Source organism: Pagrus pagrus (genome assembly GCF_965226575.1).
Source record: "Pagrus pagrus genome assembly, chromosome: 11".
NCBI lineage: Eukaryota > Metazoa > Chordata > Actinopteri > Spariformes > Sparidae > Pagrus > Pagrus pagrus.
In genome coordinates, this window is record NC_140195.1 from 27,003,255 (window position 1) to 27,259,494 (window position 256,240).

General features: G+C 40.5%; 4 protein-coding genes across 6 annotated transcripts; 1 reads left to right on the forward strand and 3 right to left on the reverse strand.

Moving 5' to 3' along the window:
* Nucleotides 1–55,700: 55,700 nt before the first annotated feature.
* On the reverse strand, nucleotides 55,701–66,168 carry LOC311265128 (Krueppel-like factor 15). The gene is made up of 3 exons (XM_084366477.1): nucleotides 65,962–66,168; nucleotides 62,665–64,278; nucleotides 55,701–55,901 (listed from the first exon to the last, which is right to left on the reverse strand). Exons 2-3 carry the CDS (start codon nucleotides 64,170–64,172, stop codon nucleotides 55,733–55,735), a joined length of 1,677 nt encoding a protein of 558 aa, XP_084222603.1. The 5' UTR covers nucleotides 64,173–64,278; nucleotides 65,962–66,168; the 3' UTR covers nucleotides 55,701–55,732.
* Nucleotides 66,169–83,540: 17,372 nt separating this feature from the next.
* Nucleotides 83,541–182,116, reverse strand: cpne9 (copine family member IX). The gene is made up of 20 exons (XM_084365686.1): nucleotides 181,750–182,116; nucleotides 179,729–179,769; nucleotides 154,984–155,030; nucleotides 150,722–150,825; nucleotides 147,071–147,110; nucleotides 143,968–144,047; nucleotides 118,326–118,389; nucleotides 116,755–116,858; nucleotides 114,445–114,549; nucleotides 112,435–112,476; nucleotides 112,072–112,147; nucleotides 109,710–109,763; nucleotides 109,388–109,449; nucleotides 108,942–108,988; nucleotides 105,800–105,981; nucleotides 103,783–103,910; nucleotides 96,634–96,736; nucleotides 95,729–95,786; nucleotides 92,834–92,907; nucleotides 83,541–88,289 (listed from the first exon to the last, which is right to left on the reverse strand). Exons 1-20 carry the CDS (start codon nucleotides 181,827–181,829, stop codon nucleotides 88,107–88,109), a joined length of 1,674 nt encoding a protein of 557 aa, XP_084221812.1. The 5' UTR covers nucleotides 181,830–182,116; the 3' UTR covers nucleotides 83,541–88,106.
* Nucleotides 182,117–197,561: 15,445 nt separating this feature from the next.
* On the forward strand, nucleotides 197,562–231,126 carry LOC311265537 (LHFPL tetraspan subfamily member 4 protein-like). The gene is made up of 4 exons (XM_084367289.1): nucleotides 197,562–199,018; nucleotides 219,811–220,047; nucleotides 224,090–224,106; nucleotides 225,487–231,126. The coding sequence occupies exons 1-4, from the start codon at nucleotides 198,610–198,612 to the stop codon at nucleotides 225,538–225,540; spliced, it is 717 nt and encodes a 238-aa protein (XP_084223415.1). The 5' UTR covers nucleotides 197,562–198,609; the 3' UTR covers nucleotides 225,541–231,126.
* Nucleotides 231,127–242,083: 10,957 nt separating this feature from the next.
* LOC311265467 (SRSF protein kinase 3) lies at nucleotides 242,084–254,898 on the reverse strand. 3 transcript variants are annotated; one of them, XM_084367146.1, is made up of 13 exons: nucleotides 254,534–254,898; nucleotides 254,347–254,418; nucleotides 253,394–253,497; nucleotides 250,877–250,985; nucleotides 250,528–250,615; nucleotides 250,134–250,251; nucleotides 249,677–249,783; nucleotides 248,460–248,616; nucleotides 248,133–248,209; nucleotides 247,536–247,643; nucleotides 246,772–246,841; nucleotides 246,526–246,618; nucleotides 242,084–245,415 (listed from the first exon to the last, which is right to left on the reverse strand). In XM_084367146.1, exons 2-13 carry the CDS (start codon nucleotides 254,394–254,396, stop codon nucleotides 245,231–245,233), a joined length of 1,266 nt encoding a protein of 421 aa, XP_084223272.1. In that variant the 5' UTR covers nucleotides 254,397–254,418; nucleotides 254,534–254,898; the 3' UTR covers nucleotides 242,084–245,230. The 3 variants fall into 3 exon arrangements, with proteins under 3 accessions (XP_084223272.1, XP_084223271.1, XP_084223273.1); XM_084367145.1 differs by having other exon boundaries at nucleotides 254,347–254,452; XM_084367147.1 differs by having other exon boundaries at nucleotides 242,085–245,415; nucleotides 250,134–250,221; nucleotides 254,347–254,885.
* Nucleotides 254,899–256,240: the final 1,342 nt, after the last annotated feature.

The following is a 256,240-nucleotide window of genomic DNA, read 5'->3' on the forward strand; positions in this document are numbered from 1 at the left end:
GACTGCAGTTCAAATGTCAGGGTCAAAGAGTCTTGAGCTCTGCTTTTTTGGAACTTGTACAAGTGAACGGAGGTGTTCGGGTGCTCGGTGCAGCAGCATCTGCGGAGAGGCTCAAAGTGTTGGGGTCAGCCGGGTTGTGTGGGAAGGGTCAACTGACGTGTCCCGCCTGGGGGGAAGCAGTCAGTGCGTGGTAGTTAATCAGGAATAGATTGCCCATGCATAAATACACACAGACACATACATTTCTACTGGTTGATGTACTATTCTGCGCTTCAAACCACAAATTATTTTCTCCTTTTCTAAAGATGAACGTAAGAGAAGCACGTGTTGTTTTCATGCTAAACTAGATGTTTGACTTGCGCTTTTGTAAAGTTGGAACTACAGTTTGGACTGTGAAAAAAATAAAGCCTGAACATAAAACACCTGCTTTTAGAATGGAGTTTGGTTTACCAGGCTGTCCACTCGACAGACCGCCAGGAGCAGAGGGTGTTCTAATGTTAATAATACACATAAATTGAGCTGACCTACCTTCTAATAATAAACCTTGTAAACAGCATAAATTATGGTAGGAAGTGGAGTTAAACCTGACCTGTTTTCAACCTTTTAATTAAGCAAGAACGTCTGTCAAAACGGAGACAACGGTACACATTCTTGGCCCTGGCACGGTTGGAAGAGGTGTGATTTGGCACGGGACGGTTGCTCATGCATGAGCACAAGCACGGGTACAAGGGGTGACCGTGGCCGGAGCAATGTGAGTACAGGCCAGCAGGGGTACTGGGGAAGAGGCACAATCATGCATTGGCACGGTATGGAGCAACTGGGCCAAGTATGAGTGCGCCCTTAATGACAGGAAAGGTGATAGATGACATAAAATGACCTGGACATTCAATAAGGTAGTTGTGTGTTTCAGGTTCGTCCACTTTGATGGAGACTGGGACTGGAAGGACACACCTCATCCACTACTTCTTATTTCTTTTTTCTATGTAACAACATGATATAATTGCTTGCCTGACTGGCCACAGTATTTTGGATCCTGATACTTAAAAGACATGATTTTCTTATTTCATGCTGTTAATTTAGCAGAGTCGTTAGAATTTGTAGTGACCACCATTCAAATTGGAAGGATTGTTGTCACCCAAAAGGGGCAGGGGACGTGACGCAAGGGCAAAGTATCCTAATGGGTCGATCTCGTCCATGGACACTTGTCAGACATATTTGCCATATGACTTTGTGCATCCAACCGTGATGTCCATGTTTGTGCGTCAGTGTGTGTGACTTATTTCTACACACCGTCACTGTAAATCTCGATGGCTCAAGCAGTTGCTAACTCTGCCACGAGCACACAGGTGCAGGGTCACCAGCTCGTGTTGCTCACATGTCACCATGAGGTTCCTCTCATTTTACTCTCAAGTGCCATTATTACTGCTGCTATTACCAGTGCTACTACCACAACTATTAATGGTTAAGCCTACAGCCACTGTTGTGTGGTCTGGCACGTGATTCTGATTTTCTTAGTCAGTTTGTTTATTCAGTCATGAAAAATGAAAGAGTTTGTTGGGCATTACAAGTCAGTCAATGAAGTAATGAAGTCTTTCTCTGCTGTTTAAAAAACTTCCCAAAACTACCTAGTGCCCCTTTCATTTGAATTTTTGTCTTCATTATTGTTGGATTTGTTACAAAATCCACTACAAATAACACTACTACTGCTACTACTGAAGAGAGGTAAGTCAGTATGCTGACAGCCCTATATGATAGGTGACGTATTGTGGAGGTTTAAAGCCCGTTTAAAGCCCAGTCAGAAAACGTTAGTAATGAGCAGCAGTGCTCTTATATAATGAAGTGAGCAGGGGCTTTGATTCTCCCACAGACCCAGTCGCCTGCTGTGAGCAAAGGGAAGCAGGCCAGAGAGCAGGAAAGGCTGTAAAACAGAGCAGAGGAAAAAAACATCTACAACCAACCCTCCCTCACTCTGCTGTCACTGAGGCCTGACAAAACAACCGAGTGCAACAGCCGTGCATCAACTAGTATTTGTAGTTTTTATGTTGTTGGAACATCAGGGTTACCATATTTAACTACCTGCAACCTGATACTGTTGGATGCATTTGTCATAGTTATATTCTCTGTGCAAATAAAATCTGTTTTGTCTAAAACGGATCCAGTGCATGAAGCATAACCTTCCTGTTTCTTCATCCACAACCAAGTGAACAAATCAAGATTGAATAAATACATTTCATATCATGTTGTACACAGCAAATACACAAAACCAACTGGTAGCATAGCATCGCCTGTCATCACTGGTCTGATTGAGCTCAGTTGGGGTGTGATGTGTCAGCATCTGTACAATACCCAAGCTTGTTCCACTCTTCCTTTACAAGCAAATTATACTCATACATACACCACTATAAGCACAAGGGTGCTAAACTTTGGCACTTCTTGGATATCTTGGATATAAGTAAAACTGAGAGAAGAGAGAAAAGAAACAGAACTACCAAGTGAGAGGAATAAGTTGTGTTTATCAAGGCATATCTTGTGTGTGTGTGTGTGTGTGTGTGGCTTTGCTGCCAGTGTGAAAGTGCAACCTTGAATGACACTCGCTGACCGCATCTACTGTTTGTTTGGAATTCCGCTTGTTTGAGTTCAACCCCAAGTACAAAGAATGACGCTGAAGAATGTCACTGAACCGCTTTTCGTTTTCTGTCTGCACTGACTCACATTTTGGAAAACCATCAAAGTGAACGCATCCGATGAGAAGAAAGAGAAAGTTGAGCGTATGGGAGAGAAACCTCTTCTTCTCTTCGCCAAGTAGCGTTCACAGTGCCAGCAGGACCTTGGGCAGTAGCTTGATATAATCAGTGGCAAAGACAGAGCTGCATACACACTCTCTTACTCACAGATGGTAAAACCAGATCTGTTCACTAGATTATAAACTTCACTGAGAGGACTCAAACACATGTATTTTCTCTTTGTCATACTGCATTAGTGGACTAGACCAGAGGGACACCAAAGTGGATTTTCAATAGGTCATTGTGATGTTGGTTTTGTATTAAATATATGAGCTTCATCAGTCATTGTAAAGGGCCATGGTAAAAAAAACATTTGATATATGGTTGTTTTACCACATTGTTTTCAAGAATTTCAAATGTTATTATTATTGGCTAATTACCAGTACACCCAAAAACAGATTTCCTCATGTCTAAGAGTATTTACTTATGCCAAGCTAGTGGTATAGTCATGAGTCCTACAACATGGAAATAAGTATTTTTTTAAAACTGCGGTTCCCTTGTCTTGAAGTCAATGGGTTTTTGAATGGGTTTTCGGTTAAATGCCTGAAATAATGTCTGTAGTTAGCACAGGCTTAAGATATTTACACATTTTGTTCTACGATATGAAATACATCATCAAATGTCTCACAATTAAATTATAAGACGGTTGCGTGTCTTAAAAACAGCAGTTCTCAACGAGTGGCTAAATGAGACTACAGGCCGTCTTTAGCTAAAAACTATTCTAACTCTCACTTTACAACTTGAAGATTGATCAGTTTACGGAAAACGCATAGTGTAGTTGTGTAGTAAGACGCTTCGTGGTGGTGACGTTTAAGTCATGTGACCGTGATGTAGTCTGTTTATAGCCTAACGTTAGCTTTTTACTTCTAGCGATTTAATTTGCGCTTCGAAAATCACTAAAGTGGTGTTCACCTGTGAAGATTATCTCGCCTAAATAATTGTGAATATCATAAGCTTGTGTTTGCCACAGAGTTTATTTTCTGCAATAATTAAAAAAAGAATTCAAAATTCCTGTAGGCTTTTTATTGAGGGAACCAGGGCGATGCTAACATCTGGGGTAGCCTACAAAAATACTTCATCCCTATAACACTCTAAGAAAAAATGACACTGGTCCGTGTGTTGTGTGGGTTATCCAGAGTAACAAGGACATTGTGTAACAAAGTCAGTTGGGGTGGACTAAAGTGCACCATCCTTGTCTGCATATTAGCCCTGGTAGAAAAAAATATTCCAACAGCAATGGCAGGACCAAACTTACCATTTATTCCGTATGTACCAATCCCACAACCGACCCTTTAAACTTTTGAAATATAACTACAAATTAAATCTCAAACTTGCCAAAGTGAATAAAAGATTTTGGCTTTAACTTTAACAGGCAATAGACAGTGTTTTTTCTTCTACTTATCATTCTGAAGTTGATACTTATTGAACAGTGTAATGGCTGTAGAAAAATGACACCATCCAAGTATAGATTGGTTCCCTATAAACCTCACTTTCATGATGCTTTTCAGTCAGCCACCAGGGGGAGATTTTTCCTGCAAAAATGAAGGTTGCATTATGGCACAAAGGAAGCACGTCCACCATCGCGCAATCAAAACAGGAAGAGGCATTGTTTTCCCAGGTCGCTATCCTCAGGTAGTGGTTGAACAACCGGAATACCTGTGGAAACAGTGCAAAAGCAAAAGAACCCCACTGATGGAGGAGGCAAGGAAAGTTAACAGAGAAAGTGAGGTAAAATAAGGGTGAACGGACGGGCATTCACTCAATGGAGAGTGCCGGTGATGTGTCAAAATCTGTTCCCTAGCTGATATGTGTTCCCCCTTACCACTGTGACTCGAGACGGTTCAAAACTGGCATTCTTTCTTCTAGATCAGTCAGAAAGGTGTTTGACTCTGCGCTTTCATAGCACTGAGATCAGGATTACTGGGTCAAATTGGTATTCTCATGGTTGACTTTTGCTTTGGACGGAAGCCAGGCTGCGTGCAGGGTTAGCTGTGACGACGACACCGGCTCCAACAGTAACACCACAGGGAAATGCTAAGTTCTGTGAAAACCAAACCGGACCATAAACACAGCATTGTCACAAGATGAAATTGAAAAAACTGAGTCCAAAAGAAGCATTGTGTTGCAACATACGGAAATGCAAAGTTTCAACATATCCGTGGTTTGCAGAAACGTTACCAACATTTATTCTGGGGATTGGTTTGCTGTGCAAGTTGAATTTTTGGTCCAGGACTGAAAACAGCCGTGTGATTAAGACGTTCCAAAGAGGTCTTTAATTTTACAGCTTGTGTACCATGTTTTTCACAAGGTTCATTTGAGTTTGCAGCTCACACAAACAGGATCCAAGCGCTTCTATTTACCAGCCTGTGTCACGTGCCCAGCACATCAAATGAATTCTTCAGCTGTTTTTAATGTGGTTGTCTGTGAGTGTCAAACACAACACTTGAGGGCGCCTTCACACACACGCGAACACACACATAAACACACACAACAAGATTCCCAACATATAGACTCTTAATCTTTTCTACTCCATAAAGAGCTCAGTACTGAATCTGCCGGATAAAATCTGAGATGTGCTGGATGTGATTTTCTCATCTCATTGTGGTTCTGGAGCGTGATGTGGGATCGTTTTACTGAATGAATGGTTTCTCTTGGAAATGTCCAGGGCTGCTCTGACATTCATATAAAAGTAGGGAAAATTAAGTGGAGAACACACTCGTGCACACATGCAAGCGCACACACACACACACACACACACACACACACATAGGGCAGAGAATAGTCCGACCACAGAAGAAACTGTAACGCTAACCAGGAAATGTTGGACGATGATGACAGTTTCTGGAAAACACATTTTCTGACTGGCCATGCATCTTCTTACATAATTCTCCCACAACTATTGTGCATTGTAAGAAGCATCACTTTTTTAAGTGCATGAGTGTGTGAGCGAATGCTTTAAACAACACTTGAACTGTTTGGCTGTGTTTCTTATTGACTTCAAGCAGGCGAGCAGAGCCTCATGGTTTTCCGCCAAGTACAGCCTAATCAGTCTTATAATTGGTCTGGGCCGTCAACAGTGGATAATAAAACTACAGTCAACTCTGAGTCCACTCTTTTTTTTTTCTCTCCCAACAAGTGAGCATAAACACACAAACACACACACACGCTGCCATATGCAACCATGTGTGTACACAGTGTGTCTCTCTCTCTCGCTGCTGGATTCGTAGCATGTGGTAGTGTTTAAAGCTCTGTCTTCAAGACAGAACTCAGGCACACTTTACACTCACACACAGCTCTCTCTCTCCTCCTGCTCTGTGTGTGTGTGTGTGTGTGTGTGTTTCTACCTCTCTCCTCTCTCTTGGATGCCCCGCTCTGAAGTCTTCACAAGGTCTCAATTTCTGTACATTCCTGTGTAACAGAGAAAGCAGATATCCCAGGAGAGGTACTGTTTTATAACAAACATTATCCCAGGCCTCAATATTGAAAGCACCGCTCCCAGTAAAAAAGTCACATAAACCCAGAGGCAGGAACCGTCTGCATGGCAGATAAATACTTACACAAACTTATAGTAACAGAAGTAGAAAGTGTTTCAACTTAAAGTCTTAAAACCACTCATCTCCTGCTCCTGTGTATCAGATCTGTTTGGAGTTAAGAAACATTTGAACACAATGTTTGATACAGTATGTTCTGACATGCATTTAGCCCCTGGCACCATTTTATCAATTATAGTAGTTTACAATCAAGTTTGAAGTATGTCGGACTGTTTCCAAGCCCTCGGTCTGCTACCACTCTCATTTTACATCACAACATTTGGTGAGCGTATAGAATTTGAACTCTCAAGTGAATTCAATCCTTTGCAATTTTCCATCTGACCATCAAGCCAATTTGAAGCAAACTTTTGAAATGTTGCAAAAAGATAAGAGAAGACAATGCAGTTCAGGCCAATGGGGATCGCATCGGGGTGGCTGTAGCTCAGGAGGTAGAGCGGGGCTTCCAGTAATTAGATGGTCGCTGGTTCGATTCCTCAGCTCCCCACGATTGCATGTCCAAGTACCCTTAGGCAAGATACTGAACCCCAAACCCTCGGCATCTTGCATGGCAGCCTCTGCCATCACTGTGTGACTGTGTGTGTGCATGGGTGAATGTGGCAAGTGTTGTAAAGTGCCTTGAATGGCCCATAGAGTGGAAAAGTGCCATAGAAATACAAGTTAATTTACCATTTCCATCAACTGGTTCTGAGCGAATAAACTACAGTACACAAAGTTGGCGTTGTTGGCTCAATACACATGGCTGCAATAAATAGTAGAGTAGAATAGTTTGCCAACCTTCAAAAAAGCAAGAAGAAGAAGAAATATTAAAATTTCCGTGTTTGATACTTAGGCTTCAATGCAAAGGTAGCATTTTTCAGTTCTGGCTGTTCCAGGTGGCACTCCTTTCAACTACACCGATCAGCCACAACATTTAAACCACTGACAGGTGATGTGAATAACATTCATCATCTCGTTATAATTCCATGTACTGCTGGGAATAGGCACCACCCGCCCAAACAGCCATATAGACCACGTAAAAAACCTCCTGGCAATGGCGCTCCCCATTGGCATTGCCCCCCAGTGGAGACAATGTGCCCAGCCATACCACAAAAAATGGTCAAGAATGACTCAATGTTCTGATCCGATCCCCAAAGTCCCCAGATCCCAATCTGAGTAGCATATGTGGGATGTGCAGGAACAAGCTCGATCCGTGGAGGCCCCAACCCACAGGATCCAGGGTCCCAATGCCAGACACCACAGGACAACCCCAGAAGTCTGGTGTCTGCCTCTATGTGTCAGAGGTGTTTTGGCGACACAAGGAGAACCTGCACAAGATAAAGCAGGTGGTTTTGATGTTGTGGCTGATCGGTGCACTTCCACTATTCTCAAATTGTGGCACGAATACCACTGGTGGTACGCGAGTACTCTTGTCCAAACCACTCATTGTGTCAAGTTTTAAAGATTGTGACACAACTCCAGCTAACAAATCAAACAATTCAAGCTTCTGAATTAGCTCAAAATGCTACCACTCCTGTTCGCCAGTGCTCTCCTGGCATACCCCAGGTGTGTCTCAGCCGTATCAGTGAGCATTACAAAGTTGGATACCATGATAAAATGTAGATCCAGTGCACTCATTGACACTTATCAGTGTGGATGTTTGCTAACACTGCTGCTTAAGTGGAGGTTTTCTGGCAGTCTTTTTAACCAGCTTGTCATTGATGCCCAGAATGCAGGTCTTCTTCTGGTAAAGGCCCAAAAACAGACAGGGTACTATTATTTTTCATCCACGCTGTGGAATATTTCTGGAGTCTTTACTCTTTACCCTTTTTAAAAGCCTCTCTGTTGGTTGGAGAAGCTAATGGACCCACATATGTTGGAGACAAACCTCTCAAAGCTCTGCTTGAAGGCAGGCAGGGAGGAGAGGCGGTATGGCCGCTCCTTGCTCCCTTTAATCAGACTGATTTCCCCCAAAAGCCAAACCCTTAAAGGAAAGAACCGGTCACTTCACCCACAGCTAAAAACCCTAAAGCCCCAGAATTTTCATCTTGACTAACTCTTTCAACTCTGTGTTTATGTATTTTAACAAGACTTTGGAAAGTCAGCCCACTGATGGATATATTTTGTAAAAATTACATTAAAAAGTCACTTCAACATCAAGGACACAGTTTGTTGCTATAGTAGGAATGAAGTAATTTACGTTATTTATCTTGTATGTAAGTTCTGAGTGGGTTGAGGATTGGATCTCTCTGGACGGAGTCGGGCTGGGAGTAGGAGGCACGATGAGATTGCCTATCTGTTACAGTGAACGCACCGAGAGCCCCTCCAATTCAAACAAACACTTGGCAGTACACGTTGCTGCGGCAATTACACAAAAAAGATTCAATTTGATCTGGTGAATGGGCCGAGTGTGTGAGTGTGTGGCCGGTCCGAAGGGCTCGGCTGACATGACAGATAGATGGGAAGATAATCGCTGGAAATGAGAGATAGCGTGAGGAATAGATGCCTGTGTGTCTGTTTATGTGTCGAGAGAACAGATGCAGTCATCCACCTTTTTTGTGGACCTCAAAGATGATCCGTCCAGAGGCACGAGGAGCCCCGCACTGATATCTGAAGTGGGATTTGCAGCAGGCTTACAGCCGACACAAAGTACCACTGTGTGCCTGCCAGGTTTGTGACTGTGTGTGTAATGTCAGAGTTGCAGTATCTGATTTGGACAACATGCAGGAAATTAAGCCCAATTACAGGCCTAAGATTGGCACTGTGAAATCAAAAGCAATCCATTCAAATCATGTGCTCACAGATCATGCTGTATGCAAATCGAATGCATGTGATTATAAGTGTTTGCATGTTTATGCATGGCTGTATGGAGATATAATGTACAGGAAGGTATGGCACCAGATAGCGCACATTCACACTGGCCTGACAAAGACCTTTTTACTACAGGAAAATAAATCACCCACTACAGAACACGTGAGTCAAAACAGAATAGAAAAGCACCAGTAAAAGCTCCACCAGTGGCTTATTAATGCTGCTATATACGTAAAACAGCTTCAGGTTCAGATATTTGGTTTCCAGGTCCTGCGTGGTACAGAGCCGCTGCCAATGGCACGATAATAAATCCACTCCAGTTTGTTAGTCAACTGGGCACTGAGCTGAGAAGGCTGGCAGAGCACGCTGGAAATGTGACTGTGGAGGTCACGGGTTCAAATCTCAGGTTAATGAGGAACTTGTATGATGGAGAACACACACGCACACACACAGTCCTTCAGCCAGCAGAAGGATTTTCTTTTGCCAGGGACTTTTTTTCATGTGTAAAAATGACACACTGGCAAACAGTTTTTTGTGGGCCTTCCAGCAGCTCAGATATGAGTTCAATCAGGAGACACTTCATATCATATGTGATATTTTGGCATTAAAATGTCTAAAAACGACCAAACCTTTTGTTACATATTTTGTGCAGTTGTTCATGTACATTATTCCAAATGTTTCCAACAATTGACCCCTATTCACACGGCGGCCATTTTCCTCTGACTTCGTGCTCGGGGTAGGGAGCTTGAATGCTGGGATAATGTTATGCTGCTGGGTTGCAGGTTGAATAAACGTAGGGAATCTGAAAAATGTTTATCATTTCATCACTTACTGGTTGAGTCTTAACTGAAAAGTTAAATCTGGAGGGAAATTGGACTATATTTTGAAGTAAAACTACAAATTTGATAACTCTGATTACATAACTATCTATTTTCTTTTCAGTTGCTCATCGATAAAGAAGCTTTGAAATGATAAGAATTTGTCAGAATCTCTGCGTTTACCAAGCTTGCAATCTGGAAGACAGCAGTCCCACATGAGCCTCCCACCATGAGCATGATGCCAGGAGAAAATGGCCGCTGTGTAAAAATTCTGTAATTATACTTCAGGTAGGCACGCCACTGGATGACAAGTCCGTTGTGAGGAAGGAAGTCTGCGAACGTGACTGCTTGTACGCAATGTCACATGAACAAAACTTTAATAAATGACCTCATCTGTGAGATTTCTGCCTAATCCACGTCAGCGGTTGTCGACTCCCAATTAATCATTTATTTTAGAAAGCGCATAAGAAATATGAGAGGAGTCCTCAGCAATCGGTCCCCATAGTGACATCATCATTTTTAACAGGGACTACAATGCAGTGGGAAAATGAATCCCCTCATGAATCCTCTTTACTGTGCACCACTGGAGACAGTATTCATATTCAATTTAAAGTCCCCAATTTATTTTGAAAGTTTAAGTAAATGGCTGTAGAAGATTGATAATATCATTAGAAAAAAATGTTTTATTCTGTTTTATCGCTCTTTGTGTCCACTCACACACTCTGGAGACCTGACTTATGAGATAAAAAAGGGCTCAGCATTGCAGGAAGATGACTGCCTTTACTCTGCTTTGCCACAGGTGAACAAATGTGTAGTCAGTACCATTAACCATTCATATAAAAACACAGATAAAGCCAGACAGCCTCTATCGACAAAGAATGAACAAAAACCATCACAAGAGGTACTTGTAAGGTAGTTCATCATCATATGTTTTTATGTGTCACGCTCTTTGTTTTTTCATCCATTTTGCTCTCTAGGCCGTGATGAAACCAGGATGAGAAGTTGTCCCCGATTGCAGAGAAAGCAACAGGGCCAGTCGAAAGACCTGTGTGAGCTGTTGCGTTTGCCTCCTGCAAAGAATGAAATGTAAAGAAAAAGAAAAGGCAGAGGCAGAGAACTGGGCTCAGAACACCCTGAGACACTGAAACACTGACAGATTTGTGGCTTTCACCCATTTAGTTGTCAGGAGTTTATTTTTCTTTTCAATCACTCATAATGTTTATTGAATTTTGAGAGGCTCTGACACGTAAAGTGTATTTTTCTCTATATTATTGACTGAGTTGTTAACATACCACCACTTCATGTGAGCGACCTTGCAGATGAAAGAACCTTTTCCAAACCGAAGATGCTGAAAAAGCCTCCCCTCTTTCTTTAAATGTGAATTTTTTTTCTATTTTCGGCAATAGGACTTTTTGCATTTCTCAAGAGAAGCGGTGTTGTAGTGGGGCAATAACTCTTGGTGAGGTCTCCCAAGGCAAATTGCTCTCATGGGGGAGGGGCAAGACAAAGAGCGATTCGAAGACACCATGGATCGTTGTAGAAAGTGAAGGAGTGCCTCGCCTGATATGGGGAAGCTGGGGCCTCCCCAGAGCCAGACTTAGGAGGAGAACCCGCCGGTGAGCATATGGTGGCCGGGCCTTAGACAAAGGGGCTCAGCCAGCTCAGCCCAAAACAAACTACATGGAGCCGCTGCCTTTAGGGCCCACCACCTGCATGGAAGAAAAATGGGGTTGAGTGCAACGTGTGCCGGGCAAGCAAAAACCCGGGAGTCCTCAGTATATTGGTTTGCAATCAAATTAAAAAAGCTGAAGTGAGTGCAGCAAACAGAAGAGAAAAGAGGAGGGAAAGGTTTCAATATCAAGAAGTGTGCCATCAAGGTATCGAGGTAAGATGACAAGCACTGGCTACTGTCAGTGCTTGCAACACCACAACCTGAAGCTAGCTGTAGCAGCCCATGATCGGGGTGGATTCATGTTGTGAGGGGGAATAAATGAAGAAGATGGAGGAGAACAGGACAGAGAAAGGAAAGACACAATAACAGGTTTGTGTGTGTGTGTGTGTGTGTGTGTGTGTTGCTTCATTTCCCATTTAATATCTGGTACCTGAATGCTAATAATGCCCTGTTTGCTGACTAATGACAGAAGGAAAGAAGGCCCTGACCCCTAACCCTAACCCAGACTAAGTTATGGCCCCATCAAACAGGGGATCTGTAATTTGATGAGTCCGGCCTCAATAGACTCTGAGGAGGGGACCTATACCTTCATCCCTGTCACCTTAACTCAGAGCACACATTTGACCATCTCTGCTTAATTTGAAATGCAAGTTTATGAAAATGTTCTCATTAAGACCATGCAGGACACTCTTGTATATGTACAAACGCAATGTCTTAATAACAGCATGACATTTTTGTGTGAATGTAGACAAACTGAACCAGACACATTGAAAGAGGAATACAAACAAAATGCTCTTTGGAGAACAGATCAGGTCAGCTTTCAATAAGCTGTAACATAAAAAAACAAAGGACTGCTTACAAACTCACCATCTACGTACATGTCGCTGTATCTGAGAAATTATGTTCAATGAGATAAAACAAAAAATAGTTGGGAAACTACATTTGAGTCACATATTCACCTGGAGGTTGTCAAAGCCTCTCCATAGTTTTTGTATTATTTTAGGCTGCAGAAAATGTTCTACTGTGACTGTACTACAGACAAATAAGTAAGAGAGGTAAGATGATGAAACTGACTGCAAGTGAAATAGCAATCAGTGGTTGCTGAATTGGCTGACATTTATTTTTCCTGTGTATTTGTGTGTGTAGGGAAGAGAGGAGGTAAAGGTCATTCGGCAGCCTTGTGCCTCATGGTAAGAACTCAGCACTTAGGTCAACATTGGCTGTTTTTAAAGGTCCTTATAAATAAATTACTTCCGAACTAGTTTAGTGCCAGACTTCTGCAAAACTGACCCCAAGTCATTTGTTGTTTTATGACACTCCATTCATATAAAATACTCTTGCAGTGTATGGAATGGTCATAGTTATTTGCATTTATGGTTCTTTTGTCTCAAAGTAAAACTTGTGCATTTGGAAACGTGTTGGTTGCAGCGCTCAGAAATTGTCATCTTTACTGTGTTAATGTCATTGCAGCTGAGATGGAAGGTCCACTGCTGGCGCTGTGCTGCCGCAGCTTCACTGGATGCCAGGAATGCATTGCAGTCCTACTGACCAGAAGCTCAGCCTGCCCAAAGTGCAGGATAGGACTGTTTCTGTGGCTCGACTGTCGGAAGTTATAGATACTTTGAGATACTTTTTTTTGTTAAGTTGTTCTTCTTCATTGTTTAATGAAACCCAGAACCCGACTCTGATCTGTTTTATTAAATGCAATGTACTGACAGTTTTTAATGACCATATAGCATGAACCTTGCTGTGCTATGACAAGTCAAGTGGGTTGAATGTGTTCGGCTGACTGTATTACAAAATATTGACCATAACGCCGAACCATGGACAAACTACATAAACCACACCACAAAGAAATCAAAGCTTTGCCAAATATTGTCACAGCTTGAAATATTGCACACACACAGTGTTACAGCGGGAGTGGATTTCATTAATATAAGCTGCTAAGCCTTTTGGGTGAGCATATGCATTTGGGGCCAAATACTGAGGTCATAGTGCCAGCGTTACATGCATGAGTAGATGCGATTAAAAATGAATAACCCCACAATCAAACTCACATAAGGCAATGCAAATATTTTCGCTTGGTCTGAACCATTGTAAAAAGAGGCATAAGGTCTGTGACAAAGCAGCAGACCATCTATTATCAGTAATATTTCTATATGACATGTTTTTCTTTACCAAATCATAGCTACCACCAGCAGCAAGCTTGCTGGTGTGTCATTTAAAAATATAGGTCAGGTGAATCTTACTAAAACACAGTGATTAACGGTGGGCTGAGAAGCAATATGCTGAATTTGAAAAAAAGTGGCCGGATTACAACTGTGACTCTAAATTTAGCCAACAGAATGTTTCTTTTGTCCGTGCACAAATCTATACTTAGCCAAAGTTTCTGGAATCCCATTGATATCTACTGAACTATTGTAGCTGATCCCTGTTCTTTCATAATTAATGAGAAATATCGATGCCACTCTTTAACTTTTCCTCTGTCCTAACAAAGTTTCTACAGGATTTCTATTTTTATGAGATAAGGAGAAACTATTGTCTTTATTGTTTTATACTCATTTTGGCAGTTACCTTGCAAGGCATCCATCTTGGCAGGCCTAAAACTATGTGTTTGTGGTCAAGCACACAAGTCGTTCAGACCAATCAGCGTCCTATGAGGAGCTATTGGCAGCTACGGGTGTGGTTTCAGCGTGACAACCAGCTGCTTGAAAACAACAATAGTGGCTCCTCTTAGCGTAGCCGCTGCTCTAGCAGAGGAACAAAGAACGGCACCAAAGGCTTTTCTCATGGAAGAAGAAGATGTTTTCGCTCTACTCATGAAACTAAAAGTACATATTGTATGACAGTTTTGAGTGTTTCATTCCACATTCACGTAAGAATCCATTCCATCTGATCAGTCTAATCATAGTTACTCATTACGGGAAACAGAGTGTTGATTTAACTTGACTTTGGCCAAAACAAAAACATTGAATGATTTAGTCTCATTATTCAATGAGCCTATTCATCTGTGCAAAGCAGAGGCGGGAGGGGAGGGAAAGTGGAAAAGTGACATTGTGATGATGTGAAATACTGCTGCTTTTGCTTGAAAAAGTAAGAATAATCTGTAATGGAGGGCCTAATATACCGGATATTTCCAACACATTTTCTAAACTTTGAAGGACAGCTTGGCTCCATGTGGCCCCCCTTAATTTGTGACCCTGAAAGTATAACAAAACCCTTTTTCAGGGTCCAGGATCCTGGCTTGGACCACAATCAGAGGACAGCTCTGAGGTGATGATTATTCTAAGACTTGTTGGTTTATGGCTTCCCAGTTTTGGCACACTGGAACGTTGGATCGTAAAAACCTAGCTGTTTGGATGTGTGTGTGCTCATTCCTCGAATGCGTGGAGAAGGTTGTCTAAAGTTATCAGAATCACTCCCAAGTGTCAAAGCTGCGTTTTATATCTCAATCTGAAGCCTGTCAGCATTATTATACCGCACTTTTTCTGCACCGATTCAAAACTGGGTTCACAAAGTCCTTTTCATTCAAAAATAATCTTTATCTATTAGATTTACAGCAGAACAGCTCTTATCTGAGCTTCAAGAAGCTTTTGGGAACTCATGGGCCCCAAGTCGGTAACTTTCCAAGCCTGGCTCAGTGCTTGTACTGCAGTGCAAGGAATGCAGTGGTTGTTTTAACATTACAATGGCTTGGCAGGACTCTGCTGTGGTCAACCACTTGGTCCCAGACAGCGTCAGATATGCCCTCCAGGGTGTCTCCAACAGCAAGCCTCAGAGACCGGAGGCAATCAGAAATGTATAATAAGATGTTTGAAAACGTCCTGAGAGCAGGTTCTGTGGAGAGCTGATCCAAGGAGCGCAGCAGGGCTCGACAGAAAGACCTCAGTGATACAACAGAGCAAATTGCGTCTCCTTCTTGTGTGCTGTATCAAGTGATAGATACACTCAGACACTGCAGGAGATTTGCTGGTCCCTGTTTCTGATGTTCTGTGCAGTATTTATAGACAGCTTGTGTCAGAATCTATGTTTATTTCTCACCACTGAAATGAATTTCCATCACACATTATGTTGACAGAATGCATTTAATTTACATGCATTGAGACTTCATTTTCAAACTAAATATATTAAATTGATGAGTAACGGTTTAATATTAAAAGTCAAATGGTATTTTAATGAAAAAGTAAATGCATTGACATGATCAGTGTTAGTTTTCAGTTAATCTTTATAACATCTACCCCTCATAATTACAATCACAAGTCAATTTACCATCAAAAATTTGGTCTGTTATTTTAAGGTAAAAAAGTTGCGTACTGTTGCTTTAGGGCCTAGTCCACACCTACACAGGTATTTTTAAAAATGCATTTTCTGCTCCTCTGGTTTAAAAAAAATTCAGTCCACACCAACAGGTTCGTAAAAAAAATCTCTGTCCACATAAAAAAGGAAAAAGGGCTGTCAAGTGCACGGTGAAACCCTGCTGTCACATTACACTCTAACTCCTGCGTGTGTTAGACTCCCCCTCGGTCCGTGTTTCAAGACGGGTCGGGTTGCCAGCATCGCTGCAGACCCCTGATGCCTTTTACATGGGCCCGTCCCCTCCCTGGTGATGCGACCCAGTTGGGGTGCACTGAGGACAGTCCGTCCTGGTTGACAGTCGCGCTGGTAGCGGGGGGCCCCATGTTCACTGTCTTGGGGTCCCTCCCCCATGACATGGTGATGTGTATTTCAATGACAATGTTCAGATTTTTCCTTCATGTCTGTCGTTTTTCAGTGATTTTTACGATGGCTGCCTTTTTGGTGAAAAAAGATCAGAGAAGGAAAACACTGAAACAACAAAAAAGTGACTTACAGCAAGACTTAATGGTATCGGAGATAATATATATATAAAAATTAGATTGTTAAAAGAATGGGGTTTGAGATATATGTTGTATTTTTGTTATTGTCAGTGAATTCTATGAAAAGACCAAGCCCCTTCACTCCGGCTGAAAAACATAGATCTTTATATACGGGCCAGGAATATGTACTTAAATCTTAAAAATAGGAAATGTAGTTTAAAATAAAGTACAATTCAAACTAAAGTTATTGGGTACCTTTGTTGGGGACTACTTTCAGCCACAGATAAATCCACATTTGGTACTCAGTGAGTTTGTCTGGCAGCAGGATGTTGTAAGTGGGACTGACTCAAAATAAACTGCAGTGTGTGTGTTCATGGTAATGAAGTAAGATGTCCGCCAGTGCAACAGTGTGGCTCAGTGATGTGATTTTAATGGTTTTTGTCCTAACACTGGAGACATCACTTATTAGTAGAATCAATTGTCGGTTTTGGTCTTTTCAATGGAATTTGTTGACAGTAAGAATATTACGGACATTGCCAGATGTGCCCTTTAATCAAGACATGCTCTGAGCTGTGATTTGTCAAGACACTCATTTCGTAACTCTGTCCATTGCTTCTGTTGGCTGTGCACACGGAGACAATCTATCCACTTGTCCGTCTTTACAGGGGTGGGCATCAGTTGCAAACTATTCTAACTTTACAACTTGTAGATTGATAAGTTTAAAAGTAAAGTGTGTATACTGTAGCGTATAAAGATGTTTAGTGTTGGTGACGTTGAAGTCATGCGACCGCAGTGTGGTTTGTTTATATCCTAACATTAGCTTTGTACAGCTGGTGATGGCAATTTTGCTTTAAAAATCACAAAAGTGAAGGTTATCTTGCTGAACAAAAAGTGTAAATATCACAACCTTGTGTCGATCACAGAGCTTATACTCAGCAATAATCCCAAATCCAACTGAAAAATCCCTCAGGCTTCTTGTCGAGGGTGCCAGGGCGATGCTTACGTCCAGGTTATTCTACAAAAGGACTAGGTAAACGTCACAATTTGGTTTGGTTTCGCAGAAAAACTACTTGGTTAAGTTTCAGAAAACATTATGTTGCATATGTACGTAATGTAAGTTAAATGCATCCTTTAATTTACAGATTTAAGTTTAAACAAGTCAACGGACTCTGCTCTCCTGGCTGAAAGTCCTGTCCTTGTTTAATCTATCCATCAACCCCAACCTGTGACCTGCATGGACTTGTTCTCCTACAGAACTTAATGTGATGATATGATTGAAGTGTCATCAGCATACAAAACTGGAGTGTACACAATTAAAAAGTTGTGTTATTTGTACAGTGATAGAAGCGACCGTGTTGTTGAAACTGAGTTGGAGAAGCTTGAGATGACTTGCAAGTAGCAGGAAACCTAATGTAGCAGTTGTGAGCACACCTGTAGGAATGAATACAGTTTCATTAGTTCTCATTCCTGTGATTTATTGAGCCGCCTTTGTCCTGAGCTTGGCATCCCTGATGCTTGCTGCCTGCAGGACATTCTGCAGATGCCATCACAGCCTTCTAAACAAAATCACTTTTAACAAAGTATGCTGAGAGAGAGACAGTGAAACAGGAAGTACATAAAAGAACAGTAGCCAGTCTTATGAAAGTGTCTCCTCAGCAGTTTTATGTAAGCTCCTGAGCACTCACTGAGGTTTTTTTTTTTTTGTGTTGTTTCTTTTGTTTGTTTAGCCTCCTTCAGGTCTCCTCCCTCCTTCTCCAGCCATTCCTCCCCAGCCATAATACAAGCCTGTTTACCCTTCAGAGGAGTCGAAGATGTTCTGAAGTCTAATTTTCAGATTCCAGCGCAAATAATATGGTGCCTGTGAAGATTTGTTGTTTTTTTTTTATTTAGAGAAATGATTCTCTGCCTCTCCTCTCTCTGATTTTCTCTCCACCATGATGTTGCACTTATGGTGTCTGTTACAAAACACAGAGCTGATGAATGATTGATGAGGCCCTGACCAGCGAGACATAAAATCTCATTCTCACTGGCACAGCATGGACAAACACAGGCAAACTAAAGGAAAGAAAACCAACGAAGCACATTTCGAAATGTCTCTCAGAGCAATTAATACCAGAGAGCATCCCGGGCAAGCCATGTCTAGACAAACATGCTGGACATGACACACTGGCAGCAGATTGGAGCTTCATTTATATAAACAGGAGGCAGAGATTACCTCAGTTGTTGAGGTTTAATGGTATACATAAGGAAATTATTCCCCATTAGGACAAAGACAGACTGTTTAAGATTAGAGAAGTCAAAGGTTTGGATAGTCTCTTATGGTTGGCTGTAGACGAGACACAAATCCTGGTCGTTTCAGTTGAGGGTATCAAAAAAATGGTGAATACCTAGAAGTTTATAGAACCTAATTCAAATCTGGTCCTCAGACATTTTAAATGTGTGCATGGAACCGAATGAGAGCGTCACTGACTTTAGCCTCTGGCAACAATGCGTGCAGCGTGACTGTTCTGGACATCTGCACTGTGTTGTTATGTATCGTATCTCATGGGCTGCTTTCATCCTGTATTGAGATTTAAAGCAACAGTCTGTAATTATCTAACCTTAAAATAACATCTTTAAAAGCATTTTAATAGTACAGTGACCTGTAATACAGTGTCTGTTTCTACGCTATGTAACTTCAGTAAGAGGGTAGGATCCCAGTGCGTAACACTTAACAGCAATACATCACACAAACTGAGTCATATTTTATGGAAATAATGTTTTCTGGTTTCCCCTCTGTCTCAACTCTCTGTGATTTACGGCGTTTCCTGAAAGCAACCTGCAACTGCTGCGTACTGCAGCTAGAAGTTAGCTCTGCTAGCTGACTCTGTTAACTGTTTACAACGCTATCACAGCAGTTCTGGACCCCTTGGAGGAGGAGGTTTCCTTGGGGTCCAGGGCTGGAATGGGCACCAGAACTGGTGCCAGATGAACGGGCAGCTTTTGATAGAGGCAAAGAGATGGAAGAGGACACTGACAGAGGATGCTAAGAGGAGAAAAAGAGTTGCTGGCAACAGTTTAGCTAAATAAAACGCAGCGCGACAGATGCCTAGCTGGACAGGTTGGTGTTGAATTGAAGTAATATTAGCCGGCGTGCGAAGTTATAGTCTTGTGCTGCATTTGCATGATGTTTGGCTGTGTTAGCAAACGGTCAACTAGTTTTTGATCCGAATTTTGACAGAGGTTTAGCTGGTAGCATGTTACAGCCAGGTGTTAATGTCTCTGGTTCATGTTTGACCACATGAATATCCCATAATTTCATATATTCCACTTGTTAACAAAGGTTGTAACGTGTGGTATCACGTGTTGTCCTTTGTGAAGCAGGTATGTTGTCCCGAACAAGTTATACACACAAGCTTCGAAGCTAGCAAACTGACATTATTGCAGCTAACATATTAAATTAGCCACTGTTAGCCCTTTTTGCAAGAAAAACTAGCTTCCAGCCAGGCTGAGCCAACATGGCTTACTGGCAAGCTGACACGACTGACTTACCGTTAGCAGATGTATATGCTTGGTTCACATTGGGATTTACATTCTGCTAAATCACAGTGGAATTAATAGCAGGCTTCAAGTGTCTCGTTTGGACGGTAATGCTCCTGACTTAATTTGTCTTGCAGTTCACGTTTACTGCATTGTGTTTTACCTTCTGCTGAGTTATTTGTGCGTCCACAGATCTATTGTTTTTTTTCCCCTTGCCAAACCCTCTTTGTGTTGAAGCCATAATGATCTCACTAAGTGGCTGTCGGGTGGAGACAGCATCCCTGGGACTCTGTGAATCTGCACACGTCAATCAATGACAGGGATGTATTGTTTGTATTTTGACGGACAGACTAGACGCACAATTGGGGGAGAATATCATGCATTTTTTAAATATTCCATAGCACTTGTGTCCCGACTCGTCTCGTCAATGAAAAAAATAACAAAATAAGCACATTTCATCAAAGTTTTTGTCATCAAAGATGTACTTTTATCTTCTTTGTCTTGTTTTGTCATGTAAAAAAATCATTTTTCATCATCTTTCATTAATGAAATTAACACTGATCCTTCACATGTGTGTTCATGCAGGGCCCAGTGAATTTGCCTTTTTCTGTGTGTGTATAATAACCAGACTGCATGTCTGTTAAACTGTAACAGATACTGGTGAACGCTGAAAACAGCCAGATTGCCCTCATAATCAAAGGCTTGCCAGAGGGATCATCTGTTGGACTGTGATCTTCTTTCCCTGCTTCCTCTGGAACACAGTTGCGGGTAAAATAGCCGTATTTAAAGTGGCACAGTTACGTAAAGCACAAGATTATTAATGTGTGCTTAAATCAGTCTTTAATTCCTTTTCCGTTCTTGATTTATGCCTCGCTTTCTTATTTGTTTGCTTGCTTTCATGTGTCAGTATCAAGGCCTTGAAATACTGCACCCTTGTATATTTGAGTGTGTTTATAAGGCAGGAGCAGCGTGCTGCAGCAGATGGAGACAGACGAGCTGAGAAATCTAATATTGAAAGTATCTTTTGTTCTCTTTTCTAGTTTTCCCTTAGCTTTTATTTCTTCTCTGTGTTGGATGCCAACAGAGAATAGAGGCATTACTGTGTTGTCATTCTTCTTCTGGTCTCTGACACACACAGACACACACACACACACACACACACACACACACACACACACACACACACACACACACATACACATACACTTCATCCTGCTCTAAAGGACTGAATAGAAACCATTGAAATTCAGAAAACAAAGGCTGAAAAAGCTTGGCTGACAAGAACCACAATCACCATCCTCTCCGCACAACACAAATGGAAACCAGATGCTGAATGTATATGGTATAATAATGACAGGATCTCTGTATGAAAAACAGAAAGAAAAAAACAGTGTGTTGCCGTTATGGCAGCCATTCAGGATGTAATTTACTGCCTTATTTTTAATGACTGGAATAGCTCAGCTTGTGCGCTGTTGCAACTGAGCCCAATTTCTGTTTAGAACAAGGAGGTGATGACTTTCTAATCAGCCCCAGTCAGCACTTTCATTAGAGCTGGATGTTTATGTATTGATTTCATTCAATGTTCTGCAAAGATCCAACAATATAAGGCACTCGGTGTAAGAAGGAAGTTTGTTCTGTGGGTGGCTCCAGAGGAACAGTTATGTGGTTGGTGAAATGAACAGGGTTTATCCCTGTGGCAGCACATAGGTATGTGCTCAGCAAATGTCTTTATAATTAAAATGAACTCGTTACCGTGAGGATGGCACAAGAGCAGAGCTGAGAGTGTCAAAGGCGCTCAGTGAGTTTCATGGCAATCTGCCCATTAGAGTTTGATGTTTCTTGTACACGAGTGGGACACTAGGGGAAATGTCAAGTGTGATCAGAAACTTTCAAATTCAACAGCAACCAACGGTGAAGTCCTGTCATTATTTCTGCCTTGCCTTGAACCTACAGTAAGTGATTTTCAATGGGAAAATCGTCCTCTGGAAACCATGACTGCTCATACCCAATTACACACTTTTCATGATATTGCTCTGGACTGGACTGTACTGTAAGTAAGTATGTACTGTACCTGGGTACAATTTAGAGGCCCTAGTCATTTTATGCTACTTCTCAGTGCTTAATTTGTAAATCAAAATGCCCTAGATCACAGACAGGGTGCTGCTCCAGAGGGTTTGGGGAATGAAAAAGTCATGGAACACTTAAAGACCCCACAGTCCTGCAGCACATTGTACAACGCCGGGGGGGGCCAGCAGTTAACAAAACTGAACGTGCCGTTACAAACGTATTTATTGACATTTATTAATCAGAGCATTCACAATAAACACTTAATATCAGCAGGGACAAGTTCATAAAAGCTGATTACCGTTACTGTATTCTCTCCTCTTTTTCTGTCTCACATCTTGACTGTCCCTTCATCTCGCTACAGGGGGGGGGGGGATCGAATGAGGGTCAAGGAGCTAACAACTACAGCAAACATTAACCATACTGATTTCATCATTTCACAGCACAAACGCTCTCTTGGGTTTATAGTGATCCCTCCCTCAACTTCAGTGGATCATAAAAGGCATTAAATATAGCACAAAATGTATTTGATTGTGACCAAGGAGGTGCCAGATCCTATCAAACCTGGGAGGTCCACAAATGACACAGAAATGAAGCCCTGCTCCTTCTACAGCAGCACATTCCCAAGGCAAATAATGAACTTTATAGTCACTTTGCAGATTAGATTCTCCTGTCAAAACACAGTATGATCAATTTATAAAGCTTACCGGAAATCCAACCAGGAAGACTGTATTAATCCATCCATCCATTATCTACGACCGCTTATCCTTTAAAGGGTCGCGGGGGGCGGGAGCTGTTGCCAGCTGACAATGTGCGAGCAGCAGGATACATCCTGGACAGGTCAGCTGTCAATCACAGGTAGGGTTGCCACCATCCAAGCAGAAAAATGAAGGACACCCCCCACACCAACATTGTTTTAATAAAGTATTAATATTAATATTTAGCTTCATAAGTCTGATGTGCTTTATAAACAATGTTTTTAGAAATAATCTATATAGATAACGTATAAGTTTACATTAATGTAACAATGAAATGTACTTAACATGACTTCAGCAGATGCTTTCTACTAGCTTTTTAACTTACAACTTCAAATTAACTGATTAACTTAACATTAAACAAATGCTTTGACACTTTCAAAAAAAAAAATTGAAAATAAATGTAGTGCAGGAGAACAGAAGGACTTTCAGGAATAATCATAGAAAATAATCTCAGAATGGTGATGCTCCTCGTGCACACATGACTTTTCATGTCAATATTTCATATATTCATATTCTTCATGTTTCCTGTTTCACCACAAATGAAGATCTGTTCATCACAAAGGTTTTTTTTCATGCCTGTGTGGAGCAGCAGACCATGGTTAAACAGTCAACAGACTTCTCCTCACTGTGTGTTACTTCTTTCTCCATGTGTATTTCTTGTCACTTCTTGCAGCACTGAGTAGCTGTTTGTCCTTTAAAATACTGCAGTTAAAACTGGACTGCTCAAAGTTGAGAGTGATCAAGCGCTCACTCCTTATGAGATCCACCTGTTCCTGCTGTCACTCCAATATGTCGGCCATTCTGGAAAAGATCCTTTCCACATATCCGATGGATGCCGGGATGATCAGGATGTGGCTGATGATGGCCAGCATGTAGGGCAGGTCAGCTACTTGAAAGAGAGCCACATCTTTGGACTACCATTCATCTTCTGCATCCTCTCTGAGCTCCTTCAGAACGGTATCTGCAGTGGTGCATTCATCATATAGTTCATCTATGTTCACTTTATCAATGAGGTTGAGCTTATCAGTGATCTTCTCAATATCGCTGAAGGGAAGCATGCCATGGTGCAGAGAGAGAGGTTGCAGGGAGGACAGCCAGATGTTTCTAAAACATTGAGAAATGAAATCTGTCCTTGCCTTGTTTGCATCATGTTGGAGCAGACCCAGCAATTTCACTGCAGCATGTCCGGACTGATAACGCAGTTAAGGAGCCATAGAACTGGTCATCTCTTCTGTGTGTGAGTTTTTGCTTGAAGGTATCCATGAAGGAATATAACTCAACACAGGCTGCTGAATCACTCTCCAGCTTCTTTGCAACATCCTCAAAGAGGAGGAGGATGTTGTAACAGAACAGGAGGTAAACCTCCACATCATCAACATCTTCCTCAGTTGAGTCTTCACTGAGCTTTAACAAAGCTCCGATCTGTCGTGCACACTCATCCCCCAGGCTTATGAAGTAAGACTGGAGAGCAGTCCAGGTTTGTGTAAGAAGGGTGATGGCTGAATCGAGGGAGAGCCAGCTTGTTGTGACATGTCGGAGAATCTCCCAGAACTCCACATCACAAATTGGCAAAAGTCTTTGAGGGATTCTCTTCATGTGGCAGATGAGGAGAAGAAGACATAGATCTTCAGCACAATGTTTTCCACATCTACAGTGAGCTGGCCAAGAGCCTGCTTTACTGTGTTGTGCATAATAAGGCTGCCTTCAAGTTGGGGTTGACATGGTGACCCGGTGCAGTCAATACAACTTGGAGCACAATGCTCTAAAGACAAAGATGGTTGTGGTCTTCATCTACTTTCTTGTCACCATCATCAGGACCTCAAGTGGGAGCTAGAAAGCATGGCAGAGGATGCACTTCCTGTGACAGCTGAAGAAGTTAAACCTGCCAAAGACAATGATGGTGCAGTTCTACACCGCCATCCTCACCTTGTCCTTCACCATATGATACGCTGCTGCTACTGCCAAGGACAAAAACAGACTGCAGTGTCTCTGCATTAGCTCTGATAAGATAAGGTTATTGGCTGCCATCTACCAACCCTCCAGGACCCTGAGGCGGACAGGAAAGATTGTGGTAGACCCTTCTGACCCTGGACACAGACTTTTTGAAACAATCTCCTCCAGCACGAGGTAGTGGTCCATCATGACCAAAACCTCACACCACAAAAACAGTTTGTCTAGACTGCAGTTGACACGTACTCTTACCCCAAAATACAAGACAATTTACTTTGTTTGTGAAAATATACTTGGCAATAAACACAATTCTGACTCTGACTGAGACGATAATGACGACAGCATTCAAATTACACCCCTAGTCCCCAGATCATAATAAAATAAAATGTTCATGTTTATTATTTTTTATATCCGTGGACCAAATAATATGATGTAGGTAATCAGAAAACATAAGCTACATTTGAAAGGGCACCATCCAACTTCAACAAACGCGTCAACAACCCAGACCTTCACATCTTTCCTCACGCTATCATGTGTGTCACAGCAGTTTGGCCAAACACTGAATAAAAATCAACCTGGGAGGCCCTCTGCTGTAAACCAAAAAAGTCAACAATTAACCTGAAGCACAGAGTAGAGTCCAAATCCTGCAGGGGATTTATGGGCACGGCGGGACATTGGCGACACACTCTGCGAGAGCATGGGGCCAAACGATACGACCATAACCCTGCACACACACACACACATAATGTAATAGGCTTCCACATATCCCAGCTTGTTTTGCCACACACCTAGCTCATGTGTTGTGAGGGTTTAGGTGCAGTAACATCGTTGGAGATAATGGTGTGTACATCCAGACAGGAGCCAAGTTACTGCGCCGCAGTGGAGGAGATTGTGGGGCAGGTAACTAAATTGTCAGGCATGTTGATGCATAATGTTACATTGAGCAATTCCACAACTGTAGATCAGCATAATCCATGTCAACTGCAGAGTACACACTGTATATATAATACATTTTTAGTGCATTGAATGATTCTCACAGTATACTTTTGGCAGATCCTCCCACATGCCTGTATGTGCTATAAACCACTTGCAAAATAAAGACTTGACACTAATCATAAATGAGTTTACTGTGGAGTTTTACAGTAGACCCCGGAGTCTCCTCCAGCTGCAGTAAAACTTATGATAATGGACCCAAAGCCGCAGAGCCCCTGTGTAAAATGCTCCTCAGTGCTGCTGCCTTTTTACTGTCTCATTCATCTCAATCTGCTGAGCAACATTCCCATATTCAGCGTCCGCATGCTTTTAATGAGGAGTTGACACTTTTTTACACACGCACATTACACACTCCCTCAGTTAAATAGAACTGTAAATACAGTGAGGCCCTTATTTAAAGATTGTACACAGAACATGAGGGTGGGACACATACTAATGAAATACACACACATATCTGAAACTGCGGGCCCGAAATATTTCCAATATGATTTCAGGTTGGTGTTTTGATTAAATTGTGTGCACTGTTATTAACTTTACATGGAGCAGTACACTCTGTTATTCACCCTGCTTTAGTTCTTTAGCAGTATGACACAAATTAAAGCTAATTCAGCCTAAAATATTAGCTTAAGATCCATCTCTCACATTATATAGATCTTTGGAAGAAGTATTCAGATCCTTTACTTAAGTAAAAGTTACTAAAACCACACTGTCAAATATGTATAATCAGGAAAAGGTACTTAAAAAAAGACTATCAAAAGTAAAAGTACTCAATCTAGAAACATGTGCTGTTGACTGTAATAATAATATATATTACATCAATAACCCAACCAAAAACCCCAACATAATATATCTTCACAATCTTCACAATTACAAAGCAGGAATTGCAATGTTTTTTCATAGTTGTCGATTAATTTTCTGTCAAACTCAAATTGATAAACTGACTCACCATTTTAGCTGCACTTGTACATTTTCATACATTATGAAAAAAGTAACTGAAGCTGTCAGACAAAAAAAAAAACTGCATAAAAAGTGTAATATGTCCCTCTGAAATATAATGGAGTCAAAGAAGAAAGAGCCATGTGATTAAAATATTCATTACAAGGAGCCTACCTCAAATGTATGCAGTAAAAGTACAGTACTTGAGTAAATGTATCAGATTACACAGCATGATTTGACTTTTACAATTTCAAACCGGGGATGGAACTCCAGGCCGCTGTTTGTGTCCCGTGTGAAACCAAAATTAGATGGTGAGTTATTCTAACTTTCTAATGCAGTTAAGCCACACCACACAAATTACTGCTGTTACGTATGTGACATAGGTACGTTCGACTATTGTTACATTAGTAACATGGTTATTTTAAGCCAAACCACAATGTTTTCTTATACCACACCAAGTAGTTCAGTTTTGTGGAATGATGATGAGGTGAGGGGAAATGTTAGAAAATTAGTAACATCAGATGGTATTAAATTCACAAAGATGAAAAGAGATTAAAGTGAGATAAAGTGATATCAACCAAAGACAACATACACGGATACATTAAGACACGGTTACATGGATTGAAACACTGTTGGATGTGGTCTGAAAAGTGATGAAAGCATACATAGACTCTCAACATGTAATTTCCTGTCCCGTATTTAAATATGATTAATATGTTCTCTGTGTGTGTTGGCAGGCTTCTATATGGAAATGTGAATGAGTTTTCTTTGTTTCATCAGTAACTGGCTCTATCTCCCTGTGGCCTGGCCCGAGTCCTGCTCTGTTTCTGGCTGCGTGACAATGTCACTGACCTGGTGGAAACATTTCTAGACCTGCCAGCTGGATCACACACACACACACACACACACACACACACACACACACACACACACACACACACATGCACACACACAGTGTAGCTATAATAGACGGTAGTTATAAATGCACCAGCACACTCTCTCACACACATTCATACACACAGATCACATTTTATCAGATGACTGTCAGTATCTTGGAAAGCGCTCTGTCAGGTCATCATCACCTAGCTGACACTGACACACACTCTCTCTCACACACACAAACACACACTCACACATATTGTATATCAATAGCTCAACACCAGGAATAGAGCCCTTGTGTTTGATGTGAGCCAATGATATAATTATATCAAATAAAAATAGAAATGTCAACATTTCACAATCTGCCAAATTATTTTTACTTACAGGATTAGAAGTATGATACCAAGTACATATGTTTTCTGAGAACTGTATCTGCAAATATGATTTCAAGGATCATACTACTTGCTTTTTACTTGTTATACTGCTTTACTGAAAGGTCAAAAGGGTTGAAAAGTCATAAAGTGCACTTGAGTTGGCTCAACCTTTCAAAAAAACTAAACCCTAAACAAAAAATGCTTCCAAGAAATAATGGAGGACGGGGAGGCCGGAGCTGTCCAGCGCACAGTGGAGTCCATTAATTCCTGATTAGGGATCCCTCGAAGGGCATTATCCTGCTTATACCATGGTTACTTACCAAAGGAAAAAAAATATGACTATTAATTTATATCTGCATGTGTTTTGCAATTAAAGGCTAAAGGTTTGAGAAACAGCTGGAACGATTATTGGAATGGAAGGCCATTTTAGTCAATATTAAATAAACAAATAAAATAAATCAAAATGCTTTAATATGTCTGTGAAATCAATTCTGAAATAAATAAAAGGGACAATAAATATATAATAAACTTAAATATGATGTTATGAGATATGATATTATGAGTCAACACAGTTTAATAAATAAATATGTTTTCATTTTTCGAAGGACAACTTTTATTTATTTTAGTGGACTTTTATTTCATTATGACACAATTATTTATTTCAAGAGGCTTTTATTTCAAAGCAATATTTATTTATATATTAAATATGAACTCAAATGCCATTCCATACATTGTAATCCGATAAGGTTCTTATGCAAAGGAAACGTTCACTACTCCAGTGCATTGGACAAACCTTAGATTGACTTGGCAACAAGAGATAACCTAGTCAACTCAGCTCATAGGATCCTTTAGCTCAGCTATTAGCCACAATGCTAACGTTATGCTAGCAAGACTCAAAATCATTAACATGGCGTATAGTTGACAAACAATAAATATAGTTTGGAGATTTGACGATACAGGCTGACACTATGTAGCAGTGCATTCATTTAAGATGGTGAACAGACAGCTTCAGTATTCACACGGTGGCCATTTTCCTCTGACGTACTCAGGGTGGGAAGCTCAAATGTTGTACTGCTGTCCACCAGGTTGCCAGATACAGGGAATCTGACAAATTGTTATCATTTCAGTGCTTCATGATTGATCAGCAACTGACAAGATGATGGATAGTGAAAACCTGGAGTGATATTGTGCCATACTTCCAGGTAAAACATCATATTTGATAACCCATTAGCTAATGTTAGCATTCAGCCTTTCTTAGCTACTGTTACTGTTTGATTACATCCAGTGCTTCTCACTTCCAGACCATGCTATAATTCGTTTTAATGTATGCCTTTGTCATGAGAAACCAAGGCAATGGAAATGATCCTGGTACTGAAGCCAATAAATTCCAATCGTGACATTTATACAACATAAAAACATAAACGCTAAAATAATGTATTTAATGTTATCTTATTCCTGGCACACTTAACTTTGGATAGGCAAACCATCCAGGTCTGCTCCACGTGGCCAAGAGGAAAAAGGATGTCTGGAAAACAGATGAATAGATGGTTAGATTCACAACGTCCTGAACAGAAATAGTCTGATCTTACACAAGTTATTTTGCTTAAAGGAATCTATTCTGAGTAGTGTCACTCATTGGGTTGGAGTGAAGGGTGTGGGTTAGGAAATAACTCGATGGACTGATTTCCTCATGGACTTTAAATCTCACTGCCGCCCAGTAAACATGGCAGCATTTACTTACCTGCCACAGCTACTGTGTGCTTTGTGTGAGTGTGCCTGGATTTTTACATTCGTCTATGCCTCGTCAGTATATTTAGATCACTACTGTATGTGTATGTGTTCAGCCAGTGTGTGGACTCTTGACGGAGCTATGAGAACTGACTACATTTGAAATCCAAATAATGACCTTCATTATTGCAATTTTAAATAATTTACCTCCATTTGAGGCCAAATGACTACCAATAAACACCTCAATTATGGCCTGTCCACCCCTGGGGCACAGCCAACCGCAAGAGTCTCCTTACAAGTCTGTCTTAGGTTGTACAGGTGTGGTCGAGCACTCAGTGAGGCAGACTGTTGAAGACAGTTGAAGTTTTGACTCATGTTACTGTCATTCGGTTAAGTGGTCAAAAAAGAGGTTCAGGCTGTGTCATAAACAAGTCTACTGCTCGGATTGTAAGGTTGATGGCACTGATAACGTATGTTGTCATTATACAGAAAAAATTTAGCGCATTTTGTAGCTTTTATATATCATGAAAACACTCAGATTGTTGCAAGAGAGGAAGGGAATGGTAGGTGCACTATACAAAAAAAAGTAGTGTTTCTTTATTTCATGAGGTATCAGCTATGATCAGTATTTTTATATTAACAAATGATCACATTGCTTGTAGCTTGCAGTGATAAACCTACAGATATATCACCGGCCCCTGCACTTTACATTAGCTACAGAGCTTTATAGTGTCTTTCAGCTCATTGTTTTGGTTTCCCGCTGGCTACTTCAGAGTTTGGGTTTGCCCTCAGCACTCTCATTAATGTTATTTTAGGCTGTAGCTTTTTTTTTAGCGACTAGCTGGTAAACGAAAGTGGAGCATTTAGCAGCAAGAATAAATACCATCAGAGGACGCCTTTACAACTTTAAATAAGTTAATATAAATAAGTTAAGTTAATAAGTGCTAATATTGCTCCGTATGACCTTAATGCGTAAAATAGATGACTGTTTGCTCAGATTCATCCTATCAACTTAAAAGGTAATCGTTACAGCTTGTTTAATATACTTTTTTCAGCAACTCATATTGTGCTTTAAAGCAACTACAAGAAATGTGATTAATTTGTTGATTCTGGCAGCACCTGTGGTTAAAAGCAGTATGAGCTTCACTGCCTTGTGTTGTAAAGATCTAGTTCTGACTTGTGCACACATGTATTTAGAGAGCAAGTGAAAGAAAGATGTTGGTTATGTTGGTTACATGTCACCCTACGGCTCTTTACAGTAATCAGCCAACAGCAAGATAATGCTCTGAAGCAAGATCAATGTAATATGTTATGTTATAAGCCAGTTGTTCTGCTGCTGTCTGGCAATACAGAAGTATCCGCTGCCGTACCACCAGACCACAGAGCAGCTCCAGTCCTCAGGCTGTGAGACTCTTCTATTCATTCTATGCACTCATTAAGAATAACTATAAAAAGAAATAGCCAGTCTTCTCTCTCTTGGCCTCAATTGTAGTTTCTCACAGTACGTTTAACTTAAACCGATGAATAGTTTTATGTTCACGCATGAATAAGGAAATCAGCAGGTGACTCTATCGATCAAAGAAAACAGGTGACCTCTGTAATGTGCCGAGCCAAAAACAACAGTTCAGTGAGATGTTTTTTCAAAATGCCAGATCCAGCAGGGAACAGCAAAGACTGGAAGATAAGCGAACGAGCTATTAACGTACGAAAGAAGCTCTTTAAGGATCTCATGTCTTTGATGTTGCTTTGATGAGAACGACATTTCGTGTGTTTGGTCAGAGGCAGCGTGCCACCGCTCATCAGCATGACTCACTCATAGCATGTTGTTGTTGCCCCGGGCAGTTTCACACGTTTCTTTCCAAAACTTTGATAATTTCTATTATCTGTCAGTGTGTGTGTAACATTTAAGTTTTAAAGCTTTTCTTCTTTGGCAGCACATGTGTCACTTCTGTCATGCTTCTTAATCAGCGACTACGAAACGTCAGCACTCGTTATGTTTTTTCTCAATTTGCAGAGAAGCATGTCAGCCTCCCTTTTAAGTTAAGACATGAAAATCACCAAAAAGTGTCTTTTCACAGAGAAATTAAGAGAGAGTATCAGTGATGTACGACAGTCCGCATTGAACTGCTCAATTAGCCTCATGCTGAGGCCCACAGGCGTTATTTGGAGCCGGGACATCACTTTCAAGGCAGCAAACCATTTAGCAGCATTTCTTTTATCTCTCAGTCCTTTGCTGAAGTCTTCATCCTGCATCAGAGGGATTCACTCTAAGCAGCAGCCAAGATCTGTTCTATAGAGTCATATACTGGAGAGCAATAACATCCTTTGCTTTTATATCTTCTACACACACTAGCTGTTATGGTGGCTTAGTGGGCTGAAGTGACAGCTTTTCTGGGGACTTAAGCCTTGTCCACACCAATATAGATCATTTTCCCCTCCCGTTTTGAAAAAAAAGGTCCCGTCCAAACATCCATTATTTAAAAAAAAATCTCCGTAAACACAAGACCCGAAAAAAATGATTGCAAACACTGAAACACGCATGGCAGGCCAGTAGGCGTCAATAAAGTCTCCATCAAGACCAGAGAAGAATATTCAGAGCATGAGCATTGAACTTTTTCCCCTTTGGCGGCACACCAGGGTGCTGCTCAGCCTTGCTTCCAATCTGGCATGACAGCCATTCGCGATATTGCAGCAAAATTTGGCCCAGAAAACATTTTCCCCAAAGACTGACTTTGATCCATGGTGGTTTTATACAGCATATATATATATATATATATATATATATATATATATGTGTGTGTGTGTGTGTGTGTGTGTGTGTATATAAATGTAAAGTCTGGGAACAGTATTCAGTGGGCCGAATCACCTAGAAGTAAACGTGGAAGCCAGAAAACTTTCCTTTCTCATTGGTTTGAATAGGCTCCATCTTTGCATCTGGTACCTAGTAGTCTACTAAATAAATCTATGCAGTAGTGACCTAAACAAAGAAACCTAAACAGGAGTTTCTAAGTATTGATTCACTTATAGTTCAGTCAGGAACACTCTTGTCATAGGTTTAACCATTTATTGCAACAAATAGAAATACAGTCATGCTTGGCGCTGACGGCCCCGCTCTTAAGATGCTCCCTGTGTAGGAGTGGTTATGAGTCATGACGGAGCCATATTTATTTTGGACCGCCTTGTGGTGAGAATAGCTGTGATTGGTGTGAGACTGATTGGTAACGATGATTCCATTGGCAGGCTGTCAGCTGATTACAGCTGGGGCGTATGACCTCTGTGTCCTGCATGAACTCTAACTGTAACGCTAAGCTTCATTGATTTGACACGTATTTCCTTGCCTTTAATTTAACACCTTTCTGGCACAGTGCCGAGGTGTTATGGAACCACCAATAGCAAAAGGTGATTCATTTGTTTGCCAGTTTCCAGTGACCTCAAATGCCGTTTGCACGTAGATGAGAGGCCAAAACCTACAGGAAAATGTTTGTTTTGTAAAATATCCATACTAGTGTGGACAAGACGTATATAAAGACTTGGGGGAAGACAGTTTTCCTGTGATTCCGGACGTTTTTTGCTCAGGAAGCCAGTGCTAAATTTCTATGATACACCACTGAGTTACAGTAAATGATTGGGAGGTAATCCGAGTAGCGTAACGGAGTCGACCAGATGAGATCTATTAGGTAAAATGCTCCCTTCCTTCTACTTCTCCCCCCCTCCCCCCCCATGTGTGTATAAATATACTGCATACTGCCGCCTGAGAGTTTCACCCGGCACCACACATGTATGAAGACACAGCTCTCTCTCTCTCTCTTTTTCTCACACACACACACACACACACACACACACACACATACAGTACACACACACACACACAGGAAAAGTAAACTTCCCAAGGTGTTCTATGAAAGAGGCTTGTGTTGTGTGACTTTATTTTCCACCACACTCAGTGGACTCAGTGAACACAAGCCAGCACTCATGGAAACAAGTACGCCAGGAACTTTAAGGAAAACTCTACCCCCAAACCTGATTTTGCAATGCTTTACTGATCCCCGCAGGATAATTATCTTCTCTCTCGTCCCCCTCCAAGCGTACATCAGAGGTCAGTTGCGTACCTGGAGCTGGCGGAGATAAAGTCACAACACCAGCCTCTTATGCTGCGTTGGCTTGCATTGAGCCACATCAAAGCGGGCGTGTAATAGTCTAAACTATCTTGGCGACATCTTTTGGTGGTGCACCACTGCCCGCCTATGGGAAGTTGACTAGGAAGATTTATTTGAGGTTTTCGAATCAAGTCGGGTTTAATGTCATTCCAGTGTCAACAAGTCAGAGCCAGAGGTGTGTAAAACTCATCCACTGTCTCTGCGTCTGTGAGATCAATTTTTAATCCACCGTCTGGAGAGAAGCTCAGTGGGTGAGTTTGATGTATCGTGTGGTAAGTCTTCCGTCAATACAGTGGCTGAAATGAAGTAAAACAGGTTGGGGACACTGTGTTCAGTTCAGGCCTGCAAACTGAAGCGCTGCCTGCTGTCCCTGCTTTGCCATGTGCCTCTTCCTGACACTTTTTCTGTCTCCACCACTTCTCTCCCTCTCTCTGCAGCAGTTGTCAGTTAAACTCCACTGATGCACTGTGCAGCCTTGTAACAATTACTGATGAAGCCCAGTCTCCACCAAAGCATGTAACAAATCGCCGACCCACCATAGGACAGCGTGTGAAGGCCTTTGCACACCAAGTTTGTTTTTTTCCGTCCCAAACTGCTGCACATTTAAAAATAAATTTGAGCTCATGTCAACCATGTTCACACACTGTCCCCGAAACTCCTGTCCCGATGTGATGTGTGTGTGGCCCCTACCAGGACTTTCAGCTGCTGCTCACGGAAATTGGTGATCCTGTTAATGGGTGATTCCAGTATAGCTCACAGTGTACTGTATTAAACTGGGCCACTGACAACCTGAAACACACCTCAAGTGATCCGGATGATTTCACAGCTCCTCTATCAGCGGGTGAAACTCTCCTTGCGCTTGTCTTGTTTTCAGGATTGGATGGACTCCACACAAGTGAGAGGACCACCAAGTTTTTCAAAGTATTTTGTCCCGTGATGTCTACGGACTTGGTGTGCAAAGGTCTTAAGTGTGACAGTTTGCCTCGTTTAGGCACGCAGAGTATACGTGTGTATGAAGGTGCAATACCAGCAGGGGGCGATATTGATAGGAGCAAGTGTAGTATAACCATTTAACCATAAGTAAGTAGTTAGGTTAATGACAACTGGTAATAAGAACTGAGATGGTAAAGAATCCAATCAAAATGTGAAGGAATCATAAATGAATGGTTAAAACATGTATTACTCTTCACTAGTTGATTGAACATGCACCTATTGATTGAATTGATGATTAAAACTACTGTATTGTGTAAACACAAATGTAAAAGTGAAATCATGTAACCAAATATACCACACTTTTATTATTTTTAAAAATGCAGTACGAAGAATGATCAAAGCTAATGGGATATATTCAGAGGGAAACTTGTTTTAAAAAAAAGCTAAGGCCGGAAGTCACTTGGAGCTAATGGTGTATTCTGAGGAAACTACCTGTTTTTTTTAAATAACCAAACTCAGAGAGTAGAAGCTATTGGTGTCAGGAATGGCAGGGCACGGCAAGGTGCATTGGAAAGCTCGGGACTTTCCGAGGGAAAATACCCGTGTCAGCAGAAGTGAGGAAGAGTAAGGATTGGTTGAGACCAAGAGGCCATAGGAGGACACTCCTGGTTTTTAGGCTTAAAAGAAGACATCAAATGTATTAGATCAGACCAGTTGTTCATGGACATTGTCTGTGTATGATCTCAGCTCTTACTGCCGACAATAAAAGCTTTACTGCACTCAGCTTTGAGGACTCCTGGTGATTTTTGACTCCTGCTTTTTGAAAAATCTTCTGAACATCCAAGACTCAAGAAAAAGTCGTTACACGACACAAGGGACAAACTTACTATAGAGAGCAAAACAGTCGGAAGGAGGTTGGGATTGGCTGGGAGGTTCATTTGTAGGACTTTCACCAAGGAGACCAGAGTTTTAGTCTGTTGTGATCCCCATATCTTTTCCTAACCCTAACTTAGTACTTTTGATGAACAACCAGACATTTCATGTTTGTTACTGCTAACGATGGACACATGCACACATTGGACACAACATACAGACAGAAGTAGTACTTGTAATATGCAGGTCTGAAGAGCAAATTTGGTGAAATTGGTGCTTTTCTGGAGAATCAATATGCATCAACACATCACTAGTGTAAGTGCTGTTACATGGAAAATAGGGCTGGAACTAACGATAACTTTCATTAGTGATTAATCTGCAGATTATTTTCAAGATAAATGGATTCATTGTTTGGTCTATAAAATGTCAAAGAATTGTGAAAAATGCTCATCACAGTTTCCCAGAGCTCAAAATGACATGTTAAAAATCATGAATGACAAAAAAGCAGCAAGTCCTGACAGTTAAGAAGCTGGAACCATCTAAAAATCAATTATCAAAAGGGTGGGGATTATTTACCTTAGATTGAATGTTCAATTGATCAGGATATGCTTTGAGAAGCAAATACTTTCATACAATGTAAATTCTGGAAAAGTTTGCTTTGCGACACACCCTGCTCAGCGGCCACTACACCTACAAAGTTGAATTTAACTCACTTTACAAAGGGTAAATTAACTGTAGCTCCGTTAAACATCAACGTTCAAGTAACTGACAAAGGGACTCTTATCAGTTTACATCACAAGTGTTGAGGCTGTGTGAACGCCTCGCCAACCCCAATTAAAAAAACTCCCCTGACTGACACATGGGCCACATTTTTATTGATTTTTATTGGTTGACATGGAATCAACGCTAGGCAAACACTTCATATCAGAGGGGATCATGTAATTGATCCAAGATTAAGTACTTTTGCAAGTAACAGTTAGATTAATGATTTTTTTTTAAAATAGAGCCTTGTTATAAATGTCACCCTTCATAAGACAGATTTTGTCCTGAGGAAAAAACTGTACTAGCTGTGTTCAATTCATAACTGATGCTCTGCCTGACAGACGTTAGTTTGTGTTCGAACACGCTCCACGAAACCAGATGATGAGAGCTATTATGGGTTTACTTAAAAGGTCTCCTGTTGCGTGTAGGTGTGTGTGCTTCTGCATGTTTGTGTGCACTTATAGATGTTTGTCAGTGTTTGTGTGCGCTCACAAATCATAAGTGCGTATATGCATGCGTATGAGTTTGGTTAAAAAGCCTCCTGCTGTATGCATGTGTGTGTGTGATTGAATGTGTGTCACACATCGCTCCATCTGCAAAGCAGCAGAGACAGCGCTAGCTAACAGCATTTTTTCCCCCACCCCTGCTGAGAATTCCTTACATTCACAAGACCTGAGGGCAACTCGCAACGAGAGCGCCCGGCACAAGTGTGTTATGTTTCCCCTGCTCTCCGTTTTACAGCGCTGCGCCTTTTCAAAGTGCATGCGTGTGTGTGTGTGTGTGCCTCTAATTCATGGCTTCTTTACCTAAAGTGCTGTTAGAGTGAGTGTAAATAAGTAGAATGCAGCCGCAGAGCTCCCACGCAGCCGTAAATAACGTGTGGTAAAAGGTGGCAAGGGTGGGATGGCGGTGAATGTATCGTTTTTTTTATATGGCTCCCACGTGCACGAGTATGGACATGTATATGTAAGCCAAGCCACACACCAATATATGCTTCACACACACCCTATACACATACACACGATTACATAAGAGAGAGAGAGAGAGTATGTATGTGACAGTGTGAGTATGTGTTGAAGTGCTTACTCTCTCTGCTGCTACTTGAGACACCGCAGATACACGCTGACAAAATTAACCCTCACTGCACCCCGCCAACAACTCAAATTTCCTAGTTTTCCTGAACACAACTTCTTTTGTCCCCTTCTCGCAACAAATCCTTGTAACAAAATGACTGAATACCTCGATTGCAAGTGACTCGCATATGTCAGCGCTCCCAAAACAAGTTGTTCATTTCGGTTGGGTTTTGGAAAACTTTGTGGTTTGGGCTGGAATAACTACATAACTTATGTAAATTACAAACACAACTGATGTTATGTACGTGAGTTTAAATAACTCACTGTAGACTAGTGGTTACACATTAGACACGGACAGCGCAGGTATGAAAATGTTGACATTTCTGCTATGGCTTGCGCTATGTGACTGATTTAGGATTAGGAGTGCTGGGGTCACAAGCAGGGCCGCTCATATCAGACCTGCCAAGTCATACTTCAGGTCCAGTATGCTTTAAATAAATAAGTTCATAAAAAGTTACATCCAAACAAGTCTAAAGACAGAAGTGTTTATAGCTGTTCCTATTGGCTATGCAAAAAAATTGCAGGAAAGCCTGTTGTCACACAGAGACCCGTAATAGATCCTCGCCCTGTGTCTCGTGTCAAGGCATTCATAGTGTAGATAGTCGTGTGAGTCCTCCACACACCTGATCAGTCGCTGCCTGAAGTGACGGATGCAGCCTGCGCAGTTCCAACATCACAGTCTTTACATTAGTGACGCTCTCAAAGATGTTAATCCATTTATTTAGAATCAAAGTTATCAAAGAAAACACTGTGCATGGTTGGATACTCTGCATGTGTTGACTGTGACTACCACTTACAAAAAGTTATTTTCTCATACTCCTAATTGAAAGGCATTGAAGGACCTCTGGCAACAGGTCCAAGCCTCAACTAACGCGATGCCTCAGGTTCATGCGTCATTGGTTTAATTAGGCTTGCCAATCAATGGGCCCCAGGCCATACTCAGTTCTCCGAAACATTCTTGTTAGTTTCTATAAAGGGTTCATCAGGGTGAGAATAGTAATGATTTTGGTCTGTTTATGACATTTAAGCGATAAAAATCAAATAATTTAAGATACTTGATGAAAGGCATAGGACTGAACATGGTGTAAACTTTCCATACTCATTTAACAGCAGGGTGTGATACAACTTGAGTTGAGTTGAACACCCTTCCTGATTTCAGTTGTTAAAATTATTTTTCCCCTTTATTTTAAAGAAGTGTTTCGGAATTGATAGTCATTTTGAGAAGACAATTGTTCCTCTGTTGTTCCTCTGGCGTTTGTTTTATTCTTCAACAGCTGTGCCTAAGACATTTGGTTTAGGTTAGGGAAGGATTGTGGTTACAGTAAAAAGGTCCGCAGGTCTGTAAACGGATGCAAAATCAGGATTCTTGCAGGACAGTTGAACATGTCACCTCTCCACCTCACAGACCACTATGATCTGCAAGGTGGGACCGCTGAGAGCTAGCACTACTACCAGAGAGCTAATGGCATGGTAACTGCTGCTACTTGTTGTCTCCTCTTTACGCTGGCATTAAGCTGTGCCATCTTTGTTATCTGATATTTTTCAAGCGACTGTGACCAGTGCTGGTTAAAATCTTGCAGAACCTCACATTAAAGAATAATTCTGTGTTTGCATTTATACCTTTTCTGTGGAGAGTTTTACTAATTTTCTAATGGTTGTGTGACTGTATGCACTATTTCACTTTTTCCTCCTACAGAACAAGTAGACAAGCTAGCTAGATCTAATATACTGCTGCTTTGCAGGTTTTAGAGGTCTGTCAAAGTTTTCCCCTTAAGCGCTCTACCTGCATTGGCACTGAATGTTGCCACTGAATGTAAATTGTGAGATGTGAAATCCATCCAGTATGGTATTCATAGGGATCAGGGTAATGGAATTCTTCCAAACAGGCAGAATACTTTCCATGTCAATGTTTCTGTAATAGTCACTGCCAAAAGTTTATTTCTACAATATCTCACAAGCAAACTTGTAAGTAGATATATTGGACAATTCTTCAAAACCCCGGAAAACTTTCAATGCCAATGTATCTTTAACATTCAATGCCAAAAAAAAATGTAAAATAATATATTTCTACAATATTTGGGCTTGGCAACTATGGCATGATTAAGGTTGGACAACTTATGGTAACTAGACTCCGGTCACAAAAGTGACGGTTGGACAAGCTATGTGCCCATCCACCCCCATTCCTTGAGCACTAACTAAACTTAAATTAAAGGCTGCAGAATCATCCTATGTCTGTATAATTCTTACTTTTCTGCAGTGATGTTTACAGCATCGGGTTCTGTCGCTTTCTTCTCCTCCGTCTTCTTTTTCTTCCTCTATTGCTGTTTGTCCTGCATCCCATAGCGACTATGAAATCCCCACGTCAAAGCACTTGGAACTGCTGGACAAAAATCCCCAGGGCTACCCTATATGAACCGTTTGGCAAGATTTAATCATTCAGTTTAAGGAGGCAGTGTATGAATAAGTGGAAAAGCAACAGAGGAAAAACTGCAAATCACACGCTGGATCAGGAACACATTAAAAGGTGTCAGTGTTAAGGTGCCAATTGAAGCTTAATGACTGCAAACACATACAGTGTTTTAAAAGGGGCTCACACTGGAGGGGAGGATTTCTGCTCCACTAGTGACAGTGACACAAGAACTGATAATACTATACACACATGCATATGGACCAAAATACACACACCTTCACACACTAATGCACAAATTGCTCTCAGGCGGAGTGTGTGTCTTTGCGGTCGCTCTTGAGGATGGATCATGATCATCACGGCCTTCCCTCAGGGGACATGACTCATTAGGTAAACAAATGGTGAAGCCAGTGTTCACATTAACACTTTACATCTCAGCCTGTTCGCCAGACCATCAGATACTGTGTCCTGGAGACGGATAATATTGAGACTATTGGAATTCTTTCAAAAGTCCTCCTACAGGTTCCTACCACTAGCTCAGTACTGTATGTTTAATTATCTTGAATACCACACAATAAACTAAGAAGTTGACTGTTTGGAGGTATTATGTTTTCACCTGGTGCAATGTGTCATTTTTTTAAGTTGAACATTTTCAAAAGTTTTTTAAATGATCAACAGAATGTGAAGAAATAACAGTTTTGACATTATGACGTATAAGTATTGTATTGCAGAGATAACCAGCTAGCCCTGACCCGTCCCAGTCCAAATGTTCTGTACTAGTGGTGCAAACGACAACACTCCTCTGGTACTCTGTAGACCCAGTGTCTACCACTAGATGCATGGCTAACCCAGCTAACTGGCTAACGACAGCTATAGTTAGCAGTTACTCTTGTGATACTCTTGTTTGTTTTGGGTATGAATTCAACAGATGGCTAATTCTTACATATTGCACCTTTAAGAAAGTCAAGATGATAACAAGAATATCAAATTATTATTTTTTGTTTCTATTTTTACAGGCTCTATGTAACAATTTGTAGCAATGTACGTGTATTATGTGAGCATACGTGAGCAGATTGTAACGTGACATGAGAAGGGGATTTCTTTGTGAAGGATGTGACTTTCTGCACGTTCTCGAGGGCCTTGTCTCAGTGCCAACAGTAGCTAACATTGGTTTGGAAACCTTTTCAAACTAAGGCTGGCCTATAATCTATAAAAGAGTCAACAAGAAAATGTTTTTGACATTTCTCCAGCATAATGTTTTCCCATCCTGATAATAAGTAAGGCTATTAGTCATTTTTGAGACAACAGCAGGCTTGGTGTGAATCTCCATGGTATCAGCTGTGAATGAGTGACTGACAGTCAGGAATGATCATGTCTAATAAAACCTGTTTACACAGTTATTACTTAATCAGAGTATTCACTTGCACAACATCTTGGTATTGTAACTTCATACACGTTCGAACATGTTACTCAACAACAATACAGCAATGATTAAATCCCATACTTCGCCTGCTTTTCATTACAATCATGGAAAACACACCTCAGAGGGTATTATCCTTAAGACCTCAAGTAAATGGTGACTTGTTAGAATTCGTCACTGAAACCCTGTTTCAAATATCAAATACTCAGCCCCTCTATGCCTGAAGGTCAGCTCTTTAAAGCTTGTAGCTTGCACCTTCATGGTGGGCAGCAGCTGTTGCTATCTTAATTTACAGCCGCAACAATGGATTTCAAGTGTGGCCAACTTTATCGGGAAAAAAAAAACTTAAACTCACCAGAAATTTCTCAACCAACTCCTGCAACATAATAGGCTCTTTTTCACAGCAGTCATTTTGACATGTCACAGTAAGAAAAGCACAGTTTTAAACAGTGAAATTAATAATGGCTGAATTACATTCAGCTGCTTCAATTTCAGGACTGTCACACTATCACGGCTCACTGGGACAAAGAATAGAATGGATCCATTGTTAATGTTGTTCATGCTTTTCCTACTATGACAATTCTTCATTTAATAATTTGGCGTCATGTAAACTCACTTTATGAACTACTCATCCTTTTGCGTCTGGTGCCTACTCCTCATACATCTATAGCTATCTCAGTGCTTTTACGTAACTTAATTAAAATACTTCACTTTTCACAGTTTGCATTGCATATATTCTTAATGTATCGTGTTTTTAGCATTTCTGATCATTTAGATAATCATGTAGGTGTTTTTTACTAGCGAGGTTAGCCTGTTAAAATGAAGATAGCTGGACATAAAATTGAAATCCATTATCCAGCAATGAGGTCTGAGCTTTACTATTGACGTTTGCTCATGGATGGCTAACGTTGCTAATTATGCTTATCTATCTAGAGGATCAAAGATGACCTGTAAACTATTACAGATGAAAAAGCACTGAGATAACTATACTGTAGAGTTGGCACCGGAAGCAATAGGACGTGCATTTTGTGGATATATGTCACACTACACTATGCAAGTAAAGTGGAACATACAAAATGTCTGCTAGGGAAAAAAACAGGAGTGTATCTGTATTCCCTGGGTCCTGGGTTCAAACAACTATGCACTTTCCGCTGTATCTTTATGCGAAGCAAGTTTCAAACCCATGATCTGATGTCGCCGTGTTGGTGTTGTTCCTGAAACATCATAACTAACGCTTTGTCTGCATAGGCTGTTTGTGTAGTGTGTGGCGGCTGTGTTGTTGAGCTGTTCTGCATGTTGCTCCAGGACCATCATTAAAACTGACCAATTGCATTTTTGTAATGTCATAGCTTAGCAACTCTGGGGGAAAAGACAAGAAAAATAATCTACATGGGAGATGATTTGCTTTCTAATGTGTGTGCACTTACATTCCCCATGTCACTAGTACCATGACAATACCCTAATGCTGCTATGTGCTGAATGTGCTGAATGCACACTATATACTGTACAGTATATGACAAGTTCCCCATATCAGCTTAACTGCTATGTAGATGTGGTGTTCATAGCCAAAAAATCTGTCTATTGAAGGTTTATATTATAACATTTTACACTTTTTCACTCTCACAGGTGCCAAAGCAGGTAACTTGCTAGCTCTGAGCTAGCTTTCACTAGTTTGAAGAAAAACTGCAATTTATGCTCCATAGTGATGCCACTAAGGATGTCACACCAGTTAAAAATGCTTTGAAAGTGTTCAGCCTGCGTCTGGTGGTCACGCTCCAATCCCAACCTCATGAGTGCCTGGCCTCTAAACTCTTCAACGGCTAGAGGTGATTTTAATGAAGCAGAACCAACTGGCAGAGAGAGGGAGAAAGAGAAATGTGAAAAGTGATTGATTTCTTCTCACTGTTTTTGCTGTAAGTCACTGGCAGATGCTTAAAATGTATAACACATGTTAATTTGGACAGATAGGAAAAGGAAATAAATAATCATGAAAATAAAGGCAGAGACAGAATGGCGAAAGTTGTTTGATCCAAAGGTCTACATTTTTAAAGAACTGGCCACCTGTCGAATTCATACTCAAATCAAATATGACCAGAGTAACTGCAAACTGCTGCTTAGTGCGGCTGCCGTTAGCTAATTAGCTTAGTTAGCTGTGTAGGTAGCAGTCTGGATTGTGAACTTGGAGCAACAAGGGAGCGTTAGTGTTTTCACCGATAGCAAGGGGTCTTTGGACCAGGACAGGATGGGGCTAGCTGGCTAGCATGCTAACTTCATTAGATATCTCTGCAACAGAATACGAAAGACATTTGTTTTTTGGAATGTTTTTGACTGAAATTCTTACATATTGGACCCATATTAAATATATATGAAACCAAAGTAGAGGTCAGAGAAAGTGAAGGAGGAGGGCTTGTGTCCAAGGTGAATTTGAGGGCTTGCTGTGTTGCCTGAGGAGATGAATGCTTAAACCAACAGACCACTCCTTTGCATACCACACTGTTTTTTTAGTCCTTTGACTTTGAACTACAGGTTTCATTGACTACACTTCTCTCCCAGTAGGTTTGTGCCAATCATCTGAGAGACACCTTGCTCAGGTTCATTCATTTGCACAGCTCTTTGTTGTCCATTGCTGAATCCCTCAAATAATTTTGGCATGGAAAAAGATTGAGCAGGGCTGAGAGGAAGAAAAAATTGGAAAAGATCTCTCTTTATTTTCCCTCCTTGCTCTGTTCTAAATAAATGATTTGGATTATTGTTCCACTTCTGATCAACAGCAGTGTGTCTTTTCAAACAGTGTCCTGGGATGAATCCAGAGGCCTCGCTGTCAACATTTTTTATTGGGGACTTATTTTTTTGAAGTATGATTGCTAGTAGTCTCAATAAAAACATTGTTTTTGTCAGATATGCAAGCCTTTACTGAGGGCTGATGGTTTTGTGGCTCCTGATAATGGCTTGATCCCTCAGGCACTTTTCCATGTCGCAATACAGAGTCATGTTCTTGATTGAGATCACTGTGAAAATAAACAATCTCATAGGGGTTTTTGATGATAAGCTGTGACCAGATTGATGCAACATAAACTCACTCTGGGCCAAAGCCAGGGATAGTGGCAAACCTGCGTTTTACAAATTGAGCCAAACCCGTGTTTTTGTGTTGTGCAGTCTTATGTGTAGATGATCAACAGAGCTTCTTCCTTTAAGTGCTGGTTGCAGGTAATAAACATTCTGAGACACGTAGGAATTGTAAATACTGGCAATACACATGCCAAGCCTAATCACTGAATTCTGCATGATAAGGGATCTGCAGAGCTTAAAGGAGACATACAGTGTCATGCTCATTTTCAGGTTCATCATTTTGGGTTCCTACTCCAATAGCTTCACATGCATTAATGCTGAAAAAACACATGAGTTTTCTCAAACTGTACAGTGCAGCAGCTCTGTATTCCCCCTCTTTCTGAGACGCTCTGTTTTAGCTCCTGTCTCTTTAAGACGCCCTCCCAAGTACCTAGTCTTCTCTGATTGGTCAGCTAACACATGCCTGAGCCAGCACAGCTCCTCACGCCTCTGGTCGGCTCTATCGTGTTTTTAGCTTCCAGTTAGCTTCACTTCTGCTGTGAGTATAGGCATAAATTATGCAAATGTGTGACATGGTGACATAGTGTGATGTCAAGAAGTCACTGAATTAAAGGCGGGACTTACAACAAAGAGTCAGGCACTTCAGGAGCAGTGTTCTCTGTGGGAGAGAATTGGGCTTTCTCACTTTCAAGACCCTTTACATGCACAAGAACCTATATAACACAGTGAAGGAAAGGAAAAAAACAGAAAAAGCATAATAGGCAGTCTCCCTTTAAGGCATGAAAATGAATATGCCACAGTGAGATTCCTGTCAGCTGCAGTGGTTCCATCCTCAGGAAGGTAGTCTGTGTCCACTCATTGTGTGGTGTCCTGGTGGAATTATGTAAGACATGTGGGCTCTGTGAAACACATGAATAGGCACATTGGAGAGCTGACTCCATCCCCTCCTGCTATCATAAATTTGGCTCATCTAGCTGGTTAGCTTCCCATTGTTGACATAAAGGAAAATGACTCATTCCTCCATGTGACTGTTTGTGCGTGTGCACACATGTAAGTACAGAATGTATAGACTCGCACACCTGCCCATTTAGTACAGCTGGTGCACACAGTTTTTGCAATTTGTTTTACTTTGGAGTGTGTCTTTCCATGTATGTGTGTGTGAGAGGGTTTTCCCCTGTGTATAAATGAAGTGCCATTTACAAATCACATTGTTGCAGTCTCATGAAATGAACTGTGCTGGCATTTCGCTGGACCCAGGAGACCCATTTCAGCAGACTGTATGGTAATGTGTGTGTATCAGCTCAGTTTGGACCATTAATAAGCTGCCTAGCCAAGCGGAGAAGAACATTGTGTGCCTGAATCTGGCCACCATATGTAAAAGATTTTTTTTAATAAGACCACAGATCAAATATGCTTCATGTGAAACGGGCCAATGTATTATAAAAGCATAAAAAAATAAACGTTTCATTTTTTGCATATACTTAAACACGTGCAGTGTGCACCGTTACATAATTCTGTATTCCATTTTTTACGTTTGCATCTGAGTGAATGTAAAGATTTTTATTAGAATTCATATTATAATCTTTCTTTAAAGTCAAAGATCATTGAGGGCAGGTCCTTATTTACAATGATGTTGAGTGAAAATATTAAGAAATACAAAATAAAAACACGTACACGTACATAAATAACCATATAAATGGAGTTCATTGAACATACAAGAACAAATCAACTAAATCAGATTCAAACAGAAGCTGAATGTTTTATAATAATGGATTTAAATTCATCAAATGGTATCAAAGAGTTAACTTTTAGGGTGCGCTGTAAAGAGTTAGTGATGAAACCTAACCCACTTTGACTGCATTTGCGCACCAAACACCAATGAGTCCACGTCTCCTCCTCAGGGTAGTCCTGCACTGTCTCGGCTCGGAGCACGGTCTGCCAGCTTGATCTGTGATGTTGTGATAGAGACAGGTCTCTGTAGAGATGTGGGTACAACAGTCTGTGATTTCCCGTTGCTTGGCCAGTCCAATTTGTCCATTTCATTTTCCTGCGAGGAGCTGACTTAAGTCTGGATTAACTGGATTAGCTTCTCTTCCTCACCTCCCTGGGGATGTCTGGTTGATCAGGTTGGAGGGTTGAAAGATGCCGTGAACAATGTTCGTCTCAAAGTCCACTGCTCTTAAACCCCTTTAAGTGCTAAATAATGTATTTCTGTCATAGGTAATATGTGTTTAAGTGTTATAGCTGAAATATAACAGAAGGTTGTGTACAGAGCCTCCTTTAAAGTATTGACAAAAATCACTAACAGTCTACAGCCATGTTAGCTGCTCTGTCACTTTACATGGACACAGTGGTGCTTTAAGCTCAATGCTAACGTCAGTATGCTAACAGTCTCACACCATACCTTCCAACACTTTGTTTTTCCCAGGTTTCTCCCATGTATAATAATAATAACACAAGGAAACATAGATTTTGCGTATTTGTCTGACATCATTCAAGTTGCCTGATCTATGAAACACAATTGACACACACAATCCACAGGGCAGGATGGCATTTCAGCTCAAAAATCTAACCACTAATACTGCAGGTATTTAATCATGAACCTGTTGGAGCTGGCAACATTTTGACGCTTTGATTTTGACCTGAGATCACCAGTCAGAAATTATCCTCCGGGGACCATGAATGTGCAAAATTGGCGCAATCCATTAAATATTTTTTAGGCTATTTCAATCTGGACCAAAGTTGTGGACTAACTGACCAACAGAACGACTGGCCATCCTTATATCCATACTGCTAGCATGGGTAAAAAAATGCTGAAAAGGTTAATTCACACAAACATACACAAAGTTTTCTTTCTCATGCTGACAAAGTCCGACAGTCCAGTTTCAATGATGTTGCAACGTTACACGTGTTGTCTTTTGTTCTTTCATTACCATTTTACCCCTTTTCTCTCTCTCTCTCTCTCTCTCTCTCTCTCTCTCTCTCTCTCAAACTCACATGCACACACATTCATTCACACACATACACACACTGGGTCTGAAGTTGGCTGAGAGTCGTGAGCGGTTACATAACAGTTATCATCTGATCCCACATGTCAAATCAGCACATGGGCCGTTGTAGTTTGCTGCGGGGTAACTTGATTCTGACCTTCAGATTTGTGTACAGTATCTGTTTCTCCTGCTCCCTCAAACATATTGACACACAGTGTGAAGGGTACACACAGCTGGTGGTCACTCGGCAACTTTTGAGGAAATGGAAAATACCCATCTGCTTTCTTTTATGTTCTATATCCCCACCAGAAAGATTTCAAAGTAAATATGTGTATTCATATTTATTCAAATTATAGCTACCACGGATCACCAAGCAAGCCTTTAATATACAAAAAAGATGCTAAAGGCAGTCGGAAAACAAGCTGACAGATACAATGTCATGAAGTTGTGGCGGCTAATATGTCAGCAAGCTTTTGTCTACTCGCCCGTCCAGCAGACACAGAGCACCATTATCCTCCCATTAGAGTTGTGTCTCCTGATGAATGTTAGCTTGATGACATTCTACCAGACATTGGAAGGATTGTCACAGCATCTATAAATCAGTTACAAGTCTAATTTCCTCATTACACGCTTATAACTTCAGATCTTGCCTAATCAAATATAGAGTTATCCTTCAATGTTCTTGTTGTCTGTACATCCATGGCTACAGCGCAAACAGGAACTCCTAGGAGATAATGCAACATGTAATTTATAAGCCTGTAATTGAAGGGGGTAAACCAAGCAAAAGCAGCCTGGAGGTTTAAAGGTGTAATCAGAGCTTGTTTGCTGTAGCGTCCTATAAGGTTTGAAGAAAGTGGTGGATACTCAAAAACAAAGTTGTTGTTGCTCACCTCTGGCTCTGTAAGCAAACACAGTGGGAAACTATGAAAACTTGTGACTACGCCTGATTAATGTATATCTCTCGTAGCCGTCCCACCTGCTTGCTTTCTATTTGTACTGCAAAATGGTTTGTTTTCTTCCTTTTTGTTTTAATTAATACGTGTTGAATGAATATACCAGTCATTCTATCATATAGGGTGATTCTGACTAGCCAATTGTCTACCTGTACAATACAGTGTGACGTGTGTCTGTTTTACACATCTGGCTACTTCCTGTGTCAAGTCTCCACTCTCATTGTACCTCAGACCTCAGTGATCACCATGCTTTTTCAACTGCACAGTGAACTGACGACTTTTCCAGGGTGTCCCCCACTGTTGCCTAATGTCAGCTGGGATCGGCACCAGCACGAACAGTAAAGCACCGACCTCATTGCTCATCAGCTTGATGGTGCTTCTCTTAGTTTTAGTAGCCAGTTAGGTTAGCTGACTGGCTGAGCTCACTTGTGAGGTGATCATAAAAAGGATTAACAACACTGAAAACACTTAGAATTACCATGACCTGGATGACTGAGAACCGTCATCAACAGTAGGTAGCTAACGTTCGGGCCGTCCAAATATTTTAACGTTTTTTTCCACAAACTGGCAACTACCAAGACTAGTGATGCAGACGAAACCCAGATACTGCGTGATACCTTTGGTTCACAAACGTTTTTAAAGTGACTACGAGGAACTTTCAGTTTTTGTTGATTCTAGCGGCCCCTTGGGACAAAAGCGGTACGATCTTTGCTAGCGCGTGCCGATGGCACGTTCATTTGTTTTTGGAGTGAGTGACAGAGAGACCGCAGGATAGATCGCTACAAGCTAATGTATTTATGTGATTTTATATGTGATATATGTGATCGGACCCGAGCACAGGCATTAATAATAACTATATAAAAATAGCAGTCTCTTCGCTGATGGTCTTATTTACTGTTACAGGTCATTTATAATCATCAGAGACCCTTAAATACCTTTTAACATGTTGTTTGAAGGGAAGTATACTGTGTCAAAATGTTACCAGTATGGTATAAGAGTGTAATTTGATTCTGCCGTTTCATGTTCATACATGCTCAGTATGGCACTGCCGAGCAATTTGTGTTTGGTATTTGGGGTCGAGTAATATAAGTAACCTAAGCTTTCAGGACATCGCAGGCCCATGGACATCAACAGAAAGCCAAACCTGAGATGAGTATCCAGTAGAGTGTAGTTCAGGTCCAGATGTGTTGAATTAAATCCCTCTGCTGCATCCCAGAATGCCTCTGAGACTTGCACCGGCTCATAAATCAACATGATCTATATCCAGAACAGACAGCTTGTTTTTCCTGTTTGCTGCTACCTCTTTCTTAGCCGCTAACTTTCTGCTTGCTACACAATGACTCAGCAAACACGCTCAGAACCAGAGGACATCCAGAGCTGTTCCTTAAAATGTTCTGAGGGAGGGGGGAGTAAGTGGTGGGGGAGGAAAAGAGCCTGGATGAAGGAAGAGCAGAGAATGGGGGTATAATTTCCATGCAAATTTGCCATGTGGTACGAATCTTACTCTGACGTTTCTCATGTTTCCCAGCTGTATGTCCCTTATGCAACTTTACGGGAAACGTTTTTTGTCTTTCTCCCTGAACTGCACGTGTATAAAAGCACAAGAACAATATATTTGAATGAGTCATCTAACCTCACTTTTCTATACATGTTTTATTAGAAATCATAGCATCGTGAAAAAACATCTTTACTCTTACAACACATTCTAAACGTTGTTTTATGGCCTGAGTGAGTGAAAGACGTTATTATGTTAAAAGCCAAGAGCAATGTATGTATCTTAGCTTAAAATAACACTCAGATATCAGACACTCAGATCAAATGGCATAAGTTAAGTGCACTTTTCACTGAAATGGGGGTGATTCAGATGCATTATTATCATCTCATGAAGTTGATACGGCCCAAATTTTACTTGAAACATCCGACAAAGAGCTTTAACTGGTTATGAAACAGTGTCAGTTTAATCCTGATGCCTCTGTATGACCTACAAGACACCATCAGTGAGAAGACTGGCTATCTCTGGCAGACGATTTGTTTATTTTTAACATCCATAAAGAACAATCGATAAGTTATATGTTGTTTCTTTGTGGCAGGCAGGCAGTACTGGGCTGACATGATACACCACTGCGACTTAATGAATGTGGCCTAACTGTGGGATGTCTGTAAAAACTGTTATAAAGGTGTTTGTTTCTGGCTAATATATTGCTTTCATATCAGTGCTGTAAAAGCATACGCATAATAATTATTTACAAGTGATGCAAGAGTCAGAATGCATCAGCTTTGTTGTACTTTGTATTATATTTTTCACAATGGAGCTGTGTCTTAACTTACGTAAGCAATTGGTTGATTTGTTAATTTTTAACATGCGGGATGGCCCAATGGGAGCACCCCCTGCCCCAGCACCAGCAACTAAAACACACACGCACACACGCACACGAACACACACACACACACAGACACACATGTACACCTCTCATAGGACATTGCTGCAATTGTTGACATTGTTTTCGGTGTATAAACCCTGTTTCGGATTATGTAACAGAAGCAGCTGAGCGCGGTTGCGGTTCAGTGCAGGTTAATTTCTTCCATCACATTACCTGCTCTGCTTCCAGGTTACACCAAACATCTATAGTAATATCATAGGAATATTATAGGATACTACAGGCAGCAGTGTGTCTCTATGATCCTCTTCTTCTTCAGTGACTACATGTTGCTTCTTGTCACTTTGATCATGAAGGTGACGCTCCTCTATAGAGCGCATAGGCTACTGTTCAGTGTAGAATTTAGTACTTTTAGCAGCCTTTACAAGTTAAATTGCCCACTGCGTATAACTGTCTGATAAATTGAGTACCATCAGTTTGTATTCTTGTGCGTTCCTTTGAGATGTTAATAGTTAGTTTCTTGTCTATTGGGAAATTTTGACATTCTGTGTAGCAGCAGGTGTAGGTTGCTGTGTGCGGAGAGCTGACAGCATCATTCAGCTCCAATGGGAGTTAAGTTCAGTAGTCTCACTTGCATTAGTCTCACTAATGAACTGATTCTGGTGGTTTTGGGTGCTTGATGTGGTTTGTAGTGGAAAGGAATAGCAATTGCTGTGCGGGCAGTGTTAAGTAGGGTCAGAAGTTAGTTCCAAAATGTAATAAATACTACTCAATTACAAGTAAAGCTACGAGCTAAAAGTACAAGGCATTCTTCTCAAACACTACCCAGAGTATTAGTTACTTTTTAACTGTTGCTGTTTAATACATTATCAATAGCACATTTTCAATCTTTTTTCTGTTTCTGTGATTGAATAGCCTTATTAACTACACACATGCAGGTGAAAGATTTAGATATGAATTAAAATGACTATACTATGTACTTAATTATGATTTTAAACATAACTAAATACATGACATGGTGTAATTTTACTCATGGGCATGAGAAAAATTACATACTTGAAAAAATACATTTCTAAAAGTACTGAACAAAATGACTTAATTATAGTATTTTAAGTAGCTGTGATTAGTTAATAACACCCCTGGTTACTGATTACATTACCATAATAACCGCAGAAGAACAACAAGGCACTATAAAACTGAAGAGGGTAATATTGTTTTGGTGCTACTGCCTTGCATTAACTGGTCTCTGTTGACTATAAAACCTTTTACTATCATTCAAAACTTATTGTAGATAATAATTTCTTCTGTTCTGCTTTTAGCAAACAGCTGAAAAAGACGGCTTTCACTGCAAACACTGCACTCTGTCTGACCGGGCCCTTGAGCAGTCTGTGAGGCGACTTTGCACCATGATACATTAAAAACGCTCGGCCCACATGCAAATCCAACTATTGGCTAAATTCATGGGTGACTGATTTGCTGATAGCCATTAAGAGATAGTCCTACCATGGCAGCAAAGATACACAAAAGAGAAGATTAGCCTTCCAAACTAGGAGCACTTGCAATACTGAAGTGAATGAAAAATCAAGTCAGCAGTGAGAAAGAAGAGACTCTAGATACTTGAGTGATAAAAGACGAGAATGATCGCTGGCAGTTTATGAAAAATGACAGAAAACACCTTTTTGTTTTCAGGATTTTTATTGTAAATGTGTTTTACGTAAGAACAAAAGCAAAAATATAAGATTTCAAGCAACTGCTCTTTGTAACGTATTTACAGAGCACATGACACACTCATCACGTTTCATAATACATTATGCTGTATTGCAATTTGCACCTGACAGAGTGGGTGTGCAGTCAGAATTGCCTGGGGTAAAACGCATTATAAATTCTGATCCATGGCTGTATTATGAAACTGAGCTTTTCATAATGTGTTGTGTAAAAACCTGACAAAAAAGTAAGTTACCACATTTTTTCACTATATATTTGAATTATCATGTTATGTACACTTTCTTTACATATTTTAAAAAATCTTTCACAATCACAGAAATCACGAGGAGAATATTTCACTTCTCCTTTCGGAACCATGTACAGTATTTACATACATTCTTGGGCTCACGTATGACACCCATTCAGAAAAGCGTTTCTTCTGATTGTATGGAAGGAATGCCGACATAGAAAACACACTTCCTCCATACAGGTGCTGCGCACCGAACACTCAAATGGTTTGTCGATCGCTGTACGCTCCAGCAAATCAAACATTTAAAAAAAAAAAAAAAGCTCAATTCAAATTCAAACTTTAACATTCCTCAAACATTCTTCAAACCATTTCAGAACTGAATGTCGTCAACTGTTCCTCGACTTAATGGCACAGGAAACCATCTTTGGACTCTGTGCAGTTGGCCTTTTGTGTCCCTCCCATTACTCATTTGGTTTAATTCAACTGAGATGCAGAATGGCACACTCTAAAGCAATCTATACAGGTAATTGTTATATGATAAAAAAAATCACAACAGCCACTGTTCCCTTACAGTACAAGACAAAGGCATCTCATTTTATAGCGAAGAGATTTGATATGTTCAAGACCACGGTCAGATAATAGTGTTTCTTAAAAGCTCTTTTCTATTTACCTTTGATGAAAAATGCTGTAACAGGTCACATTAGGCTGAGGCCAAAGCACATGAAATGGATTCATTAAGATTCCCTTTGAATTTCTTATTTGACACTGTAACGGCACATAAATCCAGTCTCAACAAGTACAAACGAATTCCAGTTCAATTTGACATGCAGATCATATGATTTCACTTTTCAATTGAAGAAATTCATTGTTGGGAAGAAGAGAAAAACAAACTTGATTCGGCAAGAGAAGAGGCTTCACTGGGAGACAGAGACGTATTTTACTCCCCGACTCCTGAAGAAGGTACAAATATTCATTATATTAAAGTGAATACTTAACTTTTGAAAGAGGACATAGCACATTCTGTCTTTAACAAATTAAAGTTGAATTTTTAAGCAATAAGTTACTCAATTGAATTCAAGCAGGTATTTGGTTTCACCATCCTTTCTTTGATATGCCCAGTAGCTTATGGTGGCTAACGTTAGCTAACTTCTTGCTAACAACTTGTGCTACTGTTGCGTTTTACCATTCACTACTATCCTGTCCTATGTCTCTGTTTAGCAAAAGTTACACTTTAAAGGTGCAATGTGTAAGAATTTAGCTCGAAAACATTCAAAAATCAACTCAAATTATCAACAGGATGTGAAGAAATAACAGTGTTGACGTCTGTATATTGTGTCGCAGAGATATCTACTGATGTTAGCATGCTAACCAGTTATCCCTGGCCCGTCCTGGTCCAAAGCTCCTGTGGTACCAGTGTAAACACCAACACTTGCCAGGTGCTCGGAGCTCCCATTCGGGACTGCTAGCTTTAAGGTTAACTGAGCTAACTAGCTAATTGCAGCCACAGTTAGAAGCAGTTAGCTGCCACTCTAGTGATACAGTGCCCCCTTATTTATTTTGAGCATGAATTCGACGGTTGGCCAATTCTAACATATTGCACCTTTTAATATATTTATTCTGGTAGTCTGGGTTGAATCTTTAAATGATATTGTAACGGCGCACAATTCCGGTCTTAACAAATGGGCAACAAAAAGCCACCGCTTGAATTTCATATTTAGAGCTTTTTCACCTCATTTGAAAGTTATTTTCTGACTAATTATTGAAATTAATCTGTGGAAGAGGCAAAAAAAACAAACAAAAAAAAACTTGATTTGGCAAGAGAGGAGGCAAGAGACCTGATACTTTCAAGACCAGTGTGACATCACTATTCCCTTTCCTTCGGCTTAGCGACGTGAATTTAGCATCTCGTATTGTTTTATGTATTTTTTCACAGCGGAGACATGAAGTACATAAAGTGACAGAAAGTAATAAATGATATGGCATCACATAAAAAAACATGACAAAACCAGAGAACGTGCTGTGATGTATCATTAGCTGAACAGAACAACAGAGATGTTTCTGGAAATACTTGTTTTCAACCTTGGCTTGAAACATTTTGAGGGTAACCATTTGATACTGCTGTACAGTCAAGTTGGCTTGATCCAAAAAGGCCATAAAAACGACAAAATATTTTGATAAACAGCTTCCAAACCAGACAAGACAATAGATTGTTGCAAAGTCGGTCGAGAAACAAAATAAAAATACTTTGTATGGGCAGACAACCAGAAATGTCATGTGTGCCAGTGCAAATTACATAGAGACCTGATCTTTGTTGGTGAGCAGTAATTCAACATGAACCTCAGCTTTGTTCTTGTGTTTGAGGTTTCTACAGGGTTTTTTCCTGTATTGAGACTCAAAGGCAACAAAGACACTTCTTCAAAGCTAAAGGAATGTTGATGCATCAGTCACTCTGCCGAATGTCGAGTGAGCTCAAATTAAATTCAAGCCATTAAGCGCTGTGTTTTTTGTTGATATTACTTTTTAAACATTTGGCTCTCGGAGGGAAAAAAAAAGAGTGGGGTTTTTAAATAGTAGCAGACCCCTTAGTGATGAAACTGTTATTGATAAGGCGTTTTCCACTCCCACAATAACAACTTACCTCAAATTGTAAAAATACTCTGAGTAGCAAATTTCTTCAAATTAGATCAGCTTAAAGATTTGACTGAGACAAAAAAAAAAAAAAAAAGTTGTACTATACAAGAAGCTTATTCCACCTGTGAGGGTGTTGTGTCAAGTAACAGTTTTCTGCTTTAGTTCAGTTTTTACAGTCTTTTCCTCACCACCCAATAAATTATCACAGTACCATGAATGTACGTCACGCGTACATATTTGAACATAAACACACACGCAAGCTCAAGAGTCCTGCACAGACTCCTTTAAAAGGTGTTTGGACTTTCACCCCCCCCACCCCCACCCCCCCTCCTCTGTCCTTCGTCACACACAGATGCACGAACACAGGCCCCCTCCTACCCCCCTTTTCCGCTTAGCGTCAGTCTGTCAGAGCGGGGTCAGAGGAGTCAGTTTGCAGAGCGTCCTGTCCTGCTGCTTCGTGGAAAGCGGTGGACTTTGAGGTGTTTCGACAGGTGATCGCTGCGGGCGAACTTCTTCTCGCAGACGATGCACTGGTATGGTTTCACTCCAGAGTGGGAGCGCCGGTGTCGGGACAGCTCGTCGGACCGGGAGAACCTGGAGAGAGGGAGAACAAGGGATGTGATTAAGCATCTCTTTGACAATACTTCCCAACTCATATCTTCATTTTTTTTTTTTTTTATAATTCAATAATCCCAGCTGTCAGTCAACAGTCAGTAATGTGAAACACTATCATTTTACAATGATACATGGGAAATACTCCAACTCCACTTCTGTGCATAAACTAACCAATCTGTTTGTGTACAGCACTTCCCTTGTAAAAATAATGAATGCCGTCGTGCTTCAAGCTGCTAAATGGCATAAAAGCCATGTCAAGCTGTTTAATATGAGGGTAATCTGAGAGGTGTGACACTACACATGTGTATTGCCCTGGCTCTTCTCTGTGAAGTTTAAGAGCCATCCCATATTTAGCTCAACACATGAACGCCGCATATCCAAGCTCCGTCTATTCCTGGCCTGCTCCGTCTCTATGAGCTCCGGCCAGCATGGATATCGTATCAGTGAAGGGTTAAGTGGAAGATACAGTTCCTGTTGTAAATGTGTGTGTGTGTGTATCCGTGTGTGTATCTGTATATATAAGTAAAGCTGTTAAGATCAGATTAATTTATAACACAGATTGATTTCCCGGCGCACTTCCAGTAGCTGCAGCAGCGGCAGCAGGCTGCAGGCATGAAGGCGATAATTCACAGAGATGTATAAACGTCACTCACAGTTATTTCAAAGCATTTCCACTCTAGACGTGGATTACACAAGCGGCCCATTCATCATTTTAATGGCCCTGTTATAAAAAGAAGATAACTGGCAGAGCTTAGAAAACAAAGCTATAACATCTGAAAAGCTACGATCCTCATAACAAACACTCGAGGACTGTTTGGTAGGGAGATCTTTTTAACCTGCATCGCTACGATGAATCTGAACTTGGCCTATTGTCAGATAGCTACATAATATCTGGCTTATGTACAATGATGGTTATACTTTCACACTTATAGGTGATGATCTTATCACATGAGCTCAGAACACTCAAACTACTGCAGATAATCAGCCCGTTACACCCCTTTCACACTGGAAAAAAACACCCGCTAACATCTGGCTTTAGTCTCGCATGTGAATGGGTACAATCGGCATCGACTCCCGCATCCAATGACTTGGCGGTAGTCACAGGTGTTGAGCGGCCTCAGCTCCGATTGCCAGTGAAACACAACACCTGGGTGGGCACGCTAATTTTGGTGCTATGATGGGGCTTGGAGTTAAGAACACATTTCTACCAGTCTCTGTTCAAGCAGTGCTCAACGTCATTCAGTCAGCGCTGAGTTTGAAAGAGAGACTGACGTAAAAGATATTAAAAATGTAACCAGCGTGATACTGCTCGAGCCTTGCGAGCTGCCTGATCAACACTGTGCATGTGCAACTCTCTACAGAGGTGAGAAAGAAGCAGATTGCATCATCAGCTCCGAACAAAATGTGTAGTCTGATGAGATATGTCCTGCTGCTTTCTACCGTTCCCTGTTTACCTGTGTGTTTCTTGATGACGAACACGCTCCTGGCATTGTGAAAGGATTTTTTTTTTTTTTTTTTACGGGTTTCATTTAAAAAAAAAACCTGCATATACATGCTAATTCTGGTGCAAAAGTGGTTGGAGGCACAACAGTGCTTTGAGCTACACTGATGTCAGCATGCTAATAAAAACAAAGAGCTGAAAGGTGTTTTAGTGTTGCATATTACTGAGGGAAACTGCAGGAAGATGACAATTCTCTTTGAGTTTATAACTTTAAGTCACCTCTTTTTAAATAACAAGTAGTCAGTTGCTCCATTCTTAATATAAAATTTAATAATAAGTGCAGATTTAACATCAAAAACTGCTTTCTCCGACAGGTGACGAAAAGCCTCGAGGCAAAAATGACTTCACACGTCTCTTTACGCTCTGCACTCTATGTGACTGTACATTTGTTCTTTATGGTAATCTGTATGTGAGACACAAGCACACATTGCACCCTGAAGCTGTACTCTCATCTTCAAGCTGGGGCACGACACAAACCATGTACAGTTATTCTACTGACTCAAACTGGGCCTGAGCCCAAATATAACATGCACTGGGGAAGATCTTTCAACACAACGTGCACTTAGGACTTGTGCAAATAGACAGCCTGATTGTTCCTCAAATCCACGTTTTGGGGGAAGACTGATCATGTGCCAGTTCTCCTTTCTTTCTTAAACTCATGCCATCTCTTGCTATACTGTAGCCCTTCCTCTATTTCTTTACTCCTCCCCCTCCCAATCTGGCATGTGTCATGTTTCTCAGCTCCATATGTTCAAGGGACGGCGGGCGAGGTCACTGAGTTTACAGGGTGGAGGGCACTTGAATTGTGTGCCCGTTACTCAAGGACTGTCTGTTTTTGCACCTTGAGTCCTCAGGGTGGCTTGGCGTGGCTGCAGCACAACACATAGCGCACATATTAGCGTGGCTGCTGTGGGAAAGACGTATGCAGGCTTTGTTCTAGCTTGTCCCTAAACTGTGCTCTGCAGCCAACAGAGCGCATTAAAAACAGCTGAGGAAGGTGGAGCGGTTAGGCCGGTTACACACCTGGAAAATTACTGTAACACAGATACTGGCAAGCACATGTACTGTACAGAGCATTACTGTTCTTCTGTAATCTTTATTTCCATTGTGTCTTTTCATTTAGTTTATCCTGACAGCTCAAAAACCCTTTGTGTCTCCTGTCACCGTGTTTATGAGCGGCTCAATTTCAACTCTGTGCAAGTGGAAAGGGAAAATACATTAATGCATGACAGCACTAATCAGTGACAGAAGTTTGCCTCCTACATGAAAAGCTATATACATAAACCATAAAACCTCTTTTGACGGGTTTTATAAAATGGAATTTTTTTTAAACACAAGAATCTGGATTCAATCCCTGAAGTTGTTCTTTAGCAGTGCACTAAACCTCTCCAGCTCCACCAAGGCGGTTCTGTAGATGACCCCAACCTCACTGACCTCCCTGCAAAGGTAGGAAGATGGTAGTTTCCTTGGAGGGTATATAACATATCACAACTTACAGATAGTAAAGTTTGTACTAGGGATGGGTACATTTGAACACCTGGAACTTGGTGCCGGTCCCGGCTTTAATTCTCGGCGAATAAGCGCAATGTCAGCTGCAGCTGCTATGGGACCTGGCTTCGAGGCTATCAAACACAATACACTCTTCAGCTTTTAGACATATTTTACGTTTGACCAGGTTTTTACTCAGGTTAGACGTGTTGCCTTGCTCGGCTTTGTATTTTGCATTACAAATTCTTTCTATAATATTGCTCCTATGGTAGATAAAACATGATAAAGTGCCCTCTAGGGTGTCCTCACAGTGGACAAAACGTGGTGAAGTGCCCTCTCTTCACTATAAATACATCAGGACTTTGTGCGCACTGGTTCCCCGCCGCATACAGCTGGTGCAGTGCCCTTTTTATTATTTTTGCCCACCGGCCCCTCAAACATCTTGAGTCCGACACTACCCTCGTCAGTTCTCTCTCCTTGCCTGTCAATTAAGCTCCAGCACTAAATCACAGTGCGATAGCCAGTCACCACCCTACAACATTGTTTTGTCGTGACCATGAATGTATCAGCTGACAAGGACAACAAGCCACTGCCCTGATGACAGATGTCGAGTACACACACGTCACAGTGTTATTACAGCAAACTGTTTGGGTTTGAGCCAGCGAACACCGAGTCTCCATGCAGGTACGAGCTTAAAATACTGCATACTCGTGTGTGTGTGTTTATGTGTGTTGCCCGCATGTGTACCTTTAAGTGTTTACATGTGACTTTGACTGTGCATTCAGAACTGTACATAAGCATAAAGTACTGCCAGAGAGAAGGAGAGGGGTGAGTCCAGTCCAAAACAGCTTTGAACAAGAAAACAGTTTGGCAAAGAAAGATATATAACCTTGACTTAGTTATATGTAGGAGACCAGCCAATGAAATACCACTCCTCTCTACTTCAGAGGAGCCAGCACATGGATCTACTCTGAAGTTACCGAGGGTTTGAGGTACCTGACTCCCCAGCTCACCTCTATTTCCTGTCCAAGAGGGAGAGGAGCAGGAAAACTGTATAATACAGTATACTGCTGCTGTCATGTACAGACAGCTCAAGTGTAGTTTTAGGAGGACTGGGGGTATTGTGCATAGTCCCCAGTTGGGACGGCAAATGTTTGAAGTTACCTGAGTTAAGTAAACCATTCAGATTCGAAAAGCCAAATTAAAGGAATAGTCCTACATTTAGGATAGGGCTGCAACTAATGAGTATTTTCATTATGTTTAGATCAATTAAATTTCAAAAGATTGTTAAAAATGATCACAATCACAATTTCCCAGAGCACAAAGTGACATCTTAAAAAATACTTAATTTTACAGTCCAAATCCCCCAAATTCTTCATTTAAAATAACAAAGAAAAGTAACAAAACCTTTTTTAAGTTTTATTATGTAGCCCAGATAGCAAAAACGTACCAGACACCCTCATCCGGGCTGTGTCAGGTCCAGACTTGGGCCGGTTCTGGTTTATTGTGGCCACGGTATAGCCTGTTTGTGGCTAAGATCTGGCAAAACAGGAGTGGACCGCCCAAGTGCCATCATTCCACGCGGCATGTGGACCAGATGAATGTGTCTGATGTGGGCCAGATCTGGGCTGCAAGAATTTTTGCTATCTGGGATTTATTGGACAAAAAAGCTTAGAGAGCTTGTTGAACGTGGCAAACTGACCGCTCATACACATCTCCCAACTGGCCAGCGAGAGCGAGACGGGGCAGTCGGAGCCTGCTCTTTCTGGTTCCTACAGTCTAACCAGCCCCAGCTTTAACACATTAATCCTTCATCTGACATGTGAAGAAAAGCATGTTTGCCTCAAGCCAGCTAGGCCGTAATGACACAACTTTTTCTCTCCAGTATAACTTGATATTACATAATATGCTTATAAATACTTGGATGTATGCCCAGACATAATGCATACTGTGAAAAAAAAGCGTCAGATATGGAGGGTTTGAAATAGCTGCAGGTGCAGCACAGCCTCCTCATGGAGTGTGATGTTAGAGGGAGACTGATACAGCGTGGGCCAGAACTGTCTGCTGAGCTGAGCCAAACTTATCTGATTAGCTCTTTCTCATACACATTTGCATTACTTTCCTGACCTAAACCCAATACAGATTCTCACCTCCTCCCTATACTTAAATCCTGGCCATAATTCAACTTTAAGCATGATGCTTGCCCTGGTTTAACCCGGCCTCCGTCCATGTGTGGAAGGACATACTGTACACACAAGCAGACACACATACACACACACACACACACACACACACATGCAAGACTCTCTATGCACTGTTGAGCAATAACTGTATGTATAGAGGTGGGATTCACTGAACAACAGGTCAAAAGTTGGCATTTGCACTTTGTACTGAAAAGTTTAAATGAGGTTTTTTTTTTTTTTTACTTAATTAAAAGCAATAATTAAAGAAATCCAATTACTTATTCTTAAACTGTATTGTGGGTGAAAATTAATTGAGAGCCTGTCTGAAGTGAAGACTTTGAACTTGATTCTGTAATAATCAAGTGTATCTCTACTGCATTAATGTGTGTGTGTGAAGTGCTTGCAGACAGTGAGCAAACAAGTGCAATGACTAGCAGGGGGCAAAGTCTGCACACAGACAACTTCAAAAGGCACTCTATCTAATCTACAACTTACCATGGTACAAAAATACAGATAGTGGGGACACACAGCCAGCATGTGGAAGAGAACAAATTATAACCTTCTTAAAAAGACTACTTGAATGTAGTTTGCCTGAGGACGAGCAGTTTCCCCTTCCCCTCCCATCCATAAACTCTAAACAGAGCCTCCTGTATCATCTCATCGTATATTTAACACATATGCATGTCCTCATAAAACCTTGGTTAAACACAGTGATGACATCAAAGCCAATCTCTGGAATAACTTATAGACTTCCATGTGTCTGCCCTTTAAAATGAGTTTAACATACAAATGATAGCGCTTGATGGATTACAATCTGCACTTTACTAAAAAGTGTCACAGTCTCTTCTGGTCAGTAATAGCACCTTCATTGCTGTTCTTACAGTTACATGACAAACCAATGTGCATCTCATCCAAGTCTACACACATTTGGAAAAGTCAATGATCAGCTGCTATCTTCAAGTGTCTGAATATGAGACCGCAGCAGAAGTTGATAACCCTGCTTGCTCTAATCTCTGTGATTAGATAGTTCATAGATACAACACTTAACACTCCAAGTACACAACATATAGATTTGGCCGCACCATCAATCTATTCATTCGTTTCCATTTACTGATCAAATCTTTTATCTGTTCTAGGTTGCAATGTGTACAAGTCTGGAGGCAGCAAGAAGATATACAATGATCAGCCATGTTCTACTTGGAAACCTTGGGTCAGAGCATTCATGTGGATGCCAACTGACACGCACCACCCGGCCACAACACCGTTGCAGACCAAGTAGACCCCTCATGGCAACAGCACTCCATGATGGCCGTGCCCCCCCCAGCACCACAATGTGCCCTGCCATTCTGTAACAGCTGCTCAGGAATGGCCCTCAGAATGTGACAAGGAGTGCAAGGCATCGACCTGGCCTCAAAATTTCCTAGATCCAAATAAGATCGAGCATCAGTGGGACATGCTCTTTTTAAAGTTGTGGCTGATCATGTACTCAGGTCAGACTGCCTCCTCTTTCAGCTCATTGCTAATTCTAATCATTTGCTTAATTTATATAACAACACTTGGTTCTGCTCACCTCCATCCACAGCCGGGCCATGTGCAGGCGAAGGGCTTCTCCCCCGTGTGCCTCCTCAGATGGGCTTTAAGGTGGCTGCTCTTGGTGTACATCTTATTACAGCCGGGAAAAGAGCACTTGTGCATTTTAATAAGGTCTGCTACTGCACTCTTCTGGTACCTCTGACCTCCAGCGAGGACCCCTGCAGCTGAACCTGTGCCTAACACACCTTCCCCAAGCCCAATTGGTTTTGCAGCAATGGGCACCGGCGCGATCCGGACAAATTTGGACGAAGCAACGCTGCCATTTTTGCCTGAGCCAGCAATGTTTGCCGGGGAAAGCAGTTGAGGCACCAAGGCAAAGGTCTGCCCCTGGATGTTGACCAGGAGTTGGGCAATTTTGATATCCGATGGAGCCTGGGTTGGCTGGGATTCGGTTGTCTGGGTTTGGGTTTGCTGGGTGACAGCATCTGATATGGCACTAGGGTTGGGTTCTTGTTTGATCTGAATGGGCTGGATCTGTAGGATGACAGGCACACTGGGGGTAGTGCTGGTACCTTCTGATGAGGCTGGCAGTGAACCACAGTCCTCCTGTTTGATCGCATCAGCTCCACTACTCGTAGAACTCGAACTAGTTATACAACTCATATCCACTGATGGCGAGCTGTCCATGTCAGAAGCACATGGTGTGTGTTTGGTCTCTGTGTAGGAGGAGAGTGGAGAATTAGCCACAGGCACAGTCTGATCTGAGTTCTGCGACACAGAGATGAGATCTCCAGCTATTGTCCTTGAACTTTCCGCCTCAGCATCCTCTGACGTTGTTGACATCCCCTCATCGCTCCCCTCCTCTTCTTTCTGCATCGCCACCACCATGTTCTCCTCCAGGAACTCCTCTATCTCCTCCAGGGTGGGCTGAAAGAGGAACGCTGCAGGATCCTGCATCTCGTCCAGGAAGACAGGGAACTCATAACAGTCCTCTTTGGCCTGCTGCTGGAGGAAACTCAGCCGCTGCTCTCTCTTGGACTCCCAGGCCAGGCCCATGGGTAAGAGTGGGGCAAGTGAGGAGGAAGAAGCGGATGGGGAGGATAGGGATAGAGATGAAGATAAGGGAGAAGAATGACAGCTACTGCTGGCATTGGTGAGGGAGGCCTGTGAGAGGAGGAGGTCCAGTAGGCTGTCTTGACTCTCTCCTGAGGAGCTGCAGCTCCCACTGCTCCTGCTGCTCCTGCTTTCGTAGCTTGAGTCGAGAACGTGCCGAAACGTCGGCGATGATGACTCAGGGCTGGAGCAGAGGGAGGAACGAGGGCTGGAGGAGTCGCTGAGGTCGTCCTCAGAGAGGCGAGGGGAGGAGGAGAGCGTCACCCCTTGGTAGGGGTGGTGGTGGTGGTGATGGTAGATGCATGCGTCAGTTACCATGATGCCCGGCGACACGCCACCATTGGCGTGGCGACAGAGGCAGTTGTGGTCAGACCCCGAAGAGCCGGTATAATACAGGAAGGTCTCCTCACCAAGCGGCAAGTGATCCACCATTCCTGTGCGGATGAATGAATGAAGCCGGACTCTGCTGTGCTCTGGAGATCAAGCTGTTCCGCTGGAGATCGGCCGAATGTTAATGAAAAACGTCTTATTTTTCTTCCTGCAAAAGACAAACAAATGTATTCATCAGTTATGACAATGACAGAAAGCTGCCTTTGAATTGGACTGCACAACAGCCAAACCTTCATTACTGTTTTGTATAAAAAGAGTAACCATCTTGTGTCACCTACTTTGACTGTACTTGGTTGAGTTACATTTTGACTCGAGGTTAATGTTTTACAAGAGAGCACCTCAAGTTTATACTGTATCAAAATAAGTAAACCAGCAGACTGACTGAAAAAGATTATTATGATATCTCTGCACTACCTGCTGCTTGTTCAAGAGGTCTGCAGCTGATGGCACTTCAAAAGGAAAGTCAATCACGTGGAAAGGAAGTGGAATTTGAAGACTGTGAGCGTGTGTGTGTGTGTGTGTGTGTGTGTGTGTGTGTGTGTGGACACCGCAGCTGCTGGTTCACACTTCACGCTGACCATGTGGAATCAGGGGTTCCCATTTCTCACCATGTCTAACATTAAAGCCACATGGGCCTGCAGTCATTCGATGATGCATTTCACTTTATTCTCTCTCTTCTGGTCGTTTGTACAGCTTAGTCTGACTGACATAAATTTTAAAGACATACTCAAAGGCATTACAATAAAAATACAAAGTTAATCTAAAAGCTTACGTCAGTGTCAGTGGTATTTTATCCCAGTCTGTCAGTCCAAGAACAGCAGATTTCAATGGGATGATGAGTGAAGGATTTAGTGCCTATTTTTATCCAGAAAACAGCCCACAAACAATGCGCCACGTCTACATTTACATGGATTATAAAAAATGCTAGACATTATCAAATGGCCTTAAATGCAATGAGTGGCTTATGACGGTTAAACATGACGCTAAAGTCAACTTTAAAACCTTAAAAGGCTGCATGTGCGCTGCAGGAGAGACTGAAAACAAAATGATTGTGCGCCCTCTTCTGTAAATCTTTAAAAGCAGCCGTCTCCAGAGTGAAGTCTGGGGACCTCCGGGAAATTATTTTTGAAAATTGAATACATTATTGCCTCATTGATCACAGGACCTTAAAGGCGATTGTTCCACTGCTGTTGAGTCCTACCAAAAGTTGGTTATGTAATTATTGATCTCACCCCATAATTCGCCTCAGATATGGTAGCTAATATGATAAGATCATATGACACGAGGCAGGGGGTCTGCTGCTGCTTTGCCCAGGCGACACCTCATGGAAAAAAAAAAGTTTGGGACGAGAGTTTGGAACATCTTGGCTTGAGTCTTAAGTCATTTGCCCTATAGTAACCCTGTGAAACATCAGAAAGGCTTTGACAGCGTGATGTCTCCTGGTGCTCACCACGCTGCATGAAGAATCAGTTATGGGGGTTAACTGGATTTATGGCATGTTTACCACTGCAGACTGTGGCAGCAGAATCACAGAAAAATACGAGTTTTACATGATGTAGATATTAAGGATTTAAAGATGAAGGATTTCAAACATGTTTTTTATTGTAGTGGCAGCAGCTCAATGCATTAAACATAGTCTTGCTCTAAACTCGCATATGTAGCGCGGTAAAGATAATAAATGCGTCTCCATTCACTCAGCAGAGCCACGCGTCCTTCCATCTGCGCTCCACTACGACAGACAGAAAACATGCGCGCACAAATAAACAAACAAATAAACACTTTTCAGACCGCTATTAAATCACAGCAGCATGTCTGCTTCTCGTGCACTCACCTGTAAATGCGAGGAATCCAAAAATTCCGCTCCTCCGCGCCGAGCGCTCTTTCCTTCAAAGTAGCTGTCAGTGCGTAATAGTGCGTAATGGCAATATAACTCCAAGACACGGTCTTTGCATAGCTGTACGAGTCCACACGCTGTCCCTCTCTCTCTCTCTCTCTCTCTCTCTCTCTCTCTCTCTCTCGCTTTCTCACACACACACGCGCGCACACATACACACACACTATCACTCTCTCTCTCTCTCTGGTTGTTCGCTTAGCCGTCACATGATCGGAGCTGGGTATGTTATACCCGTCAAATTAGGGGGTCGGCTCATGAAGGCTCGCCTGCTCGGCGCGCCGCAATTGGCTCCCGGTAGAGAGAGAGGCCGGCCTCGGGGTTTGGAGTCAACGGAGAGTGTGTGTGTGTGAGTGAGTGAGTGAGTGAAAGCAGATCATAAAATCACTGTCATAGCCCTACAATAACTACAGAGGACTGAGATAGGTCATAAAGGTTTCATGTGTTGTTTTGTCATTATCCAAATGTTTCTACTTGTATAACACTCCCGTTATGGCTTCCAGTGAGTGTGTTGTGTGTGATTTGTGTGACTCATTATAATGCCCTGTGGTAATGTAAAATTTCTATCATTTTCTGACCAGGGTTTACTGTAGTTTTCAGATGAGCTATCATTCAGTCATGTAATATTGGTCTTTCGGAAATAAATAATTTTTCATATCATAGTATTTAGCATTTTGAAGGAACATGTGCTCATTTTCATGCTAATCGTTTTATTTTGGGTTTCTTCCATGCCTAAGTGCTCAAAAAAACACATTGGTTTTCTCTTTGCTTTTTCAGCATTTTTGCTTTAGCTCCTGTCTATGTCTCTCCTGATTGGTCAGCCCTCACACGCCTGAGCCAGCACTGCTAATAACAACAGAGCAGCTGTGCTAAATCAAATCTTACAAGCCAAAAAGCCACAACGCATAAATTATGCAAATGTGTGACATGGTAGAGTAGGCTGATGTCACAAAGTCACAGAATGATAGGCGGGACTACCGACAAGCCGTTTCAGGAGCAGTGTTTTCTGTGGGAGAGAGGAGCTTCTGTTGGTGCTGACTTTGACCTTTTAAACTTTCAAGATCTTTGACATGCAGAAGAACAAACATTAAACACTGAAGGAAAGGAAAAACCAAAAAAGCATAATAGGTCTCTTAATATTCATTTCTATATACATTATGGTATTCAAGCTGCTAAAAGTGATGCAACAGGACAATATTATTGGTAAATTAGGGCATACATATCAGCATTTTGTGGCTCAGACTGCACGCTGAGCTTTCTGCCTGTTGCCCATGAGCATGTCTGAATAGGTGGCGGCATGATTGAGTGAATGAGGGAGCCATTGAGTGGGTAAGAGAGTGTGTTTACATGCTTCCTAATAACATCAGTAATAGAAGTTTTGCTTTCACTCCAGCTGAGCAGACCTCATATAAACAGCTCCTCTGGCCTGGAGTTACTTCACTGGCTCCAACCTAATTTGATTTGCCTGCGTAGGTTAGATTACCTTTCAGTGTGTTTGGATAAATGATCCACTTCAGCCTGCCTCGTAAACATCAGGAGTGTTGCAGTGTGTACTAGTATACAGAACGGAGTCGGTGGCTATTTTGCTGTGTAAAAGGACACAGTGTCACACTGAGGAGGTCTGTCTGGCACCGGACTCCCATTGAGTACTACTTCTACTACTACTATTGTTACTGATAGTGCTACAGTATCTGTCCTGTATTACAGTTTGTGTCCTACATGTATGTGTCAGTATGTAATTGTCAATGTAAGCAGCCTGCAATGCATTCTGTTAGCACTGCGTTGCACTTTGAGCTGTTAAAAGTACCCAAAAGTCATACGTGAGTAAAAGTAAAGATACCATGTTAAATATTACTTTGGTAAAAGTGAAACTCATACAAATGCTTGTGTATAAGTCTTAAAGTATCTGATGATTAAATGTTATTAAGTATCGAAAGTACAAGTAGAAGTAAATTATACATATATTTACATGTACGCCTATACTGTATACTGTGAGTTGATTAATTATGGGTCTGGCAAATTATCATATCCGATCCCATTCTGACTATAAGTATCAGTGTTATTATTTTTTTTATTTGATTGTCGATAAAATAAGTACATTTAATCATTCACTTGTTTGGCTCTGATGCGGCAAGTAATCTGTTAAGTGACTAGTAACTAAAGTTAAGGAAATAATGTAGTGAGTAAAAAGTACAATATTTGTCTCCAAAATGTAGTGAAGAAGAAACATAAAGAAAATGGAAATACTCAAGTTAAGTACAAGTAGCTCAAAACTGTACCTTATTGTACTTGAGTTAGTGTACTTAGTTACATTCCATCACTGGTTTTAAAAAATAGGGCACCAGGTTGGGTGCTCCTTATACACATACAGATGGGGTCTATCGGCTACTTTATGGAAATCACGAGTGGCCAGTGCAACTCGCCGCCTTTGAAAACTCCCTAAAATTAACTGTTGATCTCAAATGAAGACTGCTATTTATACTTATGCTACTGCTACAAGGCCTACTATAGACCTACTACAAGTGTTGCTGCTGCTAAGACTACCAAGACTACTGCTACATCTAATGAAGCTTTGCTGAAGTGCAATGCTGCTGTCAGTTATCATTTCAGTCAGATGATGCAATCATCCTCCATCTCAATCACCTCCGGTCCTCATCACATTCAGCACCCACGGGTCCTTCTAATGTGCTCATCAGTAGTCCCGCTCCACATCACATCCATCCACATCTGCAGCGTTGCCCTTCACTCTTTTGCCACCACGATTGTCTAGACTTCATCCTTGGGTTATTTTGTACAACCATGGCATCACCAGCCCCTTAAGATGACATGACGATTGGCTTTAATCGACATGTCATCTTAAGAGGCTGGTGTTGCCATGGTTCTCTTCATATTCTTGAATTTAGTGTTATGGGCACATGCAAATAAATTAAACTGATCAGTCAGACTCTGTTTCACTCAAGAAAGTGCAATATACTTTAGAACTCAGCCATTTTTACCACAAACTGGCAACTATCAAGACTTAATGGCAAAACACAGATTCCACGTAATACCAATGGTGTTTTACTATTGGCTCACAAACCTTACTGGGGCTGGAAGAACTGCCAGAATTCTTACACGAAGATAAACAAAACATTCATTTTGGACCCGACAATAAAAAAAAAGGAAAATAGATACTTTTATTCTGCACCTTTCCACAAGCTCTGTAGAATGTATTATTTTGAAAAAATCATTTGTTTACATAAAAATGTTATCAATGTGACCTTTACAGCTACAGAGACTGCATGTGCTACTACTTCTGCCTTATTCACAGAACACGTTTTCACAAGTCACAGGAGGAAAAGATGCTTCAATTTTGGGTTTCCTGGTATTGTGCTAGATGACTCAGTGTCAGGTTTTGCTTGAAAATAAGTCATATGAGGTGTTGTCTTGACTTCCTCAGTCTCAGAAGGCATTCATAGTTCCATAGAGGAGCAACAAGTCATTGTGAAAGAAGAGCTTGAAAGGGAGGTTGAAATGCAGCTCACAAGGAAAAGGAAGGAGAAATGAGGAAAGTTGTCGGGCGAGGGGATTTCTGAAGTTATTCAACCATCTGACAAGCAGTTCTTATGACGCATGCTGGTGTCTTCACTTTGACTCTGTCATTACTTAAAACAGAACAGTCATTGTGAATGTGATCAATAACCCCTCATTTTTTCATTCTATCAGAAGTCAAAATGTCTGCCCTTATCAGTACGATTCCTCCCACTGCAGCTACATACGGTAAAATCCTAATGTGACTTTGTCAGTGACAACACAGTGAGTCTACACAAGTCTGCACGAGTCTGCTCTCCCCCTCAAATGAAATGGACCACGGCTCATTTAGCCACTGTCATCTTAAACTGACCTCAAATCAGACTGAGGTCCTGTAAGGTTGTTGGACACAAAGTGCTTAAAGAGAAGCAAGAGAGCGGCCGTTCACTGCATCCAGTCAACACTTCTCTGTTTCCTCACACTGATTACGTCTCAGCTCACATCAATAGTCAGCCTGTTAGATATATTAGGAAGTCCTTGTATCTTGTTAGACTAAGCTCGATGGGAGTTATCTCTGTGGCCAATTTCAGGTCCCCAGATTTATAATTCAGGTCTAATCTGATGTTATATTTGAGGAAATGCAGGGCTCAAAGTGATTACTCACTAACAGTCTCATGAAGTCCACAGAGGTTCTTTTCTCTGCCCCACAAACTAATTGGTTTCAGCTGCTCTATTCAAACTCACAAACACCTACACATATGCATATTATGTAAGCCCCAGATGGACCTAATGAATCAAATTGATTTATTTCCTCTGGTAATGCTTGCAACGTGCCAGAAGTGAAAATGGGGAAAATGTGTGCTCTTCTTTGGTGCATTTTTCAAGGTTGTAACAATTACAGACGATACACTGAACAAAGCTGGCGCACGCACAAAGGAGCACTGGAAGGTACATGTCTGTAAATACTTTCTACTCAGTATAAGTTTCTTATCCACGTTGGACAAGCTGGTTGTCAAGAAAACGGAATCCAAAATGGAATAAAAATACATGTGTAACTGTAAACCTGTATGATTTGGTGATAGTGGCTTTGTTGTGATCCCTTACAGTTTTGTTTACTCCGTTAAACTGTTTGTAACCTTGAGCAGCGTGTTCGAGCTGTAACCGGCTTTAGCCTCACCAGCTGACCCGGCCCCCTGCAGCTTTAAATCCTGCCATGTAAACAGGAAGCTGTAGCAGTTCACTGGGTGATTGGAGCAAGCCTGTGGCTGAACTTACTCTGCAGTGACACTAAATAAGTCTCATTCAGGGTTTTTCATGATGGTAGGGCTGGGCAGTATATCAATATTACTTTGTGTTCTTGATATATAAGACTACATATGGTCTTACATTTGGGATATCATTCATACAGCCCGACCAATAATTTGGTTGGCCAATATTTGCCTGTCACAGATATATCCCTATCCTCTATCAAGGAGGTTATGTTTTCACCCATGTCCGTTTGTTTGATGGTTTGTTGGTTGGTTTGTCAGCAGGATTACGCAAAAACTGCTAAATGTATTTCCTTGAAACTTGGATGGAGGATGGGCCTCAGCCCAGAATAGACCTCGTTCACTCTTGGAGCAGATCCGGATAAAGGGATGGATCCAGGAATGTTTCTCACTTTCTTTGACATTGCGAGATAGGACTTTTTTCTTTTTGGGCGAGAATAATACTTGGATCTTGATAACAAAAAAAAAAAAAAAAAAAAAAAAAAAAAAAGGCCTTATTAGTTGTCTGGTATCTGAGTCAGACAGTAAGGGGGCTGTTGGGCCTTGGTGGAGGTATGCACTCTACTGAGTGCTGTTTTAGTTTATAATTATTAAATTCCCAGTGAAATTTACTGTTTCAGTGACAATAAAGTTTATTGTTAAATTGTGAACTATTCTATCCTTTCACCATTACATATCTTTGTCGCATCATCATCGTCAAAAATGTGTGTGCATCTGCGAACATATCGATATACTGAGTATCAGTCGCGCTCTCATCTGTTATATAGAGATATGACAAGTGTTGTCTTTTCTTGGTTTTAAAGGCTGCATTACAATAAAGTGATGTACTTTTTGTAAACTTACCAGACTGTTCTACATGTTCTTACTTCTCCTTACCCACTTAGGCCTTAAAAGACTTTCTTATATATTGTCATAATATTGATATCATTGTATTTAGCCAGAAAGATTGTGATATCTGAATTTGTCACCCAGTCCTAGCATTTATGAAGCTCTTTTCCAGAGATTTTTAAATATAAATAAACATTTTAAAGGAAAATAAGATACATGTTTTGTGTATCGTATATATTCTGTATCATGATGTAGCCTAAAAGTATTATAAGATTCATTCAAGGTCATTTCGCCCAGGCCTAGCTGATGGTTGTGAAATGATCAGCTCTGTGCCACAGCATTGGTAAAAACATTGATCCAACTGTGACCTGCGATGTTTTGTTTTTCACCTCTGAGATGTTAAAAATGTATTTCCAAGAAAATAGTTTCTATGGGTCATTACATTTATTACAGGACTCTTCACCCTTTCCCTAAAGTTGCTGTTTTTCTAAAGTACCCGGCACACATCTATTTTCAGACACTCTCCTGAGACGCACACAGTACCAACAGCAATGTGGAATATTTGTAAAAAAAAACAAAAAAAAAACAGCTTGTTGTTGGGAACAAAGATTCCCTGCGAGAATTACACAAGTTTTTAATAAAGCAAGAGCCTCAACCCTTTCACCCCCCACCCCACCCCCAACCCATCACTACCACCAACACAAACACTCACACTTGTACACACATCCCTCCTGAGTCTAATGCACTTCTTAGACAGCTTAGCTGGCTTTTAGTTACACTGGCAAGTCTCATCCTATTTGATGGATTAAGTGTCCTTGCCTTTTGCCTACATACAGACTCGCATTCAAGGGTATAGGATCATTCATACAGCACAGAGCCACAGCACAGCTAATAACATTTGCAGACTTTCACTTTGTACACTTTTGTGCTCTTGTAAACTGATCCTGAATGATGTATTAACACAATAATGTGTCTGTGTGGGTTTAGACTTGGTAAAGCATAAGGCTGCTGACTTTAAACCGCAGCCTGAATATGAGACTAATTTGAGTTTATTATAGATCGGTGTGCAGTATATGTTGACCAACAAGTGTCAAGAGATTGCAGTGCAGAAATGCTAAACATATCCATCTATTTTCTGCTGTTTATCCAGGTCTGTGCTGCAGTGGCAGCAGGCTAAACAAGGTAACCACAGGACGTCCTTCTCCCCAGCCACGCTCCTCTTCAGCTCCTCCAGGGGGATCCTGGGGTGTTCACAGTCCAGGTGGGATATAAGAACCCACCAGACTCTTATGTCCTGTGGTCTGCCCGCAGAAATGTCTGGGCCCCTGAAAAGATCCGTTGAATGGGCCCTCCTAAAACTGCTTCACTAAAAATAAACTAGAATGGCACTAAGTAGAGCGCATAACTCTGCTGAGGCCCAACAGTCCCCATGAATTCAATCAAGCCTTATCACCATTGGTGCCTTTCTGCCATTATCTCAGTTGCACATTGGTTGTAGTTGAAGGTTTCTATCCCTATCCGTTACTGTGTGTACTGTACTGAACAAAGCCTACCTTACCCAACGAAAACCAATTTATACCCACTTGATCCAAAATTTTTTAGGATCTGCATTAAATTGTACTTTTTTTTTAAGATCCATCCATTATTCCCTGAGAAACAACAGCATGGAAAAATGCCCTATGTCGCAATAGAGAAAGTTAAAAGAGAAATTCCTGGATCCGTCCCCTTATCCGGATCTGCACTTAAAGTTAATGGGGCTTATTCTGGGGCCGAGACCCACCCTCAGTCCAAGTTTTGGGGAAAAGTTTTTGTAAAATTGTGCTGACAAACCAACAACCTACCTATAAGACAAACGGACACTGGTGAAAACACAACCTCCCTGGAGGAGGTAACAGATGCAGAACGTCTTCACTATTATCGACATCATCGTCTTCGTCACGGGTGGTGGTGGCTCCTTCATGCTAATTACCTCTTGGCTAGTAACCTTAGCTGTAACATTACCTCCTGGCTATCGTTCACCTCTTTAGCCTGGATGGGAACAGCCTTCTGAGCTGAAAAAAAAGTTGCTCATGAGATTATTGCTTTCTTCTAGAAACTCCTTCCAGCTCCCTCTTTTTCTTCTCCTTTATTTCCTGGCATCCCGATTTATGTGCAGTTCCGATAATAGCAAGCTTTTTCATTCCAACATTAGCTAGTCGTTTGTTTAGATCAGTACATTTCTCAGGTCACATGGCCGGGTGCCCACGGTGCACTTTGGACGTTTTGATGTTGCGTACAAAAGAATTAACTCATACCATTTTTTAAATATTTTGGTTCAAAATAAAATGTGGTTATCGTTGATTATATTAAGATTAACATGATTATTGCTGACCTCCACGGGCCCTCCTAGCAGCTGGCCCCAGAAAGCTTCCACCTGCGCCTCCAGATGTCCCTGTACTTGCACAATTATCCCAATAAGATGACCAAACCACAGTGGGTTCTTGATTTCAGACATGAAGGTTGAGTACACTTCTAATTTCAATCCGGCAATTGTCGATCTTCCAGGCCAAAATGAGATCTGTTGCTCACAGAGTTTTAGGGGGCCAGTGGGGGCCTAAAGGTCAGAGAAGCGAGCCTGGGCCAGACCGTTGCTGGTTCAGTACCCAGGACTGGCAGGACTCTCCGGTGGAGCTGCTCAGTGGCCAGCAGATCAGACTGTGCTATAGGCAGCTTAATTCCAGGTGTGAATGTGTAACTGAGTTAAGGAGCAAGGAGTTCCTGAAAAAGAGAGAATTGCTCTTTTTAAAGGTTTAAAAATAGCTCCATCAGTTCGATATTTAAAGCTGCTGTTACTGATATATTTTTATTTAAATAAGTGTTAAATAGCTCTATATTCCAACAGTAATCACTGTTATATATTGTTTGGTCAGTAACAACTGCTCATGCAGTAAAAGAGAAAGGACATTTTCTGGTATCCCTGCCCACTTTAACCAATCAGGACAGAGAACTCCATAAAGAGGTGGTCCTGTCAGCTCTTGAATGTGTAGAGAGCAGGATCCTCCTGTTTGCTGCTGTTTCTGGCGATTACTGCTGCACATTCATGTGTTGACTTAGAGAGGAGGGAGGGGATTGCTAACTGCAAAACAGACAGGAAGTCAGCTAAACTGACGCCTACAGCAGCTTCGATATTAACTTTGGTTTGTTGGTTTAAAAATATTTCTCCGGCAGAATCATTTAACAACAATAACCCTGACAGAGGGTAAATATATATGTAAGTAATTGATGGCTGCATACATGATATGGTGCTATAAGCCTAAAGTTAAAGCACATGTCTCAAAAAGTCAACATCGTCACCATGTTTCACGTGGAAGACATTAAAATAAAAGAGCAGCATTGTTGTTGTGATCGAGAATAGCTAATATAGTCAACATTACCTGGAATCCTGTTTATTATATATATTCACATACATGGACAAGCAACACAGAGGTTACATTCACGCTGCGTTGTTCATATTCACTTTGAAGAGAGAAAAGGCTCTTAGGATGAGAACTAACCAATGTGTTCGGCCAACGTAATGCTATCAGCCGTACGAGTCTGGCTGGGGTTGCTCTTGTGTAAACTTGCTCAAATCCAATAGAGAGAAGGACAGAACCGCTAACGCCACATTAGCCCATACTCTGATACAGAGGCATCTGATGCCAACCCCTTATGCAGTGAATGCAGTGAATGTGCCAACTCAGGGCTTTTCCAACATAAACTTTAACCTAACAAACAAACACTGGCCATTATATCATCATCAGATTATGAATTGGTGTCAGACTAAAAATTCAAAATATTCAATATCTGTTGGACTCATTTTATTATCAGGATTTTATTTTCAGTTTTTTTTCCATGATACCAGACCTTGTAAATTGTCTGTCTGAGTTAAACACGCGGATCAAATATTAATGCACAACTGAAACAGAGTGTTACAGTAATATGTGACTCTTGGCGCAGGGTGGCTGTGGGCGTAGAGTGAAGCAACACATGTGACTTGGGTCAGAACTGAGTCCAGGTATTATTCAAGGTTAAAGAGTGAGCGAGAAAACAAGAGAGGCAGGTTAATGAACCATGACTTCAGACACAATGACGCACATGATGTGTAACAGAGTCCACTGTTCCACTGCTGCCTCTGTTACTCTAAAAGACAGAGGAGGAGAAGACAGAAGGAAGACCGACCTAAATCTCCCAGTCCATACATCCCACACTTGTTTGCTCTCCTTCCTTCTTCATTTGTTTAACCCATAAAAACACGTCCGGGCCAGAGTTCATCACCTGCCTTTCAAGGACATGAGCCAGTTCTGTCGTCAACACACCTCAGGAGTCAAGCTTTTATGGGTTGTTTGTGTAAGATAACTATCATCTTCCATCCTCCACATCAAGAATTCTCCTCCACTTTTTAGTGAATATACAACGTGAGGCCAATACTGTCCTGTGTAAACAGGTTGATCACTATTCAACCTGATATCTGAAATCAGATATTAAGTTTAGAGGAATTAATGAAGCAGTGTCATCTCTCCCTGCGAGTGGGTGTTTAATAAATATTTGATGCTAAAAAAAGGCAGTTTACTCAGGCCCAAACACCGAATATGCAAATCCCCATAATGCCTGCTGTGAGATTAATGTCCCTGCTTTGTTGTCTCTGCTAATGCTTTCTGCTGGCTGGTGACCGAGAGGATCAGGTGCAGGAAAGATGGTCCTGTTTGCTTTTCATCCGGCAGCATTTCTGTCGGTTTATTATATATAATAAAGACAGCAAACAGAACAGGCAACATGTTTCAGTTAGATAAGTTAAATGAGGCATTCCATCTAAATATACATATATATTTAACAAAAATAATTCAAAGATACTTTTTTATATATTTTTTTATTTTAACAGTGGATCAAATCATTATCCCATGACTCTGCAATACCAGTCTATTTTCACACTCAGTGCATCAATTATAGCAGGCTGCTCTGTGGCTATATGAAGTATGAAGGTGTAGTTATTCCTCTTGTGTCATTTCTTGAGTGTAGTGAGAAAAGTCCAGTAAAGAAGTGGTTGGGGAGGTAGGATGGATGATAACCAGGCTTTCCCCCCCATATGTAAGTAGGGTACCTTATGTAATTATGTAACACAAGTTACATACTTGTGACATGACTTCACATACATAGGGTGAGTAATGTAACCAAACTCTGAACATTTACCAACATTAATAACAGTCCCAAAGTCATTATATGTCATGATATGTGAACTGTCTGTCAGCGAGCTTTATTTTGAAAGTCTGACGAGACGTTACATAGACCATTTATTATTGCCAACTCGGCTTTACTGAGCTTTATGACGTAATTTCAAATAATTAATGTGAATTTAAAAAATGAGATATGATTTAAGACTGTTTTTGACAACTTTGATATGAGCCATGCTAGTTACGCTAACTGGCTGCTGGCTGTAGCTTCATAATTTGCTGCTTATTATATGAATGAGATAAATCTTCTCAACCGACTCTCATCAAGAAAGCAAGCAAGCATTTTTCAAATGAACTCATGTTTTACAGCTCTGAATACCTACTGTACACTACCTGCCCAGCACAGACTGACAGACAGACACAGTTAGCAACTAGCTAGTGAACATAGTGGAGCATTAAGAAGCTAAACAGCCAAATATTTTTCTCAGGGGTTAATGAAGACCAAAACAGATCTGTAAAGGAGAGTGAATATTGGACTTGCATTGATCAGAAGAACAACTCCTAATGAATGCTAATGTTGCTAGCCGGAGCTAGCTGGATGTGTAAATGGGCAACAGGTGATTTGTCAGTGTTATTGGTGCATTCCATTTACCTCGGCGGTCGGAAATCGGACATGGGAATGATGTCATACCCGAGTTGATGTGTTCCAGTACAAGTCAAGTACAGTTCTAGTCAGGTTAGCCACCGGCACTGTTAGCAATACCTTAAATAATGCATTATGAAGTATTTTCCCCATACAAACACAGAAGCAACATGTCCACAGAGAAGAAGTTGGACAGTATTGTCGGAAGGGCCAATAAACAGTGTATTCTACAGCTTTCACAGCTGTTGATATGCAGGACAGCCATCTTGGATTTTGAGGTCAGTGTCGGTGAAGTGTGTCAGGCGTGGAAATCCGACTTCAGGGGATGCTCTAGTCAAAATTCCCGACTGGGAATTCCAACTTCCCAGTTTAAATGGAACGTACCCTGTTGTTTACAACTTGTTTCTGTTGCCCCTAAGTGGCCACAAAATCAGTTAATACTGTTTATAGTTTACCTACTATCACTGCAATACTTCAAAGTTCAAACCTCTCTCACAGAGCAGTTACACTCTTACAGAATTAAACTGTCTGGTCTGGCGGATTTGATGACACATGGTGCAAATGGCTGATATGTTTTAATAATAGAGGATTTGACCTTTGGGAGCAGTGTTTATGGCTCTCCCTGAGAAACCATGGGCTGAAAGGATTCATTGCGTCACGTAGTGCTATACTTTTAGGATCGTACCTTTAAAGCCATGACATTTCGCTGCTGGGATCTACTATGCTGTAAAAAAGTAATAATACATTCAGTCATTACCACCATTGTTTTCCAAAACTCCTCAGATTCCAGATACTGCTGTTTTTCCAGGACAGAGGCTGCAGTGTTTAGCGTTGCTGTCATGGCTACTGCCATGCTCCACAGAGAATATTATGCCTCCAAGTCCTGGATCTGTAGTCTTAATCCAAACCATTTACAGACACAGAGAACAAAGCTTTGCCTTTATTCAAACCCCTAAACAGGGGTATTATATATCCCCTTCCTCCTCTGTCTGTTCTGATCTAAAAATGGTTTGCTGGAGTATACACGTGATGGTGGCCAACTCCTTATTTAATGGTTTTAAGTTATGTCTCTGCCTATTCACAAATCCCTGTGATGGGAAGAGACAGAGGGATTATGTGATGGGGAAGAGAAGTATTGTCAGGCACTTTTTGGACTACACTGCCTGTATATAGTGAGATAATCACTGTGAGTGGATTTAAGGGAATTGACTGAAATACTGAGTAAAGTAGAATATGTAAGATGCAATGTCATCCAAGTACGCTGTTAACATAATTGTTGCTGTGGCGGAACGCACCGGTCATTTAGTGGATGATTTTTTGGAAACAGCTCAGCTCTCAGTGAGTGAATAACTTTTTAGCAAAGAGGTACCATGGGAGATGACTTTGACCTCCAGTGCCAGACAACAAACTGTTACCCAGTGCATCCGTTAAAATAGTTAAAGGCGTTGTCTGTAACATTCATCCATTGAATGTGGCCTTACGTATCCCCCTTCCACTGCATTGACACCAGAACACCACTGTTGTTCTAATCATCTGCCCCCTCAAGTGAGTGCAACAAACTAACGGCTACCAGCACCTTCACAGCTCGGTCACATCTGGATTGTTTGAATTGTGCAAACGGCAAAGTAAGTTGTGCTGAACTATCTATTGGCTCACGCACAGAGACTTCCTTTTTTCTTTTCTCGATTTTTGTACAAATGAAACAAATGAGATGTTAATTATAAAGTAATTCAGAATAATAATGTTAATTCTGAAAAATGTGGAAGTGCTGATAAGTGGATCTTTTTACTTGAGACGGACGACACCAGTACATATCATGATTTAGACAGGGGTAGGCTCGCTGTCTCGCCTTGCTCCCAGTCTTTTTTACCAAGCTAAGCTAACTGGCTACTGGCTGTAGCTTCATACCATACAGCCTGAGAATGAGAGTCTTCTAATCTAGGTATTGGCGAGGAAGCACTTATGGCCGAACACACTTCGGTTCAGCCAATCAGGATGAGGAACTCCTGGCAACTACGGGCGGGATTTAGGTTTGATGACCAGCGAGAGAAGCAACTGTTCGTTTGAAAACAACAATGGCGGCTCTTGAAGACGTTAGCGTCGATGTTGCTGCAGCACTAGTTATATCAGAACTGGAGAGTATATTTCATTGAGAGAAGAATAAAGAACAGAACTGAAGGCTTTCCTTGATGGAGAAGATGTTTTTTGCTCTTCTGTCCACTGGACTTTGTAAGAATTGATTTACCAACGGGCTCTGCTGCTAGTGGCGCTCTCCTCATGTTGATCTGATTGGTTGAAGTTAGGCCATGATAGACAGAAGGTTTGTCCAATCACCTGACGAGTATTTCTCCAACAGTTTCTTTAACATGGCTTTGTGTAACAAACCATCTGGCATGGCAGGTTAGTACAAAGTTGAAGAGAGTGCAGATATAAAATATCAATGAAGGTACAAGTCTAAAAAAATATTAATACCTTTAAGTCCAAAATACACACAATGCCAAAATGACATCAAAAATTATATTCATGAGAAGTGACATGCAGGCATGTATGTACAATATCAAATCTCCAGCCCAGGTAAGTGTATATTGTTAAATTCAAAAAGAAATGCATAACCTTCTAAACTATTCCTTTGACAGGACTCTACTCACCCCCTCAAGAGACACATTACACGGTTTTACACAGCGTGTGATTGTGCCGACTTTGGCCGTGTTTCTCTTCGGTTCATAACTCCGTCCACAGCACCTCTCAGCTGTGACAGCATAACAACAACAAAAAGCTGTTTTATAAAGCGGCTCTGTGGTGAGGTAAGTGGAAAAACAGAACAGCCACATTGTTGTTATTGGTAATACTACTGGTCCTTTTATTGAGTCTTTTAAAATTCGACACGATTACGTCTCCTTGATTATTTACTCAACTTCAGTTTGCAGCGCGTACAGCGGAATCTGTCACTTTGAATTAAGCGCAGTCGTTCTATATTCTCGTAACGTATCATATGGCCTTCCTGAGCTACATTTAACTTGGTTCCAGTTGGTCTTTTAGGAAACCACTTTGGAGCATGCACGAAACCCTCAGTGGCCTTTGTTTGAGACCAATAGTTAAAGCAATTTTCTCGAAAACTGTTACGCACAATCTTACAGTAGCCTGTCCAACTTGTAGTAGCCCTCAAGCAGCTCCCTGCAAACTTCAAGTGTGCCTCCTTTTTCTTTTTTTTTCCAGCTTGAAGGCCTCATTTATATTTGCCCAAAGTTTCCCTGAGCTAAGCCTCTCTGACCTATTACCCAAAGTCCCACAAAACCAGGTTTGTTCAAGTCCCTTTAAAAAACACACGTTTTTGCCAGATGTTGTTCCTTGTTTCTTTCCACACTCTCATAAAAAATTATGTTTAGAGAGAAAAAAAAAGAATGTTGTAATGCCATCAGGATATGCTTGTTGTTGTGCAGGAGAGTGATGTGTTCCTTGGTTATGAGAATGAAATCATCTTTGCTGAGTGCACCATCAGGAAAGACAGATCAGTCTTTCTGACGTCTCACTCCACCACGTTCAAAGTTTCGACACTGTGGTCGTTCACTTTCTGAGCTGCGTCTCGGTCCCTCCTCCTGCCTCTCCTCAGCTGCTGCCTGCTTCAAAACACCTCCGCTGGTAGCATGTTTACATCAGGCACAGCTCCTCTGCCTCTTTAAGTCATTATGTTTAATAGGCCGTCACAGCACGTCCGGCTCCGACTGTTCCTCTGTTACGTTGCAGTGATCTGTTCACTCACTTTTTCTCTCCTTACATAATAATTATCAGCCTGTTCGATGATTCTCTGCAGGGACAAGTACACATAGAAATTCTGCATTACTTATCATTTTCTGAAGTAAGTTTTAGAATAGTTTTAGTTTTTTAATATAATTCAGTATGACATGAAAATCATCTTGCAAAAATGTTAAATTTGGTTGGTAATTCATCAGTGTCAGTTTCATTGTTGTCACTATACAGTATTATTTTCACAGTAATGTGAGTAGAGGCAGTTCTGAAAACTCCTCATTGGTGCGTTCAAAGACAGACAGACGAACATCATTGTGGCCAGTTTTACTAGCTACCAAAGAAAACCCTTCTCATTAAGTCTGTGGATTATCCAAAGCTTTCAGGATCATGTCCTTGATAGATTCTGATGAAGTATTTCAACCATTTGGGCACCAAAAACTAAATTCTCGTCCCCTCCATTGAATTTGGATGGAGGCAGACGTCTCAAATATCTCAGAAAGTGAACAAATAAACCAAAACTAAACCGCTGTGGTTATGTGGATAAACAGTATGTATTTTGTGATTTTGCTGAGCTGATCCTTTAAAGCGGCTATAATTATTATTGTTTTTATCAACATTGGATCAAATGACTGTGTTAGTTACAGAACCATAAAGATTAATCCCCCGCACCACTGTCATATGCATTCTTTCCTGCCAAAAGCCTCTGACAAACTCACTACCTGCTCGGCACGACTCAACAAACAGACACAGTTAGTATATAGTTGGTTAACATAGTAAAGCATCTGGCAGCCTCAGAGAAAGATATTTATCTCAAAACATAGATGAAATATGAAAGAATATTATACTTATAATAATAATAATAATAATAAAAATTATATCATAATATTGGACAGAGACTCAATACCAAATGGTTTTGGCCCATGGTTTTGGAATGAAATGTCATAAACTGTATTATTCAGTATTTTATTTACTTTCTACTTACTCACCTTCACTCTCTCCTTAACTGGCTTGTCACTCATTCAACCAATGGAACTGTGTCGGTAAATCAGCAGGTTTTGACCAAAATAAGCCCAAATGAGAGCAGAAGAACCCGTAATATCCAGTAACATGAGAATGTTACACATCCTCATCAGAAAAACTACCACAGGCTATAGATTGTCTGTACAAGCAGCTCATTATGAGCCATATTTGCATTTCTTGTTAGGCGGCACCTCTAGTGGCCAGAGTAATCATTACAGCAGCAAATGAGGGACCAGGGTATAAAGAGTGACACAGTCCACACAGGGAGGAGGATGTATGGGTCAAATACACACTGCAGAAGTCTGCTGTTTGGGTCTTATGTGAAACCAAGAGTCAACTGTGAGTAACTTATTTTAACGTTTTTGTTTAAAATGTTTGTTAAGGTAGTTAAGTAACATCACACAACATAACATACCATAACATAACCTATTTAAGTAATGTCCTTATTTCAACCCAAACCACGATATTTTCCGAAACTTCAGTAGTTTTGTTGCCTAAATTTAATAAAACTGTGACGTACGACCTGGGCAGGATCGAGACACAGATATTTTGACATGACATGACAAGAGCCTGGGGTCAGGGGCCCCCTACCATCAACTGCCTGCATAAATAATGTTCAACATACATTTTTAAATATTAAAACATTTAAATATCTTAAGAATCTCTGATATATCAATCTCTGATTTATTCATTTTGTTTTTAAAACAAACACATTATTTAGACTTTTCCTTTAAATACAGGTCTAATCAATCGCCTATTAATACAGATATATAAATAGATCAAATATGTGCCAAAGCGGGATAATAATCATGTGGCCTTTAAGTCTTTTTGTGTTTTTACCAAATATCAAAATGTATGTGTGGTGAAACTATAGACACAGGAGTTGTATCTACATTTATTCTGGCACTGCGTACGATGAAGGTCCATTAGCCTGTCGCTGGTACAGTCATGACGTTTTGGAAACTTACACTGGCAATCGACCCGTTCAGTCATTTAGGTATGAGTATGTGCTGGAATGTTAATAGCTAGCAGATTATATCCGCCCCTTTTTCACCCTGACTTAAAAAAACATCATATTAATGTAAAAAACAACAACGAAGTGGCATTGCTGTTTATGTCGGTCCTGCTGATGCAGACAGATAAAGTCAGTGATTCATCCGTGTGTACTGTTAATCAGTTAATACAAACATAATGTATAGTTCTGTGTATTACAGCGCTTTAATCTGTTTCCTGAATCAACCAGAACTCATTTTCATGGGAGGAGGCTCAGCGCTCTGTGTGGTGCTGTCGAATGAATCACGACCACGGATACTGTAATAGAATCAGCCCGCCACTTTAAGTCATCCCTCTGTGGACAAACAACAACATACAATGATCAGATTGTGCCGCTTTATGTTTCACTGTAACGCAGTTGAACAACTTCAGGAGATATGAGTAAACACAAACGTAGTCAAAGCTTATATCAAAACACGACAACAGATTTGTCAAAACAGTTGCTAGCTCAGACTTCTACATTCTTCTTATTTGGACATTCATAAAAACTTCAACAGACGATATAGATTTATTATCAGAGACATAAATGTAAAAGGCTTTTGTAGCTCTACTGTAAGCAAACAAGTGGGTAACATACGTCATCAGGTACTGTACATGACTCCTTATCCAGCCTTATTTTTAAACACCATGAATATACATACAGTTTGTTAAAGGTGCAGTATGCAAGAATTCTCCACCTGCTGAATTTACACTCTATACTCCAAACACAGCCGCTCGCTGCTGCTAAGTGTAGCTGCCACTAGCTAGTCAGCTCAGTTTGCCATGCAGCTAGCAGACGTATCAGCTGACTCTGCCGGGCTGGGAGCTCAGAGCACCTGGGGGACTGATGGTGTTGTTTTTACAAAACGGCTAGGGGCTAGCCTGTTAGCATGCTAACTTCAATTGATATCTCTGGAACACAATACATTGACATCTTTGAATCACGTCAAAATGTCTATTTTCATATTCTTCATATTCTGTTGATAATTCTATTTTATTTCATCTAAATTTAAACCCAAATTCTTGCACACTGCAACTTTAATGCAGCCGTAGGACAAAGATAAGAGACAGACAAAAAATTCTCTTGTTGTACAAAAATCACACCACAAGTTCCCTTAGAATACTTTTTTTATACCACTGGTGTCTTGCAGAGGCCTTCCATGCCTCTTTTTACGACCTGGTAGGCCACATCATTGCAAAATATCAAAAATACATGTCTCTCCATGGGGAATTTCACTTACTGAATATTCCACGTCTCTGCAAGACACTGCACACAGCAAGTTCTGAAATCTACAAATGAAAATGTACAGTGACACAAGAAAAATGCATATTACTTCGAGATATATCTCTCTCTTGTCTTTTTTTTTTTTTGAGCAGTTGCAATGACGAAGACCACTTGAACACTTATTTATTCCTCAACATGCAAAATCTTGACGGTTAAAGTAATTATCGTACGAGTTGATAAAAAATTATTATACCTGCACGACACATGAAACAGCAGAAACACCCCTCTAAGCCACCATCATCACACTGATATGAACAAAACGTCCCCGAAAAAAGTCACATTTCACATAAGAACGTACTGCAGGTGTGTCGGAGACTGTAGTTCTTTATGGTCAGAACTGTCTGGGTGCCTGATTTCACTTTGCTTGCAGTCAGCTATGGTAGTAAGGACGGTTGCATCAGGTCATGCGTCTGCACTGTGTATAGGAGTGTACAGCAGTCATGCATAATAAAGATTACCCTGCTATATAAATGATGAACACTAGGTGGCAGATTGCACCCACTTTGCACACAGCTCCAGTCTGCCTGGGAATAAAATGTCAAGTCATGGCAGGGGAGGGGGAGGGACGTTCAGACATTACACTGGGAGTCAGGTGTATTGCTTTTCAGAGAATGTGCGTTTATCATTTATTGAGATTTCTTTCCCAAAATATGCATACTGAGACTCACCAGACACAGAACAACTCAATCTAAAGAAAGTTTTCTTCTCTGTCGCTTTCTCCAACTCTCATCACACATTTTTCTTTCCCTTCTTTCGCCTAACAAATAAAACCTCTGGGTCCTCCTCTTCCCTCTCTCCTTGTCCGTCTGTCTCTTTGCTCCCCTGTCTCATGGCCTTGTCTTTCATGTTTTATCTTTCCATCACTCACAATCCCCCACCTCTGTATTCTTCCCTCCTCCCCGTCTCGTCTTCCCTTCCTTCCTTCCTCCCTCCTCCTCTCTGCAGGGCAGCCGGAGAGACTGGCATTTCTCTAACAGCAGGAGGGGAATCTGCACCCAGCCTCGGCCCACGCTGGGCAAATGGAGGGTGGGTGTGTCATGGCAGAAAGAGGTGTGTGTGTGTTTGTTTAAGTATATGTGTCTGTGTGAAGGTCTGTGACTGGAACCACAACACCAGACCTGCCAACACCTGTCTGCTACCCTATGTACGCTCTTCTTGTCACTTATTCATCCTGTTGCATTAAACCAGAGGTTTCAGAGGGACACTGTGGACAGAAACAATCTGCAATTTAAAATAATAAAAGTAATCATGCACTAATTTTCAGAACTACAGTTCACTTAATTTGGAAGCTGTAAACAAGAAGTGTAACGCTGCCATGGGCTAAAACTTGGGCCCTGTTTGTTTTGCCAATATTTGTTTACATTTTGACAAATTGGCGCCATAAAGTATGACAAATTAGCTATTAGCTCAGCAGGTAATTGGATTTTAAAGGTACAATACTCCTTATGAACTCATGCTCAAAACAAATAGGGGGCAGCATATCATCAGAATAACAGCTAAAATCAGTCAGGCCTGTCCCAATCACAATATCATCAGCCCTGTCGATCATTTGGGGAAAAAAATCAGGTGTTTACCTACTCTCTGAAGTGTGGTCTTTGATTTTCTGGAGGCATTTCTTCGTCAGAAGTCGCACGACGTAGATATGTCGTCCCATTGACTTCAATACAATCAGCACTGCAGCCCCACTGTGGCCCCAAAGCCAGATTCAGTGATATAATGACCCTTCCTTATTTTTAAGGCTCCTCGAGAGCACTAGCTGGTTAGCATGCTAATGTCAGTAGATATCTCTGCAGCACAATACATAGATGCCATTAAGTGTTACACTGTTATTTCCTCACATTCTGTTGATAATTCAGTTAATTTAAGAATGTTTTCAACTAAAATTCTTACATATTGCACCTTTAAGGCCGCTATTCGATTTCATTTTCAATTAAAGAAACGTCAGCACTGGTGGCTGTCGTATCTAGATTTGTCAAGAGATCACTCGTTTTATGCCCTGACAAATGTCATTTACATCCGTACAGTCGTATTATAACTTTTCCCCTCAGGGATTCGGCAGTAAACAAGAAGACATAACTGTAGTTTGTTATAAAGTTTGGTTTCCCAGATCTGTCCCAGGTAAAACCTGCCCCAAAACAAATCAATAAAGGATCTCTGAAAAAGAAAATAGACCCAATATCTCTGAAGCTGTCTGAGTGTCCTGTGGTGCCAGTCAGTTGATCATCTTTGTGCACACAGTGTCTGGAAGTGTAGCTGCGGGCTACCGGTCAGCTAGCTGTGTCCTCTTTGAAGTGTTGTTTTTTTTTCTTTGGATGTGTGTAATTAGGCTGGGTGGAGAGAAGAAAATATACTGACAGAATCACTGATCCTGCTTTTGATTTCCATGATCAAAACTGAAAGCTCACTTCAATCAATTTTTGATTTTGGATTGAACTTGTGACACCACTGCTATCACCAGATCACTTTGATACTGAAGAAAACTTAAAAAACGTGGATGATTCTGCACGTTAGGTCTGCAGCTGCAAGAGCATCTTTTGTTCTATGATTCCTACGTGGGTTTATAGACATTTATGCTCAGTGAACATCTGAGATGGTGTCCATCTGAGGAAAGTGTAAGTCACACTGAATCTATAAATAAGTGCATCACATCTGTGTGTTGTGGTTGGACTGAGTTATGACTCAGAGAAGAAAGAGTGTGAAACGAACTGCGACAATCAGGCGCGAAGGGTTTGAGAGTACCTTAATTGTCTTAAAGTACAGTTTTTAAAGGCTGTTCGAGCTGTACATCACAGCTGCTGCTGCCCCTCCAACTACTAACTGTTTCACAACTACAATAACTAACTTTTGCTGCTTACAGAGCGGCAGCATGCACCTGTCCCTTTCACCCCAGGCAGTGTCTTTGCCTTCAACTCTCCTGCACCTCCTGGGGCGCCGCGCCTCACAGTTTGAAAACTCCTCAATTGAGCTAATTGTTTGGCAGCCTCTATTTCGGTTTCAAGAGATTTGGCACAGTCTGATGATAATGACGATAAACCACAAACACGGAAATCCCCCGAATGCACCTGATACAAGCTGGCAAAGATTGTTCATCGAGGGCTCTGCTTTAATTTGGAGACTGGCTTCAATTAAATTTAGTGTCTTACACTTTCTGGGACTCTTGCCAAGTGTGACTAGTGTCAACACCTGCTGAGGACAAGGACAAATGAAAAGAGTCTTGTGCAGAAACTTGGTCAGGTGAGAGGGACTCTTTGAATGATAGTCAGTGGGGAGGAGGGGGGCAGTCATGCTTCAGTCTCACTGCTCTTTAAGACAGCAAATGAAAAGTAATGCTTGATAACAGGGTGAGTTAGAGAGGAGAAGATGAGGTACAGCAGCAGGTGAGTCAGGGATGAGCGCCCGCTGCGTCAGTGTGATGTGCCTGTTTAGCCTCAGCGGCGATAAGACAGGAAGAGGGCAAGTTACGGGTCGATCCCTCTGCTCTTTTAAAGTGACAAATAACTGTGTGGGAGGTGATTGCAGATAAGCAGAGGGGGGAGGATGGAGGCAGAGATGAGCTGTGTCAGGGGTCAGATATGCCTGTGTAGCTCCGGCAGCGGCGAGGAGGAGAGGGCCGGTCGCGGCTCAATTCCTCGGCTCTTCATGAAAGACAGCAGCTGGTCAGGGATCTCGGCGAGGACGTCTTTAGCCAGCCGGGCCATGCTGAGCACCTGGTTGCCAGATCTGTCGATGTAGTCTCTGAATGGAACAAACTGGAAGCATTGCAGACAAAGAATTAATATAAATTCTTACAATGTTAATGTTTAATAAGCCCTTCTTTAGACATGAAGTACAGCGCACACTGCTGGTTTCACGTGTCTGTTAAAGAAAAGGCAGCTTCCGTTATGTTAACGTTTGTTACAGCTTTATTCAGACGAGACATGACGGCTACAGGAAGGAATGCTCACATAATATTCGGCGCCTGGTATGTGAGAGGAAATTAATGATGTCTCACTCTGCATCAGTGATGGATTTTAAAAAGTTGCCTATCATACCGTCAAAGCTTTAATTAATGGCCTCACCCCCAACAGTGAGTCCCTGCATTAATTTTCTCATCAATTTCAACTTTAATTAGGCAACGATTTATGCTGCCATAGTAAGTCATTTTTGCTTACAGGTAGCGTTGTTCCGAATAGTCACAAGCTGAAACATTTTTTTTAACCACACAACTGAAATTGTCTCATTCACAGTGTATCAATATCTACTGAACTATGTCTTTATTTCTTTGTTCTTTCTTTGTATTTGTTGAAGGTTCCTTATTGCTAAAAGTCAGATTTCCATGTCTTTGATTATGAAATGCACACTTCCTATTCAGAAACTGGGCCTTTAAATGAGCCGTCAGGACTTTTGTAAGGTTTGATGTCGTAACTGAACAGTGCCTGCCCTCAGCCACGGCCCCAGCACAGCAATGGTCACAAAAACACTGACAGAGCTGATGCAGAAACACGGTGGGCGAGGCCTGCTCAGACCTGTAAGAGTTGACCAATCAGAGCACACTGGGCTTTTCAGGAGGAGGGCCTTAAAGAGACAGCCATTAAAACAGAGCGTTCTGACAGAGGGTGAACAGAGGTGCTGCAACAATGAACATTATGAGAAAAAAAAATGTATTTTTCAACATTAAAGCTTATAAACATTTTCTAGAAGACACCAAAAATAAAAATATGAACCTAAATGCAACTTAAATGCCCATTCCAATTTGCCACAGACCAAGTCGGACCAAGTCAGACGTTCAGATAATCTGATAAAATATTCAATTTACCACCATAGAAGATGAAGAAAATAAGGAAAACTTATTTTAACATAGACTCACGATAGACATCTGCTTGGACTCGGACAGAGTTTGATCAGAGATTCAGGTCATAGATTTAAGCAGCACATTGAACATGCGCAGTAGAGTTTCCCCTGCTGGCCCACCGGCGTGTTCCTGCTCATAATCTACCTTGTTTGCAGTTATTGTTGTCCTGACAACAGTTTTACAGATGTCTCTTTTATAATGGTGGTAAATGTGGAAAATGCTTTTTGGCCCGCAGGGGCATTTTTTGCTGCAGTACTGCGAGTGGCCACCATGCCAATTTGGAAGTAAGGCTGAGGGGCACCCTCTAGAGCCTGGATCCGGTGTGTTATGCTAGTAATAGCCACTGTAGCCTCGAGCCTTTGGCCTGCAGCAGAGATGAAAGTGGGCTAGAGGTCTGGTAAGCTCCCTTCTTTCTAACACACCTCCTACTTGTTTCATTTTCAAACACAGCCCAAACCGACTAACTTTTAACATATACAGCAATACTTCCAAACACCTCTACAGACTTTGATGTGCACAATCTGCTTCCCCCTTAAAGATTTATGACTTTAGAATTGGCTCATTTGCTGCGTATCAAGGTTTATTACCCTGGGTTTATTTCCTTTTGTAACAATAATGCTGGTAAGGAGGCAGAACAAGACCTGCATTTAATCTCTATTTCTCTGTATTTCATATTGTGCTGCTCGAGCATGAATGTTAATCTGACGACAGGATTCAAATTGGATTTGCTATGTTGGAAGTTGGAAGTTTCTGACTTTGTCGTACCAAGTAAAACATGACTTTTATGATATTAACTAAGGTGCTTATTTAGACATGAGACCGATGTGGACTTTGCATTTGTCTGAAAGAGACTGTGTATCAACAATGAAACTACTCATTATGTACCATTTTGATCCATTTAGTTTGTAAATGTAAATACAGAAATATAAATGTACAAATCAAGATAATACTTTAGGCCAACGTCTCTTTATTGTACACAGCTGGGAGTTCTAATGGGAGCAATTGACTGTTAGTTATAAGAGGAGAAAAATAATCAGTGGCTGCACTGAAGGCATTCGTCATATTGCATCATTAACAACAGGAATGCATGGAAATGTAAAGTGATTGAACTTTGTGTTTTTTTCTCTGCCACAAGTGTAAACATCCTGATTGAATTAGTGTCATAATAAGGTTAAAGGCAATCAAAGGATTACTGTGAGCATGCTAATGTGATTACTGCTGTTAGCGAAACAAACTGGAGGGACGGGACTGTGAAAACATGATAGCGATATCAATACAACTTTACAATGAGAAGGCATATTATCCAGCTATTAACCCCGTGTGGGGTGAAGCGTCGTACAATGGTGCCTTTACAAAACAAACCCCTCCTCTGTGTTCACTGATAGTGGAAAAACAACGCAATTAAGTCAAACCTTTTGTATGTAGGAATATATTATGGTTACTATTACTGTAGCTCATTAATGTGATGTCAATGTTGAATTATTTGCAATAAATAGCTGCTCTGCTGATATCTTACATACTCACATTCTTCCTCTCTAAGTCAATATACTATGCATTTTTTCATTGTAGGCACTCATTTATCATTGTACCCTCTGCTCTGACAGCTGACTGGCCAGGCTTCTCCACACTGCACGCATATTTAACAGTACATTGTTATCAGAGGCAATTTCATATGCTTCCTGTTTGTGTTCTCATATCTCTAAAAGGCTCCCCAAAATGACTGTTTACGGTTCTGGTTTTATCAGTTCCTGATGGGGTTACTGCTCTCTCTCCCCATAAAGCTCACTGCGAAACAATTTCTTGCTGAGTTTCAAAATGATAATGGATGAAGTGTCTTTAAGGGCAGGGAATGTCTTCGCTTTGTTTGGCCAGTTTTTAAAGTGACGATTAAAAACTTTTCTACGTTTCTTTTTCCATAAATTTACTTCTTAGCTCTAAAAAACAGATTTATGCAAATTACATGATCTGCTTGTTGAGATATTTGAGTAATGTCACCTGTTCAGTAAAAATAATCAGCGGATCACAGCTGCTGCAGACGTCCCACGTTCACTTTGAAGTGAGGAAGGAGTCATCAAAGATCCACAGCAGAAGGTTTCTAACCTTTACCGTTATTGGTTAGATACAATTTGTTTTGGTAGATATACAATTTAAAATAGCTGCAACAGTGCAGAGCTGTGGATAATGATGGGTTTCCCTCATACAAGTGTTGTAGCAGAGAGAGTGTTCTCCAGTTGAACATTAACAACACAGCAGAATTACTCGAGAACACACAGACCCAGTTTTGTTTTATTAAAGATATTTATCCTGTGATGTTGGACAATAAATGATACTTTCATTTCATTACTCTCATACAGGGAGAAAACTTACTGTAGCATGTTTCAAACAGTAAGTTACCCAAGATACAAAACAATGTGTTTTAAGCTTCTAAAGACTGGTTCCCCCTTCATATGCCTCACAGCGGTTTGGTCCATTATATGTACATTTACGCTAGTTATTTTAAACCAAATGAACTTTTCTGATCTTTTCTGTTTCCTTTTTTGCGTAAACCTAAACCTAACCAAACGTTAATAACAACTGAAGCATTCAGCCTGCTTTATTTTGAAAGTGTGACCAGGCATTTTATGTTACATACTGTTGCCAGCTTGACCACAGAGCCTTTATTTTGAAAGTCTAATCTGATATTGCATATAATATATATGATATAATATAATAGTATATTTTTATTTACTTACATTTACATTTACCATTCAATTGAATGAATCAGATTTGCAGTTCTAACCAGGCTGCATTTGTTTTAACCTCACGGTTAAATCGTCGCCATGTTGTATCTTGTCCCTTGTGTATTGGTGCTCAGCAGCTGCTTCTTTTAGGAAAAAGACTGCTGGGACAAGCCTGAAGTAATTTAGCTTTCATTTATTCATGATAGTCTAATAATAGTATGCGTTTCCTGCATATACATTCAGTACTATTGGTGGCACCTTTTGTGTCTCCTTCAGGAATTATCACACCAGCACAGCACAATGTAAAAACCTCATTTAAAAAAATCACAGTGTGCTTACATGTATGACACTGTATGCATTGTAGTTCTACAACAACTTTAAATGTGTTGTAACTTTACATAAATCAGTTGGTTTAATATATAAAGACATATTTGAAACAGACTTGTGCTTTTTATCTTGGAAAACTCTCGCAGTCTTTTATAAGTCTTTCACATTACTCCACTGAATTGGATGGATGGACTCTTGAGCTGTGTGACCGAGTAAAACCAGAATCAGAGAGCAAGACACTGAGCCTGTTCTGTGGCCCACTGTAAATGAGTGATGTATATTGTATGAGGCCATCCCCAGTGTGTATCCGAGTGTGTGTCATCCTCCTTTCAGAGATATCTCCCCCATGCTGCTGCTGTTAACAGAAGCATGCTCAAGTCTAACCTGCAAGGTTTAATAGAATTATGATGAGTACCTGTACAATGTCTCTCTCAGCAAGACGTCCTCTGGAGGACACTCTCACCTCATCTCCATCCAGCTCCTCCATAGCTAAAAGGATGGAAAAGCAACAGAGAGAGTATGACTCAATACTGAAACCGCTGAGGGAGAATATAAAGGTACAAGGTGCTCCTCTGTATTTTCATAACGTAATTGCTGAGGTGGAACACAGCGTGGGGAAAGGAACATGTATTCGACAGAGGATAGCTAGAACATTTCACGTAGAGAAAAATAGAATTTTCTTGAGCAAAAATGATGCACAATTACACTACAGGTCAGAAATAATAATAATAATGGAAATAATTCTGGCTACTCATGGGGCAAGCTTCAAAGTGTAGCTACAGGAGCACTTTCAGACCGCCATTTCAACTATGGCCAAAGTGTGCTCTGACGGAGCACAACGTGCACAGCGTGTCTCCTGCATCTGGACTCGCTCTGGCTTAAGACACGAAACAGCTGGGATGTGTGGCGCTGCCGGGGACAGGTGGCTGAGCACAACGTGAGAACAAATCAGCAAACAGACACGCACAGAAAATATTAGTGGAGAAACACCAGAACTGACGGCATAAAGCAAGAAATGACATGCTGAGCTTAAAAACACTCGTACAACGTATTCAGAAATGGAGTGTACAGACTCAAGCCAAAACAAAATACAAACAGAGGTAATTAGACCTGGCAATAAGGTGTACACACGCACACACACACACAGACACACACACACACACCAGTATGACCTTGTGACCCCTAAACATGCTTGAGCGCCTTCACAACCAATCCCACCATTTAATTGATCAAACAAGTAGAAAATGATGGGCCATCCAGTGATGAGGCACAAGTCGTCACACCCTGCTGAGCAGTAACAGACTGCACACACACAAACGGTCCCCAGTGAAAAGTCATTGATCTGTGGCCAGTGGGACGCCTGCACACTTGACTCCACTGACTCTCTGCAGCGAAGACGAAGAGCCACGGCATACTGTTGTATATAAAGAACCAATTATGATGCAGCTGCTATAGTGGTTTCCTGTTTGCTCGCAAGCGCCTCATCAAGTCAAGGAAAAGTCAAGGCCAGTCGAACGCCGCCTTTTATAAAAAACATCACATACTTGTGTCTTTGCAATGTCAAGGCTGTTGAATTTAATCAACACTGTTTACATTTTAAACACATTCAGTGCACGTTTCTTCCCATAGCTGCTGCTTCCTGTGGTCGGCTATCACATTCTGCTCAGCTACAGGCCTAATTGAAAGGTACACTGCTACATGACCTTACTATTTAAAGGGTTGAAAACACGTGGCCATTTTGGAGGGATACAAGTGATGTGTAGTCTATTGACGAGAAGCATCAAAGGTGCAATAAGAATTTTAGTTTTAAAAAAGATCAAAACAACTACAGTTATGAACAGAATGTGAAGAAATAAGGGTTTTGACATTATATTAAGGACGTCTATGTATTCTGTTGCAGAGATGTCTACTCAAGTTAGCATGCTAACCAGCTAGCACCGTCCTATCCTGTCTCGTAGTATCACTCAGAGCTCCCAGTACTGATTGCTTACCGCAAGGCTAACTGAGCTAACTAGCTGAAAGCAGTTACATGAGTGGTTGGTGGTTACTCTGGTCATATGCTGCCCCCTATTTGTTTGGAGTATGAATGAGTTGGCCAATTCTCACATATTACACCTTTATAAAGGAATTTTGCTGATTTTCAACCAGCTTTGTATCGCTACAATGTTGGCAGTACAAGCAAATGAACAATGGTAAACTCACCATGTTGCCTGCACCCATATCCAAACCCAGTGACGGGTTTCCAAGAGGCTTCTTCAGTTCTAACTAACTGGCGGAGTGGCAGGCTTTTAAACTCTGTGTGGGAGTGTCCTGACAGAGTCGTTAAGGACAGGTGTGAGCTCTGAGTTTCAGAGTCGTTAGGGCCGCTTGTGGGTCGTTGACCCAACTGGCCTTCATGTGGGTTGCTAGGGCTAGGTGAGCCCAGGTGTGAATGGTTGTTAAGCTGTCTGGGGAGAGAACTCAGTACAGCATTGAAGGTGGGTGATAAGTAATGTCTCAGGCCACCTCCTCTGTTCCTCGTTCCAGTTTGACATAGATGAAGGGTAGCTCCAAAACTATAGGGGGCAGCGTAATCGCTAACTGCTCACTATACTCTTTGCTGCAGCTACCTGTGGCTGTAGTGAATAGCAACCCTCACCTAACCCTTACCTCAGCCTCGGGTGGTGAATGGGTCACTGTGGGCAACGAGGTAGGACGGGCCAGGGCCAGCCAGTTAGCATGCTAACTTAATTGACATCTCTGCAACACAATAAATGTCTTTGAGAGAACGTCAACTCTGTAGTTTCTTAACTGTTGATCATTTTTGTCAAAGGTAGTGTTACATTTTAATCATCAGAAAGATCTTCAGTGACTGATTTTTTTATGCCTACAAACTCTCTTTGTTTTCAGGATTGAATAAACTGAATAAACAAACTGACCCTAAAGGACGACACGATTTCATACTGTTTTACTTTGTTTATATGTGGCAGACCCTGCCACCTTTCTAGCTTCAAACAGTGTTCTGGGGACCTTACATCCCTCTGAGAACAGCTTGTTTTTTCACTGATGGAAAAAAAAATATCTGAGTTTGTATTACATTATTAATATTGTAAATATCAAAATACTGAGTTTGAATTTCTGCCTGAAAAGAAAAAACTACATAGTGCCCCTTTAAACTTTGAATGTTTTAAACCAAAACTAATCTCACCATTTTGTGCTAAATTGCCCCTTTAAACGCTTTTTCTTCTGTAAAAAACACTTCTCTTCTCTGTCATGTTTATTCATGTTGACATGAAACATTTTAGACTTATCATTAAAATGGAACACTCACCATCAAACTCAGCTGGTCCAACACCCACGATAATTATGGAAAGGGGGAGTGCTGCTGCCTGTACAGGAAAGACAATGTACAATCAGTTCAGTTGATTTATTAGATCCTAATGGTGCATTGAGGCATATATACGCTTTGGAAGAACAACAGAGTTTTCAAGAAAGTTCCTTTATTTTGGTGAAGTGAGCATTGATTCAAACATGCTCATTTTTATTCTCAACGCTAAAGCTATTAAGCTGATCCAATATCCTACGCTTTTAACCGAGCCATCAATGGGACGTCGGTTTCACCTTTATCTTCCAAATCTTAAGATCAAAAGTGGTGCAAATGGAGAATATTCATCAAAGAAGATTGATGTCATTTGAAGGATTCAAAGCAAATGTGTGAGACTTCCTCTAAGTTTATTATACACTGCATTTGTAGGATAATTAGGAGGGAGAAAATGACAAACAACTTGCCTTCGATATTCTACGCTGCCTGTCATGAGATTAATCACTCAGAACCAACCTAATTGGATCAGACACCTCTCAAACATTCATTTGACGGGTTATTGAAACAACATTGATCTCTCCAGCACAGGGAGAGCACAATGCGAGCAAAAATGTCTTTTCATTTCCTCCATGATTTGAATCGGGAAGAGAAAAACTGATTTTTCGGTATTTCTCCTTTAGCTCTGAGGTATTGCTTATCGCAGGATGCTGATTGCTGGGACACACCAAGCTGTTAATATCCAGACATCACAGAGGGCATCATTCTGGAGGAAAATAACAGAGCTCCCTCCCCACACACACACAATAGGCAAGAGATTGGAGTAACTGAGGGGAAAAGCACTTCTATCCATCAGTCTCTGTGTGTTTGTTTACGGGTGCGTGAGTGTTTGTATGTGTATGTGTTTGTTTACTCACATTGACCACAGCCTCTTTGGTCTGGACCATGTCAGATATCACTCCATCTGTGATCATCAGCAGGACAAAGTACTGAGAGCCATCTGTAATCTCTGCCGCACAGCTGGAGAACGTGCACAAACAGAAACACACACAGAAAATGGACCCAGGTTAGAGCTTACAGTCTGCTCGTGCTCCTGAGTAACAGACTACTGAAGAAAACACGAAGCACACCTGCCTGGTGGTCTCATACATTATCCGGTCTACTGCACCTCAGGACTTCTGTACAAGGCTGAATCAGCTCTGACTGTATGACACACAGTGACTTTTTAACTGACCCTTTGACCTTTGCTTGCATGGCTTTTTTTCTCTCCTGGAAATGACTCCTGAATAATGTTCTGGCCCCATGATGTCCGTCCTGGGCTAAATCCATAGATGCATTATAATCTGCACACTGGATCCAAAGATGGAGCCTATTCAGTTCATTTAGAATCACTTGCCCGGCGCATATGGCAAAAACTTTCTAGCTTGGCCCAAAGACTTTACATCACAGATTTTTAAATTGCTTTTCTCAGCTCAGTGAAAGTTCGACAAGGAATAATTAACTTTGTTTGAAGTTTACAGGTCCTATTTGTAAGAAAGGTTTAGTGTCAGTATTCGACGAGTTGGGAATGAGACTCAAAAATGAACTTGTCTCACAAAAAGGACCTGCAAGCTGTCCTGTCATCATTTTTACAGATGCCTCTTTTATAATTGTGCTTCATGTGGAAAATGCATTTTGGGCAGCAGAGGAATTTTTTGCTGCAATATTGCGAGTGGCATAGGGCAAAACTGGATGCGGGGCTGTATACAACCAAAAGCCACAAATTCACCAACACTGTCTTTATAGAGCAAAGGAAATGAAGTGAAACAATAAGATTATAAAATAATAACCATTATATATAAATATGGAATTGTAATATTATAATATATGGAATTGAACGGCACTGTTAAAGCACTGTTTGTCTATTAGCAGTTTGTGTTATCAACGGCAAGTCTACCATATTCAGCTAATAACATGCTAACTAACAATAACCAACTAACGACATGTAAAGCTAACTAGCCTAGCCTACCTCACCTTAGCGATTGGTGACAGTAAAGAGTGACTCTATTTGTGCAACAGTTTAGCATTTATGACCATTAGCACATACAGTTCATTCGTACCATTCAAATGTTACGTAGTCCTGCTAGGAGACAATTATATTTTTACAATATCTAACCAATACATAACTGTGGAATCTCTGGGATCAAACACATTTTGGATTCAACGCTACATAAAAACTCAATTAAAATGTGTCTGTTCCCCTCCTACACACCGTGGCTGTCCTTTCATTTGCGGATGCTGTTTGCACGCCATCAGAACACTGAGTTATTTATTACCTGAAGCTACAGCCTTCAGCAGGAAAAAAAGAAAGAGACCCTTCAAAAATAACAAGCACTGAAAAACACAGCGTGAAGGAAATCATGTGACCTTGCTTGTTGTTTCTCTCGCCCACTTCATTCCCTTTCCAACATGGGGTTTGATAAGAAAACAAAATAATACATCCACAATGCCGAATTTCAGCTGTGGCTTGATACGATGCCAGATGAGTTTGGAGGATGGTTTCAACACGTAGGTGTGTTTTGTGTGTGTGTGTGTGTGTGTGTTTGTCATTCACCTGCATTTATTGGAAGGAGACAGCATCTAATACCAGAGACTTAGCTGTTCCACCTGTCTGAACATGACATTGATCTGCAGGTCTATGTCTCCATGTGTATGTGTATAAAATATATGTGTATGGGATTTTAGCCCCATGTTAGGATGAGCCTGTGTGTGTGTGTGTGTGTGTGTGTGTGTATGCGTGTGTGTGTGTGTGTGTGTTAGCACCTCTGTCTTCTTGTTTTGCTTTCTCACAGGTGCCACCTCTGTGCCTCTTGCCGCTTAACACAGTGGTGTCACACACAGCGTGGGATAAAAAACTGACAACTGATAATTCTGTGCAGTGACACGTACGCTAAAATGTCCAACACTACTCTGGTCTAACAACCAAGTTAATCCATGTTTTTCTCCACAAAAACATTGAATTGCCTGTGAAGGCAGAAACCGTTGTCATTTTTTTATTAACCCTTTATCAACTTGTAACCATCATGAGTTTTAGCTGATACAAAAATAGACAAAGAGATTAATCAGTTTATTCCTTTAAGTGGCCGCTTATTCCCCCTTGGTTAGTCCATGGACATTCAGTATGAGTACTAGTAGCTGGTTATGGTTCTGATGTTTTACTAATGATCTCTTCTCTTAAAATTATGGGGGCCAATCATAAAAATGATACAGTATTCTTATAATCATTTATAAATACACAGATGAAATAGTACAATATTCTCAGTGAAGCACAGTCTTGTTTAGTCCAGGACAGTTTATTTGCCAACATGTTCTGACTCCAAACTCATCAGATACAGCAGCTTGGTCAGTGGCCTTAAGCTTCAAACTATGACAATCTGCCTACCTCTCTAACAACAGCTCTGCATGGGAAAGGCTCCCCGTTCAAGTTATCAAAAAGAGATGTGCAATGTCTGCTTAAAATTTCAAAATAAAGCTTGCTGACAAAAATTTCATGTTATGACTTTTGGAGTGTTATTAACATTATCAAATGGTCACTGTTAGGTTTAGGCACCAAAACTAGTTGGTTAGGTTTAGGGTCTAAAATTACGTCAGGTGGAGGCATACATGTGTTGATGAAGGTTCTCAGTCATCCAGGTCATGGTGATTCTTAGTGCTGTATCATAGGCAAATGGACCTGTTTCAGTTTCTTGAAGACGTTTCGCCTCTCATCCAAGAGGCTTCTTCAGTTCTAACTAACTGGAGGAGTGGCAGGCTTTAAACTCTGTGTGGGAGTGTCCTGACAGAGTCGTTAAGGACAGGTGTGAGCTCTGAGTTTCAGAGTCGTTAGGGCCGCTTGTGGGTCGTTGACCCAACTGGCCTTCATGTGGGTTGCTAGGGCTAGGTGAGCCCAGGTGTGAATGGTTGTTAAGCTGTCTGGGGAGAGAACTCTACAGCATTGTAGGTGGGTGATAAGTAACGTCTCAGGCCACCTCCTCTGTTCCTTGTTCCAGTTTGACATAGATGGATTCCTTTACTCCTCTTTCAAACCATCTGTCTTCTCTGGCCAAGATGTTTACATTGTTGTCCTCAAAGGAATGATGTTTCGCCTCCAGATGTAAGTGGACAGCAGAGCCTTGACCTGAGGAGTTGGCGCTCCTGTGTTGTCCCATTCATTTATGGAGAGGTTGTTTTGTCTCTCCAATGTACAAATCTGTCCTGGCTGCATTGAACATAAAACTACATTACTATGTTTATACCTGGGTGTTTTGTCCTTAGGATGGACAAGTTTCTGCCTCAGCGTGTTGCTAGGTTTGAAGTGAACAAGTTTATTGAAGGTCCTCCCCTGAGTTTCTCAGATATTCTCGTGACATAACAAGTGACGATGTTGTTAAGTTTTCTCGTCTCCTCCTCTCTGTCTGCTCTGGATATTATAGAGGTTTTGACAAAGGTCCAGTTTATGTAGCCACAGGTTTTAAATGCTCCCTGCTGTGCTTCTGTTTCTTCTCCTCCCCTCTGTCTTTGTGGGCACGGTCTCAGCCCGATGGTTTAGGGCACATAGAAATGTAGGCATAAAAACTACTACGTCAGGTTTAGGCATAACAATGACGTGGTTAGGCTAGGGAACCAAAACAACTTGGTAACGTTTAGGTGCTAAGACTACTTGGTTAGGTTTAGGAAAAGATCGTGCTTTGGGTTAAAATAACTACGTTCAGTCACATCACTTACCCAACTTACATTGCATAATTTAGGCACAAATGTGAACAAACCCTGGCCTCTGGGTGGAGGAAAGTCCTGTGTATGACTTATCCAACCACCACCTCACTTGGACTCTATACAGTTCCTCTCTGTCTAAATCACTGACCTCCAGCCTGCCGTCATAATCTACAGTTAAATAAAACTCATTTGATGCAGATAACATTTCCCTGTACACAATAGCTGGAAATGATTTAGAAATAATCTCTTCCTACAGACATCTTTGAATATGGCTGATTGACAAATTAACTTCCCATAGTCACATAGATAATGTTGTACAGAAATGTATGCCCTATTAGCCATTAACAAATGCTTTCCCCAGCTTAGTCCACATGTATCTGTTCTGCATTATAAGGACACCCCATGTATACATCCTGCTTACTCCTGTGTCAGCTTGATTCATCGTTTGATTTTGAATATTGGACCATGAACTCATCGCTGTAATGTATTTGTCCTGTTATGAACCTCAATGAAAAGACAAAGATTTATATGCACCCTCCATCTGTATAACCAATCTCCCCGTCTACCTTTGCAGAATGTTTCCTCCTTTTTTCAAACTGCTATCAGACCAGATCATCAAGATGGATAATCCTCCCCGGAGTCTGTTTTGAATTTAACGAAACTGTATTTTTGTACTGTGCACCCAGGGACTGGAATAATTTAGAAGGCAGACTTCATTTGGAAATACTCCCGTTATACCAGGCATGAGAGGCTACATTCATAAACACAATTTATGAAGAAGATTAAGATGTATCTGTTTTGAGTTAGTCAACTTTTCTCATTTATGCCTCTCAGATCCTAAATTTTATTGTAATACGTGAATATTGTGATGTAACAGTGTTTTGTGCTTCAGTTCTCTGAGACAGTGCATCTCACTATCTATTCTATTATCTATAGGTGTTAAAGGAGTCCAGGTTCATTTTGGTCCAGTCTTGCTGACTTTTATTTTTGCCTTTGTTTATGACCTTTTCATCTACATGCATCGTATCCTTTTGTCAGCAAAAACTCAACTACAAGTTTGAGATGGATCATTTTGACAGTTTAAAACCTTATAAGGGTGCCAAGATCCAAGAAATGTAAACGTTCTCACTCCCAACTCATCAAATATGGCAGCTTGTTCAGTGGCCTTCAAGCTGCTGTAAGAGATACATTTTTATTAAAATACGGCTCTATATTCCAACAGAAATCACTGTTATAAGGTGTTTGGTCAGTAACCCTTGTCTCTCCTGCTCCTAAATGTTCTGGTATCTCTGCCCGCTTTATCCAATCAGGACCGAGAACTCCATAAAGAGGCGACTGACAGAAAGTCAGCTAAAACGACATCAGATTTCATCTTCAAACTATGGCACTCTACCCACTGAGCAGGCAACATCTGTGGACGTCCAAAACAGGTTGATATCATGTCCGTCGGGCCAGGCCATGATCTGGACATCCATTGACAGCCAGAATCAGTCGATAAATGATGTTGAGAAAAGACGTCCAGTCAGGCCATAATCTAGACATCCACTGACATCCAGAATTAGTTGAGAATGGACGTTCATACTGGCTATGCTCTGGACGTCCACTGACAGCCAGAATTAGTCGATAAACAACATTGACAAAAGACGTCTGGCCAGCCCATAATCAGTTGATAAAAAACACTGAAAAAAGACCAAAGAAAAAAGATGCCAGTTGGGGTGGAGAGACAGCATGGCTAAGAAACAGTGTATGCATCTTCCCATGGCCATATAAACGTCTATACAACGTCCAGAAAAGAGGTATAAAAAACTTTCATCCTGGACGTCTTTTAGACGTCTTTGGATGTCCATAAATGACGTCTAAAAGACGTGATCTAGACCACTTTTTTCTCACTGGGTACCTTCCTCTCTATCAATGTCTGGATAGACTTTCAAAATATAGCTTGCTGACAAGCAGTTCGCAGACTGTGACAGGTTATAACATTTGGACTGTTATTTATGTTTGAAGACTATGTTCAGACTTTTAACTTAGGTTGCATAAGTTACATAAGTGACCCAAGTTTGTCACTCGTGAAGTGTTAGGTAATATAAGTTATTTGACTGAACATAGTTATTTTGAACCAAATTATGAGCTTACTTTATGTACGTCAACTTATGAAACATAACTTAAAAACAAATCCATCCTGACTCTTGGTCACAAACAGACACAAAGTCAGTGTATGATCCATCCGACCACCCTCTGACATAGACTTCCCTTGCTTTTTATACTACTGCACTAGAGGGGCACTTCAATAAATGATGCTAGTGCTATACCCACAGCATCAAACATAGAAACACAGGTCCACTGAGGCTGCCGTATTTGACTTGTTAGGAGTGAAAATGGGCTAGAAAAGTGTCACAGACAAATATTTAGTGAGCATTCATACTGTCATTATAGATCATTTTAAGGTTAAAGTTTCACTATTTATACACAAAGTATAAAACACAAAATAAGTAAGAAATACAAATGTAGAAAACAATTTAAAACTATCATGCAAGTGAGTTTATCCCAACTCTCAGTTTCTGTGCTTGTCGTTCATCCATATTTCAAAGTTTTTTTTAAAGAAGGTTTCATGGGCTAAAGACATGAATGACATACAGTGTAAAAGCACCACATCATCACTTTCCAGTTACTTTTTTCGACTTGTCTCTACATAATAAATAAATAAAGTTTTGTCTCTATGAATAAATCATGCTCAGTATTCTCACTGATGAAGTGAACAGATAAAGTACTAAAATAAAGATTAATACATTTTAAGAATTCAGAAATCTGTTGAATACCAAGAGGTTTGAGAATTTCTTAAGCATACAAGGAAAATGTCAGCTGGCAGTCTTTGATCGCCAGATGTATTTTGATGAAGTATTTCTGCAGATTAACCTCTGGATCCTAAACTTGAAATTAAAATACACAAATAAAACAAATCTATATCAAACCAATTTCCCAAAATTGACTTTTTAAATGTTCCTACACAAATCTGATGCCACGATTTAACTGATTATTAGCTTTATTAGATGGGATGCTGTAACCCCCTTAATCCTGTTCATGTTGACTTCCCCCCTGCTGTTTCATAAATAACACAAAACCTGTAATCTGGTGAAAGAGCTTCTTGTGAGTCATGTCTCTAATAAGCTTTGATCGAGGCCTGTAAATATGAAAACAGAGAAAAAAACCCTTAGGTCTTGGTTAAAAGAAAAAAAAATAGTATAATTGTACCCTCACTCTATCACACACGAACACACACACACACACACACACACACACACACACACACACACACACACACACACACACAGACTTACTTTGCCACTTTGTTGATGACAGGTGCAAAATTGGTGGGTCCGTACAGCTGCACCGTCCTCAGGCTCTGGAAATAAGCCTCCAGGACCCCCTCTATGCCCACACAGTTTGGACTCTCATCTTCACCGCCCTGCAACAGGCAGCAAACAGCTCATTAATGAAGCACACAGTGTTAGTACATCCATACAAGTTTAAGTTGTCTTATTATCAGGTCAGTGGGATAAACAAGGAACAACAGAGTACATAACTAGCTCTTCCAAAGATAATTGAACACACAGCATCTAATTTCTACTTCTATGAGTCTCTCAATCAAAACAATGAAAATAAAAGAACTTATGTAACTTTTTAATCTTAAAATAACAGCTTCAAAATCATGTTGATGGTACAGTGTCTTGTAACAAGGTGAATGGTGTCTCTATCACTTTTCTCTGCACTGTGTAACATCAGTGAGAGGGTAGGATCACAGTGTTACATACATGTTTACTTCAACATACAAGTTTTCAACACATAACATTGTTATGACATGATGAGTTTTGTGTGTAGTCAGCACCTACATTACATGACCTGGGATTTGTATTTACCACAGAGTGCACTCACTGAACTATGGGGGCACCAAATCGCACAAAAATGCCAATTTCTACATAATGTTGCTTTAATGATTTTGTGAAGTTGCACAGGATCATGGGAGTTGATGATTTGGTTAACAACCACTGCTGATGAAAATCTGATGTAACTCAGGCAGTGTCAAGTGTTCACAATTCAGATATTTTATACACCACTCAACAAAATATAAAACAAAGCTCTCTTCATTTTTAGTCAGTTTAATCCAGGAATGTTACATATTGTATCTGCTTATATGTACTGAATATTCATATGCTAATAGCTGTGACAATATGAATTCTATCTGCATTTAATTTACCGCTGCCTGATTCACTGTACAAGGAAATAATGTCCATGTGTACTGCAAATAGAACATAGATAGGAAACTCAAGAGGTTACTGCCAAATTCAAATTAAACTGAATTAGGTAGGTATTTTTCTTTGAGGGCAACGCTGGTCACTTTCTAACACATTTGGGAAAGTGCAAGTACAGTAAGTTCAAAGTCGTTCATGTAGCTGGCGTAAAAATCAGTGTGAACTCTAGGGGGCACTGACGAGGATTTAAGACTCAAGAAAGCTATAATACATATTAAAGTGATAAAGTTTAAAGGTGCTCATGAAAGTTTTTCTTTAACTCCTGTGGTTTCGTGTTTTAGTACTTCCATGAAGTGCAGGGACTCTCAAGAGTAGTATGAAGGAAAGAAAGGTCATAATGAAAGCTGTAGATATGTCACTCTGAGTCAAGAAAAGATCCTTCATGCTTGGTAGATGACTAATATCTATTGTGCCCCCAATTCTTAACTCTCTTAGGAATTCAAACTCTCCAAGCCCAAGCTGAAATAACGCTGGTGACACCTTCAGGGCGAAAAGACTAAGACTATGCATTGCTCTTTCCCAAAAACATAAAAAAAGCATTTGCATTTTTTTTATAAGGTAGGAAATGCATTGAACTTTTGTTAGGACCTTAGGGGTACATGCATGAATGTTGATGAGTTTCGTTGAATTTAAATAAAACTGATGAATATTTGAATAAAAACTAGAATGACTGCCTTTCCTTCAATTTGTCACATTATCACTTCTTCTTCAGGCTTTCTGTAACGCAAGCTTTCAGTATTGTATAACTTTGTTTTAAATAACTCAAACAGACTAATTTTTGATAACACACGGACAGAGTTGGCTTCACTTCAGCTTAGCATCCAGCGGTTTTTGACTGCTTGCCCTGATCCCTGAGGAGGATGCGAGCAGGAAGTGGAGGGGATGCTGGGAGACTCCCGCTGGCAGGCTGATGAGCCAACTTCTCAACTTGTGCGACCAGCTGTTGTCGCAGCTCCTCCTGGTCCAAGTCACACCCTGCTATGTGAACTGTATACGTGTGTGTCTTGTATGTGTGAATTCACATGTCTGTCTGTGTGTGTCTTACCAGTGGGAAGGCGTGGGAGATTTTGCCGTCGGGGGGCAGCTTAGCCCCGAAGCCATAGGCAGGAAATAGCTTGTCGCTGTCGTAGTCCTGGATAATCTCACCCACTGCTTTCAGGGCCATGGCATATGCATTCATCTGGTAGGGACTCATATAGTGGAGGGAGGTGGGCTGGGAGGGGTTACCTTGGAAGAACAAACACACACACATTGACAGTATAATAAAGTGGATGATGAAATGTCTCGCTCCTACCATCTGTGTGGCTTTTTACCTGCTAAAATACAAAGTGCGTTGTACAATTGCTATATTTTAAACAGTGGAATTGTTGTTCCACACATGGTAAACAGGCAAATCTGACTGAATACCAACTCTGACTTCTGCCCTTGGGATAAGCAGGTCTGGACTCTCTCCTCTATTATGAAACGAGTGCCCTGCTTTATAAGAAATGAAAGGCAGGGGATGATTTGATTAGCCACGATAAATGCCTGCTCCTAACACACCTACTGATAATGTATTCCTCCTAATCCCATCTAGCTTCCAACAGCGCCGCAGGTGTACCGTGCTCCTCTGGCCATGAAAATACCAAGCACATTCACCGCGCCCTGTGCAGCTCGCACGGTCGACTGCACTTGCCGCCGTGTGAAAATAAGAGCCTCAATGTTACAATCTATTCAAGACAGCTGTGTGCAGACCGTCACAAGCACAACCGTAACTACCACGGAAAATGAATAAAGGTCATGATGCATTACAGAGGGAAAAAGGGTCAAGTGCCTTTCAAACGGTAGTCTTATCCCTGTATGAACTGAAAATACAGAACTAGAGTATCGTGAATAGTTTCAACCGAGGAAAAATACAGTTATAAGACAACAGCAAGTGATATAATATGGAGGGCACATTCAAACAGTGGAGTAAAGGTGCAAAACACACTGACTTGGAAGTGTCTTGAGCAACAAACAACTGGTTATGTTTCTCAAAGGAGCTGTATGAAAGGATTTTGGTTTTGATGTTATGTCAAAGACATGAAGGGAACAGTAAACTCAATAATGGCTTAAGCTCTTGAAGAAGCGACCATTATCCCCATCACCACCACCACCGAGCACTCCCAGGAAGAAAACATGTTTGGCAGCAATAGAAACGAGCAAAACAAGATTTAACATGGACGTTGCTTCGAGAGACGGCTCAAGACGGCTCTTGGCAGTTAAACAGATTAAGTTTGTTGCTGATCATGCAACGTTTTTCTAGGCTGCTAAGGCTAATGTTGGCTTGTGACTGTGTATTTCCATGTGTCTTACAGGGGTAGACACCCCAACTCTCTGGTTATACGCTGCCCCCCATTGAATTTGACAGATGAACAGTTGCTACATACAACACCTTTAAAGGTCCAATTTATTAAGAATTCCCAAACTCATCAAATTCTGATGCTTTGAATTGGTGGCCGACCTATAATCCCAGAGTGTCTGTATTTGACGAGTTGGGAATGAGACTCAAAAATCAACTTTTTTACTAATTAGTCCAGTAATTAGTTCAGTAGAATTGCTTTCCTTCGTGCCTGCATTGGACTGGCATCGAATCATTTCTCAGCAAGAGCCAATTATGCCACATGGTCAGTCATGACTTTTTTTTTCAGTCAGGCTTTTATTCAGCTTGTAGTATTTTGCATCAGTACCCTAGATCTGGATAAAAATCTATCTATCAGACTGTTCTCAGTATTTAAACTAACTAACTAATTAATGACAACCGTACTATTTTAGAGCTGATTTTCATCATATTCATTTTCTTGACATTCAGATCACTGCAACAAGTACTGTATAATGCACAATCACAATCCCAAAAAAGTTTGGATGCTGTGTAAAACTCAAATAAAACAGAGTGTGATGATTTGCTTATCATTTTTTATACACACACATTGTTGACAACAGTACAAAGACAATATATTGAATGTGGATTGACAAGATATGATTGACACTATTTTATTAACAATTACATTAAAAACAACAAGGAGTGAACTTCATTGGATTTGTTCACTCCTGTTTTATTATATTATTATATACATTGTTTATACTATATTGATTTTTTGATCCATTGTGGTTTGCCCTGTACCGGCTGCACCCAGAGGAGAAGCACTGCTGTGCACAGGGTATCTTCTGTGTTTTACAATATATTTCATGTTTTACCTCAACATACACAAATGATTTTTGTAAATTTTTGCGTATTCTGTTCTTGTTAAACCTTTATTGGTAAATGCAGTTGGTTTGCAAATGATTGCATTCTGTTTTTATTTTCCATTTACACAGCGTCCCAACGTTTTTTGATTAGGTTGGTGCTATCATCGCCATACAGAAACTGCTGGATTGAGTCAAAATGTTTTCGGTCTTTGGAAAAATGAAAACATGAAAGGGCCCAATCAATTACCTTGTTGTACACCGCACTGTAGTCATCTCCGGAACTGACACTGTAAAAACCACTTGGCTATCTGGTGGTATCTGGCAGTTAGCTTGCTAGGTTGGGCTGTACATCTGAACTGACAACGGCAAATACAGGTTTTCATGTACGTTTATTTTTCTAATACCTTCTTGTTTGTTAAATGCATATTTGATTAAACATTAAATTTAAAGGGATTATGCACAGAAAACAATTAACATAAGATGAATCCCAGATTAAGCAACTACTTTACATCAGCAGTGTTACAGGTACACAAAATCATCAATTCTATGTGTTAAAAAAAGGAACTGTTCATCATTTTGAGAAAAATATGCTTGTTCACTTTCTCAAAAATACCACCCACAGACACCAACACCTCTACATCTTACTAATTAAGACACTGTATCATGTTTGTTTAATCAGTATGCAAACTGAAAAACAACTGAGGCTCTTCATTAATAATGAATAATGGAGCATTATTCCAAAATGTCAAAGTATTCCTTCAGCAGTGGCTATGGAAGATCATCACTGGCAGTTCATATGGCCATTCTGCAAGCTGTGAGCTTCTTGTTTATGTGTTTATGAGATCACATCTGGTATATCTGTTTTTTGATGTAATGGGAAAGAGCCAGTGTAGTGTTATAACACACAAATGCACACCACAATAAATGACAATACATCCAAGACAATGCATATATGTAAAATACACCAGTAAGTGACCTACCATTGGATGCGGTGAAGTCTATAGCCACTGTGAAGTTCAGTTGTGTTCTGTCACAAAGAACATGACAATCAAAGAGGGGAAAACAACAAAGTGCATAACACTTCTTAGTATCTCCAACACACCAACACATTGAATGAGTTCGGCTGCTAATTAGTATGGTGGGACAATATTCCCTTCACCATCTTGAAGGTCTAATTAGGTAAAGAAATGGAACCAGCAATTAAAAGTGAATGAACTGAATAAATTAGGTATTTTAAATGAGATCATTTACCAATGCAAATATGAACTCAGTATGATGCTCACAAAAGCTTTTGGGAAAATCAACCTGGTATCTTCAGATAGCTCCGCGCACACACACACACACATACACACACAAAGACACAAATAACCAAAATGGCCGCTATTGACACTCACTGTGAGAGCAGGCCAATTATTATTCCACTCACCCTCCTCGGATGAAATCCACAAAGGTATACTCGGACTCCACTTTGAAGGACAGCAGAGTTACCTGGCAAACACACACACACACAACACACACACACACACACACACACACACACAGACACACCGATACACATACAGAGTGATAAACAGAAAAGGGACCGGGGCCAGGTAGACAGGAAGGAAGAAGACAAACAGGTGGCCAGACAGCAAAGGAGTCCATGAGAAAGAAACAGATGTAAGAGGTGATGATACCTATTCAAATATGCTAGATAAAATAAAATACCATTATGGACGAAATTATATGGTAGAGGTGGGCGGACTCACAGTGCCAGAATTGATGTATTTCTTCTTTTTGCCTTTCTTCTTGGGATTTAAAACCTGCCAGCGACAGGGGAAAAAGTATGTTAGTGGTGGAGAGGGTACTTGTAAAAAGCACTTCATACCCCCAAATGATGGTTAATAATGAAGATGAATAATTCATCAGATCCCTGGTAATACTGGAGGCTCATGAATTGAAACTGATATTAGGTTTAACTGTGTCTATATAGAGAGGAGAAAAGATAAAATTGGATTCTGAGAGGTGAAGAGATTAAATCATCCATCCATCCATCCATCCATGCATCCATCTATCCATCCATCCATCCATCCATCCATGCATCCATCTATCCATCCATCCATCCATCCATCCATCCATGCATCCATCTATCCATCCATCCATCCATCCATCCATACTTAAAGTTGGTAATATCCCATCAATTCTGATAGCCACACAGCCAGTTAATCGGCTTTACACGTTGTTTGTCACCACTGTCTCTCTGTCTTTGCTGACCTGAGTCTGCTACTGTGTTAACTCACTCTGTCACTGAGCAGCGTCGCATCACCCAAAAGGACAAATATATCGGCTAATATATCGGCTATCGGCAAGTCTACTTTTGGGTGATGCGACGCTGCTCAGTGACAGAGTGAGTTAACACAGTAGCAGACTCAGGTCAGCAAAGACAGAGAGACAGTGGGGACAAACAACGTGTAAAGCCAAAAATCCACTTAAATCCACGTTTTAAACCCAAAACTTCAACCAAGAGCTCACCAACCATCTGTAGATGGCTCTGCCACACCGTCAGCTCTCTATCGACGAACAACGTCTCAGTCCCACACTTAATAAAGCCCTAATAGATTTTCACGTCTAACACGATGACTTAGGAGTTTACTTTGACCAAACTGGAGTTGGTGTTTGTTGGGACAGACTAACCAAGTTAGTTTTGTTGAGTTTTATGATAAGTGAACAAAGGCATTAAGCTCATCTTTGAAAGAGGGAAACTTGAATTCAGAAGGTATAGTATTGTATTTTCCTGTTTAATAAAGGAAAATAGGTTTAACTATATTGACTTTCTTGACACTTTGTAAGTTAATTATAAGCTAGTTAGGATAGGTTTGCAAGTTTGCAAACTTTCAAGACTCACTTGGCTTGACATTGACAAAGACTGACGACATTTTTTGATGTGAGATGGAACTCTGCAGCTAACATGCTTTCTTCCCTTTTGATGTCCATGAAAACCACAAAAGAGATAGGGATTACACTGATAAGGTTACAGCCTATGTTGCTTTCTCTTGCCTGGCCTCTTGCTCGGTCACTCCATCTTTTTGTCTTCTTAGCTTCTTCTGTGCCCTTTTTGGTGTCTTTGCCCCCGTCATGATGTTCATACTAAGAATACTCAGCTGGCTTGTTCTTACAGCTAGCTGAAGACACAGTTGGTGGTGTGCGGTGTGGTGCCGTAAAGGAGATCGCACCCCCTAAACCCTAGTTTATATTGGGGTTGCATAATGGGAATCAAAGAGGCACCATTCTCCCTATTAGAAGTCAGTGTCCAACTAAATTATTTTGAAGCTGTTAAACTGTTTCAGGTAAAATACTTGCTTGTTGCTTTAGTTGCTTTGGCCTCACCCGACCCAATCACCAGAAGAAATGTTCTAAGTCTATTTCTCTCAAAAGCACTTGGTTAGGGTTAGGATAACATCATGGCTGAAGATGATCCCACTTCCTGTGAGAAATAGTTGTCTTTTGTCACCACAATAATGGCTGATTTGGCAGCGTTATGTCTTCTTCTCGCCACCACCTTCTGCTCCATCTGGGGATGTCAAAATCAACTCATACTCATATATTGTAAACGTGATATGCAACGTTAACATTGTATCCCAGTGACTGTGCTGCCACTCTACAGATTGGCCTTATTTTAGTCTACAATTTTGTTTAAAATAACTCATCAATAACATTTCTAATCCAGTGCCAGAACAGCGAGAGTAACCAAATCGTATCAAAATCATGAAAAAAACTGAACAACACAGAACACAGGACCTTTGATTTCTGTGAATATTTTTATCCAACTGTGTATCTCTTAGAGCCATCCATTCCTCTGAGGGCCAGGGGAAAGAACTGACAGATGTTTTCAGCCTTTTTACTTTGAGTGCAGCCATTTTTATCACCCATTGTATCACCTGTATTTCATAACTTCACTCTACAAAAGGTTGTGTAAGCCTGGCTCACTGCAGGGCTTGTAGAGTTTTCCCAGCGTTTTTGAGAGCCAGCCAGCTGAAGTGAAAATATCAAAATCCCCTAAATTGGAGTTACAAGGTCTTCGTAAAACAAAAGCTGTAAGAAACAACAAACCACCCCCATGTCATGTCTCACCTCATAGACATTGAACTGGTTCTGCCCCCGAGACAGCTCTCTGTAGCTGGTGGTGAACTCGCCAATGAAGTCATGGCTGCAGACAAACAACACCCACACACACACACACACAGGCAAGCTTCAACACAAATGTTATAATCTGATATAAACAGCAATGTCTTTGTCTCTATCCACATCTCCTTCTCCATCTTCGCTCCTGTCAATCTCCCACTTTCTGCCCGATTTCTCTCCTTGCTGCATAATTAGTTGTTTTGTAGCACACAAAAACAGAATGTACACACACATTTCATTTTCTTCTGGCATTTGAGACACATCAATGTGAATTACAAGGTTATAGTGAGCGGCTATCCACAATGATTTTACCTTCCATCTCGATCCCAGTCAAAGACGTCTACCTTCACAGTCCTGGAATAGACACAGAGATAATCTTAGTTTTAAGATCTGCTCTTACCGACATCATTTCCTGTCAATGAAGGGAGAACCTGAAGTTCTGGCTTATAAAAAAAACTTTTCAGACATTCTCACTGGGAATAGAGCAATTACACATTCACTGATTCAATAGTGGCATGCTGAAGTGGATTATTAGCTCAGCAGGTACAGGTCATTATGTGAACCCAAGGCCTGTCTGTGCTCAGAGTAGTTTCCAGCAAATGAACTGCATTAATTCCACAGACAATGGGAAGGAAATGAATAAAGCTTTTAAGTTTGCATGCAGTTCTATGAATATACATGTGAAGAGCCAGATATGCTGTATATGTTAATGTTTTTGGGATGTTCAAATGAATGGAAATGAAACCTAATTTGGTTAAAAGGTCATATTGATAACATTAACATCAACATAGACTAATCATATTTTTAATAAATACATATAATGAGCTTGAAGAAAGGTGCAGAATAAAATTAATCATTTTCCTTAAAAACATTATTATGATCGTGAATGAATAGTTAATGTTATGATAATGTTTGGTGGGTCCAAAATGAGTTTTTTGTCTATCTCTGAGTAAAGATTCTGGCAGTTGGTTCCAGCTTCCTCTAAGTTTGTTCGCTGTGTTTCATCTGCGTCTTGTTAATAGCGAGTTTGTGGAAAAAAAACCTAGAAATGGCTGAGTTCTACAGTGTGCGCCTAGCATGCTTTGCTGCCCTACTGTTAGCTAGCTAACTAGTTAGCAAAGTTAACGTGAGCGCAGGTGTCAGCTAGCATTAGTGACATTAGCGTTAGCAATGTTAGCATTAGCTGGCTGTGAAACACATTCTCACCATATGTTATTTGCATGTATATGTCAACTGGAAACTTAACATAGTTTGTGTGTATCAGCTAGAAACAGCCAATGCAATGTATCCACTGCAAGAACATCAGCTGCAAACTAGCTAGCAGTGATCGTACTGATCAATTGTGTGTGTGTGTGTGTGTGTGTGTGTGTGTTTGTATTTAGCTCATCCTGTCATTAATTTGTGTTAGCAGACTCCATTTCTAAGTTAACATTAACTGCTGTTGCTCTCTGTTAGCAGAGAGGAGAGAGGCACATCCACAGGCTTGTAGACAGGAAGGTCTCATTTTTTTACGTCAAGTTACAATCCGCTCACATATGGCCAATAAAAAAATTATTAATACATGTAAATTATTACAAATTGTTATATAGAGCCACTTTTAAACCTGCCGGAGATAGGGGAAAAGTAAGTGAATGACATTTAGTTACACTGGACATGCCATCCATTTACCATTCCTGAAAACGTATGAAAAATATAGAGCAATGATAGCCTAATGCAAGCCTTTTGGGTATATTACCACATAAGTATTACTTTTATTAGGAAATAAGTACGTAACTAAGTTCAATATCCAGATAAACTTTTAAGGGGTGATAAGTCAAAAAAACCTAAAACATACCACGAGGATAAGTAGAGGGTAATAGTTCCTATTTTTGCCAAAGTGCGCACTTGTGTATGCACACAGCATGCAGTGAGTACCTGGCAGCAAGTGGCTATCAGAGCCGCTCAGCACAGAACAACCTGACTTTGAATGCAGAATAGAGAGCTGTGTGAAAGCTGAGTCAGTCTCAATAACACCAGTGCTGGTCCCTGGGACACCACGACCGACTGCTGGCATTATTCTGACCGCCCCAGTAACAGGAGATGTCTTCCACATCAGGGTCTGTCTGTGCCTTACATGTTCCATGTCTTCATTTAATCGTAGAAAATGCTGAGTGCTTCTCCAGGACACAGGTATGTCATGTAGAAAGTGATGAAAATCAGGTGGCTTATTCACATCTATTCTACTCATACATGATTCTTCAGAGTCCAAACAGTAATGAAATACATCACAATGACACCGTATCCGCTCTCCACATAATAGAGTGGTGCAAAATGTTTTCTGACCTGTCATAGTCGCCGTTGCAGAGAGCTCTAACAGGGATGGTGAAGGGCTGCCACACCGGGTTCAGTGTGTTCTTGATCACCTCTGTCTTATGGCAGATGGTGAACCTGCCAGCAAAATGACAGACGTGAGGCCACTGAAGGCAGAGCACATTTTTATTGCTCCGATGTACCTGTGAAGATAATCCCACATCACTTATCTGCACCTTCCTCTGCAATGCTACAAAATGCTTTGCAGGTTGTTGTGTCTTTTATTCAAGCTGTTTATCTTATTATATCTGGGGGACACGGTAGAGCTGCAGATTGATTTCTATTGTTACAAACATGTGGAATGAGGTAATGATTTTATACGTTTAGATAAACCTCAAAGGGTGGTGTTATATGATTTAGAGTGGTACAAAAAAGATGATTTGAACAGGAAAAAATCGGATTTTTTTTGCATGTTCATATGTTCTCTTCATGAAACACTTTCCTTTTCCTCCCTTGGGGATAAGTGCTGGTAAAGGCTTGTGGCAACCGCTGTGCTCTTTAACATACTAATTTCAATCAAAGGGGAATTCCAGTATTTTTAAACCTGGGCCCTATTTTGACATATTCTGGTGTGTAAATTATTCATACTTACCAAAAGTATCAGAATCGCTCCAGCAGATTGCCTCAGCTGGCAGCTGAGACATGGGTGCAATGGCTACAACTTAATCCTTTGGAGCAACTATGACCGTCAGCGTTACAGCCACTAAAAGTGCTTGTTTTTGCCACTGTCAGGCCGAGGTTGTTATTCTAAGTCTGCCAACATTACAGAAAACAACTCCCACGGAAAAAATCCTTTGTGATCAGAAACACAAGTCTCATTCAAGGAGACGTCTCGCTCTGAAATCTCCTGAGGTGAGTTGTTACAGTTGTTGCCTCATCTAGACCATCAAAATCAGTTGAATAATTAGCCACGACTTAAATGAATTCTTGCTGGCAGTTCCTCTATGTGAGCCCCTAACTCCTATCTCCAACTCCAACTATTCCTGCAACAATGTCACTTCTCCTTGAGTGAGATTTGTGTTTCTGGTTACAAAAAGTATCTTCGGTGGTCTATTGCAGAAGGATTCATTTCCTTAATGTCGTCAGACAACCTCAGCTTGTCAGTGGCAAAAAAACGAGCACTTTTAGTGCATAAAAGTAATGGACTGATCCAAAACTTTTGGTAAGTATGAATCATTTACACACCAAAACATAAAAATATAGGGCCCCCGGTTTGAAAGTAGCCCTTCAAACCTTGTACACAAACTGTTCTTTAGGCATTTTCACATAGGGTTTTCATGTGTAAATTAAATTGTTGGATGCCAAACTGCTTTGAAGGTAAGGAATCCATAAACCCTATTTTTTCAAGGCTTACGGTTTTAAGGTGTTTTTATGCATTGTACAGTATGTAGGCAGATAGGGGACTTCATTAAAATGACAATGTAAACTTGAACGTTATTATGTAATTTCTCAATAGCATTAACATTTTCCACATTAAAAATGAAATTGCAATAATCCAATTTGCATTTTCATTTCCACAGACTCACGTGGGTGTTCTATGATCGTATTAAAATGTAATCTGTAATCTGTGATCTCTTTGGAAATTACCACAGTGCCTGAAAGACATACTGATAAATGTAATTGTCCTGTTAGAATGTAATGTTCAGCTACTATGTGCATTGTTGTATTTCTGTATTATATTTTATATTATATCTGGAGGTTGATATCAATTCTTCCATTACTTTCTGTTGCCATTTATACTTTTCATAGGTCTAAGTATAAATTTAGATACCCAAATACAAAGTAGTGTTTATAACATAATAATTTTACCACGTAACTAAATTAATCAAGTAAGCATTTTGGTTGAAATGGTCCAAAACCAAGTGGATACAATAGATAAGTGTTAATAAATATTGGAAATAGAAAGGGAGGTTTTGACGAGAAGGAATCATGAGTGAGGATCACATTCAGCCATATTGCATCACATTATCCTGTTTAAAACTGGAGGTGGATGGGGGGAGGGGAGGAGGGAGGAGGCCCAGGATAGAAATGAAGTTGGTTTGAGCTGTTTACAGAAAAAAATGTGAAACCTCTTGGGGCCATTTCCCATGCATTCTTCACTGTCAGGCGAAATATCACCTGCGGAACATCGAATCTGTTCTCAACTGAATAATTCATTCAAATTTGTTTACATCCCTTCTAACGGTCCACATATTGGGGTTTTCTCCTGGGCGTAACAGTGGGTGGTGGAAGGTTAAAGACATGCAGTGGGTGAACGAGTCCACCTTGTACGCGCCAACTCACGTTCCGTCCTCATTACTCCGATAGAAAACCAAGAAGGGGTCCGACTTGCCAAAAAAGTCTTTCTTGTCCAGCTTGTTGGCACACAACTGCATGGTAGCAATGTCCTGAGAGAGAAGACAAGCATATTTAGCTGAACGTAGATATATTCATTCAGTTGCAATTTCATTTCTAGGGCAGCAACTGGTTGTCTTCAGGAGCTAATTTCTTGTCGATGAAGGCGCTGGTTCATTTGGAATAACAATCTTACAACTGCGAGTCCCTCAGTGTAAAAACTCATGCATAATGGCAATGCAAATGTGGATCAGAATCCCAAACTTTAGCGGTTGGAACGGCTTCATAACGGATGCTTACACAGATTACAGTGATTGCAATCTAGCATTTCATTTAAATTGCATACTTCATAATTGGGAGAAACTGATTTTTATCATGGGCTCTCTGTAATGTAGTCAGAGAGGCTGAGGGAATGGCTTCATACATATGAATGAATGGTGACAGCAGTAAATGAGAAACGGTGTTATTTCTGCTTGTGTTGAAATGCCTGGGAGAAGAGGGGATGACAGACAGATGGATGGATGAATGGCTGGATGGATGGATGGATGGATGGATGGATGAATGGATGGATGGATGGATGGATGGACGGACAGATAGATTGACTGGTAGACGGACGGAAAGACAGATGGATGGATGGAAGGGTGATATCTATCTATCTATCTATCTATCTATCTATCTATCTATCTATCTATAGAGTAGAAATAACAGTTCCTCATTAACTGCTGTCACCATTCATTCATATGTATGAAGCCATTGTCTCTGCCTCTATAGCCAGAGACAATAGTCTATCTATAGACTATAGATAGATAGATAGATAGATAGATAGACCTTAATGAGGCCTTTTAGTCATTGCCTCCAGTCGGAAGGCGTCATGGGAAGCCTAAGCTTGTTATTGACAGATAGGGGTTGTCAGTCTACACACACACACACACACACACACACACACACACACACACACACACTTATCAAAATGAAGAGCATTTGGTACTTGTCAGGAGCAAAACCTCCCAGAGAAACGATGGTAAACACAACCAAGATAAGCCTGTTCACATAATGGTCTCTGGAGCAGACACACACACACACACACACACATGCACACATACGTGCTCGCACAAGGAAATGCTGTTAGTATCTGACTGCCTGGTTAGTATTAATAACTGTGGCAGGGGAATGGCAGAATTGGAAGTGAAAAATCACTTAGTTCATAGCAGGACACCATCTTGACAGTTCATTTTAAACACATTGAGAGAACTGTGGGGAGTTCTGGGTAACACAGCATCAAGTGTTTATTCACACTGAACAGTGAAAAAATAAACTTGTCATTTACAGATTAAACTTGTTGACTTTTCTTACTTTTTATGATCTCTTTTTGTCCCATTATTACATGTTATGTGTGTCTGTGCATGACTGTGTGTAGGTGTGATTGTGTACGCGGGGGAGAGGATTGCAAGTGATTACAGCAACAGCATCAGGGCAAATAAAAGATGCAGACAATATGAAAATATTCCAGCAACACTGACCCTGCAGTTACTGAGCTCCTCTGCAGCGAAGATAATGACTCCACACTTCTTCCCTGGGATCCCACTGAGAGCGAAAGGAGAGAGAGTGAGAAACAGAGACAACGACAGAGAAGGAGGGTAATTGTAGCATGACATGAATAATACAATTGCCAAGCAGATGTCATTTATAGTTATACGCTGTTATTGTGACAGGTGACAGATCATATTTGCAGGAAAAAGCTCACATTTGTAGTCCTGCACTTACTTTTAAATATCATTTCTAAAAAATGGGGCCTTTTTTCGGACACAGTTATTGTTTATTGTTTATTCACTGTCATTTTTTGCATTCACATTTGACAAAAAAAAGAGGAAAAGCGAAAACAAACCAAAAAAAAAAAAACTTCTGAAGTTTTTGATAACTTTTTTTTGAGCATCACAACTCCCGCAAAATAACTGTCTCTTTGTCATAATTTGAGCCATTTGGTCCAATAACTAAAGAGAAGAGCGGCATGATTAAATTATTTTATCCTCATTCAGGTTAGCGGGGCGCTAAACAGGAAGTTAGCCGGCTCGGTCGGCGGTAGTCTCTAGTGTGCGAACCTCGGCCGGAGCATGGCCAGTGTAGCTAGCTGTCCATGTTCAGAGCATTGCCAGGATGAATCGGTGTTTACATCGCAATCACAGTAGCTCTGGACCAGCGGGGGGAGGTTTTCTGGTTTGGGGCCAGCACGGACACCAGAAGGCTCAGCAGCCTCTACAGACATCATGACAGAGGTGAAGAGACCAAAAAGGACATTGATGGAGGAAACTAAGTAGAGAAAAACAGTGAAAGAGCAAGAACCAAGAGACAAGAGCTTCCTTGTCCTTGTTGGTGACAGCTCTGCTAAATAAAAGACTGCAGACAGACACCAAGCTGGACTTGTTGCTGTTGGCTGGTAAGTGATATTAGCTAGCTTCTAAGCTATATGTCTTGTGTGGAAGCTCATGCTTGATGTTCGGCTGTGTTAGCGAAGTTCTGACCCGCTACTTTTTGACCAGAAACCAAGTCGGCTCATTTCGAAAGAGGTTTGGCCAGTAGCATGTTATAGCCACTGAATTACAGGTCACTCCTAATGTTAGCTAGTGGTTAACTGACATTTGCTAGCGAGGGACAGTAACATTAACCGGTATTTGTTGGTGTAGCAAATGTAGCCTTATAGTTTCCTTCAGCTGGCAGGGTAAAGGTGTGTTCATTAGCAGAGACACTACACTTTTGGTGTCTTCCTGAGGAATTGGTCTCGAAAAAATGTCATATAATTGTCTTTTCCAAAGTAGATGTTAGATTGTCACCCCTGATGCTAACTACTAACTGGATGTTCAGCCTCTTCCCTGTCCTTCCTGGCAGGTTTCTTGGTGCTTTACAGCCACCTACTGTGAATCAGTGGAAAAAGATCTTTTCCCTGAAGCTATTTTGACACAAAATGTCACAGCAGAAAAAGGGCGGGTGTAAATAATTAAGTGAATGATGGCTGAAATTAATTTAGCTGGTTCAGAGTCGTGGTATTGAAAGCAAACTAGCAAGTTTTTAATCCAAATTTTGTGAAATTTTGAATGAAATTTGAGAAAAATCAGCAAAAAAAAAAAAAAAAATCTACCATCATTTTTGAATATTAGGAGTTTGTTACATTAAGATGAACAGTTGGTAGCGCTAAATCCCCATTGCAGAAGTAAAGGGTGTAATGATGAGGTTTATAAAAGAGTTTCAAACAAACAAACGAAAATCATGTTCGTCTCATATATTAATTTGTCTCTCCACACAGATATCTCTCCAAAATTAGATAGAAATGAAAAGTAACACAATTTTTTTTTTTTCAATCAATTGGACGAATGACTTCCACACAAAAACAGAAATTCGCTCAGGTGTATGCAGTTTAGCATTCATTCCTTCCATCACTCCCTCAGTCCTTTCTTTTCCACAAGGTCAAAGCTTGTAAACGTTCTTTTCTTTTCCTTTGTCTCCCATTTAAACTCAGATTAAATTTCTCATTATGAGCCTAAACTGACTGCAGTGAAGGAACAATTCACTGAACCGTCACAAAAGGGAGAAAAACTGAACAAAAACAAAGTAGAAAGTGGATGTCTGTAGAGTAGACTCAGAGAACAGAACAGGAGGGACAGATTGGGAGTGAAGGATGAAAAATGAGAGGTAAATGTGTGACAGTCGGGCCACAAAAGGGCCAAGCTTGGCTGCTGCTTCATTATACTTTCCTGAATTACAATTACTATAAGAAGAAATGACATGAGGATGAAAAAATTGTGTCGAAAGAAAGAGAATGTTATGTAAGGGGAGGAAAGACAGCCTGAGACATAATTGATGTTGGCATGTAGCCACCAGTCTACCACATTTTAATTAAACTTGTTCTAAGTCACAATGATATCAATATATTTAAAATAAATATATAAATATCATCCTGGAACAAACTTCAAACAGTTTTCTTATATTCAAAACAATTTGTATGCAAGGGAAGGATTGCCCCAGGACTTGTGACTCAGACTGGGCAACCAAACACACCTGGAGATACACCAGCATGCATACAAATCATGTCACACCTGAGGAGAATTAAGTTGTAAACTGTGATTGATTAAGTTAACTAATTTGAGAAAGAAACCCCTCCATGTTGTGTAATGATCACAGTAATATATATATTTTGTGAATTAACCCATTTGTTTTCAAAGTGATTTTATTAACTGTCTGTGGAGACAACACAATCTGAGAATGAATTAAGGTAACTGGTAGCTATTGCAGTCCAATTGGCATTGTGTTACATTGTGCATTGTACTGATATTTGTATTTTTTAAGTTCTACTGTCTTGACACGTAGTGTTAGAGCCTATCCTCATCAGAAAAATGACAATAAGTCGATTGTGCAAGCAGCTTATTATGACACATATTCAAGTTTATTGTAAGATGCCACCCTCTTTTGGCCACAGTAATTGTTAAGGCATCAAAGGAGGAAGTCAGGTGAGGTAATATAATGACCAACTAATTCCACATAGGAGGAGGACAGGATGGACCCTCATACAGGAGACTGCTACTCATGTCACGTGCAATAACAAAAGACAACAGTGAGCCATTTTAACTGACTAATGTAGTTTAGTTACATCATGAACACAAGTACATAACTTATGTCACAAAAGTAACTTTTTTACTTTTGCCCAGACCAAGATCATTAAAAATATTTTTTTTCTTAAAAGGTTTTAGGTCAATGTGTTTGTGATTTTGGGCTGTATAAATAAAATGATCATGATTTTAAGTGTTGTGAACGCAGATATACGTCGTTTTGGGAGTCACTGGCAATTGACCAATTCAGTTGTTTAGGTTATAGGTATAGGATGTGTTAAAGTAGTGTAAGAACAACTATAATAAACTACTTTTTAATTTTTAATTCTAATGAACTTTTAGTGATCTACCTTCACTGAACCCGCCTGTAAGGTCTGAGCTAATCACACAGACAAAGCACTGTGAGTACTTTGGTTCTCTTGCATATAAGGAATTGGTTGAAGGCTGAGGAAAACTAGTCAGCGGACCTATGATATTTTCATGTGGAGACAGCAAACAGGAACCTCCAGGGCTAAAGAATGAAGCCAACACTGAAGTGCTAAAAACTGCATTTCCACAAATAGGCACAGCTTCTGGAAGAATACACAACAAGAGTACAGCGGAGTCGAGGAGAGTACAGAGTTTATTATTCAACCTTTAGGAATTATCTTTACTCTAACTTTTAAACCTGTCTGCAGCAACGACCTGTGGAGGTGCTGAAATCCACTGTGATGTAGTATAATGTTAACTCTCTCTCATTTGATTGCTTTAAGAAATGTACTTTACTTCATGGACGTACAGAGAGGACATGGGAAAAAGAAAAAAAAAACTGCAGGGTAACTGAAAGAACCAGACTCTCTGGGGAGTGCTGACTTTAGTCAGAGGCAAAACAACTCAGTCAAAGACACATGCACACCTGCTGTGCGTGCTGTTGCTCGCTAGCTTAGCTAGCGGCTAATGTACAGTAAGGTCTTCTGGCTGTTTGGGTGGATAAACCTGCGGTCAAGACAAAAATTCAAAATACTTTTTTTTTTTTGAGTTACACTTCAAATTTTCATTATAGTGTAAGTATTCTTTAATTATCCATTATAATAATTATGAATATGCAATATTGGTTGATGTTTTTCCATAAATCCAGCAATGAACATGTAACAAGGAATGTCAATGAAAAGAAAATAACATAACAGCCATTACCTCATCCATGGTTAAACCAACAACTAATAAAATATCATTGTGAACATTATGAACCCCACCACCACCCGTCCTTGTTGGAGGACATTGAACAGACAGAATAAAAACAAATAATACTTAAAAGAACTGTTCTTTCTAATGCACAGAGCTCCAAGAACTAAACTTGATCTGTAAATAATATGACATAGTAGCCTATAGCTAACGGTCATTATGCTTCTGGCCTCTACCTGGTCTTTTTACTAAACTTAACCAACTCCTCTCTTCATTGCCTAAAACCCAACCAAAGCACCGAGCAAAGAATTTTTTTTCTCCCCCGGTCTGCTGTCAGCAGGGTCGCCGGCTGCAGCAGCCTCGCGTCCGTGAAGTGGGCTCAAGCCGCGTTCAGCCGCACTCGAGCGGAGCGGGGGAGAGAAACAATGTGTATTTCTTTTACTCTGTGGAAGATCTCCCAACGGAGTGAGGGACAAAGCAAGTGGGACAGATCTGCCCAGTCCCTGAGCAGCGCGCGTTTCACAGACAAGCCACAAAGCAGAGTGTAAAAAACGTCACCTGGTTCAGCAGCACCATGGACAGCTGCGGGGGTGGGGGGGTCGGAACAGTGGTGTTTTGACGCCCCCACCCCCGACTCCTGAACGTCACTCACTCACTCATCTGGGCATGTACTGCGGTCTCATGAGGAAATGTAGCTTTTTGATATGATGTTTTTCTTGTTCCCGAATACAAATATTTTATATATATTTTAAGTATTTGTTCGAAATAAGTATTCGTAAAAAAACACGTTATTTGTGCCTTTCCGAATACCGTATTCGGGTTCGGCTCCACCCCTAATATACTATATATATATATATATATATATATATATATATATATATATATATATATAAGGGCCGGGACTTTAACGCGTTAATTAAGATTAATTAATTACACAAAAATTAAAGCGTTAAAAAAATTAACGCATTTTGATCGCACTTATTTTTGCACCGCGGAACGTTTCTCACTGGATGAGTTTCAGGCGCACCGATTATACTGGAGCACAATTATTTAACGAGTTAAAAAGCCGCCGACACTGGCGCCCTGGCAATAGCAACATAAGCAAGACAGCACCGCTGTCCGGCTCCTCTCTCAGGCCGGCCTTGAGTTGTCAGATCATGTCTGCGACTGGACACATGAGAGCAGCTAGGGACGGCGCTCTGATCCGCCCTGGCAACATATAGCAACATAAGCAAGACAGCTGGACTTTCAACGCGTTACACCAACCACAGCACGCTGTCCAGCTCCTCTCTCAGGCCGGCCTTGAAAGTGAAAGTGAAAGTTAAAACTTTACCGAGCAATCCTTGTCGCTGCTGAATCATTGTGGGTGATTATTTATTATTTATTTCACTCGTAAGGCCGTGTAATAAGCGGGATAATGTATAGTTACATTACATTATCCCTTACTTACATCAGGCTGAGTTCAACAAATCAATTTATGCTACTGCGATTTAAGTAGTTAAATACAGTAATCATCATAGTGTAGTGGCAGGAAAGACCATTTACCAAATAACGTGTTACTTAAACATTTTTCATTGTGCTGTGCTCTAAAAATAAACTAACAAACTAGTGTAGAGTCCTGTACAAGGAATGTTCAGCTTAAATTTTCCCCTAAATTTAGGTTCTCGGGAAAATTGCATCTTATCAGGTAATCATTAATCGATCGATAAGGTCCATCAACTAACGATTAATGAATTAATCGATAATTTGCATCCCTAGTCTGTTGGTCTTGGTTAAGTACCACCTTGAAAAAAACAACAACAATGTTTTGTTGCTTAAGCTTATGTATTCAGTCATTATTCAATGGTATACTAAAACCCATATGAAAAAAAGTGCTTCTCACTGTTCTCAGGTCAAATATTTATATGCGATTAAAAATGCGATTAATTTCGATTAATTAATTACAAAGCCTCTATTTAATTAGATTTTTTTTTTTAATCGAGTCCCGGCCCTAATATATATACAATATTTTCTTCTCTTTCTGTATGAACAAGGCTAGCTACTTAGTCCTAGCTAGTTAGCCTTTAGCTTGATGGTCACATTTCAGTAACCTTTCACCTTGCCCATCTACGCTCCAGCTCTTTGCTCATTTTTTAGGTTGTGTCCAAAATCACCCACTTGTTCACTACATCCTGCTCATTAGCTAGGGAGTGAGACACAGAGGACTAGTGAGCTCATCTGTCAAATAAAAAATCACTTGTGACACCACTCGGTCATTATTTTTCATTCTCCATAGCAATGCATGATGGTATATAACGCTTCGTTAGTGACCAAGTGATTGGTTGTGCACTCCTTTTTACGATGCATCGTGCGATACTTTGAGTCAACTATACAGGGTATAATAATTCCCACTAAACATTCAAATGGCACTATAAAATGGCTAACTATGTATGTTTGCTTTCTATCCAGTGGGTTCAAAGCTCAAAGAAGGAAGAAAAACTACAACCAATTGTGCTTTTGAAAAGTTTATTGAGAGACATCCATTGTCTGCACAGCTGACAGCTAAGTCAAATTGTATGGTCCAGCTACAATGTGTTTGGACCTTGATATCCACACTCCCTTTTCTAATCCTCATCCTTCTTATACACACACATGCACACAACAAAAAACACAATTATTAGCAATGAGTTCTATAACACACTTAACTGCAATAAAATGGTGCAGAAGATGCCACTGTTCATTTGTGAGTCAGTTCAGCTTGATTTAAATGACGTCACGAGCCTGAAAATAAGATTGCCTTCTGCAATTTTCATTACAAGTAATTATTCTCTTTTGAGCTGCCTTTTCGGTGCTTTTTGGGAGTAATTGTGGCACAGCGGTGTCCAAATCCAGCATTTTGGAAACAAGGGGCCTGAGGCGAAGCCAGGAGACAGAGCTGCTGTTCACTAACTCTGAATATTTCAGCTGTGTCCCAGTTCAGTGACGATAAAGCAGACTGCAGAATAACAGCCCGATCAAAGGACCACTGACATGGACTTATTGAGCTTTGATACAAAGGACAGAGAGAAGGAGCGAGAAAACTGGCAGAGGGAAGTGAGAAAGAAGTGACCATGGAGGGAAAATTGATCTGAGGACAAACAGGACAGAGGGAAAAGAGAATATGAAAATAGAGCCAAAAGTGATCAGCGTCTGATGCAACATTCTTCCATGACGTAGTTTTGAAGTCGATGGATTCTCTTGTTCATGTTGTCGGCCAGCTGTAGCAAGCAGCTACAGCAAGAGAATTATTTATGAGTTCATCTACACAGCTTGTCCAACTGCACAGCCGCCAGCCTGCCCACCGGAAACAAGAACTGCCTGGGCTCTGGAGTATCTGTCCGAGCCTTGACTGCTCACTGAATAAGAATAATAATGACATGATGCTACACATGACGAGTATTTAGCCCGGTCTGTTTCTCGACATGAGTTGCATTTAAGGCCACAGAGACTTGTTAGAGCTCCGTTTTTAAGATGGGTTTATATTGCTGTAAGCTTCAAATTGAAAATGCAAAGCAAAAAGTTTATGTGTATTGGAATTGGAATTTCCAACATCTTCTGCAGTACCTTCGCAAGATACCACGCAAGTGAGGCTGCTGTGAGCTATTTCATCAGCTGTAAACAGCTCACGGGAGATGCAGCAGGCTTGGCTGCCATCTGCAATTAATGAAGCGACATGAAGTACAGTCTCTTGACAGAACACTGGTTAACCTTGGGGTCATAGCTGTCATTTGAAAAGTTCACCGAGTGCCATGCAGAAGCGTATTTGCCAGTTTTTTCTCTTCTTTTTTTTTCTTTCTCCCCAATAATTTCTCTGCCTGGTGGACTCAGGCATTATCTAACAGCTCAGTGTGCAAAGTTTTCAGTCTGACCAAACAATGCAGAATGTGATTTCACTGATTATCTCGCCGCGGTCGGACATTATTTTCTCAGCTTGTTTATGGACGCAGGTGTCGCAGCATTAACAATCTCCTGACCAAGTAAGAGAACAGCTTCTTGCTCTGTGCAGAGTTCACTGAAAAACATCTCATTAAACCTGTACTCTGCAATGACACTGCATTTTTTCAAAGATCAGTTTCCTTCCTCATCATTATATATGAAATGCTGACTTGTGGACTGTTTGTTTGTATCAGACACACCTGTATTGGTTTTGATAGTGGTATTGGTTGTAGTGTGATGAATAATCTCTGTTTTTAGACATATTGTATGTTGATTAAAATGGACACATGCACTTCTGTTGAATAGTCAGCCTCATTACCCAAATCAACTACACTGACCATTAGTTCTTTATTTTAAAGGTGACATATTGTGCTCATTTTTGGGTTCATAATTTTATTTTGGGTTACCACTAGAATAGGTTTACATGCTTTAGTTCTCATAAAACACATCGGTTTTCTCATGCTGTCCACTGCTGCAGCTCTGTATCCCCCTCTATCTGAAACACTCTGTTTCAGCTCCTGTCTCTTTAAGGCTCCCCTTCAGAATACCTAGTCTGCTCTGATTGGTCAGCTCACATATGCCTGACCCAGCACCAATAACAACAGAGCAGCAGTGCTAAATCGGTTCTTACATGCCAAACTATAAACTATGCAAATGTGTGACATGGTGAAGTGGTGTGATGTCACAAAGTCACAGAATTCAAGGCAAGACTACTGATGAGGCGTTTCAGGAGCATTGTTTACTGTGGGAGAGAGGAACTTCTGTTGGTGTGGACTTTTTTTTTAATTTTCATGCGCAAGAAAATATATACAGTAAAACACTGAAGGAAAGGGAAAAAAACAATAAAAGCATAATAGGTCTCCTTTAACTTGCTGATAGCTGTTATTTAGGTTATTAGGTATATTTCTATACATCTCCTCATATCTCTGCATTCATGTATATACAGTAAATATAAAGAGTCCAGGCAGTAAAACAAATGTAAGCTTCTCACACAACCAAAGTTGCCATTACAAAGGCTTTTAGAACAACTTCAGATCAGGGCTGACAGTCAGCAACCAGGTTTTCTTGACTGAGTGGTCTCAGTAGGTTGGGGCAGGGAAAACACTACCTCTGAGCAGAAACACACAGTAGACTTTGGCCTAGACAAGTTGCAAAAATGGATGGATGGTTGAATTCACTGCTACAAACAGTCCCACTAATGAAGCTATAGCACAGTATCAACCAGGAAGGTCAGCTCACCTTGGAGATCTCATTTCTCTTTTAAATCAGTTTACATCCTCCCTGTGTTTCTCCTCTACACACTAAACATTTTATTCAGTCGGTTTAATTGCCTCTGTCTCTGTAATTATTCCCACAGCAGTTAACCTGTCTTTTTGTTGCACTGTTCTTCCAAGGCCACTCATAATCCATTTATGAACTCCTTGTCATAAAATATAAACCCTTCATCCTCATTATCGTATTGTTGTCTTTGTACTGGAATGCTCCCCCTCGACCACACCATCACGAGTCCGAAATCTTAATGGCTCCCTGCTGGTATCTCCTTGTAAACAAACATGTTTTCATTCAGTGTTGCTCACTGAGGTTTTCTTATTAAACAGAAATGATTTTTTTAAATATTTCGAATCCAGCATTGTTTACATCCATCATAATTATTGAATGTATAATGTTTGAAACAGCATCCGGCATCCAGGGCCACAATCACAATCTGAAAGATTCAGAGGTCAAGAGAATTGACGGGATAGGTTGAGTTTGAGTTAAAAACAATTCTGTTTTAAATGTCATACAAACTATATGTCACGAGATAAGGATTAAATTTAACAAAAAGGAAAAAAAAATCCCTCTCTCTTTAATGAATTGACACATTGTACGAAAAATATAAGTGGCCATGAAAGAAAGAGACACAGTACATGACGTCTGTAGCCTCAATGAAAGTTGCACATTTTGATATCCCTGTGTTGATGTTCCTAGAACATCAAAATGAATGTTGTTCCAGGACCATGAATGCAACTGAGCAATCAAGTTTCTGTAATGGTACTTCTTTGCAAAGCAGGAAAAAGACAGGAAAGACATTCACACAGAGAAGTTATCCTGTTTTAACAAGTGTTAAACATTGTAAAAGGTTCTTTTTTAACCCTAAACATGTTTTTCTAATTCTCACCAAGTATTTGTGTTGCCTTAACCTAACCAAACAGCAACGGAAAATGGAAAATAGTGAAGAAAAAAAGTTAACTTAGTGTACGAATAACAAGTGAACAATATGTTAGGAACCCCAGTCTTCTTGGTGAGGGTCCCGTGTTTAACTCATGAAGCCACAATGACTTGCTTAAAATACTGTCTTTCTCACAGATAGAAATGATGGTCCTTCACCTCAACCTGAATCTGACATCACCAGACTACACACAGCACCATGTTACCCTCCGTCACACTGGATATCTGCTGAGACTAACGTCATCTATAGAAGTATGCGTGAGATGTGTCGTACATCCTGAGAGAGGCTTTTTTTTAAATGGGACTTGGATTTCACAAGAAAAAGTTTAGTAAACCTTAGTCCATTGATCTCTACACCAGACTGAGGAACTCCCTGGATTATAACATTTAAATTAGTGTTGATGACATTAGACAAGAAGCCATGTGATGGACTGCGTGGGTCCCTGGCCCTGGCATTTCTTCTCTGTGTGCGCAGCTGGCGCACACACAAACACACACACACAGCACTTTTCACACGAGTCTCCAAATACACAAAACCACATTTATTAGCCAACAGAGGGATAATTTTGTTCCCCTTCCTGACTGGTCAAGCTGTACTGCAACAGAAATTTAAATTTAAACAGAAAATAGAAAAACAGGGCTTCTATTTTATCTGACAAGTAGACATGTAGGTAATCACAACAAAGGACACTATGGAGAGTTCTGACTACCAGCTTATACTGAGTGATGCAATGTTAACTATATTAAATGTTGCTAGGTTAGTTTTTAAAAGTCTGTTTGTAGTGTCAGCTCTAGCTGGCGTTACACATGTTGAAGGGATAACATTTTTAATGAGGGAAACAATAGAAAGTGTATCCTGATGCTTTGCCAAAACAGATGGGAGCTGAGTGATCTGTACAGGTGCCAAGAATCACCACCATACCAGATGATGACCTCATAAAGACCTGAGCATGAAAAATGCCAGCGAGCCTGAGAGAACTATTCTATCTTTTCCAAGTGTGAGTATGATACTGATAGACAAGCTGCACAAATGTGGAATTCATGTTCAGAGTAGTTCAGAGAGTATTGTTTGCTTTAACTGTTCAGTGTCTCTTGAAAACTTGCACAACAGGACTAGTCTAAGGAACAATGTACAATGAATCCAGTGGCGTTAAAGTATTACTTTACTACTTTAATACATTCTGTGTGAATCCTGAGTAATGGCAAAAAGCTTAGAAGCAACAAAAGGTTGTCATTCGCTAGGATATGCCTCTTCCTCTCATGCTCCTCTTGTTTGTAGGGTTTCCCAGGGGTCTTTTATGGGTCCCCTCTTGTTTTCTATTTGCATGGCATCCCAGGGGGTAATCATCTGTAGACATAATCTCAATTTTTATTGTCACAGGGTTGACACACAATTGTATGTCCCGTTATGACGTGGTTTGGGAATTAAGAATTGGATGCAGAAAAATTTCCTGCTATTGAATCACTCCATATCAGGAATCATTTTAATTACCCCTTCTGGCCCTTCAGCACTGGCAGCATTTACAATCTCTCATCTAGACTGGGGGCTGTTTCTAATGAGGCCTGCAACCTAGGTGTTATTTTTGACTCAGAGATGTCTTTTGATGCTGGGGTGCAGTCCTGGTTTGTCTGGCTGATCAGGTCAATCCTTTCCTCTGCAGATCTACAAAAGGTCTTCAATGCTTTTATCTCCTCCAGACTTGACTTTTAAGGTAGCGAAACATCCAAAGGCTGCAACTTTCGGCCTGGCTTTCAACACATAAGAAGACAAGCCAGATCACACCAATCCTTGCTGCCCTTCAGTGGTTACCTGTCAGTTTTTAGAATCTATTTGAGATCATTTGTTACTGCAAGTTTTTAGTGGGGCAGTATGTGAATCAACAGTAATACGTTTTTTTTTGGCTACCACAAAAACAGAAAAATATGATGACAATACTGTACTTTTATGATCGAAAAATGATTGGATCACTACCACACCTACCTGAGCAAACATGACTTTAACAAATAATTACAACAAAACCTGCTGAAACTTAAAACAGTAAAACTAAGGACAGAAAATATCAGCCGATACTGATAACTGATAATTCTCTTGGATGATTCCAAAAAGATAACCAATTATTAGAGTTGGTCCCATTTAAACATTTTCAAACTGGTTTTATATGAGGCTTAATACCAGACTGGACCGGTAATACCGAATTTCACCACTAGCTGTCTCACGTGCTACTCGCAAGATGAATGAGAGCCCATGAATGACAGCAGTATTACAGTCCATCAGGTCAACTGTGAAACTTTGTGTTTTTATTTCTCAAAACAACAATTCAGTTTAACTTTTCGTCTTCTAAAGTTTAACATCAAATTAATAAATAAATAAGAATTCAGCTTAGTGAACTGGAGAAAAGATAACCCCTAACCCTTCCCAACCTTACCAATAATTTCACATTTTCACATTTTAAAAATAAGTCCATAAGCTGTAGTTTATGCAACTCAGAGGATTAGACAGGCTAAAATGTAGTGCGCTAAGACTTACATTTAATGTTCCACAGCTCTAATAATATTTGTCTGGTTAAAACTTTCCCCTCCCCTTGCGAAACAGTATTGTGTTCTTTGTCTCCTTCTTCTTCTTCTTCCTGTATTTACTGGCAGATCACCGACCAACTATAAAGTACCAAATACTGTATTGAGTGTGTTGATGCTACGCTTAAGTCCATGACAGAAATTTGGCTTTGTATTGACATCTGCATTTAACAACTATGATTTCACTAATACCAACAAATTGTCGCCTGAATGAATGAATATTGTATTTTTATGTATGGTCATTTACACAACCCAGCCCGAATAGGATTCATTCAGACACATTAAAGGATCATTATGTAAGAATTTAAATTGAAAACACTAAACAATTAACTGAAATTATGAACAGAATGGGAAGAAACAACTTTTGACAATATGACATCTGTGTATGTTCTTGCAGTGGTATCTACTGGTGTTTAGCATGCTAAACAGCAGCTAGCCCTGGCCCATCCTGGTCCAAAACTCTTGTGCTATTGGTGTAAACACCAACACTCCTCTGGTGTGCCGAGCTTCAAGTCTGGACTTCAAGTCTGGACGGCTAACTGAGCTAACTGGCTAAAAGCAGCTACAGTTAACAGGAATTAGGGGTTACTCTCGTAATATGCTCGGCCCCTTTTTGTTCTAAGTATAAATTTGACAAGTGACCAATTCTTACATATTACACCTTTGACTGACAACAAACCAAGCGTACCTGCACGATAACCCTCCATCATTTAGTACACAATACACCAACATCTACACAGAAACATTATCCACCAGTACACACGCCAAATAATAGCGTTCCAGGAGCTATCCCACCATGAAAAAGCAACAGATTTAGACACACTAACAATGCCCCCTAAGCACAACACACTACATAAATCCAAACATATCGAAAACTACATCTGCTCCCCCTGATATACATCATGCATCCCTACAAGACTGCCAAGCTCTCAATGGCAAAGCTGTCATCACTCACTCCTAATCATCCCATCTAAAACCTCTGTCTTCCTGCTTCAGATGCTTTGCTGTTTCAACAAGTGGTGTTGCTAACAGATTAGAGTTGTTGTCTGTATCCATGACTGTTACAGAACAACACTGTCACATTATTTGCCAAGATGCGCAAAGCTGGCAAGCATGAAACTAGCTCCAGGCTAATTTCAGCCTGCTCAAACAGAGCCAATTGCAAACATATCTTTGGTTTACAAGATAAAGTAACAACTGATTGTTGCCAGTTGGAAGATCAGAGAAGTTTACAGTTGTAAATCTGCTGATTTGTCTGTTATGCATCAGAGGCGGATTTCTTCAAACGAAGAAGAAGAAGAAATGATAAAACAAAATTAATTTCCTTTTGTATAGATAGTTCTCACAGATTTACAGTCACATCAAGAATCTCTGGTTCAGGTATTTGCTGAGACTAAGCTCAAACGTGTCACAGAAGTCTAGCAATTCAACACGGCCAAGGTTAACTATACTTTTTTAATCAGATGCTGTACACAGCGGGGGCAAAAATGAAATGTCACATATTTGATTTGGGGGCTGATAAGGTTTAACATTCCCCACAGAAGAAGAGCAGCAGCAGCAGAAGTGTTTTGTCTTCGTGCCTGTCATAGCAGAGCAGGCCAGATGAGACCTGAACCGCCACACCAGATGGCAGGTGACTGTTCTGTAGGACACAGACCGCAGGGGACAGACAATGACGACAATAATGTGTGTTTGTGAGGGAGAGAGAGGTAAATAATGAGAAAAGGACATAGGTTTTATTGTAAGATTGGAATTTTAATTCAGAAAGTAAACTTAAGCTACTGTGAAGTCAAAACATAATATCAGTCGTATGTCAAATGTCATTTAGTCTTTCTGGATGTCTGGAAAACCTAATGTCAACTGTAAATAACTAAATCATCCAAATGAAATACACAATGTATTGGTGATTGTGGCATTCTTGACCTACAAAGGCCAGTACAATTATTGAAGGTAGACTCCTGACATGACACCAAATGATACCAAACATGCCCATTTTTAAAGGAGCTATATGTAAGAATTCGAGTGCAAAATATTCAAAAATGAACTACAATAATCAACAGAGTTGGAAGAAATGTGTTGATGTCATGTCAAACACGTCTATGTACTGTGTTGCAGAGATGTCTACTGAAGATAGCATGCTGACAAGTTAGCCCGTGCCTGTCCTTTCTTGTAATAGGCTACCGCTTTGTAGCTCAAAAGAGGCAATAGTGAGTTAGTGTAGCGTCTACACTGCCCACAGTCCAACATGAGAGGATGGAGAAGTAGCGCCGTGAGGGCAAGAAACCACGTTCATCAGCAAAGAAAGAAGTGACAGAAACAGAAGTAGAACAATAGTTAGCCTAGCACTGGCATTTCAATTGATGGGAGTAGGCTTGCGTATAGCACCTTTAACAATTTAGTCCCAAGAGTTCAAAAGTAAGAATGACAAAACTTCAATTAGGGCGTTTTTGTGAACATAGTTTTGGGGCTTTTGGAACCTAAATATTAATAATGTCACTTAATGGGTAACTTCACCAATTTTACACAATAAAGTATTTTTGTCTTTGAGAGCACTTCTGTTTATGTTAAAAGAGTAGTATACAGTGTTTTGTAGCTCCAGAGGAAGCTGCATGGATTTCGATAAAAAAGCCTCCAGTGATGTCACTCTGTGGCTAAGTTGCATTGTGGGTAATGGTGGCAACATGTTTTGAAGAAGACGAATGGACTAAAAAAGGTGATATATACCATACTAGACGAGAGGATTGTTTTTCCAAACCTGGCAACTACCTTACCCATAGTACATTGAGGGACATCTTTGGCGGCAATTTATCAGATTACATGCAGCTTCCTCTAGAACCACAACAGGCTTTATATATGCAGAAGTAATACCCAAGACATGTAAACAAATCCACCCTTCTTGGATCTGTGACACTATGTATATTTGGAAAGTGGACCCCTAAGACTTGTATTTGACCAACATAATCTCACACCTAAACGACTGAATAGGTACATTGCCAATGACCATTCAAAAAGATATATATACCACTGTTCTGAGTACTAGCAATAGATGTATCGGACCTTCATCGTACCCTCAAAGTTTGTTTGGGTATATGCAAGAGAACTACTTGGTTAGGTTTAGGAAAAACATTGTTGTTTGGGGTAAAATAAAAACGTTACTTATGTTACTTCAGCTAGGAACGTACCTTTGCCATGCATATGACTAGTCAGTTAAGATAACTCACTGTTGACTTGTAGACTACACTGGACACTAACCTCAGTGTCCTGGGTGAAAGTCCTGTGCCTGGGCCAGAGATCACTACCCAACAACAAACGTCAATATGGGTTGTGATAAGCTGCTTTCACAGTTGTCCTATATGGTCGTTTTCCTGGCCAGGAGGGGTTAATTTGACCTAGAAAATTTAGTCTGACAAGATTGTGTTTTGTCAGGTAGTAACAGGAGCTTCAGTTTATTAGCTCCCTCCAGTGGGCCAGCTTTTTACCCTGTCACAGATAATGAAGGGGTCTTGGGAATTATCTACTTCAGTTGTAAATGTGTTTGGTAGACCTGGAATATCTACTCAGTTCTCTGTGGGATTCTGTAGGCACTGCTGTGAGACTGTCTAGTGCAGAGGTTGCTGTCAAAAACAACCTCCTCCCTGAACTCTGAAGACTGTTCACATTCTCTGTATAAAGTCAAGCACATTCAGTGTGGGTCTGACAGGTGGAGTACCTTGTCGCCTCTCCTGCTGACAAACTAAGGTCTGATTCTGAAATAGGGGGGTTTTGTTTGACCATGACCTCTGATGTTAGTATGAATAAACTCTTGTCTGACCACGTCTGAACTGTTTAGTAGTTCTGAAGAGCCAAACTCGAACACAAGGCAAACAGCCAGCTGTCCAGAGGGGTGAGAGGTGATCATGTAATGAAGATAACCACACACACAGTTAGATGATCTGCAGGAATGTCTCCTGTCCCAAAGGAAGGTCTTCCAGGTCAGCTGATTGAAAAGACTGTGGAATATGTTTTGCTCTGCTGCTATTGTTCATCTCTTCAGTGGATGCTGTGAAGTGACAGTTACATGCTTACTTATGCCATGACTTCTTTGCTGTGTCTGTTTCCGTTGCACTTTGTCATATATTGCTTTTTTGCAATCTTTCGAGATGTTTTAGAATTTTTATTCAAATAATGTGCATAAAAATGGTTGGATGACCAAATGAATCGTTTTCCAGCCATGTTGGCTGTAGACTCTCAGTCACCTCATTACCCCTTTAAATTAATATTTAAATGAATTCACCTCAATTAATCAATGTATTTATCAATAAAGGAAATCAATTAAGCAATTCATAATAATTTACAGCAAATAAATCATGACGTATATGAAGATTTTGACTTAAACATACGCTAATACCTCCACTTCACCAAAGAGATGGGAAATAGCAGGAGACTTAAACATCAGCTGTAATGTTCCTCAAACGGAAATTTCAGATTTCCATCATGTTTTTCTGCAATGGCATAATTGTACCTGTCTTGTAAGTTGATGCCATTGACCGCTTATCTCGATTAATCAACTCTTCATAATCGCATCGCATGGAAACAAGCATTCTTTGCATTTTCTTTGGTCAATTTCTCGAAAGTCAGTTAAAATATGCAATATGTTTGGACAGAAAACTAGCTGCGGACTTAGCCACCCAGAGATATTTAAGGTCCCATTTGTAAGAGTCAAGTTTTGAGTCTCATTCCTAGCTCTTCAAAAACTGAGACTTTGGGATAGTGGGCGACCCAACCTACGATCCCAAAGTATCAGCATTTGACTAGCCGGGAATTAGACTCAAAAATCAACTATCCTACAAATAGGACCTTTAAGAGGATAAGCTCTGACAATTGACACCAACGCCATCATATCCCTTGACCCTAGATAGCTCTGTAATACAATGAAATGGACATCTTAACTTGAGAAGTAACTAGTAAAGTAACAAAGGAACTTGGGAAATGTTTGGTCATGGCTAAAAACAACAGAATTCAGACTGTCTTTCTGTATTATAGTGTCTAAGTCTAAAAAATGTCACGTTGTCCAGAAGAAGCCCATCGTTTCAAAAAAATGCATTGGAGTTTTATAGTTTTGAATATCGTATTGCATTTGGAAATGCTGGAAAGGAGAAAGTCAGGTGACCTTCGTTGTCATGGTAATAACAGACAGGTGATCTTTGCTGTCATGGTAACAAAAAAACATGTAAACGTGAAAAAGCAGCAGTTTGGTTGGGTTTAGACATCAAAACCACTTGATTAAGTTTAGGAGTAGATCATAGTTTGGGTTAAAATGAGTACGTCAGTCATGTGAGTTAAGTTGTGTATGTATGTTTGTTTGTGACACCACAGTGTGTGTTCTCAGAACAATGTGCTTTCAGAGCACCGGGTGTCTGTTTTCTAAATAAATGGCTGTAGGACGAATAGGCTTTCGGTCCAATGGGACGTTTTTTTCGGACTATTGTCGTTTCAGAATAATGAGCCACGAGAACAATGGCGTGGCACCTGTAAGACAATCTCTGCAGATCTGCCTCCTCCACCACTAGCAGCTCAGCAATGCAACATAGCACTGCCTGCAATCTGCCAGTGTTCACTACCTTTCAGAAAATATGTCTTCAGTTCTGTGGCTGACAATGTATTTTTTGCCAAAAGTTTGTGCTACAGTGTGTGTGTGTGTGTGTGTGTATTGGTCTTTGTCTATATGACATCAGCCACTGAGCAGAAGACATCCCACTAACTGGCCTCAATTACACACCCTGCCCTGTGACACACTGCACCGACAGACTGACCGATGTCTTGCAGCAGAATCCAGACAGGTACAATTTCATGACACACACTGTTTTGCCGTCATACGCCCAGCAACATAACCATCCCTGTGGACAGCTTGTTTAGTCCTCTATCCACCTCATCAATCTACATCTGGGCGCCTGGCAGCGTGTCGGATTCTTAATAGATCATTCTTTCACATTACCTTTACAAATGCACGATTCGTCTGGGTTTTTCTTGCTTGTCAACTGCAAGTGGAGATGTTGTGGTAGGGTTAGAAAGTTTCAGCTCATGCCCCGTATTCTTCTGCTTCCTATTTAGATGAACTCCTACATTATATACATGTATGCCTGTGTGTAGCCTACCAAAGGTTATGCCTCTCTACACAAACATCAGTTCCAGGGTAAAAATACCTCTAGTACATGGTCATACTGTATGGGTGTCTGTATAATGTATCCCGCCAAGCTCCCCATTTATTTTTTCAAAAGGGTGCTTTTTGGATCATTGTTACCGCCTCGGCTAATAGCCCCCCTCGGTTACCATAGCAACACACAGGTAAGTGGAAAGGAGTGCTTAGTTTGCCACGCAGCATGAAGCCCGATTCTAAAACTGTTGACCTATAAAAACATACACCCACCGACATGTGGAGGCTACCACAACCATATATGTTTGGAGTCTTTGTGTGCGTGTGTGTGTGTGTGTGTGTGTGTGTGTGTTTGATGACAGCAAATGCAGAAAAAATAATCAATAACCCAAGTTTGTCTTTGTCCAAGCATTTTTATTGGTGTGAATGTGTGTGTGAGAGTGTGTGTGTGTGTAGTCTCTCACACCCTGCACCACAAGTGTAGAGATTCTTCTAAATGACAGCACATACAGAGAGGACTGTGCAGTTTGGAAAGTAAACACGTATCTGTCTCTTTCCGCCTCAGTAACATCTATCTTCCTTTTTCAATCGCACCAGCTCCCTCACCCAACTTCATTATCCCCTCCTCTCCTAGATCCTTTGCACCGTTTCTGTCTCTTTCAACACATTTCGTCCCTCTCTCTTTCCTTGAATTACTCTCCCTTACCTTCGTCGACTGAGTTGTCTGTCACCCTTTCACTTTCTATCTCTCCTTTACCTCCTTTTCTTCCTTCCTCCTCTTTTGTTTCTTCCCCTGGGGTTTGCTGTGTCTGATCTATCAGAAGCTCCAGACAGCTGTCTATTCCCTGCAGGCAGCCATCAGAGACACTGACCATATGGGAGGAATAGCGATTGCTCTCGGTTGGTCTCATATTGTTCCCTTTTCATTTTTAGCCCTTTTTCCCGAAACACTCCTTCTATATGCATTCACTCTGGTCGCTTTCATTTCGCCTCGCTCCAAATCTTTCAGGCCGTCAAGAGCCAAACTGCTCGGCTTCTGGTGGAGAGGGGAGGAGTGTGGAGGGGATGCAGGTATTTTTGTGACAAAGCCACGGACACAACGTATCGAGGGATCATTAGGGAATACTGTGACAGTTTTGCATCTGGACTGTATTGAGGTTTTTTTTAAATGAAAACATTTATCTTTAAAGGGAATCAAGGCCACCAGGTATTTTTGTCACAGGTATTTTAGGATCTTTGTATCCATGGCAGAGAAACATGGAGATAAAAAAGGAAAAAAAAGCAGTTTGGATAATCCGAAAATAAAATGTCAGCTTCAGTTTGATTTTTGTCATTGTACATGTCAGCACAGTACGACACTGATACAGGATATGCCACTGTGTATGGGCACTATGTAAGATATGAGCAAAATTTTAGTTTAAAACAAAAAATGAACTAACATTATCAACAGAGTATGAGGAATCAACAGCATGACATTATGACGTTATGTACTGTGTTGTATAGGTGTCTACTTAAATTAGCATGCTAACCAGCTAGCCCTGCCCATCCTGTCTTGCTAATACCACTTCGTACCTCAAGTTGCAAAAGTCAGATAGCCCCCGTAGTTTCAGCTGTGGGATGTAAACATGCCGTGTTCATGACTTAGTCTGGTAAATGAACATAACAAACCCAGAAAATGTCGATACAGGAAATATTTTGCACTTATTTTCCTTACTCAACAGAAAAATACAACCCTACACCCTCTGAATTTCAAGTTTCTCTCTTTCACCGACCCTTCAACTAGTCGCAAAATAAACTCCATGGGGCCCCCTACAGTTTGGACTTACCTTTCAATTCTGTCCATCTCTTACAAATTACACCTTTAAGATGTACAGTATTTCTTTGTGCAGTGCAGGAATACATTTACAGCTGCAATAATAATTTTTCAAAGGATCAAATGACCACATAAAATGTTAGAGTGGTCTCTTCACTATCACCCCACTCAGCAGTTCCCCTCAGCTCTTCAGAGTGTTATTGGTGTAACAGCTCATTATTTTGGTTTTACAGCCTTCAACTTTACTCTTCTGATTCACTCTCACCGAAGTCATAATAAAAATGAATAATACTGTGCAGCATTTAACAGCTAATAAGCATATTTTTTAACCCAGGTGCTGGTGTGCTTTGTTTGCTTTTTTCATGGAGTCTGATGAGACCTTTGCTTTGTCAGCTTTTCAAATCTCCTACTTCAATATCCGATGGCAAATACTTGGAGGTAAGGAGGCATAACAAATACTGTGCCTTTATGAAGTTGACATTTAGCTTAATGAGTCTTTAATCACACCACAACCATAGCAAACTCACGACACAGGACGCCACTTTGTCCTTAAGGTGTCTTTATGCTATAAATCTGCTTACCTGGGACAAACCCATACTATGAGAGCAGGCTTCACTGATGAACAAGACTGAGAGGGTGAAACAGCTGATTTTAGAATTGCATAATTGCTAATTTAAAAGAATATGTTCAAGAAATAAAACAGCACATATGATTTCTAAAGTTTGCATATCCTCTAATATACTTTTGACTGGCCTTTTCAATTGGGAAGTTATTCTAGAAGCATTTTTTGTTGTATTTGTAGAAAATCTCTTCACATCCTGACAGCAATCAATAAATCAAATATTCTGAGAAATCAAATAAAACAGTATCTGTGGCTGCTGCAGGCCTCTAATAAGTTTGGCCTGTAGCCTATGAAACGACCAAAAAGACTAACTGTCTACCTATATACTGGAGTCTTCTACAAGGCTAGGTATATCTATCTATCTATCTATCTATCTATCTATATATATATATATATATATATATTGCTAAAGCTATTAGTGAGCTAGTCACACATGAATGGCAGAGAAAGTGCCGCCAAAGTTTCCCAATGCTAACATGCTAGCTCGACAGCGGTTGGTACTAATAGTAGCTCATTGTGATGTTAGCTGTTTTCTTACATGTGAGGTAAACTATTTGGATACAGTTAGCGATGACAACGATCTGCTGCAGCAGCAACAGGCTCGTTCAGTGGCTAACGTTAGCACAAAGCACACATCTACAGCATCAAGGAGTAACTGTCATGCCAGGTAGCCTTTTCAGACTGAGGTACGTTCATGACGGCAATTTTGCTTGCTCAACAGAGCTGTTTATTCATGTATTTAGTCGACTAAAATTGCTAAGAGCTAGTTATCGCCCACCTGGCTAGTGAGAGCTACAGGACAGCTGTGTCAGTCATGCGTTGTGGTTAAAGGCCTGAAAGGAGGGGGCGGGAATTTTTGGTTGGATACTTTAAAAATGTAGCTTGCTCTCGCTTGTTTCTACAATCTTACCAGCCCCTGCTTTAGAATTTTGTGAGTTTAAATGCTGCATGTATTTTTCCTCATTCATACCTCAATTTGATGCATAGATTGGACTGTACAATGCTGGAGAATCCTCCTTGTCACTGTCTTTAAGCACCATTGTCCCCCATTAATCACAGAATAAGTCATTATAACAATCCTTCACAGAGGGGTCTTATTGTATGTAACCTTTCACTTATGCCACTTGTCTCATTTCTCTCCTCAAGGTGAAATCTATTAATGGATAGAGTGGAAATATGATTAATCACATGAATCGTATGGCTGTTTTGTGATGAGTGTGAGTAATTGTCCCTGTCTTTAAGAACATTTAATTAAAAAGTGGGAGCATGAATCTATAAATCTCTTCTGTGTTGAAAACATTTGTGTGTGTATGTCTGTGTCTGACAGAGTTTGCACCGTTAAAAGGAGACATAATAAATGCTTATATATAAGACCATTAACTAAGTTATGGCTTGAACATCTAAATAGTTTTTTTGTTTCGCATGTGTTTTTTTAAATTTTTTTTATCATTTTGTTGTCTGCTTTTGTATTTGCTATGTTTGTGTCTACAAGCACTGGCTTCACATTCACTTTAAATTCAATGATGCCAAAATGTAAAACACTGTATTCCCTCCCCTCTCTCCCCTCTCCCTTTCTGTTCTTCTCTTCGTCCCTTGCTGGTCCAGCACTGTGGCATTTGGGCCGACAGTGGACCATAACCGGCTGATTGTTTGGTCTGCCTGAGCATGATAAGCTTTCTAAAACATGTCAACAGTGTTACTGGCAGGGGACAGCTCCAGGGCCCATAAACTGGCCCCTAGCCGACTGGACTCAGCACCAAGTCCCATTGACATTAGTGGCAGTAATTCATATACTTTACTGCCAGACAAAAGAAAACTTTACAAACCAATAAGGACTTGCCATTGACAGATTGGAGTTTTAAACATGCAAGTATTACTTTTTATTCAGAGCTGCTGGTTGAGCTTAAACTCCATCAGCGATGCCAAACAAGCTTTGGGGAGTGTAAATTATACACCTGGCAATCTTGGACAGAAACAAGAAACTGGTGGAAATGCAAATAGAATATAAAACGCAAATGATTTTAGTTTCTTCTAGTTAGCTTTTTTTCCACCACTTTGGTCCAGAGTGAAATATCTCAACTATTGGATGGATTTCTATGGTATTCTTTCCACACATTCATGCTCCCCAGAGTATGAATTCATATGACTTTCCCCAAGTGCCACTATCAGGTCCACTATCATAAGTTTTCACTTATCTTGTGAATCATATCAGTATAGATGCTGAGATATGAACTATAAGATGAATTAAAACAATTTTGAACAGATATTCCTGGTTCCCAGATGATATACCCTGACTTCGGTGGAGGTCAAAACTTGAGGTTTTGAATGAAATGTCTGGACGACTTTTTAACAGATAATTAAGTTTGTTACATACATTCCTTGTCTCACGCAGTATGGATTGTAATTACTTTGGTGATTTTAATTTATTCAATACCCCGAGAGCCCACCGGGCTTGTCTCTGCAGCGTTACAACTGATCGCAGCCATTCTAGATAACACTGTTTCCACTGGCGTCTCAGCGTAGTTCCAGAAGCAGATCTGAACTCTGTTTCGTGGAGACTAATATTTTTTACAGAAGCTGACAGCAGCTGCATCGGTCTGCACAGAACTGATCGAGCCGGACAGGAAGTCAGACAGTGGAACGGCATAGTGCAATTTTCAAAATACAACGACCGATTCGGGATCTACAGCACAACAAAGTCAAAGAAATATGAACTACTACCCTACTTCCTGCTGTTCCTCTGTAAACTGAATATCTTTAGTTGGACAAGACACAACTTTTGAATCAACTTCTTGGATTCTGGAAATATGATATATATTATATATTTAAAGACGATACTATAAATGAAATAATTAACCGATTGATTGAAATATGATATGAAAATAATTATTAGCTGCAGTCCTTGCAAGTTATCCCACAGTTGGAAAAGGTCTGTCTTTGCGGGCGTTCTTTCGTAACTCACTTGCTTGGTTAACCTTGACAAATTCAGCTTTGGCTCTCTCTAGAAGTGTAGCAGGTTGTGGCCACAACTTGGCAGCACACAACCCCACCTGGAGCGCTTGAAACGAGGCAGCGCTTCAGCTGACTCTGTCAGAGTAAACAAAGAAGTATGCTAGCCTGTCAGTCAGGGGGCAACTCACGAACAAAGCCTCACAAAATACCAACTACCTCCTCGTGCCCCTCCTGCTCTTTGACTCGAAAACCTTGCTCCGTCAAGCAGATAATTTTTGCCTGTGTTTAGAGAATGAAGTCTGCAATATTCTGGAAATCAGCTCAGCTACAAATTAAACACAAAACAGCATCCAATCAAAATATGTTTCTTTTCACTCATGCAGGTAAACGAGCCGTGTGCCGCAGTATCGCTTGTTTCGGCTGATATTACTCAGCTTCTGATGCAAATTCCGCTCTATGATGAGTGTTGCTGTGAAGAATTGTTTCCCTGCTCCCTTCATGATGAGCTCCACAGTGTATAGGCAGACATGGGGGAATACCTCGCTTCCGCAGTAAAATGGGTTCAAATTTGGCTCATGACTTCTCTGACTCCTCTCTTCACTCCTCACAATACGGTGTGTTATCTAACACTGCAGAGATGCAATAACAGTGGGGTATTGTGTTTGCAATAAATGCAAAAAGTTTCCCTTTTTTGCTATATGATAAAAGATTGATTTCTTCCATCCACATATAACCAGCAGAATACATCTATCAATATTCAAATCTGTACTGACTTTCAACAAAATATTCGCTGGCTTCATTCGCTTTTGTGCATCATATCACAAACAACCTCAACAACAACAGCTCAGTGTGCAATGATGCAACAGGTTGATCTGCCCTCTCACTCTCTCATCCAACAATATAAAAGATGAGGCCATTTAATCTCACATTGCATTAGTGAGATGACTCATAAAGTGTTGTTTTCCACTGTAGCCATCAATAAATATGAAAGGAGAGACGGAGGGGGACTCATTTCATTCTCACTTTGCTGGCCTTTTATGCTTAGATTATTTATGTGCATAACTTATTTGATCAATGCCTAACAAAAAAGAGCAGTAATGTCTTATTGATGCATGAGACAGGATGATAGGACGTCGAGGGGACTTACGAGAGGGTCTTCTCCAGCCGCCCTCCTGTGGAGCCGATGATTTCTCCGAGGGTACAGAAGGTCTGGCCCAGAAAGTCCTTTGGAGGACAAAGGATAGAGGAGACGGGGTTAACTGAATGATGGGGTCAAGAGACAGGTTCAACCCAAGCTCTCACCAACGTAAGGTAACATAAATATAACCTGCTTATGACTTAAAGGATACTGTCATCGAGCAGTACTCACATGCCCATTAGTACACTGAAACAGTTAAGGGTTGCTGTAATCTTTCTTCCTCTTCACAGTGGCCCTTAAGGTGTCCCTTTCCTTATGCTTTTCTAATACCATTTCCACACCAAAGTTAGCATGTAAATGCAGGGTTTTTTTTAGACGTGGGTAAACCTGCAAAAAATAGCAACTGACTCCTTTCCCATTGCCAGAGGATGAGTTTGCCTTTCTGTTATTTTTTCTTATGTGTCACGCTCTTCTTCACAAATGCGGCAGAAAAACATGGAACAGTAGAAAGCAGCAGATCTTAATATACCTCATCAGACTACATCTATAAGATAGTAAAGGTGTTTTTAAAGTCTTAATACATAACACTTTGACGCATTGTTTTTAAGGAGCTGATGATGGAAGTTGCTAAGAGGTGAGGCATCGCACATTATCAATTAATTAATCAATTAATCACCATGAAGAATTTAGACGATTAAAGATGTATTAAACGACAATCAGAGATGGGCACAAATACATCAAGAAATATTTTTAATTAAAGTTCCCATGAAGTAGCTGTTTAGGTGTTCTTATCACGTATGTCTTGCTCCATATCTCACCCATACATAGTTCGTTACCTCCTGGAAAATCATTAAAAATGTTAATGACTCATCCTGCCCTTGGGGGGATAAATTATTTTTTTTTCCCCAATCAACAGTTTCTTTATTTTATGATGCTGCCATGGATGTATAAAAAGAGGAAAACCTCCAGAGCGATGTTAGCGTGTTACTCAGGACCGGATGCTAGCGGTTGTTTTGTGGGGTGTGGGGGGGTTTAATGTACTCTAAGTGATGAGGCAAAAAGTACACAGCCCTAGAAATGCGTCCCAATGTTCATCTGAAGCTAACGTGACGCTTCAGCAGTCTGTGTTAGACAAATAACGAGGATAGCAGTCTTTCCATGTTGAGTTGTGACACAGGGATGGTAACACAAAGGGGAAAAATTTGTACGAAAAACACCAGAACTTTGAAAGACACCTACTTAAATTGTTGAACCCTGTCTAACTGAATTTGTAATGTTTTTTAAGAGGGATTTCTTCATGGCCCGTATGAACCGGTGGAACAATTGCAGGGAGTAAAAACTGGATTCAATCCTCATATTTACGTCTAAGACCAGCTGAGAAAATGTGGACCTATTCTTTAACAATGCCTTTGATGATGCAGCCATGGTGCAATTCTTAACTTTACACTCTGAGACCCCCACGGTTTGGTCACTGGTGAATAATTCTCATTTATTTCAGGAGCTCTTAAACATTTTCTACATATGAGTTCATGAGTTAGCACAGGGGTACCAGCCCAATAAAATATATGAACACTAAACTAATGACTCTACATATTTCCTGCCCTTATGTGCTCTAATAAACAGGGTTAACACTAAAGATAACAGGCTCTGGAGATATTATGAAAGACTACAAAATCAACAGGGATAGTAGGAGATATGAAAGTTATTAAAATTCCATTAAAGTGCTTTTTCATCTTAATGAAGTGTCATAATAAATTAAACATTCAATTTATTGTTTAATTCCACCTTTTATATAATGCACACGCTAACCTACAAAGCCCAGGAAGTCCCAGCGGGGTGCATTATCCAGGTGATTGTTGACTGATTATTCTTAAAGGGGCACTACGTAGTTTTGGGAAAGAACTTTTAATCAGAAGAGAAAGGTCTGCACTGACTGAGACTAAATAAACAAACTCTCTTTGTTTTCATGACTGAATCAACTGAATAGACAAACTGACCTTAAAGGACAACACAGTTTCATACTGTTTTACTTTGTTTATATGTGGCGGACCCTGCCACCTTTCTAGCTTCAAACAGTGTTCTGGGACCTTATTTTCCTCTGAGAACAGCTTGTTTATTCACTTATGGAAAAAATAAATATTTCCGAGATTCTTTGACTACTCTATTAATGCTGTAAATATTAAAATTCAGAGTTTTAATTTCTTCTCCAAAACTACACAGTGCCCCTTAAAAAAGGCCACACTGTGAATGAGAAAGAAATTGTTTTCCAATTTAATCAGCATTTTCATTAAGCAACAGATTCTGAAGTTTACAACCAGCCCACAAACTACAAGGAAAGACATATGGCAACATAAAAAAAAGCAGGGAGATGACACAACATGATAAAACAGCACAGCACCGAGGGCAGAGCACTACGCGTTGATGTTTGTCGTGTGTGGGCGCGAGCAGGTGTAGGTGTGAGTCCCGCAAACCCAACGCGTGTAGCTCCTGTAAATGTCCTGACATGCACAATCTGCTGTATTATACCGTCAGAAACAACAACATCTGCCTTCACTTTGAAGTGGAGTTCTGAAAGTGGCTTTACCTGGGCGCACGGTAAAATGCAGACAGACAAAATGAGGCACAACACTACGGGGGAGGCTTTCTGGATGGGAGCTGTTGGTGTTCGTCCTTGATAAAATTAGATGAAAAGAGTTGGAGAAGAAAACAATAAAATTAAAGTGAATGAAACAAAAACACAAGTCTCCTGCGGGGACACTGAAATATACTGGGAAATAAAAGGTGGAATGAATGAAGGATCTTGCGGTGCCAGCACCCATGAGGATAATACAGTCAGCAAACACAGCACTCACCTTCTGCTCTCCCACGAGTTCATTTGTGAGGAAGAAAGAAAAAAGTGTCACTAGACGGGTTCACAGTGTACTTAATACTAGATTAGGCAAAACAATAGACTTTATTCACGCTGAATCATTATGAGCTGTTTCACTCATTCACTGTAAATTAGCCTCAACAGTACGAGTATCGCTGAATACAGTGTGGTACGTTTGAGGGCTGATGGGAGTTGTCAGCGCTGAGTCAGAACTGTCATTTGAGTTGGACATACTGTACTTACGTGTTTGGAAATGTTACAGCTTCTGGAGTCCACATTGTACCTGCGACAAATAAACGGGTGATGAGATCGGGAAAACTCTTGACACTGCGATTTGGAACTGCATATTCAGAGCCACAGGGGTTAGTCCTGAAAAAATGGAGCTGTTCACCTTCAGAAACACAAATTTCACGCTTTCTGGTAACTCAAAATGTAGAATAGAAGAATTCACTGTAGGTTTGGGACCTCTGGAGTGCTATGTGGCTCCGCACCATCATCAGGGCTAAGCTAGCTGTTGACGGTCAGCAAAAATCTAAAAAAAACAGACGCTGGTTGCTTGTCAAGATAAAATATCAGCGTTTATTTTTCACAATTAAAAATAAAAGAGACGTCTTACAAAAGAGACGTAGGTCCAGAGAAGCAACCATAGGCCGACTGTGAAAGCTGAGTTATGATCTGTGTTTACATTTGTTGTTCGGAGGTGACCTCTGGTGGGCGTAATAGTTTTTACGCCGGAAAAAGGAGGAAGTCAGGCGAAGTAGTATAAAAAGCACCAAAGTACAGATAAGGAAATGCCAGGCTGGACAGTTGGGTTAAACAAGCACAGGGCTTTCATGTCAGAGGCTGCTGTTCATGTCAAGTGTGTAACCATAAGTTTGTAACTACAGTCACATCAGTAGGTAGTCATTTTAAGCCAAACCACAATGTTTTCCTGAACCTAACCAAAGTGAGACCATATGATGAAGGTCGGAGAGCAGCATCAGTTATGTTTTTTGGGAACAGTGATATATATTGATTTGGGAGTCACTGGCAATTGACCTTTTCAGTCTTGTACGTATGAGGATGTGTTGGTTTGGAGTTTGTTTTGATGGATAAGTTTGCCAAGCTGGGTTGAGCAACGGAAAGTCATGAAAAATGTCAAAAATATTAAAAAGAAAGAGTAGCACATGTCAAATTGCCAAGTCAAGGAGAAGAAAATACTCTCATCTGACCTGTTTATTCAGCTCACATTACAACAGATAAACTCATTGCCACTTAAATTAAATGAATTGTTGAATTATTTTGGGTATGTTAGACAGCAAGAAAATGTTCCCTTTACTGCACCTTTGCATTGTGAACCCACACCTCACTCAGTTTCCTTTATGACCAAAAAACCTGACGACTATATCAGAGCTTTTAAGCAGTTTAAAAATAGGCCTATTACTAAATATAACCTCAGCAGAAAAAGTTACCACTCAAATCTCTTGCAGCAAACCCGACATTATTGAAGGTGCTGACAAAGATGGACAGATATGTATTCAAGATAAGATCAATTATTGGTGGGAAGCCCATAAAAAGTTAAAAGACAAAAACATTATGTTCTTTGACCCACTTTAGTCTGAAACCCAGTTTATGGAGAGAGCAAAAGTAAAAACATCTATAAGATGAAGGTTGCATTAACTGAGTCCCCCTCGATGCCTAATAAACAAGTCAAATGTGAGTATTTTGTCTTTCTTCGCTTTGAAAATGGGAGACGTGCTACCCTTTCATGTTTTTTGGAATATGCTCAGTCGAATTTGGGGCTAGAACTCCACTGAGAATCCCATTGATGAAACGCAACCTCCTTTTCCAATTCATGAGACAACCTCATGAAATTCACCTACTTTTGCTGATTAATAAAACAATTCAAGGATTCACTCAACATTTGGGAAATTGTGCTTATTTGTTTGTTGTCTCAGTTGCGGAGATAAATAACTCCAGCGCTGGTTTGTGTATGGATTAAATAAAATGGATGTATCATGTTAATTGCTATCGTTAGAGACGCTGGTGGACATATTTTGCAAGAACAAGTTCCACCTGCCTCTGCAGTTTTTGCTAATCAAAGATAAACGATTCACAGCTCTAACTTCATACTTCACACAGACATGAGAGTTGCATTTATCCTCTCATCTTTCTTGGCAAGAAAGCATAAAATTCATTTTTCAACTTCTTAATGTACAGTATGTATGGTGATGTTGTGAAGTAGTAGTAGGATCATGGGAGCTGTTGTAAGTAATAAGTAATGCAATTGATAATTCCTTAAATAACTTGCAAAGCACTCTTCATCATTAACCTACCCTTTAAATTTGTGTTTATTTTGATTTATTTTTTGGAAAAGCTGACTTAAAACAGCCAAAAATAGGTAGTCAAAGTAAAAGTTGACTTTACTTAAAGGGGCACTACATAGTTTTGGAGATTAAATATTAATGAGTTAAAAATTTCCCATAACTAAATAAACAAGCTGTTCTCGGAGGAAAATAAGGTCCCAGAACACTGTTTGAAGCTAGAAAGGTGGCAGGGTCCGCCACATATAAACAAAGTAAAACAGTAAAAGTAAAAAGAAACTTGTTTTGTCCTTTAAGATCCTTTGTCCCTTGTCCTTATCCTTTGTCCTTTGGTTATTCAGTTTATTCAGTCATGAAAACATGAATTTACTTATTTAGTTTGTTTAGGCTGAAAAAAGTCAGTAAGTGAAGATCTTTCTCTTCTCATTAAAATTTCTTCCCCAAAACTACAAAGTGCACCTTTAATGGTACAATATGTAAGAATTTTGGTTTAAACATTTTAAATACAACAGCAGAAAAACAAATGAGCAAAAATGATCAACAGAATACGAAGAAATGAGAGTTTAGACAATATATTAAAGTCGTCTCTGTGTTGTGTTACATATATCTTGTGAAATTGGCAGCTAACCAGCTAGCCCTGAGCTGATACCACTCTGAGCTTCAATTCGGACCGCTAGCTGCATGGCTAAGTAAGCTAACTAGCTAACGGCAGCTACAGTTCGCAGCTACTCTGGTGATATGCTGTCCCCTACTTGTTTGGAGTATGAGTTTGAGAGACGGCCAATTCTTACATGTTGGACCTTCAAGAAATGTGAGGAAACCACTTACCTCAGAAGGACCAAGTAAAGTCATCTCTTACATTTCACTAGTATGAGCTGAAAAACTTAAACAACTTAAAAATGATTTGTCTAATTCACTTGGTAATTTTAAAGTAATTTGATTCCTCGATTTCAGCTTGTCAGTTTTTACAGTATACTGAAGCATGTTTGTTTCACAAAAAGACCATTGTTTGTGGATTGAAAATCGAAAATGACCTTGCATAGCAGGAGGAATGCTTTTAGGTTAAAATATGCACAACACCAACACAATAGCATCATCACAAACAATGCTCCTGTTCCGTTTTCATGTCCGTCTTTCACACTGTATACAAGCTGCTGCTCTACAGACCCCACTGAGCAGTGGAAGCACGTCTGTGCCTTGATTAAAGCTACAGAGGCATGTAAGTGATCTTTCTCTGCTATTGATTAATGAGAACAGGTGAACTGAACAGAATAACCAAGTGGGTAAACACACACTAATTTAATCAGTGGGGCTATCAAGTGGCCTCGGTAAGAGGCCTTTTTTAAAAATATCTCCCTCCATGGCATCCCAGCACCTAATTTTAGCAGTGATTGTCCTGTTCATCTATCCTTATCAGGCAGAATCAACTCAACACCTGCAGAGAGAGAAATCATTCGGATTTAATCAAAGGAATTGTTACCTAAGCTTGGTTACTCTGCTTCCACACTGAAGTATTGGCATAGCAGAATGTGCCCAAGTTTATAATTAAATTAATTCAGATTTTATTCAGAAAAGTAAAATAAATACTTACACATCAAACCTCAGGTTTTGTTTCTCTTCAAAGAAGAAATCCAGCACAAACTTTCTGACGAAATCTGGATTCCGAGTGTTATCGATGACCTCTGTCCTGCCAAACTACGAGAATAGAAAGAAAGTGATAATTGGTGGTGATTGGCGGCATTGATTAATGAGTCAATATATGCTTATTAGGCTAATAAGGAGGATGAAATGCACTGGAGAAAGAAGAGATTACATTTAATGAGATTCAGCATGATATTAGCATTGTAAAATTTAAAAAAAGGTTTGGAATTCATAAATACAAATGTCCTCTGCAAAAATTTCACCACACTGTATCTCACTGGGCTTCATTGTGCTGTATGCTAAATCTGTGTCCCCAGAGAAATCAGGAAGCTACATTGGCACCAGCTCTCCACCCTGCGAGCCCACAGAGTTCCGTTCCCAGCCTCCCTCCTGGGCCGTGCCGCTCCTCCATCTCCGTGACAATCACACCAATAATCCCCCCAGTGGACTGCCAGCCTCGCCTCCGTGGCCTGGCCCCGACAGCACCGTGTAATGAGCTATTGATCTTGGCACTGCCTCACCCCAGCCTCAATACCTCTACTCATGTCTTTAGTGTCCAGTGCACATAATCCGTGCTATCAACTGCGTCCCCAGCCTATCCATTACTGAAGCCTCGCAGGGGAGTGTATTGGACCTCAGAAACTACCTGCCACATCGACCTGAGGGGAAAATCTTGTGATATTTCCCTGTAGTGTTTCTAATTTTAGGGCTGGGGGCCTTTGGTTTATGATCTCACTCAGGCGTGATTGGTTAATAGGTGCTGGGGCATTCTGGTTGAAGGCTGGGGAATTGCTTTGTTACTGGGGAAGAAATAAGAGTATACATAGCAGATGGCAAGACATTCATTGGTTACAGCACAGGCTATGTAGACCTATCAAATGGGTCTATTACAAATACCATGGTTTTCTTTCAAATATCTCTAATGTAACCCTTTGATTTACTGTTTTTCAGTAAACAATCATTCGGTGTCAGAAGTGCAATGTTAAATAACATCAACAGCGGTGCACAAAAGAAGGATTTGTGCTTTGAGTTGTTGCCCATGTGTGTGGATGTGTACAGCTGTTGTGTGTTGACATGTAAAAGGTTTACATTCATTTTTAAGCAGTTTATTGAAGGCTTGTTGCCAAGGAAATGTGCAGGTCTCATGCTGGGAACTGGCTGTGTCTAATAGCTTATTTATTCGTATTACAGTAAAAGTACAGCAGTACAGAGGCTGTCAATATGTATTGTGTACGGTATAACGTAGGCTGCAGAATGGAGGGAACTGACCCTGAACTTAGCACTTTGTTTGTGTTTTACAGCATGACCTTGGTAGGACTCATGTGGACTCAACACCTGGAAAAAACCCAGATTAACATGTATTCAGGTTTATAATAATAACGTTGGCCCTGGCTCAGGAGGTAGAGCAGGTCATCCACTAATCACAGGGTCAATGGTTCGATTCCTGGCTCCGACTGCATATCAGAATGTCCTGACAATGAACCCCAGATTGCTCCCAATGGCCGTTCCACTGATCTGTGTGAGAATGGCTTAGAGTAGAAAATTTGTGGGGTGCATTAGTATGCTCTATTGCTCCTGATGAGAAGGTCAGTACCTCGCATGGCAGCCTCTGCCATCAGTGTGGGTGAGTGGGTGAATATGACAGGTGTTGTATAGTGCTGTGAGTGGTCGTTAGACCAGAAAGTGCTATATAAGTGAATGTCCATTTACAATTTGAGAGGATAACGAGTAGCCTAATGTGAGTTCAAAGTATATTACTCCCCACCTTGAATATGATCTTCAGCATTTCATAACTCTTTTATAGTCGTGATGGAATATACAATAATCACATTTAAATAGGTCATTGTGTGTTAGTGTCGGATAGTGAGAAGCTGATGAAGAAAATGTTTCTTCCGGGACCTTTAATGCAAACAAGAGAACCTGAAAATAATCAGACCTCACACCAGAAAGCTGCAGAGCAAAATCCATCTGAAGTTCCTCTCAGAATATTTAGTTGTGTAAGGTTGGTGACATGGTGAAGCTGGTGGGCCGACTGTTATTATTCTAGCCAGCAGGGACAGGTTAATGCTAGTCAGTCAATAGCTCCTGGCGCTTTTTTTTTCTCTGTCCGTCCCTCTTGGCATCTCGTTGACTGGATTGCAAATTGTTTAATTCAGTAAAGAGTTTTATTGCATGGGGGAAAAAATGCTCTCAGAGCTAATAACTGACAGTGAGCCTGTTGCTAAACAAGATCGTTAGCTTGTTTGCCAACTAAGTTAACACAGTATATTCATAAGATTCATGTGTCACTCAAGTGTCTCAAGTGACTGCAGACTACTTTATACCCCAACAGTGGAGGCTAAAATAGGAATTGATTATGCAACAGAGCTAAAAGGCTTTGAAAGATTCCCAAATTTTAGAGCATAGATCTATAACCAAAGATGGCACCACACCTATCAGTCCAATGAGAATTACTAGCCTGGCGCATACTGCAAAAAGTTCTCTAGCTTCTGGGTTCACTTCCTGGGTATTCGACCAACTGAATATACTTTATGCAGTAACGTTTCATAGCCAACGATATAGCCCATAGACTACATTGTGATTATGTCACAGATTTTTTTTAATCACTTTTCTTGGCCCAAGGAAAGTTTTTCAAATATGAAACCTCCAAGGATTCGAAGTGTCCCGTTACAGATGTCTCTTTTATGGTGGGGGTCTATGGGGTAAATGCTGTCCAGGTCTAATCGAGGTTGAAATAATACATCCATGCTCTCCAGCACTGCCAAGACGGTTAGTTAATGGTCAATGTCAGTGTCAATGTTTCGATAAACGTTCCATGGATTTACTTTACCCCCACAAGTGAATGCACTAACACACCAACTACATTAAAAGCATTGATTTCCCCACAAAGTTTTGTTGCTCTAAATGCTGCAGTGAGTCAGGCCTTTATTCTTGTTTTACAGCATGTAGTCACACAGATACGTCTTTGTAGTCCTCCATGGGCAACCATGATGATTATTTGTGGGAGCGTGTAAGTGGAGGATGGTATCCATGGGCAGGGGAAATTGGAAGTGCTTGTGATAAAGAAAATAAAAATGTGCACAGCCTGAAGAAGAAGAAGAAGCACAAAATAGCAACAGCTGAACACAAACCACTTCAAAAAAGCTCTCTATTATGGAGGGTTGAAGATGGACTATTTTGAGACATCGTGTTAGACCTTTAGGATATAGTAGAATAGAACAAATGCTACTTGCACAGATTGATCTTTGCTTGCCAATAATGAATGCTAATGCCCTTTTTGACAAACTTTCATTGACAAATTATAAAGAGTTTTTCAAATGCAAAACATGGTGTCAAAAGACAAGAAAGGATTTTGTCAGGTTTCTATTCAAGCACAATTATCTGCTCATAGTGTCTATGTGTACGGCTGACAGCGAGATGTTTACTCTGCTGGTTGCAGTGCAATTCATGCCGTGTTTTTGATTAAGCCCTGCCACATGGAAGAAAAAGGTGTGAGGTGTCTTGGAATGAGGGGATCAGCAGAGCCCCCGATGACACATCAGTGTTGACTTTGAATTTGCAAATGGGCAAATACATCGACTAAAGGCAGAATGTCATCGGCAAATTAGCTGAAGGGAAATAGGGCTAAGAGATGACATGCAAATGCGTCTACAAGCCAAAGAGAGTGACTGAAAAAAAGGAAGGAATTCAAATGAGCAGAAATGAATGGAAGGTCACGTGACCTCACCTTAAGAAAGAGTGACAGAGGGCGAGACGGCGAGAAGTTGAGCGGAGCAGACGATGCATATTTGATGAGGTATCTCCCAGCCCTGAGTCATGATGTGAATTCATTTTATCTAACATCAAACACCTGGTATAATGAGATCAATTTTATTTATTCATTCTTTAACCTGTACTAAAAATTCATCAGCTTGGGTCAAGCATATGAAGCTTTTCCTTCCTTCCTGAGTCTATTTCCGACAGCAGTGGTTACACTTGTGTGGGCAAGTGAAGAGGTTGACACTTTCAATTTTCTACAACAATGTTCTCAGGGGCTTGCAGTGAGTTGCCTCCGGACTTCATCTTAATAACCCTCTCGCTTAGCCCTGACTGAAAGTCCTAAAAGTTAACACTCATTATATTAAATTCCTAAAAGAAATGCACATATCTGGCAGACAGGTAGACACCGATATTGGATATAAATGTTAGAGAACAAAAGGTTGCTTAACTTACCTCCCTCCATTCTTTGGTTCCCACAGCCTGCAAATACAACACGACCACTGGAAGGGAAAGAGGAGGAGAAGAAGCCGAAGGGGAAGCGTGATGAAAAGAAGACAAAAAGAAGCTATTCAATTTAGTGATTAGTCTGATGGGTTTTTTTTTTTTACATGTTGGCACCTGCGGCACCTGAGAGACATCAAAACTCTCAGGTAAGAAAATCAATGCTACCCACGCTAATTGTCATTAGATCTGTCTCAGCTAGAAGCAATGTCGATAATCTCTTAATAAAAAAAAATTGCAACACCGTTATCAGACTGAAAACTCAAGACAATTAAGGGATTTAATTGTATTTAATCTTTAATAAACACATTCAATAAGACAAAAGAGGAGTTCAGGATAATGGAAAAACATATTAACAGAATATTTTTTTCTTGGGCTCATTCTCACTTTTCCTCCACGTATACCTACATAACAGTGAAGGAGTAATCAATCTGGACATTTTATGCCTCGCAGATATGTTGTCACCACCTTCAGACAGGCCTCTCCCTGCCTATTAATATCTATAATTACAAAAGGCAGAACAACTGTGCATTATAAAATGAAACATATAGCTCATTGATGACTGTCCTCCAAGGAAAAAGAAAGAATCAGTATTTTTAACAAGTCCCCAAAACACCATGTTCATGCTGCCATAGTAATTACTGTATGACTCATATCCCTTGTGCGCAAAGGAGGTCGTTGACGTTATTCCCAACAATTGTTTGATGTCTTACCATTAAATCTTGCAGACATTTATGATCCCTAGAGGATGAAGCATGCTGGCTTTAGTGATCCTCTGGCTTTCCCACCAGTAAGAGTTTTGGTTCAGAGTGAAATATATCAACAATTGTTGGATTGTCATAATATTTGGTACAGACAGTCATAGTCTCCAGAGGATGAATCCTACTGATGTTGGTGGTCCCTGGGTTTTTCATCTAGTGCCATCATCCAGTCAGAAATCTCTCAATCTGCAAGATGGACTGGCACAACATTTTGCTAAACATATTCATGTTCCCCTTAGGATGAATCGTACTGACTTTGAAATTCCTCTGATTTGTCCACCAGGCGTCCAACGGTTTTCATCAGAGAAAAATGTCTCAACAACTGATGGATTGTCATGAAATTTGGTCAAGACAATCAGGGTCTCCAGAGGATGAATATTACCATTGTTGGCAATCCCATTACTTTTCATCCAGCACCCTCATCCAGTCAGATATATCTACATCTCCCAGATGGACTGGCACAACATTTTGGTAAAGATATTCATGTTCCACAGAGCATGAATCCTACAGACCCAGTTATCCTGACTTTTCCACCAGTTCCACCAGGAGACAGTTTTGGTTCAGAGTAAAATATCTCAACAACTGTTGGATTGTCATTAAATTCATTACACACAATCATGGTCTCCAGAAGATGAATCCCACTGATGTGGTGATCCCCTGACTTTTCATCTAGTGCTGCCATCCTATTAAATATCTCTGCATCTACCAGATGGACTGGTACAACATTGTGATACAACAAGCTAGCTGTGTTCCCTCTCAGCGATTATAAGCCTAAGTTCAAGTATGGGTCCCCTGACTGACCATTATTTGTGCCTTCCTGTTATAAAATCCTACGGTGGTTTGTTCACCAAACATTACATTTGTCTTCTGCAGAGAATTCTTGCTTCGAGTGTTCTGCATGAATAAGGCAGCGGCAGCCCAATTATAACTCACATATTTATCATGTTGTCATGTTAGGATTATGTTCATGCATATGCAAACAAAGAACACTCACTAAAGGCTCTTATGGGATGTATTAATAATTGGCCTAGTGTTGCTGTTGGTGTCTAGACGGGCACCATCAGCGACTGTGTGCCTCTGTGAAGTTTGGACATTAGCTCTAATGAACTTCAGACTGTCTGGACGATTAAAACCACATTTTCCCTCCTAATGAGCAATTAACAGAGGGGAGATAAAGAGAAAGGGCAGCAGGCAGCGGACCTTTTGGGCATTGTGTCTTGAGAAGAAAACAAACATTTCTTTGTCAGATTGTTAACAATAAGGGAAAGGTTTTTGTGAATCAATTAAAAGTTAATCAGTTTGTGAATGTTAGCCTTCAATTTAATTACAGAAACAAAAAACATTCAAGGCAAACACACTCCAGAGATTTAATCTACTTGTATCAAAGTTACACCCCAACGTTCTCTCTGCCCCAACAACTAAAATAATGATGTTCAAGAGGCAGAGAGTATGTCTCTATCTGAGATAGAGAAGTGAAGTCACAGGTCCTTTATGTCTACCCGGGCTGCAGAGTAACAGCACCACAGCTAGACAGTGGACTCAGACTAATCTGCGTCAAGGCTACATCAGTGTCGGCAGCGTCCGGAGAACCTGGCTGATTGCCTGCTTCATGGAAAGTGAAAAGACGGAGCCCATCTGGTCAGCCACAGAGTGGAATAATCACAAGGCAATTCGTTTTTACTCTGAACCCTACTCCAACTACAAGTCCCGACAACGGTATGGCTGCAGGACGGGTACGCAGGTGACTCTGAACTGAGCACAAATCATATACAAACAGGAAGAGACACTTTGAGGTGCAGTGGAGCCCCCACGCCTTCTCCTGTTGTTGGCAAACTGGATAAAACACTGATGAAATACAATGGCCAATTTCATTTTTGTGTTAAAAAATGTGCCTCGTCTATAAACACTTCTCACTTACACAAAAAATGTGAACTCAAACGTACTTCAATGTAGATAAAACATTTAAGAACTACCTTACTCAGCCATTTAAAGGGGGTATTGTCACTGGGATGTGCAACATTATTTAATATGCAAAACTGCCAATATTCCAAATGTCAAATAACACACTGTAGTTATTAAGCTCCACATTAGAAGGAAGCAGTAGAAAATAACAGACTTAAATTTAACACATCTAAAGCTAGCGTTAGCGAGTATTTCCCATATAAAGTGTTGAGGAAAACAACGACGAAAAATGTTCACAACAACAGCTTTTCCATGATTAAGACAAGACAATGACAAATTAAAAAGAGATCTTTGTTAATAAAAACTGACTAAATAATATATATTGTTTTTGCCTACAAGACACGACTAAAATGTTTGTCAATCTACCAGACATCCGAATATGCACGGGAGTGAGGGTCTAGTCCGTCTGTCACAATAGTTGCAGATACACAGAATCCCTGGCAATGCTGTCCGAATTGACAGCGAGGCAGTGACATTATGATGGTTTCAACCAAAAAAAGGGGTTTGGTCAGAAAATAAAAAGAATAGATAGAATTCGGCAGAAAGTAAAACACAATGCAGTAAAAGGAGACTGGGAGATACCCTGCGGACTGTAAATTAAGTAGGAGGAATATAAGCGGCCTGAAGAGACAGCTGAAGGTGAACCACCCTGCTATTAATGACAAGGTGAGTCGGCTATGTCCCAGTGTTAAATAAGCATATATGTTTGCTAATGTTTAGTCAGAGTTACTGGGATGTCAGCTTGTAGCAAATTTGCTAGCAAGCGATGTTAGCAAAATGATGAATGAATGAGTCTAACTTCAAGGCTAACATCGGCTACGTTAATACGATAGTTAATGTTAGTTTGGCAGCTTCAAAGCTGGTGAGTGAAACACAACACAAGGCTTGAAATTAATCTTACAACCTGTCTAGGACAAATAAAGGTTTTGGTCAGACAACTGAAATGATATAGTATATATTGTTTGCTTTGCTGTTTTCACTTACTTGTTCCTACAGTATCTAAAAATACTTAATTCAAGACTTGAACTTCCATCCATTAAATGAAACCCCAGCTGACATTGGTCGATGGTGAGGTAAACCCTGGATGAGTCGCCAGTTCATCATAGGCTGACATATAGGGATAAACAACCATTTACACCCACCCGATAGTGACCGATTAACCAATGGAGTCAACAGGAGACAATGTTGTTTCTGAGATGAAACCGCAATTTCTTTTGGAAGATATTTGTGTATGATTTCTTAGCTCCAGGGCCAGGTGAGCATATTTATGGATACATTGTTTTGCACTAGTGTGATATTAATGGTAGTGTAAGTACAACCTGCACAGCAGCCTGATCAAACTGTCTGCCGTGCTGAGAAATCTGCAAATAGAGTGGCGTATGGATGGTGTATTTTTGTAGGCTAACCCTGAAGTAACCATTGCTCTGGTTCCCTTGACAGAAAGCCTGTGTGATATTTGAATTGGATTTTTGGATAAACGCAGAAAATAAGCTCTGTGACACAAGTTTATGATACTTACACGTTATCTTCAGGAAGATAATCTTCACAGATGGTCACCACTTTTGTGATTTTTGAAGCATTAAGTAAAAAGCTAATGCTAGGCTATGAACACACTATTGCAGCCGCATGACAAACGTCACCACCGCTAAGCGTCTTACTACACGATTACTACACACGTTTTCTATAAACTGATCAATGTACAAGTTGTAAAGTTAGAGTCAGAATAGTTTGTAACTAAAGTCGGCCTGAAATGAAGGACTAGTGAGTAGATGAGCCTCTGTGTTCGTTGTGATGACGTTTAATGTTCCTGACAACCTCTGCTGTCCCATTTAGCCACTAAAACTACGAAGCATTAAAATGACTAAAACTAAAATAGCTGCCAAAATTAACATTGCGAGGATAAAAATTACTACGAGGAAATAGTGTTGTTAATTGTTAAATAATGCAACAAGGCAAGAAGCAATGCAACATAATGTCAAAGGATGTGACTGAGGTAGAATTCACTGCAGTGTGACAAACAGACGACCAGGGAATTAAAAAAATAAATTATGAGGCGTATATTAATCTTCTCTGGATACTGTGTCAGTCAAACAAGCAAGGAGATACCTGCTCTATTAATTCAGCTCCTGGAGGCACAGTCACCTGATGTTAACGGTGTTATATTGAGTTTAACAGCGATAATTGTGTGTAATAAAAATCAGAAAATGGTGTATTAATATGTATTTGGCCCAGAGGAGGTCGAGCCACTTAAACCACCATGTGCGCACGTCACTGTCAGCACATATTTCACCGCCATGCATTTCTTTACTGGATTGCTACGAGACGTAAAGAACATGTAATCTCCAGCACGCACATATGTACTTGCAAGAAATCCCTTCTACATTATATAATTTATGTCCTGTCGGTGTGTTGAGTGTAATTGAAAATGCCAGAGTTTCCTTTCTGGACTCATCCGGCTAAGGCTGAGCAAGCTGACAGCGAGAGTCACCTGTGTGAAGGGTTTTTTTCGACTTGGGATTTCTTGCTGCCTCCCTCTCGGATTTGCGCTGCAGGAAAATATAATCAGAGAGTAGGCAGACACAGACAGGATGCCACAGGCTTACTTACAGGCTGAGGGCACAAGCTGCTCACGGTGAGGTGAGACAGAGAGGTGGTCGGGAGGCAGGAGCATGGGTAGGTGGGGGGATGGAAAGAGAGGACTGGAGGACAAGATTGAATATTAAAGAGAAGGACAAGGAGGGAAGGTGGAATAAGAATAATAGGTAAAGTGAGAGGGACAAAGACTAGAGAAAAGGATAAAGAAAGCGAGACATGATGAAGGTAGGAGATGAGACGGACAGACGATTGCTTGGCAAATAGAAGCTGAGTGGAAATCCGAGTCCAACACAGTCAGGTGGTGGCAGATTTCAGCTGGAGAAGATGCGGTGGGTTTATGGGCTTGACTGTCAGAAATCCCCCACAGATGCACCTCTCACACAACAATTTAGGTGAGGCACGGTGGGCACACAGCCCCCCCGCTAGTCTATTGATCTCCTGCCAAGAGAGGGATAAGGCGAGAGAGCCCCGAACCTTTGGAGGCCATTTCTTGAACCTCAGTGGAGCAGCTATGACAAAGCTGCGTGGTTGGGAGCCAATATAGGGAGATATTCTCCACCTGGCAGGGTTTTCTCTGTGAAAATCCAGCCTTCTTAAGAGCCTTAATCATAAAAGAGATGCCGCAATAGCAAAGAGCAAGACATCACTTTTAACTGGAATAGCAGAGATCCCCCTGATTCTCAAAATCAAGTTCATGTGGGGATGTTTCTCTGCCCAAAATAATAAAATTGAATCCCAAACCAAAACACTGACTTATGACCGTCTTATAATGTTTTTTTCATTTTAACATGCACACACTGAGCAACAATCTTTTGAAGAATTTAATTCCACCAGTCCAATATTAACTTTCATTTTAGCTCTGTTTTGATCTCTAACGACTCCTGAGGGAAATATCAGGCTAAAGCAGCTAAACGCTCTGCCAGATTCACCGCTAACTTTGCCTGTCTGCTGTACAGTAGGAAGTGTACGTTTTTTTCACTGACACTTGGTGCTGCTGGCAACTACATCGGTGAGGGCAGTGAGACAAAACAGTACAGCTACAGGCCTGAAAATCCTGAGAAAACTGGGACGCGATCAGCCTAGCTTAGCATAGAGACTGGAAGCAAGGCAAACAGCTCCAAAAAACACCTACATGTAACAGCACTGTCAAAGCTCATTGCATAAGATAACACATTGTCTCTTGTTTTTTTTTTATCTCTGTCATTAATGCAAAAACATGAACATTTAAAAAGCAAACAAACAAACAAACAAACAGTGGCTATGCAAACTGCAGCACTTGGGTTTTATTTCATACATTGAATTAATTCATTTATTTATCATCACTTGGTTATCTGTGGAGGGGCCATCCTGTAAGGTAAAACAGGGTATTAAATTGCTCCTTAAAGGAAAAATTCTACTCACCCCGATGCCAACAGCAAGTCAGGTGAAGTTTTGTAGTGCACAAAAACATTTCTGAGGCTTCACGGCAAAAGCAATGTGTCAGCTTTCTCCTAAACAACTAAAGTAGATGGAGATTTGTTTGAAAAAGTAACCAAAAAAAAAAACGGCAGACGGATAGCGAAATCTCGTAGTCTAAGTATCCAGAAGCTCAGAGATCCCACGCTGATTTGAAAAGATGTTATCTATACAAACAACAGGAGTACGTTTTGGCTTAAAAAGGGTGTAAATAGCATCTTCTCAGATCAATTTCAGATTTCAGAGTGTCTACAGACGGAGCCATATTATGGGGTGTTGTTTTCACTATTTAAAACGTTTAACAAGTCCCAGTCTACAGCTACCTGTTGTTTACTGTTTTACTGTGAAGCTCCAGAAATGTTTTGTGGACTACGAAACTTCACCTGACTTTCCATCAGCATGGAGGTGCAGTTCATTTTTGGGTGAACTGTTCCTTTAAAATGCACACAGCCATGCTCATAACTGTGAACCTGTAAATGTGAAACAGCTGAATACTGCTTCGCCATATTGTCTTAATGTGTGTGTCAACACAATCCTGACCGAGAAGGGACACATTTTATAAAGAATAGCCTTTTTAAATGAATATGGCAGTTAAATGGAGTGGGGTGGAATCAACAGGGGTCACTCACTCTTTCAGATCTCATCAGGAGACTTGAGGACCAATTAGAGACCAGTGACCTTTGTTTAGATGGTACGGCTCAGGCCTTGCCCTTATTCACCTCTGCCACTGAGCCTTTATTTAAGTGTAATCGACCGCTGTATAAACAATGAATGAGGAGGATGTTATATGTCATTTTTAATGCCATGCTTTTCATCTTCCAACAATTAAAAGTTATTTTCTTAAAGTTTATGCTCAAACACTTACAGCAGCGACACCCCCCCATCCACACACACACACATGTACACACACACACACACACACACACACACACACACACACACACTGAGAGAACATTGCCTGCAAAAGTAATAAAAGACCCAAAAATAACTGAATTCTAAATGAACAAAAAAAAAAAAAAACCCCAGCCAGAATCATATAGTTTATTTATCAAAATCTTCCAGATGAGTCATTTTAAAACCACAGCGGGCACTGGAATGGATTTTTAGAACAGGAAAACGAACAAACTCTCAAACCACACCTGCTGTGCTATAACAAAACATTCACTCCTACCTTACAGTGAGTCACAATCCTCCACCAGATGCAGCAAACTGAATGTACAGCGAGCATCACATCTAAACAGTGTCTAGAATTTAATCAACATGACTCACTGGCTTTGCAAAGAGAGACCACACAGAAGAATCATGTACAATTATGTTAATCCAATCGATGCTACACATAATTGTATTTAATTTTAAAACAGTTCTGGGCTGGTGGGAGCGGGGAGGCCGTCTCTCCTACAGATTTTAATGGAGTGAAACACCCATGCATGTGGCTGAAAACTGTCAGTACTCCACTGGCAAATGATGTTACATAAGAGAAGTGGGATGTTTCATATGGGAGCCTGATAGCAGTTTAGATGGTGTTGGTTGGAAATGAAAGAGCCAGATAAATCGTGCAGGAAGTGTGTAGCTTGAGGAGCTGCACAGTGAGAACATGAAGCGGAGAAAAGATTTCCTCAAGTGCTCTCTCTTAAACTCTCAAAGTTTTACTGTGCCAATGTCATCAGTGATTTTCTTTGTACTTCGGGGCTGACATGATGTCAATGTAATACGAGATTTGAATAGGAATTGGAGACTGAAATTACGCTTTTTGAAGTGCAAAAGGGTCACTTCAGAGGCAGGAAAGCTGTGCCAAACACAAAGAAGTACAGCCGTAGCTTTTGGGAATGAGAAGAAAAATATCTCATGAATTCTATTATTTTCATCTGGGTCCAAAAGAATATATCAGACCGATGCATTTGTCCCTGACCAAATGACAGAACAGCCTGTAATCTCTCTCGAGATTTCAATTTCTCTTATTACCGCAGTTCAAATAGAGAAGAATTCCACTCGCTCGGGGAAACGCACGAGAGCCGTTTGCATCCCTCCAAGGGCGACATCAATGTGGCTGAGGTCACACATGCCTAGAATGTGTGAGAGCCCCATTAAGAATGGGCCGAGTAAAACTGTTCAAAGGAGACACCATGAGTATCCTGACAAACAACAAGCAGAGCATCGCTTGAGAAAAGAGCATTGTTTCAAATCAAATATCCATCACTTAAAAAAAGTGACATGCATGAATACATTCCAAAGAGACTTAAATCACCCCTGTAAAACCAGCTAGTGATTAATTGATTTATTATACCAAATGTGATGTAAGGATCTCTTGAAACAAGTCCAAGTCCAAACGTGCTAGAGAATGACCGAAAATAACCACAAAAATACCCAAATAATACTTTTAATACAGTTATCTTACAGATGCTCATAGAGAGTCTTTTGTGATAATCAGTGCACTCATTTAAATTTAGAAACATTTGTTATGTGACAGAAACAGAGTGCTTGTAACTCAGATCTGGCAAACAGGTTTTTTTATTTATCTCTATTTATCTTTACAAATGGCTACTGGGTGGCGCTATTGTTACCAGGCTTTAATGTATTGTGCACATGCTCATGGAGAACTCATTTACCATATTTCATCTTCTTAAAGCCCACAGCATTGCAGAAGTAGCGTTTTTTATTGTTACTGTAGCACCCCCCGGGGATGAAATTGTATAAAATTTGACAACCAAGTGCAATGTGGCTGTATATACAACATTTCCAAATTTGGTCCTAATCAGATTAAGCATTGAAGAGTTGTAGTCTGTCAAACAAACGGTTAGCTATATGATATGTCGGGGTTCAGCTAATCAAAAAAAAAAAGAAAAAGGTGCGTGGCCTATCTCAATCCACTCAGCTTCATCCAAGGAGACCACACTACAGACATCTTTCTTCGACTCCACACGGTTCATGAGTTATTAGCCAAAATGTTTAATCCTTAAAAAATTAACCACCTGTTGGTGCTATTGAGCACGTGCTTTCATATGTTGAGCATGTCTCCATGTGTGCCCAGCAGGATTAGTTGGCAGCAATCATACAAACATTACCTGACTCATAACTAACTGGACAGGGTGTTAAGGCAGATACATGTGTTGGCCCTCTTTGGTTCAGAACTATCAAACAAGCTGAACATCACACATCTGACACTTTATCATAGTGTCCAGTGTTCACTCTCCTTTTAGCTCTGCTTTGGTCTCGGCTCCTGAGGGAAATATTCGTCTCCTCTTCTGTTCACCAGCTCATCTCTAACTGTCTGTCTGCTGTTTGGCTCTGAACAGGTGGTGCTGGGTTTATCAGAGCTTTCTAAAGGAAAACAACAAAAATTCTACCAAGGGTGTTTTTGGGAGGGCATCTGAGGTCCATCAATCACATAAGAATGTTTGTGTATACTCTACTGAATTCATATAAAGTCCCATAAATCTAGCTGTAACTTTATGATAAATAGTGTGTAGCCCAATTACATCTCTCCTATAAAAAGAACTGTCCTGTCTTCCCTTTGATTGACGTTCAATTTCACACTGTTTTCAGAGAATATTAACTGAAAATATAATGCGAGAATAAGTCTGTTGTTTTCAACCCCAAAAACCTAGAGGAGAAAGCACTTTCTTCAGCCCTGAGCAGTAACTGCAGTCTTTCTTTCAGGCTGGCTGTGGTCCAAACCACCTCTATGAATCAGGTGAGGCAGCTTCTGAGAGGCTGTTGCCCGAGAGGCAAAACACAGGAAAACAAAGTTTTAAAATCCCTTGCTGTTCCTCGAAAAACTGTAATTGAGCACACAGTAATAATTAATGCAGGCTTGGAAGAGGGTAGCACCACATTTATCAATTCCTCCTATCTGGATTTTGGCAACTGGACAGTTAGATGACACCATTTAGAGAGATTATAGTAGGTGAATCATAATGAAAGTGTAAAAGGTATGAGACTGAGCCAAAACAGTGATGTTGTGGGCTGTTAAAAAAAACAAAAAACAGAGCTGAGGGGAGCGAGTGACTGCTCAGTCTCTTTGATTTTTGAACTATTAAAGACCTCTTTCACATAGCACATCATAAAATGAGCTGTTGTTGATTGAAACAATGTTGATTATCACAGCTTTAAAAACGTTTGTGCTTTAAAAAACAATAACTGATTTGCCAGAAACGTAGGGAGGAAAGGAAAAAAAGAAACAATGCAAAGAAATGGACTGTGGAGATGACAGGTGTGACCAAAGTCCAAAATATCACCCAAAAATAGTAGAAGGGATTCGAGCACTGAAACCCTTAACTACACTGGCTGAAACCCCTAGAACCAACTCTGACCACTGCATGGCTGACATTCCTCAATGTACAGTATCTTGCACTGTTGAGGCCTTATGATGATGTTGACAAGATCTGTCCACAGACAGGCAGAAATATGATCACTGGACAGAGTACTCAGTGTGCTACTGTGTTAGTTCCTACAATAAGCGTCTCCTGGACCAGTAATGTGGGTCAGAGGTGGAAAATGTGGGGCCACACCTCTGCGCCCAGGTCCCCTTACTCGGACCACGTCCATCTTTTTAATAAACTAAAACAAATGTTGACTTGAAATGAAAATATGTTTAAATGCTATAACTGCATTTTGCAGGTAAAACAGTCGGAAAACCTCACTCAAGTCGCTAGCGTAGCAAACCGCGGCTTTATAGTAGACAAGTCCATCTTATTTGACATGTTTATCAGTGGTTATACCTGATCAGGTGTTTGTTTAGTCACGTACCTGTTCTGTCTCGGAGGCAGCGCTACCCATGCTGAAGAGCCTCTGCACAGGCAGACTGACAGTGTCGCTGAGTTGAATTTCACAGATATCAGCAGTATGTATGAAAAGGCAAGTTTGAGGATATTTTCACTTCTATCGGCCTAATATGCAAATAAGTGTTGAATGAAATGCAAGTAACGACATATTTGTTTGATAAGCGACTGTAGTGTGGGAATTAGTAATAGTAACGACATGTAAACATCTGGCACAGTACTCCAAACTGCTTCCGTGGTAGTGGTAGTACACACAGACTCACAAAGCAAAGCATTATCAGCCAACATAAAGAGTAAAAGAACCGGAAGGTTTCTTTTGCTCAGAATGAAGAGCTGTGAACTGTAACTACGTTGTCCTTGTATGTGTGCCTGCTGCTCTCTGTGCTGTTTATTCATGTCCATCCGTTGCAAGCAAGCTCCCTAGTGTAGTTCCTCACCTCAGACAGGAGCACACATTTATAGCAAAGTTATACATCCTCCATGTGTGGGCGGATATGAAGGTAATTTGATGGTGGAGTAAAAGAAACTCAAATTTAATTGACCAGGTAACGTGATACAACTTCCCCAAGGACAAACGCTGAGTCATCAATAAATTAGATAAGGAGAAGTGCTTTACAATATTGCTCTGGTGTCTTGGCACATTCTTGTACAAAGCTGCAACACACAAACACGTGCAACAGCAGATGCACACACACTTCTGGCTTAAAACTGTTGGCGCGGTTAATGACTAAAACCCCAGAGGGGGAACATGTGAGGAAGAAAATCCTTTATGAATTTTTTCACATCGCATTTTTGAGGAGCAATCGACCACTCCCTCAGGTGTGAGAAACAAAACAGGGATTCAGTGCTGCACAGAAAACAGAGTGGATATCACTAACTGGATCACTGGGTATCATAAAGTTCATCTGGTTTAAAGAACCTTCAAAGTGCAGAAGCCTGGCTCTAATTGGCTCTTTCTTTCTATTTCTGTATGTGTCCCAAATGTGCAATCATGTGCTTCCATGTTTCAAGTCTGCGTTGTTATCTCTCGTGGTATCTGTACTGCACTGGAGGTCTGTCATTGATCACTAACTTTGATCCCTGAAACCCTCACATGATAATATTCGCTCTCATCATCATAGCCTCGGAGGCTTCCACACATTTTTTTGTCTTACTCTCGCTATGCGATCTCAGGAGCTCAGTTTCACTCTCTGAGTTTGGTCCTGAGCTGCAAAGCTTGGGTACAGACCTGCTGTTATAGACTGATATATTGTTGAACATTCCACAAAAAAACAAGCAACTGGACCTTGAGTTAAAGGTCCAGTTTGTAGGATTTAGATGCAGAAATGTAATTAATTAATAATAATGAGAAAAATCGATGGAAACTAAGAACAGTTGTGTTTAAGGATAGAGTGAGGCCATTCCATAAGGTAGGAGCAGAAGCTCGGTCACCTTTAGTTCCCAGCTTAGATTTCGGGATGGCAAAAGCCTTTCATCATCAGACCTCAGTGGTCCCATCGTGGACAGGGGATAGAGCAATTCAGGAATACGAAGTTGGTCCAGCCTGTGTAACGATTTATACGTGATTGAAAGGATTTTAAAAACATTGACCGATCCAAAGATGGTAGCAGCAGCTAGGTCGGACAAGCTTGACAATGGCGATGCTGGCCCTATCTAGCCCAAGTCCCCAGGAAGAGTGCCAGGCTTTGAAACCAGTTTTCGTAGTGGCCGAACTGTGTAATTACATTGTTGTGATGCACTGTGGTCCAAAAATACTTTTTCCCCATAAGCTTACATTGTGAAAGAAGCATCTGTAAAACGATGGATGAAAAATGATGGTCTTAATTTGAGCCATACGGTTCCAAAAAATTTGGAATGTCTTGAAGAGCCGCACGATTAAATTATTTTATCCCCATTCAAGTTAGCTGGGCGTTAAACCATAAGTTAGCCGACCAGCTGTCCCCTTTACCCCTTCTTGGGATGGAAAAAGTTTGTTATGTATTTAACGTTATTCCTGACTAATGATACAGAGCATGGTGCTGACCTTTATCTGTTAGCTAGCGTTTTGCTAACATTGGCTAATATAATGTGTGTGTACATCATAATGTTACTTTTGAACAAATGAGGGGTCTTGGGTGATGGTGTTAATGTTCAGATGAATGTGAGGTCGCACAGCCGAATTCAGTCTTCACATTGGACAAAATGTGTCTTTGTTTTGGGGACCGGGATAAGTACAGTGCCTTCCACACAGTCATGGTGTCGAGTGCCCAGCAACATCTTTTAACCATCATGCTTAGTTGTTTTCCTTTTGAATACAGACAAACCTAGCACACAGAAGTTGAATAGTAAGTGGCAAAGTTGGCCAAGGGACATGGTGGTACAAAGCTTGCTCAACTGTTATTAGACCACGGTACAAAAATGGGGGGAATTTAGCAAAATTTAATTCTTCACTCTACTGGTTATCAGTGTAGATTGGCCAACACTGATGTAATGTGTGACCTATGTCTTGTATTTGTTAGAAGCCTGTCACAATTTGGGCAAACTGGGGCCAAGGCATAGGGGAGCGACTCAGGGTGTTGAACAGTAAATTATAATAATCAAGACAGCAGAAGACAAACATGAATGAAATTTTTCCAAGTCTTGAAAGGATAATAAAGCTTTGATATTGGCTGTTTCTTTGTTGGAAGAAACAGGATTTGACCACTTCCTTTACATGCCGCCGAAAATGTTTCTGTTGATCAAGGATAACTCAAATTTTTTGTGTCTTGTTTAACATTTACTGCTAAGGGATTAATATGTTGTCGTATTTTACTAGAGATGCACTCAGGGCCTATAAGGAGGACTTTTGTGTTGTCAGGAATAAGTTGGAGGAAGTTATCTGACATCCGGTTCTTGATGGTGACAGTTTACTGAGGTCATCCAATTTGAATGAAAAGTATATCTGGGTATCATCTGCATAACATTAATTTTGTTGAAGGTGAAGGGGCAGGCAGATCTAGAGAAAGAGAACTGATTGTTGAGTCTCACTCTAACCCAAAGCGTCAGCATTTGGTGACCTGGGAATGAGACTCAACAACTATCTTTCTCCAGAATTACTGCCTAACTTTTAGGCATCTAAATAAGGAACGGGCCGCATTTCCAGGGAGAATATAACAGGACCAAGGACAGAACCTTGGGGTACGTCACATGTCAGTCAGGCAGATAAGGAGACATTGTCAATGTCCACAGAAAAGAGACAATGGCGGAGCAGAACACTCACTACTGTGCATCCTAATTTTCAAAATACTACTGTTGTATTGTCCGTGAATTTAGTTATGAGACTTTTTAGGCGGGAGTGTAGTTGCTTCAACTTCAAATCAAAAATGGTTGATTGATTAACAAAGAGGCTACTTGAAAATTTGGTCAACGCTCATGGTACCTTGCTGAGAACAGCCTTATCTGGGCAAATCCTTTTGAAATTTGCTGCCTGCTATGATGTCTGTAGAAGTTAAACATGAGATTTAATTCATATTGGGTATATCTAATGGGTTATCTTCGTTCTCATAGTCTCTCAGAGCAAAGTTAAGGCTCATAAGGTATTTTAATTCAACAAGTTACTAGAGCAATGTTTTTGTACTTTTGACAAATTGTTTGCTTGTCCTTATTCCCTATTGTAGAAATGTGTTATACTTGTTATTATGGCTATTATTATGCATTAAAACTGACGTTAAGCAATATTTCAAGGGACAACTAGGAAAACTAGGCCCTTATGACTGGCAGGTGGCCAATGAGAGCCTCTTCACCAGCAGGCAAAAAAACTGGGACTGAGTATTGATTTTGAGTGCTTGTAAAAGTGCCTGTAAGTCAGGGAAAGAGTTGGAGCCAGGTTTCCATCCATAATGATAAATATCTTATTGAAGTGTCAGTGTGTTACTCTTTGTTTTGCCCAGGAACTCTGTTACTTCTTCTGGTGTGGACTGCAAATCATGCCAAAAGAAAGTAGAATAATTTATAAGACAAACAAAAATGTTCCTGGTTCTCTGCTTTTGGTTATATACTGAGGGAGCCTTCTTGAGATTCTTTTTGAAGGAACTGCTGAGCTTTAGTTTGCCAGGCCAAAAATGAAACCTAACACAGACAACATCATCGATGCAGTGGTCCATGGAATTAAGTGTACTTTTGGTCTGTGAATACATTCATCTAGTTTCACAGTGTAATGATTTATACCCTATTTCAGAAGCCTGAGCACACCCACGGGCAAAGGGGTAGTGTGCATGCTGCCACCTGGTAGTGATACTGTGTAATGGATGCTGTACTCAGTTCCCCCCCTGGCAACCCCGACTGCTAGTACAGGTGCCACGGTCAGCACACTGGTCGTCTGTAGAAGAGGAATGTTACATTTCTTCTGTGGCTGCGGAGGAGAAAGAAGCCCTGCCAATGACATGACATTTTGATAGTTTTTTAGAAGTGTTCAGTCAAAATGATTATGGGTGCAGCCAGAACTTTCTCCAGCGCTGACACAGCGGTCGGGCTATACCAGACTACCCTGTAGGAGGCTCCACAGGCAAGCCAGCGGACTGTGACCAGCACCTCATTTTCATGGCTCCATCCACAGGCCTTATTGCCGGGGCAGCATCTGGACCAGCATGTTGATGCTGTTCCTGGATAGCCTAATGGCTGGTTTCAAGTCAGCTACAGAAAAGAACATGTAGAGACAGGCAAATGGTCATGCTTTGTAAGGGACTTTGGTCCAGAGCAGTATTACCCCCTCACACAACGTGACAAAGCTGAGCCACTCACTGCCACGAGGATGTAATGATGCACACCTGTTTTCACTTTAACTAATTGAGCAGATGAACTGCCTGCATCACAGGCAGAGGGAAAAAATAACCCTAATGGCAACAGTTGAATTTTATTACCTAACACATGACAAACTGTTGTGAAAAGGGAGGGAAGCAGCCTTTTCACAGCAGCAAAACCACACATCTGAGAGGCAGGAATCAGAATAAGTGAATTTCCATTCCATCCATTATATGCATTTTCTATTTGCACATAAATATAAACCTGAGGGGGAATGCCAGAAATGTTAAAAAGTAAAAACATTGATATAACGTTTTCACGCATTTGTTGAGGTGGAAAAAACAGACCTAGCAAATAAGTCATGATGTACATCAAGCATGTGACTTCAACATCCACCGTAGCTTCTGCCCCACCGAGGAGACTAAAGCTGACAAAAACAACTGTATTGCCAACTGGAGAGTTTGTGCCAACAGCTGTTAATCCTGATAAAACTAACTCCTAAAGTTCACAGAACACTGGTGGAGGAAAAGACGCATAAATTAAAATCTTCTTTTGCCAATTTTCTGGAAATTTGTTTAAAATTTGCAATAAATTTGGTGAGAGACTTTGCTTGATGGATTAAACATATGAATACAAGGAACTGTCAACTGGCTATAAAACAGTCTCAATTTAATACTGATGCCTCTATATATCTGTGTTCGACTGTCAAAAAGTCTCACCCTATGGAGAAAACTTTCTCTTCCTCATCTTCTGTGTTGTGTTCACTGTCATCACAACAAGCCTGCAAGGGTGTGAGACTGCAAGACTTTAGAGCCTACTGTTTGACCAGCCTAAAGACTACATAAATAAAAAGCATTTTGATATATATTTCTGTATCATGATGTGGTTAAATATTAATTTTGGCCTATGTAATTCAAATAATGATAACATTTACATTCATAGAGAGTTCTTTCTTTTAGCGGACTCTCTGGAAGTCTGCAGTGAGTCCGCTTGAGGCCCCTTGTGGATTGAATGAATTGTGGGTTTGGAGAGCGCTCAGCACTCGCACACTTCCTGGGAAAGTCTCCATGGGCCTCAGCTTTAGGTCGCCCCCCTCCCTCGTGCTATTGGCTGCTAAATCTTGGGACCTGTAGCCAATCAGTCCGTCTGCGGCTATAAAATGCTGAGTAGCTTCCAGGGCTCATGGCTACGTTTGCCGCCTACTTACACCCAAGAGGATGAGTTATTTGTCTGTAACTCTTTTAGAAGTTTGTGTCAGATTAATGTCAGAAAAGCAGTTATTGTGTTTTTAAATTTCAGTCAACCAGTTAATCTTATTGTCTTAACTTACTTTTTTTGTGCGTCTTACCTGTTGTCTTGGATTGTAACTTTTTTTGTGACTTAATTTTGTAACTTATTTTTTGGAAGTTTTTTATTTTATTTGTGATTTTATTTCTACTCAGGGCTGCTTAGTTTGTTATTTTGGCCAGGTCTCTCCCTGAAGTTACATTTAATCTTCAATATCTGGCAAATAAAACCTGAAACACCTTTACGTCACTCCCCCTCTCTAACTTGAGGTTGTTACATACAGCTGAGTGCTCCCTGTCAGTTTTTGAATGATATTAACACCAGACTAGAGCGTTTAACTCGCTTTCAGCTCTCTAGTCTTTTTTTTCACCTGGCGGTACATTGTGTATTTTCCTCTCTGTTCTGTTCAGTTACAATATTTAACATTCTCATTAGCAGACTATGGCGATTCCTGACATACAAGTAGCTCTGATTGAACATGCGTAATTGGATTAGATGGCGTACACGAGAAGTGGAAAAGGAATGACTGATTAAGAGGGTCAATCTCCTCTCTCCTGTACGGCACCCACACTGTTAATTACCTCCTTCCTGTCACAAACTGCAGTCACATTACTGCCGTGGCATTTTGCTCCCATGTAGCTTTGCTGCCAAACCCCCAACAGCTGAGACTCGACAGTCATAAAGGCTGGATAGACAGCAGGGAGCAGCTGTGACCGTAAACTCAGTTAACTGAAGGTTCAACGGTTTGTGGTCAAACTTATGCCTACACCTGTAGACAGGTGTAGTCAGATACATGTCCAGATAACACTGTGTAACGTGGATACAATAGCAGCACTCTACATAATGTGGTTTTGTAATGGACACAGAGTTCCTGTTATGATTGTCACTGTGCTCAGAGAGTTAGTTTAGATAAAGACATTAGTGATAAATGGCCTGTAGAAGTGCAGTTACTGCTATTTCCAGAACATTGTTAAACCTGTCACTTATTTCAGCTCCCTATGACGGCCTCTGTTTGAAAGTTATTGTGCGCTTATTAGAGCAAATTAGGTCAGATGGCAGCAGTTCACTAGAGTTTCATAATTAATCAGGATATTATAGTCAGATAGTAAGAAAACAAAACAAAAACAAAAACTGCAGCTTCTGCGATGTGGATATAGCACTTGGCCATCAAGTGCTATATTGAGGCAGAGTATTGGCCACCTGTCAAATCCATACTCAAATCCACACAGGGCTAGCATATCATCAGAGTAACCTCTAACTGCTGCTAACTGTAGCAGCCGTTAGCACAGTTAGCCGTGCAGTTAGCAGTCTAACTGTGGGGGAGTGTTGGTGCTAACACCACTAGCATGGGAGCTTTGGACTTGCTGGGCTAGCTGGTTAGCATGCTTATTTCAGTAGATATCTTTTCAGCACGATACATAGACATCATAATGTCAAAACTGTTATTTCTTCAAATTCTGTGGATAATTTTAGTTAATTTTCGAATGTTTTCAACTGAAATTCTAACATATTAATAGTTTTTTCAGGGATGATCATTCCCACCAATTGTGAATCATATCTTGTTCGTAATATCTTAACATGCAGCCCCATGATACACTTGCCAGCATGATACCAGCCTGTTCTCACTCCCAAAGCGTCAAATACAGCAGCCTGGTCAGTTGCCTTATGCTAAGTTTGACGCTGTAGTTACCCCTCAGGTGCAGTCGTAAAAAAGAGAAAGAAAAGTCCAAGCCAGTCGGCGGTCAGGTTAGTTGGATGGGTCACATACGGGACTTTAGCGCAGGGATGGGGGTTCGTGTCCCAAGTTTGACCAGGAGTCAGGATTGATTTGTGATGTAATTTACCTCTCTGAATGTACATGATTGAACCTTTTACTGAAAGTATGATCTTTTCATAAGCCTAACCAAGTAGTTTGTGTGCCTAAACCCAATCAAACCACAGCCATTCACAATGTTAATAACAGTCCAAAAGTCAGAATATGTAGTTATATGCAACATTTTTGTCGGTAAGCTTTATTTAGAAAGTCAAACCAGACATTACATTATTGTTGCCCTTCACTCTCCCACACTGATGCTGGAGGTAGAGCATCATAGTTTTAAGTGTTGGTAATACTTTATCAAACCTCTGTAGGAGGAGGACTGTAAGGACCCCAAGAAAGTTAGAGGACACAGATTTAGCTTACAAAACTTACTTTAACTACTGTAACTCCTGAATTGAAGAAACTTCCTTTCTTAATTAAAATAAAATATATGTTACTGACAGAAACGTATTAATACAAAAATACAAAATAATACAAAAAAAACGAATATGCGAGAGAGAGAGAGAATTTGGAGATTGGCTCCATTAGGTGCTCACATTTACATGTGGCTGCCAAAGCAGCCAAGCACCCACGGAATTGTGCCTATGCCAGATGACACTGTGTTGTGTTGCAGCAAAAGTTGAGCCAGGTTCATCAAGATGACCCTGTGTTTTTTTCTTATTATTCTAATCCACCGTGTTGGCACCTCTGCCAGGCCAACACACAGCTCTCACTGATAACAGACAGAGGAGAGGGCATTTTTTCAAGCATCGCTAATGTTTGTCTGAACACAATCCTAAATTATATCCAGGGATCAACAAATAAAGATGTTTCAGCCACCACTGGAATACTAATAGTGATGATATTGGAATTAATAAGCCTTAATTAGTGAGCATATGAATGCACTGGAACAACAGACTACTTAACATGTTTATTAAAATGAAACTTAAGGTTTCCAAGTGAGTCCTCCCTCATCTCCTATGTGCAAAGTTCACTTTACTTTTCAGCCCAGTTGCCCAGATATAATGTTTCTGCAAACCACAATTATTTCCAAGGTTGACATTTGTACCAAACTTGGCATATCACATTCACATTATATGCTTATTTGCTGATTTTCACATCGGAGGTGAAGGGGAAGGGGGGAGTTATTACGAGCCACAAGGCCACCAAGCAGGCGACCGCAGTTCGACTCGGGAAGGCGTACCGTCACTTGCCATTTTTGTGGCGACAAAAACAGGTGTTTTTTTGAGGAGACCTCTGGACATTTCCAGACATTTGTTTGTGGCGACCAAACCCAGCAATTTTTCATGGAAAGTCAGACCATCTCCATCCATGATTGAGGCGACCAAAACAGGTATTTTAAGCAGAACCATGATGTTTTCCTAACCAAAACCAAGTGGTTTTTGTAACTAAAGTACAGCACTGTGACAAGACAGAAATAGAAAATTGAACCAAAACAAACCTAAAGTAGCAACATAAAGAAACAAAAAATGCAGCAGAAGTGCCCTCCTGGACGCCCCTATGGTAGATAAAACTCAATAAAGTGCCCAACAGAACCCTCTACGGTGTACACATGAATGTATCACTATTTTCTACAAACTGGTGCCCCAACACATACAGCTGGTGCCCTTTTTATTTAATTTTTTGCCCCTGCCCCTCAACACCCAGAGTCCGCCACTGCAATTGGTATTAGTGTCTGTCCTGATCTTCCAGCTGTGAGCTTATTCCAGCTGTTTATGTTTCCTAGACTGAAGGCTCATGCACCACTTCTCCCTGCTCCCTGTCTGTACTGGTTGGAGCCCAGTAACTCCACAGGATGCCCTCACATCTGTGGCCAGTCACGGACAATATCACTCGAGCCTCAAGACCAGCCTGGGTGAGGTGTCGGACAGCTGTGCTCTCCAGCTGTGATTTGTGTAACTCATTTACGCCGACTGTCTGGCTGATTTGGGGTCGCATTTGTCTGAGAAAGTTGTACCCTATGGGCTCATAAAGCTACCACGCAGATATCTGTTCAGAGGCTGCTCAGCATGTTCGGAAGTTTTAATGTAACGAGGACAAAAGGGATGAACAACTAAAACTTGTACAGAGAAGTTTGGATTGTCAGGTGCAGAGAAGACGCACTCCCTCTAATGTTCTTTGGCTTTTTGTAGTCTGTTTGGAGGCACGAACGCACTCGCTCTTGTTGTCAAAGCATTTCCAACTAAAACACTGTCTTGGCATTTTTCTGTTTCCTTGTCTGCCACAGTTTTTGCTCTGATGATTGTGATCAGAGATACAACTTCCAAACACCTGCAAAGCTTAAAATTGTTATTTTATCAGGGATTCAAACACATCTGGATCTGAAGGTAGTTTCGTCCTTATCAAAATTCTTGAGACGATGCATGAATTGATCTCTTGTGTTTTACAGTTGACTGAAGCACTGCACTAACATCTTCTGTCCCACTTTCCCTTTCTATCGAACACTTCCATAGCCTGTGCCGAGCTCGTTTCTTGTTTATTTATTGTTATCTTTATGTCTTTTAACTGCCTCCTCAGCTCTGCATGTTTTATTCACCTATTTTCTTCACCGTGCAAGATTCCGTGCTTCGATAATGAAATAAAATGTAAGAGCTTCTCCATTTTCCTTGTGAGTTATTGGTGGTGATAACCAGGCTACGTCCTGCAAAGAGATGATTGGCAGCTGAGCCTCAGAATCAAGATGGGAAAAAATTATAGATTTTCAGTATTCCAGGCAAAGCCAGACAAAATAGTGCGCTGAGGTGAATTTACGTTCACGCTGCATTTATTCTGTCAAAATGTATCATTATTACATGTCGTGGTCTTAGCCTTTCAGCGAATGTGACACATTGGATTCCAGTGGCAGCTTGTGGAGATGATGATGCTAACCAAGACTTACACAAAGTAAGGCTCTGTAGGGCGTAAGCCATGAGCTGTGAGTGTCACCAAACATCATCCCGCAGAATGGGTTAAAAGCACAGAAGCCTCCCCTCACACAAGTAACGTTAGCATAAAAAGAAAAGTAGCACTAAGATACTGGAAGAAATTCCTGTTGTTTGGCTGCTGCACAGGTTAAGATTACAGCACCTCATTCTGGATAACATATTAATAATGCAAACATCTATGAAAGTCCCACTGTTTGCTCAGAACATACAAGATACACCCTGCCCTCATCAGCTGGGTCTTTGCTGAAATTGGGCGACGGTGGGGTACACCCTGGATAAGTTGCCAGTTCATCACAGGGCTCACATATAACTGACAAACAACCATCAACGCTAACAATCACACCTACGAACAATTTAGAGTAACCAATAAACCTAACATTTGCATTTCTTTGGATTGTGGGAGGAAGCCGGAGTACCCGGAGAGAACCCACGCAGACACGGGGAGAACATGCAACTCTGCACAGAAAGGTCCTGCCCGGTCTCGAACCCAGGTCCTTCTTGCTGTGGGGCTAAATTAAAACTAATAACTTTTGATTTATGTTCATAGCTGAAGTTACATGAGTAGTTATTTTAACCCAAACCAAGATTTTTTCCTAAACCTACCAAACTGGGGGGGTACAACAAAGGTCCAGTATATCTGTCGCTGGTGCGCTGCAACGGTCCTGTTGTTTTGGGAACAGGTTCATTTTGGGAGTCAGTTGCAATCAAACTATTCAGTCGTTCAGTAGGTATGAGGATGTGTTGACTCTAGATATGTGTTAAACAAGCTGTCTTGACTTTAATCTTTCTCCACCTGCCGCTGTGAAGAACCACCCACCATAGTAGTACTTTACATCATCTTAAATCTAGGCTTTGGAGCTAAAAGCTGATTCTGCACTGTGAGCAAACTGGGAAGAATCCTTGAGGTAGAACATTTCCCACTCATTAACTGTGATTTGTGCAGTTGAAGGCACAAAAACAACTTTTCATGTTAATCCACCTATAAGCTCTCAGTCTTTGTAAACTGAGACTAAATGCTGACAAAACTGAAATGATTTTCAAGGTCGAAGAGTACAGATGTATATCAGATTGTTACTTTACGTGAGAAGGTGATTGAGAGAGTCTCACCTTGCAAATACCTGTAAGATCTGTCATTCAAACATCAAGTGTCTTACAAAACAGCTCAGCATCAAATGAAGTTTCTGTTATACAAAATAAAATGATGTTTTTCTTGTTTTGTCTTTCTGACTGTTACCAGCAATTGATTAAAGTGCCATTTTATATATGCATGCAAATCCATGTTACATTCAGTTCACCATGTTGCACTGCAATTGGTCTCTGATTTGGGTTTTTGCACACATCACTGCAGCTTCTTTTAGATAAGAACGTTGGTTTGTCTTGCTGGTACATATTGCTGCCTCCTTATTTGTGACTAAATATGGAAGAATACATTTTGTTATGATTAAAACAGATAAAAACGAGTTATTTAAGTAAATAAACAAGTAATTTGATCACATACAGATTTAGCTGGCAAGTGGCAATAACTGATTTGATACCCCCTTATTTGTACATCCCATGACTGTGGATGACGCACAGGCAGAGGTATTATTCCTTATTATTGAAAATGTTGACGTCGTACTTTAAGTTTCCAAACGCATATTTGTTGCGGCTTTCCCTGAAGACATAACTCTGGTCTTGATTTGTTTACTGGGTTTTAGGTTGAAGAATGCAAATTGAATTATGTGGTTGGTATAACTCAGTTAGGATGATGCACGGCTCAGACACGTGACACCTGCTTAACATCAGCAGCTCCAGTCCTGCATCAACAACATATCGTCCCTAGAAAGCAGGGAAAGCGCAGCCACACTTTGGTACACGAGGGGTGAATGACGACAGGTTTTTGTGGATCCAACTGTAGAATCTCTCAGCGGCAGGCTTTTTAACCCACGCATTGTCTTACAGCTCTGACATTCCCTTAATTCCTCACCCCTGTCATTGTTCCCCTGCACACACCGACACTCAGCCAAACTCAAGTCTTGACCTTTGTTCAACCTTGACTTTTCTGCCCCTCCTCACTCTTGTATTTTATCAGCAGAGTTGTCAGCTCTGACCTTCTAGGTTATTTAACAGTGCAACAGCCTGGGGAAAGTAAAAGTCATTGTGTCTCACTGCCTTTCCTCATGTAAGGAAGAACACTGGTGTAGAAAGAGCATGCATAAATAAAGCAAATGCATCTCCCAGTTTTTGACACGCTCATATTAAATGACTTCAACATCTAAATTGGCAATAAAATAGTTTATTCTCTAAAGCGATGGCTGACAAAAGAAGTCAGTGTTCTGCCATCAGCAGCATTTCAGGCAGTGAAGAGTTCATACATACCAGGATCTGACTTGGAGAATGTGTCCACATCCAGTAGACTCCTGTGGAAACAGCAACAGTGCAGGTCAAAATGGATCCAAACGGTCCAAATTGTTTTACAGTAGCACAGCCTTATGTATGAGATACATTTTCTGGACAAAATTCTGTCATCAGCATTCTCCTAAACAACTGAAGTAGATGGGGACTTGTTTTAAAATGTAAAAAACACGCTTAAAAAAAACCCAACATAAAATGGCTCCACAGTTTGTCTGATGTAATCCAAGTCTCTGGAAGCCAGAGATCCCAAATTGATTTGAAAGATGTTTTTTATGCCCTCAACGTGCAGTCGAGCTCATGCACCCACTTTAGATGGGGTGTGTGCTAATGCTTTGATCTTAGCAGCTACAGTGATTTCAGTAATTCATAAAAGGGTAAATAACATCTTTTCAAATCAATCTGGGATCTCAGGATTCCAGAGACCAATCCAAGTTTGAGACTTTGATTAAGCCGGATCCTGTACTGATTTGACCTTGGGTGTAAATAGCATCTTTTCAAATCGATTTGGTACTTGGTACATTTCAAAAAAAGTCTCTATCTACTTCAGTTGTTTAGGAGAATGCTGCATTGCTGTTTTGCCGTGAAGCTCCAGAAATATTTTGTGGACTACGAAACTTCACCTGAATTTCCATCGGCATGAGGGTGAGTATATAATGCGTGAATTTTCATTTTTGGGTGAACTTTTCCTTTAAGTCAAGCTGACCAGCTGCTGGCTGTGTTACTGTCATTACGCAACCATGGGCCTATACAAAAACACAATAATTTAAGGTAAAAAGAATGGAAAAATACCCTAAATTTACACTGGAGTTTTGTACAAAGCCAAGCCCAGAAGAAAATGTGCTGCTCACAATCGTCTTTTTTTGTTTTTGTCAGAAATAACTCTATTTATCTATTCAGAGATTATGCTGAAATGTTTCTCCCAACCCTCCTCCCCTCCTTAGAAGAAAAAAAGGAGAAAAAATAAATAAATAGATCTGAGAATATGCCAGAGAATACAGTAAACACACGAAAAGTCAGACTTCTTTTGTTGTGTTCTGATGTTTGAAATGCTTTTTTTTTTTTTTTTCTCAATCTATGGAGGGAAATTAAAACACAAAAAACTTCCCTATCTATCTCCCCCATCTGGGCTCAAGCCCCCCCAGGTTTGGGGCTGTCTAACTCAGGTGTCTGGCCACTTCAAGTCTGGCTGATCTCAGGAGGGAGCAACAGCCATTCATTATTCAGGAGTGGATCGGAGAGACAGTCAGCACACCACCAGGCAGGCAGGCAGGCAGGCAGGCTGACAGCCGGCAAAACCCTGACTGAGTCGCACTGCTCCGTCAGTTAGTCAGCCAGTCGGTTACAGAGCAGCCGAGCATTCAGTTAGGGCAGGCTGACAGCAAACAGGTCAGGTACATGTGAAAGACGTTTTGTTTCAGGGTTACAGAGTCAACATTACAGATGGATCCTGAGGATTAGGACTGAATTCTACTATAACTTGATATTTCAGTGTCACAGAAAGCAATCCAGCTGCACCATCAACAATCAACCATGCATGTCTGTGAATATGAAATGTAATCATCGCCTGGATTTATGGAAATCAAGGTTTTTCACTGAAGGCTGCTGATTTACATGAGAGCAATAAAGGGCATCAGAAAGTAAAAGGTCATAGATAGATAGATAGATAGATAGATAGATAGATAGATAGATAACCTTTCTTTGAAGATCATTTTTGCCCGCTGATTAACTTAAATGCCTCACACTTAAAAATCTTAAACATCAGAAATATTCAGGTTTGGTCTCAGAGGTGGTGGAGAGGTGGAGGCGTGCTGGGGAATAACCCTCAGCAGAAGGTACCAGTGATGGTTCAGAAGAAGAAATCTAATTAACTTGTGTCACTTTGATGCTGCTGCATGTGAATTTGAATTTCACATCAGACAGATTCTGACATCACAGACTTTAAACTGCATCATATATGCATCTGTATGAGAGTTATTGGACCTTACCGGCACGACACGGTAACTTCTATCTTAGTTGCAGGGACTCTGGTGTTGAGAGGGTCGAATTCCCCTATTGATGCCATCATCTCGACTCACGACTCCAACGAGCATCCGCCGAGAAACTAGATCGGATCATTCACAACAGGCTCGTGATCGCAGTAAATCCATTGTCTTCCTCTTCTTCTTTTTCTTCTTGTGCGTTTTTTTCTCTCTTTGCGCTTCTGGAGCAGAGAGCAGCGGAGGAGGGAGAGACAGGAAAAGCACTGAGAGAGGAGAGAACGAGAAACAGAGGGAGGGAGAGAGGGAGTGAAAGTTGTGAGGCAGATTTAAAGTTCATTCATCCTTCATGCGCTCACGGTGCGCTCCATGTGTCCGTCCGGCGCCGAGGAGGAGGAGGAGAGCGCAGCCAACCGGAGGCACCGGCAACAGCACGGTGGTGTCTCCCTCCCCCTCCCTCACTCCTCCAGTGTGTGTGTGTGCGTGTGTGTGTGTGTGTGTGTCATTTATTCACCTGTTACCAAGGCTATTAACGCCGGTATTCATCTAATACAGTAGGTGACACTTTATAATAACCGTCATTAATAAATGGTAAATGTAAAGTTAATTTAATTTATTTAAATTGTGATTTCACTGTTAATAGACAATGAAATGTTTTATCAATCATTTTGTTAAGCAATTTTTTTTGTACTGGAAATTTGCACCTGATCTTTATAGTACATGTAAATAGTTAATAAATAATGTGTAGTTCATCTTTAAACGTTATTCAGATGTCATTATATGTTTATAAACCTTTACAATTTCTAAATAAATGGTGTGTAATGTAAGTTATTGTTTGTCAGCAGTAAAATAACCGTTAAGTAAAGTTTAATTAACTATGAATGAACCATTTATTAATGATGGTTATTATAAGTGTCACCATCTAATATTTTTCTAGGCTTGAATGAATCAATTAGCAAACCTTCATTAGTTGAGTTATATTTTTGCTCAATTTAAAGGTGACGTATTATGCTTATTTTCAGGTTCATCATTTTATTTTGGGTCACTACTAGAATATGTTTACATGCAAAAAACACATCAGTTTTCTCATCCTGTCCACTGCTGCAGCTCTGTATTCCCCCTCTGTCTGAAACACTCTGTTTTAGCTCCTGTGTCTTTAAGGACCCCCCTCCCGAACACCCAGTCTGCTCTGATTGGTCAGCTCACACACACCTGACCCAGCACCTCTAACAACAACAGAGCAGCTGTGCTAAATCATTCTTACGCACCAAAGTAGCTGCTAGGCATGAATTATGCAAATGTGATGTAGTGTGATGTCACAAAGTCACAGAATTAAAGGTGGAACTACTGACGAGGCATTTCAGGAGCAGTGTTTTCTGTGGGAGAGAGGAGCTTCTGAAGGTGAGGACTTTGACCTTTTTAACTTTCAAGATCTTTTACATGCACCAGAACCTAAACTAAACAAAAAAGCACAATAGATCTGCTTTAAATTGACAAAATTAGCAAACTTTTAATTAGTTTAGTTTAGTTTTATTTTGTGCATCAACGAAACATAAAAATTGCATAGGTAACAAATTATATGTTACTAATAAATAATATATATAGGGAGAAGCAGAAAACCCAGTGGGCTTATTGGATGCCACTTCATAAATAATATTAAAGTTAGAGAGAGCACAACATTAACATACAGAGAATAATATGAGTACATAAAGGTTAAGGCAAAATATAATGACAGTAAAAACATCAGTATAAATGCATAAAATATGACTTAATGATGTGTGTGTATGTGGTTTCTTGACCTGTACTGACTCCTGGGCGACAGTAATGATACATGTCACTATGAGAGACATAAATAAAACATGGATACTCAGAGATGTTTTTCTCCTCCTCCCGTCTCTGCTGTCTCCTGAGGTGAAATGTCTCCTCCCGTGTTAAAACGTAATGATGGATTTTCTGCAGTGTGGCACCTGTACAAGTTCAAGTTCAGCTTTAACTCTGAAGGACAGGTGCTTTCGCAGCATAATGTGCAACGTAAAAAGAAACAAACACACATGAAATAACACAGGCTCGGCAGCACTGCAAGGTATTTAATTTTTCAGATGCTGTGCGACAAGAAGCTGATTTATTTGTCTGTGTCACTGTTAATTTGAGGTGATTTTACTGTATTTTGAAAGTTATTGAAATGAAAATGTGTCGGCAGATGCAGTTACACAAAATATATAGACAGACTCACCGATTCAATACTTTAATTAATGTAGGATATACTGTGTGAATCCTAGATTTACTCACTATTACTAAATGATCGAGTCACTGTGAGGTTTTCATTAGTTAACGCATTAATGTTAAAGGAAAAGTTCATCCAAAAATCATTATGTATACACCCTCCATGCTGATGGAAAGTCAAGTGAAGTTTGGTAGTCCACAAAACATTGCCCAAACAATGCAATGCTCCTAAACAACTAAAGTAGATGGGGACTTTTTGTAAACCTAAAATAAAACAACCAAAAACTAAAACTCCATGCAGCTCGTCTGGTGTAATCCAGGTCTTCGGAAGCCCAGAGATCCCAAATTGATTTGGAAAAAATGCTATTTACACCCTCGACGTGTGGTCCAGCTCATGCACTCACTTCGGTGGGGTGCCCGCTAAGACTTTTAGCTAAGCAACTACAGTGAAGATTGGTAGCCATTGCTGTTAGGGTGAGTGGATGATGACTGAATTTTCCTTCGAAAACGTAGCAGGTCTCAGGTGAACACGGACAGACAGGATTTAACAGAAGTTTAACAGAACACCAAATAAACCGACTCTATAGAAGACCCAGTGAGTGTTCATCATGACCTAATTGCTACTTCATACATGAGATAACTTTACTAAAATAATAATAAAATGAAGAAATTTACCACCCACCTATAGCACGTAAACAAGGCATGGAGATCATTGAGTCACTTCTGTGAGAATACCTGATCTGTTTTCAGAGATACTGATCAACATGCCTCTTTTTCTATGAAACTGGGATCCAGCTCATTTGATAGCATATCAATTAATACATCAAGTAGCTGTGAATTCTGATTAATGTGTTAACGAATGAATAAGTCACACTGACCTCATCATTTGCTGATGGTGAGCAACAAGGATTCATAATATATCTGGTAATATTAATTAATGTTTTAAATCAGTAAACCATCACAACCTTGTATGTCTGGTACCTTGATTAAATGTTACCATAGATGCATTGAATGGATTATAAGCCAGTATTTAAATAAAGGTATTATTATTACTTATATTGGCTGTTATAGGTTGTGTCTATGTACATCCACACATGCAATATAAACATAACTTGTTTTAACATTTCTAAAATGTTACTTTCACATATAGTCTGTCAGGATTCTACACTTCAGCTCAGCAAATGAAAATATTCTGTTCAGGTAGTCTACAATGACTTTTAGAAGCTGGTGGGTTTAATGATCCCTCTGAAGAGAAAAGGCTTTGTTTGTTATGAGGTTTAGGTAAGATTGAAGACAAGGTCCTTTTCATGTTTCTTTGCTCATTATATGACTTTTAGGGAAAATTTTAGCACCAATACTGAATTAAACCATGAATATTACACTGTTTTAGAAAATGAAAAAAATCAATCTCAATGAGGTAAAATAAACATTCCACATCAATAATACAGGGATGTCCATGTAAAATGCCCTCTTCTTGTAAGCAGCTGTTCAGTCTGCTCTGAATCATTCACATTTATGTCTTGACATTTGGAGGTTCCCTTCTTTTATCACCTGTGACTGCCAGAGGAACTGCGCTTCTTACTGCTCCACCAACCTTTGGAGAATAAATCACAAGGTTTATATTATTTTTGGACATTTGAGCCGAGATTAAAAAATATATAAATGATAAGGGGAAAAAAGATATATGATAAAATCTAAAAGTAAAAGTCTGTCTGGTGGTGATTCCCATTGAATGCATTTGAAAGGTACAGAGAAAGCCACTGAGTGCACCTTCAGTTTGGATTTTTCATGTTTTCTTGCCAAAGTATCTATTTCACGGTCTAGTCAGGTTTTTTATACCGCTAAACAGTGTCATTAGGCCAGAGGCTTACTTCAGATCAATTTGTTTTGGAAATTTGATTTCTTATCAATATATAATCTATTGTATAATCCTGCAAACCCAAACAAATAACTAATGTACTTTTTTGTTAGTGTTTCTTCAGTTTGTTTCTTTTGAGTGAAGGAGGTGCTACAATCTAGTATCACACAAAAGTCGCAGGGCATATAAGCACAAGGCCTTAACACAGAGAACAGGGTTTACATCCTGACTCCCATATGTGTTTATGTTTAGGCACTTTGGTTAAGGCCTGGCACCCTGGTTATTCATCGAAAGTAAATCTGTTTTTTCACCTGTTGATGCAGACAATCAGATCAGAGGCAGAGAAGGACGGATCATTTGTGAGCGGAAGCTACTAGTAGCATGGCTAAATGCTAGTACCAGGGGAGAAACAGACAAATTATTTTATTTGCTTCTGTTCACTCATTTGCTCTTGAGTTTTTTTTAATCAGTCATTGTGGACAAACAATCACCAGTTGGACCAGCATGCCAGAAGCTTCTCTGTTGCTTAATGACAGTTCAGGGGGTTAAAAGTTCCCCACCACTATGTTGCACAAACGGGCTGTGGAGTGACTCACCCAACCCTATGGCTAATTGCTACAGCGCCTGATTTGGTCTGAACAAGGCCCTAACCATTGGCTACTTGCCACAAGCACAATTTTCCCTAATTCCCCAATGTGTCATTCCTGTCTGACAATATATAATGAAGTGTCCAGTCTTAACAACTACCGTCCTGTGGCTCTCACCCCCGTCCTGATGAAATGCTTTGAGAAACTGGTTCTACTGCACATCAAAGCCAACATCTCTACCAGCCTGGACCCTCACCTGTATGCTTTCAGAACCGACAGAACCACAGAGGATGCCTTATCCACTGCCCTCCACTCACACACCTTGAGATTAACAGCTATTGTGCACTTTGTTGACTTCAGCTCAGCATTCAACCCAATCTAACCCATGAAGACGATTAGAAAACTTCTCACTCTGGGCTTGAGTGCCACACTCTGCAACTTGATATTTGACTTCATCCACATACTCTATAAAAGAGTTATTTTCTTTTTATTTGTGCTCTTATGTAGCATGAAGGGACTTAAACTCCGGTGTTGTTACAAATACATTAACCTTTTACCTTAAATGAAACGATCACATACTGACAGACAGAAAACCTAGGCTAGGCAGTATTATTCCATTTTAGGTTTCCTGGTTGGTCTCTGGACATATAATCTGCTGCGTGCACTGTACTTAACAGGACCTTGGAAGTGACATATGTAATAAATAAAGAGCATGTGGAGGTGGGGGATCATTGGGCGTACGTACTATTTTTTTTACCCCCTAGCTGCCTGGCAATTTAACGTTGCCATGGCAATGAACCATAAGGACATCATGTTTCTGGAGGGAAGTATACGATTAACCTGGGAACAACAATCTGACTCACTGCACTATGTAGACAAAGAAACACCAGAGAATATTTCACCTGAGGACACCCTGGACAGGTAGCACCATCCCGCCCTAATTTATGCCCCCCCTCCACCCACACTTCTAACAATCATGCCATGACTGCTCACCTTATAATAGCAAAAAGGGACGGTTACATCATATGCTGCTTATATTCAGTGGAGCAGGTAATCAAGCAGTCGGGCTCGCACACCCCTGGTCAATTAGTCCAACAGAAGAAACAAGCTGTCATCCTCTAATGAGATGTCTGCGCGTCTATATCTGGAAGGGCTACTCTGTAATTTTCCATTAATCAGCTCTCCTGAAAGCATCATTCACGACACACGCTTTCAAGCCTCCCGCTGTGACCTCATCACCCGCATTACATTTTGAAACTTCGACAGAAATAGCTGCGCTTTGAAGGATGGTATTTTTAGAAAAGAAAGCCGCAGAGGTCTTTGACAATCAGACAAAAGGAAGGAGGAATGTGTGGATGTGTTGTAAGAACAAGAGGAACAATGGTACACGTAAGGGCAATGTCACCATTTAGTATAAGACTCAAAGGTGATGAAAATGGGCCAATAAAAAGGGTGTAAGACAAAAAGGAAACTGTGGCAGCTTGATCTTCTGCTCAACATACAGGTTGAGTCTTTCCGTGACAAAACCAGACTCATCTATGGATCTATACAGAGGTAATAGACAGTGAGTGTGACTGCATCAGTTCTACCGTGGCCTTTTCAAACACCAATAATGACATACAGTTGTTTTTCCCATCTACGTGTCTGTGTTTATGTGTGTGTGTGTCTCTCTGCGTGTGTGCAGAACCACTCAATTTTGCAGCTGATCAGGCAGAAATTGAAATTTTTCATGGGCTGAAGAAAACAGCGGCGAGAGAAATGGGGAGTGAGACAGAAATGGGGGGAGGATGGATGGAAAACGGCGGCCAGATGAAGAAAATGTGAGACGGGGGGAATAAAAGGAAAGAGTGAGAGGAGAGAAGAGAAAGTGTAGTTATTTAGCCATTTTCCACTCCCCCGTCTCCTGATGATCTATAAATAAAGCGAATGGACGATGGAGTGGACAGTGTGTGTGTTTGTGTGTGCTTGTTTGTGTGTTTGTGTGGAGTGGCAGCTAATTATTAAAGGAGGAGAAATCCTGCTTAGTTTCCATTTCAGTGCAGAGCAAAGCAGGTGTCAGACAAATAGTGAAAACCTCCAGTAATGCAAACAGAAACAAACAGACATTTGCCTATTCCTACACTTTCTTCAGTTACTTTTGCTTACTTCCTTTCCCATTCAATAATACATCTGCTGAGGTCACTGTGCTCTAAACCTTCTTATTGAGAGATAATGATAAAAACCTAGTCAGAGTAATAATTTTGTGGTTCTTAAATGAAAGAGTCTGTCCAGAGTTTGTCTTCGATTGTTGTTTTCCTTTTTCCCCATCCAATGAGTTAGATTAGTCCTTAGAAAAATTAGCAATAATTTAAGTTACAGTAACGAGATTATTTTTTTTTTACAGTAAAACCAGTTTATCATGTTGACCATCTTAATTTAGCATATTAGCATGCTAATATTTGCTTATTAGCACACAGGCTGATGGGAATGGAATTAGTTTTGCAGGTATCAGGTATCATAAACCAGAGTATTATGACCTGAAGTATTGGACGATGATGGTGCTAAATGCAAAGTCAGGGGTTCATCAAAGTTATTAGGGTTCATCCTGCAGGGATCATGAATATCTGTACAAAATTTGATGGCAATCTGTCCAATAGTTCTTTAATTTTAGGCACCGACCCACATTGCCCCCCGTAGAGCACTGCCCCCACCATATTCCTTTAAAGCAACATTATGTAACTGTTTTACCTTTATTTTGTTGGTACAGTGTCTTGTTATAGTTGTGTTTTGTGGTGTGAATACAGGGTTTATATGGTTTATGCATGTGTCTTCACAACAGTAATTGTATGGACTCATAACAGCAGTAGAGAAGAACTTACTGTGACTCAACAGATCTTTGCCTTTGTACCTTAATGCTATTTATTTACTTTTGATGTACTGTTTGTTCAACAACAACATTATTTCTTTAAGATAAGCATTCGATTTCAAATTGATGTCACTACTTTGTTGCGGGCTGTACAGAAATGAATATGGGACATTAGCAAACAGCCACGTGTGTCGTTTCTGCAACAGTCACAATTCTGTCTGATTAGGAGATGATAAGCCTGACTGAGTGTGCTAAATGAGACGCGACATGGTTCAAATATCTAGCCACAAGTACACACAAGCAGATACTGATGATGCAGGTAGATGTAAAATATCACTGAAGAGAAGTGCTTATCCAGTGTCCTTGCAGACACCCCCATGGGTTGCTTCTTATAATTTTTCAGAACTCAGAACTGAATGAACTGGTCTCTCCTTTTGTTTCTTAGTGTGTTTCTGAGTAGATCTAGCCTTGCAAAATCTTACCATGTCCAATTTCCAGCACAAATCACAGTTTGAGCTGCCTTTGATGATGTGACAGCATATTTGATTCGCGAGGCTTCTGTCCGAATGGCCCCGACCTCAGCACAAGCACTGCCAACACGCAGTCTGTGATCAGCTGGACCAGATGAGACAACTGGAACAACAGCTCACCACAATCTAACTTCAAAAAAACCCAAATGAAACAGAGGAAGAAAGAAATATTGAATCTGTGAGACATCCATCTCTGTCCATTCACAGAGGAACTTATTGTTTCCAGGGTCGAAAGTCAGAGTGTGATGTGAATTTTGATGATTTTGCCGCACAGCTTTGTCCACATGTGGCTGATTTTTAATTAAAACCAAGAATCAGGAGTCAAAACACCCACACTGTTGTATAATCAGTGGAGAATATGCTTTACAGCTGAATTTCTAAAAGTGAGTTTTTCTCTTTCATTTTCAAAGGCTGAGCTGTGAAACAACATAACAATAAAGAGCAGAATGAGCCTGCCACAACAGAACAGCTATTATTGCTTAAAATAAACAGTCCATTGACACGAAGAGCAGTCTGTGCTGTAACTGTACCAGGTTTGATTAAATGCTTCCTTCTAGTGTTCAGTTCATGACATTGCAACTCAACTACGCTTACCATAAAACTTTGTTTGATCTCAAATCTTGGCATTTAAAATGTTTTGTCCCCAAAGGAAACCTCTTTGATTTTCCAATCAGTTCCTCTATGTTCTGGTCTTTTTAGCCACAGGCTGCAACATCTTTCTGACCTCAAGTCAAAGAATAAAATGAACTTGTAGATTTACAATTTATAATTTACAGTTGTAGAAGAACGACGCAGACCCCTTACCTTAATATAACTACTAATACCAGACTGTATGTACATACAGTATGTATGTATGTATATATGTTTTTGTATGAAATACCACTGACAATCAAAGCATAAGGGTTACAACTGAGGATTATTTTCATTGATGCTTCATCTTTTCATTACTTGATTAATCGATTAGTTGTTGTAAAACTGTGAGTTAATGGTCAGTGTTTTCCAAAGCCCAAGATGACATCGACATGACAACTGTCATAGAGGAGTACAGAAACCAGAGTTAATTCACATTGAAGAAGCTGGTATCAGAAAATGTGGACTTTTTCTATTAAAAAATGACTCAAGCTGATTAACTGATTATCTAAATAGTTGGCGGTTAATTTTAATAGTCAACAGCTTATTGATTAATCGTTGCAGTGTCCTCAGTTCGTGCCAAACAGCCCAGGTAAATGCTGTCAATATTTTAACATATTTGTGAACTTCTGACAATTCAACAGAAAACTGTCTCCGTCATAATTGTACAGTTGCATTTGTTACAATGTGAGTCTATTATTGGTTTCAGCTGCACATATGAACTGGTGGGTGGTTTATGAGCTCTTTACATGTTTGTATACAGAAATCTTAACAGGTAAGTGACAAATGTAGTGGAGTAACAAGCTGTATATGTCACGCTGAACCGTGGTGGAGTTAAAGAAGAAAGTGTCATCAAGAGAGGAAGACTTAAATAGAAGAACCCCACATTTGTAAAGTGTAGTACTTCAGTAAATGTACTTAGTTACATTCACGCACTAACAATTTATCAACAAGACTAGCATGAACGTATCAGAGCATATTAACCAGAGCAGTGAACAGTTTCTAGAATTACTCTGGCCTCACATTCAGGCAAAACAGTATTTTAGTTTGATGGTTCAGTGTGGATAGAGAAACAACACAATGTTTTTATATTAAAGTATCTGCAGTAACTTGTTTAACACTGTTATGATTCAACTCCTCAACCCATGTGTTTGATCCAGATTCTGAATGCACAACTATTGTCCCCAAATCATCCTATAGGGCTCGACTCTTTAAACTTTAATGTCATTTAACCTTTAGACTTAAAATGAAACAGGTTATTTGCAACACACAGATACACACATTTGCTAGATGCTGTATCCCTGTGTCGACATCTTTTCTGTTTTTTTTCTTCCTATGACATTGAAACTGAGCACCTCTGTACATATAGGGCACACAACAGAGAGACAATAGAAAAAGGCATACACATCTCAGGGAGGGCAAAATACGGCGAGAGCACAGCACCATAAGTAATACATTATGAGTGTAAGCATCAAGCTGCTGAGGAGGCTGTCATGTAACCTATAATGTTCTGTCTTTACTGTACTAAATGAGAACCTGAAGGCAACAGGGTTGGAGGCGGAGGGTCGATAGGGACCCAGCTGCTCCCTAGCAGTCATCTCCGGTCATGGCAATTTAAACTCTTCTGACCAATGTCTGATGGAAGAAAGTTAATTTAATGACTGTATGACATCACCTACAGCTGCTGATGATAGACTCATTCAGGAGGCTAATACAAGTCACAGCTTTCTGTTGAGGATTTTGAGAATTTCTTTTTCTCGATCAATGTACACCATGGTGTAAATAACTTTGAGCTGTTTAAACTTAAAAATGTAAGCTTAAGTGCTGCCATAAATATTTAAGTGAACTCAGTTTAGGTTGGATAGTAAGTTCAAAGTCTTCTTCTGAGTAAGTAGTCTGAGTAGTCTTAGTTTCTAAGATTGAAGAGTCAGTTTTTTTCCTAATTTCACAAGTGTGAGGTGGTAGATTGAAGACTGAATCAATGTTAACCTGAAGTTTAATTAACTTGAAATAAATTAAATTGTATATCTACATTGAGTTGTAACACTTTATTATACTGTTTATACTGTTTACTGTCCAATATTTTAATTCACCAGTTTTCTTGAATTCTGTGCAATGTCATGTGCAAGATTTTACTGTTATTTATGTAGCATTTAATTATACTGTTAACTACTACATACTGCAATATTATCAATACTGTAGTTATTATGTGATACTAGGCACATTATTACATCTCTATTTCTAGTAGCAATTCTAATTGTATAATGTATGTAAATGCATAAACAGTTGCTGCATGTACAGTAGTTTAATGCAATTTATATTTTATCACTTGTATATTTTATTTTTTCTTCCCTATTCAAATCTCTATATAGTGTGATATAACTATTCTAAGAGAAGCTACTTTAACGTACTCATTTCCCCTCAGGGATCAATGCAGTACTTCTGATTCAGATTTAATAAGTATTAGTTGATTCAACTAAATTCCTTTTCTTCTTTTACAGTGCAAGTTGATTTTCCAGCTTCCATTAACATGTATTCATGAGCACATTAAGCAGGAAAAAAAATGTATGGAGAAAAAAATATATTTGACAATCCTGCTGTCTCTGGTCTGTTATTAAAGAACTAATGTGAACTCCCAGGAAATACTCAGTTGCTAAGCATGAAGTAATGAGATAGTAATCAGTAACTACTCAGTATTGTGTATCACTTAATATAAAGGTACATAAAAAGCTAATGATTCAGTAATTACAATGAGTCACTTGTGGCTAGTTTGTGCCACTCAGCACAGAGCATGAACTAATCATTAGCTAATGATTCATGTAGTATTTGTAGTATTGTCTGTTCTCTCGTAACTCATGAATATCTACTACTGGATAAAGTCCAGAAATCACAGTTCCTCAGGAATTACTCATTAATGACTAATTAACTATCAACTTGTTCCTGATTCATTCTTTACTCGCTCCTGAGTGACTACTCACATTTGTATACCTTATTATAAAGATGTACTGTTATATCTACTGTGTATTTAACATATTTATATATACAGTAGTAAATCAATTTGGGATCCTGTGGCTCCCAGACACTTGGATCACCCCGGAACTAGCTGTATGGCGCAATTTTATGTTTTTTCCTTTGGTTGTTGTTGTTTTTTTGTTTGTTTTTTGGGTGAACTTTTCCTTTATCCTCTTAAATGGCTCACTATTGGGAGGCAACTATGGCATTTTCCCATTATAGTTGCAGTTCACTGTCATTCCAACAGATGGCAACCTAAGACAAGATCATATGAACCACTGTGACATACTGAGATGGAAACATGCATGGAAATACTGTTTAACATACAAGGTCTAAAAATGTGTCATATAGCATGGATATAGTATGATGACTGGACAATCATGAAGAAAAACAAATTCACACATGTGGACAAACACACACACACACACACACACACACACACACACACTGTTATCGCCTCTTACTCTCATGAGGTGTTTTACAGCTGCATGAGGCTTTTAACACACAAGCGCAGTCAGGCAGATGTTCACACACACAATTCTCCAGCCCTCTCTTTTCCTTTATTCCCTCTCTCTGAAAACACCTCCCATTTCTCAGGAGGCGTCCCCTCGCTGTGTACAAGTCTACTTTCTTCAGCTGACATGTCCTCACTTCAGCAGCCACACTGTACCTTTGCTCTCACTCTGCCAATTTTAGCACTCACACACACACACACACACACACACATGCTCACACAATACACTGGCACACATGAGCACACATGAAAAACACACACACAAGAGTGCGCACACGCACAGCTTGTCAACTCCCCTGCTGCTGCTAACAGATGACAGCAGGCCTCGGGATGAAGAAAGATAGTCTGAGTCGGGTGGAAGTGGAGGGCAAAAATACGTGTTTGTTTAGACAGCATCCAGATGTGCTACGTGTGTTCTGAGCATTCGCTGTGGCCAGGAGATAAGACAGGAAGAACGAGCGCAGTGCATTATTAATCAGATTTCTACATATATGAACTGTAAAGCGTGTGGAAACATGAATGGATGTGCCTTTGTTCCTCTCAGACCACTGCTGCGTATTTGTTCTGTAAAACTCAAACACAACTTACTTAAAGACCAGATTTGGGCCCGACAGTGAACACCACACAGTACGCAACAGTCTTTGTACTTCCACCTCTAAATCCTACACTCACTCATGTCTTGGCCTAGTTTCCATGAACATGCTAGCTGGAGGGCAGATGCGTCTCTCCCCAGAGTGAGTAACAGAGCTTTTAATGGACAGAGAATGAAGGCTTCAATAGTTAAGGCAACATCTGGCCCTGAAGGGAAAAAGGACGGATGAATGAAGAACACACAAGTGAGTACTGTAACGCACAATGCTGTACAGCAGTCATTCTACACGTGGGGATATTCTGTGGTGTTCACACGTGATTGTCACTGTATCTGCATGATCACCAGAGATAAAATAAAAAGAGATTCATTTGATTGACATTCATTTGTTGGTTGGTCGCTCCACCACTTTGATCCACACCGAAATATCTCAACTGTCGGATGGCGTGGCATCAAATTGTATGCAAAAATTCACGGTCCCCTGAGGATGAATCCATCTGACTTTGGTGATCCCCTCACATATCTTCTTCTAGCACCACCGGTCAAACTAAATTTTCACTTGCCCTGTCAAATATTGTTCACCATGCGGTTAACATTTGTGATTTTCAGTGAAATGTCTTAACAACATACAGTGCAGGTGGATTGTCATCACATGGTACAGACTTTCACGTCCCCATCAGGATTCTGCTGCTGCGTTCCAAACAACTTGGAACTCAAAAATTTCCGACCTCCTACGAGATCAAGACAGAATTCCTACACTTGTACCCCGACTTCATGAGGGAGCAGTCGTCTGACATCACACAACAATGGCAGCACCCATGGGGAGGGGGCAGGATGTATTTGTATTAGGTGAGTTGAATATTTCAATTTCCAAGTATAACAAGGGCCTTAAAATAAAATGTATAATGGTGTCTATTACCTCATATGTCGAGTTCCCTCTTCTGTTTGGATCATATATGCAAGGAAGCAACACTGGTGAGGATGCAACTGTGAGAGACATCATTTTGTTGCTGTCAGGCAAGTTTTTTTTTACTTTGGCATTGTGCACCTGGAATGCTTTGAGGTCGGAAGTTGGAAGTTTCAGAAATTGCAACCTCCAACATTGACTGGAATGCAGCATAATAACTTTGCTAAACCACTCGCCTTTCCTGTAGCGCCACCATCAGGTCAAAATTTCAATTAAATTTTAGGTTATGACTTATTTCCTGCAAAACTAAAGACGTTCCCATCAGTCTCTAGTCCCTATGGGGACAATAAAGTGTATTGTATCGTATCGTATCGTGACATCAGCGTGTTATCAGTGTCAGTATGAGCATGTTAGTTGTGATGTCACAGCTTTGCAACTTGTGTTGGCGTTGTTGATACAGCATCATAATTAATGTTGCTCCAGGACCGTCATTATAACTTACGAAAGAGCGATGAATTCCACAGCTGAAGCCTGCCGTCATGGCTGAGTGGGTTCAGTATAGGACTGTCAATCAGGAGGCCGGGATTTGTATCCTGGGACATATGATTATTCTGTTCACTTAATATTTTAACACTAAGTTCATTTATTATTTTCATTTCTCTTTAGTTTTCTGTTGCTGTTTGGTTATTTTTTTGGGAACGAAAATACTTACTTAGGTTAGGAAAACATGGTTTGGGTTAAAATAGATCCTTTCTCAACGTTAATGTGTAAGAATGGATAACTTCTCCCATCTATGTATGTTTCCATTTCTCAGGTTATTTTCAGTGTAACCTAGCCATCCTAATCAGAAAAATGACAACATGGTTGATTATGAAAGTAGCTTATTATAAGCCATACATAAGTTTCTTGTTAGGTGGTGACCTCTAGTGGCTGCAGTAATTATTACGGCAGCAAAGGAGGAAGTCCAGCAAAATAGTACAATGAACTAAAAGTCTACGTGGGGAAGAGGTCAGGGACGGGTGGTTGGGCCAAACATGCACAAGGCTTTCACCCAGGAGGCCGCTGTTCATGTCCAGTGAAACCAAAACTCAACGGTAAGTTATTTTAACAGCAACACTGTAAAGTTTGTAAAAATGTAGCTGTACAACTTATATTTAGTAGTCTGCTTTACTTGGCAATTTTGAGGTAGGGCTAACTTACTCAACTTTACAGTGTAACGTAGCAAAGTACATTACTGAAATGGTGTACATAACGCAGGTAAGTTCTTAGCCGAAGTCACAAAAGGATTGTAGTAATTTTAAGCTAAGCCACAATGTTTTCCTAAACTCAACCAAGTCAATTTCTTGCCTAAACCGTACATTTTAAAAGTTGACTTTACTTTTAAACAGTCAGGAAACCGATGACCTCAGAATTACCAAGTAAAGTGTACTATTGAATTTAAGTTGTTTGAGCTAAAAGGTTTTAACAACTTAAAATGATAAGTCTACTTTACTTGTTCCAGCTTCTTACATTTCCATTAAGTAAAGTCACTTTGACAGATTTTACAGTGTGTGAGCACCAGACAAAAGTCCGGTACGTCCTTTTGGGAGCACTGATATATAATTGTTTGTAATTGTCTTTAAGATATGAGGATGTGTTGACTTTTCAACCTTGCAGGTTGAACATTGGAATGCTGTTAATGTTTTATTCATGTAAACGATCACCGCTGTTCATGTGATTAATTCATATGCAGTTTGCAAATGTGTGTTTTTTGGCCACATATTTATTCACATATTTGTACACTCTATGACACACTGACAATTTGACGTAAAACAAAATCTCACTGTAGGGAGGTGTGGTATGAGATATAAAATTCCAGATGTGCTGACACGAATTTCACATATAGATTTCTTGTAAGATGATTACTTCAGCTTCAGCATCAGCACATTCACTGAAATCTATTATAGATTAGCTGGACTGGGAGCAGACTGGAGCGCTTTTGAATTCAGGATTTGACTCCATCCACGCGTGAACAATCCTCCTCTCACGCTGGGGTCCCTGAAACGTGTCCAAGCTGCTTATTTTCATCCAAACGTGAGGGGATATTTGTTGATCTAATTTCAGATCCAAGGTGAAGAGGGGCGGAGACGCGCTTTGATGCAAATGTCCCCCTGCTGCTGCCGCTGCTGCTGCTGTGCCCGCGTACGTGAACGCGCTCCATCGCTGTCATCAGTACAACATCAGCATCTTCCGGGGGGCGCGCAGGGAAACGGGAGGAGGAGGACGGAGAGAGAGAGAGGGAGAGAGAGAGGGAGAGGAGACATTCTGGATAAAGGCTACGACAAAAACCATGATGATAATGGAGTCGAGGCGGTGGAGGATGTCGGATTTACGAGAAAGGACTGTTGAAATTTGACAGAGGGTCCCCGTGTTGAAATCTCTTCTCGCTTTTTTTTTTCTTTTTTTTTTCTCCCTCTCCATTCATCCCGTTTGTTTTCCACATGCTGCGCGGACAGTGAGGGCGAGCAGAGGAAGGGGAGCACCCCACGGATGCCTCGGAAGGTAAAGACGGGCTCCACCGCTGGCGCTACAGGCGACAAGACGCATCTCATCCCGCGGATGGTAATAACGGACACCCTGAAGATAGCTGTGGACTGATGGACGAGGACGACAGACAGCTTTAACCCCCTCCACCCTCCACCCCCCCTTTTCCACCTGACCACTGTGACATAAAGAAAAAAGCCTGTTTTAAATCATTCATGGTGTAGCCTCAAGGAAACGAGCCTTAGACAGCAATGTTGAATCACTGGTCCTGGTAAATTATTCATTAGTGGCATAGGTAGGCTATGATTTTGTATTGCTCCAATGTAGCATTTCCCCTCGTTCATTTTTACAATGTTTAGTCCTGTCATGTCACATGCATATTTACAGGTTACATCTGTATCGTGTGCTCATGTAGGCCCGTTCAATAGCCTTTAAGAAACAGCCAAAGCGGGAGAAATATAAGCGCAGGGGAAACAAATTGGGAAGAAATAATAGAGGATCTGTGCAGAGAGGGTGTGGAGCTGTCTGGGATTTCTTTAAAAAAAAAAAAAAAAAGATTTACATTTTCTCTTGTAAGAGTCTAAAGAGGGGGAGGAGGACGGGGGTGGAAAGAAAGAGAGAGAGTGAGAAAGAGAAAAAAATCGACCAAACATGTTGCCTTCCCAAGAAGCCTCCAAGATCTACCATGACAATTACATGCGCAACTCCCGGGCCATCGGGGTGCTGTGGGCCATCTTCACCATCTGCTTCGCCATCGTCAACGTGGTGGTGTTCATCCAGCCCTACTGGATCGGCGACAGCGTCAACACGCCGCAGGCCGGCTACTTCGGCCTCTTCCACTACTGCGTGGGCACCGGGCCGTCGCCCAACCGGGAGCTCACCTGCGTGGGCAGCTTCTCCGACTTCAGCTCCATCCCGTCCGGAGCCTTCAAGGCGGCCTCGGTGTTCGTGCTGCTGTCCATGGTGCTGATCCTCAGCTGCATCGCCTGCATGGCGCTCTTCTTCTTCTGCAACACCTCCACCGTTTACAAGACCTGCGCCTGGATGCAGCTGCTGTGCGGTAGGCACCACTCACACTATATTCTGTCTTTTCAGTCACACACACATGAGTGTAAGTCACCCCAAAAACTCTGTTTGACCCTCCTGGTGTATTTGCACGAATCCAGGCATCAGAGCTCTGCTGCTGTGAGCTGATGAAAGCATTATTCTTTTAGAGTTTGCTCACCTCTGCATTCACAGATGTTATTTCAGAAGCCTGAATCCACCACAATCTGTTGGTCTTAATAAGAAAAAAAGATGATATTCTGTACATCTAAAAGCACAAAGCTGCAAGTTCCCACGTGAAGGCTGCTGTAGTGACACCATCAGACATCACTGCAGACTCCTGAGGTCAGTATCAGTGGCTCACATTCCTACAGAAGCGTAAGAACCACAGTAACTTCTCTAGAAATGGGTAAAAGGTGTTTGTGCAGCAGTTTCATTGTCTGTTTCTTCACTAGGATCAATATGCTGTAGTGTAAAGGGTATAGGCCATGTCTTGTTACAGTTAATTAGGAGACAGATTCCCCATCCCTACAACAACAGGACTGAGACAGTGGGAACGCGTTTGAGCGATTATTCACGCCACCCAGAGCAGTAAGAGGCCCCGGAGCTCCCCCCCTGCTACCATTGATATTCTGAGGATACACCACCGCATCTGTAAAGGAAGCAGCAGCAGCAGCAGCAGCAGGATCACAGCTTTGTGCTGATGAAATGCAAATGTCATTCATTCAGCCGTTTCAGCTCATTGTACAGGCTACGATGCGGTGTGATGTGATGTACGGTGTGATGCAGCGGAGGTATGAGTCCGTCCCCCTGTGACTGAGGGCCATACTGCTATTTTGAGGCGACGATTCCAGGTCGATTGGATTACCGTGTTCAGGAGGCGGCTGTTTTGCCTCCTGCTCCTGTGGGTAGATTACAGTTTGCAGCCGTGATTGGGGATAACGGTTTCCCAACACATCCAGGATTCGTAGGACTACTGAATCGTGCTGCCTTCACGGTCAACTGAGTAGCTGTTTACAAATGGTCGCTTCGATGGCTCAGGTTAGATCTGTGCAGGTGACAGAGCTGAGACACTTTTGGAGATGGTCTTGTTAAAGGCACCAAGTATGGTAGTGTAGGGGAAGGTTTGAACCTCCATCCTTCATCTTCAAATGTTATGGTGTCCTGAACTAACATTTATTTTCATTATAAATGCATTGATTATTTTTTATAAATGGCTGATTGTTTGCAACATAGAGAATGTCAGAAAATAGCAAAATAGCAAAAAAATGGGCATTACTAGTCCCCAAAGCCTTAAAATGTTAAGTTTTGTCCGATAAACAGTCCAAATATCAATTATATGGTGACACCCTGAACTAACCGTGATTAAGGTGCAGTGGAAACGCCAGTGCTAGGCTAACTATTGTTCTGCTTCTGTTTCTGTCACTTCTTTCTTCGCTGATGATCGTGGTTTCTTGCCCTCAAGGCGCTACTTCTTCCTCCTCTCACGTTGGACTGTGGGCAGACTAGACGCTACACTAACTCACCATTGGCTCATTTTAGGTACAAAGTGGTATTATGAGAAAGGACAAGCGGACTTCAACACTTACTTTGATTATTTTTTATTCATTTTGAAATGTTTTAAAACAAAAATTCTAGAAAGTGAAAAAAAGGTAGTCTACTGTCCGTGATCAGCACCTTGTTAAAGCCCTGGCTGTGTGTTATCTTCCTAGGTTAACCTAAAATTCCTACATATAGCTCCTTTAATACATGGTTAATGGAGAGTTAATTTATAGTTAGTTCACACTTTCACTTATGAAACATTTATCAAGTAATTGTTTATTTTAAAGTTGCACCTGATGTTTATAAACCTTTAGAATTGCTTAAATAATGTTTTATAATCATAATATTCATTGTTTTTTAACAATTAAACAACTTTGAACCAACATTTAACTAATTATAAATTTACCATTTATCAGTGATGGTTATTATAGAGTGTAAATGTGAAACTTCCTCATTTGATTAATAATATACTTTTTTTTTTAAAAATAACTAATTAATTGTTTGCAGTATAGAGAATGTCAGCAGATATAAAAAAAAAAAAGTACTATCACAGAGTGTACTATCACAGGAGATAAAGATAACAAGCACATACTGACACTTAAAAAGCTGGAATCAGAACATTTTCTCCAGTTTTTGCTTAGAAAAAATCTATTCTGAAAATAGTTGTGGATCGTTGTCTGTCAATCAGCTAATTGTTTAATCAGCTCATCACGTCAGCTCTACTTCAGCTTGTATTGTCTGATTGTCTGGAGATTTCACCAGTGTTGTAAAAAGTACTCAAAATTCATACTTTATTAAAAGTAAAGATATTTTGTCAAAATATTACTTAAAAGTGAGAGTCACCCTAACAAACTTGAGAAAGAAACTTTAAGTATCTGATATTAAATGTACTTCAGCATTTTTCAATTGAAAACAGTGTTTTTGTTTATTTTGTTATAGGATTGCTGAATAATTAACGAACAAACAAAAAACCCTACGTTGGCTCTGATGCATCAAGAAATCTGCAAAGTAACTGGTAACTAAAGTTACTACAATATTTGCCTCCAGGATGTAGTGGAGTAGAAGTATAAAGTAGCAGAAAATGGACATGAAAGTAAAGTAGAAGAACCTCAAAATTGAACTCAAGTACAGTACTTGAGTAAATGTACTTAGTTACATTCCATCAACGGATTTCACACAGGTTAATGATGAATTTTAGTCTGATGTATTGCGACTGCCTTCTTCAGTTTCTCTGAGTTTCAGTGCTGGTACCCAACAGTGAGAGAAAGGCTGAAGTAACAGTTTGATCTATGGTGATTAGATGTCACGAGGCCAAGTGAGTAAAATGACCATGTCAGCAAGTCCTAACCTCTGAGCAGCCAGAGCTCCACGTCTCTGCCACAAGGTGCAAGAAATCATGATCTCTCTCATACGCACATTTCTAGCGAGCCTCCTGTGTACATCCGACTTCTTTATAAGCTGATCAATGTGATAAATAGGCCAGGCAGAATAGCGTGGGAGTCAGTTTTCTGTGCAGAAACAGTCAGCATACTGAATGAGAGGGAGGGAGAGCGAGAGAGAGAGGGAGGGGGGGTAGTGAGAGAGGGAGAGAGAGGGAGAAAGAGAGAGAGAGGGAGAGGGGGAGGGAGAGAGGGAGATCAGCACTTTTTTTCCTCCTGTATTGTTCTTTTGCTCATCCTCATCTGCCCACTCTGTCCTCTGTTCTGCCGAGTGTGTTGAAGGCATTAGTGCTCTACAATCAGCACAAATCAGACAAAATAGCAGAGGTACACATTTTACTCTCTTTAGCAAAATTTTCATGACTTAACAGGAAACTGAACCCAAGTCGTCCCAAACCATTAATCAAGAAAAACATTGGTAGGAGGCAGCGGTGGAAGAAGGTAGAAAAACTGCAAAATGTCTCCATTACAAGTAAAGTCCTCCTTTCAGGTTTCCTAAGAGAAAGAGTACAGAACTAGGGCTGGGCCATATATTGTTATTATATTGTTATTATGTTGAGACTAATGATATGTCAAGTGTTGTCTTTTCTTGGTTTTAAAGGCTGCATTACAAGTCATGTAATTTTTTTAAACTTATCAAATATTTTTGTTCAAGTACCATTAGTCATCTCTACAATATTGTCTCAATATATATAAATATAAAAATACTGTCAAATTTGATTTTTTTCACCCTGTCCTAAAAAGTGCTTTTGAGGGTATTTTCAAGTTCATACTTTTATTTTGGGTCACTACTGGAATAGGTTCACATGTTTTAATGCTCATCAGTTTTTCAGACTGCCCATTGGTCAGCTAACACACGCCTGAGCCAGCATCACTGACCGTGTCTCCTCTCAGCTCTGTCGTGTTTTCACTTCTAGTTAGCCTCACTTCTACCTTGAATATAGGCAGAAATTATGCAAATGTGTGACATGGTGACATACTGTAGTAATGTAAAAAAGCCACAGAATTAAAGGTGGGACTACTGACGAGGCATTTCAGGAGCGGTGTTTTCTGTGGGAGAAAGGAGCTCCTGTTGGTGTGGACCTTTTATGTTCACCAGAACCTGTATAACACACTGAAAGAAAGGAAAAAATGAAAAAGCATAGCAGGCCTCATTTTTTAGTTAATGTATTCAGTTAGTGTGCACCACTTGTAAAAAGAAGTATGAACCTGGAACACCTCACTGTCTTGAACCACACTCGTCCAGCATTGCCTCCCACTAATGAACGTGAGGATATAAATATCCAGGATGATGATGAGGATAAAGTGTACGTGATGAGTGATGTAGCATTGCTACATAAAACCACTGAGAATGTGATGAATCACATCAGTTTCCTTTTAGCTATCAATAGAGCCGCATTCCCACCATCCATCACCATCTGGCTGAAGAGGCCGGAGGTCCATCTCTGCACGGCACAAAGGCAAATTGACGAATGGCTCATATACAATTTCTAAAAATTTAGATCACAAAAGAAGGAGAATGGATTTTTATTTCTTTAACTTTTAGTTGCCTGGATTGGCTTTTGATGACTCACAGTCTTGTTCTCTTGTTGAGTCATTAAAAGCATCTTGCATGGGAAACATGTCCGTTATAACTAAATCTCTGTATTTTAGACATGCTGTATAACCCTTCTTAGTGTAAGTAGATCTTTATAATTCCAAATTTCATAAGTACATTTTCACAAAAGCAACAGCATGTCCTCTTGATCTGGATGCTTTTGGCTTCCCACATATGCTCAGTGCTGACTGTAGTAAGATGTACCACTATTTTTTATTCTCAAACTAAATCTTCATCTGTGTTTCTTCTGATTTGCGAGGGCATGTCAGAGTTTGTGAAACTTCCGAAGGTTTTACTGTCCTTACAGTGGATGTGTATGATGGTGGAGGTGAGTTGTCTAATAGGCTTGGCAGACGGCCTAATGCTGTTCACCACCTTGGAGATGATCATTTAATCATCCACTCTGCCCTGCTGGGTGAAGCAGCAGGTCTCCTGGCACTGCACAGTGACAGAGTGTACCACAGCAAATACAGTAAGGGCCAATTTGAACCACTGGTGGCCGAGATTTGGGCCAAATGGACCAAAAGTGTCAATTAGAGAGCAGTTTGGGCCTTGATCGTGATGGTCTGCTAGCATGCTACTGCAACAGGAAAGAGGTGAAATGGGAACGGTCACCCAGGGAAAATCGTGTCATTATTTACTCGCCCTCATGTCAGCTAAGTAAAGTTTGAATGTACAGAGATTGGCAATTTTAGTGCCGTGGCTTCATGTCAGAATTCTAAGTGAATGGTTCTTCCAGTTGGGGATTATTGCAACAGTCACACCAAAACTTTTTACTGGTTTAGTAAAGTTCAAATAAAAGATGAGTGAGAAAAATAAGGGACCGAAGCCAAAACCCTGGGTGCAGGCCTCCTGGCACAGCACAGTGACACAGTGTGTCTTGGCGTCCATCAGCTAAAAATGGGCCAAAGTTGGCCTCTATGTAGACTGAACTGACCAAATGTAAATAAGGTTAATGTACTTGAAAGGGACTATAAGGTGCCACTCATAACTGTTGATGATATAAAGTGACTCTGGGTCCAGATGAAGCAGTTTTGACTTGAATACAGTTTTCTACTGATTGTAACAACACTGGCAAAGCTGTGGGTGAAGCAAACCCAAGCCAAGACAGAGTCTGCAATAGAAACTAAACCAGCAACAGGAACACCTCTGGGTTCACATGAATGCTGCACTGCTCCTGCATTGCTGTTAGAAATCCAAGAGGAATTGATTGCAAACCCCTGCAGTGGGCCTGCATCACAAAGCAAGAGTCGTGGGATATCCAGCGATGGACTTAAAACAGCTGTCACAAAGCTGGATCACGTTTAACAGGGGTAGATCACCATGGTAACATAGGTTGGACAGCTACCTTGCAAAGCGAGGGTTGGTACGTTATTTTAGAAGCCTTTTGTGTTGTTTTTGAAGAAAATCTCAATAAATGAAAGACTCTGAGAAGATTAAAAAAACAAGCTGTCGCAGGGCTCTAATAAGCCTATCCAGTCATGTCATTCAGATCAAGTGAAATGATTGGACGACCTACCTACTTACCTGCCTGCCTTCGCACACTCATAAGTGGATATATTGCTAAAGCTATTAGCGAGCTAGTTGCGCAAGGATGGAAGAGAAAGGGCAGCTGAAAATTTCCCAATGCTAACATGCTAGCTTGACCGTGGTGAGTACAAACAATAGCCGTGTTCATTGCTTACAATCAGTATGAAAATGTTAGGTGTTCTCTTACATGTGAGTGAGACATGAGCTAGTTGGATAGGGCTAGCGATGACAACAATGTGCTGCCCTCACAGTACACAACTTTCGGGCCTTTTGTTCAGCAGCTAATGTTAGCACAAAGCAAACATGCACAGCGTTGAACTGTAACTGCCAGGCTGTGTTGCCTTTTTGGACTGAGGTTCATTCGTGATGGCTATTTTGCTTGTGTTTATATGATTGTGGCATTTAATAAAGTTTATTATTTATGTATTTATTAGACTTAAAAAGCTAAGAGAGCTTGTAGAACATAGCAAACTAGCCGCTAACACAAATCTCCTATCTGGCTTGCGAGAGCTACGGGGCAGTGGGTGACAGTGTCGTCAGGCAGTGTCTGTTCCTGCGTTATGGAGTAAAAATAATTGACGCTAATACATCAATGACAGACAATCACAGCTCCATATTAACTGTTCTAATTATTTATATTCTTTCAATTATTGACAGGATTCCCGATAGTGTAGATGCTTTTAAACTCCACCAGCCCAGCTCAGGTTATCATGACGTGATTTTGGGGATATCATGAGAACTTTCTGAAACAAAAAATCTGACAACCTTGCCCACATCAAGCAGTGATCAGCCCAGTGTGTGGAGGTGAACCTTATTTGTGTGTACAGACAAGTACATCACTATGAATGTCCTCCAGGAGAGACAATGAGAGCATCTCTCTGTTTGGAACAGCTCTAAACATTTATGTCTTCAGATGTCGGATGAATGAGTTTGTTGCTCAGCTCAGTGAATTTCTAAATGCAACATTTTAGCCAGATTTTCTCTCAGAAATGGCACCATGTTACTTTTAACTTTTTCTAGTCATAATAGTTTGTTCATCACAAGACAAAAAAAGGAAAATGTCACCATGAAAAGACAAATGTATTAGCTATGATTACCAAACCCTCCTTACTCACTCTTCACTACTGAACATGTTTGATTTCATTAAACCATATTGAAGTCTGATGTCACACTCAGAGCGGGAGGCTCAAATGCTGGGATGCAGGTTAGAAGTCATATAAACACAAGGAAACTGACAAATCCTTATTATTTCACTACTTCTCCATTGGTCAGCAGTGAACATCTGGACAGTGTGTTTGACAACACATTAACTAATGTTAGCATTCAACAATTCAATTCTTCCGAGCTAACATTATCGTTTGATTTCATCCAGTGTGTTTCACTCCCAGGCTGAAATAAAAATGTCCAAGATGTATGTTGATATATTATAATATATTATAATTAATTTACTCATATACAGTATATGAAATGTAATATAATATACTAATACAAAGTTTGTGTAATGTTTCTTGTAATGTAGAACTTCTAAACAGATGATAGCAGCTATCCAGGACGGCTGATGTTGAGGAAAGAGTAACAGACTACTGTAAGTTGAGCTTGCTTTGTGATAAAACAGCAACAATGTCTAGCACGAGCAGTTTAATAAGTTTGTTTAAATTGGACTAATGAATGTTAGATCATTATTTAGTATATTTAAAACAATAATGAGGTCAGCGGGCTAAAGAACAAACCAAATGTGGCTAAAAGTGGGATACATTCTGGTCATTAGCGAATCAACAGCTGCCCCCTAATAGCTGACTTTCTTCCCATCATCCCCCAGTTATGTCACACTGCAATGGGAAAGTGAATAATGGGATCATTTTACACTCAGTATCTAGACTAAGCAGCATTTTTCCTCGCGAAAAAGAACAAGAGGAGGTGCTCGATTTTCCAAAAGCACCCAAGGTCTGTGAAGAGCTTCACTGCTCACACCTTTAGATTAATTCAGTGGAAAATGCTCCTGGGAAAACTGACAGAGCTTTAGCTTTAATTCACCCTTTTTGGAATAGAAGATGAATTTAATGCAAGAAAGGTGGGAAATTCAGGCAAGGCTTGAGTTTCTACCTTTTGACAGAGGCCGAGAGGTCTGTCTTTTCTATCTTTCCCCAGTTCTTATCGTTTTCTTCCATCCCTACAGCAGAAATGAGTTACCATAGAATAAGGCACAAACCATTGCAGCTCGATGACCCCCTTTCTCCCTGCTCTCCTCAATCAGCTCATGTCTTCATCCCTCCTTCACGTCTCTCCCTGTCTGTTGCAATATTAAACAGAACTAAGCAGGACATGGGCCGTGGCACCGGGGAGGAGCTGTCCTGGGAGGAACGACCTGTCAGGGACTGTTCGGTCTGAGTGTGTGTGTATGCGTGCGTGTGTGTGTGTGTGTGTGCATGCGTGTAAAAGCAAGTGAGTTGGAGGAATAGGGAGTGTAAATAAAAAACCAAAGAAGGAAAGACTCAGCACAAGATGTAGAATCAGTTAAACAGATTTACAGAGGCAAAAGTCAGTCACTGTTCTTTGGCCAAAGCTCAAACCACCCCACCCTATGAAGTTGTTTTCACTAACATGTTAGCAACAGTTTACATTTACGGTTTAGAACATTAGCATTCATGTTTTTTGCCACCTAAACTATACATGCCTCCCTTTGGCTCTGTGTTTGGTCTCCACCAACTCCTGAGGTAATCTAGCTCTTTAGCTGCTAAATGTTTCACAGTGTTCACCAGCTAGTGTCTGCCTGTTATTTGGGGCTGGGCAGGTTTATCAGAGCTTTTTCTACATCTGGAATAAAAGGGATGATGAGAGCACAGTTGAGGGTCATAAAAGCAAAACAACAAGCTGAAGGATGCTAAAAGGTGTAAAGCTTAGGTGAAGTGCTGGCAATACTTTTGTTTTGGTTTGTCACTACGAGCAACACTTCAGGAATAAATAGTAATTTGAAAAATTGCTAACATAAAAGTATTGTTTAGTGCAGCTCTAAGGCAATCAGTGATCCCATGAGATCACAACCAGATCAGTAATGGAGAAACTATTTTAATGTGGCTTTAATTTGTGGCTGCGAACTGTGAGAAAGTCCAGTGCATGACCCATCAAACCCCAACCACCCCCTGACTTGGACTTTTCTTTGCTCTTTATACACTGCACTAGAGGGGCACTTCAATCAGTGACGCTAGTGGGGTAACTACAGTGTCAAACTCAGAGGCGTAAGACCACTGACCATGCTGCTGTATCTGGGTGAGTACAGGCTGATATATCCGTGAATCAGCACGGTGACTCTGTTCTAAATGTCTGCGATCAACCTGCTAAACAACACTTGATATAACCAATCGGACCTTCTAATGCCCCATTATGTACATTTTAGTGACTATTTTTGTGCACCTCCAAGTGAGCTGTTTCTAGGTATGCGTCATTACCTCATGATTACTTACCATTACTCACCATTTTTGTGTCCCCTCAAGTACATCATCATCCTGCCCGACTGACAAGTAGCTGCTGAGTCTTTACTGGGGATCTAAAATTTGCTAGGATAGTGGGGACAAAATGCAATCATTATATTCAGAGCATATTTTCATTAATATTCACATCCATATGTCACATTATTAGCTAACACAGCCAGACTGGATACTTAATGCCCCCGGAGCAGATCTGTCTCAAAGAAATGTTTGCAGAACTTAAAAGATGTTTAAATCTGCTTAAATATTACTTCTGACACTTTGTTGCACCCTCTTGTCTATATGGAGAGTAAAAACGTACTGTAATGGATTGTTATGTCCACGGCTTGGATTGTAAGAGGGTCAACAAATGAAGCCAGTCTGGAGGGGTCTAAACATAGCAACCCTTCAAGCCCTATGTTTCACTTTCTGTCCTTTTGGGAAAGTAAAGTAAGTAGTAAAGGATATAATTCAATATAACTCAAAGGATATAATTCAGCAAACATTAGTTGGATGTTGACATTGTTTCCATAGCCAATGCAGGTGTCTTTTTTATGTTTCATTACAACAGCTGATTAACAATGACTGTGGTTGTGAAATGGTTGTGATCAGACATCCACTCCACATACAAAGACAGCACCCCTTTTAAGTTCAATCACATAATTTTGACTTCATGGTGGATGAATGGGTGAAACACAGGACCCGTTAAACAAGGATTTGTGTGAGACAATGTTGAATTGACTGTTTCTAGACTGAGAGGACTTATTATATTATTATTATGTCTCTTTGTAGGACGCTACTGAATGCACAACCTACATTAAAAATTGGCAGAAGAGCTGAATAAGCCCTTTCGTGGTGACGTCATACAGTATTTTGACATTGCTAGAACATCCTGGAAGGGCATGTCCTGTGACTGCCAGGTAACGTCCTGGACGTGGGCACAACTTTCACTCTGGAACTATTTTTAAACCATAACAGGATGTCATGATTGGACTAAAGCAACTGCCATTCAATTTTTCAATGTTTGCTGGGAACACTTAAAAAAATGTACATCCATAAACGTTTCTATCTTTATATCTGCCTCCAAATACATTGCCCCCTTGAGACAGAATTAAATAGTTGTATCGCGAGACAAGAAGATTTTATATCTAAAGTTATTGCTGTCTACTGTTTCTGTGGATATACATGAATGGTTGAGGTTAGGCAACTAAAACACTGGGTTTAGGCTGAGGAAAGATCATAGTTACAGTTAAGTAGGCAATCATTAATTGCAGGTCTGTGACGGTGCGCAAGCTCTTGTGTTCTGCATCAAAGTTTGATGCACTAAACACCAATTCATCATCCTGACTTTCACACCCTTACGTTCTGCTTAACTGGAACATTACTTCCTGCAACCTCATCGCTGTAATAAATATTGGCATTGTGCAATTGTTTAAAACGCAGATTTGCTGAAACGTTACATTTCAAATGTTGAGACAAAAACCACTCGATTCATCCCATTTTTCTCAGAAATTCATGAATTGCCTACTAGTTTGTTGTTTAGCTCGGAGGACTTTAAAGAATCCTGAAAGTCCTCCAAATGACAAAACAGGAAGTAATTGCTGAATCCTATGAACTCAAATATTGAAAGTACAAATGTACGAATGACCAGTGATATCAGTTTTTTTTTGCTGCTCTGTCACTCTTTCACACTTATACACAACGACAGAATTGTGCTACCGTGTCCGCTTTTGTTCTTCCGTGCAGTTTGACGTGTATCTAAAGCAATCGAAAGAGAGTGTGTGAGAGAGAGAGAGAGAGCAGAAAGCAAGAATGAGAGTGAGTGAAGCAGCCTCTGAATGAGTGTGTGTGTGTGTGTGTGTGTGTGTGTGTTCCACTCCGGCTCTCATGTGTGTAAGCGTATATGTGTGTGCGTGGCCACACATGCATCTGTTCACGTGAGCATGTAAGACAGCGGGTAAATGTGTATATGATGGTGTGAGAGTTGAATTATTAATGAGAGCGTTTCCCTGCTCTTCTCCGGAGCCAGTGTGGGCTGTTTTTTTTCTGCACTAGTAAATGTGTAAAGACCGTGTGTGTGCGTGCGCCTGTGTGTGTGTCTGTGTGTGTGTAAGAATGTGCATAGCTTCATATGTGCTGTAACGGCAGTGCACGTATGTAGATAAATGTGCCCATGTGCAGCAGCAGCTAAATAGATGCTGCAGTGGTCGAGTTAAATATAGAACTACAGAGAGGAGAGAGAGAGAGAGAGAGAGAGAGTTTCCCTGGGGATATCCCTGCCTCTCTCTCTCTCTCTCTCTCTCTTGCTCGCTCAGATTTCTGGCTGGCGTTTCCCAACCAAACGTACATGTTTTAATTATCAGGCGCTTAATAAATAATTCCAAAGTCACCGGGGTGTTTCTAAAAATATCCTGACAGCTGAATAATGGATTTCTTTGACCCTTCTCAGCATTGTCACTCACTCTGTGTGTGTGTGTGTGTGTGTGTGTGTGTGTGTGTGTGTGTGTGTGTGTGTGTGTGTGTGTGTGTGTGTGTGTGAGGGAGAGGAAGAAAGCAGGAGGAAGAGAGAGAGAGAGAGAGAGAGAGAGAGAGAGACCCTGAAGCTTGTTGATAGGATGTATGAGGAGAAAAATGAAAATTTCTCCGCTACACATGATGCACGTTTCTTATTAATGTGGAATCGTTACTCTAACATACATGCCTCCATTTCACAAGGAGATAGTGTTCATTCTCCTTCATATCAGGCTTTATATTAGGCTTCTCAGACAGTTAAAGGAGCTGTATTCTTTTGAAGGCGGTGATGATTTGCAGCTTCATCATGGTCACATTATGATCACTGATGCATGTGCATGTAATGTTCACTTCCTGTGGTTCCATTAGTCCGACCAGGTGCCATCTGAATGCATTTTTCTTTAAATTAAATCATTAGGCTGAATAGCTATTTATGTGTTATATTTGAGGTACTCTGCTGATATTTCTAAAGCGATCAGTAATGACTGAGCACGGCAGCATGTGACAGCTGGAGTTTGATAGAAACATTACGTCAGCATGTTCTTTTGCCTCCCTGGGGTTTGTTGCTTCCACTCACCAAATAAATGTCATCGTCAATTACTAATATACATCAAGTTGAAGCACAGGTCATTCACAGTAGGTAGCATGAGTGTAAATACAGAATGAAAGAGGGAAAAAAAGAGGAAGAGCTCGATGCCAAGTGGGCCAGTGAACCCTGGCAGCAGCAACATCTTGTAAAGTGCCCCCTCAGCAATACATACAATTACACTCACACACACACACACTTGATCCCAACTCCAATAAAAGCCCTGTACATCAGCAGAGAGGCCGTCCATTAGATAGATGGAGGACAGCAGGCCAAGGTCTAGGCACAGTATCAGAGAGAAGGGCAGAGCTCTAGACGGCTTTATTAAATTACAGACTGGACGTGGTGATCTCTTAATGCAGTCATGTTCACACCTTTCCACCCTGTGTTGGACTTCCAACTGCAGGTGCTTGCTTCAGCAAGGAGGCCAGCATTACTTTAGTTACTAAAGTGATCAAATAAATGTAGTGGGGTCAAAAGTACAATGTCAAAATTGTACTCAAGTACAGTACTTGAGTAAGTAAGTCCTTAGTTACATTCATTCACTGCCCATAGCATAAACACTACTATTTTATTCCAGATACAACCGCATAAAGTAAATAAAGTTCACAGGGAACAGGACAGTACCTATGACTCTGTTCCAAAATTGCAATGATGATGTCACTACTTTATTTTAGCCTTAGCTTACATTAGTTTTCCACACTGTCAGAAACAGAGGATGCACTGTGGACCCCAGTTTTTGCTGTGCAGCAGTACTGGGACAGTAATTAGTATGTTTGTTTATCCTGATTGAAGACTAAAGATCGGTCAGATCTGCTGTGCGTGGATGCATCAATCTGCATTAGAGGGAAAGTGGAGGTGTGTTTGTATGTATTATCTTGTAGGTGCACTTATTAGAAAATCTCAAGCACAGACTGTGTGAGATTATGAAGTCACTCGTTCAGAGCACATGACACAGTGTTGGATGGCGTCACAAGTCGGGTACACAGTCAAGCTGCTCAGGAGGAGTACTGTGGGGCCTGAAGCTGCTCCCATCAAAAATACTTCACACACACACTTATATATAGCACACTGATGGTATTTTTAGAGCTCTTATATAATCATTTTTGACTGTTTGTCTCGAATAAAAAAAGGATCCGTGTGGACATGTAGATAAGAAAGTCTGACAAAATGGTTACGTAATGAGTCTATATATATCTTCAAGGCGCTATAAATAAATCGGCTCACAGTAATTTGAACTAGTTGGATCAGAAATGTGTCCTGGCGACGCATTTCCAAATGTTTTCATTCAGTTTGATCTGATTGTTTCTAACAGCTGACGGGCTGTGAAAGCTGCACTGAAAAGAGATGACAGGAAGTGATGAGCTGAGATGAGAAATATGACAGTAATAGCCATCCTGCTCTCTTTCTCCTTCTTCATACGACTTGTTTTTCCCTTTCATTCTCGCTCCCTCCCATCCTCTCTCCCTCTCTGTTCGATCCCTCCGCTTGCCGCCTTTGAAGTTCCTCCCCTCCAAGTTCAGAATGCTGTGTCTTGAGAGAGCGGAGGGGAGGAAGGAAGAGGAAACACCCCAACAACTTCAAAGGGCTTTTCTTGGGTTGTGGGAAGGTGGGGGTTATTTTTAGCCTGCTGGTGCCCACTTACACACTCGAGCTGAAGGTGGAGGAGGAAGGCAGATAGAGGAAAAGGGTGCAGCGAGATCATGTCACACGGTCAGTACTGCCTTACTGCCATCCAGTACACAGAAAGAGTGATGTTTAACAATATGCTACATTGTATTGTTGAATTTTGAACAGAGGACTTGATCTCAGAAATATAGCTGTACCGAGGGCTGAAAGTGTGAGGATACAGTTATCTGTCGAAAGAGATGGTGTTATGGGTAATCATAGGAGTATAGGAACTGTGTTCAGTCCGTTTATGGATGTAACCAACACAGAATCTGCAGTGAATCACTAGATTTTAGTTAATTTCACTGTTGTCAGCTCAGCCATGATTACTTCCTGGTTAATGAATGCAAAAACCACAGGTGTAAATCATGATGTTAATACTGTTGCAAATACTATGGTATATAGAGGTGTCATGATTCAGAACATCAGTTTGATTTGAACATTTATGTCAGCACTGACGGCTCGGCCATTGTAAGAATATTGTATCTGGATTTGTCAAGATTTGGTTTTATGTCGTTTACATTTTCAAATTCTTTGAAAAACACAGGGGTACAACAACACCTTGTCTTTATCCTGGCAGCTCTTTGCAGGTAAGAGTTAGGCCATTTTTAGTCCAAATAAGGATCTAAGAAAAGTAAACCCAACATCTGTGGCGCTGTTGGAGTTACCTCTGGTGCCATTAAGTTGATCGTCCTCGTTCACACTGGATAAGTGTCTGGAAGTGCAGCTGCAGGCTATCATTAAGCTAGCTAAATCATCTCTGAAGTGTTGTTTCTTAAATTTCTGCAAATCCTTCTTTTGAATTTGATGATCGAAAGTTAAAGTTCATTGCGAACAATTTCCGATTTAGAATTGAAATCATGGCTTCCCTGATGGTCTTCAATGCACTGCAGTGTATTACTATGCTAATGCGTCAACTTGCTGTTGTACATACTGCACATTACTGTATGTACTGCATTTTTACAGGGTGCAATAGCTTAGATTAGAAAAAGTGAATGAAATACTGTACATAGTGTGTGCGGAGTGTCTGTGCACTGTTATGGGTAACAGTCAGTCCAGTCGCAAGAATATAATGATAGCAGTAAAAAAATTTGCGGACCACGGATACGTCCAAGGTTGACATGTGTCCCACACAAGCCATCTTTCACATCAGGAGGTGGAGGGAGTGCTGGTGACGTATTTACAAGCCAAAAATGCTACCAAATGGCCAACCACAGTGACAAGTGACCAGTGGATATTTTCAAGGACACTTAGGGGTATTTCCAGCTGGTTTTGACGACAAGAAAATGGCTGAAATGTTTCATGTGAGGTCAGACCATCTCCATCCGTGATCTTGGCAACCAAAACAGGTATTTTAAGCTAAACCATGATGTTTTCCTAAACCTAACCAAGTGGGTTTTGTGCCTAAACCTAACCAGAGCATTAGCACAGTTTTGTTACAAGAGAGGAATCTAAATAATTCAACCTAAACAAACGTGAAGTAGCAACATAAAGAAACACTTAGTGTTAGCATATCTGTGACTTTGCTGAAAACGTACTTAGCTAATATTTATTCTGGCGATTAGGCTGCAACAGTAGGTTGTACAGGTAAAACACCCATCAGATCTCAACATTGCATTTGGCTGCCCTGTGTGTTAAACAAGCTGAGTGGTTGAGCTAACCTCCTCGATGCAGATGCAAACAGCATGTCACGGCCTTAAGGGAAAAGTGCTATTTACCATCTGCCTTGGGTTTTATTTGTATAGGTCATGCCATTCAATCTCTCTGTCATGATAACTTGGTACTCACCAAGGAAACTGCTGGTCACATTGCTAGAAAAGGTCCAGGCAACCTGCATTAGTCACCGAAAACACAGAAACAAGGTCAGTCTGTATTCTACAATGGATGTTAACAATAGACAGTTTCAGTTTTGGCTAATCTATCCAAACTCCTGGTGCTTGTTGTCCTGTTAGATCTATTTTTAGCAATATTGCCCTGTTCTGATATCACAGCAAGGTCTCTGATGAGTACAACTGGTTTACAACCGAACCAACGGCCAGAGCTACAACAATGAAACTAATCTAATTATCTGTATTTTTCCTTTGTGTAAAATAAAGCCACATGAAAAGATATCTGATCCACCTTATACAGAATACTGTACTGTTTGAAAAAACAAATAAGAGTGAATAACGTTTACTACAAAGGAAAATGATTGGATGATGAGATGCCATGAGGCTGATGTATTTTGCCCATCAGGATTCTTAGCTCTGCATTCACATTTTCAGAAAGCCCACACTCAATAACTTTGGATGAGTTTCATACCAGATGGGGAAACATTCATCAAAAATCCATAAAACATGTTACCTGACACTCATTACTCCGTTAATGATTTTTATCAATCTCTCATCTATGTTAATATCTTGTACAAAGGTCATAAAAGAAGCTAATAACATGATGATTTCCCACGATGATTACCTCCATTGCTCTTCCATTCTCTCATTACTTACTGTATTATCGTCATTATATTCTTTCTCATTACATTCTCTCATTACACCCGCAATCATTTTGTCGGAGGAGCGGTCACATTTTCTAACCACGTTCGTCTCAGCTTGAAATACGACTCCTCATATTTGCATGGTGCTCACAGAGAGGTGGTGACTAATCTGATATCCTCCCTCATCTGTTGCAATGAGTTCACCACCCACCGTTTTCTCATGATGGATGGCTAGTAGGTGAAACACTAGGTCTTCAGAGGGAATCACTAATGTGACAGGGTTCAAGCGTATGACTAATGGACTTCACTTTAATGCACTCAGATTCAACACCTTCAGACCTACAAGTACAACATTCTCCTTCTGCCCTTTGGTTTATATTCACTCATGTTTTAAAGTCCAGCTAAAATTAAATGTTATGTTTATTTTCTGCTACAGAATATAAATGTGTTCTGTAAAGACCCAAAAGGCCATCTAGTGGCCTAATGGTTGTGTCCCATAGCATAAAAGTAGTTCCTGTCCCTTTATATGCTGTAAGCTGTCCAATAAAGAAAAAAATTACAATAACACCAACAGAAACATGGAAAAGATTTTTTTTGCACACACCCAATCAAATAGAGCTAGAATTTGCATATATTCATACACATTTTATTATTGGTTGATAGTGAAACTGACAGCAGTAGTAAGGATCCTCGCTGGTATCTGTGGTTTCCAGGAAATAGCCACAGCCTTGCAGTCCAATATTGAAACACAGTCTCACCCTCATCTAAGATTGTTCAGCTCCTTGACATATACAAAGACGGACAATGCGTCTCATCTTCCAGCCACTCTACAAAAACGAAACTAAAATTTCCCATACACGAGCACTGCCATGTTGCGCTGGAGCGACTCCATCGAGTTTCCGCCCATACAACCTTTCCATTTCCATTGCATCAAACTGATTGAACCCAAACTTATCCGAAAAATTAACATTATTAATTGAATTGACTTTGACTTCATAGTGTCCCATGTTTCCTCTGCTAGAATGGAGGAGGAGGCATCACCCAGCCACCAGGGGGCGATCAAGATTTTTTTTTTTCACTTTTGGGGATCTGTAATGTCATCCATCTTTATAAACAATCACTGGTTCAGCCCTATGAACCCCCATGCTTGACTTGATGCAAGAATAACAATGCTAAAATTGCTTTATTCCTGCTGGCACATCCTATTGTTCCCTGTACATCTGAAATTACACACAGTACTAGCAGCCAAGAAAATATTTTAAGTTGTAGTTAGAGGTCCACTACAACTATGTTACTAAACGGGCTACCAAACAAATATTCACTCTCAAAAAGGCATGCTGCTTTAATCAGTTTGCAGGCTAGATAATTATGCAAATAATAGCACATTGAACCACTTACAAACATGTCTTGTAAGCCCCAGTTACCAAGCAAGTTTTTTATACAGGGTCTCCATGGGCCTGCAGGTTTAGCTATCAATCAAACGTGTCTAATTTTAGTTGCACTTTACTGAATACATTAACAAATGAAAATCTCTATATAAACTCTCTGCTTGGACAGCAATAGAGGACTTGAATGCTGTCAGTGGTTTAGCTGATATCGCCATGTTGGAGCAAGTCATTGTAATGGGTTAAACACAGGACTCTCACTCAGGAGGACTGAGGTTCATGTCCAGTTTGGAATATATTCCTGACTTATTATTTCTACGTTAAAGTGGTAGTTGGGGTCTTTTGATGTGGGGTTATATGAGGTACTTATCCCTCGTCAGTGTAGTAGACGACCGTCAGTTCCCCCTCTGTGTGGAGAAGCAGCTCGTAGTACCGACAGGGTAGCAGAGCATTGTACTGCTAAACTGTACTGACAGCAAGACTTTACAGGTAAGTTTACGCTATTATGAATATGTTTGGCGCTTAACATTGCCATTGGTCATCTAGTGCAGGTAAAACACTAACTAGGGATAAGTACCTCGTACAACCCCAGACCAAAAAACCCAAACTATGACTTCAGTTACTAGTTTGACTTGTCCCCCAGTTTTCTTAGTTTGGTTAGGTTTGGGAAACAAAAGCACGTGATAGTGTAGGAGAAGATGGTTTAGATTGAAATAGACCCTTTCACAACATTCACCACATCTTAGAAAGGATAACTTCTCCTGTGTGTTTATTTTTCTGGTCTTCTTCCTGAGTTGCAAAGCTGTGACCTTACAAAAACATGATTGGTCAGTTTCAATGATAGTCCAGGACCAACGTTAATAATGATGTTCTAGGAACAACACCAACACAGCGATATCAAATAGTGCATCTGTCAGCAGTTTGTCCGGCTAGTTGTTGACCTTTGAGGCTTCGATGCCGACAGAAAAGACTACGCTTCATACGTTCAGCAGCACATCAGCAGAATTTACTGCTATTCTCCTCTGATTTACATTTCAGCCTGTGATCTCTCTGTTACTGTACGCCTCATTCAACACAGCAACTAGACTGTTTGAATGCTGCCCAACACCCTTCAATAGACACACATGACGCACGCAGCACCTATAATATTCACAGTTGCGCGCCAATCGAGTTTGAGACGTAAAAGAATCTTTTGAACGTTTATTGGACAGAAGAGTAAGAATCACCAACTCAGACAAATCTGTCTGACTTTTCATGTGTATCGCAAGTCATGTTGGCCTTGGATAAGACACATCTGGTCTGGAATGAGGATGCAGTGTGACGTCTGCCATGTATGTTCCTCCTCTCCCGATGAAGCCCACTGCTTTGTTTACAGCCCCTCAGGCACAAACTGACTGCTATTTAAACAGCGCTGGTGAGCAAAGAATAAGGCACCCTCAGCTCCCCAGTGAAGCTCACTTTGATGAATGAGCAGAGGTGTAAAGTATAGATTACCATTTTTGTTGTAGTGTCGAAACTGCATGTATGCATTTCCCTCGAGAGCTTTGTACTGTGTGCGTCTGTGGGTTTGCGTGAATGCACTTACACACATGCCTGCATGAACTTTTGTTTGTGGGTGTGAGTGCATGCAGGTTTGTGTGCGATCTGTATGTTTTAAATTCTGTCACAAGCTCTGTTGTCTCCAGTTGAATAATGTATAGGGTGCATGTATTCCATCTTTCTACTGTCACACTGTTAACCCCTCCACTCCTGGAGAGCTGCTGGCTAAACTTTGTCCATATTTAAAGCAGCAGGAGGCAAAGTATTTGGGTAAACCTACAATGATCTCAGCAGCTTCAATTGCAAAGTGGGGCTAAGTGAGAGTCTATAGAAACATATTATTTACTCAAATTCAAGGTGAATAGTGAAAGATGAAGCTGGATTCACCATTATTGCTTTCCTTCCATAACCATATCCAGACTGATTTTGTTCATTATTTTCACTGTATTCATTCGGCCTGATATTAAGTTCACGTCCAATTCTGGAGAGGGGTGAGAGAATGAATCCATAATGAATCCTTGCCCACCTCTATACAATGAAAACCTTGACGACTTTGTGGTCATTGTACTCCGTGCCAAATACGTCCATTGCGTTTCCGACAGGAGACGGCAAGAAAGGCGGCTTGTAGGCTCTGGTAGTCTTTTGGACAACTAGGAGGAGGGAGGGTCATTGGTGGGGCCAGTGCCCACTGCTGCATACCTGTTCTCGGCTGTGCCCTGGTAGTCCGCTGGACAAAGTCTCCCTGCTCTCTTCGGTATCCTTTGGTATAAAGCTGACTGACCAACTTTGTAAACTTTCACTTGCTCTGTGCAGATTACTGATGTAATTTTACAGAACTTCTGGATGTTAGAGTTGAAATTCTGATTCTGAATGTCCTCTGCAATTTAAGGCCAGCAGTGTGCTACATGCAAGCTAACTGTTCTTGCTGTTCTCTTCCCTGTTACCTGTCGTTTTCCCACCCCAACTTCTCATCTCTCAAGTCTCACTCGTACTCTTCTCTCTTGCTCTCCATATGTACCACTCCCAAGTTCTCACTTTAACCCTGCTTCTCTCCTCCTCTGTGTCCTCTTGCAGGAGTGTGCCTGGTGCTGGGTTGCATGATCTTCCCCGACGGATGGGACGCCGAGGTGATTCGGGACATGTGCGGGGAGCAGACGGGGAAATACTCCCTAGGCGATTGCTCTGTACGCTGGGCCTATATGCTGGCCATCATGGGCATCCTGGACGCCCTCATTCTCTCCTTCCTGGCCTTCGTCCTGGGTAACCGGCAGACGGACTTCTATCTTGATGATTTGCAGACAGACAACAAAGGTGAGCAAAGGGATGATAAAACACAATGCTTTTAAAAAGTAGTGATGGCCTAAATATGACACTTAATGCTTGATTTGGTTTGCCTTGTTTGGTTCTATTGATGCCGTGTAATCTGAAACTGCTGTGTACTTTGATTTTAAGAATAATTTGGTTGGACCCAGACCATATATATACATTACAATAGGCTTATTGTGTCAGATTTACCACCCAAAAAAGGAAGCACTTGTGTAAAAATTTACTTTTTTTTTTATTATTGTGAAGTTGAACAAGACAAGTGACACCATATAGTGGACAAAATCACTAACAAGCAAATGACAACAAAGCAATGCAGGAACAAGAAACAAGAGACAAAACTAAACAAGGAAAAAAAGAAAAGAGGGAGAGAAAAAATAAAAAAATAAAAGTAATAATAAATAACTAAAAATATAACAAGAGGGGAAACAACAGCAACAAAAGTGTTTGTGTGTGTGTGTGTGTGTGTGTGTGTGTGTGTGTGTGTGTGTGTGTGTTGTGTTGAGGAGTAATGCGGTAATAGTAATCATACAAATTAATAAAAGGCCTATAATCTGGTATAGTAGGAGTAACAACAGTAACAATGATGAAATAATAGTAATAATATTAATAGTAATAATAGTTATGAAGGTGATACCTATAGTAATAGTTATGAGGATAGAAATGATGAGAATAATTCCACATTATTTAAGCCTCATAGAACCAATAACAACACTAACAATAGTAAATTGTTGAAAGTATGGGGTAGAAGGAGTGTGGAAGAAGGGTAAGAGTAGGGCTGTAGGAAATTGCAAGTTTTAGATTAGATAGGTTTAATAAATTTAAGTTTGCAGGGTGTCCTCACCCTCCCTTCTTCTTGTAATTGGCTATAGCAATAATATTAATAACAATGGAAATAGATACAGAGAAGGATAGAGAGTAGTGTAAACATAATCTTATGTAGAAGGCTATAGCAGTATATATGTTATGTGACTTAGAAGACAAAAAAAATAAAAAATAAAATAATAATAATAATAATTAATAAATAGAAATTATAGTAGTTTATCAGAAGAAAAGGAAAGAAGCAGAGAGAGGATAAACAAGAAAGAAAATTATGTATACAATATATGTAAAAAAGGAAAAAAGAAGATTGCCATGATGATAATCATATTACCACAAAAGAAAAGTTGTGAATGGTATGTATGTGTTTGTGTGTGAGTGAAGGTGAAGGTTCCTCAATTCTAACTGATAACCATTGAAACTGTTGCTGGCTGATTTGAGTATCTATGGTAACTAGCTAGTTTAGTCTAGTTTTAAACTATGAGTTGGCTGAAAACTCCATTTCTAGCCTCAGGCTGTTAGAATTATATCATATCATATGCATATTTGGGTTGAAAATATTAAAAAGTCAGCTAAAGCTACATGTCTGAGGGAAAGAGTCAGTATTCTCACCAGCTGATCCATGTAGGAACTGTTAGGATTCTTAATCAGACTATAGAAAACCATACCATGGTAAGCAACACAGAGGTTTGATTTACACTTTATTGTTACTTACACAAGAGAAAAGGCTTGATGAGGGCTAATGATGAGGTTGGGAAACGTAACACTATCTCAGGTCTGATTTGGCTGGGGTTACTGGAGTGGAAACTTCCCTGAATCTGATAAAAAACGCTAACGTTAAACTCCAAACTGTGATATACTGGTAGTAGCAAAATAGCTGCTGACATGGTGGATGTGCCAGTCCTGAACACAGCTTCTTGTAATGTAACATAGCCCCAAATAATAACATAGTTATTCGCAAAAGACAGCGACTTTTCGTGCTATTTGTGTAACTATTGGCATCTACCTCATTAGGGCCTATTGTTTCGCAACATGGAGCGCTTCAGGTTGTTTCATTTGGGCATGAACACAGAAATTACACTCGGGTTGCTTGGTGAAACAATCCGGCCGAGATTTGCCTTGAGACGGTGGTCTCGGCTCACCTCCACTCGAACTCAGGAACAGTTTGTTTGTAGTCAGAAAGCAATTGACCCTACCATCTGAAATAACTGGCCTGATGGTTAAAGATAATCTAATAAGGCATACCTAATGTGCTGTATGAAAAACAACTGTCGTGCAAGTGTGTGCTGGTATGGACTCATCAGAGCTGTTCTACAACACCAAGCAGCACGTCTTCTAATAAGACATTGTTTTCTGGATATTTGTTTAATTCAAGGAACTCTGGTATATAATCCACACATAAACACAATGAAAACAATTAGCAATACAAGCACTTACAAAGAAAGAAAAGAATGAGGAGGAAGTGTTTTGAGGTGAATCATCCGGCGACCATGGCATTTGTTATGGGGCCGCTCTTGACTGTTGCTGTTTACACAAATGAACCAAGAGGAAAAAGCACCAACTGTATTAAATGAGGCCGTGAGTCAAAAGCAAACAAAAAACTACAGGTCCAATACATCCTCGTACCTAAACGACTGAATAGGTCGATTGCCAGTGACACCCAAAAAGACATTACTGTTGCAACGTACAGTAGCAGCAACAGGCATGACAGACCTTCCTCTTACACTCACTGTTTGGTTAGGTCTAGGAAAACATCATGGTTTGGGTTAAAATAACTACGTTATGTATGTAAATTCAGTTATGTGACATACCTTAACTATGTTATTAAGTTAAAATAACTCACTGTTGACGTTTTGATTCACACCAGAAACAAACGGCAGTCTCCTCCGTGCAGCTTTTGCCGTGTATCGATGGGTCGTAATAAGCTCCTGCAGAGTCAGCTTATAAGGTTATTTTTCTAAAGATGACGGGCTGGCAGATCTGAAAATGCCCTTAATTCACATTTTTATTCTACAAGCCTTTTAAAGCACATTAACATAAACCTGAGTTAAAATCTAAAGGAAATAAAGAAGAAGAGAAGGAGCCTGGTGTGGAATACAGAAACTCCCTGCCTCTAAAGGAGGGTTAGCCAGTCAATCTTCATCCAGCCCTAATTTTCGAGGCCTTAACTCTGAGGCCATTAACGTGAATGAAATTTGCAGCAGTTGAAAAATGACTGCACTCCAACCTGACCTCAGTAACTCCAGCCAAATTGCTTTCGGTGCTGTATCCAAGTGCAGGAGAGAGTCCTCCAGCGGGCTCCTGACAGTTTGCATGATGTTGCATCAGGAACACTTGAATTGCATTGTTTCAGCTGTATGAAACGAGAGGAAGAGGAGGAAAGGAATGGCAGAAGAAGGTGGTGGAGGGGCAACAGTGAAAGATACAATACAATAACAAAAAAAAAACAGAAAGACTCCTTACATAAGGATTATGTGTTTGATTTGACTCAATAACCAGATGTACAACAACACAAAGAGAAACAGAGACGTGTGACAGGAGACATAGTAGACTGAGAGATATACAGACAGATAGAGTAACGGAGAGAGGGGGAGTGAGAGGAAGAGATAAAGACAGAGAAAAGTGACATAAGATGTCTCGCTTCTCCGACGGTCTATCTCCCTGATGGTTTCCATGGTAACTGGAGATATTCCAGAGCGTGGGCGTGTCTTTCTGTTCTTATCTGATTAACCTCACTAACAGTCTCAGTGATTTTACACATTTCATGCATCTAATGCTCCAGCAGCTGTGTGAAGTTCCTTTTATCGCTTGCATTTCTTTTATAGAAACAAACGTCCCTCAGCTTCTTTATAGCAGCTGAGAGGACGGAACTGTGTGACAACCTGCGGGCAGTTCAGGACAGCATGTGTTGTCCATCTAATTGACTAACTAATTGAAAAATACCAGTGGGTTTATATATCAACATATGCTGTAACAATAATTATTATTTTCACAGTACAGAAATAAATTGACTACAACGAACAAACAAAATGAATACAAAATGTGGACTTTTTGACCAAAATAAAATTGTTGTTTTTCACCACCAAGTGATGAGCTGAGTGTTTAACTCAGATTAACATAAGCAGATTCCTGTTTTGCACAAATATGCACTTTTTCTGCTCCTGCCTCACTGTGTTTATGCCAACACCTTTGTTCTTCTTTGTCCTTGCAGATTTTGCTGTGTCGAGGGTAAGTTGACTTTTTGCTTTATACATTTCATGTGCACTATTGTTTGAGGAATACATTAACATTTGCCTGCGCAAAGCCTCATTAACTTTTGAGCATAGTACAGTGCATAGCCACACATACTGACAGTGGAGTCTTGGTTTCCTGCTGGCATACAGATTGTAAGGTCATTTGTCACTTTGAGGCTGTTAGCATTTGGTATCAATATCCAACCTGAGTGAGCCGATCACAGGCGAACAGCTCTAAGTACAGACCAATCACTCAGACCACATCCGGAGACGGTCTACGACGCATTTGTCCACATTGTTTTAAGCAGTGTATATTATAAATAACGTGTTTGTGCTCTCTTAACCTGCCAGTGTTAGCATCAGATTTCTGTTTCAACTAAGCTTTGAACTAGTAACGACAATATACCCTGACTCCATTACAAATGGCGTGATTTTAAGAGTTGTTGAGTGAAGAGAAACTTGACAAACTTTGCTAAAAGTTATTCATGCCTTCTTGTAAATTAGACATTAAATGAAACACATTAGGTTGTTTCTTTCCTTGTAAAAAGTGTTAGTTTGCTGCAGCAACACTGTACCAACCCGTCTGTCTGTGTGTCTGGAGTGCGTCCTACCTGCAAACATGTAGCAGCTGTTTGAACACACTGTAACACTAAATTTATTTATTTATTTATTTATTAAGAGAAGACGTCATTTTATTGTCGGTAAACATGTCAAATTATACAAAAACAGTAAACAGTAACTAATATAGGCAAATTCCTATTTTGTGAGCTGTGGACGCTGCCTTCAACACATTCTTAACTATCTGGGCCTTCTTGTTTATTCGACAAACATTATACATGAAGGTTTTTCTTTATTTTGGTAAAAAAAAAACCTTGTTGTTTGTTGTATGTTTTTATTTGCATATACTGTGAGGTGGGGAAGTGACATCCAATCACAAGAGGTCACTCGAGATGTATGTCAAGACGCATTTAAATGCCAGTTGTTAACTGACAGGTGTAAAGCTGTTCGGTCGTGATCAGATGCATGTTGATAAGAGATGTGAACAGCCTAACAGGGATATCCCAACCTTTAGTCTATAGTGTGGGTCAAGCTCTAAACACACCAGATCCTTTACTTACCTTCCTGTTGCGCCCATGTTTTTTTAACTCAGTTTATAACAGAAGCCTTATGTAAAAAAAAAAAACGTCTTGAAGCCGAAGTGACCCTGATGATATCACTTTGACATCACCCATCTTTGACCCCATCACCAGTAAACTGATGTTTATATGTGAAACTGTTGCATTTTTTCCTTACATGTTCATTCATGATGCTTAATTTTGGATGGCCTCAGTCTCTGAATCTGTACAATGAGAACCTTCTGTGTTGTTTCCCTCAGATTGAGGTGCGGGACAGAAGAGAGCCAAGGTACGGAGTGCAGCGTCTTCACTGAGGGCAACAACAGCACTGGAAAACTTCTCTTCTCTTCTCTTCTCTTCTCTTCTCTTCTCTTCTCTTCTCTTCTCTTCTCTTCTCACCCATCTGTTTCTCTCTCTCCTCTTCTCTTCTCTTCTCTCCAATGATCAGGATATCACCCACTTTCAATGCAGACACCAAGTGTACAGGATTCTGTAAGATAAAAAAAAAAAATCAACAAAACACACTGGGATAAACTATATTTTGAAAAAAAATTATACAAGGTTGTACAGTGCATTTAACACTCAACGACTTTCTCAACGAATACCTTTATGATGAAAAAAAAAGATTTACTGTATTTAAAGTCTTGATTTGTGTGAGAAATTAAATCCCTGAGATGAAGAACCATCACGTCCATCTAAGATTTTACGATGATTTATTTAAGAATCTTGCTATTTAATGACTTTGAGTTTTGCGTGTTGTATACATTCATAGCTTCAGGAAGCAGATTATTGATAAGAGTCCAGACTCGCAATACAGCAGCAAGTACATTGTTTAACATCCACAACACTTCAACAGGGACTTGTATGGCTCTTCATCTAAGGACTTTCAAATGTGAGGAATTTAAAGGAGTACCCCATTGCAGCTTTACAGAACCTAACATCTCTGGGAGATTCTCTACTGTACATACTTAACAATGTAAATAACATTACTGCTGACAAAACAGCCGACAACAAAACCTCATCCGACTCTAATGCATTTGAGTATTTCTACCCTCGGTTTCAGTGTTCCTCTTGCCAGAAGAGCATCGGAGAACGTGCAAATCCATTGTGTTTATATGACTCCTCACTACTCATTTGGTGGGATTAGAGAAGGGAGTAAAATGGAAATCTTTAAGCTGGATATTCCACAGAAAAGCAGAGGACCGTGAATCAAAGTGATTGTGTATGATCACTATTTTTTGACACCGAACACAGGCGCTTCCCCTGCATCAACGTGGCCTCAAAACAAGCCCCCTTATTGTAGTTTTTCACCCTACAGTACATAGTGAAAATTCAAATTGCTGAACTGAATTGCAGCTGTCCAAGTCAGACTTAGAAGTCATGTTTTTCTTTCTTTTTGTCTGAGTTCAGTCCTTTGTAAAATCCAGTGTGCAGTTTACTCCAGTTTATGGCTCCAGCATACAGTGATCAGTTTACTCTACAGATGTCTTAAGACTGTGTGAATATGGCTGTATGAGTCGGCCTTCTCTCAGAGGGAAGCCCCAAGTGCTGCATTGTCTTAAGGTGATGTCACTTATATGCCTCTTTAAATAAGCAACACTGCTTGTAGTAGTAGTAGTAGGAATCATAAGAGGGATGAAATCACAGCGGATAATCCCCCAAAGAACAAAAGTCCTTAAAGAGTACAACATCATGTCAAGATGGTGTCCTACCATTTAATCCCTACTACCATGTTAGACACCAATTTTTATGTTGTTATGGGTAGGATTTTAGAAATCCTGAGGTCAGGAGCCCAAGTCCTCGCAAGGCACCTTGGCGCCCCCAATGGTAAAGTAGCATAAAAGTAGCTAACCTGAAACATAATGGGCCTCATGCAAGAACGATTTCTGTGATGTTTGTCACGTGAGTGTTCTGTATCGGATTCAGCAAACTTGTCGCAGATCACTCGTTTCAACCTGATTAGTACCTCCTGTTTACGAGGAGGTGTGTGGTCGTGAGATTTGTTCATTAGCATAATTTGCACCTAAAAGTGCTACATAAGGCTAACTGTTCCGCTTCATGTGAGATGCTTGTAAGACTAGATAAAGCAAAGCAGCCCATGACTTAGATGGAGGACAGTCCAGGCAGCACGACGAGAGATTGATGGGAGAATATTATACAGTGGTGTTACAGTGCCGTATGCAACAGCAACCCAATCCCCAGAGGAAATGTTGGCAATGTACGTTTCTGAAAACCACTGATATGTTGCAACTTTACATGTCTTTGTGTTGCAATTTTAGGTTTCTTTTGCTTCAATTAACAGTTTTATGTTGTGACAACACTGTGCTTATGGTCTGATTAGGTTTAGGAATAAAAACACTTGTTTTGGGGTAAGGAAAATATTTCATTTGGTCTTAAAATACTAAATACCTAATTTTGTCATTACAATCACAGCTGGAAAACGTCCCCAGGTCTCCTTAAAAATATCCAGTGGTTCCAAGCCAATGTTGAAAAGCAGTCTTGAACAGTGGTCACTGGCTTTGCAGCCTTGTTTGCTAGCTGTAACTCTAACACCATCTCCTTCATCTTGTGACATGAGGGGTCAGTTCATGTAATGAAAACGTCATGTGACATGTGTAGTATAAAGAAAAATATGGTAAAAAAAAAAAAAAAAAAAAAGAACAAATTTGAGCGTATCTGTTGTTTACAGAAACATTAAATGCCAACATTTCTTTCTGGCGACTTGGCCGGCAACAGAAGATGTTCCCTTGGACAACTACTGAAATGCATAAGCTGCCATGCATGAATGTGCCAACAGAATCTGAATCCAGAAGAAGAATCAAAGTTTTCCAACCTCTCAGTAAATTGTCAAGCCAAGATTAATTGATTTTGGCAGCGTATTTGAACTTCAGTTTCATTCAAACAAAGTCATTATGATTTGATTACCCTGTCCCTCTGGGAAGCGATGCGGGATATCTGCTCATGACTAGCATGACAGCTCTGGACCACACATGAACTAAGTTTGTACACTAGACAAACTTCTAAATAGAATTAATTCTGTACAAGTGATTCTTGCCTGAGGCCCATTGAGTCTAATACAACAGGAACCAACCTATAAAATAACCACCAATTGTTACAGTGATTTGCTGGATTGTTTCCCCCTTCAAGAATATAAACAAATTCCCAAAAGAAATACAGATGACCTCAGTGTCAGCGGTGGTAGCTACTGTCCTGATTGTGGGCCTCATATGTTGAAACAAAGTATTATTTATGTAGCATTGTTATTGTGACATGCCACCATACCACCCAGATTATTGTTGCTCCAACAACAATGTACCTTGATGTAGCACTCGAGACAATGCCATTAGTGTCAGCAGTTTATATCAAAACACATGACATGAATTATTGCTGACACATTTATAACAGTGATCACGGCCACACCAGCAACATTAAAGTTGAAATTTCTACACAACATTTCAAACAAGATAACCCGGAGGTGATTGGCTTGACACACCTAGTAGGTTCCTTTGACAACTCGTGTTTTTAATCATGAATGAACAAAAACTTGGTTCCTGCTCCATAATTATGACATTACCTGCAAGGGCAGTCATCAGTATGATGTCTGTGACTCACCGTCGTACCCATTAGCACAGTTATGGCCTCTGTAGGCTATAGCCACATGATGACACTGATTGTCGTGATATCAGTTATATTGCTCTAAGTATGATTCTAACATGTGACAAGCTATGGTTGCACCATGGGGCTCTTATCCCTCTCAGAGCAGCACTTCCAGGCTGTTAGAGAACCTCCTTAGGCACCAAACCAGGGTCGAGTCATCACGGGAATAAAAATTAATTGTGTATTTAAAAAAAAAAAAAGCACACGGTTAATTGTTTCATATGAGAAATCGGCATGCTTTGCCCATGTGGAGTTGGAGGCACGATCACACTGGAAACCCTGAGAGGCAATTGAATCCATTTCACGGAGCAACTAAACCCCACGAGGTGATGTGCATTCTGTGAGACAGCAGGAGACAGCAGTCACAACTGATTACACTGCATTATATTTAACTGTAATCCATGTTATACTTTGTTAGGGATGTACTATTAACACATGCAAGAAATATTCATGTTAAAAAATCAGATGACACCATAAATTTTGCAAAACAATTATCGGTTACAACATCGGATATCCCACTGTGTCCTTCAGGTGCAATATGTAAGAATTTCAGTTTGAAACATTCAAAAATGAATTAAAATGATCATCAGAATTTGAAGGAAATAACAGTTTTAATGTTTTGTCAAGGAGGTCTGTGTGTTGTGTTGCAGAGATATCTACTGAAGTTAGCATGCTAATCTGCTAGCCCCGTGCCTGAAAACCTTATTGTGCTAGCGGTGTAAACACCAAACTACCCCAGCTAGCTGCGCAGCTAACTGAGCTAAGAAGCTAACAGTGACTGCAGTGATGGATGTATAAACAGAAACAAGTTAGCAGCAGTTAGCAGTTACTCTGGTGATATGCTCCCCTTTTTGTTGGGAGTATGAATTCTGGTTGCCAATTCTTACATATTGCACCTGTAATATAAGAAACCTATTTTCAGGTAGATGTTGGCACATGTACCTTGTATTGGTTATTGGTGCATCCCTACAATTAAAACATATAATGAGCAGATAGCTAGATGTGCAGTGTGTTTTTCAGAGTGGTAGCTAGCTAACTCTCAGGAAGCTGTGTACACAGTACTGTATTAAAGGCTCATTACGGAAATGATCAGCAAACACCAACAAGTCGGACAAGATTTTCAGTCGATGCTCTGTCATCGCCCAGGTGGCACATCGCTTTGCAGTAAAGTTTTAGTTTGAAACATTTGGGTAGAGTATTAGCAACTCTGGTATTCCAAGCTGAGCCTTTAAGACAATATGAAAACAGCCCTTATGCTGAATCTAATGATGCTGTCCATGCAGGCTCTGCACAGACCACGGCCTACATCTATCAACCATCTTAGGGTAGGAGCGCTGGGCCCTCATTCAAGAAAAGTTTCTTTCACGTTGACCTTGAAGTAGCTGTGCAAGAATTTGAAAAATACGATAGAAACAATTGAAATGCTGTCGACAGACCTCATCCATTTGGCAATGCAAGAAGTATGTTTTTGCTTTTGATATGTACATGATAATTTGAGAAAATCAGTGCACTTGCTGAGACATCGGCATGATGATTTTTTGATATCTAATGGTATAAATGGCGGTAATGTCTCTCATATAGTATATATTGTGATTTAGACATCTCCTATAGCGTGCATCTCTCATTTGGGAATACTTTCACGGGCCCAGGACTTATTTTACAACAAATCTACAAAAAGAAAATAACAAAGAAAGAAGCCCTGAGACCGAAGTGGTCACGCCCGGCTTCCGAGCATCATTACCTGTGTGATCATTGGTCTGGTCTCCCCTCCGGGTACTCTGTTCCTGAGGACTTGACGATGAACTGAAAAATACCTTAACAAGGAACTGACAATACCTTAACCCTGATGAGCACATATTTGTACCACTCCAGGTGCCTCTAAGAACTCTTGATTTAATTCAGATGTGGTGCAGAACCAGCAAAACAAGTAGTGACACTGTAGTTTTTCTACTAAAGGCTACATACTCTGACTGAGCTCTGAAGCTAGGTGGGTTTTACTGCAGATTTGAGGTCAATTCAGTTTCAAGTCAAACAATTGAAACTAAGAGAATTAACAATATTTATCCCCCAATTATTTAACTTAATTTGGGGAAACATTTTGATAAAACTAAAAAAACTTAAAAAAAAAAAAAAAAACTAAAAAAAAACAGCACTTGCATTTCCTTTATTTTCAGTTTGTGATTGGACTCCAAAGCTGAATTTACCTCGATCTTGAATTGCAGAATCATTTAAAGAAAAAAGAATGAAAAGCTAATAAAAAAGGACACAGAGACAATGAGAAGTCATTTCCAATCTCTAGCAGCCAACAAAATGTTTGCTGACTATGTAAATGTCATTGATGTGGCAATGATTTCATCATAGTTTTTATCATGCAATATCATGTATAAAGACATAATGTTTGGGGGGGGACGGGTCGGGGGCCAAGATGAAAAATGTCCAGTGACTTATGTTATGTTAATAGTTGACTTTCTGTTAACTCCTGAAATGCAGATGTTGCCAAAATACCATCAACTATCATGCGTTAACATGACAAAAAAAAAAAAAAAAAAGAAATAATCAGTTTTTGTTTTGTATAACAAAAGAATGATATACTGATATTTGTCAAGTACTTCTGATGAGATCTTTGTTTTATGTGTTAACTACAGAATCTTTCCTTTCTGTTATGGTTTACTTTCTATGTATTTTGGTATGATGTATGATGGTTGTTGTTCTGTCACATCAGACTTAACATCTCAGATTCAATCTTGACTCACTAATGGATGACTGCTTGTTGAAATCTCGACACCCAAAAATGTATAAAAGTCTATTTATAAAAGTTGCTTGATCGTGGACAAGTGGGCCGAGTCTGAAAGAGGCTTGTTGCTTTTCATGAATTATACGATGACATGCTGATTTTGATTTGAAAATTATGTCTAATTAATTCCTATTTGTGAATAGTATTCCAACTCACCATGATGACAATTTCTGTTATTGAAACACATTTTGAGAAGGTCGAATAAAGATATTTTACATTCAAAATCATTAGGGTGACTCAATTCATGATGTGGATTTAAAACAAAGAAAAAGAGTGCTGCAGGAATGGGTCCTAAAACCCAACTCGTCTCAAAGTCAATGTTTTTTTTTTTAATTGGTTTATGGTTAGATGCCTGAAATAAGGTCCATGGTTAACACAAGCTGAAGAGATTTTCACGTTTTGTTCTATGAGATAAAGTATGACACTAACTACCCCACTTTAAAATGGCGGTTCCATTTCCAAGGAGCAGACATTATCAAGGACATTAACCATCACTGCAAACATGGAGACTCATCTTATCATTGTTTGGGGATTTCAGTTCAGTCATTTTCTGCTTGATTTTGTAGGTTTTATCCTCTTGTGTCATGTTTTGTTTTACACTTCCTGTCTTTGTGTTCACCCACCTTTATTGATTGCCCTATTAAAGCTGATTTATGGGCCTACGCCGTAGTGGGCATTTATACATGTCTGTGATGTGTCTGTGTTGCTGGTAGTGTTGAGCGGACTGGCAATTGTACTTTCCCACAGTAAAACGCACTGACCTCTGCAGACTCGAGTGTCTGGGGCAGCGAAAGCTGCCCCTCCATACACACTGAGCTTGGACAACTTGGTTTCGGCAAGGCGACATTTGGTGTTGGGATATCAAGCCTGTCCGCTCTCACTAGCCCAGAGACACTCTGGCAGCGAAAAAGCGGTTCCGGTGGAGAAGTATAACCCAAGAAGAGAAGCAGCCAGCTAGTCAGGAGGGACAGCAACAGCCAAAGAGGGTGGTGTGTTTACCGGGGAAACTACAGGTCACAATCCCTGGGTTGATTTGTCTGCGTTCTTCACATATTGTTCCTCAGTCCTCTTCTTGCTCACAGTTTCTCACCTTTATTTGCTGCTTGTCTTCCCCATGTCTTTCTTATGTTTGTTTTTTTTGCTCTCGATTCTTTTTTTTAGTCGTCTGCCTTTGTGTATTTTGGATTCAGCTTTGTTAATCTGCATTTTGTTCTTTCACCTGCCTGTTTAGAGTTTGCATTCGGCCCCCTTTAACTAATCATAATCAAATCTACTCACTAGTCCGTATTTATATGTGGACTTTAGTTGCACACTATTCTTACTTTCAGACTTAGATTGATCAGTTGTAAAGTAGGTATATTGTAGTGGGAAGGTTAGTGATGGTGGCGTTGAAGTCATGCAGCCACCATGTAGGTTTTTTATAGCCTAATATTTTTACTGCTTTTTACTTCTAGCCCTGCATTTACACTTCAGGAATCATTTAAGTGTCGTTAATTTGTGAAGATCATCTTGCTGAACAAATGTATTTTTAAACTTGCATTTGCCACTGGGTTTATATTTGACTATAATTCAAAATCCAATTGAAAATATCCCATCATTTTTTTTGCAAAGGGGAACCAGGGCGATGCTGACTTCCAGGTTAGCCTACAAAAATACATCATCCCTGCAGCGCTCTATAAACACCGTTCTGCTAGCTACAGCTTCATATACAGCATATTGTTTTGTGCCATAGAAGGGTCATGATGCGCACAGTCATATTTATATAATTAACAGCCAGGCCAGAGCATCCAGTGCTGCTGTTGGTGTTGAGGGTGAGTCACACCACCAAAAATATCACACAGGGCCACTGCACACAGATGCACACGCAGAGGGAGGCCAAGCCTGAGACCGCCTGTGACTTGAGAACCCGCAGCATCTCACAGTAAGTACCTGTAATTCATCAGTGGCTTTGTCCTCTGTGTGGTCTGCTTTCAGCAACTACTGGTCACCCACTAGTGTTATTGAATTCTGTGCTGTATCCATTTGGAACAGCAAAGCAGGATGGACTTACCACCACAAGTCTGGCTCCACTACAGGACACAGCTCTACTTTTAGAAACCTCAAAGGGTTCACTGCCATTTGCGTTTGGAACTGAAATTTAAGTTAATTCTTCACCCAGGACGAGATATAATCAAAGCCAGTGGCAGATGGTCAATAGAGGGTGCTAGAGTCAGTAGAGCCCCCACCCCCACACCACATATAGAAGAATTATATAGAACTTATCTAAATAAAGCTTTAAGAAAGTTATGATAATCTTTTTTAAATGAGCAATCAATATGAGTCATATGCAGTGTATGATGTGCAATGACATTGTTCATTGTCTGAAGTTAGTGAAAGGTCCAAAAATCTTTCCCTATCGGCCTGACTGAAGAAGTCTTGGCTTACTGCAGTGATGCCAATGCTGTGTTTTGCTTTTCATGACTCCTCAGATCGAAGGACCGATCACATCTAGCATGAATTTTGACAGGTATTACTGATTTAAAGCATTTAATCTGGCCCTGACTGCAGCTGGAGTCTGAATGATACAGTACTTTATCATTTCAATATACACATTTCTACAATACATTGCCATGGTACATTGTATGAACCATTATATTCCTACTACAGTTTTTTTAATCATAATCTTAAAAATAAACAACATTTAGTTTGACCTGGTCCCATTACATTCGGGTTTATATCACAGTTTCACATGCACACACTGCCTGCGTGGTGTTTAACAAGGCTCAGTAATGCAAAGAGCAGAATGATTTGCATAATGAAACAAAACTTGGAGTGGACAGCCATGCTAGTGCCTCTGTGAGGCTAATGCAAACTCCCCCATGCTATCATACTCACAATAACAATGCTAACATGCTGATGTTTAGCAGGCATAATGTTTAGCATGTTACCATGTAAGCAAACTAATATTTGTCATGACAAGCCATTAAATAGGTAAACAAATGCCATATTCTTTTTCTGAGGTACCTGAACAGACACAAACTGGGGATAATGGCGATTGATAAAGCCTTTCCAAATGGAGCTTTCTTGAATGACAGTTTATTTTGCCTGAATCAATGATGTTGAATTTTTATTTGTATTGTTTTGTCCTGTCACAATCTGAACAATAAACACCTGAATAAATATCCCAGAGGAACTGATGCAAAGACAACTAAGAGAGCCACAGAAGCAGGTGTAGATCTACAGTAGTGGGTTTCTGTAGGTTAGAGAATGTGTGAAATGAGGCTCATAGAAAACCTCTTGGCATATGGATCCACACCTTGTCACAGCAGTGAGATAACCAGTGAGTTTGGATGTCTGTGTGGTCCTTTCCTGCTGAGTCCTCCTGGACCTACCACACTGTAACATTCCAGAGGCAAAAACCTCTTACATTTGTTTGCAGCCAACCTACCACAGTCAGTCAGCCTCGCTCAAGTAGAATCTGTTGACTTTGACCTACCACACTGTGTGACGATGAACCAGTCATCAAGATATTTAACTTGGATTTTAACAGGATGTGGATCAAAGATGCTGGGGTTTCAGAGCAAGCATGCAAATGACAGGATGTCTGTTTGGTGAAATATGTCATGTATCTGCCACAACAAGAAGTCATGGGATCTGGGAACAAAATAACAATGTAATAACTGTAATAATTTCCGATCTTATTTCCCTACAAGAAGTATAACCCAGATTTAGTATCAATTAAGCTTCTGAGCGATCATTAATTATTCTTTCATGTTTTGTAAATTAACAAAAACTCTCCAATTTCTAAATCAAATAAGTTGTTTGCACTAATCAGATGGAATATGCTGTACAATGTTAGGCAGAGATTACTTTTTACTTTCTGCTTGTGCAGCCAAAACAGCACTGAACTGTCATGGCATGGGCCAAAGAGGAGTGTCCTGTGTTGTCTGGCACTGGGACGTTTGTAGAGGATGCTTTGGGTGCTGTATTTTTGGGGGTGGGGCCTCCATTAATTGGACTGGTTTGGGCTCTTTGTTGTGTTCCTCAAACCATTCCTGGGTATGTCAGGGCACATTGTCCTGCTGGTGGGGTCACTGCCATCAGGGGTGCCCTTGTCATGAGGGGCTGTACTTGGTCCACAAGGTTCCCCAAGGTTACCCAGCAACATTGCATTGTAACGAGATGATCAATATTATTCACGTCACCTGTCAGTGGTTTTAATGTTGTGGTTAATTGGTGCATAAACAAGTTGAAGGAGTAAACAAAAGAACTGAACTGAACCAAAGGGTGGATCTTTTTATCGTAATTTTAGAAAATAAAATAATGTACAGTACAGACCAAAAGTTTGGACACACCTTCTCATTCAAAGAGTTTTCTTTATTTTCATGACTATGAAAATTGTAGATTCACACTGAAGGCATCAAAACTATGAATTAACACATGTGGAATTATATACTTAACAAAAAAGTGTGAAACAACTGAAAATATGTCTTATATTCTAGGTTCTTCAAAGTAGCCACTTTTTGCTTTGATTACTGCTTCGCACACTCTTGGCATTCTCTTGATGAGCTTCAAGAGGTAGTCACCTGAAATGGTCTTCCAACAGTCTTGAAGGAGTTCCCAGAGATGCTTAGCACTTGTTGGCCCTTTTGCCTTCACTCTGCGGTCCAGCTCACCCCAAACCATCTCGATTGGGTTCAGGTCCGGTGACTGTGGAGGCCAGGTCATCTGGCGCAGCACCCCATCACTCTCCTTCTTGGTCAAATAGCCCTTACACAGCCTGGAGGTGTGTTTGGGGTCATTGTCCTGTTGAAAAATAAATGATGGTCCAACTAAACGCAAACCGGATGGAATAGCATGCCGCTGCAAGATGCTGTGGTAGCCATGCTGGTTCAGTATGCCTTCAATTTTGAATAAATCCCCAACAGTGTCACCAGCAAAGCACCCCCACACCATCACACCTCCTCCTCCATGCTTCACGGTGGGAACCAGGCATGTAGAGTCCATCCGTTCACCTTTTCTGCGTCGCACAAAGACACGGTGGTTGGAACCAAAGATCTCAAATTTGGACTCATCAGACCAAAGCACAGATTTCCACTGGTCTAATGTCCATTCCTTGTGTTCTTTAGCCCAAACAAGTCTCTTCTGCTTGTTGCCTGTCCTTAGCAGTGGTTTCCTAGCAGCTATTCTACCATGAAGGCCTGATTCACACAGTCTCCTCTTAACACTTGTTCTAGAGATGCGTCTGCTGCTAGAACTCTGTGTGGCATTGACCTGGTCTCTAATCTGAGCTGCTGTTAACCTGCGATTTCTGAGGCTGGTGACTCGGATGAACTTATCCTCCGCAGCAGAGGTGACTCTTGGTCTTCCTTTCCTGGGGCGGTCCTCATGTGAGCCAGTTTCTTTGTAGCGCTTGATGGTTTTTGCGACTGCACTTGGGGACACTTTCAAAGTTTTCCCAATTTTTCGGACTGACTGACCTTCATTTCTTAAAGTAATAATGGCCACTCATTTTTCTTTACTTAGCTGCTTTTTTCTTGCCATAATACAAATTCTAACAGTCTATTCAGTAGGACTATCAGCTGTGTATCCACCTGACTTCTGCACAACACAATTGATGGTCCCAACCCCATTTATAAGGCAAGAAATCCCACTTATTAAACCTGACAGGGCACACCTGTGAAGTGAAAACCATTTCAGGTGACTACCTCTTGAAGCTCATCAAGAGAATGCAGAGTGTGTGTAAAGCAGTAATCAGAGCAAAAGGTGGCTACTTTGAAGAAACTAGAATATAAGGCGTATTTTCAGTTGTTTTACACTTTTTTGTTAAGTACATATTTCCACATGTGTTAATTCATAGTTTTGATGCCTTCAGTGTGAATCTACAATGTCAACAGTCATGAAAAGAAAGGAAACTCATTGAATGAGAAGGTGTGTCCAAACTTTTGGTCTGTACTGTATGTAATCTAATGATTTGGATTAAAGCCTACGAAAGTAAACTTGATATGTCTACTACATCCAATTAAGTTCTAAGTTAGCATAACTAGACTTGTTTAGTTTGTGTGAAAACTGAAATGGTTTAAGGCGACAGGTTGCCACATGTTTTTCTCCATGGAGGTGCATTTGGACAGACAGGGTGACAAATGTGCCAGGGAAGTAAAAAAATAAAGGCACATTTCTAAAATGATGCTATGGATTAATGTTTTCACTTTGCATTGAATCATTGGTCATTGAATCTATATGTGCATCTGGATCCATAGATCGTTACACGCCCAGTGCTTGCTTGTGCTGGAAAGCACCCAAAAGGGGGTTGAGTCCTTAGGTCTGATTTACTGGGGAAAAATACTGCTTTTATTTCTTGTTCAAAATGGTAAAGATGTTGCATACTGAAGGCAAGTTTTAGACTCTCCATTCCACCTAATATTGTTCCTGTGGTAGAAACCCAGATAAAGACACAGGATAGAGATACAGGAAGAACGTGCAAAGCCCAGCAGTACTGGTTAGGCAGAAAACCCAGGAGCTTCTCGCTGTGTGAGCCACCGAACACCCTCAAAGTGTTCCCGTGTGACTAAAGGGCTGATGTGCAGACAGCGGTGGTTTCAAGCTGGAGCCCCTCGGCCACCACAAGTTCCTTCCAGTCCCTTGATGTCCTGTTTGTTTTCCCTTTGGTCAGAACGTGGTGTGTCGACTGGTTACTGGCCAGAGGCAGTCAGGAAGGAAGGGACTGACCACAAACTGTCCTGCGGTCACTCACAAATCCAGTGAAATCCGCCTGTGTGTGTGCGTGTTTGTGTGTGTGTGTGTGTGTGTGTGTGTGTGTGTGTGTGTGTGTGTGTGTGTGTGTGTGTGAAAGTGAGACTCAGAGAGATAGATAGAACAGTTTTCCACTATGGGTCTATATATTTGACACTATCTACACATGTATGCACTCACAACAGGGAACTTCCTGTCTTTGACCTCAAATATTTGAGCATTTTTCCAGGTGTCAGATGTACAAAATATATACAGCTTAAAAATATCTGACATACTTTCTGGGCAGTACTGCGGTCTTTACTTTACGCTATGTGTACTGCAACATATGTAAACTGTTAAAAGCACAAAATGTCCCGTACAGGCTGTGACACACTCTTCATTTCCTTCGAGAGGCTTTGAATATCTTTCATGCATTTTTTGACGTTTTCTAATGCAGCTTTGGGATCATTTGGCTTGGACCAATTTCAATCACACAAGGGACAATATCAGCACAAAGAGTTGTTTTTTTTTTGACAATGTCAGCAGTCAGAGTCAAAAATAGGTTTAACTGTAATAGTCAGCATCTGTGTGTGTCAGGAGGTGCTGCTGAGGATAAGAGAAAGAGGGAAAAGGCAAAATGTGTGTGTAAACTTTACATTTCTTTATGTTCCAACTTTATGTTTCTTCAGATTTCATTTTTCAATGTTATGTTGGGATATTGCTGTGTTTATGGTCTGGTTAGATTTAGGAACAAAAACCACTTGCTAAAGTTTAGGAAAAGATGTTTTTTTTTTTTTGGCTTAACATAAATGCCAGAAACATGCCTGGAAACATCCCGCCATCTCATCAAAAATGTGTGGTATTGTCGCCACAAACATCCTGATGTCTTGTTAAAAAAAACCTGCTTTGTCATGACAAACACAGCTGGAAATGTCCAGATGTCTTATTGAAAACATTCGCTTTTGTCTCCACAAGCGCAGCTGGAAATTTCCTGACATCCCATTAAAAATATCCAGGTTTGCTGTCACAAACACAGCTGGAAATGTCCCAATGTCTTGTTAAAAATACCTGGTTGTGTCTCCGCAAACATGGCTGGAAACGTCGCGACATCTTATCAAAAGTACTGTGTTTGTCATCACGTACACGGCCGAAAATGTCCCAATATCTTGTTTTAAACCCCTGTTTTTCGTCGGCACAAACACAGCTGGAGTTGTCCTCATGTCTTATTAAAAACACTCAGTGTTGTCTCCACAAACACAGCTGGAAACGTCCCAACGTCTTGTTTCCACACTTAAAAATGTTGAAACGCAGGCTTGAACTGCAATGCCACCAGTATCCCCCGCACCATCTAACATGACAATCAGCTTTTGTACATGCAATGTATAATGTCTCCCTGTTGTAGGAATATAGAAACGTACAAAGGGTTAGGGTACAACATTTTACTCTGGCGACTGGGCTGGTATGTTAGAGAGAAAGATAAAATGAGGATAGATGGTCAACAAGCAGACAAAAGATGCAGAAACCTGGAATAAGTCCAGGTGGTTGGAGGCCACCACTGAACCGATCGACCGTCCTGTTCGAGCGCCGGCCATCCTTTCACCCACGCAGCCTCACGCCGCAAGTGAGGGCCAAAGGTAATATTTAGGGACGCATGGGTACACAGCTAAACTCCAAACACACCTCGCTCCGAAACAAAAGTTGGACAGAGGGAAGAAACCAGAGAATTAAACATGTGGGAAGATATTTTTTCTCTCTCGCTTTCTGCACAGTAGAGATGTGAGACTATAAATATTAGCAATTGTCCACTGGGCCATCACAAGGACTTTACTGGATTACACTGGACGCTCACATAAGAGTTGTGAAACCATCATTTTTTTAAATTGAGAGAATTCATATAAAACAGGTTGAAAGAGTCCAGAATTCTCTCTTCAAGTCATTCATTTACCATGTTACACTCAGTAAGTGGATGCTCGCTGGTGTTTGCTTTCTGCTTGTCCCTCATTCTTCTGTTTAGCAACGGATACTCTGAAGCCTCCATATACCACATAAAAGGTAAGAAGTACCTCTGTTTCCGTGCAGGATTATTCAAACTCTTGTGTCCATGCTCCAGTAGTTGCTGCTTTCTGCCTGGGGAGCAGAAATGAACACTTGCATTGTGACTTATGGTACCTCCGGACTATGTCCTCTATACTCTGACCTTGCATTCAGCCCCTGTGGGCTCTTCACAGCAGATCAGTGTGTTCTTATTGATCCCCTCCTCAAGGTGACTGACATACCCCATGATAGCTGAGGCAGCCTGCAGGAAGGGGAGGATAAGTCAGTGTGGATGCTAGATTTAGCCTGACCTCTCACAGCAGGGCTTTATGTTTTCTGCCATAAGGGTAAACATTTATAGAAGTCTTCCTGTAAACAATGTGTATTTTTTTAACCTATAGCTGGGTCATACCTGCACTGAAAAGGATAAGTAAGGTTAAACATGTGTGTGATATGTCATCGTGGTTCTTGTTTCTCCCACAGGTGTCTGTTCACACAAAGACAAGTACTACAAACCAGGAGATTCTTTCCGGAGAGGCTGTGACAAGTGCTTCTGTCATGACTTTGGTGTCCATTGCCTCACGTGAGTAGATTATTCACTTCATACTAATCATTCACATACTAATTAATTTCAGTTATACAAAGCCTTGCAAATGGCTGCCTCTCATAGAGGGAATTCAGACCTGGTAGCAATATCCATCCTGAGGGATCTTATTGCAAGTGGACAGCTCTAACTCCATCAGTTCACACCTGGCATTAACATGCGTCTCAACATTCATCTCAAGTGACCACTTGTGATCGGATCTCACTTTGATGCTCTACATGCAAATAAACACATACATCATTGGGCCAAATGGACACAATGTTTTATCCACAAAGAAAGAAAGAATTCATGTATAACATTTGCCGAATTTACAAGGGGGCCAAAACAGTTAAGACTGTGCTGTAGACAGTGTTTCACAAAGTCAATAAAGTTTCTCCTGACTCCACAACTCATAAAGTTGCATGATTTTTAAAGGGAGTCTGGGAACTTTCTCAGTTGGTGACAAAGAAGAAGCCTATATTGGTGACTGTTTATTATCTGTAAAGTTTGACATGTTTAATGTCAATGAAATGTTGTCTTCTTTCCTCAGTTTACTTTAAATGTTTAAATGAGTCGAGACAGTGTGTTCAAACTGATACTTTTTAAAAGGAAAGAGACAACTTAATGTGTTGCATTTAATGCTGAATTAACAAGAAGGCATGAATGATGTAGAATTTGCTGTAATGTAAGTTTCTCAAAGTTTGTTGAGTCTCTCCTCACTCAACAACTCTTAAAATCACACGATATGTAAGGGAGTCTGGGGATATTGCATTTACTAGTTTGGGTTAGTTGAAACAGATGTTCGTGTTCACAAACATCTGTTAACATTGACATGTCCTCGATGCACTTTTGGGGCATTCACACCTGTACTTAGAGCTGTCCACTTGTGATCAGGTCTGAAAAGTCCCACAGTCTCATAATCCCTCTCCTCTTCAACCATGTCTCCTCTCTGTCCTTCCAGGCCAATGAAGCCCACATCCTGGCCCAGGAAATGTCGGCGGATCAGGACAGAGTGCGGTTATACGATCGTTTATAAAGAACAGCCACAGGTGGAGTGTCGAGCTTACAGCTGGATAGGATGACGTGCTTGACTATTTTTTAACATGTAGATTATGTATGACCTGCATACTACACACTGTGTATATAGAGTTGTCATACTTTAACTCTGTGCAGCAAAACTTTGATGATATCACTGTCATATGTTTTAATGAGGACAAGTCAAATCATAATTTGATGCTTATTGTCTGACTGAAAACAAGCAGGTCAAAGGTCAAGGGCTGTTTATTGTGGATTTCAACCTTTTCTGTTGACAGTGTTTTATGCAGTTCTGTCTTCTGAGTGGTGTTTTTGGTAATACATTACACAGTGTACTTATAAGGGTTCAAAATCAATGATGTCCAATGATGATCATTTCATCTGATGTGAAATTCACACCCTAAATGCTTTGCTTCATGGGAGATTAAACTCTCACCGTACATTTTCAAAGTTACTAGGTCTATTGAGAACATTTAGTATCGAAACATTTCACACAGCACTGCATGCTGCACGAGAACAGAATGGAAAAAAGTGTATTAACATTAAAGGGCTGGTTTTACCCATTCATCTTGTATGTATGATTCTTTACAACTCCTGTTATTCAAGATTCAAGATGAATTTAATTGTCATTATGTCAATTAAATTAATCATTATTTGATTTCTAAGATAGTATAATTAATTATCTAAGCTATACACACAAAACAAGAACTATACAGATGTATGAATAAATAATTATCAAATCAGAAAATAACTATTCATGGTGGAGTTACATATAGTCATTTGATCCATTGTTTGATTTGTGTAGCTTTGTATATATTTGAAATAAAGTGAAGAATGTTCCCTGTGGTCATTATAAAATCATCATCCTGTGGAAGCTACCTGGACGGTCCTGAGAGTTAATTCAAATAAAGATTTAAAAAACAAGAAGAAACTACGGCAAAAGCATGATAAATATTAAATACAGGGTCTCTGGATCGTGACAATTAAAGAAGCACAAAACTCATGAGAAAGTCAATTCCACCATTCATTACCATAAAACAAGCTCAGAGAAACATGTTGAGTGAGTGAACCCTGATCAGCCTCGATCAGGGTTTTAATTTTGATTAGGAGCTTTCCTTTTACAGCAGCAGGAGGCTCTGTGAGAAAACAAGTTTGAACGTGTACAGAATAGAAAGAGGCACTTTAATTTCTTAAAAAAGCTGTCTGATATAAAGTCTCATCATAACAGTTTGTAGTTATTATTAAAGGGATTTTTATGGAGTTTTCCATATCCAAATCAAGGGTCTAGTGGGTGTCATTGTCTATACTGTACAGTTCTTACAGCCCTGTTAGGAAAATGTATGTTTTTTTTGGCAATATAAGTGAATTGATGTGACTTACTGTACATTTGCACTGCAAGTTAAAGTTGTTCATTACACTGTATAAAAAGTAAACAACAACAAAAGCATATTTTCACATTACATACAATGTGAAAGTTCATGAAATCTATAAATGTATTATCATTCTCTGATTTAATAGCAAACATTCAATCTTACTGAATAACACTGCACTTAAAGTTGGCATCATATTGACAACTTCACACTGGCTAGCAGTGTAAAGCCTGTCAGTGTAGCAAGAGCAGTGGTGGACAGTAACGAAGTAAATTTACTTGAGTACTGTACTTAAGTACAGTTTTTGAGTATCTGTACTTTACTTGAGTATTATTTTGGGGGGATACTTTTACTTTCACTCCACTACATTTGAAGGACAAATATTGTACTTTTTACTCCACTACATTTCTATTGATGCTCTCGTTACTCGCTACTTTTGATCTTACGTCAGCTGATGATTTTTTTTGTGTGCAAAATTCAGAGAAAATAAACTGTTTCTGCTGATTCGCGTATGGTTTGTCTTAGCCGTATTGCCGTACCTGTACTACGTCATGAGCACCCGTGGCCTTATCTCAAACCCATGTTTGAGATTTTTGTCACAAAAACTGATTCGTTTCAGTTTAAATGTTTGTTGTTCTTACCGCGGAGCAATTATATCACGGACTACAAAGACTCGTCTTCCAACCGGAAAAAGCACGTCGCGGTATGTAAAGTAGCTACTAACGTTAGCTAGCTTAATGTTTGTGAAAGAGAGAGAGAGTGTGTGTGTGTGTGTGTGTGTGTGTGTGTGTGTGTGTGTGTGTGTGTGTGTGTGTGTGCGCGCACGCGCGTGTGTCTGTGTGTGTGTGTGTGTGAGAGAGAGAGAGAGAGAGAGAGAGTGGATGTGCGCGCGTTAGTGAGGTGCGGCTGTCTTTGATATGGGTTATCCGGCTCATTTTTGGCTATGATGTATGATATAAGTAAAGTAAACTAGCCAATAAGTTGTTTATCTGTAAATGTCAATATAAGTTCTTGTAGTGCCTGCATCTACATCTTTTTTATGTAGAGAAAGCATGGATGTCAGATGCAAAAATATACTGAACTGACCGCAGCTGTCTGCAATATATTTCACTTGTTGATGAATGCAGCTGAGTCTGTGTTCTGAGGCTTCTTGCCTTTATTTGCTTATTTTTGAGCTATAAACTGTCTGTAGCAGAATCGCATCAGTGTATTGTATAATGACATTAAGTTACTTTCCTTTCCTGTATTTCCTGAGATATTTTTAAAATACTTTTACTTAAGTAATTTTTTAAACAAATACTTTAGTACTTTTACTTAAGTAATATTTTGACTAAGCTACTTTTACTTGTATTGGAGTAATATTTGACAAGGAGTATCTGTACTTTTACTCAAGTAGTGAAGTTGTGTACTCTGTCCACCTCTGAGCAAGAGGCAATACAAAATCATCTTTTCCTTGAAAGAGCTGCAATCAGTAGGACTCAGGTGTCGCAGTCAAAGGCTTGCAGTCGCTACACTAGAAAAGATCCATGTAGAAATCACCATAGCAGCATAAATTGTGTGATGGGGATCCAATGTCATCCATTGAGACAACACCACATTCCACAGGAATTCACAAATCAAAGTGAGTGAAACACAAACTGTCTTCTAAAAAGCTCTCTGTATTCCTCTAGTATAAAAAAAATCAAAAATGCATTTTTAACGTTGCACAGATTGAGTCTGTGCCTGGTGCATTCTGAAATATGCCAGGTTAAGATGCTGAAAACATCTGGCCGTGAGGACAGGCAGATGGGGATGAGCACTTCAGGGCCTTTAGGAGGCTATCAGGAGGTCAGCCAAGGGTGGCGGAGGCACTGTGCAGCAGTGGCTCTCCTCTCTGGATGATAATCCAGCATGCGAAGAAGGAAGTCTGAGAATCCAGAAGCTTCCTCCAACAGGAAGTGGTATTTCTCCACCATAACGTCATACAGGCTCCAGAGCCTCAGTGGGCCGACATGACGCAAGTCACCTGCAAGAAAAACATACAATATTACACAGGGATGTAAACAAGTACCAACAAGAGAGCATCTTGTCATGGGATCACACGGCTGCAACACCAGTCCACATGTTGCTGTTTCAATCCGTGACTGAATTATTACATGAGTACTCAGCAGTGATTACTACATTATTACATGAGTACTCAGTAGTGTTTACTACATTATTACATGAGTACTCAGTATTGTTTACTACATTATTACATGAGTACTCAGTAGTGTTTACTACATTATTACATGAGTACTCAGTATTGTTTACTACATTATTACATGAGTACTCAGTAGTTTACTACATTATTACATGAGTATTCAGTAGTGGTTACTACAGTATTACATGAGTACACAGTAATGATTACTACATTATTACTTGAGTACTCAGCAGTGATTACTACATTATTACATGAGTACTCAGCAGTGTTTACTACATTATTACATGAGTACTCAGTATTGTTTACTACATTATTACATGAGTACTCAGTAGTGTTTACTACATTATTACATGAGTACTCAGTATTGTTTACTACATTATTACATGAGTACTCAGTAGTTTACTACATTATTACATGAGTATTCAGTAGTGGTTACTACAGTATTACATGAGTACACAGTAATGATTACTACATTATTACTTGAGTACTCAGCAGTGATTACTACATTATTACATGAGTACTCAGCAGTGATTACTACAGTATTACATGAGTACTCAGTAGTGGTTACCACATTATTACATGAGTACTCAGTAGTGATTACTACAGTATTACATGAGTACTCAGTAGTGATTACTACATTATTACATGAGTACTCAGTAGTGGTTATCACATTATTACATGAGTACTCAGTAGTGATTACTACATTATAACATGAGTACTCAGTAGTGATTATTTCATTATTACATGAGTACTCAGTACTGCTTCTGGCCCCCTTTCTCGAATCACACCCATCTTCGGACTCTGAACTCAAAGTATGACTGCATCATACAAGGTTGTGACGCTATCGCGATGACAATACATGTCTGCATATACATAACATACATATAAACACCTGACGAAGTACACACATCATTTAAGGTGAAGTTGCAGACCTACCTCTGCGGCTGAAGTACTCTGCAGAGTATTTTCCTGACAAGGCAACAGCCGGTGGGATTTTACCGAGCAGCTCCATGATCTGGGCTATGTGGTCTGAGGTTACATGCATGGGACACACAAATTTACAGAACATATTAACATACAGTGCATCAACAATTACAATGCAGCCACTGAGTTATCCCATTTTAATCCTGTGTCATTGGTTGTCGCACCACTATTAGTGTCACTAGACTGTACTAAACATACCTTCCTCCAGGGAGATGGACTCGCTGACTCTGGGTTCGAACAAGGAGTCTCCAGTGACCAGCTCAAAGGCCTGAGAGTGTGAGAGAAAATTAAAGTTCGGATGTGTAGCCAAGTAAGCGTCAGTAGTGAGGACCAAACCTAAACCACAGTGACTGGTGACTCCAATATTGCTTAATTGTGGCATAAACTGAATTATTTCAAAAACAATTGGCTGGATTACTACAAAATTTGGCACAGATGTCCATGATGAATATCCATGATTCTGATGATCCACTGTCTTAAATCTAGCATCACCAGTCGATCAAGTTTTGACTTATCCTCTGAAATATCTCCAAGTCCACGAGATAGATTGGGGCATATTTTTTATGGACATTTATGATTTCCAGAGGATGAATGCAAATGAACTCCGTGGTTACAGCACCCTCACAAGAATAAAGAATGTCATACTGTCACACACATTTATTCAAACTTTCATGCTTACAACGTGGTAAGTCCTGCAGATAAAGGTTGCCAAACACAGTTTGGACAGTTTGCTGCCTTTAAATGATGAAGGTTACTTGTGGGGTTCCTCAAGGCTGAGCGTTGGGCCCATTACTGTTTGTTTTCTAAACAAATTATACATGTAAGGTATTGGAAACATTAAAATGTATTTAATAGCAGATGATACCATCAAATTTGTTCTTGTGTGAATTTTTTTTTCGATATTGTGGAAAAAGAATTTCTAAAGAGTTGGTTTGATATCCAGTGTAATGTATTTCCCTCACCAAGCAGGCGACACTCCAGATGTCAGCAGATGGGCCGTACTCGGATCCCAGTAAAACCTCTAGTGAGCGATACTGACGGGTCTGGATCTCCTCACAGAAATGTTTATACTGGTCCAAGAAAAAGAAACGGACATAAACATGGACAGAAAATTGTAATTTTAATCAGTTAGTGTTTGTTCTCTCAGGGTGTTACAGGCACTACATTTGTGTTTCTACTTTTCGGAGGGTAAATTTTCATGTAACACAAACTTCTCTCTAAAAATAGAGACAAATGTTTTTTATATGGCAGCAAAATTAAGCTGAATTGCAATCAATCAACATTTTTTAGTCTGAGCTTATCATACTTGTTTGAGGTCAGAAAGCTTTGTCAATATTTTTGTGCACCAATCAGAAGTGAGCCTTATTTAATTTAAAGTCTGATTACAGTTGAGCACTTGTCTGCTAGTGTGACCAACACCCACAAAGTCCTGTGTGAAGCAAATGAGGTGTGTTTTTTTTTGACTACTTTTCTAATGTTTTGGCCTCTTGGGGGCAGCAGAAAGAAGTTATATCATCACGTTTTAAGTTAATGTGGTAAAGTATAGAGCAAGTACTCACCACCCAGCAGGAGCTGCCCAGGTCTGCAATCTTCACTCTAATTTCCTTTAAACTGTATGGGTTCACCTGCTTCTTCTCTGAAAGAGACAACAAGAATTCATGTATCAAAACATTGTATCCATTCCAAGATATACTGTTTTATAAGAAATTTAAATACTGGAGACTTAGTTTTCTCCATCTCTGACATTCTGGATATAATGTATTTGCTTGATATAAGGCCCTCAGTGTGTACAGAGTAAAGTTTAGCAAAAGCCTGACATTAGCACAAGTCATCTGCTCCGTACACACAATTGATGAACACTGTACGCATTAAAAAAACAACTGTGCCTGTGGTCTCTTTCCCAGCCAGTGCAGAGGAAGAGCTGCTGCCCCCTGCTGGGACTTTGTGGGACTGCTGCTCCAGACACAGCAGGATGTTTTCAGGCTTGATGTCTGTGTGGATGATTTTACACTGAGTGTGAAGGTAGTCCAGGCCCTGCAGAACCTACAGAAAACACAGGACAGTTATACTGATGCACCAAACTTTTTCAGACCTGTGACTCTGTCGGGGCAGACCGATAGGGTCAGGCAGGCAAAATGGGCAGTCTAATTAGCCTCATATGTATCTGCTGCCTCTGTTTTTTTCAGTTGTGCAGAATCTACTTAGTGTAAAAGCCACAATGTTGTCATGACCTGAGAAAAAAGTATTCACTTTCTTTTCAAGAGTATGATAAGAAAATTGATAACCTACAACTCTCATGTTTCTATGCTAACTATGAGCAGTTGATTAGCTTAGCTTAGCAAAAGGCTTAGTATAAAACACACAGCCAGCAGTACCATAAAGTTCACTAATTAACATGTTGTATCTTTTAAACAAATTAAAAAATGTTCAACTGTTCATTATTTACTGATGGTATCTGGATTTGATCCTCAGCTAACGAGACATTACTTCAGGAGAGTACTGGGAATAGGAAGATTTATGCAGTTTCTTCAGCAGCATTTAAAGTATTATTTTTTAGAAATGGGCAGAATTTGAAGGTGGCTCCAAAACTATAGTGGGGCATTATAAACGCTTTCTACTGCTCACTGTACTTTGCTGTAACTATCTTTGGTTGTAGGTCTGTAAGTCGAAGGGGCTAAGTGGCCCTATCAACTCTCTGGAGTCTGCCCACACCACAACCTTGCAGGCAGCAGGGCTCTGTTATCCGGCTTTCCACTGAACTGGAAACCAGACTGAGAGGGAGTCAGACATCAGCAATGGGTATAAACCATGTAAAGCTTAAATATTTTCACATCTTACTGTGGATCTACTGATGAATTGAGGATTTATTTCAACCAAACCAGAGGTGATTGTGGAATTGATTGTTGAATTTGTTTACATCTAGTCTGAATGATGTGTGTTTGATGAGGAGGTAACAAGGCAATTAAGATTGTTCTTGTGTATGGTTGTATTTTTCTGTTTCTCTTTCTTCACATTTGATAATGTTACTTAATTTTTTGAATGTTTGAGACTAAAATTCTGACCATATCTTACAAAACCCCTTCTGGTCTCAGCAGTTGTTTACCTGAGTAAGTACTTGTTTGACCGAAGGCCCCGTCAGTCCTGGATTCCCAAAACAGAGCTGCCAGCTCCTCAGGTCTGGCCCCAGCAGCTCCATCACCAGGCATATGTCTAACCAGCAGGCATCAAGGTCAGTTTAACATGTCTGTGAGCTATTAGCAAGCATTCTCTGCAGTACTGCAGTGAGCCAACATAGGCTAATGCCATGTGTTGTTACATCTCTAAAAAGTCAGAATTTGTAAACATTTATCATTTATGAGATACATTCATTCTATCACACGTTATATAATTGATACTACAGTATACTGTACTTTGATATTGACTGTCTGATTTGATTGATGCCTTTTACTGGCTCTCAGAGACACACCACAAGCTCACACCTCCATACATGATAACTCTTCAGGCCTCAGTGTCAGGCTTTAAATGCGTGCTCAGGGAATGACAGTCTGTAAAAAGGATACGGATCCCGTTGACCCCGGCCAGCTTGAACTCATCAAGCAGCTGGACAATCCTTTGACTGGAGGGATGACGGCTCGTAGGTCCACTAGCCTGATTAGAGAGACAACAGGACAGAGAAAACTTAGAGAGAGGAGGGGAAGAAGGAAGACAGTGTAAGAGGTCAGGATAGAATAATAGAAAATAGAAAGAGAAGGAAAGCATTTCATAACAAGCATGTGGTTAATAGTAAATAGGGAGTGGCAAAGGCAGTGTAGAGGGAAAGGTGGAAAGGGAGCTAAAATGGGCATGCAAGAGTTGTTTTGTGAACAAGAATTTAAATGCAAACAAAAAAGTCAAGAAAATGAACACAAAAAGAATGAGAGATGTCGGTGGAGAAACAAACAACAGGTCACTCACACATCGTAGGAGAGCAAGTTCATCTTGTCCTGCCTGGGTGAAGCCAGCTCCACTCTTCAGCACCTTCACAGCCACACGAAGACCTAGCCTGTTAACACAGACACCACTTTTTTATTTTGTTGTGAAAAATAGACAATAATCATCATGAGAAACAAAACAAAACTGGAAACGAAGCAATGAAGGAAGAGGTTTGGCTGCTGTATGTGATTAATGTCTGTATTCAAACATGTTTTGTTATGTTTGCAAAAAGTGCTAATTCCAGTTCTCATGTGTACATTGGTGGCCATTGTGAAAACTATTCCTTTAAAGTAATATCTAAATAAGGTTGCATCATCACAGATTTTTCTACCTGAGGTCCAGACACAGCCAGACGGTGGAGAAATAGCCCCAGCCTAGTTTAGAAACCACCTGGTATCTTCTGTTGAGGATGTCTCCTATCTGGACAGGGTGGTACCCACCTGAGGAGTTAAGAGCATGAGAATAGACAAAGGATCTATTACCTCACTGTGTATATGATGGTTTAAATTTAAGCTTCAATGGCACGACGGCTCTCATGTGTTTGACCCCTGTGTGTACAGTTCTTGACTGGAATGTGAAACCTTATCATCATACAGTAGGCCTATACATATTTCATCTCACAGAGAGAGGGCTACAATGTGACACTAAAGCTATTTCTGGCATTACAACTTCCTCCAAAGCTATATCGTGTCTGTAGTGAGTAATACATTCAAATCTGCCAGCGGGACACTGAAAATGATGATGCATAAGCCTGTATCAGCTCTCTTTCAGCCAGCATGATGTGCAGTTCTTGGACATAGTCAGAGATCTCGAAATTGAATCTCTTTTGCTACTAAAACTGAACATGATAGAAGCCGGAATATGATTTATTACTGTGTCAGGTATCTGTGGTATCACATACTCAAGAGCTTATCTGCTTTAAGAGGTACACGCAGAGACCTGCACAGCTGGCAGGAAGGGAGGAAGAGCAGGGACCAAGGTCACAATGCTGCATTCAAGTGACCATGATTACAAAGGGAGTGAGTCTGGTCACATAAAAAGCGTTTAGTTCACAAACCAGAAAAAATGAAAAACCTCATTTGAAGTTCAATTATTTTGCCGACTGTTCAAATGTCACCTAATAAGGTCACCTCCAAGGACGGGACCTAATTTAACGATTTATACCGTGTCATCAGAATGTTCACAATCCAGTTTGTGGCTCATCACAAAATGAAGAGCAGGAATCACACAAGGTGATATGAGTCTATCCTCCTCAGATTGTTTGATTTGAATATTTTAAAAGCACAACTACCTTATATTTTACAAAAAAAACAGGAATAAATAAACCAATATTGAATGTACTGCTATGAAAGTTTGTGCTGAGATTGAATGTCCCCAGAGGATGAATCCCAATGACTCTGTTGATCCTCGAACGTTTACTCTAGTGGAACCATGAGGTTGACATTTTTGGTTTTTAGTCGAAAATTCTCCACAAACATTGGATGGATATTTGGTACACACATCCATCTCCATCTAGAGTTGAACTGTGATAACTTTGTTGATTCCTTAACCTTTCATCTTACACAATCATAAAATCAAAATACAGTATGCGTCCATCCATCCAATAACTAAACCATCAGCCACAGTTGAACTTAGTGTTTAGTACCAATTACCAGTATTGGGGGTAATGCTCTACAAAAGTAATATGTTACAGGAATGTATTATTTAAGCAGTAATGGAGTAAAGCAATATGTGTCTAACAGGATTATAGTATTATTATTACAGTTATAATACAGTAACAATAGTGCATTAAGTGTAGATGAAGAATTTGTCTTTTGCTAGTGCACCAATAGAAAAAACAGTGCTCAAGAACGACTGTTTTGCAGAAAAATGGCTACGGATTCAGAAACTACGTTTTTGAAATGAGAATACTAATTTATCAGCGAAAAGGAAGATTTCAGTGAAAACGATGTATTGGGAAACCAAAGAAACTCTACAGAGAGACATGGCACAAGTAACATAAAGAAACAACTGAAGAGGGTTCATGCTAACACTAAGCTAACTGCGAGAGATGATGCTGCTGACAAGCAGAAAGGATGATTGCCCGAGCAAGCTGAAGCAACAGAAGTTGGATTTATCTTGATCTGCCGTGACAATGCCTGAACCCCACAAAGAGACCAGGCTCATGATTAATGAGTATTCAGTTGAAAATATGGAGCAGATTCCTGTCAAAACCGCGGTAAGGTAAGCTAACGTTGTCACAGGCTAGCTAGGCTATGGTAGCGTTATTATTTCACATTTTACCCTACTCTTTTTAATCTACACAGACAGTAATACTGCCAATTCTAAAACAATATCGTGCTAACACGCTAAAATAAGATGGCAAACATGGTCAACATTACACCTGCTAAACATTAGCATGATAGCATTATTGTTGTGAGCATGTTGGCATTTAGCAGGACAGTTATCTGGCTTTATCTCTTAAATACCAGTCAGGTTATCATCCTTCCTTGACTAAGTTGTAATAATAATTTAAAATGTGTAAGTTACTAAGGAAAAGCAAATAATGTTTATTTTACATATATATATATATATATATATATATATATATACATACAAAAACATTATATATTTATATATAATATACAATATTTGCTTTTGAAGCACAAACTTCTCTTTCTCTTTTATTTTAACAGCAGCGTGTTGTCATGCTGTATATGTAAATGATTTCTGCTTTGTTGGTGGAAGAATCATTTAGATCAGTTTATTACAGGGCGTTCTGAGGGGATGGAGGGGCTGAGGATGAAAGTGTGGCAGCAGTAAACGAGCACCTCTACAGATGATGAAGTGAGTTCAGAGACTGCCCTACCATAACAGTATTCTCTGGGGTCCTCGGAGTCCTGGTTGTCCTTTGGATCCAGCTGCTCGTGGCATCCAAGGGCCTCAAAATTATTAGGAGACACAGCTTTACTCCTGCAAACACACACACAGACAAGTCAGATGAAAACGTGATCCTATAGTCTTCTGCATTACTGCCCATGCATCTTCTACATAAAGTGTGTGTGTCAGTGTGTGTGTGTGTGTGTGTGTGTGTGTGTGTGTGTGTGTGTGTGTGTGTCAATGTCGAGTTGCTGAGGGCAGCCGGGACAGTTGAACTTCTTTTAGAGTTTCCCATACACTCATCCCGCTGTGGAAACTTGTCCCTGTGCCTGGCTAAGAGCGGACAAGCAGCATCGGAAGTTGCACTATTTCTGACTCAGCTGTAAATCATTTTGCAGCATGTTCACGCAACCTGATAACATCCCAGCTGCTCTGGATGTAGAAGAGTTTGGGTCATCACGTCATGTATCTGAAAATACCATCCACAGATTGAGTCGTACAGTAGAGTTGCTGTCCTTTTGTTGTTAGATATAGTGAGCACAGTAAAATGTTCATGATGTAATATGAAGACTTGTTTAAACACTTTGATATCCTGCCTGAAACTCTAAGCTGTCATTTAAGTCACCCCCATGATGTCTATAATAATGCTGGCATGCTTTATGTGTGCAGCGCTCTGCTAAACTTAACTGTGCTGCTGTGGCCACGGAAAAAAAGTTTATGAGTGTTTGGATTGGAACAAGCAAGAATTGAAGGTTACATCAAAACATTAAAGCAAATGCATGCTTAGAAAAAAATGTTTGTGTGTGTGTGTTTGTGTGTGTGTGTGTGTGTGTGTGTGTGTGTGTTTAGGTTTAAAGCAGTCTGTCTGCAGTTTAACCACCCATTCACATACATGATTCTTCTACAGTATCAAACATAAAGAAAACCCTGTACAGTACTTACATATGATGCTGCTGAGCAGCTGCATTCGCCGGGCGGGGACTCCTCTTCATGGTGCGGTTCAGGAGATGCAGCCTGCAGACACAGCGGCCAATCAAAGAGCAGGTGTCTTGAATTAAAAAAGTGTTGCAGAGGTCCAAACTTTTTTTGCATAAAGTTAGGAGAGAGACTGAAACAGTAGCTGCAGCACCTTTAATGTTGCACCACTTGATAACAGTTAGCAGCTGAGAGGTGGTGGTGGTGTGGGAAAGGTGGGGGTCCGGTAGATCTCTCAGGAGACTGGGAGTCAGCAGGGTCTAAACATGGAAATCCCCAGCAGCCTCCCAACTCAGCGCCTGTCAGGCCTTTACCTGCTCCACTGTGCGATTTATATCCTCCTCTCTCTCTCTCTCTCTCTCTCTCTCTCTCTCTGTATCTCTATTCCTCGATTTCTCTTCAGCATTACTGTGGGAAGCCACAACAGAGTTGAGAGAGGCCAGCAGACGAGAGGAGTGTCGTGTGAAGCCAAACACACCGAGGGAGGAGAGAGAGTGACAGCTGCTGAGGGTTTTTTTTCCCCAGCCGTCTCACAGGGAGTTTGACCTTTGGACCGCAGGATCACAGATTGCTAAACCTGGCTTAAGAATGGGATCCCCGTCCTCCAACACGATATAAAGTATCACAATAAAGTCCAGAGAGCGAAGGTGAGCTGAGGTCGGCCGTTTCAAAATCGGACATCGGTTCCAGTCCTTTTCTTATCTGTGATGTTACCCATTAGGTATCGGTCCTGGAGATGAGAGACCCCAGGTGTGAATGTGTGTGTTCACTATAGAGGGGTGATGTATTTTCGTAGGCTAACCCGTAGTTAGTTTAGGCTCCCTCATAAAAAAGCTTGTGGGATTTTTGAATTGGATTCTGGATTATTGCAGAAAATAAACTCTTTGATAAATACAACTTTATGTTTAGCAAGATAATCTTCACAGATGATCACCACTTTTATGATTTATGAAGTGTCAGTGCAATCCACAGAGATGAAAAGCTAACGTCAGGCTATAAACATGACTTCGCTATGTTGACGTAGACGCCCAAACCTTGTCCACAATTACAGTCGATTATTGACTTTGTATCTCTTTGTCATTTTGAGATATTGCATCATAAATTCAAAATGGCAGAGGGAAGAAGAGATGAAAAAGTACCTCTGAAATAACTGTTAAATTCACTTATTCTCAGAAAACAGATCAAATCAACTTAATAAGGTGTCAGAAGTACTTTGAAGGGGCTCTGTTGAACTTCTGTATTGTGCTGTAGGTTTATGTTAGCAGACTCCATTTCTAAACCAATGTTAGCCTCTGTTGCTCTCTGTTAGCGGAGCAGAGTGAGGCACAGAGACAAGGCATTTGAGAACATGCTTCCTTCACAAAGAAATCCACAGGCTTGTGTAGGCAACCACGAGAGATGGGGAAGGTCTCATTTTTCATGCCCTGTGACGATCTGCTCACATACGGCCATAAAACAGTGATTAATACCTGTATATTGCTACAAATTGTTACATAGAACCCTTTTAATCCAGACTTTAATAACATTGGTGTTGCATGGTGTACATTCATTTAACTTACACATGATTTGAACTTGTTCAAAGAGAAAAAGATAATTATTTTGATTTATTATGTCAGGCTTGAACAGAATAAGTTGAAGCACATTTCAGCTAAAGAAATGCATCTACTGTATTTACTGTATTCTGTATACTTTATAAAAAACTACAAAAGAATGTTACATTTTTATCAACAGAGGGTTTTTTAAAGAAGTGGCATTCTGTGTGAAAACATGTGGTGTAATCTTTCTAAATATATGAACACTACATGTCTCAACTTTCATCACCCCTCTGTGATAAAGTGTGTGTGTGTGTGTGTGTGTGTGT

What these genes read in the sequence shown, in the direction of transcription:
- LOC311265537 (XM_084367289.1), top strand. Translation starts at nt 198,610, where the DNA reads ATGTTGCCTTCCCAAGAAGCCTCCAAGATCTACCATGACAATTACATG. An exon ending in CTGGATGCAGCTGCTGTGCG is followed by an intron (nt 199,019 to 219,810) that starts GTAGGCACCACT and finishes GTCCTCTTGCAG; the next exon opens with GAGTGTGCCTGGTGCTGGGT.
- cpne9 (XM_084365686.1), bottom strand. Translation starts at nt 181,829, where the DNA reads ATGATGGCATCAATAGGGGAATTCGACCCTCTCAACACCAGAGTCCCT. An exon ending in CGGAGTAATGAGGACGGAAC is followed by an intron (nt 114,550 to 116,754) that starts GTGAGTTGGCGC and finishes TTTTGCTGGCAG; the next exon opens with GTTCACCATCTGCCATAAGA. An exon ending in AATACATCAATTCTGGCACT is followed by an intron (nt 109,450 to 109,709) that starts GTGAGTCCGCCC and finishes TGTGTTTGCCAG; the next exon opens with GTAACTCTGCTGTCCTTCAA.
- LOC311265467 (XM_084367146.1), bottom strand. Translation starts at nt 254,396, where the DNA reads ATGAAGAGGAGTCCCCGCCCGGCGAATGCAGCTGCTCAGCAGCATCAT. An exon ending in GCTGCTCAGCAGCATCATAT is followed by an intron (nt 253,498 to 254,346) that starts GTAAGTACTGTA and finishes GTGTGTTTGCAG; the next exon opens with GAGTAAAGCTGTGTCTCCTA. An exon ending in TCTGGAGTGTCGCCTGCTTG is followed by an intron (nt 246,842 to 247,535) that starts GTGAGGGAAATA and finishes TCACACTCTCAG; the next exon opens with GCCTTTGAGCTGGTCACTGG.
- LOC311265128 (XM_084366477.1), bottom strand. Translation starts at nt 64,172, where the DNA reads ATGGTGGATCACTTGCCGCTTGGTGAGGAGACCTTCCTGTATTATACC. An exon ending in TGGCCCGGCTGTGGATGGAG is followed by an intron (nt 55,902 to 62,664) that starts GTGAGCAGAACC and finishes CCCTCTCTCCAG; the next exon opens with GTTCTCCCGGTCCGACGAGC.